Below are 269,904 nucleotides of genomic sequence, written 5' to 3'. Positions count from 1 at the left end.
CCTTAAAATTGTTAGCGCCATTGTGAATTCGCTGCAAATGCTACAAGGCAAAAAAACAACAAAAAAACTGCTATTGGCGGACGGTGTAACATTTCGAGTCACCCGGTACATACGGATTTTGTCATTGCGTAACGCAGTGATAAAACTGTTCATGTGAACATAATAGTGATTCATTATCAGGATCTCAAACCCATCGGGAAATATAAATAAGGGGCCATTCAAGTATTACGTAAGCAGATTTTCAGCCATTTTTGACCTCCCCCCCCCCCCCCCCCCCCGTCAGCAAAACACTGAATGCACACAATGCTGTTTTTTTTTCCCAAATTTCCTCAATTTTTCGAATTCGCATATCGTGAAATTATTTTAGTTGTCATCGGAAAAGACAGAGCAACAACTTCTTAATTGGGTTCTTTGGCACACGGGGATGGTATAAAAAGTTGTTTTTTAATTTTATAACTAGACAACCCCTTACAACATGAATGACATATCTGAGTTGGACACGTGATTTGGATACTTTTTCTAGTTGGAAGTATGTTTCTAAGACTAACGGCTCGCCAGTAAAATGCCATACGCCCCGTTACCCATGCAGTCTGCATATGCTCATAAAAAAATAGTTTTGAGACGAAATACAGTCGACTTTCGTTTTAACGAATACCGTTATAACGGGAAAAAAAAATTATACAAAAATACGCATTGAGCCGGTTGTGGACATTTCAAAGTGAAGACTTACGTGAGAATTTATTACACGTTTCTGAGAAATCAGCAGACGCAGTGAGTCTCAAATAAACGGATTTAAATTGCTTTAAATGTCGTCATACGCTATTTTAGAATTTTTTTTTTCTAATGTCCACAACATTATTTTTGCAGGATAGGAAAATTGCATTGAAATTATTTTGGATGTTGCAGGCCAGTAGTAGGCCAGCAGCAGGCTTACATAGTAGGGCAGTTAATAGGAAGCATTACAGTATAGATTAAAAAACTTCAAAGATGTGGTGTCAATCTTTAAAGATGAAGTCCCAATACATTATCTGCTTGGATTGCATACAGAAACCAATCAACACAAACCAAATCACGTTAAGACCGTCTTAAATATGTTTAAAATCACGTTTTTCCTGTTAAATTGAAAGGAATGGCATAAGAACACTTGCGATTGAGACACAAAAGCAAATTTATGCAATTACAGTTTCTTAAGTTATACAGCAATGTAGTTTTAAAAAATGTAATTTCGTAGGTATTTTTCCTCATGTATGATTTGGTCTCTTGGAGTTCGTTACAACTGAATTCGACTTTATTTCTTTTCAGTGGAGGCAATGGGTTGGCACACCCCCCCTCCCCAAAAATTCATAAAAAAATACTCCAGAGCAATCGTTCTTCATTCGATTTTTATAAATATATTCCCCATCAGACCACTCAGGTTTAGAGGCGTCGCGAGTTCGATACCCGGTTTGTCCTTGTCAGAAAACTTTCCTGACATAGGGGTACAATAAAAAATGGCGACTTGACCGCAGCACAAAATTGCTGAGTCCCCCATCGAGGGGGTTAGCGCACCAACCTCTCGATGAGAATTATAAAGAAGCCTGCCGTTCGGAATCGGCAATAAATTGTAGGCCCCGGTCGAATTAGCCCTCGTGTGCAGAAAATGACCGTGGTGCGACAAAAATGATCAATGATCAGACCACTCAGTGCCGGTTGAAGATAGCTTTGTGCTAAACTAGATGGCTATCCGTCTACAATTGCATGAAAACGATGGGTTTTTTTTACAAACTTTCATTTTTCACCCATCTACTTCTTGGATTGCATTTACTACCAGCACTCAAAAGAATGTCAATGAATAGTCAACAAATCTTTGTCTGCTTTCTTTATGGCAGCCCTCTTTGAATGAAAAGTCTTCGAAAACACACACAATTTTCTGTCTTTACAGTTACTCCATTTTCCTTTAAACCTCTTCTATAGTTTGTGTCAGGGCCTACTGTCACCCCCAAGTCGTAAACCCACCGAGGTTACATGCAACGCTTTTTTTATTTACTTCCTCATGTTAATGTTACTTGAATAGCGGAAAAATTGCGAAAAATATATTCTATGCATTTTTTGTTTGAAATTAAATTTTTTTTTTAGTCAGAGTGACTAAAAACATTTAATTCCACAAGCTTCTTCGTGGCCCCCGTATCAGTAGCCGTGGCTCCCCTTTTGCCAGATTTTCATCCGTGGCCCCCCTGGAATATCCTAGGGCCCCCTGAGGCCATATGGCCCCCGGTTGAGAACCACTGGTGTAGATGTTATCATGCTTGCCCGTTATGCGAGAGGGTCTAGATTCCTGTGGAGACAAGATGACTTTTCTTTCCCAGTTCACCTCAGCATAATACTCAGAAAATATGTGTTTCATTAAAAGGGTCTTCGCATAATATATAAAACCGAATAAGATCTAAAATATTAACAGATCGTTCCGAAATTCAATGCCGTACTTTATCTTCAAGACAAATAAAATTTTCACAATTAAATGAAAAATACTTAACGAAAAACCAAAATAGATCAGCGAATATACAGGGTGTTTCGTTACTGGACCGACAAACTCAAAGTGATTTTAGTAGATACCAAGAGGAACAAAAATTGCAATGGAACATGGTGTCGCAAACCACGTTGAGAGGGTGAAAATCACGAAAAACGCATGCGGGTTTGTAGGTTTCGACATACTCTGGAACGACAAATAGTGCAATAACAACTACAAAAAGATTTTTATTTGATTAGTTATTACAAGATTTGTCTGAAGTGTCGGCCGCTAGCGTCATTGCACCGTCTTCAGGGACGTAAAAACGATTCCCGGATGCGCTCGCAGATACCAGGTATGCTTTGGATATCTGCCGCAGTGACGTGCTATGAGATCCTCCGGTGTGTCCACAGGCGTCGCATAAACGTGTGATTTAAGGTGACCTCCACAGGAAAAAGTCACACGGATTGAGATCCGGCAAACGTGGAGGCCAAGCAACGGGTCCCGCGCGTCCAATCCACCTCCTTGGATTTGCATGATCGAAGTGATTACGCACTTCGCGGGAAAAATGTGCAGGTTGTGTTAAGCGCCTATTGCTATCTGCTCGACCGTAAATCAGATTCATACCAGCGTGTTCCTCGTTCGTGAAGTCAGCCATCACGATACTCATTGAAACAGACAACTAACTGCTACATGTGCTTACTACCGCAATAGCGCTAATTTACGTCGTCCGCAGCGCGTAATCCTACCCCAGCGCATGCGTTTCACGACGGTGCTTACGTCATATGTGGTGAGTGAACCCACGAACGCATTCAGCGATCAACTGACATTCACCTTTGGTCTCCTCTGGACTCAGAGCCCGCATGCGTTTCTCGCGATTTTCAACCTCCTGATGTGCCCATGTTCCATTGCAATTTTTTTTGCTCTTGATGCCCACTAACAACCCTCTGAGTTTGAACAGAACACCCTGTATGTTTGCATTTGTGAAATAATTAAAAATAAATAAGTAGCTCCTAAATAACAATTACGTAGGAAGTACTATTAGCAAGCCTTATTATACAGGATGTCCAGGAAGTCCTTAAGAATTTCAAGAATTTTTCTTCTCAGAGAGTTATTGAGACACTGTTTTCAATTGAAAAGGATTCAAATAACGTCAGAGGATAATATCACTTTTCGCTATCCGTACGAAGGTATTTAACAGCTGGCTGATGCAAAAATACGTTTAGGAAAGAGAGAAAATTCAACTGCCCTTCCGGGTGAACGCCCTAGACCACTAGACCACAATGGCAAAGAACGCTCCGAGGAAAGATTGAGATATTCGTTGCCTTTGTAGTCTAGGCCGTTCACCCGGAAAGTGAAAGGACGTGGGCTCGATTCCCCGCAAGAGAGGGCACAGTTGAATTTTCTCTCTTTCTTAAATACGTTATCTTCGCATCAGCCAGCTGTTAAAATACCTTCATTAAAAAATAACGTGCTTATTTTACATACCGTATTTTTTTGCTGCGTATAATCCGCGCGAGAAATTTCAAGAAAGGATAAGAAACAATGTATAATCCGCGGTGGCGTATTATCCGCTGGATTTAATAATAATAATAATAAAAAAGTAATTGAAACACAATTACTTTGTGTTTCAATAATCTATCCGCGCGCGTTGGGACGGTAATTAATGAAATTTATTTACGAAACAATGACATTATTTACACACAGAACAAAATTTACAGTTTTATTAAAAACTTTCACATTGAGACTCATCAGAATACTCATCAGGCTGATAACACCATTTTCTGCAGATTGTCCGCAGCGTTAGATAATCCGCATTTTTTCTCAATGCTTAATCACTTTTGTTAACAGATAATCTGTGGATTATACGGAGGAAATACAGTATGCCATATACCACTTGCGTCGCCGCCGATTATCAAAACACCAAAAGTGTGTTTATTTTTTGGCTTTTTTTACGTGCCCGCGTCGGGCATGCGTTTGAAAAAAATGCATGACCCGGGCATGTCTGGTAATAGATCTGTCCGGCCCTGGTCTACGGGTCTTTGGAGAGGTTCGGGGGGGGGGGGGTTTCATCAGCTTGAATGAGAAAACAATTATACCTTATTGTTTTTACATTGCTATGTGTTGAATATTTTTTGGTAAAGAGGTCCGTGGTTTCCATTTTATTGACAAAGGGGTTACGAGGAACACAAAAGGTGAAGAACCGCCGATCGTTATGTATTCTCTTGCATTTTAGTTTAAGAACCTCTACGGCTATGAATGACAGCAACAACGTTGGTGTATTTGATCGTAAAAGAGTTAATTTTGAAGGTGATACGCGCAAAAGATATTATCCGACCATAGGTTGTAATTCGCAACCGCATATGTGCCACATAAACATTCTTCTGAAGAATTCCCAATGATTTGTTGCTTGGTGGAAAACGTGTGCCCGCTGTGCACCTAACATAAAGATGATTGTCGAAGAATGTTTGCCACGTGTTAGAGAGGTGTTATCGAAGCAACATGTCGACAAGCGATGGTTGCCATAGATGTCAATGCCCTCCCATATTCTCATTAGGGATATTCACCGAGATGGTCTCACATATTACTAACGCAAAAAGTAATCACTCTAGAGGTCAGAGCATCGTCCTTGATGAGTTTACATGAAAAGAAAGCCTTCAATAATCTACTGTAAATTTTAGGTTATATACAGCCCAGTTTTCCACGTATACATTAAATCAGTGCTTCCCAAAGTGGGCAATATCGCTCCCGGGGGCGGTACAAGTTTTGAGTTTAGTACAGGATTCCATGGTTTATCTTGGGTTGGGGGCGATGAGAAGAAAAATTTTATGAAGAAGTGGGTGAGATGGGACGAAAAGTTTGCATTAAATGAACGTGGTGTTAAAGCAGTAATAACAGAATGATAACCATATTCAAAGTTCCGTAATATACATAAATACAGTTTTTTAGCTTCAACACCTGTAAAATTTCGCCACGTGCTGCATATTCTTAGGATTTTCTTCTCAACTGAAGTCAAACAAAATTTGCTTATTTAATAATGAAATAGCAAATTTTCCGTTTCAAACGCAGTAAATGAATTAACAATCTTCAAAAAGGACTTACTACACGAATAGCGATACTAAATTATTCGTTAGAATAGGAATACTTGTCAAAAACAACGACCAGAGCTGAAATTTCACTACATGTTTGTTTTCTCAGGTAATTTAAGATGACAAAAATTATCTACAGCATTTGTTTACCGTCATTTTGACGGAAATAATGAAACGAAAATGTCTGACTCGCGTGAAATGGCTGAAAACAGATAGAAAACATGATATTTTATAACATAGGTTGTGAAATGTATTTATTAATATTTTTAAAAAGGTTGTTGTGAAACGTATGTGTGAGATCAACCTGTAACAATGTTGAATATCCGCAAACACGGGTTAATTATGGAAAGTAAATCTCCTGTTAATGAGACACAGGAGAAGGTTCGCCGACTAGCATGCAACTTGAATGTTTATTGTGCCTAAATACGGAAATTTTAATTGGAAATTATATTTTTAAATATGTAATTTTGGCTAAGCTTTTGTTGATCTAACATATGGGATTATGACCCTCGTATACCGAAATACCTCATCGGCGTCGTTCCCATTGAACTGTTTGGTCAACGACATCTAATTGGCTGAACTTATAATTGGTTTCGAAATCCTTTCAACCTATGGAATTAATTCATTAATTTTTTTTCTATTATGATTTTTTTTTATATTTTCATTCAATTTCAGTCCATGCCACTTAATGCGATCCTATCGGGATTTGGTGATTTTGATAATAATAACCGCGGATGATAACTTTATACGAAAAAGTCCCATTTGCAATACGGTGACCATACATCTCGTTTGGTCTCACGGGATATTTATTGTAAAATGGGAAAAACAAATGTTTTCAACAGCTGGCTGATGCGAAGATATATTTTTGGAAAGAGAAGAAAATTCAACTGCCCCCTTGCGGGGAATCGATCCCACGTCCTCTCACATTACTGCTACCAGATGGCGGATAAGTCGGATAAGTGTGGTGGCATTGTCAGCAAATGTGAGCTTTGGCCTGAATGTGTCCGACCGTCCATGTACGATCCAGTTCAGTGCACACGAGCTCCAAGGGAAGATTGCGATGTTCGTTGCCTCTGTAGTCTAGCGCGTTCACTCGGGAAGTAAAAGGACGTGGGTTCGATTCCCCGCAGTGGCATTTGAATTTTCTTTCTTTGCAAAAATATGTCTTCGCATTAGCCAGTTGTTAAAAACCTTTGTATGGATAGCGGAAAGTGACGTCATCTTTGGATAAAACCGATGATGATCGATAAAACCCATAGAAGCGTTTTTCTTTCCATATAATTGGTTGCAAAATGCTCAGTCGTTCCATTTTTTTATTGCCTTCAAGCTAAAATGCTGAATTATTTTTTCAGTCATTGTGAGGCATTAGAATGAATTCCAATCTGGTCAACTGAAAGGAATGGCTGAAAGAACTGAAGGAAAGGCCTTTTTTTCCTTCATATATTTGCCTTCATTAAGCAGCTCCACACGTGCATGGATCGCAGCGAATACTATGGACCGATTACAATATTAAATACGAAAATGTATGCCACCGGAGGTGAGGGGAAAGTTGATGGGGAACACATTCTGGCCTCCTTCATAGTCTTGCAACGTGATAACCATAACTTACGGGGAGAAAAATAAGTTTGTTCAAATCTTAGCTTCAGAGTACTCAAAAAAATTGGGGTGGGCTGTGTAGCGGACACGGCTGTAATACGTTCAGACGTTAATATGTTTTTTTTTTGTGCCTTGAATAACGTGTTAGGTACTTGACATAATGAAATATCATCGACTTTGGAATAGCTACCAAAAGTTGCCAATACCGTCTATTTTCGTTGTGAACTGCTCGAGATATAGTGGAAATAAAATTTGATTCGAATGGGGCCACGGGGTCTTGTGGCCCAGACGGGGGAAGAGATACAGCGTTGGGTACTCCCTGAGATATGAACGTTTAAAGAGAATTTCGTCACGAAACTTTTCGCGAATTCTCGTATTCACGACAAAAGACTTTCAACTGATAAAAAAATTCATAATATTATCTGGATTCCCGATAACTATAAACGAATTTTTGCTCATGTTATGATATTAGTCCGTTCCGTTCTTTACAAAAACGATAAAAATACTCAAATGATAAGATATCCGTGATTTTAATAAACGGCGTCAACTGTATATCATGTACAGAGAATAAATAAAATCACCAAGGAATTATCCGATTCCCATACTGGTGAGCGTAGGTGAAAAAGACTCAATTCGTTTTCTATGCACATAATTCAATAAAATACATAAAATGTGTGTAATTTACATCCATTATGTATAAATGAAACGATTTTCATTAATATTGTAAGAATTTACTAGATACATGAGGATTTTTTTAGAACAAAATTAGCGTGAAATATTAATATTATTTATATGGCAAACACAGGATTTTTAGTTTTTTGAATAAAATATAATATCAGTCATTATACAGGGTGTTCTGTAAGTGCTAATGCGACCTTGCGACCTTTATCTCATCAACCATCCTTCGTAGAGGTATAGTATCAATTTAAAAAGTGCTCAAAAAGCGTTCAAAAATTACCCTTTACAAGTTTTGAGAGCGAAAATACAGTGTGTAACAAAATTTTAAAAAAATATATGTTTTCATACGGTTCCCTTGTCCTCTAACTTTCAATTAAAACTTGTTGCTTTGTCTAACCTGAGACCAACAGAAGAAAAGATTCCAAGTTTATAAGTAAAATATATTAGCTGAGATATTTGAATTCAAAAAACGGAGAAAATTTGATAAGGGACCGCGTAAATGAGTTAAAGAAGAGTTTTTCCGTTAGTTTTTGCTGTTCTTTCATAACTTTTCTCTGATTTTTGAATTCAAATATCTTAGCAAATATTGCACTTAGACACTTGGAATCTTTTTTCCTGTTGGCCTCAGGAGACACAGGGCAACGACTTTTTATTCGGAAGATGGGAGACAAGGGGACTGTTGAAAATTTAGATTTTTTTATTTTGTTACACACTATACATTTTTCACTCAGAAAACTGGTACATTGTACTTTTTGAACGAATTTCGAGCATATTTCAATTGAAACAATACCTCTACGAAGGACGGTTGATAAGATAACGGCGGCATTAGCACTTACAGGACACCCTGTATAATGTTATTAGAGTGAAAAATACACGAGAACAAAGACGTCAGATACGGTATTTTAAAAACATCTTTCAGTATTATGTAATGTTATTTAATATTTTCAGTCCTAACATTCTTCAACTAAATTTTGTCATAAAAATGATTTTTTTTTTACATTTTCAGATAAATATTTAAAAAAAATAAAATTCGCGTAACTAATAGATCGGACTGGTGTGGAGTCCTTCAAAGAAGTGTCCATGGGTCCATACTTTTTCACTTTTTACCGATAAACTCCATCAGGGTATCGATGGGATTTTTGGCAAATTCGCAGATGACGTGAAGCTAATGGAGGTAGTGGGGGAATCTCAAAGCGATAGCGAGTTGCTCTTGACCAAACCTAAACAGGATTGCAGCGTGTACAAATGAATAGAGCATTTGTTTTAGCGTTGGCAATGGCGTAGTGTCTCATTTGTTTCCAAAAACGAAGACGACAATAAATTGAAAATCATTAAAAATTCTCTGAAATTTGAACCTTGAAATAAAATAAATAAAAAAAAATCTTTCACTTTTTTGCAAATGTGAATTTTTATTTATTTTTATTTTTAAAATTTCAGAATTTAAAATTTAGTTGCAAAACATATTTCGTCATAAAAGAAGAAAAAATTTCGCAGGAATAGAAATAAAATGCAGTTTTACATTTCGTATGAAAAGAAGAAAAATTGTATCTTAGTTTCCAAATGAAATCTCCGGTTACATTTCCAAGAACAAAAATATTTTTTCGAATTTTATATAAAAAATAAAGAGAAAAATTATATTCACTTGAAAAAAAAATTGAATTTGTAGCTGAGTTATATACATAGTTCCCTCCAGGAGTTTCTTTTTGTTTTCCTGATTAATTTTGAATGTAAGGCCCTGTTACGGTGGAAAATGGTTCTTAATATCTCCTTATCATCTGGGTTTGCCACTAGATACCTTCTCTTACTGGCCCTGGATTTGCGTCTAGCGACCTCTAAATCTTTGGTCCACCGTCGGTCGAAATATCGTGTCTGTTGCTTTGATATAAGGAGATTCTCGTTACTCTGCGTTTTCAGGAGATTGAAGAGATTGTTCGTGCATTCTTCCAATTGTTCAGTGGATGTAGCCAAGTTGATATTTTGTACATGGACATGGAGAGGTAATTGATCAACCAATGATCTCGTGAACTTCTCAATTCGGTGTCTCGAGTTGGAATTTCACAGTCTTGGTGATTGAAGGTTGATCAGAAATAGAAATTTCTATATGGGAATGCGGGCTATGTGTAACATCGAGATGCCAAACCTTCCAAATTAGGTTATTAAGCGGTGGAACAAAATTTGACAATGTAAGGGTACGTCCATAGTGCACCGCTTCCCGCTTCTCGCTTTATTGCTTAAACCGCGGCAGTTGTAGAAGGCGAGATGACGTCGCGCGATTCTAGCCGGTGGTGGTTATAGTGCACCGCTCGCGGGAGCGTCTGCTTGCATGAGCAGTTGGCATCATAGAGCTATCATGTGGGGATCTATTGTGTTTTTGTTGACAACAAAAAATATGTACATGGACTCGCCTTGAAGTTGCAATAGGTTTAGTGTAATCGCTAATTATAGTTAATTAATTAATTGATAAATCAGCGATTTCGCTTTTAGCGCCACAACAAATTTTCGATTAGAAAAACGAGAATTAATCGTTACAAAATTCCGTTTGATTTAGTTTTATCGTTAATTAGTTTATATTAATGATAAAACTAAAATCATGATCGATAATTAACTAATCAACTAATAACGATAAAACTAAACTGGCCGATAATTAGTTAATTAACGGCAAAATCCGTTTGATTTCGTTTTATCGTTAATTAGTTAATCAACTTAATTAGTTAATTAACGAATTAAACGCTAAAACGAAATCCAACGGTATTTTGATTAATTAACGATTTCGCTTATTATGTCATAACTAATTAACGATTAGAATTAGCAACAATTATCCGTCACAAAAACTCCGTTGGATTCAGTATAATCGTTAATTAACCTTAATTAATGATTAATCACCGATATCCCTTTTATTATGTCATATCTAGTTAACGATTAGTATTGACAATAATTAATTCTCACAAAAACTCCAATAGGATTCACTATAATTGTTAATTTTCCTTAATTACTTGATGATTAACGATTTTGCTCTTATTATGTCATAATTAATCAACGATTAGTCAATCAACTCTGTCGATTTACTATTCCACTCTAAAACGAACACTTAGAGGAAAGTATCCGTTTTAAAGTGCAAGCGGTGAGTCGGTCAAGCGAGAAAAAGAAATAACAATTCATTCCGGTTAAAGCGGGTAAAAGCAGTTTAAGCCGGTAAAAGCAGGTAGGCGGGCGCACTATGGCCGCCGCAATGAGTTTTCACGATCTATTTTCAGCCGCGATAAAGCGAGTGGCGAGAAGCGGTTCACTATGGACGTACCCTAACGTCTGGAGCACCTGTGGCCTCAAAATATCCGTATGTGTTCGAGCCATCATTGGGAAATATCTGATGACTGACATTAGCGAAATCTAGCAGCGACCATCCTCTGCTGTAGGCTTGAGTTATGAAGAAAGACTTGATTTCCTGAATATGTTTACATTGGGGGAACGCAGGTGTCGGGGGATATGATCAAAGTGTTTACGATCAAGTATTTTCAACGTGATGCATAGGAGAAGCCATGAGTTATAATTGACTGCTTCGACAAGGGAACACTAGTATCGTTTGGTAAGTGACAACTCTAGGTTGTAGTGTCACTGGGAGTTTTTCTCCAATATGGTTGTAAGTGAATGAAATATTTTACCTCCTCCGGGAGTTGGGAATTCTAACACAACTGATGCGTTTAAAAAGAGGTACTACAGACATACTGGGATCAATCGAGAAGCTACCCATACTTAGAATAAGACAACCATAATATTTTTTATGAGCAGTGTATTATGTATCATTATTAGTTTTTTTCCTGACATATTCTTTTATATTGGGTTGCTGTATTTTTGTTACATTGGGTATCCATATTTTTTATGGGAATCTTCTTTCAGATACTACATTGGACATTTTGTTTGATGTGGCCTTTATATTTGTATATTGATTTGTGACTGTTTCAGCGGGCACTGTATTGATAATAAAGAAGAGTTTCAACAAACCATGAACTAAAATTCGGGCCCAGAATGCAAACAAATCCGAACTATGCCTTGCCAGGTTCATTCTTGTCTATATATAAATGATAGCTATTTCCGATTTATATCAATCATATCATTAAAATCCCATAAAAATCTTCATTAGGAAGAAACAGTATTATTCTTTTAAATATCAGTTACAGTATCTTTAATACTAATAAAATTATTTAAAAAATCCATCAGTGACTACACGAAATACTTAAATAATCAACTAATAAATACATAGTAAAAGCATATGTAAGTTCAGATGAAAGAAAACCCATCTGATAGACACTAATAACATCTCAGAAGATTTTTAAAATTTATGATACAAAATTCCATGTATATACTAAATACAATTATCAAACCACTAATTTCTTAGTCAGGCGCTCGTCCATGAAACCTAATGTTTGGAAATAGTGTTATACGAGATAAAGCTGATATATTAAAAAAATATATAGCCAAAAGATAACGATTCTTTTATCCTACGAGAACTACCGACTACATACATACCTCAGCGCAGAAAAATATATAAAAGAAGTGTATCCTCATAAAACAGTCTTCAGTAAAGCTGAGAAATTTATGACTAAGGCTATTTAGTTAGCCGAGCATGCATGATGGGTATCTTTTTTGTTATTTTTTTTTATTTTCTCAGTGAGCTGAGTCTCTTGTATGGATGATAGTTCCTTGCTGAGAACATTACAGTGATTTTAGTGAGGTTTGAAGAAGAGGCGAACGGCGATAGAAGCCGTTTTCGTCAATGCTATATATCAGGAATTTTTGAATTATGGCCTTTATTTTTCAATTCTTTCTTGTCCATTTTTTTTTTTAAAGGGAGCGAGGAAAAAAATTGTTCACAAGTAGAAGTGGATTTAGTTCAAACAAAACGAAGTGATGCCGAGAAAATGAGATGACCCTGTCATGTGCTGAAAAACTGTAAAAAAGAATAGTAGAAAGAATCTATATATATTTCGAATATAAAATGTTCAGTCAGGAAAGTAAAATAGCGTGACTTTTAAGAGAAGCGAATAAATCTCTTAAACAGTTTTCAAAGTGATATTTCGTTGACTTTTGAATACTTTATATTCCGGTTTATACTGGAAATATAACTAACATGAAAAAGAATTTTGTATCTCGTGTTTTTATTTAAAGCTGCGTATAGTTATTTTTCTAACGAAACCCCGGATCATTCTCCAACAACTTCCAACTCCATATCATCACAGCAAAAATCTGTTAATCGCTACATTACCCCCATCACTACGCCCCTTTGAGATGCAATGTCAAAGGGAAATGCGTAGTTATACTTTTTGCAAATTTGTATAATTTTTTGTTTGTTTGCATATATTTTTTATGGTTTAACAATAAAATATTTCAGACTTTACTACAAAGCTGAGCTGTCAGAAATCTCGGCAATGAGATAAGTCCTGTAGTAGAGTTCTGGCGTTCAATCATTCATTCATGTGTATTTACTAAACTTGAATAGATATCGTGAAGTGAACGAAAGTACGAAGATAATTATAAAAATTGCTAATTTAATTTATTTATGAATTGGAAATTAGTTGAATCTTTCTGAAGGCTATAGTTTTTCCGGTTGACCCGGGCGCCTTAGCAGAGATGGACTTCAGGCTCTCACCGCCGTAGGCACAGATAATTTTACCGCCCCTTTGAGATGCTCGTTTCTTAATATTTTCCACGAAACACATCATGCCGTCTCCCATTATGTAATCCACCCTTTACTGTTTCTTTTTATAAATATGGTGTTTAATATTGTTTCATAAACGCACTCATAACATGAATCAGACGATGTAAACATTTTAAACTGCATTTGTTAGACTTCATCATGACAATTTGTAACGCTACATGATCGATCTACGTGATCGATTTCATTCAACAAGACAAGTTGTATTAATCAAGTGAATTGTGTTTCAGAATCACAATCAAAAGCTATGACGCAACATGTAAATCTTACGAAACTTCTGAAATGAAACTTCTTCACCAAACACCAACTTTGGCCATATCACTGTATTGCAATTTACTGCAATTAATGAGATGGGTTAGAAATGAAGGCGTTATCTATCGGTGGTCGCCTAGAGCTCGTTAGGGGGAAATATCTTATCTATATCCTCCCTTGGGTTTGAGCCTGGGATCGTGACAGCATTCTTCACGGTGTGGTAGACGGGCATCTTACCACCACGGCACTCGGGCAAAAAATGCGAACACTTCACGATTTTGCGTGTCATCCTTGCGTCGGGGCCATGATAATTTTCTCTGTATCGCTCCAATTGTAGTATATGTACTGCTGAAGCGGTAATGGAACTGGAAAAAAAAAATCTCACCTCAAAATTATTAGTGGTGCTTCATTCTTTAGGGGGGCGGGGGTCACGACCCCTGAAGTCAGTTTTTGAAACATGGCATTAACATATTAAAAATATTTAATTTAATTATGAAAATAAAATGCAATAAAGTTTCGTGCGAATCGAGTTAATTTGTTGTTTGTTTTTTCAAAATTAAATAATAAATGAATTATAGTGTGAACGTGAACGAGAAAAAAAAATTTTGATTTGAACGCGATTTTCACAAATTGCAGTTTTTATGAACGTAGGTGAAAGAATCCATAGACACGCATTATGTATAATATAAACATTTACTACACACAATAAAGTAAAGCGGGATTAACAAAGATACAGACGTGCGTACGGTACAACCGCCAAATAGCAACTGACAAATAGTCCACATTACCGCTTGAGGGCGCTGAGCTCAATACGGATATTGCATTCCATAACATCAACACTCTCCCTGAATGCAAATTTCGTTTGCTTACAAAAAATTATAATTCAGAAACATTACGTTCACCTAGCAATTTCAGACAGTTTATATGTTTACATTGTGAGAGACCTTTGGTTAAAATATCACCTCCCATCTTAGTCGTGGGCACATATTCTAAAGATATAATATTTTCATTTAAAGCATCTCTAACAAAATGATGCCGAATATCGATATGCTTAGTACGACTATGATACACAGAGTTTTCAGCTAATTTTATGGAACTACGATTATGAACAAATATTTTAGTTTCACATATATCGTGAGTTCCTAACTCTGAAATCACTTTTTGTAAATAAATGGCTTCCTTAACTCCTTCTGTGAGTGCCATGTATTCTGCTTCAGTTGAACTTAAAGCAACAGTCTCTTGCTTACGGGATTCCCATGAAATTACAGTTCCACTTAGTACAAAACAATATCCAGTATAAGATTTACGATCATTATCATTTCCCCAATCTGCATCTGTATAACCATATAAATAATCATTGCAACATTCAAAAATTAAGCCATAATTAATTGTTTTCTTCAAATATCTCAGAACACGTTTTGCAGCAATACAGTGAGAATTATTAAAACATGTTAAATATTGACTTAGGTTACTGACGGCGTGAGCAATATCTGGTCTAGTACAAATAGCTAAATACATTGCCCAATCAATAATCAAAGCCCCAACTAATTCTCTGTAGGGAAAATCAATTCCTTCATTACCATCAGGCTTTTTGAGTTTTGTGCTAATATCTATTGGAGTTGAAACGGTATTGCAATCAGCCATGTTGAAACGATCTAAAAGATCTCTAATATAACCAGATTGACTCATTGAAATTTTTCCATTTTTCTGATTGAACTCCACACCAAGACAATGTTTGACGAGCCCCATATACTTAACAGATAATTCCCTTTTCAAATGCTCATTCAATTCAAAAATTGCATCACAATCTTGAGAAAATACCAGAATATCATCCACATATCCAGTTAAAATAGTTAACTTACCTTTACGTGACATAAAATATACACAAGGATCTGTAACAGTATTATCAAAACCAAATCATTTCAAAATTTGATCAAGTTTCAAGAACCAGCGTCGCCCAGACTGTTTCAAACCATATAATGATGTTTTGACCAATTTACATACTTTGTTGCCACTTGATAATTCGTTCAACATATTTTTAGCTTTCGCCAATAAATCATGATGCTTTTCTGCATAAACAATATCACTCAAATATTTAGGACATTCCATAAAAATATTTTCTTCAAGAGTACCATTTAGAAATGCAGTTGTAATATCAAAATGATGCACATTTACATTCATTTTTACAGCTAGAGCCATTAACAATCTGATAGAGCTTTGGCGAGCAACAGGTGCAAACGTTTCACCAAAATCTATACCAGGTTTTTGATTAAAACCTTGAGCAACTAGCCTAGCTTTTCTACGATTTCAGACAGCATTATACTTATTTGATAACACAAATCTACTACCTATTATATTACAGGTCTCAGGTCGATCAACTATTACCCATGTATCATTTTTTAAAATACATTTCAGTTTTTGAGCTAATGGCATCCTCTTGGGCCGGTATGAATCAACTTCGGTCGTCCTCTGCCATTCCTCGTTGAACTGCTGGGCACAGTCCTGTCAGCACTCGTATCTCCATTGACATCTTCAGATTCGTCGCAAACACCATCATCGGGGTTGACCTGGAGTAGCGGTACTTCAATTTCACGATTTTCGGATTTTGACTGATTTTCGGGTTCGAAGTCCTCGAATCGCTCACCAGCGATGTCTGTAAAAGTCTCCAAAAACTTGACACTTCTATATATTTCCATTCGTTTTTCATCAGTTAGCCAAATACGAAAAGCTTTTGATTCTTCAGAGTATCCAACGAATACACCTGCTTTCGCACGAGCTTCAAATTTACCCCTACTTTTATTATTATTCCAAACATATGCTTTGCAGCCGAATACTTTGAAATAGCTCACATTAGGAATTCGATCATTCCAAATTTCAAGAGCGTCTTGTAATCAAGAGTACTTGAAGGACATCTGTTTCTGATATAATTTGCCGTTCATACGGCTTCAGCCCAAAAAGAAGTAGGCAACTTCGATTGAATCAAAGAACATCGAGCCATGTCTAACAGCGTGCGATTTTTCCTCTCAGAAACTCCATTTTGCTCAGGAGTGTTTTTAACATTTAATCTCCTAGTAATTCCTTCACTGTTCAAATAGTTATTGAATTCCTCACTTAAATATTCACCACCGTTATCTGATTGCAGCACCTTAATTTTACAACCAGTTTCTTTTTCCATCAATGCTTCAACCGATTTGAAAGCAGCAAGCGCCTCGCTTTTGTGTTTCAAAAATCTAACCTCACACCAACGCGAATGATCGTCAATGAAAGTTATGAAATAAGAAGCTTTACCTTTTGATTGTGTTCGCATAGGACCGCATATATCCGAGTGGACGATTCCAAGCTTCTCTGAACATCTCACGGCACGATTCGGAAACGATGCTCGGCTCAGCTTTCCTTCAATGCAGGTTTCACACACAAAATCGTCCGGAAAATTCACGTTGACCAAACCACTGGCTGATCGCCGATTCACAGCCCTCTCAATATCACGGACATTTAGATGACCCATTCTTTCATGCCATCTCGCGGGATCCACTTTCCGTTTTGTTCGCGTGTCGAAAGATTGACTTGCTGTAGTTGCCATTTCACTACTCTGTAGGAAATACAAGTCTCTGATTCTGTCAGCGATGATACGCGTTTTAGAACTAGCATTCCATAAGACGGCTTTCTCCTTGCTGAAAGTCACGGTAAAGTTCTTGTCACAAACTTTCGCCACAGACATCAAATTCGTACGCAAGTCGGGAACATAAAATGCGCTTTCCATATATGCCTCGCATCTCGACCGTTGATTTTTGTCTTGATATCCACCTTGCCTTTTTCCAAGTACTTGAGTATGTCCACTATCCACCAGCTTCACGTTGCTTATCGTCGAAGTTTCCAAATTGCTAAATTTCTTCTGATCCTTGCACATATGACTCGTACAGCCACTACCCAAACACCATAGATCAGTTTCAATAGAGCCTACCGTATTAGTTTCCAATCTATCTGTCAGCAGACCCACTGCCGGTTTCGATAGCTCTTTCTTTTTATCATTATTCAAATAACACTCCGAAATCTTATGGCCTACCTTGTTACACCGGAAGCACCGAAACTGCTTTCTTTTCGTTAACGATTTCTTCTTGGTATGTACCGAAAAAGCACCATCACTTTGACGTTGATTACTAACACCACGTGCAACGAACTCTTCGGAAATTTTTATCCGTAACGCGTCTGGTTTCGGAAGGTCGTCTCGTGATTCCAAATCGTCGTTCATATGTATATCCAGTTCCTCGAGTCGATCACCAACATCAAAAAAGTTCCGCAGATGGTCTTGAACATCTGATTCTGGTTTCATTTTTAGATGTAGTAACGACTTCAGAAGAGTTGCTTTACGAGCAGGACCTTTCGACTGATAAATGTCCTTGAGCTTCTGCCATATTTCCTTTGCGGTTTCGCATTTCTTTACTTGTTTCAACTACGACGGCTGAATTGATAGAATAATGTCCGCTTTCACCTTATCGTCACCATTTTCCCATCTTGAGAGTTCTGTTCCCTCAGTCGGTCGTTCACCCGTGACGTGTGTCCATTCGTTGTTTTTCACTAGTAAAGCTTTCATCTGTATGCGCCATGTCTCGTAATTGCTTTTTCCTAGTGCTTCAATCTTCCCGAATGCAACCGTCGCCATCTCTTTCGTCACCACGTTGTTTCTTATCTCAAAAACGAATCCTCGCTTTTACCAAGGTCTATGGGCGTGTGGCTGGGCCCATAACCTATGGACGTAGGTGAAATAATCCATAGACACACATTATGTATAATATAAACATTTACTACACATAATAAAGTAAAGCGGGATTAACAAAGATACAGACGTGCGTACGGTACAACCGCCAAATAGCAACTGACAAATAGTCCACATTACCGCTTGAGGGCGCTGAGTTCAATACGGAAATTGCATTCCATAGCATCAACAGGAAATCCACTGTACAGTTCCCGACTTAAAAGTGAGACATTCCACAAACTGACATTCACTCACGCGCAAGTTTTGAGTAGCAAGTTCCACTGATAGATTCCGAAACGATGACCATTCTGGAAAAGTAAATTTTACGTTATGAAAGCTGTTGTATATACGTCCAATTTTTGAAATCCCCATCACTCGTGGTTATCTTTGCTCTACGAAGCTCCCCTAAACTTTAGAAGAAATGAAAACCTACCCCAGCTAAAAAAATTTTTTTTTCATCAATCAATGAGGTAAATTAATCTTCACATAACATTACTCAACGGTTCCAATAAATCTCTTAATGACGGAACATTACTTTAAAAAAAAATTATTCAATTAAAAATAATTAATCAAATACAAATTTTAATTGCAATTTATAATTCAACATCGAATTTTATTTTCCGCAGAAAAAAAAAAAAATCAGTGAACGAAACGATCGTTTATATACGTGAAAAAAAAATTGAAATTTAAGCTATAAATAGAATAATAATAAAAAAAAAATAAGAGAAATATTTTTGTTGTAAGAGTTGTTTTTGCGTGATGCCGACGGGAATGAAGTACCGTTATTTTTAGAGATTTCCATAGCTGTTCGTTCCATGTAGACAAACATCATTAGTTAGAGAAGGCAGGAAAAAATATCCCTACCATATATCCCTATTTTTTCTATTTTTTATGGCTATTATTTTTCTGTACCCCGGGCATATTTTCTTTCACCTAGTGTATTAGATTTCCTCGGATGATTTACACTAGGAATCGAAAGAAGACAAAAATAAAAACCCTACAAAAAACATTTGCTATTCCTCTTTTTTAACGTCGCACGAAAATACGGAATAATTACTTCTACGAATGTGAACATTTTCAAAAACTTTCTTCCCAGAAATTTCCAAAAAATAAAAAAAATTATAATGAAACAACATCATATTTTTTCCAGTTTTTTGAAAAAAAAATTGTTTTTTTTCTCTGGTTTGATTTTTGGAGAGAAAAAGAATATATAATACGAATAAATTGTAAATTTGTTTGCTTTTGGTTTTTTTATATCTGAGAATGAATAGTCCATACATCATCCGAGAAATGTCTTTTGAGATTGAATTTGTTTTACCTGAATTTCTGAATGATTTTGAAATTTTCAGGTCTATTCGAAATGTTGTATAAAATTCGATATTATTCTGTAACGTCAGAAACTATAATTTATTTTAAATTTTAGCGAATTTATGAGCTGGATTTTTTTTATGTTTCGGGTACTTTATTTTATTGCTCGAACCCGATTAATGACAGCTGAAATTCAATAAGTAATGCATTGTAAGCAAAGAGGTTTGCAGAAAAAATATATAGATTTACAAATTTATGATATTAAATCGGTAGTTGTGCGAAGAGCGCCTCCATGGGGGAGGTACCAGCGTTTTTTCTAGATATTTTTACCTACATTGCACTGTTTTTTCTATGTGCGTGCAGCTTAGTAGAAACATTGGTAGGCACTGTAGGGGTTTTAGGAGAGGCACGAGAATTATGGTTTTTAAAGCTCTATAATAGGAGTCTTCAACCTTTCAGACGTTCCGGGCCTAATTCGAACTGCTCACGAAGCCCGCGGGCCACCACATGAAGTCTTAAAATATAATTTTTTTAAGATGAGATCAGCTTCACACGCACACAATGACCTAATGTAATGGCCAAACACGGCCCCGAATATAAACCGAGGCCCCAAATGATTGGCGATTTTTATTTCTGAAAAATCATTTCTTTCATCAATTCTGAAATTACTTTTTTAATTATTATTTTTTTAATATTAATTCTGAAGTTACTCTAAATAGTTCTGAAATTATTTCGTCCATTCATTCTGAAATTATTCCTTTCATGAATTCTGACATGGTTTGCATCACTAAATGCGAAAATATCCCTTTCAATATTTCAGCCACTAATTCTGAAATTATTTGTCACTAATTCTGAAATTATTTGTCAGTAATTCTGAAATTATTTGTCACTAATTCTGAAATTATTTCAGCCACTAATTCTGAAATTATTTGTCACTAATTCTGAAATTATTTGTCACTAATTCTGAAATTATTTGTCACTAATTCTGAAATTATTTGTCACTAATTCTGAAATTATTTCAGCCACTAATTCTGAAATTATTTGTCACTAATTCTGAAATTATTTGTCACTAATTCTGAAATTATTTGTCACAAATCCTGAGATTATTTTTTCAAAAAATTCGGAAACTATTACTTTTTACTAAGGGGTTTTCAAGCATTTCTGTAAATTGTGTAGTTGGGTATGCCGACTTTTCTCTTCTCAGTAATAAAATTCACCCATTAACTGCCAATTTTTTTTTTTGAAATTTTTGGCCCCATAAATTACATTTAGGGCACAAAAAGTTTAAACGTAAAGCGCGTAAAATTCCAAAATCCCCAAATAGGAATCGTGGCAGCTAATGGGTTAAGGTCCCTAAGGTCCCTAGTCATGTGCAAATTTTCGAAGCTTGGATTGAGATTTCGGCGTCTAGATTTTGAAGCTCAGGAAAAGCACCTGAAACTTCAAACAAACATTTTAGAGAATTTTTTTGTAAGTTTCAGAAGCTCAAGAAATGCACATAAGAATTTCAAAAGCTCGAGGAATTCTAGCACAAATTTCAGAAGCCCAGGGAATTTTCGTATTAATCACAGAAAAGTTCACAGAATTCTCGTGTGAACTTTAGAAGTTTAGGGGAGAGCTCTTATGGGAATTTTAAGTTCATGGAATTCTCTCTCTCTTTTATGAGCGGATTTTTGATGACCAGAGAATTTTCATAAGAATTTCAAAAACTCATGGAATTCTTGTGCAAATTTCAGAAGCTCAGGTGATTTTCGTTCGAGTTCCAGAGGATCGAGCAGTTCTCGTACATATTTTTGAAACTCAAGGAATTGTCGTACAAGGAATTTTCTCAGTTATGTTATTTTCTCCGCCCGAAACAGCATGGAATGAGAACTTCTATCCCTAAAAATCCATAGTATGTCTTCAATAATTACGAACAGAATACGCCAAAAAGAGCTTCTTCGAATAGACAATGTCAAGAGAAATCCAGGAATGCCCTTTCCACATGAATACATTTATAAAACCAGCCAGCCGTCTGATATCATGACAAAGATAGGTAAAAAGTTATACAACGTGGATGAAAGTATATCGTGCCAAAAAACTGATCGATCACAAATGAAAGAAATCCACGCATTGCATCAGTTGCGTGTTGAACTTTCTTCCAACACATTATCCCAACCCTAACAGCCTCCTAAATTTACCACATTCATGAAGAATAAAAAAATTCTCTCAAAGCGCACATCACTACAACATATATATATTTATTTAGTATAATCGCGGTATATATGTCACGGTAAACGATATTATTAGAAGAAGTAGAAAGCTATGTGTGCCTGGGACAAGAAATTACCATGCACAACGGAATCATTAATGAAATAAACAGAAGGATCAGGATTGGATGGAGCACTTTTGGCAAAAACCGTGTAATTCTGAAGAGCCACATGCCACTATGCCTGAAAAGAAAAGTTTTTAACCAGCACTGACTTATGGAGCCAAAACATGGACGCTCACAAGCGATACAAAGGCTACAGACAACGCAGAGGAGCATGGAAAGATGTGTGTTACGCATCACAAGAAGAAACAGAAAACGAATCACTTGGATAAGGAACCCCACAAAGGTATATGATATCATGGAAAGAATCAAACGTTTGAAATGGAAATGGGCTGGACATATTGCAAGAAGACAGGACAAGAGATGGACCACAAGTATTCTACAGTGGTACCCCCGTGGTGTTAAACGTCCGAGAAGGCGTCCCCCCCACACAAGATGGATCGACGAGGTCAGGGAAGTGGCTGGAATCAACTGGATGGCTAAAGCATAAGCCAGAGCAAAATGGAGAAATTTAGAGGAGACCTTCATCCAGCAGTAGATTAAAAATGGTTGTTGATGATGATGATGAAACGAGATTATGCATAACAACCGGTTATTATGCATAACCACCGAGCATTTTGGTAAATTTTATAAATTTCTCTAAATTTATCACTTTTTTCAGGCGATTATGCATAATACCCAAACGTCGCGTCGTTGGTAAAACATGATAAATCATACCACATGATATATGGTGTAATTATGTATCATTATTATTGTATTATGCAGTATTAGCGTTAGTATTAGTATTAGGTAGCACGATCGTAAAATTTGTTATCCTTATATCGGGGTCCAACTATACTTATCGCACAAACTAGACTTATTTGGAATTTTTTCATATTTATCAAATTCACCTATTACACTCGGATATTATGCATATTCGAAAATATGATAAATTTGTCTTGGTAAGTAGGCACAATAACCGATTTATCACATTTTCCGTAACATACCTGTAAGTGTTAATGCGGCATTTATCTCATTAACGGTCCGTCGTAGAGGTATAGTTTCAATTTGAAAAAAATGCTCAAAAGGCCTTCAAAAATTGCCCTATACCAGTTTCGAGAGCGAAAATACAGTGTGTAACAAAATAAGAAAGTTAAATTTTTATACGGTTCCCTTGCCTTCTAACTACCAATGAGAAAGGTGTTTCCCTGTATCTCCTGACACCAACAAGTTTTAAGTGCAATATTAACTGAGATATTTCAAAAATCGGAGGAAAGTTGGAATAGACAGCATAAATGAAGGGAAAGGAGCATTGTCGGTTAACTTTTGCTGTTCTTTGAAAACTTTTCTCCATTTTTCTTAATTCAAATATTTCAGCCAAAAAATTACATTAAAAACTTGAAATTTCTTCTGTTGGCCTCAGGAGATACAGGGCAACAGTTTTCTAATTGAAAGTGAAAAGACAAAGGGAACGTATAAAAATTTAGAATCTTTTATTTTGTAACACATATTTTTACTCTTAAAACTGGTACATGGTGAACGCATTTTGTGTATTTTTTAAATTGGAACCATACCTCTACGACGGATACTTGATGAGATAAAGACCGCATTAGTACTTAGGGGCCATTCAAGTATTACGTTAGCATCGATGGGGGGGATTCCGATTTGCTGAATTTTGATGACAAGGAAGTGGGGGAGTTGGAAGATGCTTACGTCATCAACCATCCTTTATATAAATATGAAATATTCTTTATGGCATCTTACTCGGTGTGCCAAAAACGAGAAAAATCGTTCGCTAGTTTGTGGACACCTGAACTAACATTCTCGTTAATGTTACAGAGCTACTTCAGTGATCTCTAAATGTTTCACGGATCCTTCAAGTGCTTTAGTGTCCGGGCCTCTTAAGCGCTCTGGAACTGTGCCACTCATCACTCAAGTGATCCATAATTATGCCACGGATCACTTAAATAATCTGGGAATATTCCGCGGGTTACTTGAGTGATGTAGAACAGTTAAAAATTGTGCCACATGTTACTCAAGGGATCGATGTGCCACGGATCGTTTAACTGTTCTGGAACTGTGTCGCGGGTTACTTAAGTGATCTTTGAATGTACCACGGGTTTACTTCAACGATCTGAAAATGTACCACGGGCTTACTTCAACGATCTGAAAATGTGCCACGGGCTTACTTCAACGATCTGAAAATGTGCCACGGGCCACTTAAATGCTCTGGAATTGTGCCACGGGTCATTTAAGCGATTTGTAAATGTGCCGCCTAGTTTATTTTTACAAAATTAGGATTGAGAGGTGGTAAGCCACATCAGATAACCTTCAAGGCCACATTTGGTCCGCGGGTCAAGGGTTTACCATATATGACTTAAAGGGTGGGTCGCAATGAATTTCTTAAAAATAAATTTTGAGTTCTTACTCTTCAAATAGCATTGAAATTAACAGAAATCGATTATAATGACATGAATGTGTTTTCTTCCGAAATTTTATTTAAAAAAAAACACGTTTTTTTTTCATTAAAAAAATATTTTTTGTTTCGTCTGGGCGAGGCACACGAGCTTCCTATACCTCATCCCGCGTACGTTTCTCATCCCACCAATATGCGGTAAGAGGTAGGGGGGCAGTGCTGACGAAATTTTGCTGACAAAGGGGGGGGGCAGGGGTCAGAGTTTTCCTGACTTTTGCTGACAATGGAGGGAGGGGTTCAAAAATGGCTGAAAATTCGCTGACATAATACTTGAATGACCTCTTACAGGACAAACTGTGCACATAATAAAATATTCTGACTCCATTACAAAATATTATACTTCACTCGATACGCTATTACTTAATCGTTATTCATAACACTCGCAATTTCAAAAATTAAACTTCAAACGAAAAATGAAAATATCATCTTTATTCTAATATTTGCACACGATGAATAACAATTACACACAATTTACCAAATAAATAAATAAAAACATTTTCTTCTTTCTAGTAAATATAAACACACGCGCATATCTAAGAAACGAGAGAACAAACAAGATACGGTATATGAGTAATGAAGCACGTACCCCCTTGACTAACAATAACACGATCAATCTATTACCCTCTGGAATCTCAAACCGCTTCTAAATCTTTCCCTCAAAGATAAGCAAAATATATATATATTTCTTAAGAAAAAAATAATAATAAGAAGGTCCTTCTAAAATTCTTAGGGGTTTTTTTTTGCTATAGAAAAGTTCCAAAAATTAAGAAGCCGGCCAAGATTTTCAACCTCGAAGTTAATTAAGCAAATGTTGTAATTAATTTTACGCTTTCTACATGGAGAGGCGGATGATTCAGACAGGGGGAAAAATATATAAAAAAAAGATAACGTAAAAAAAATTATTTTTAAATAGGATCGAAAACATCAGGGAAAGATATTGCGCTGTGCTTCAAGCTATAGCGGGAGGTTTTCGAGAGAGAGAGAGAGAAAAAAAAATTGAAATTAAATTTATAAAATTTTATATATTAAAAAAATTGCTGGGAAAACAACGCAAAAGAAAAACCTTTGAAAGTAAACTTTATTTTTAATTTTTTTTTTTTTTTGCCAGTAACGATCGATTTCCCAGAGAATCCTCTAAATCCCGGCAAAAACTTTCCCGCTTCAAAAGGTTTTTGCGAAACGAAAAATAATTAGTTTTTTTTTTTTTTTTTGGTATTATTTTAAGGAATAGATAGCGATGTGTTATATAGATATGGCTGTTTTTAATTTTTTTTTTCCCCAAAGATTGCGTCTTTCAATGATAACGCTATAACAATGGATTCGATCGATATCAATAATGTATTGATATCAGGGGCGGCTTTCGCAAGGGTGCGAGGGGGGCAGCCTAGGCATTTGCTTTGAATCACGGATTTTTAAACTTTTGAAAAATAAAAATTCACAAGACACCAGCGCTCTCGATTTTTCGAGCCATATCTTGACGAAGAAGATTTTGAGAAAACTTGAGGGAACAGACAGTGAATGGGACTGTAATACCAGAAACAAGAATGGGCCGTGCCACAAAGGGCAACTGTGCAGTTTGTTGCCACCACCTAGTAATTTTTCAGGAGTAGTCAATTAAAGGCAAAAAAGGAATCTGGATTCTCACTTGCACAGGGCTTGGAGCACTCTATAGAATCCTCTCTAACTCTTTTTGTTTCGGCTCTGGGAACCTTCTAGTGGGTATTTTGGCATTTACAAGGCTCAGCTCCATGGTGTAAATTTATGATTTATCTTAATAAGTATGTATAAGTATATATAGTTATACTATATTCAAATGCTGGGAAATGCATTGTCTCATAAACGAGAATCAATTCGGCAAAATCAACACCAGTTTTAAAATTAGCAGCCACTATATACCCCAAAACCTTAAAATTTCCTTGGAAGCATGATATTTTTTTTTCTTGAGCAATGCTTCAGCGCCTCACGTCACAATGCGTGGAATAAGTCAGGGACTTTATCCATCCGGTGGTGTATATCAGGGGTGGCCAACAGCTGGCCCGCGGGTCATAAGTGGCTCTAGAGGGGATTTTGTGAGACCCGCGACAAGATGAAAAACTTTTATTTTTGTTATCCCGATCGACGAAATTGTGGTTATATTGTGAAAAAAAAATGGTTTCTGATTTTACAAAAACAATTTGTGTTTTGAACACACAAACATAAAACCTCTTTAAACACACAGGTCACATGATTGATTTCAAAAACCTACTGTGGGGGTTATTGAAGTAGCAGTAGAAAATTTTCTTGCGCAATCATCGGAAACCAGTAATGGTAATCTCGACGAGCAAACGTTTTCCCAAAACATTATATTTTTTACTACAACTGAAAAAAAACATGCACTAGGCACACAAAAATGATTTGGCCGAGGAATAAAAAACCCAACCAGAGAAGTCTCGGCAAAAGCTCAAGTTCACCACGTTTGAAAAATCAGGAAAAAGATACACCAACGCCATACTTCTATCCCGAAGTCCTTGGGAAAAGTTTCGCAACCATCAAGAAATCAAGTTCAAATTCCAGCCATCAGTGGAGCTCGAGTGCCGTGGTGGTAAGATGCCCGTCTACCACATTGTGAAGGTTGCTGTCATGGTCCCAGGTTCATACCCGAGGGAGGACATAGATACTACATTTCCGATCCATCTCATTAATGGCAGTAAATTGCAATATAGCGATATGGCCAGGATTGGTGTTTTGCATGATAGCATAGACATATCAGTGGGAAAGTCGCATATAACGGATCTACTGACTTTACCAAATCCAATGACTTGCCGAGAAACTTGGAAAAAATTGTATGTGTCAACCACAAAAATTTTTCCACGTCCAGTTTTGTGGACTTGCGGAGTGGATCTCCAACAAAAAGTCTAAAAAAATTCTATCCAGTGAAAGCTGGAAGCAGCCCGGTCTTATTTACTGGCGACGTACATTGAATACACCTTCTTAGGCTGTTGCTAGCCCGTCTGTAATTCCCACCATCAGCCCTGAAAGATGGGCAGGGGAAGGTTATCAAACATTTGATTCCGGTCCGGTAAGAAATTGTAGTCCACGCTCTTCAGCTATTTTCGCAGTTTCCTTCTGCGCTGATTTCACTGTCTATGAAAGAACTTATAAATACTGTTTTCCAAAAAATTAAGATCTCAGTTAATAATTCATTAAATTATTTATAATTATTATTTAACTAAATGTGTGAAGAGTTTAGTTGATTGGTTAATAAATCCCGTCAAAATGATTGTGGCCCGCGGTACCACAGTCAGCAATTCATCCGGGTGCGGCTTTTATGCCGGAGTTCTCACCCCTTGTGCATGTCGGAGTTTTGTTCCTGGTGCGGTCGCGACACTGCGTCTGACCATTATTTTCGCCCTATAACTGAGCGAAGTTGACAAACCCTGGTGTGATGATAGCATGTTTGTGCCCGGAATGCAAGAGGCCCTGGATTCGAATCCCGGTAGAGACCAGATGGGTTATTTTTTCCGAGTTCATCTCTTCATAGAATCCTGAAAATATGTTTCCTTTGAATGCAATTATTGTTACTCAACATCAAATAATTATTAATACCATATGTCTTCTTAATGTCGAACATATACATTGACACTAGTATCATTAACATTTTGAATGTACTGATAAGTATACAATTCATTAATAATCGAATAATTTCCTTGAGTCATTATTCATCTGAATATTCGTGAGAAAGTTCAGCGTCTGAAACATTTCTTCAATGAGAAAACGAGACCAATTTTTTTGTTACGCTTCACAACATATTTACTCATAATATGAAATGAATATCTTGGGGCATCTTTTACACGTCTAGAAATATGGATTTGTTTTCTTTGAAAATATCATTAAAACTGAGCAATTTTTAGAAAAATCTCGCATCTTTAATCTGATCTAGCAGGATGTGACAAAGTCTAATTAATGGAGAGGAGCTAATTAGAACTCGAGAGGAGAGAGAGATATTCCTTAACGGAAACTTTGGAAACCAAACAAAAACGAGACTTTGATATACTGCGGTACATAATTTTTCTGAATAATTGATTAAGTATAAGACATTTATATTCATAGACGGTATATATGCGGTGCTTACGTGTACCGATGGATGTACGTTTCCATGGAGAATAAGTCTCATTGTTTGAATATACCGTTATCTGGCTTGATGGAGAATGAAAATACAGTTTTAATTTTTTTGAAAAGCATTGTTAATTGATGAATTTGTTATTGGAAAATAATCAACTTGTTGAAAAATTGGTGAATGAACGTATGGTGCATATTTAATAGTGATGATATTAAAGTTGGTCCCACTTGATCGGATAACGAATATACGGATAATCCGCTTAAACGGATAAAAAATCCTCCTTCGCCAAAATTTCTCTCGTAGAGACCATGTTAAAGTTCCCCGCTTAATCGAATATTACGCTTCACACGTCGACTGTTGTAACAAATTAACCACTATTCACATAATTGAATAAAACATTTGGAATAAATGAAAAATATGTTATATTAAGTTTAGATGCATACACATATTTGGGAGGGTAGGCACTGGTCACCAAGTATTTTCATGTTGTCTACAATACATACACTTTTTAAATTTAATTTTCTGTTGTGCCAATAGAGGGCGCTAACTTTCCCAATGAGAAGTAAAAGTGAGTATTGTAACTATTGTAATTAAATATAATTTTCATTTTATTTTTGATGTCTGATTTATTTAAGATTTACTAATATTTTGATCTTTCATCAGTTTTCAAGTATGCAAACTATACTAACGTTGCAAAATGGCAATTAAATTGTACCCCGCATAATCGAATATCCCGTTTAATCGGATATTGCGTGATGGAATCGTTGATATCCGATTAAGTGGGGCCTGCTGTATTTGTATGATGTATTATTGAAATTTTTATTTTATACCGTGTTTATTCAGATGCAATAAAATAAATTCATATTTCATAGGGGCCATTCAATTATTACGTAAGCAGATTTTCAGCCATTTTTGACCCCTCCCCCCCGTCAGCAAAAGTCAGCAAAACACTGACCCCCCCCCCCGTAGCAGCTTAGAATATTTCAGATCTTCAAAAAGAGGTGGTTGATGACGTAAGCAACCTTCAAACCCCCCTCTCCCCCTTGCCATCAAATCCGAAACCCCTCCCCCCTCGATGCTGACGTAATACTTGAATGACCCCATATTCATATTATAATGGATAAAAAATGTATTAATTTGTATGTACCATTGTCCTCTTTAATCTCCTTAGTCTCATCGTCCCTTGTTTTACCTCCTGTTTAAGTTTTGACATATTTTATTGTCAAAAAAACCATTTGCTACGTAAGATACATGTAATGTACACCCATTCAGCGTATCCGGAAAATTCAACGTTTACAATTTACAGACGAAAAGTTCGACGACTACAATACAGCGACGGAATATTCAGTGACAACAATTCATCCCCCACATGATTCACCAAAAGGAAAATTCACTGATAACAGTTCACCACTAAGAGATTGAGTGAGTGAGTAACCAAGCCAGTGACCAAGTGTGGTGGCGGGTGACGGTAAAAGTGAGTGACTGAGTGAGTGGATAAAGCAATTGAGTGAGTATGGAAGCAAGTGATTGAGCTGTGGAGTAAACAAGTAATTAATGGAGTGATAATGGGACCTGATTAAGCAATTGAGGGAATGATTCAACTTACTTGAGCAAATTGGGTCGCGAAATCATTGAGCGAGTATGTGAGCAAGTGAGTGAGCAATGGATTAATTTAATGTATAAGGGAATGAATGAGAGGGCGTGAAGAAGTGATTGAAAGAGTGAGGGCCGTATTCACCGACATTGTTTAAACTGTAGTCACAATTTTTGGATAAGAGATCAATATAGAGAGATTGGTTAAAAACCTGAATTTAACCAATCCGTGTCGATCTCTTATCACAAAATTTTGACTGTAGTTTAAACCATGTCGGTGAGTACCGCCCTGAGTGAGTCAATGAGCGAATGAGCAGAAATCAACACGAACAACACCCCCAGATTCCGTAGGGGACGGTCGCAAAATTTCTTTGCAGTGAGGCCATTCATTAAATCGCGTGCCCACTTTCTTCTTGCTTACTCACTCACTTGCTCACTAACATGTTTACTCACTCACTTGCTCACTAAAATGTTTACTCACACACTTGCTCACTAACATGTTTACTCACTCACTTGCTTACTTACTAACTTGCTTACTCACTCATTTCCCCGCTAACTAACTTATTACTCACTTAGTCACTACTCGCTGCTAACTTAGTGATTCCATTTCTCATTCATTCACTCACTCACTTGCTTACTCCTTTAATCAGTAGCTTACTCTGTCATCCGCTTGCTTACCGCCTCTCACACACTCGATCTCTCATACACTCGAATGTTGTCGGTGAATATTCTTGTCGATGAATGGTGCTTTCGGTAAATTGAGTTGCGACTGTTTCTCTTCGGTGAATTAATCTCACACGACAAACACCTTCGAACCCCTTTTTCAACTTCGCTAAGAATGTTTTCCAGCCGAAAAACACCGAAATTTTGGGTCTGTGGTGATTGTTCCGTGAGGCAGCGTACCATTATAATAATTAAGAACACCGATTCAGAAACATACTAACAAAATATTGAAATAAAAACCAGAATGAATGATCTTAAATTTTCAGGAGCTTTTTGGAATCCGGTGTCCTGTTTCCTCACTGGATATGAGCGGTGCTATCCCTATGATTAGTCGTTAAATCCCTGAAAGAATTGCCTGAATCTAAAAATTTTGTATGTTTCAACGTTACCTACAAATTATGCCTAATTGCTTTCCACAGAGAAATATTACTCCTAAATAAGCCCGGCCTTGAATCCCGATCGTCATATATTTATCGCATTGCATTTATCATCACCTTCATCACATACATCAGATACCAGAGTCTCTCACTGCCATGAATAAACCAATGAGTTTCCCGGTTGAACGATCCCGACAACACGAACGAAAAATCCACGGTACAATAATCTATACCAGGGATTTTATCTCACTCGAGTAAATTAAAAGCAAGTCTCGAGGAGAAACCCACCTCCAAATCGTCGAACATTCCGTGGAAGGCATTTTCGGAAACGTGCGCGGTCTCGTTTGTTCGATGAATATCTCATGAACAGGATGAGAATCCCCGAAAACCGCGAAAACTCTGTCTTTTTAAACAAAGATTCGTCCAATTTTGGGTACTTTTGCGGGGGAAACTGGGGGGTCCCTCTGGAGGGGGGGGGGGGTTGAGGCACGAGATAGTAGAGCGAACTATAACTCCTCATGAAAAATATAACCACTCATAAAACAGTCTACGCTGTTTGTGAAATATTTATGAGCTAGGCTATTTAGCTACCCGAGCATGTATGACGACGTCGGAAATATCCTTGAAAATATGAGAGAAACCTTTTGTTCTCTAGCAAAATGTTAGTTTTGTGCGGACTATGTGTTCCTTTCATAACCGGAAAAAAATGAAAATATAAAACTGTATATCTTAAGTTTTTTTTTCATTATTTTGAAAAAAGAAATGTCTGTGAGGATATGATGTACATTAGGTTTTGTTTGTTCCATCCATTATCTCTTTATTTTTAACTCGAATGCTTCAAGAACTATAGACATGCTTCCTTGAAACAGAGGCTATTCAAAATTATTTATCCACTTATTATGATCACGTCACAAGTTTTCGTACTGTCAATTCTTTTTCCTTCTTAATTTCTTTGTTTGTCCTGGTATATTATATGGTGGGAAATTACACAGGTATTAAATATGTTAGTGTCCGAAAATAGAAGTTGCTGGAATTTACCGTATTTTAATGCGCATAAGGAAACCCTTCTGGCTAAAAATTTGGTCCCAATAATAAAGGAGGGGTTTCCTTATACAGGGTGGGCAAAAAGTGCGTAGAAACTTTAAAAATGAATAAAAACTGGAAAAATAACCGGAATAGAAAACGGTTTGCAGGGTTAGCATCGCTAGGTCACGGGAATTGTTTAAGACAGGAGAACCTCCCCAAAAAACAGCTGATAGGCGGCGCTGACGTACACAAGTCAAAGAAAAGTGTATCGATCCGGCCCATCCAATCTGCCAGAACTGAAAGATGCGATCCGTCGAGAGGTGTTATTCGGACCTGCTGCACTCTGCCGTTGCTGGATTTGCGGCTCGCCTGCAATGTTTTATCCCCTGTGGTCACTGTGGAACACGTACTGCTGACATAAACGATTTGGAGGCATTCTGTTCGTTATTGGCGTATCTTTTCTTTGACTTGTGTACGTCAGCACCACCTATCGGCTGTTTTTTGTTATTTTTTTTCCCCTGTCATAAAAAATTCTTGTGACCTAGCGATGCTAACGCTGCAAACCGTTTTTTATTTCGGTTATTTTTCCGGTTTTTATTCATTTTTCATGTTTCTACGGACTTTTTGCCCACCCTGTACATGGATTGTATTACATGGCAGTCGTACTCAACCCCCGGACTACGGTTCGGTAACTGGCCCTGATTTCAGTCAGATCGGGCTGTGAGTGGTTCACCTTTTCATTTTACCATAGGCGTAGGCAGGATTGTCTCAATACGGGGGTTACCTTTTCTCTGCAAAATAACACTATAATCTCTGTTCAAAGGAGAGGGGGGGGGGAATCTCCCCTTTGCATTCAATGTATTTTACCTATATATTTCCCATTAATTGTATGGGTTTGGCGACAGATCCGCACGTTGCATTTCCGCATGGGGGGGGGGGATTCGAACACATGTCCCCGCACAATCAAGCCCCTTCTTAAATATCTTTTTTTTCTTCCTCTCTATCCCTACTTTCTTTTATTCCCTTCCTGAAGTTCAACTATTTTTTATCACTAGAGAATGTCGAATATTTTTGGAATATTTCACTCCAAACTATTTTTTACCCATAAATGTTACGGGAAAGTTGCTGAAGTTGTGACTATGCATAATCATTGATCACCTGGGTAAATTCGATGAATTTTAATGTGATTATCACTTTCACCGGTGATTATCCAGAATTCCTGATTGAAGTCGGTATACTTGATAAGTGTAAAAAAAAACATTATTACTTCTGTTCTCTTTATTTTACCAGTTTATTAGTTTGTGATACGTCCATGACACGTATTTCACCTTAAAAATTAAAATAAGCGTCAGCCTTGCTTAATGTACATTTTAGCACATCTGAATTGACTCATGAAATAAACCAATAATTTACCGATTTGAAGTCAGAATATTTATGCTGATAAAGAGACATTATTATTTACAAAATATTTAAACCCACTTTTCCCCCTTCACATGAACAGTTCTGTCGCTCCGTCCATTTTCCCTGGAATAAATCGTTTGAAGGTGTAGGTACTATAATTCATCACACTATTGATTCAGCGTATAACGTGAATTTGAATGCTCAACATAAATATTATTATTGGAAATAGCGTAAAGAGCTAAATTTTTACTTTCCCGTCTGAATAAAACCTTGCTTTAAAATTTTGCAACATATTTATAATACACACGGGGGGAGGGGGATCAGAGCTCCAAATAAGGCAAAACGCTTGAATAATAACCGAAAATTTATTTATTTGCAAAATATTTCGTTTATTAGTTCGAAAATTATTCGGTGCTACAATTAAAAAGCAAAAAGAATATTTAGGTTGAAAAAGAGAAACATGGTTAGTAAAATCTAATTAGCTATGAAGTATTGTAGATCATTTTTTCATTCAAAATTTTTTTATTTCTCGGTTATACATGCTCAAACACGTACTAAAATTCTGCTGCAAAAGTTCACTCTGATTTTTCAATATAAGCTGAGGATTTCGAATTTGTTTTTAATATATTTCGTGCTTTCATAATTAAGCAGAATGTTTGAAATACGTTCATGAAGCTTAGCGTAAATTTTGCACACTTTTTTTTTGTTGCCCTCTAAAAATTCACCTCATAAATTCACTGTATTTAGATTCGTCTTCCAAAACCAGGATAAACATTCTGATCTTTTGATTTAGTTTACCCCTTTATGGAATGTATGAAGGATAATTTTAGTGGCACAACTTCATGTGGATACAGCCCCTTTATAACTTTGGTCCATTTATGGTAGAGAAGAAAATAAGGAAGAGACAGGAAGTAAAAAACAGAAAAGAAAAGGCAAGAAGGGCCTTTGTTTTCACAAGGGAAAACAAAGTAGGGAGTAGACTGTGCGGATTTGTCCAAAAACACCCCATGTGCGGAAATGCACCGTGCGGAACTTTCTATACACAAGTTGTATGTATGACAGGGCCTTCCACTCGCAAAAAAAGAAATCTGCCGGGACGCGGGCTTCCAAAGGTCGAGAACCACTGTTATGTATATCTTCTCAATTTTTTTTCCCACATTTAAAGCACAAAAATTAGGGGGTTAATAATTCACGAGGGTACCTCATATATACAGGGTGATTATAAAAAAACTATCCCGACATATGGGCCCCTAACTATCATACCATTCACAGAAACTGAATGAAATTTTGGCATAAGGTATTTTGATGTATGCGCTCAAGAATGATATGGAAACAACAGTGTCACTCAAACAGTTACGGTTACAGTGAGAAAATTTCGAAAATATCAAATGGCAACACCAAGTTTTTTGTATTGGAATGTGACCTCTATTGTGAAAAACCCTAAATAGCGTTCGAACGGCAACTGTAGCATGAAAATCACCGGCGGTAGTTAGGCTAAAAGTGAGGACAACCAATAAGGACAGAGAAGCAGCATAAAATAAGGCATTTTATTGTGTTTCACAAATTTTCCACATGACCTTGTGGAGGACAAATCAGGCTGGGATCTCAGCCGAAGAAACGGTGTGACGAATGAAACGAACATTAATGCTCTGGTGCACGGCAAAGTCCTTTTTACTTTTTCCTTGTCTAGCTCCGGGGATTTTCGTGCTACAGGTGCCATTCCAACGCTATTTAGTGTTTTTCACAATGAAGATCGCATTCCAATACAAAAAAACTTGGTGTTGCCATTTAATATTTTCGAAATTTTCTCACTGTAACCGTACCTGTTTGAGTGACACTGTTGTTTCCATATCATTCTTGAGCGCATACATCAAAATACCTTATGCCAAAATTTCATTCAGTTTCTGTGAATGGTATGATAGTTAGGGGCCCATATGTCGGGATAGTTTTTTTATAATCACCCCGCATATATGTGTGTGTGTGTAGAGTAAAGTGTCGCAACCTTTCAAAGCTTCAAGTGAAAGGCTGTCGTAAATTTTTAATTCAAAGAAGTCGGATACTTCCATCTACATTTATACATGACTACAAGGCTTCCTTACATCTGAATATGCGTACCTCTTGAAAGACAGGAAAGGCATCCATATTCTTAGGAATGCGGTGGATATAGTCTATATAGTAATATAGAGTATTACTAGAAATTCATTGAAGGCGTAGGGATACGCATATTCTTTGCATACCCTAAAATGTGTAGGAGATTCACCGAGTCCTAGAAATATTTTGGAAAATTACCGACTGTTAGAAATACCTCGGAGAATTGCGGTGACTAGAAATGCCTAGAGATATTCAGACTCTTCCTAGGTGACACTGTCGAACATTCGACGAGTATGTGGATGGAAAAGATAATAAAACGTCTTTGTTTGACGCTAACCGCAAAATGCCACAAGCAACTACAAGACGCCTGGACGATCAGCACATGTATATCGGTATATTTCGAGAAGCGCGTTGGTCCACACACTTTGTGGGTCAATTTATTACCTTTTTCCGTAACCTTTTATTACCTTTTCGTCAATTTATTAACTTTTTCTATAAACTATTATAGAATATTTTACATCTTCGAAAAGGGTGGTTGATGGCGTAAACAACCTTCAACACCCCCCCTCTTGTCAGCAAATCCGAAACCACCCCCCCTCGATGCTGACGTAATACTTGAATGACCCCTTACTGAACAACCAATTGCGAATACTTACATTGCATGGTCCGCGCGCTAATGTATACGTACCTTCAGACCTGTATTGGAGATCTGCCCACTTCTCGGAATGCCTTGGAACTTTTTTCTGTTCCTATAAATGCCTCGGAAATTTGCAGACCTCCAGAAGTACTTTAGAGATTTGCCGACTCCTAGAAATCTTTTTTGGAGATTTGCCTATTCCTAGAAATGCGTGAAAAATGGAGAATTGCCGACTGCTAGAAAAGCCTCGGAGATTCGCCAACTCTTATAAATGCTTTGTAGATTTGTATACTCAGCCTTGAAGATTTGCCGACCTCTAGGTAACTTTCGAAGACTCCTAGAAAGGACTTGGAAAACTGGAAAAACCACGAGGTACCAGGATCAGTCTCAAGAAGTAACGTAAGCACTTCGGCTCACAATGGGACTCGGGCATCCCCATCAAACTCAGATCATTAAAATGTCGAAGATTACATACAGTTACTAAAACTTGCGCTAGTCGAAGAACATGGTGCTTCGAGAACTACTGTCAACTAGAAATGCCTTGGAGATTAGTCGACTTCTAGAAATCACTTGGGGAGAGGGATCCTATAAATGTGTAGTAGGCTAAGGACCCATTGAAACGCGTAGAATACTTGCATACATAACTTCATAGACATGGTACAAAGCTTCCCCCCCCCCATATTTTAACATATGTAATGTTTTGCACTTTTTCATCACTTTACTTGTTTCTTTTGAATTATTTTACACATACCCGTAAATGGAAAATGTGGTACGTTTCAGGTAGATTATCCGAAAAAGGTTTATTAAAGTAATTGACCTCATATTAATCTACTACTTAATCATGCATGCACCTTGTACACATTGTTCAGCGGTATTTCTAACGAATCGATACATGCCGGAATGTGAGCGTACGTCTTGTGAACCTAACGTGAAGTTTGTTTCTGTGCAATGCTTGTTATGTGTAGTGCTGCTACCTGAAATAAATTTTCTAACTATGAGGGTACTGGAATAATTGAACAATTACAATGTTGTAGGCCTGTTGCTCTCTGTGGCGAGACTTTTTAGCTGGGAGATTGGTTCTCATTTGCGCCTCGAAGTTAGGAACCACAGAACACAAACTTCAGCCTACATCACTGGTGACGGTGAGGTTCTCGCCCAGCCCGGGTCCTCGCGATGCGAGTCCGTCACTCTGACCTCTCGACCACCACAGCGGCATATTAATCTACTGCAAACAACTTTAATCACCATCACTATTCGTTTGCTCGTCCATTTAAAAGAAACGTCTGCTCATTTTGTAAGAACACCTTAGATGCGAATGGGAAAAAAAATCTACAGTAGAATCTTGTTTATCCGAAGAACTCGGTCAACCGAACACCTTTTCACAATCCAACTCTTGGAACTTGAATCCTCTTATCTCCCAACTCGACAGCTTCGTTCTATTGCACAATAATCCACTTCCAGGCAATTGTACATGCCGTACCTGTGAGGTATAGATGTAAGTAGGGGGTATCCGGGTGTAGTTTATGTAAACGAAGGTTTTATCAACTGGATGTTGCGAAGATATATTTTGGAATGAGAGAAAATTCAACTGCCCCTGCGGGGAATCGAACCTACATCCTTTCACTTTCCGGGTGAACGCCCTAGACCACTAGACTACAGAGGCACCGAATCTCGCGGTCTTTCCTTGGAGCTCGTGTACACTGAAAGGGACCGTACATGGACGGCCGGACCAGACTCAGGCCAAGCTCACAACTTCTGACGCTGCCACCAGATGGCGACTTATGCAAGGATGACGTCACTCTCCGCTACCATACGAAGGTTTTTATCTGGTCCGGCCGTCCATGTACGGCCCCTTTCAGTGTACACGAGCTCCAAGGAAAGATTGTGAGATTCGGTGCCTCGTGGTCTAGGGCGTTCACCCGGAAAGTGAAAGGACGTGGGTTCGATTCCCCGCAGGGGCAGTTGAATTTTCTCTCTTTCCAAAATATATCTTCGCAACATCCAGTTGTTAAAAACCTTCGTATGGTAGCGGAGAGTGACGTCATCCTTGCATATAGTTTATCTAGTTACAAACGATTGACAAGCAAACAAACGCGTGAATAGGAGTAGATTTAGCTGTTATCTTCTCTTTTTTCGCCTGATGAATTTCATCTTGATCCCATGGGTGTGCCTTATAGAATTAGTTTCGAAATCGATTTTACGAACTTTTCACTTTTCCGAACACCCTTCGGTCCCAGTGCGTTCGAATAATCGAGGTTCTACTGTATTTTCGTTCCTTTAAAAACTGGGTAAATAACCCCCGTCATTCCTAAACATATCATTATTCAAGATATACAGAAGACTGGATGTTGTGAAGATATTTATTATTTGAGATGTTACTTTTTTAAGGAAGGAAAAAACTCATCTCTGCCTCTACCGGGAGTCGAACCCGGGTCCCTCGATTGCCGGACGAGTGCTCTGTCAGGGACCCGGGTTCGACTCCCGGTAGAGGCGGAGATGAGTTTTTTCCTTCCTTTAAAATTTAACATCTCAAATAATAAATATCTTCACAACATCCAGTCTTCTGTATATCTTGTATTAACAAGTGGAGAGCGACATTCATGTCATATCATTATTCGTCAATAGACTCTTTTTATACGGTGGCATTTTTCTCTCAAAGTAGCAATATTCACATCTGCGGATTATACACAGGAAAATGCGGTACCTACTCATTATTATAAACATGAATTATTTTCAAAAAGTGTTGATATAGTTCATGATGCTGTGTCAATTAAATGTACGATTCATTAGGGTTTTCCGATTCAGATAACAATTTCAATTCGAGCAAATCATCGATTTTTTGAGGATGGCTCAAAATCAGGGATATGAGAGAGTCACTCTAATCCAAATTTATCGCATTACGCGTGAAGGATGTTCATCGAAAATTACTGTCCCCTGAAAACGCAAAATCATTCATGACTTGAAGTACACATACACCTTTTGAAATCGTAATGATAACGATTGGCATCTGATAACACCATATGTCACGGCTGGAACTCTCTCATTATGTGTGTGTATGTGTATCCCCTCCTCGGTGGCTGATAATTTACTCCACGTCAAATGCGGCTGCGGTTTTGCTCTCGTGGTTCGTCGTGGAAAAGAGCGTGGGGTGAGAGAAACTCTCGTTCACTGGTAATAACTGGAATTAAAACTTAATTTCCCAGTGGTTCGTCCATGGATCATGACACAGAGAAGATGGTTTCAGTAGAAGAGAGGAGGGTTGAAAACGCGGCCCCTGCAAAATGAATGCTGGCTGTCCTCTTTCGCGGGAAGGAAAAATTGTCGACTTGGCTTCCCAATAGACGCGTGAAATACTTGGTCGGTACTCTCGGTACGACGCGGTGGAAATAGGTGACATTCAAACATACTTCAGATTCTAATTCAAATGAAACTAATTCAAATTACAGATTTGATTTCATATTCATGCATGCGATGTTTTCACGCGTATTGTATATACCAAGGCTATATAGTAAGAGCTGTTTCCATCACTTTGATGTTGCGCTTTTGTGGTGCAGTGGGCGTGGTCTTAGAGCTTCTGTGTGACGTCACAGCCCTGCTATTTTTTTTTTCTCACAGGAGGCATCAGCTTACAAAGCGTACTGTATTAAAGGGGATTACTGCTATTTTTTGCGGGTGACATTTTTATACTTTTTTGCGATCCTTGTTTAAATCCGCGATGAACAAATATAAGTTCTTGGATTTGGATTTTTTTTGGCGCAAGGACCATCTAGGTCAAGTTGCGCCAATATGAGTTCTTGTACTATTGCAACGTGCGGGAACAATTCTCGGAAAAAAAACAACTTGGGATTCACAAGTCACTTATCATACTTTTCCTAAAGACCCAAGATGCTTGCAAAATATGACTAAATGTAAGAGGCTCGATTGAGTAATCCGTAAGCACGCTCACATTTGCAGCAATCACTTTCAACCTAATGATTACTAAGATGACCTGAAGACTCGTCTTCTAGGGTTTACCTAAAAACATTCAAAGGATAATTGGAATTTTCTACCTCTGGATGGCTTTCAATCAACCTAATAAAACGTGATTCAACAGAAATAGATCCGAGAAAAATATTCCCATTAGAAGTTACCTCAAAAAGAAAGCAAAACTGCTTGTGCAAAACAAAAATGCATTTATTATTTTAAATGTTTAAATGGCTGAACGAAGCAGGCAATAAGCATAATATAATCGGAAAGGTGACTTTGAAAATAATATAGTAAAATGGGCAATTGTGCAAATTATCGTAATGTTATACTGTTTATTATTAAATTGGCTCGCACCTGGGAGCCCATCACCCAAAGACCCATTAGCTAGCTTCAGCGCGAGCCGGAAACAATGGCGAGGAAGCAAGGGCTCAACCGAGCACTGGGGCTCACTTGGGAGCCGACCACTCAAAAGCCCACTGTCTACATTGTTTAATAATAAACAGTATCGTTCTGCAGGAGTCATGCGTGACGTCAGGTTGTACCGACTCCAGCGCCTCTTGAGACAGCCCTTGTCACATCGCCCTAAATGTATGCAGGGTACACGGGGAAGTCCTTTCATCCTGGAATAACTCGAAAACCGTTGATCCTAAAAGAATGCTTCCAATCTCAAAAAGTATCCAAACGACGTGTTGACCTCAGATATGTCATTCATATTGCAATTGGTTGTACAGTTATCATTAAATATGAGGTTATATCGCAAAAGCGACAGAGCCTGGGCGTGCTTGGTTCTATACTATACTACACAGTTATCAAAATAAAAAATATTTTGTCACACATAAAAACCCAATTAGAAATTCGTTCTTGTCTCTCTCCAGCCCAACTAAAAAAATTCCATGTTTTCAAGTTCAATATTTACTTAGATATTTCAATTCGAAAATTTCGCTGAAAATGGGGGAAATTGCAACATACTTGTATAAACAGTAGAATAAGCTTTTAAAGTTTAGTATATGAGGCTCTAAATGCGGGTCAGTCAAGTAATATGTAAAGTCGTCATGCATTAAACCTGCTTTCAACGTGAGCCGCGCATCATTTGAGCGACCTAGAACACCACCTTAGGTCATTTGGAATAACACCGTATCCCACTTAAGTGATCTCTAAATGCGCGTCGGAACGCTTGGGTGATCTGGAACTTAGTCGCGAATAACCTAAACAAAGATGTCCATTTATCTGAGTCCCGGCCCGGGACTCAGGTTATTTGCACAATATGGGTCCTTTGAGAGTGAAAGTAGGGCCTTCCGAAAAAAATTAAAGTATGGTCTCTTCCCCCACCCCCATTATTTACTGCTATCCCCGTGATTCAAATAATTCGTTTCTAAAAACATGTTCAGTCCAAAGTTCATTGAAAAAAAAAGTTAATTTACCAGCTTATATATAACTAGGTTCTTTCACTTTCATTGCCTATTAGTAGAGGAAGCTTGCAAAGGAACCCATTAGCACTGGGAATTTAACCCATAGGGGTGATAGACCTGGAAGTCTGGTGGGGGGGCACGGTCATTATTGCTGAGGGGGCACAATGATGATGATGTCAATTCGTATATATACATACATTAGATCAGCCGACTCCACCTTTGACGCTGGAGGGGGCAATGCCCCCCCCGACGCACCCCCCGTATCTCCGCCCATGATTTAACATCTGTAATAAATCTGAAAGAATTATAATTAATTTACATATTTACTAATAAAATAATAATAAATAATAATTATAAAACAAAAATTTAAAATAAATTTAAAACCAATGTAAAATAATAATAAAAATCAATCTATAAAGTGTATTGTGATTGATCTTCCGATTCGGAAAATCTCTTTCGGTAATATCTTCCGATTCCCTCTAAGCGATTTCCTCTGGTGGAATGATTTTCTTTTCCCTGTTTGATGGTCCACAACTCTGATCTGCCTTAACTCAGCACCTCCAAGAGATAGGCCTCCGCACGCTGCTCGTGACCTCAGCAAGTAGTCCATTTTTCCTATTTATATTCAGGGAAAAAAATTCCCTGCTCGTGGCAGTGTCATCGCTATGCGGAAATGATCGAACTCAGAATTGGCGATTTCTATGCCCCTAATCCAATCACCATGCGGTATTTGTGAGCCAGCCAAGAAGATTCTACGCCAAAATAAGAAGGTACGAAATAGGATGCTGTGGTTCAAAATGTGGCGCACTTGCTGGGTAGTCTTAATGATGATCACATGAACTTGGCAACCCGTGCGGAGGTCTTCTATCTGTAGGAGGTGCTGCTTAACCGCCACATATTTTTACACCTCAATATGGGGAGCTACGTCAGACTTCTGTTGGTGAAACTTGACAGTGTACTAGTCCAGTTTTTGACGTGTTTTGTGTTCAGTAGGTGGTGTGAAACGGCTCGGTAGGAGCCAAATCCATTTTTTAAATCGCCAACGTGGTTATTACATGTCATATAAAGCATATATGATTACTCCATGTGACGAGAGAAAAACAAAAAGAAATTTTAGAGAAAAAAAAGATAAAAATAATTTTATAAACATATATAGTTTCCCCCCCCCCCCGCCAAATTTTGGACAAAAAATGATTACCGCATCGTGACTGCGGTTTGATGGGCTGCCATAACTAACGTGGACATAATTATCACGAAAAAATACGCCAACTTGACGATGATCCCGAATCATTCCTTCTGTTACCGAACTTTCGCTAGATACCACCGACAACTGGCGGAACTGGCCAGTCCCGTCATGAATTGCCCAATTTCGGGTTTTGGCAGTAACATATGAATATTTGTGTTGTAGGTGTGTGTGATTGATCATTGTGGCAACAGAGCTTTTTTTATGAAAGGGATAGCGAACCTAAAGCTCGAAAGTCTTAGAAAATAGTAATTTAACCGATTATTACCACTGCGCAATCACGCGTTCCAAACCCGGATTTTCGTCAGAGGTTAAATCCGAGAGAGCGCAGGGTGGGGGAACGTGCTCTCCCTCCTCCCCAAAGAAATCAAAATCAATGTTTTTACAGAAAATTAAAATATTAAAAAAAGAAGACACACACACACTCTATGGCAAGAATTTTCAATGGGAAGATCGGTTTTCATTCGCGCCTCGAAGTTGGAAACCACATAAAACCAATTTTAGCCGACCATCACTGTGGTGACGGTGGGGTTCGAACCCGGGACCTCGTGATGCAAGTCCGTCACTCTGACTAATCGACCGCCACAGTGGCTAGATGACGAAACTGCGGATCTTCAACGTAGAGTTTTTAAAAATTTGGTTTCCCAATCCCCCTCAACTGTCTCGGAAATTTGGTTACAATTTGAAGTGGTGTACCAAACCTTCACAATTTTTCTTAAAATGTGTTTTCGCAATCTTGCAGGAACGAAGCGAATTTGCATCGTATAGACGCTGGCTTTGAATGTCGGTAGGCAGCCTCGAAAGTACCGTAACCCCCCCTCTCCTCTCACGGCATGTAACACCGCAAGCGGGGGAAGGCGGCACTAGAAAATTCATAGGAATAAGATTTAGATTATTTGGTTATAGTAATATCTATAGCGATTGCCACGGGTTTGTAAACAGATCTGTAAATGCACCGCGGATTACTCAAGTAATTTCTAAATACATACCGCGGGCTACTCAAGTGATCTGGAACTACAGTAGGCGCGCGACTCAAGTGATCTATAAATACCCAGCGGGTGCCTTAAGTGATCTGGAAATGCGCCGCTTAGTTCATTTAAAAAAAAAAAGGGTTTTTGGTCGAGGGCCACATCAGATGACACCGAAGGACACATTTTACCCACGAGCCAAAGGTACCTCTCCAAGGACATCATTGCAAATAAGACTTTAGTACGCTCATTTGCAATTTCGGATGTTCGTAAGTCGGAAAATGACTATAAATTAATTTTCTCAAAAAAAGTAATAATTAAAAAAAATGAAAAGTTATCGTATTTTTCTATTAAACAAATTAGAATTCATTCGTATCATTATTTTCCTGAATGTTTATTTCATAATCACAACATAATAGAATAAGATTTTTAGAGAGAAATTATTATTATTATTATTATTAAATTATCTTACAAAATCAGAAATGATTAATTCAATGGAATAACCATTCAATTGAAAAAAAAAAAAAACTATACAAAAAACATATTTGGATTATAATTTTCCCTCATTAAAAAAAAAATATCCCAATGATTATTTACACTCTTATTGAGTTATTCTCCAAAACGTAAGAGTTTTAAAGACTTGAAATTAATACGATAAATTAATTTATAACATATAATTTAAATGTAACAATAATAATAATAATAATTAGAAAATAACTAAAGGGAATTAAGATCCATTAAAGCGTTCCGGGAATCGGATTTTTACAAAAAATCTGACGTTTTTCCTCTTGACGTCATTTTGTTTGTCGTTTGCGATCATTTTTATTTGCATAATCTCTCATTTACATTGCCATTTAATTATTATCTTTTAATTTTCATTTCCTTTTTATAGTTAATTCTGTTTTTGTTTTGTTTCCTCTCTTTCCCTTTCGTTTATTTGCATAATTTTTTACTTTTCCCTGATTGATTTAGGGTTTTTCTTTTTTTATCAATAGGAAAGGAATTTCTCACTGTATTATTTGGTTTATTAATTTGATTCCTGCTTTTTGGCGCTAAAATGCCTACGGCAATAAACAAGTTATGCCTTTTTCATTCTTACTATTATTTGGTTTGGTTTCTTCATTATTTTCTATCGAGAGTGTTATTCTGCATGTTTTCTACGAGTCGGAGTAGACAGTTGGCAGCATTTTAACGGTGTATTAGCTATACGGTGTTATTTATAATGTGTACTGTGTGGTAGAAAAATATTGCTTAATTTATCATTATATATACAGGGTGATTATAAAAAAACTATCCCGACGTATGGGCCCCTAACTATCATACCATTCACAGAAACTGAATGAAATTTTGGCATAAGGTATTTTGATGCATGCGCTCAAGAATGATATGGAAAACAACAGTGTCACTCTAGCAGTTACGGTTACAGTGAGAAAATTTCGAAAATATCAAATGGCAACACCAAGTTTTTTGTATTGGAATGTGATCTCCATTGTGAAAAACCCTAAATAGCGTTCGAACGGCAACTGAAACAGCTGAAAATCACCGGCGGTAGATAGGCTAAAAGTGAGGACAACCAATAAGGACAGAGAAGCAGCATAAAATAAAGCATTTTATTGTGTTTCACAAATTTTCCACATGACCTTGCGGGGGACTAATCAGGCTGGGATCTCAGCCGAAGAAACGGTGTGACGAATGAAACGAACATTAATGCTCTGGTGCACGGCAAAGTCCTTTTTCCTTGCCTAGCTCCGGGGATTTTCGTGCTACAGGTGCCATTCCAACGCTATTTAGTGTTTTTCACAATGGAGATCGCATTCCAATACAAAAAACTTGGTGTTGCCATTTGATATTTTCGAAATTTTCTCACTGTAACCGTAACTGTTAGAGTGACACTGTTGTTTTCCATATCATTCTTGAGCGCATACCTCAAAATACCTTATGCCAAAATTTCATTCAGTTTCTGTGAATGGTATGATAGTTAGGGGCCCATATGTCGGGATAGTTTTTTTATAATCACCCCGTATATATCTAAACTAGGGAGGGTGCTTTACCAATCCCCCCCCCCCCGACGCCTCCGTTGTCCGACCGTCTTTTCTCTTCCAATAAATACTGCAACTCGTCACGTCATCTTTATTTCGTCAAGCACAAATGCACTGCAGGTGCCTGAAAAATAGTTACTCAATTGGCGGTTCTTCGTTTCCGATTACGATACGCGGTACACCACAATACAACGTAATAAAAGATGCACCGCAATAAAAAATACTGGAGAAACCGGGAGACAACCAGGCTAATAAAAAAATACTGCGCAACATGCAATGCTCCCCCCAATACGGAGTATAGCACATTGCGCTGTATACAATAAGCAATACAGTTCAACATCTGATGCAACCATGCTCGGATCCAGGAGGGGGAGGGTGATTACCCCTCCCAAGAGCCGAATAATATAAGAGAAAATTTGTCTGTCCGTATAGTCGGAGATGATCCAATGCACCTACACAGTAAGAGGCCGTTCAAGTATTACGTAAGCATATTTTTAGCCATTTTTGACCCCTCTTCCCCCCCCCCCCCCTTGTAAGCAAAATTTCGTCATTAGCTCTGCTCCTCTGAATCCTAACGCATATTGGTGGGATCAGAGATGTACACGGGGGGGGGGGCATAGGGGGGGATTTGTAATACCTGTATATATTATTACAATTAATTTTTGTTAATTTCAATGCCATTTTGAAGGCTATGAACTCAAAATTTATCTTTAATAAACTCATTGCGACCCACGTTCTAAGCCATATAATCATAAATCACATAAAAGCCCATGGCCCGCGGACCAAATATGGCCCTGGGGGTTATCTGATGCGGCCTGCCCTCTTCAAACCTAATTTTGTAAAAATGAACTAAGCGGCACATTTACAGATCGCTTAAGTGTCGCGTGGTACGATTCCAGAAAATTTAAGCGGCCCGTGGCATATTTTCAGATCACTTAAATGACCCGGGACACAGTTCCAGAACACTTAAGCGATTCGTGGCACATTTAGATATCCCTTGAGTGACATGATACGAAGTTTTAGAGCACTTAAGTGGCCCCAGTGCGTTTCTACATCACTCAAGTTACCCGCGGCACATTCTCAGATTATTTACGTGTTGCGTGGCACAGTTCCAGAGCTTTTAAGCGTCCCGGATACATTTCCAACTCACTTGGATCCGCGAAACATTTAGAGATCACCAAAGTGGCTCTGTAGGACACTTATCAATAAGGGGGAATATTACTTCAAGTGCCCACAAACTATCGAAAGGATTTTTCTCGTTTTTGGCGCACCGAGTAAGATGCCATTAAAAATATTTCATATTTTCATAAAGAGTGGTTGATGACGTAAGCATTATCCAACCCCTTCCCCCCTTGTCATCAAAAGTCAACAAACCGGAAACCCCCTCCCCCCATAGATGATGACGTAATACTTGAACGGCCCCTAAGGCCAGTTGCACACTGAACGATATCTATCCGCAGCTGAAGATATCTGCCTCGGCTCCATTCGAATCTGCAGATGTCTGTCTACCCTCGCTTCATCCGAATCTCAAGATGTCTGCCTCCGCTCCATTCGCAAATTAAGATGCCTGCCTCGTCTCCATACGAAGCCGAAAATGTCTGCCTTCACTCAGGTGCAGATCCGGGGGGGGGGGAAGCTATGAGAACGACCGCCAATCTCAAGAGCTAGACGAAAATGGAAAATTCGTCTGTCTGCGACGAAGAAGCCAACCTTCACGATTCGCTCCTCCTGTCACATCGTTCTGGATCCGCACATTAAATAATTTCTCTCTAAAAATCTTATTCGATTATGTTGTGATTATGATATAAACATTCAGGAAAATAATGATACGAATGAATTCTAATTTGTTTAATAGAAAAATACGATAACTTTTCATTTTTTTTAATTATTACTTTTTTTGAGATAATGAATTTATAGTCATTTTTCGACTTACGAACATCCGAAATTGCAAATGAGTGTACTAAAGTCTTATTTGCAATGATGTCCTTGGAGAGATACCTTTGGCTCGTGGGTAAAATGTGTCCTTCGGTGTCATCTGATGTGGCCCTCGACCAAAAACCCTTTTTTTTTAAAATGAACTAAGCGGCACATTTCCAGATCACTTAAGGCACCCGCTGCTTATTTATACATCACTTGAGTCGCGCGCCTACTGTAGTTCCAGATCACTTGAGTAGCCCACGGTATGTATTTAGAAATTACTTGAGTAATCCGCGGCGCATTTACAGATCTGTTTACAAACCCGTGGCAATCACTATAGATATTACTATAACCAAATAATCTAAATCTTATTTCTATGAATTTTCTAGTGCTGCCTTCCCCCGCTTCGTTCTGGATCCGCGCAAGACGCAATATGTATTACAATCAGCAACTGGACCACAACACATACCCAATAGAGCGCAATACGAAATACAGAACAACATGCGATGAACAAGAATGTCAATTCCACACAATACACAATATGCATTATCACGAATACAACGCAATACCACCCCCTCCAAAAAAAAACGCAATACACAATGTAAAACAAATGTCCCGCAATACTCGATGCACCACAATACGGAATACAGCCATGAGCGCAATACCCAATAAACAATACGCATTCACATGCTTTGATTTCTTTTCACGCACATTAATTTTCCCTAACCGTGCATATGATGGCCCTATTGAATGATTAGATATAAAAAAGACACTTGATCATTATTCAAAGGAGGGGGCTCTCAAAACCGAATTCTTCACTGGGGGCCCCTCTGTAATAAGTAACGAAAAATGTAAAAAATAAGAAACTATAGCATCCAAGACTAGCCCGTCTATCCAAAGAGTGTATTGTAATCATAGTGCCTATAATAAACATTGAAACAATCGTCGTCGAGCCCAAAGAACTGTTTTCCGACGATTTCCGATATTTTTCGACTTCCGACGATGCTTTCGGAACACCTATCGATAGCTCGGATCCTGTTTGGCACATGTGTGAAACTAATAGGTCGAAACATTCCCGACACATTCGGGAGTTGAATAGGAAACACGACCCAAAATCATCCCATAAAATCGAGACCGATTCCGTCACACAAAAACGTGACCATTCATTCCTTCAAACCGAGCACAACTCCGGTCTATGGCCATAGGCAATTTACTACCGATTGAGTAATGCCGGAAGTATGAGTGTTCTTCCCCCAAAATCCACGCGCCGCGAAAACGATTGTATGCCAAGTATACATTGCACATAATATACACAGCTGCATCGCCACATCTGGCCTGTCGTGGCCCAGCTTTCAAAGTTCAGCCGCCTCGCGAGCAGTTACCTAATTGGCGCGGTTTTCAGGGCGCTGCCTATACGGCACAGCTTTTGCCCTCCCTTTATTAACGGATCTTGAAGTGTAGACAGTGAAAAGTTGAGTGGTTGGCTCGAAGTGAGCCCCAGTGCTCGGTTGAGTCCTTGCTGCCGGCTCGCGCTGAGGGGGACCAGCAAATGAGTCTTTGGATGGTGGGCTCCCAGGTGAGTCAATTTCCGTCGTAATCGTAAATTCCTTTGTAATAGACGTAAAAGCGTGGCCAATTTCTGTTGCATAGAAACGGCCTCAAAAACGCTGCAGTTTAGAGTTGAAAAATTCATAAAAACTGGAAAAATAACCGAAATAAAAACGGTTTGCAGGGTAAGTATCGCTAGGGCACGGGAATTTTTTTACGACGGGGAAAAGAAAACCAAAAAAAATAGCCGATAGGCGACGCTGACATACACAATTCAAAGAAAAGATACGCAAATAACGAACAGAATGCCTCCAAACAGTTTATTACAGCAGAATGTGTTCCACATGACCACCACCACAGGGAATAACACATTGCAGGTGAGTCACAAATCCAGCAAAAACAGAGTGCAGCAGGCCCGGATGTAACCAACGCACCTCTCGGCGGATCGCATCTTTTATACAAGATGCAGCAACTAGTCACACTGCTACTACGGTGAAGGCATTCCTGACCGCACCAGCAATGCACTCTGCCGGTGCTGCATTTGTGACTCGCCTGCAATGTGTTATCCCCTGTGGTGGTGGTCATGTGGAACACATACTGCTGTAATAAACCATTTGGAGGCATTCTGTTCGTTATTTGCGAATCTTTTCTTTGACTTGTGTACGCCAGTGCCACCTATCGGTTGTTTTTTTAGTTATTTTTTCCATGTAAAAAAAATTCCCGTGACCTAACGATGCTAACCCTGCAAACCGTTTTTCATTTCGGTTATTTTTCCAGTTTTTATGAATTTTCTATGGACCTTTTGCCCACCCTGTACAATTATTGCTTTAAAATTAAATGTTTTCAGATTATTCAGTAATTATTTAAACACAGAAATGAGACTATTAACAAATTATATTTTTTTTCCGAATAAAAAATTATATTTTTCTAGAATGCTGCTAGCTGTGCCCGAGTGGCATGGTGGTAAGATGCTCGTCTACCATCGTGAACGTTGTTGTGATGGTACCGGGTTCGAACCCAAGGGAGGATATAGATAAGGTATTTTCCCAAACGAACTCGAGGCGACCACCGATCGACAACGCCTTTGCTTCCAACCCATCTCACTAATGGCAGTAAATTGCAATATAGCGATATGGCCAGGTTTGGTGAAGTAGCTGTTTATAGTATATGTAAAAAAATAGATAGAAATAATGAAATTCCCGTAACAATTTCAAAATTTGGTATTTTCGAAATTTTCTCACTGTAACCGTAACTGCTAGAGTGACACTGTTGTTTTCCATATCATTCTTGAGCGCATGCATCAAAATACCTTATGCCAAAATTTCATTCAGTTTCTGTGAATGGTATGATAGTTAGGGGCCCATACGTCGGGATAGTTTTTTTATAATCACCCTGTATATATAATGATAAATTAAGCAATATTTTTCTACCACACAATACACATTATAAATAACACCGTATAGCTAATACACCGTTAAAATGCTGCCAACAGTCTACTCCGACTCGTAGAAAACATGCAGAATAACACTCTCGATAGAAAATAATGAAGAAACCAAACCAAATAATAGTAAGAATGAAAAAGGCATAACTTGTTTATTGCCGTAGGCATTTTAGCGCCAAAAAGCAGGAATCAAATTAATAAACCAAATAATACAGTGAGAAATTCCTTTCCTATTGATAAAAAAAGAAAAACCCTAAATCAATCAGGGAAAAGTAAAAAATTATGCAAATAAACGAAAGGGAAAGAGAGGAAACAAAACAAAAACAGAATTAACTATAAAAAGGAAATGAAAATTAAAAGATAATAATTAAATGGCAATGTAAATGAGAGATTATGCAAATAAAAATGATCGCAAACGACAAACAAAATGACGTCAAGAGGAAAAACGTCAGATTTTTTGTAAAAATCCGATTCCCGGAACGCTTTAATGCATCTTAATTCCCTTTAGTTATTTTCTAATTATTATTATTATTATTGTTACATTTAAATTATATGTTATAAATTAATTTATCGTATTAATTTCAAGTCTTTAAAACTCTTACGTTTTGGAGAATAACTCAATAAGAGTGTAAATAATCATTGGGATATTTTTTTTTTTTAATGAGGGAAAATTATAATCCAAATATGTTTTTTGTATAATTTTTTTTTTCTCAAATGAATGGTTATTCCATTGAATTAATCATTTATGATTTTGTAAGATAATTTAATAATAATAATAATAATAATAATTTCTCTCTAAAAATCTTATTCGATTATGTTGTGATTATGAAATAAACATTCAGGAAAATAATGATACGAATGAATTCTAATTTGTTTAATAGAAAAATACGATAATTTTTCATTTTTTTTAATTATTACTTTTTTTGAGAAAATTAATTTATAGTCATTTTCCGACTTACGAACATCCGAAATTGCAAATGAGCGTACTAAAGTCTTATTTGCAATGATGTCCTTGGAGAGGTACCTTTGGCTCGTGGGTAAAATGTGTCCTTCGGTGTCATCTGATGTGGCGCTCGACCAAAAACCCTTTTTTTTTTTAAATGAACCAAGCGGCGCATTTCCAGATCACTTAAGGCACCCGCTGGGTATTTATAGATCACTTGAGTCGCGCGCCTACTGTAGTTCCAGATCACTTGAGTAGCCCGCGGTATGTATTTAGAAATTACTTGAGTAATCCGCGGTGCATTTACAGATCTGTTTACAAACCCGTGGCAATCGCTATAGATATTACTATAACCAAATAATCTAAATCTTATTCCTATGAATTTTCTAGTGCCGCCTTCCCCCGCTTGCGGTGTTACATGCCGTGAGAGGAGAGGGGGGGTTACGGTACTTTCGAGGCTGCCTACCGACATTCAAAGCCAGCGTCTATACGATGCAAATTCGCTTCGTTCCTGCAAGATTGCGAAAACACATTTTAAGAAAAATTGTGAAGGTTTGGTACGCCACTTCAAATTGTAACCAAATTTCCGAGACAGTTGAGGGGGATTGGGAAACCAAATTTTTAAAAACTCTACGTTGAAGATCCGCAGTTTCGTCATCTAGCCACTGTGGCGGTCGATTAGTCAGAGTGACGGACTTGCATCACGAGGTCCCGGGTTCGAACCCCACCCGGAAAAACCGATTTAATGAAGTGTTGATTGTACTTTTTCAATGATTTTATACGAATTTGAAAAAAAAAAAAAAAAAAAAAACCCGCAAAAAATCGATTCGAACCCACGACCTTTCACTTTCCGGGTGAACGCCCTAAGACTACAGAGGCAACGAACATCTCAATCTTTTCTTGGCGCTCGTGTGCCCTGAACGGGACCCGCAAGGGCAGTTGAATTTTCTCTCTCTTTCCTAAACATATCTTCGCATCAGATAGCTGTTAAAAATCTTCGTATGGATAGCGGGGAGTGACATCATCCTCGGATAACGTAAATTGGTAAATGAGATAAATACAGTGAAACTCTATTATAACGACATCGGAGATTCCGTGAAATTTTGTCGTTATAACTGAGGTGTCGTTACAACCGAAGCCGACGTTTTCAAGACCTCATCTATCTATATATATAAAATTGATTTTCTGTGTGTGTGTGTGTGTGTGTATGTTCTCTATACAAATCTACAATTTTAGATCCATCGTCGCCAAATTTTGCATATATACCAAATGGGACCCAACTTGAACGATAGGCTACTTTAAAATTTCATCAGAGCAGGGCAAGTGCCCCAAATGGGCAAAAAACTGTCGGGCAACAATGGTTTTTGGGCCTCAACAATCACTTTCCGAACGTTTACTTTGGTTACCGTGGTTCCCTAGCAATGCGTTTCAGACGTGTATATGTCTTTACAATGGTTTGTCATTTCTTCAACGCTGTCAGTATATGTATAATATTTATGCCTTTATAATGGTTTGCCACATTTTCAATACTCCCAGTAATGAGGTTTTTTGAATAGACGTCATAATCAACACCGGCATCGCTTTGAGGGTCAGGAAAAGGGTGATCCTCATAGAAATCAGTGTAAAAATTGCCGATTTTAATGTAGAAATGCGGAAATTTGGTGGGGTTTTCTGTCACATCAATAATTTTAAAAATTGTATTAAATACTCGATTTTTGAAATATTGAGTTCGCTTTAGAGATAGATATACGAAGCCTAGGAGATTAAATATGAAGTAATTAGCCGGACCTACTTCTGAGTTGGATATCTAGGCAATAACATTGATTTCAACTTTTTATTTATATCTTCTCAAGCATCAAAATTAATGTCTCCGTATTGTCTTTTAATGTTCAACTGCATAAATTCACATAGTTTAGGTTGCTTTAAAATTAATTATGGGCCCGTAAAAAGTACAAAGTACTCTCAAAGAAAGAGGGAGATATCACGTGATCCAAAAAAAAGCCTCATTGAAGAAAACCCGGGCAACGCCGGGTATTATAGCTAGTAAATGTTAAAAATACAATCACACGCAATCAAGTAATGTGTATGTGGTTGTTTTATTATATCCAGGGTGGCCATAATATTGATCAGGAAAAATACGGGATATTGAGATCGTGAATACCAGACATCGCCGATTTTCCCTAAAATGTTACCAATTGTCAGATACATTGCCAGTTCCTAATCAATTCCCCTTAAAATTTAATTCCTTAATAAATTCCAATTAAAAGTCCAATTTAACGCCAATTCCTTAAAAAATCCCCATTCTTATAAATATTTTCCATTGGAATTAGTCAGAACAGCCAATTAATGACGTTTTACCAAGTTGTCGTTGCAACCGAAGTCATTATAATCTAGTCTATAATCTAGTAATCCGAGAATTACGGGACCCCCCCCCCCCCAGTGGCGTATTTACAGGGTGGGCTTATAGCGAACTAGGGCGGCAAGCTCAGAGGAACAGCTAATTTTGGATTGAGTGGCTATGAACATTGATACATAATGGGAGAAGGGCGGTGAAATCTGATAACCACGAACCTGCCTCTTCCCAGAAAGCTAGAAACTATGCCAGTGAGTGACCTTGAGAGTGCGCAACCACGCGAGTAAATAAAGGAGGTGCAAGCACGTGAGTGAGCAAAAGAGTGGCCTAGAGCTTGAGCAAGCATGTGAGTGACAAGAAGACTGAAATAGGCGTGTGGGAGCCTGTGAATGACCGGGAAAGTGACACAAAGCGTTTGCAAGCATGTGAATGGTTGAAAGAGTTACCTAGAGCCGGTGCAAGGGTGTGAATGACCAAAACAATGTGTAGGTATGTGGATGACTGAAAAAGTGCGCAAGCACGCGAGTGACCAAACCAGTATAAGCATGTGAATGACCAAAACCGTATAAGCATGTGAATGACCAAAACAGTATAAGCATGTGAATGACCGATACAGTGTGCAACTGATCGATGACTGAAAAAATGCGCAAGGATGTGAGTGACCACAGCAGTACAAGCATGTGAATGGCCAAAAGATTATGCAAGCATGTGAATGACCAAACGAGTAAGCAAGCACGTGAGTGACCAAAAGAGAAGGACTTAGGGACACAAGCGTATTTAAAGGCGGCTGGGAGGAGGGCAAAGCGGTTTTTAGCACAGGGATGGCGATTTCGAGGAATGAGTGGGTCAAGAAAATTGAACTAGAACGAGAGAAGAATCCGTGTAGCCTACAGACGGCAAAACCGCATCTGGCTCCGCCATAGAAAGGGCTTCGTGAGTGAAAAAATTAAAATTTTAAAAGCTTCAAGAGAAAATTCGATTTTCTTACATTTGCTCGAATTCATAAATTAAAACTATATCTTGCAATTACCATTCCTTTCTATATAAAGCTTTGATTATGATTGGAATTTCAATATTCAGGCTGGGTATTTATTCCCTTCGTTGATTTGAACGATAACGATTGGTGATATTTTGAAACATCGAGGGAGAAAAATCGAATTCTGACTTGCTGAGAAATTTTCCCTTAGATAATAATTTACTGAAAACACATCATAAAACATTTGTCACTAACATTGATCAAGGGAGCAAAGCTCGGAATAAATTTTCCGAGAAATCAATCAAATTAGAAATGGAAATTTTGTTGAAACATCATTAGTCCTGGGCGTTGTTGTTCAATACTTCTGGAGTAAAAGAGATTAAAAAAAATAGTAGAATCGATAAATAATAGCTTGCTAATTAAGTTACGATTGTTTATAAAATTATTTTAATAATGTTATTTATTTTTTTGTGTAAAACAAATTAATAAATTAACTTCAACGGAATCTAACTTTGTCATTGCTTGGTCATGGGAGGAAAAGGGAAAATTCGATATTATGATTAGTTATTTGTAATATCGAATTCAAAATTCCTCACTAACTGATTACATGATTCAGAGTAATCCAAAATCGTTTTAGTTAATTAATACAAACTTAATAATAGATATGCTCACGAGAAATTAGAATAAATATTGCTATATTCGTATCTTATTACGTTGTCTATATACAAATAGAATAATAAATCAAATAAAATAAGGATTTTTTTGAGAAAAGAAGTACTATTATTTCATTAAGTACTGATTATAGTGATTATATTAAATCTGATTATAGTGTACATATACACATATGACACAAATAAATTGAATTAAATATGAAAATTGTCTCTACAGAAAATATTTTTTTAACCGTATTAAATATTTTTGATAGTGATATTATCTAATCATAAAATTTACGTATCGAGGTAGACGATACAATTAAAAAGATGACATTGGAAGCAACTTGATCACCTGAATTTCAAAAAATGAACTTTATTTCTCTAAACATTTTCCGAAAACACGAAAATTCAAATTATTTACATAATTTGTTTATATTGCAGTATTCTATATGAATGGAATGTTTACTTTTGCGAAAATTAAAATATAATTGTTTCAAAAACATAAAATTTAACACAAAATATATATGCACTTTTAGCTAAAATGCTCTAATTAACTTAATATATTTTTTAAAATTATAAAACGTAGAGAGAAAGAAAGAGAGACCATAAATTAAATTTTGTCTATTTAAAAGAAAAATTAAATAACCATAAATTTGAATAAATCGTTTTAACATTCTTATTGCTATGAAATGATCTCAAAAATTCAAGCACTTGTTCAACAGAAAGGAAACTTTGGCGAAATTTCTATCTGAAAATACTATTATATAATTATTATTATTAAAAATGTTTTTAAACAAAGAAAAACTAATATTTAAATTAATAATCTTCATTTGACAATTATACTAATTAAGGATACTGAGATATATTTATTCTACTCGGTTATAGTAGATGTCACTTTCAAGATACATCTAGGGATGTCCTCTCCACTTGTTAATACAAGATTCATTAAAAGACTGGTTATTTGTGGAGATGAAGATTACAAGGAAGAAAATTCATCACTGCCCCCACGGGGACTCGAACCCCGGTCTCTCGCTTGCGTGACGACCCCTGGGGGCGGCACTGGTAGCTTCTACGGGTATAACATAGAATTCCATGGGTTAGATTGCGTTGGGGCGATGTGAGAAAATATTCCTGAAGAAGGGGGCGATAGGACAATAAAGGTTAGGAACTATGATCTAAGCAAGTGATTCTCAACGTGGGTGATAACGCCCCCTGGGGAGCGATGGAATGTTCCAGGGGGCCGGCAGAAGCTACGGGTATGACTGGATTCTATGGGTTAGATTGCGTTGCGATGAGACAAAAAATTTCTGAAGAAGGGGGTGATGAGACAAAAAGGTTGGGAAACTATGATCTAAGCCAGTGTTTCTTAACCTTTTTTTGCCCGTGGCCCCCTTTGAACCATATTTTTTTCTCGTGGCCCCCCTGTCTTACCCAGAGTTTACGACCCTCATCTAGAAGCAAGATCCTTTATACGTATTGAATTGATTTTTTTCAGTGAATTCATACTGAACGAAAATATTGCAAATAAGATTGGCCTCCAGACCACTGGCCTAGAATTTATTGAGCTCCCCGCTAGTCCGAGTTCTATTCAGGGCCGTCTCAACATCATGGGCCCCCTAGGCAAAGTGATGCTATGGTAGTCTCATAGTTAGTTGGAAATAAGCAACCTACATATTTCCTACTTATTTTCAAAATTTATTGTACTATACAAAATATCGTAAGGTAGGATCCACTTATGGACATGAGACCTCCGGGCATGACCCCTCACAAGAGTGGGACTGACGGAACTGCAGCCCGGGGCCTGATATGGTTTTCATAATTTTTTGTTTTTCACACTATAATTTAATATAGAGGAGGGATTTGTGCAAAATGTAGCTGAGGGCCTGCAAAAAAACCCCATCCTAGGGATCCTGCTACAAAATGTAGGCGTGAGGCACGGGTGGGCCCATACCCTAAGGCGGCCCTGGGTTTTATGGGTGGTTTTGTTAGATTCTGTAAGTGAATTAATATGGATTAATTAGTGAATTAACACCTTAATTTTTCTTCTCAGCTCTCTACAGCCTTCCAAACCACCTGTCATGGCCCCTTTCTCCATTTTCTTCTGTGGCCCCCCTGAAGTATCCCAGTACCACTAGGGGGCCATATGGCCCCCGGTTGAGAACCACTGATCTAAGCTATGGCAGATAGAATATTTCAACCTTGGAGCGTATATATATATGTGTTGAAAGGCTCCGTACACATGGACGGCGGCAGCAATCAACTAATAGCTCGTGAATGATATAGGCCAACCAAATGGCCACATGCATATAGAAATGTCCTCTCCCCTTGTCAACACAAGATTCATTGAAAGACTGTTTATTTGTGAAAGATGAAGATTACAAAGAAGAAAATTCATCACTGCCCCCACGGGGACTCGAACCCCCGGTCTCTTGTTTACCATTTTATATATACTCAAATAAAATACAAGTTGGTTATATACATTTTATAATTAATAAAAATCTGAAATAATTTTTTTTTCATTCAAATATGCAAATGTTAAATTTTTCTCTCAAACTGATTGAACTTCAAGTTTAAAGTCCCTTTCCGATAACCTTTTTAAAAGAATGATACCAATTTAATTGGAATAACCCTAGTTGGGAAACAATTTTTATGTGGGAAATTTCTCTTTATTATTTCAAATAATAAAGATTTTTATTAAATTTTTTTTTCAATAAATATTTCTCTTTATATCGAGCGCTGCTCTATATACTCAAACAGTGAGAGGAATAATGAAATTCTTCTGAAATTCTTTTAAAATTTCCCAATGATACAAAAAAAAAAAAAAAAACGTTTAGTAGATAGTTATAATGATAGATTGATCGTGTGTATAAATGGAATGCTTATTATATGTATATATATATTAATTTATAAGTAATAAGAATTTCATTATGTTCAGATTTGTAAATACACATATTATACGTATATTATTTTCTCTCTCAAAGAAATTGAATGCCAGTTAAAGCCTCTTCTCTATAATTTAAAAATCATAAAAAGTGAAATATTGGAATATTTATAGTTGGAATAAATTATGTGGAAATATTTCATAAAGAAATTGATTTCAATTTCATTTCCAAGCAATAATTTTATATATACAGAATGTTGCTTCATATTTTTCGTATGTAGTAAAATAGTGAGAGTAATGATGAAGTTTCTGAAATTATCTCAAAACATCCCAATGATAGAAAATTGTTTATAATAGATAATGATAAAATGATAAATTTTTTACTTCAGAAAAGTAGAGAAATAGAACTTCATTGATAGAATAATTGTATTTTTTTTTCAAGTAATAATTCTAAAATAATTTTTCAAGTAATAATTCACCTCGTTTGGGCATTTTGCCTGTTGTGGCTTTGTTTTTTGTATTTGTATTTGTTGCCGCATATTTCTGATATGTATGAAAAGAGGGAGAAATAAAAATTTCTAAACCTATTTTAAAATTTCCCAATAATTGTAAAACGATTAATAGATAAGTGTTTGCTCATGTTTTTCGACAACTTGATACGAATTTTAAAAATACAACCAAATTTGTAAATATTTAGTTTTCCCCCCAAACAGATTAAATATATTAGTCTTTTTTTTTTATAATTTCAAAAAATATATTATAATTATATAAAAAGTATAATTTTTAAAATAGTTGGAATAATAATAGTAAAAAAAAATATTTGGAAATAATTTTTTTTTTGAAATTCATGTTACTATATAACAGAAGTAGAGCAAACATTCGATGTAAATAGAACTATTACTTGAAAAACAAATTAATTGTTTCTTGGAAATTTTCCCGGATAAAAATATTTTATCCAATTATAATTATTTATTATTATTATTTTAATTATAGGAAATAGACTGTAACCAGTTTAATTGGTTTAAAAGAGGAAAATAAAGATATTTACAAATTGGAATAAAAATAATTTTGGATTCTCTCTCCTCATTAGTCATAAAAACCGACGCAAAAAAGTCATTGAAAGCACTACACATACCTACACTGCTATCTAACCTAGACCCTGTTATCGAAAGGGGGCCAACTGCTCCTTTACATCAATTATTGACGCGCCTAAAAATGATTTCGGGTCACAGTTAATGTTATCTGCCAAACTATAGATTCAACTTCCTTTTTTACTCTCCCTTATCGCTTTCTTCAACGCTCTTCTTTTATCAGTAAACAATGACAGGTCACCTCGTCCACTTTTGTGCTCTCTGAACGCTCTTTTCTTTTCAAGATAAAGGTTACGCACGCTATCCGTGAACTATAGGGGCCGCGATGTACAAACACGCTTTTTTCAAACAGGGAACGACGTCGTGCAAAACAGAAGATAGCTTCGTATTAAATTCTTCCCATTGACTTACCGCTCCGACTGATTTGGTAAGTATTATTATTATTATTATTAACAATCAAATAATAATACTTTTTAAAAACTATTTATTATTACTATTAACTATTAAACAATACTATTTTTAATTATTATTATTATTATTATTAATATTAATTAATAATAAATATTTTAAAATTCTTATCACTAAAAAATATAAACATAATTAACACTTCATTCATTAGCAAAATGAATCTATTTTATTATGAATCTATTAAACGTTTTTCATATCATTGGGAAATTTAAAAATAACTTCAGAAATTGTTATCTCTCTCTCTCTCTCTCTTTCTATCTTTTTCCACGTACTAGAAACATGAAGCAACATTCGATATAAATACAATTATTGATTTGATAAAAAATTAAAATTAAATGCTTTTCAGCTTATTTCAGTAATTATTTAAACAGAGAAATGAGACTATTAACATATTAATTATAAATTTTTTTGCCAATAAAAAATTATATTTATCTAGAATGCTGCTAGCTATTTACAGTATATGCAAAAAAAATAGAGAAATAATGAAATTTCCCGTAACAATTTCAAAATTTGTCAAATTATGAAAAAACGTTTATAATAGATAATAAACCGATTCAATGAAATTGATTATAAATTAATTCATTCATTATTAATACATATTAATTCATTCATTATTAATACATATTAATTCATTCATTATTAATACATATTAATTCATTCATTATTAATACATATTAATTCATTAACTTTTAATGATTCTATACGGGTTTGAAAATAAATTAAATTTGTTGAATATTCAATTTCTCTCTTAAACAGATTATAAATATATCAGTTTTTTTATAATTAAAAATCAACAACATCATGTTACTATTATATTAATATTTAAATTTTTGAAAAGTTAGTTGGAACACAATTATAGTCGAAAAAATTATTCGGAAATATTTCCTAAAAAATGCATTTTACTATACACCAGAAACAGAGCCGCCCTTAGACATGTGCGACAATTGTGGTCGCACGGGCACGCGTGTTCTGTGGGGCACCGCATTTACGTTAACAATGATTTTCTTTCATAAAAAAATTGTAGATTTTTTTTCTGCATTTTCAAGTAGAAAAATAATTCTAGAACTTTTTATATTTCATTATCTCATTATGAATTTTTCCACCACATTTGGAATTTCTATTTCTATAATAAATTCTAAATTTTCATAAAAATCTTTGATTCTGAATTTTCATCCTTTCCCTGGGATTCTGAATTTTCATCCTTTCCCTGGGATTCTGAATTTTCATCAATTCTGGGATTCTGAATTTTCATCAATTCTGGGATTCTGAATTTTCATCAATTCTGGGATTCTGAATTTTCATCAATTCTGGGATTCTGAATTTTCATCAATTCTGGGATTCTGAATTTTCATCAATTCTGGGATTCTGAATTTTCATCAATTCTGGGATTCTGAATTTTCATCAATTCTGGGATTCTGAATTTTCATCAATTCTGAAACTATTTCTTTCATTTATTATTAATTTTCATCAATTCTGGGATTCTGAATTTTCATCCTTTCCCTGGGATTCTGAATTTTCATCCTTTCCCTGGGATTCTGAATTTTCATCCTTTCCCTGGGATTCTGAATTTTCATCCTTTCCCTGGGATTCTGAATTTTCATCCTTTCCCTGGGATTCTGAATTTTCATCAATTCTGGGATTCTGAATTTTCATCAATTCTGGGATTCTGAATTTTCATCAATTCTGGGATACTGAATTTTCATCAATTCTGAAACTATTTCTTTCATTCATTATGAATTTTCATCAATTCTGAAACTATTTCTTTCATTTATTGTGAATTTTCATCAATTCTGAAACTATTTCTTTCATTTATTATGAATTTTCATCAATTCTGAAACTATTTCTTTCATTTATTATGAATTTTCATCGATTCTGAAAATATTTCTTTTATTTATTATGAATTTTTATGAATTCTAGGATTCGGAATTTTCATCCATTCTGAAATTCATCAAATTCTATTTCTTTCTTTTATTCTGAATTTTAATTTTCTGAATTTTCGATTTCCCTCTCTCATCGAAAAAAAACAAATTTCGCACTGGTCCCCGCATCTGGTGAGGGCGACGCTGAACAGAAATAGTAAAAATTCGATAATAATAGAACTATTACTTGAAAAAAAAAAATTTAATTAATTATTTCTAGGAAATTTTCCCACGTAAAATATTTTTTCAACACTATAATTATTCGAATTAGGTTATTTTTTCTTCAAAAACAAAATTGAGAATTAGAACTATTAATCGAAAATATGTAATTTCTTTCTCAAGCAATAATTCCATTTCTATAGAATGCTGCTGCGTATTTCTGGTATGTAGTAAAAGAGACAGAGGAATGACGTGTATGTGTCAATATTAGGAGACATAGCAATTCATTTGCGGCCCGCCATATGCAACAGCGGAAACACGTACTTATTCAGCCACAATTTTGGAAAAAAAAAACTAATTTTTTCTATTTTTTTGTATTATTTCCTGTCCCGACAAGAAAAAAAAAAAAAGAAGAGCCGGACATGCGCTGTATCCGGGCTGTATCTCCCTCTTTATTCCGCCGTCTCCACCCACTACTTTCGATTCCGATTCCGTTTTGCCGTTTCACGGAAACAGCCACTCGCTGAATCTCAAACTTCGCGGCAAGACGGGGGCAAATAGACGCGCTTTTTTTCCCGCGATCGCGTGCGTTTTTTTTCCCGAATCGTCGCGAATCGGACAGAAAAAAAAAGTTATTTCGGTGACATTTTCAATCGAAGCAAAAATTTTAAATTTCTATTTTTTTTTGTATTTTAAATTCATTTCCTTTTGAATGCGATAAAATATGCTCTCAGAACTGAAATCCTTGGAAATTAGAAACTTTTTGAAACTTTCTTCCCACGTGTGAGAGAAGAAAAAAATTGTTAAAAATTATTATTTTTTTTTGAATATACGAATGATATTTAATTGATTTATTTTATATGATACTGAAGTGGAATCATCGTCAAAGTAGCGACTATTGACTAATATTAATTGCGTGGGATTTAACTGCGTACGGGACTGGACGTGTGTAACGGGTGTCATGCTGTTTTCGTGGGATTATTATTTTATGTGGAAGAAAATTTACAGTGACATTTTAACAGCTACGAAATATCTTGAAGAATGTTTCCTGCAGGAAAGATAAGCATGGTGGACGTTGGAAAAACTTTGACAGTGCGTCCGGGACTGTTTCATATTGTGACAGTGACTGCGCTAGTGATGATAGCGCTCTATCCAGGTAAGCGACATTCGATCATTCAATTTTTATAACGAATTCGTGACATTCATTGGAATGAAGTAATCGATTAAAGTAAAGACCCACTTGATACGTTAATTTATTTCAATTAAAAAATAATACTAATTTTAATTTATTGATAGCTTATACCCAATCTGTATTTGCAACTATAAATTTATTTTTTTTAGTATATATTCATTTTATTTTATAGTATTATTTGATTTTAGTATCGGAAGAGTTTTGATCTTTTAAAATAAATTTAATATTTTGAAATAACTTCAGTCTTAATTGAATGAGAAATCTCATTAATTTTTGATGTAACTATTATTTTTTACTTCAAATATTGATATTGTATAATATTAAATATTTTTATATAATTTTAAATATATAAATAATCAATTAGGAAGCGGATATATATTATACAATTGGATAGATAATTTTGTAATTTGCTTTACCTTATAGATTGAGGTTTTTCGTAATTAATCCTCAAGGAAAAGAATGATTTTTGAAAATATTAAAATATCCAGGTGTGATATTTTCTCATTATCCTATATTTTTGTTTTCTTCTCAGAAATATAGTTGTGATTTAATTAATTACGAAGATCCATTAAATAATCAAATAAAAAGAAAGTTATAATTTTTACTTATATGCAGAGTAAGCAGACGCTGCTATACCGTGTCGTCAATAATTCGAGAGAAATATTTTTAAAAAAAGTAGCTATTAATTTGTATTTTAGATAATTTTATTGATTTTTTTTCAAAAATAGAAAAAATTTGCTTAATGTTTTAACAATTTCGTTGAAGCTTGGTTTGAAAAGTTAAAATTAATTGAAGGTTTTTTTTTTCCCGACTAATACAAGAGATTCTGGAAAGTTCAGAACGAAGCTCTGAATTTTTTTTAAATCTTATCAAACCTCACTCTTTCTATTTTCGCCAAGAAAAGCGTTTTATTGCAATTTGTTTCATTTTTCGTATGAATACGATTCATTTCAATTTAAAAAGGACTTGCCAGGGACTGAACAGGGTCTTGATCCCTAGACTGAGATCTCCGTTAAGTCCCAAGCAAGAATATTTCAATAGCCAAATCTATAGTAAATTTATAATTTAATAAAATGGTATTTTCATATCATTTCCCCATGGAGCCCTTGTCATTCTCGCTTATAAAAAGGCAGCGAGTCTTAAGAGAACAAAAACTATGACGAGTTAAGCCGATGATTAAGAGCATATAAGAGTAACAAGCAGGTAAAAAGAATACAGAACAATTATACTTCACACAACGAGAATACGCGCGCCGTTCCATTTTTAAAGTTAACTTCAATTAGAATATCTTTGTTTCCAAATGAGGGCCATAACACAAATCGAAAGCAGCCCAGTCACCGATTCATGGACTTCGTATTTTTTTATTTATTGACTACACAATATATTTTCCATGAAATAAATATACTAAAAGTCCGTTATAACAACAGTTTGCAATCTTGAGGAAAATTGTCGTTATAACAGGCTTCTCGTTATAAGCGAATTTCCATATTTTGATAAAACTTTAGAAAATTACTACTTTATCTTAGCAATTTAAGATACGATTAGAAAAAGCCGATTACAGTATTCATTTTCATGTCGGGCTGGCAGAGCTTGGAATAAACTTCCATCCGATCCCGTTTGTGTACATCGACGTATGCGTTATTTTGCAAACGACTGTAAAGCTTTGATATTTCGAGTTTTTTTGATAAGAAACCTATTTTAATTTAATGCCCACGCCCACGTATGTACGGTATGTCATTATTTGGTATTTTTCTTTTGATTTGCATCGCGCTTTTTTTTTCTATCTTCTCTGCAATTCTTGTACGTGCAATCAGCCTTTTCAGGATGTAAATAAATAAATAAATCTCCCTCTTTTCGGATAATTTCGTTCTAAAATTGTGGAATGAACTGAATTTTAGTCATGAAAACTGATTATTGGTCTCACAGCAGATTGTTCTTAAAGATACTGTTGCATAGAAGTTGATATTATAAAAGCGATTTATTTGGCAACAATTGAAAGTCACAATTATTATATCACTGATCACTTCCATGACTATATGGACTCATCAGCATTTTCCCACTAGTCGGAAAGTCTTTTTAGCACTATCTTTTTTCAGACATTCGTAAACGAGATTGAACTGCAAGTTCTAGTCGCGTGATCTCTCAGTCATTGGAAGAGACTCAAGTCGAATATAAAATCGTCACATAATCCAAGTGCATAGTGAGGAAGCCCAAAAATAGGAAGAAAGGGTTAAAACAATTTGACTTTTCAATGTTCATTCTTTATTCGACACACACACACAAGTACCCAGAAAGCCTTTACGAAGAGCACATGTGCCATGATATTAAGTTTACGTTATTAAGAATGCTTCCTAATTTTTAACTCGGTGTAATCTAATATTTTTTGTATCTTTAACATTAGCTATTTGACAATCACTTGCGAATCTCTAGCAAGATTCTCATCATTAACCGCACTCGTTGTAACGTACTTTTGAGGCTCACGTAATTTTAATGTAATTTTTAAGCTACGTGAGCTATTTATCATACGGGGAATCCGACATATTCTGTCAAACGAAAGGGGTTGATAGAACCTTTGTGGATCATCAAAGCACCCCACCAATCCTGTCCTATCTCAAACCGTTTTTGAGTTATGGTGGATAACCGATTATGGGGAAAAAATGCGTGTAGCCTGAAAAAAATCCGGATTTGTGATTTTTTGAAGTTTCTGAGAGACTTACACGCTTTTCTTAAGCACATATTTGTAAAACAAATGCCAAACAAAAGGTGACACCAATTTCATTGAAATATTTGGTTTTAATGGCGAGATGTTAGCGCTAACAGATTGGCAAAGTTCCAAACCGAATTGTCACCGAAGTTTTTAATCGCCAATTATACAAAAACCCTTTTAACTACAATCGGTCAAATTTGTCAAAAATTTGGCCATTCGACCAGCTTCCAAAAAAGAGTATACAATAAACCTTATCGATTTTCTGATTCAGGAGAAATTTAGCCTTTTGTTAACAATACATCACTGAAATCAGCATTTGTCGACGTAGGTATTCGACGAAAATTCGGAATTGGCAGTAACAGATTTTGGTGACAATTTGATTTTGCGCAGAAAATCCTATAAGATGACAGTACCTCTAGGGTGGCGTGGTAGCCCAGGTCGATAAGATACTTGCCTTAAGTACCAAAGGATGTTTAGAGGTGTCACGGGTTTGATACCCGGTTCGTCTTTGTCGGAAACTTTCTTGACACAGGGGCACAACAGAAACGGTGACATTACCACAGAAAAAGAGTCCTACCGCAGGGAGCCCCACATCAAGGGGTTAGTGCACCAACCTCTCGATGAGTATAAAAAAAGGCTGCCGTTCGGAATTGGCAATAAATTGTAGGTCCCGGTCTAATTAGCCCTCGTTTGCAGAAAATGACCGTGGTGCGACAAAAATGATCAAATGATAGTACCTCTATCTACAGAATATCCGTATGCAATGGCGAGCTACAAGCGCTGAGAGATCGGTGAAGTGCAAAATCGAATTGTTGCCAAAACCTACTAAAATTACTTCGGCGAACGCAGATTTCAGTGACGTATTGCAAACAAGCGACTGAATTTCTCATGATGATCAAAATTTCGTTTATTCTAGGCTCTTTCAAAAGCTGGTGGAATGGACAAGTTTTTGGAAAATTTGACCGATTGCAGCTAAAAAATTGCTTGCGGAATCGGCAATTAAACCTTTTGGGCGACAATTCTATTTTGAACTTTGCTGGCTCGCATTAAATCCAGATATTTTAATGAAATGGGTGTAATCTTATAGGGTTTTTCCTGCGCTTTCCGAATAGGCGCTTAGTTTGCGCGTAGGTCTCTCAGAAACTATAGGTAGGTCAAGAGAATAATTTGGTCGCAAATGGCAGCACAACGTCAGTCACTGTATTATTTTGAGCGAAGTGGATTATAGCACGCAGAATAGAGGGGAAAAGGTCACCGATCAAATTATTGCAGGAAAAAAAAGAAGGGGTCACTAATAAAATTCAAATCAAAACGGGGGTGTGCATAAAAAATTAATTAATCAATTAAATTAATCAATAAATAAATTAATCAAACAATCAATTAATCAAACAATCAATTAATCAAACAATCAATTAATCAATCAATAAATTAATCAATCAATAAATTTATTAATCAATAAATTAATTAATCAATTAAACTTTAAGGTGTTAAAATTCTTTCCTCCGGTCAACATCCATTATCGGTCGTCATCCATTTTGAAACTAACTTTAAACTGCCACATCTTCCATCTAAAAGTAAGCTTTCTTCAGAAAATCAGCAGGTGCGAAGTGTGAGCTGGAAATAAATTTAACCCATTGATATAACTCAGCATTACAAAATAATACTCATAATTTCCGGGGAGGGGTTTTAAAGGGACGAAATAATTCGCCAATGCTAAAATACCATGCTTTCCATCACCCATGAGAGGGTAAATATCATAATTATTCGTGTTAAACCAGATAGGAAATTCTTACATCAGTATATAGTCTGTATACTTACTCCATCGGGAGAAGACTACACCTTATCCAGAGGAAAATCCTTTATGCTGCATAATAACAACGTAAAATATATCTTAAACAAGTTGTACAACGATGGAAAACATTCCATATATGTGCAAATACGTAGAATTCTACATATGCAATGCACTAGCGCACAATTAGAATTACATATTCTAATTATACAATAATGTGTTATATTTGTCAACGTATGGTGAAAGTAGAGGATTGCCTATCAGAGCACGGGTTTCGAATTGTTGTTTCGTAGAACCCTGGGGTTCCGTGAGAGTTTTTTCTGGGGTTCCTCATGATCAAACCCACCGAACCTTTAAAAATCCCGGATCATGGAAAGCTCTCAAACAAGAAAACTCTTGTTGCTGATATTCGCAAAGCTGTTCTTTGTTTTGAATTATAACGAGATAATGTCGCGTTTCAAAAAAGAAATCCCAGGCCACGTGGATGACTAACGTAGAGAATGCGGAAGCATGAGAGTGACCAAAACAGGTCAACAAAGTTGCAAGAGTGAACAAAAGAATGACCTGGTCAGCAAGTGACGAAAAGGGTGACCTAGAGGGTGTTAAAGCATGTGAACGACCGAAAGGTATAGACACAGAGGCGTATTTATGATATGACGGGGGGGGTTGCCGGATAAGCAGGCTATAGTACGGGGTGGATAATTTGGAGGAATTGAGTAGTCAAGAAAAGTAGGCGAAAATATGTGGATGAATGGCGGCAAGATTTGTATAGCCCACAGGGCACAAAAACGATAATTCCGCCTTCGAGGGGATGGGGGGGGGGGGTGGAGCCCTCATCGGAGGAGCTAAAATTATGTGGTCCTTGTCAATTGCTCGAATTGCGTGGAAAAATAAGGACGAAAATTGCTGAGCTGAATAAAAAAAATTCTTTTTCGGTGGTACCAAAGATCCCTTTAATTTCACCTGCGCAGTCCTGTTGTTTCTATGCGCACCGAATTTCGATATCTGTGTGGAATGAAAAATATACCATACTGCCTCATACAATATAAGAAATTTTTTTCTACACAGCAGAAGCTCTGTATATATACACGGGGTACTTCCATTCTCAGACTCTAAACGTACATATTTTTTAAACTTATTAACCATAAAAAATGGCGCCTTTCTTAGTTATTTTCGTCCATAACCAACCAAATGGGAAGAAAAAAAATATCCCTTTTAGAAAATAACTATACAGTATACAGGATATATTATATTTTTTGAGAAACATCATTTAGCTGGAACCCACTTCTACTATCTATCAAATAAAAACATAACTGTTCCCTTAAACCTTCAATTGAATAAAGGATTCTTCTTTATTAAATTAATGAAGAACCTTCAATTGAAATTGGTGTAGAAAAATGTGCCGCATATAAAAAGCAATATATTATGATATTAATCAGTATTTTTAAGCAATAATTTAGATTGAACTACCAAATTTGCTGTGAAATTTTAATAGTTGATATTTGTGTACAGTAAAATAATATATATACTACAATATGTAGCATTCCTAAGTACTTTTTACTGAAATCTGATAGTGAACAAACCGTCCGGTTATGACTACGAGAAATTAATCAGGATAACACCTTGCGAGTGTTATTTATATCGTTTCACTGTATACAAAAATAGTAAGAGGTCCAGTGACAAAGTTCTGGCGTTCATTCATGTAGACAAAAATCAACTATAAAATGCTGAAGTAAACTCAATAGTTTAACATAATTGCTTATGAAATATTTAAATAAATATAGTATAGAAATATAAACTATATTGTTTTTTATGTGAGGCACATTATTCTTCACCAATTCTAATTGAAGGATCATTAATAATAGTAGTTGCGTGCACGTATTTGTTTGTTGCAACACAACAGTTGTTTTTCATTTGATAGGTGGCAAATCAGGTTTCAGTAAATGATGTTTCTCAAGATAATGCATCCCGTATTGTACAGTTGTTTTCTGAAAGGCAGATTTTGTGGCTGATAAAATTTTATTTTTACCCGTTTTTTTTCATTATGGACAAAAGTATTAAAACAAAATATTATTTATTATTTTATAACTAATAATGACGACATTTTTCGTGGTTAATAAGTTCACAAATTATGGACGTTTAGAGTCTGGGAATGTCTAAGAATGAGAAAACTTCGGGTACATAGAAATATGTGCTGCGCAGAAAAAATTCTCGATATTGTATACGGCAACATGTTATTTTGAGATTCTATGTGCCGAGAAACAGGTCAGTGCAGGTGAAATAAAAGACAATATGTCTCAATGTGAAGGTTAGAGGACACATTTCATGTAGGAATAAAATTTTTCCTTTCTTATGAGCATCTCTGTGCTCATTTCCCCCCCCCCCCCAATCTGGAGCCAGGCTGAGATCTTTATAGAGGCCTCCTCTATAGTGGATTTATCAACTTCGTGGGGCAGCGAGCCAATCTCCCCATTAAAAAGTCTCTCCAAAAGGCCTACAAAAAACTGCACAATTTTTCCAATCATTACACTTCACTCATAGTTAAAAAAACTGATGGCAGCACTACACATAACAAGCATTACACAGAAACAAACTTCGCGTTAGGTTCACAATACGTGCACGCTCATTCCGCCATGTACCAATTTCTGTAGAGCAGTGGTTCGCAACCGGTGAGCCACAGCAGCTCGAGGAAAATAAAAAAAAGTAAATTTGAAGGAAAAAATTATTAATATTTTTTAATTTACAAAATTAAATCAGTAACTTTGATGAATAAATAAAAAATAGGCCATTGGGGCTCCGTCATAGAAATTATATACCAGAAATTGCTCCGCGAGTCAAAAAAGGTTGAGAATCGCTGCTGTAGAGGAACATGTGGAAATTCCGTAGAGGAATGTGTACAAGTTGCATGTACTGTAAAGTAATAGCAGAAGCCCCCCCCCCCTCCATAAGATCACGCGACTAGAACCCCCCCCCCCCCCCCCCCGAGATCTTTGGTGAAGTCAGACTCTTCACGGGCTCCCTCTATTATAAAATTATAATGTGAAGAACATAAATGATGAGAATAATCTCAGTTCCCTGGCTGGAACTCTGAGAGCCCCATTCCCCTTGTAGGAGGAATGCGAGGACCTCAGTTGAATAGGGGTTCCGCGATAAGATCTGGCACAATAGTATACGACAATAAATATGTATATTAAGAGCAGAGAAGAATTTCATGTATAGGGGTTGCCCTATACATGAAATATTGAAAAGAAATACTTTTTACGTGCTATTTCAAGCAATTTATTTTAATTTCAACGTTTTTGAAGGCTGGCAACTCAAAATTTCACGGGAAGAAAATTTTTATAACCCCCCCCCCCAAAAAAAAAAAAAAGCCTTTTGCGTCTTTCCAAAGGTCGATCCTCTGTAATAAGACCTTGATTTCATTTTGCCCTGGGGCTGTGATGATGAGAAGGGAGTAGGGTGAAACATTGCTTTGGATAAATATTAAAAAATTTGTTTCAATTCTATAGAACAGCCTCATTATATTTTCAAGGGTTTCGCCTATAACAGCCTTATAACTATCAAGGGTTCCGCGAGAAGCTCTACGTTGGAAACCTCTGTTCAGAGCTAGATTATAGCACATTAGTGAGAGAGAACAAAGGAAAAAGCATCTATAAAATATTATTAAGGCTAATAGAAATATCCGGAAGAGTAGAGGACTTTGCCTAATAATACTCAAAAAATTGTCAACGAATAAGACAAATACTAAAAATTTAACTAATGCATTTCGACACACTACACTATATGGCAAAAGACTTATACGCAGGCGCTTCGTTTCATTCTTGCCACGACGTTTGACTTGAACAGGCGTATTGTTTTTTCGTTCCGCTGGAGTAACTGAGATTGAAGATTTGGTACTCAATCCAAGTGGGAAACTCGGTCAGCGTGACACTCTTATCCTCTGAAGACAACACCCATAGTGTGTCGAAATGCATTAGGATTTTTTTTAGTATTTCCTAGTATTTGCCGTATTCATTGACGATATTTTGAGTAATCGAAACGTGCTCTAAAAAACGTAAATTTTCACAAATTTCATGGTTTATTAGTCAAACGGAAATTCGAGGGGCAAATCCGGGCCGAGATCTCCCCGTTAAATAGTCTCGCCGCAGAGAGGAACAGGCCTGCAACGATACAATTATCCAATCGTTACACTTCACTCATGGTTAAAAAGAAGTGATTGCCGATGGCCGCACTACACATGACAAGCATTACACAGAAACAAGCTTCATGCCAGCTTCACTACACGTACGCGCACATTCCAACATGTGCCACTTCGTTAGAAGTTCCGCAGAGGAATATGGACGAGGTCCATATGTGGTTTAGTAGCAAACGGTGTTTGCATTCGCTACAGTTTTGCATCACGATGTGTATAATCCAAATATTTGACGAACAGAATCTCACAAGGTATAGAATACATAGTATATTCCGCTACGAGTGATACAGGATACATATCGTTGGATATACGAGTGCTGTATATACTTTGCAAACTAAACTTCATTAACGTAAACTCGATCTCGTATTAGCCTTATTGAACGAGGATTACTGAATTACTGAATGCAAAAGTACAGAGATTATGATCCTATTACACATTAAATATGTAGAGCATCACAAACTTTGAATTTATATACAGCTTGATTAGTGCAGATACATCAGAGCCGCTTTTCTGTTATTCAAATACATCAGGTTTGTCTTTATTCAGGTATTGCTAATTATTCATAGAATTATCGTTTTTAGAATATTTACACGGCTTAAAGTTCCTCATTTTTCCCTCATACCTATAATTAGGTATGGTATCTCGTGGGAATAGAGAAGTTCAACCTACACCCACACACACATTATTACCCTTTTTTTCTCAATTTTTCGTAAGTCGAGAGTTGTTTGTTTCATGTTAATCAATTAATAACTATAACATAAATGTGAATTTGCAAATCGTGAGTAAAATTTCTGCAATGATGATAGACCGAAATTTTAAGTGGTGATAAAGAAAAGGCATATACGAAACAGGGGTGGTTTAAGCGGGGGTGCAAGGGGATGCGGTGCACCCGGGCGGCAGATTTGAAGGGGGCGGCAGTTCAATCTTTAGTCAGACACCAATTTAAAAAAAAATTCTAATAGGAAAAATTCACATGATATCAGGCTTTTGAGCTATATAGTCTGACGACGAAATTGTTGTGAAAACTTGAGGGAACAAGTTTTCGCAACAATTTCAAAAACAGTCAAGGCCTTAGACCTTAATATCAGGAACAATGTACTCCATCACAAAAGGCAAGTATGCATTTTGGTGCCCCTCAAATATGAATTTTTCCGGATAGATTAAATGAAGGGACAATAAGGATTCTTTAGCACCAGGAACACCTTTGAAATGAATTTGTTAATTAAAATCGTCTCGTTATACATAATCTTTACAGGATAAATGTAAGGAATGATCGCTAACCAATCAGTGCTGTTTCGTGAATAGAGTTGTCTGACAATATGTAAGAGAGGAAAAATAATTCCACACCAAAAAATGCAGCAGAACAATTCCTTTAAAAACGGGACAGTTTCCTTCAAAAGCAGGGCGTATAGTCGGCAAACAATGGTGTGCGGCTTTGTAATAAAAAAAAAAATTAAGTTAATTCCAGGGTCACCTAAGCTGAAGCCCTGTCAGCCTCCGACCAGGGTCATTTGTGGGGCCGGCACGTGAGCCTTTGCACCCGGGCGGCAGATAAGCTCGAGCCGTCCCTGAGACGAAATAATTTCAAGAGACGATATTTATATTGGATAATATACATGGTTCATAGGTAACAGGGCGCACGGCAATTTATTGACGATATAGAAGCATACCTCCAATTAGTAAAAGTATCCAAATAATGTGTAGTACTCACATATGTTAGTCATGTTGCAAGGGGTTGTATAGTTATTAAAATAAAAAAAAATACCTTTTCATACCATCCCCGTGTGCCCTAAAACCAAACTAGAGAGTTGTTGCCCCGTCTCTCCTGATGCCAATTAAAAAAATCTACACGTCTCTAAGTGCAATACTCGTTGAGATATATATATATTCAAAAAAAATGGAAGAAAGTTGGAAAAAAACATGATTAAATACAAATAAACCGTTCTACACGCACCAGCATTTAATGCAGTTTTTCCCCCAACTTTTCTCCGTTCTTCGAATTCGAATAGCTCAGCGAATATTGCACTTAGGAACGTGGATTTTTTTTGTTGGCCTCAAGAGAGACAGGGCAACAACTTTCTAATTAGATGTTAGAGTACAAGGGGACCGTATAAAAATTTAGATTTTTTTCCTTTTTCGTTACACACTGTACTTTGACTCCCAAAACTGGTACAGGGTAATTTTTGAACTACCTGTTGAGCATTTTTTAAATCGGAATCATACCTCTACGATGGATGGTCGATGAGATAAAGGCCGTGCTAACACTTACAGGACACCCTCAGGGGTGGGAACTCTGCGCCAATTGCGCCGCACTGCGCCAAAATTAAAATCTTGCGCCATCCTGCTCCAATAGTGTATTTTCGTATTTTTCTGCGCAAAAAAAGCGAATTTTGCTTCAGTATGCCCGGAATTTCGGAAAGGACGTCAAAAAATTTTTGTTCCTGCTTGCCGCGAAACGATTCTTTCCGAAAAGAGATTGTTTTATTCCACTGTACTTCAACTATCGCCGTATTTAAACTATCGGCCCAACATCGCGCTTTCCATCGCGAAACCCCAATAATATCCATGATCGTGCAACTGAGGATGGTTTGCAATGGTCTTTCAGCTTTAAAGCGCAAATGCGAGTCAGTTTCCGTTTTCAAAAAAAAAGTCGCCACTGGAAGCAGCAGAAATTACTGTAGTCGATCGCCATTGCGTCAAATCCCGATGTTTCGTGAAAAAAATATTCCGGGAGTGAAAAGAGCATGTCCGCCGAATTATGATTGCTAATTTAGAAACTTTGCGGAATAACGAGCGTTAAATCGCCAATGTTGCCGAATAATGAGTGTCCGATCGCCAATCTCGCCAAATAATCAGTGCTGAATCGCCAACCATCGTGTTGATTCTTCCGAAATTCTCTCCCAGTTTGCAACAATTTCTTTCTGAGTATAAACAAATTGAGAACTTGATATGGAAAATTTATAATATCTATAAAGACTAGAAAATGTTTATCTAGTATTATGTAGAATATGTAGAATAAATGCTGTTCCAGACAGCAAATAGTGCCCTCAGTTAGAAAAAATCATCTTAAATAGACTGGTGCGAAAAATTTTATGACAGCCGCTCTTTCAAACAAGGTGTCAAAAGCCTGAAACACCCACCAAAAACAAAAAACAAGCTGATGAAAAGATGTTTGATAACAAAAGACAGTGCAGTTGTTTTATTTTGAAAAGGGGTGAGGGTTAACGAAAATATTGTTGTTAATTTCACTGCTCCAATTTATAAATATCTGCTCCGAATCTTATATTTTGTTGCTCCAAAACTGCTCCGAATCCTGAATTTTGCTGCTCCAAAGCGGCTCCGAAATGGACTTTGCCATTTCCCACCCCTGCACCCTGTACATATATGTTACGGCAAAAGCCGGAAGACTGTAAAACTTGTTTTACTGGTAAGACCTAGGTTTCACCAAGGCGAGTTGGTAAAAGCCCGAAATACGTAAACGTTTTAATATCGGACTTTTATCAAGTCAAAGTCCGTTTTTAATAAATATATCAACCATTGTGAACTTATTAGTCCCAGACTGTCATTAATTAATTAATATATATAGATATGATTATAATTATTAAATAATTACACTTATTAAACACTAGCTTAATTATTAACTATTGAATTAATCAACCACCTAGAACTCGATACTTCCTGACACTTACGAAATAATGACCAATTATCATTAATTAATTGATTCAAACTTCATACTGTTAGGTGAAAATTAATTAATTTGAACAATTGAAACCCGTTTACAATGAACCAATTGACCATTGATGGTCATGATGATTATTGATAGTCGAAGTAGATTATAGTAGTAGGTCATTAATAATAATTAATAATTGCTTAATAGGCGTCAGGAGTAAATAATTTTAACAATTGTTTAATTATTATCAGCAACTAATAAATTCATGGCAGTTAATTAATTAATTTGTTTATTGCTATGTTATAATCATTAAATAATTATAATTATTAATTAATAATGAACGAATAACTTCAGGAACTAATGAGTTCAAGATGGTGGATTTATTCATTAAAAACGGGCTTCGACTTGGTGAATATTTGAAATGAAAACGTTTTCACAAGAGTATTTCCGGCATTTACCAACTCACCTTCGGGCTCTTACCGTAACATATGCATGATACAACATATACTGCTTCAATAAATTTCTGCAGTTTAATAAAGAATTTTTCACAATTTTCACCAATGAGATACTAACCATTTACCGTAATTTCCGATAAATATGCCGCACCCAGAAAAATGAATGGGAAGAACAAAAGTCTTAGAAACGCAGCCTCACGTAATTTTCATTCAAGAACTATAAGTTCAAAACCCAAAAGAATGAATAACACTAAATTTTCTATGTTTATCTTACCGTACGTTTTCTTTGCAAAATTTTGTAATACGGGGTGGGTACAGTACGGGGTTTTAATAATGCAGCTGGTCTGAGTCCTGACATGATTTGAAAACAATATTAAGAAAAAAAATCTATTGAAGGTAGAGCCGAAAAAAAGCATGAAGAAAAGGTTTCAACGTTTTTTTCTTCTAATTACTACTACTACTACTAAACCGCATATGTAACTCGTCCACATTTCTCAGCGGAACTTGTAAGGCATTGGTACATTGGGCAATTTACTACCGATTGAGTTGTGCCAGAAGTGTGAGTACGTGTGCCTAACAGTCTCAGTGCGTATGTGGTGTTGTGCGTGAATTACTGCCGCCATCTATATTTAAAATTGCGAGTGACGTGTGATGATTAACCATCTGCAGCGTTGTAGGGCTGTTGCTCTCTGTGGCGAGAATTTTTAACGGGGAGATCGGCTCGAATTCACGCCTTCAAGTTGGGAACCGCAGGAAATCAACTTCAGCCGAAAAACTTTATTCATCAAAAGCTCTCTATCTTGACATTTTTTTCGGTCGACGTCAGTTTCGAGATAGAGAGGTTTGACTGTATTCGAATAGTTTTGATACTGTATGTTGCTATATTATTATTTGTGAAATGAACTAAATGTTATGCGCCACTTTTCCCAAAGAACTGAGTTGTTTGCATTCAAAACTCTCGTTCGTTGAAATTTTGGAAGGTGGGAAAATTTCGTCATTCTCTTTCAGTTTATGAGAAAGCAACGGAGGTAAATTGCAACAAGTCAAAAAATCCACGGTATCGCAAGTTGGCAAAGCATTATTTAGAAATTTTCCGCCATGAAATTTTAAAATAAAGTGACATAATATTTCACCATCTGAGTACAGAAATATTCTCCGAGATGTGAAAGTTTTCTTGAAACAACACGTGAATTTTCAACAAAGAAAAAAAATTCGAAATTCTTTATTACTGTAAAATATTGAATTCCGAACATATAATTAAGATCCTAGTTCATTGGACAGCTAATAATAATTGGAACTCTGTTGAAAATTTTCTCGCATATTTATCGAGAAATTCAGTTTCATGGAATAAAGTATCGAAAAAAACGGGTTTAAAAATTGTTTGTTGTCTTTGAAATCATTGTTCCAAATTATTTAAATCAGTCTTAGCTTTATTTTCACTTATTCCATGTACAAGAATAAACCAATTTTGAATTCTGTGTAAAACATTCTTTCAAATCAATTTATAAAACTCATTTTCACAAAATTTTCCAAAAAATTCATTTGAACATAGTTGGCTGAGAAATAAAATACAAACGAATAATACCATGATAATATTATATTCCATTAATAACAAACATGAACTCGAATACACATCTCCAGAGAGATCGATACCGAAAGATCGTTACATATAAAGAATTAAAATATTAAAACACCACTGATGATATCAATTTACTAAACATTCGGGTATTTTCAAAATAACTAATAGAAATAAATGGAGGAAAAAAAATGATAAAATCGGTAAATTTTTCGGGTCGCATGCGACCAAATTAAATATAATTGAAGTGGAGGGGAACCTGTTTATTCAGCCATGAAGTGTTTAATGGGGTGTTCGGGGCCCCCACTAAATCACCTTATTATGCCCATTTAAAGTACTTATTAGCGCCGCTCCTCTCTCTCTCTCGCTCGATGGCGGTGCAAAAGAGTTTTAATTATCGCTGTACTGATGATACTCTAGTCTTTTAATGACCACCGATATACGAGTATGTGTACATTCTGAAAAGATCGAAATTAAAACACGTTTACAACATGTTATTCATTATAGTTTATTTTTTTTTTTGGTTTTGCTTCGTGGAGAGTCGTTTCGAAATACCTACGAGGGGGAATTTCCACAGACAGTTTTATTTTATTTTTTAAATACTGTGTTCTCTGATATCGATATCTCATGGGTAACGACTGATTATTATTATTATTATTATTAGTGGTATTTTTATTTATCTAGAAGAAAATTTTTTCTTTCAGTTTTGAACAATAAGGAAAAATAAAAGTGGTGGATTCAGATTATATATGTTTTGTGATTTTTTTTTTTTTCGGGGAAATTTGAAATGAAAAGTATTTTGAGACATTAGTGTTAAAGAAAAATTGCGGTCGGGACTGTTTCATTTGAAAATCTGAAGCTTAATTATACCCGTGAAGATGTCGACTCACAGAGGCGTAGTTGCGGTTTTGCCGTCTGTGGGATACACGAATTTTGCCGCCGTTCTCTTGTTACAGTTTGGTTTTCTCGACCACTAATTCCCCGAATTCGCAGCCCTGTGCTATAATCCGTTCTGCCCCCACCCCCAGCCCTGTAAATATACCCGTGTCCCTGAGTCCATTTTTTTTTTCACTCACATGCTCGCGTATTCTTTCGGTCAATCACATGCTTGCGCGTACTCTTCGGGATTTGGTAGTAAAACACACACACACAACAAAAACATTATTACGCCCTACAAAGGGACATACGATTTCAGAAATCTACATCTTGCTCAAAGTTTCTTCATTGTCACGTATAGAGTACGGAAAAGAATCCTATATACACTACTCAAAACAATTAGGGGAGCAAGCAAAAAAGTGAAGAAAACCGTGCGAGACAGCCACGTATTGGCATACAATGGATAGTACACGCGTATCAATGCGCAATACAGAAAAAAGACGTAAAAAAATTTGGAATTAGGCTTTAATTCTTTGAAAATATGGAAAAAACATGAAAAGATGATTTAGGGCAACGATTTGGTTACATGTAAACGATAAAAAAAGTACTGTTTAGACATGATGCATGAGTTTTAATAGGGCGTGTGGTCTCCTCGAACAGCTAAGACTGCTGCACACCTGTTTGCCGTGGATGCGATGAGGTTATCGATCAGACTTTGGGGAATACTGTTCCACTCCTCAAGCAGTGCAATCTGCAAGTCTCGGACAGTAACAGGCGGCCTTGGTCGCGCAGCAATGCGCCGTCCGAGCATGTGCTCGATTGGATTCAGGTCAGGAGAGCACGCTGGACATTCCATACGCTGTATTGTTTCAGCTTCAAGCATGTTCTCCACCAGACGAGCTCTATGCGATCGGGCATTATCATCCTGGAAAACAAAGGAATCTCCTATGGCTCCAGCGTAAGGGATGACATGAGGTCGCAGTATCTCGTCTGCATACCTTCGGGCCGTCAAAGTGCCATTCCGAATGATATGCAGGTCCGTACGTCCGCCTATGCTGATTCCACCCCATACCATACAACCAGCTCGTCTGTATTGTGACCTTTCACGAACGAATGCGAGGTTATTTCGAGTGCCCCTGTCCCTCCATACCAGAACACGTCGGGTGTCACACTCCAGACTGAATCGGGACTCGTCTGTAAACAGCACTTGGCCCCAATCATGTTGCTCCCAATCTCGATGTTCAGCAGCCCATCTTCTTCGGGCCGCACGGTGGCGTGGGGTCAACGGAATGCAGACCATTGGCCTACGTGCATAGAGCCCTCCCTCATGAAGCCGATTACGTACTGTTTGGCTGGACACCCTTCGTCCTGTTGCCAAGAGCAACCGTCTTTGCAGCTGTGTAGCATTCTCTGTTCTGTTTCGACGGGCTGTTAACCGTATATACCGGTCATCAGTTGCTGTAGTGGCGCGTGGCCGACCTTGCCCTGGTCGACGTCCAACATTTCCTGTTTCTTGGAATCGATTCCACAGCCTTGCAACAACACTTCTGGCGACTCCAACAGCGTCCGCGACACTACGTTGTGTTTGCCCGGATTTCAGTCTGCCTATAACACGCCATGCCATGGATTCCGGTAAATCACGTTGTTGAGACATCCTCAAGTCACCTTGTCTCAAAAAAAAAAATACTGCGCAATCGAATTTCACAGTTATGGCAGTAAAACCGACGTTTCTGCAACATCCCGATTTCTGCCCTTATCTCCTTTTTCTGGTTTTTGACGTCATGAACTTTGATTTGCATATGAAGTTTTCTTCTTCCGTTTCCTGCTAGGCTTTAAATTATGGATGATTCATTTTATGTTATTTATCAGTATACATCTTTGCGTAATTTTGTTAAAACCATGTGCTCCCCTAATTGTTTTGAGCAGTGTATAATACAATTCTTTCATTATATAGATCATTGCATGCCATGAATAAATATATCTTCGGAACATAACCGAAGAAAAATACGACATCTTACATCATTTCAATGAACATTCTTTCATGTCTTTACTCTTTGAGAACCTATTCTTTTAAATTTTTTCTATTCAATGTACAAAGAATTTTCGAGCCTCTTCGACAATGATAACGTTGTAGCATCTCAATAACACAATTGATGTCAAGTTACATCGTGTGTTGTGTCGGAAGTTTTAAAACAAATAGTTACGAGCAAAAAAACGATTTTATCATTATAATATTCAAAGAAGTCACGTGTTTTATTACTATTCTGTACGCTTTAATGTATCTATACTTGTAAATTTAAAGAAAGATGTGAGACAAGAATGGGAGTTGTTAGAAAGTTTCTGAGAATGGCTCTTTTAACATGCAAGTATAATGCCGGCCTCTTACGAAGGCCGAAAGATATAAATAATCTATATTAAGTTAATAGCTGTGCCATATTTTATTCAGTTACTGCTGTTTAAAGGTACATGCACTTCGTGCACATTCCTTTGCGGATTTTCTAACGAATTGGTACATGTTGGAACGTGTTGTGTGTGTATGCGTTCCGAAAATATTTATGTTGCCAGAGTTGTACTAGCTTTCCCGCGGCTTCTGCTGCTGCCTGTCTTTCATATTTTGAAGTGAAGATGGTAAATGTTTGAATTTTCGTGTTATGCGAATATCATGTTGAAGGTGTGTCTCTGTGGAGAGACATTTTTGTCATTGGATGGGTACAGATAAGAAAGCATATTTCTGCTCCCCCACCTCGAGAGCAGTTTTCAAGGAAAATATAGCGATCTCGTGTTCCTCTTCCCGCCCCCCCCCCCCATAGATGCTATACGGCAATGAATGAATGAATGAACGCCAGAATTTTGCCACTGGATTTATCCCGTTGCCGAGATCTCTTCCAGCCCAGCTTCGTGGCAGAGTCTGGAACACTTTATTTTGTGCAATAAAGAAAAAAAAAACAAACAACATACAAAATTGTTACATTATATTTTTCACGGACAATTGTATGCTGTCGCGATTAACAAATTTTGTGGTGATTACAGACAAGATGGGGTCGGGAGTTGGAGAAAAGTTAAGGGGTTTCGTTAAAACGGATGAATGTACACATATTAGGATGGAGGTATGTTTTAAAGCAATTGGAGGGGACCCCCTTCCCATTCCATCTCATCTGTTATCTTACACTTGCCATATTACATACACTGGATACAAAAGAAAAACAAAGAAACAAATTGAGAATCTTTGTGAAATATAAAATATCCATCGAAGGGAGTCACCTCGCTCAACACCTTATTGGCGAGCAAATGGGTTTGATAACTTGCGGACTAGAAGCCAGCATCAGTTTTATAGATGCTACACCCCCACCATAATACTGTTAGATGATGAGTTCTCTTGATAATATCAGAGCAATCGTTGAATTATCCTTTATAGCTGGATTAAATGGGTCGGAATTCACAGTTTTGGCCTCTCTGACCATGGCTGACCATCGAGTTTCTTGCAACAAAATGTTTTGTACTACATTGCTGCACCATTTCGTACCATTTCTCACCATAATCAACTTAACACTTTGTGAAACGATTGTTTTGGGTTGTCTACTGTGTCATGACGACTATAACAATGAAATAGAAAATTCTCAAATTTAGCACTGTTGCATGCTTATCTTTGCTCTTTTAAAATTCACCATCAAACCAAGCAATGCAAAATCTACCAGCATGACATTGGCCACAATATTGCACCCTTCTTACGTGTTAAATCTCTCCAATGATTTGCTTTTGTCACACGCCTCAAACTAAGCTCGTGCGTAAATACTAAGAGTATCTCTTATCTATCCTAATTGGGACCGAGGCTCTCAGCCGGTTTAGAGCAAATCCGCTTTATCACAAGGGATTAGGAGCAGGACGAAATTAATCATGTATGAATTATAGATATTGAATATGATAGGTATTTCGTACAGGAATACAGTAGGACCCCGATTATCCGAGCGTCAGATCCACGGGCAACTAGTGATTTGGAACGGCTTCCCAAGTTACTTAAGAAATCTGTAAATTTGCCGCGACCTACTTAAGTGATCTTTGAATGTTCCGCAGGCCACTTAAATGGTCTGAAAAAACTACCACAGACCATTTAGGTAACTTGGAACTGCACCGCGAGCCACTTAATTGATCTGGAAATGTGCCCCGGGCCACTTGAGGGATCGGGAACAGTGGGTCAGGTCACTTGAATAATCTGTAAATGTGCAGGCCCCGAGTGACCTGTGAATGTGCTGTGGGTCACTTAAGTAATCTGGTAATGTGCCGGTTAAGAGTTCATTTTTTAGAAAATTAGGTTAAGATCGCGGGTCACATCAGATGATTTCCGGGGTACGCATTTGGCCCGCGAGCCATGGGAGTTGAGCATACATGCTATGAAGGAAGGCCTTGTAAGATAAGTTTACTGCAGCCCATCTCGATGGGTATTGCAAATAATTCAAATCCTAGACCTTTAGAAACAAGTAGAATTTAGATAATAATTAATGCTCACCTGTTTTAACTGTTTCAATATGTTTCCAAATACGCGTTAATTTCTCCTTAAACTCATAAAAATAATTCAATAATAAAATCGAGAAAATAATTACCTTCCTCCCGCAAATTACATCTAATTGAGGGTTTAAATCTCGTCAATACACAATACGTACAACCGATGGAAAACCGTAAAACCAAATCGATATAATTAAAGAGGATAGGAAAAGATGAAGGAGTAACAAAAAAACCATCCACATAATCAGCGTAAATCATATTGATTAATGGAAACAATTTAATAGGATACACACAAAATACGAATTTACTCAGTGCCGGTATAAATTAGAAGCCAAGAAGAATGGAATGAAGGGAAAAAAATACAGTGAAAAAGAAAAAAATTTACGGAGCGCAATAACCATCTTGACAAAACACTACTTAAGTAGCGTTAACCGTTTCCAGAAAAGAGTGGATAACACGCATGCAACACTTTAGTAAGTAGTAGGGTTACATACGTGGCGAGGGTATAGGCAGGTAGTTTTCTGATAGAACACCCAAGTTTTCGCACGCAAAGCGTTTAATTCCACGTGCCCTTTCCCTCCTACCCTTTCCCGCAACCGTAAGGACCCATTTCTACCTTGTACTGAAGGTCCGGTACAAATGGTTTTCCCACGCCGCAAAAATCTCCTATCCAAGAATTTTCACCACCTGTTCACGATAAGGCTTTCCATACACGCTAACTCACTGCAACGCGGCTATTTGTTTTAGTCACGAGAGAGAGAGAGAGAGTGGAATGAATGGAATTTTTCCACACTCCACACACACATACAGCCAACACCAAATCTCACACAGATGATGATGCGGACGGAGGTGGAGGAGGAATGATGAAAATTTCATTCGGTTTTGTTCATTAAATTTTATCTATGGAATGGGGGGAATTGAGGAGAGAGAGAGAGAGAGAAGAAGAGATTTGCTTCCATCTTTTCACCATCACATGTATTTCTCCGTTGGATGTTACACAAAGAGAACAGACTGGAGTGAAACACGCTACATACAGATTTTTCCTATACTATCCACAGAGGAAACATCAATGGGTTTCCGCTTTTCTCATATTCGATTTCCCGCCGAGGATCATCTTGTTTACTTGTAATTTATCAGCTGAAATTTACTTTTCAATTTTTGTCTCTTTTTTTTTTTTACCGTTTCGTGATGTTTAGGAATATTCATTAATCTTCCAATGCATTTGGAAAATTCAACTTAAAATAAGCTCGATGGCAGATATATTCATCACTTTTCCTAACTATTCGTTTCTGTCTTATTCCGTGTTATTTTCCAATTGTGTAGTTTTGTTCTTTTTTATAGTATAATTAATCAAAGATCGATTTTTTGTTTTATAAAAATGTCTGATACTGTAAATTTTTCGAAGCCGAAAAATGTTACTAGGGAACTTTTTTAAAAATATTTTTATACTTTTATATTCAAACATTTTGAAACACAAAACTTGGGGTAAAGATCGTTAAATGATATAAATGATGTGTTTGAGGTAAACCAAAAAGTTTTTAGACTTGTAAAAACGCTCTTAAAATACTTTTAACCTCTAAATCCTCAGTTTTTTCAAGCAGATTATTTTTTCTTAGTTAATAACACGTATTGAAAGAACGAAATATCATTGAAGGAATTTATATATGTTACGGAAAATGTGATGAATATTTGGTCATTATACACGGTAATCGGTTTTATGCATACTTACCGAGCATTTTGGTAAGTTTGATAAACTTCCCTAAATTCATCATCTTTACCGGCGAGTATGCATGATAGCTAAGCATCGCGTCGTTGGTAAACATATACTATGCCTGATAATTCATACATGTATTGTATGAGTTACTTATCCCGGTTCCTCCCCCCTGAATTGTATCATTATAACAGGGTACGATCGCAAAATTTATTATTACTATACCGGGGAGCCGACTATATTCATTACACATACTAGACTCGTTTGGAAATTTTTTTTTCATACTTATCAAATTCATCAATTACACTTGGGTATTATACACAGTATAGAAGTACAGATAAAGGCGATAAAAATACAATATTTATCAAATTCATCAACGCTGCTTGCTTCTTATGCATATAATCGCCGGTGAAATTGATGTTTTCAGTTTTTATCAAACTTACCACCCACGCTTGTGTGGGTGTCATGCATAATCTCCGGTGAAGAGGTGATAATTATTTTAGTATTTATCAAACTTACCACCGCGCGCGCACGTGTGTGTGTGTGCGAAAGAGAGAGAGTATTTTTTGCGTATTCACCGGTAAAAGGGATAAATTTATCAAACTTACCAAGACGACTGGTAAGCATGTAGAATAACCGGTTATTATGTATAGTATTCGATTTATCACATTTACCTCAACATATATATACAGTATTTTGATTGTACTGCTTTATTACAGGGCCTTATTGAAGACGTGCGAAGCGTCAATTATCGTACATAAAAAATGTATTAAAAAGTAATATTTATACGTATAACTACCTCTTCTTTATAATCCAAATAAATACTTGGCCAATATTGGGTTGCTGTATTTTGGTTATATTTGGCACATCCACATTTTTTTAACAACATCTTTTTTCATCCACTTCGTTGGGCAATTTTCCTGTTGCGGTCTTTGTTTTTGTATTTATAGATAACTAGCTATAATACCCAGTGCTTGTCCGGGTTTTCTTCAATTACTGGAAGGATTGAAAAAGTGGTATACCATTATAAAGGAATAAACTGTTATACATAATACTGCAAGATTAAAGAAGTGACATATCATTTTAAAGGCACATACAAGTCTGAAATGTATTGTTAGGTAATCAAAGTAAACAATCCGAAAGTGATTGTTGAGGCCGAGAAAAACCATTGTTGCCCGACGGCTTTTCACTCATCTCGTGCACTTGTCCTGCTCTGATAAACTTTTAAGGCAGCCTATCGTTCGATCCCGGTTCTGTTAGGTATATACAGAATTTAGCGACGATCAGTCTAAAATTGTAGATTTGTTTAGGAACAGACATACATACTTTCGCATTTATATATAAGATAATGTAAAATCATGAATAATGTTATAAAATAAAATTACCCAAGCATAGAGAACTTTAACCAAAGCCCAGTTTTCTTCACCATAAGTAGAATGACAGAACCCTTTATATTTATTCTCATTCTATTATTTTCGTATTCTATAGCAAATGCTGTTTGTCCTGATGTGTACTATATCACCCATACTTTTTGCCGAAAATTTTTACGATCACCTTACATTGCGCGTATGTATTTCGGCGAACAATGTCAAGGCACATAGATTTGTTTGAGCAACACGCAGACGAAATTTTATTCCGTGAATAACACATACTTTCGAGGCATCAAAGCTTATTATCTCCGAACGAAACAGAAATGAATCAGATATCCAATCCATCCATATCAGTTTTTATTATTCTACAAGATATACATTCAAATATTTCTGTTCATATATCTCAAATATTCAAAATTTATAACAGCAAAATAATTCAAAGTCACAAAACAACATTGATACCATTCACATTCATATATGCGAAAAAAGTTCCGATTCATAACCAAATATATTTGTAATTTTTTATTTTGTTGCACAAAACATTTTGTATGCTTTACGTGTATTTTCCGAGCTTCATATTTAAGAAAAAAAATATATTTGAAAATACTATCCCTTGTGAGGAGAGGCTAAAAAATATGCAATGAAAATATATATTCTTAACTCTATGCTCCGGCGTATATTTGAATATACATGGCATGTACATGGTAAAAAAAAACATTATACGTAGCGTGTTTTTTAAGTAAGTGCCGTTTTGAAATAAGAAAACAAGTTGACTTTCCTTAACTCAAAAACATTTTATATGTTTACAGGTATTCTCCGAATTTTATATTAAAGAAAAAAATATGTATATTTAAAAATACTATCCCTGACAAGTAGAGGCTAAAAAAGATGCAATGAAAATATGCATTCTTAACTCTTTTCTCCCGTGTATATTTGAATATGCATGTACATGGTAAAAAAAAAAAAAAACCCCCATTACACTAATTTGTTAATTTTTTTCAAAATTAAACCTTTCAGTGCCGTTCCAGTACAAAATACGGATAAATATATATATAAGTACACAATACTTTTTTTACTACATAAAGGAGTTGATTACTTGTTGGTGTCTATTTGGGAGCTTCTAAAATCTTACGTGTTCAGAGATTTATAAAATCGCACGAAACTGGAAATGAACTTATAGGTAAAAACTATTCAACTTTGTACGCAATTTCATTTCGCGTCCAACACATATTTTCGAGGCATCATCGCTCATTATCTCCGGACGAAACTGATATAAATCAGATATCCAATCCATCCATATCAGTGTTTTTGTTATCCCACAAGATATACATTCAAACATTCCCTCTTATATATATATCTCAAATATTCAAAATTTATGGCAGCGAAATAATTCAAAGTCACAAAACAACATTGATTCCATTCTTAACCATATGCGAAAAAAAAAAAAAAAATTCCGATTCATGAAAAAACATTACACAAAAACATTTTATATGTTTTACAGGTATTCTCCGAACTTTATATTTAAGAAGAAAAAAAATATATATACATATAATAATACTATGCCTTGAGGAGCGGCTGAAGAAAGGAAAAAGTGTAAAAATCCAAAAATCCGAGACGTCCCTGACTGCATCCAGTAGATAGTAACAAGCCAGGAACACACAATTTTTATATATATACATAAAAAAAAAATAATAAAAATCTCTTTATATATATTTATTTTATTTTTTAGTGTAACTCTTTCCCTCCTTTCAACTTATCACCGAAAACAGAAACACCCGTTCACCGAGAAGAAGTATCTGATACTTTCTTACCTCGTAGGAAAGTCTTAAGAACCAAAAAGAAAATAAATAATAAATAAATAATAATAAATAAATAAAGATATATGGGGGAAAAAAAATTATTTTCTTTTATTTCTGACATCGTTTCTTGGAATATAAATTTATGAAGGGGAAAAAAAAAAAATTTATAAGAAATATACACTACTTTTGAATGAGAAGCTGTGTTATTCTTACCTTCAAAAATATATTGGGGGGCATTAGTCTTAAAAGACACACAAGTATGGAGGGCGATTCCAAATTCGTTATCGTGCTATTCGTTATGTCTTGAGGGAAATGTGGATATTTCCGTGTATTTTTTTTTTTGTTACCGACGTAAAGCTGAGAGAGAAATGCAAGAAAATGTTTTTATTTGTTTTATATATTTTTTTCGAATTCAAAACGTGCCGAAAACTCCATTTTTTCCCCATTTTTCTCTCTTCACTGGTTGCTTAAAGAATGAGAAAAATGGAGAGAAATATACGTTTAAAAATCTCTCGTACGATACACGTACTGAGAGTACCTTTTGGTTAGAGTTGGATTCTTTTATTTTCGGATTGGAAAGATAGAAATTTACATGGATTTTTTTTGTTCTTTATTATATCTTTGAGAAAAATGCACTTTGAAAAAGATTTTTTCCTCTATAAATGAGTGGCGTTATGGCTACTTATTTGGTTTTTTATTCGAGTAGCTTCTTATTTTACGTGATACGTTTGATGTTATGATTGGTTGTTAGAGGTGAAATATTTGTTATTAGATTATCGTATGTAGTGTTGTCAAGTATTCGAAATTAGAGAGAAGTGAGAGGTAATAATTTTTAATTATGAATGTGAGGGATTCCATTTTTACGATGAATAGTTTTTGGCTTATTCGTCGCTTACGATATAGAAAAATGTTTTTTAGACGCTTGCAGTGCGTACGCGTCGCAACTTTTTGTTTGGAAAAGTAAAATTTTCAAGAAATTGACTATGAACGTTATCGTACAATATTTAAAAAAATATATCAACTAAAAAAATTATACACATTTCATCTACACATTTTAACTTTTCAGAAATGGGTCCGAGTATTTGAAACCAATTTGCCTATTAAGCAACTGGTTTTTTTTTAATATTATCAAATTTTTTTTGAAAAAAAATCAGCTTTTTTTTGTTAAAAACAATAAAATTTTTGGAACAAACAATAAAGAATTTAAAAAAAATCGAGAAAATATTTTAAAGTAAACCAGGATAAAATTTTTGAACAAATAAAAATAATTTTTTTTTTAAATCAAGAAAAATTTCATGTAAAAATCACAAAGTTTTAAAACAAAATCAGGAAAAAATTTTGAGAAGAAAGTCATGAAATTTTTTTTAAATAAAATCATGAAATATTTTAAAAATTAAAATCATGAAATATTTTAAAAACAAAATCATGAAATTGTTTTTGAATAAAATAATGGCATTTCTTGTCCAAATCAGAAAGAATAATTTCTGAAGAAATTGAGAAAAAAAAACCATTTTTCTATGCGAAAACCGGAAAATTTATGGAAAAATAAGAAAAATTTTTCAAAAAAATTGAAAAACATTTATATAAAAAATGAGTTTGAAATAATTAAAAAATTTCAATGATCAATCACAAAAATATGTTGAATGTGTGTGTAACATAGCGAATTTTATGTCTCTCTGGGACCATTCTCAATTGAGGAGACAGATGGCATCATTAATATAACATGAAACAAGCATATTTCTGCCAACTTAACTACGTTAGAGTCACATTGCTCAGCCACCTATCGACTATTTTTGAGTTAATTTTTTTCCCCTGTATTAAAAAAAAATACCCGTGACCTAGCGATGCTTAACCCTGCAAACCGTTTTTTATTTCGGTTATTTATTCATTTTTAAAGTTTCTACGGATTTTTTTTGCCCACCCTGTATAAGCTGCATAAACAGTTATAATTTATAAACTACGTTTTCCTTAACTTATTTTCCTTACGATAATAGTTCAGTTAGAATTCTAATCGGTGGCTTATAACTCTTGTTTTCGGACAAAGAAAAGAAAACAGAACATGCCATGAGAGGAATGTCCACTGTAGTGGTTGTACAATTGTGGGTGTGCCGTATTTACGCCTCACAGAACAAATCTAGAGTTGGTTACAGGTTGGTCGCAGACCACACAAGCCAAAATAGCCCACAAAAAAGAAAAAAACTGATGAAATAAAAATACCGCTGTTGAATAATTTCCGGACATGCCGCTAGCCGTAGGTATTTCGGCCATGGTCGGATACACGCGGGTGGACATCATGACGACCACAGGAAGACATTGCTTTCCCGTTATCACAAAGAAAAATGCAAATATCAAAATAAAGAATGTATGAATAGAAGCGGCAGGAATGTGTGTGATCCGAAGCAATATTGCGACAACCCGAGTCCCCTGTCGTGCCCATGTTCGGTGATTATGTCATTATCGGATATCCTGCTCTATTCAGTTCCTAATATAATAATAATGGACACACGGATATCCGGTTATCCTCTATTTTGAATCATTTTGGTGCTTGAAATAATCGTGCGAAACATTTCCTGGCATTATAGGGATGTGGCACACACAAAAGCCTCGTATTTTTAATATCGTAAATATTTAGTGGCATTATTAGAGCCCCGGATTATACGCACTAAAAGAGTGGCGAAATATGCTCTCTCTAAAAATATGCAAATATTTACTTAAAAATATGCAAATATGTATTTAAAAATATATAAATACGTACTTGAAAATGCCAAAATATGCACTTGAAAATGTTCAAATATGCACTTGAAAATGTTCAAATATGCACTTGAAAATGTTCAAATACGCACTTGAAAATGAAAAAATATGCACTTGAAAATTAAAAAATATGCACTTGAAAATGCCAATATATGCACTTGAAAATGCCAATATATGCACTTGAAAATGCCAATATATGCACTTGAAAATGCCAATATATGCACTTGAAAATGCCAATATATGCACTTGAAAATGCCAATATATGCACTTGAAAAAGACCAAAAAAAAGTCTGCGCGACAGCAAATGCCGTCATAGGCACCACCATTACGTATGGCAGCGACGGCAAATGCCGTTGTAACCACTTGACTGGTTAAAAATGCCAAAATATGCGTAAAAAACCCAAACAAAATACAGACTAAAAAAAAACTTGAAAGTTAAAAATTGCAAAATATGTACTAAAAATGAGGAAATATGCTTTAAAAAATCACCATGCCATAAAAAAAATGTGCCATAAAAATGTTTAAAATGTGTATTTTCTATACCTTATACTGCATATTCATTTACAAAAAGTATCCCCACATATAAACGGGGAGTGCATGGCAAACAGGGTGGGGGAAAGTATGACATTTTGCTGACGAACCGTTGACCAGAGATATATTTTCAATTAGAAAAAGTTTCCAAATAACGTTTAGTACTGAGATATGTCATTCATGTTTCAACGGGTTGGACAGTTATTGAAATTAAAAGTAAAAAATTAACTTTTTACAGTCCCCGTGTGTTTCAAAACTCAGTTAGAAAGTGGTTGTCCTGTCTCTACTGATGCCAACTAAAATAATTACACGTTTTTAAGTGCAAAATTCACTGAGATATTCGAATTCGAAAGACTGGAACGTTGGAGAAAAAATAGCATTAAATGTGGATAAAACGGTTTTTCCGCACCGTTTTCCCCACAATTTCCTCCGTTCACTGCAGACTTGCTGTAGCTCTTCATTTCCCGCCAAATGTTATTTATATGCAATAATTGGCGATATCACATAGCAATAATTTCTAACATTTCTAGCAAAAATTGGCTATATGTCCCTTATCCCTTTCAGACCCCGGTACTACAAATGTGTGGAATGCTTTCTCTCACTGTAGGTTTTTTTTTCCTTTGACCTCAGGGAGTTAAGGAATGACTTGGATAGGATTGTGTAAGCATAGGATTATTAAGTTTTGAGTTAGAAATATGGTGAATATGAACATTGGGAGCTTCCGTTAGAGAGCATCACTTGAATTTGAACTTTCAAGGGGGGTTTTTAAGATGGCTTCCAAAAGAAAGAGCCTCCGGGAAAAGTGCGATTCGTTACATAAAACTTGTATGGAAAAAAATTGTACGTGAAGATGAATATACCTTTCTTCATCTTGGCTGAAAAAATTTGAACGAAGTGAATTATTTCTTTACAGAAAATATTAAAAAAAAATGGAAATTTGAAAAAAAAAGACTGAAGAAAATAAATATTTTCTGAGACATTTATGCTTTTATTGAATTTTTTTAGCATCCAAAATGCAAAAACAGTTTGAAAATTCCAAAAAATGAATGCTTGGTTCTGAAAGGGGTAAATATGATTCCAAAATTTTCCCGTATTTGCCATGGTAAGATATGGTCATTCTAAGCATAATGAAATAAAAACTCCATGAATGACATTTTGATGCTTTTGATACAATTTTTTCCTAAAAAAAGTTTTGAGAAAACGCGAACCTCTTTTGTAACGACACTTCGGTAAAAAAAAAAAAATTACGAAATCTTCGATGTCGTTATAACCAAGTTCGACCGTTTTTGTGTGCGTGTATCAATTCGTATTGAACTGTTTTTGTATGACCAACCTAATACACAAGCACCATAGGCGGAAATAGACGTGAAAGTCTGGAAGGGGGACCAGATAATGATCATGATGCCAACTCATATATGCACATGTACATTAGATCAGTAGGCTCCACCTTTGACGCTAGGGAGGAGGGCAATGCTCCCCCATGCCCCCCCCCGTATCTAAGCCCATGACCCAATCACGGCTCTTCGCATCTACATTATCCGGATACACGTAAATCAGCGTCGAAAAGGAACAGTGGACAAATTGTTAAACATTGTTTAAACGCGAAATGTTTAACATTAACCGTTCCATAATAATACACGGAAATTAGTTGTTGCATGACAACGACAATGATGTTGTTCTAACAATAATATTTCGAGGTAGTATATGCTATCAGGTCCTGATTGCCGAGCTATGAGGTATAAGGAGGTTTGTCTGAAATTGCAACCACATGTTCATGGAAACCTTGTGAAAGATATATATAGGAGTACAATTTTCTGTAAATTCGTGATATGTTTCGAAAAATAAAATGTTCTCTTATGTGTATTCTACGAACTCACTATTTCGAAATTACCAATTTCTATGAACAAATTTTGCAACGCAGTATCAAATTGCAACAGCATCCGAAACGTCAAATGAAGATACAACCGTAATCTACCGCATATAATACGCATACGCAAACTCTTAAGGAATATAAGGGACAGTTTGTCACTTTTTTTGTAGAAAAATTGTCCATTTTTCTACTCTCATTTATACGCCATCGGTGAATGTTGCAAAAAAATTATTTTTTTTACGAATGAATTTTTGAAAATATTTATTTCTATTCCAACCTTTCAGAAAAAAAAAAGCTGCAGAGATCAGATGTAGAGGCATATAATCCGCATTAAGAAATTATTAGGTTTCAAAGCACAATCTCCATGATTAAATAATACGTTGAAAAACCTAAGAATATCCGTGGATTATATGCTGTAAAATATGGTACATAAAATGTTTGAAATAAAAATGATGTCGATGACAATATGTCTTTACAATCTGACATCAAAAAACCATAAACACTAAAAAATTTCTAGCATTTACTTCAATTTTTGTTTTTTTGTTTCCTAAATCTTAGAGAAGTGCTTCTAGTGTATACTTTATATCGACGGCCCAGTTCAAAAAAGCAACAACTCAGAAAATTGCAATTTTGAGTTTTGCACGCCATGAGAACGGTGGAAAATGCCTCTACATATTTCAGAACAGCAACAACTTCCAATTCTCCTTTACAGCTCCCCACTGTAATCCCACTGGCACCACAGTGGTGGTCAGCTGAAGTTGGTTTTCTGTCGTTTCCAACTTCAAGGCGCGAATGCGAGACGATCTCCCCGTTAAAAAGTCTCGCCACAGAGAGCAACAGGTCTGCAACGTTACAAATATTCAATCATTACACTCCACTCACTATTTGAAGTATAGATGGCAACACTGAAATATCAGATACAACATTAGCTACACACTCAGACTGTTAGGTGCACTCTCTTTGTTCCAGACCGTCACGATGCTGGACTGGAAGAGATCTCGGCAACGGGATAAGTCCGGTGATAGAGCCCCTGGCGTTCATTCATTCGCTCCCCACTGTAACTTTCCCTGAGCCGAATCTTATTGAGTTCCATACAAAGCGAATTTTTAAAAGGCAGATATCTCAAAACATAAGATTTTGAAATATTTTTTGAACTGTGCTATCGATATAATTACTTGATCGCTGTATGCCTCTAGGGACGGGACAGCAATATATGATTGACATATAATTACTTGAAATATTAAGAAGCATTGAGGAGGCAAAAATGCGGAGATATGTTAACATATCTCCGCATTCTTAACGAACGCATAGTTTGGGATTTACGGCTATGTTTGTTGATATTTCATACGAATTAGTTGAAGCCTTGAAAGTCTTTATTGATGACTCGAAAGTCTTTATTGATGAAAAAGAAAGTCTCGAAAGTCTTTATTGATGAAAAAGAAAGTCTCAGAACTCGTTCAGAACGGTTCGGAACTCGTTGTAGAAGTCTCAAAAGTCTGTTGAACTCTCGGAAGTCTTTATGTTTCGATAGCCTTTGACGAAGTCTCAAAAGTCTTTATGGATGTTTCAAAAGTCTTTGCGGAAGTCTCGGAAATCTTTGTTCATGTCTCGAAAGTTTTTGTTGAATCCACGGAAATCGTTGTTGAAGCCTCAGAAGTCTATATTAAGGTCTCGAATGTCTTCGTTGATGTCTTGGAAATCTTTACAGATGTTCCGAAAGTCTCCGTTGATGTGACGAAATTCTTCGTTGATGTGACGAAAGTCTTTATGGGTATCAGAAAAGTCTTTCTTGACGCCGAGAAGTGATTGTTGTCGGATACTTTTTCTAGGATTTCCGATGTTTGACGCTCCCAAGTCTTGAAGCACGTACCGGATCCTCAGGGGTGTTAATATTAATGAGAAATCTGAATAAATCCACATTTCCAGCTCGTATTAAACAGCATTTAATTGAACTTAAGAACTTTCAAATGTGTGTGCTCTTTATATCCAACTTATAGAGGATATCTTCATACCAATGACAGAGTACAAGTACAAAATCAAAGGCCACAACAAGCAGATTGCCCAAAAAAGGTGGCTGAAAAGAAAATTCGAAAAAGGTAAAAATATATAAGAAACATTAATATAAAAACTAAATAATGAAGGGGAAAGCCCCATGAAAATATGGTAGTCTAAAAGTCTAATTTCAGCAACCCAATAGCAATAACTCAGAAAAAAGAAACAGAAACAAAATAAACTGCCAAAAAAAAAAAACGAAAAAACAAATTGGTTGCCATTCATTAAAGAATATATAATACACGTAATAAATATTTATACACACTGTACCAGATAAAAATTGTACATTCTATCTTCAGTAAAAATAACAGATTCTATTTGCTTACATAAATGACATCGAGAAGAGTCGTGCGCGATGGGTTTGTGTAAGCATTAGTGTATCAAAAAACATGTTTACAAAAACATCATAGTGATCATTGGTGACTTCAAATTGCATCAATGTAACCCGATATACAGTCGACGCTCGTTATAACGACCCCACGTTATAGCGACCATTCTATTACAACGCCCGGTAGAACAAGTTCCAAATGTTTTCATAGAATGCCTATCGTATACGTTTTACGTTCGATTTAACGACCCCCCCCCGTAATATAACGTCGGTTTTCGACGGGACGAAGCAGGTCGTGCTATCGAGTTTCTAGTGTACTTCCATAATAAACGAATCGTTAGTAGCACATCTAATAATAGTATAAGATTTGAAAGAATCGCATGTGAAAAATTCAATTAATGTAAGAAAATAATTTCCCCTGAATTATCAAATATGATGAAAAACATAAAATAATGAATCAGCATTTATACCCATTCGAAAGCATAAAATGATCTCAAATAATACGTTGATAAATTTGTGTACCACGACAAAATATTTAATTGATAGCATTTTTTGGTTATTTGAAACAGAAAGGGGAGGGGGGTGGGGAAGAGAGATAGATGAGAAATATCCGCCCGGACATTACCAGTGGTCATTTTTCTTCATTCCCAAAGCCCCTACCAATCAGAAAAGCCAATAATTACCCCTTCAGATGCACCTGGACATTCACCGATGAAGGGTGAAGGAAAGGTTCACTCCCTCGTGTCCACCTTCACTTGTCCAGTAGTATTCCTCCTTTGGCTTTTTTTCCTTTGATGCATTACCTGGTTAAAGAACGAAATGGATGAAACAAGAAACAAACTTCCAGGGTCGACCTTTTCTTTTCTTATTCTCGCTTATTCACGTTGAAGGAATCTGCTAACGGATCAAGACGAGAACTGTGTGTGCTTCTTGTTGTTGTTTAGATGTAGGACATTAATGATAAATTCGAGGGTATGAACTTTTGACATTTTAGGTCTTTTGATTTTAACCAAGACACTGAATTTATCTCTCTCTTTTTTGGGTATTGCTGGCAGTTTGTATATTTCCTATAAAAATTTCTTTTTGATATCATGAAAAGCTGAAAAAAAGTCTCTATTTTTGCGCGGTCTTACGTAGATGCGCTCGTATTTCGAGGTTGATTTGACATAGGCGTTTGCATCAGGAAACGACAGTACTCAGTTCCGTCTTAATGCATGGGCCCACCCGGGCACGGCCAACACCACCTACAGAACAAGGTCACCACACGAAGCATGTGATGTCACTGAAGAAGGCCATTTCTCCTATTGCCATTGGATATACTGCAAAAAAAGGTAAAGATATCGCATGCGTCGGTCTGCTATATGCAATTGTAATAGGTGAAATGGCCCTCTTACGTGACGTCACGAGCTTCGTGCGGAGGCCTTGTTCTGTAGGTGGTGTTGGCACGGCCCGGGTTCCTCAAGAGAATGCGGGTTCCTCACAAAAATGAGAACCTGTTAAAATTTTCGAGAATTTGCCAGATGGGGTCTCAGAAGAATCACTTGGCCCGGGGGCCAACGATGCTTTAAAGACGGCCTTGACAGTACTTCATTGATACAACGGCCACTTAAGATAGTAGAAAATCTCCTGTGATTTCGGCTTCTTGGCAGAACTCATAAGCTATGCAGTAAACTCGAAGGGACAAACATTCAGTGCCTTCTTCATTGCTGGGAGACGCTATGAAGTACAGACTGTACCAACGAAGGGCCGAAAAACCTCTGAGACCGGAGAAAATAAAAGAACGATTTCTCGCAACCGGAGAAAAAAAAAATTATTATAGAGGAAAATTTTCTTGCTCGATCTATGAAAGGTTGAGACGGAAACAAAAACTAATGTCCTACATAAACAATATTTTATTTAGTAAAGCTAAAATTTGAAGGAAAAAAAATTACAATTTTTCGGTAGTTCGCATTCGATGTTTCTTTGTTAGAAAATTTGATGAACCGGAATTTCTTTCGTATTATTCGCGATGGTGTATAAATCCAAACACAGTGTGTAAATTTCATTCATCGATAATGAAATATTAGGGGATGGAAGGGGTTGGTAGTCCTGTTTTAACAGAAAAAATTTCGATTTTTTTACTCGCACATATTTATATGCCATATAGCCTTATACATTTTTAAAAAGTTATTTGTAAAAAATGATTTTTTTTAAAGATGTACAATTAATTTTCTCACTAGGGAGAAAAGTGTCTAATATTGCACCCCCTTGGTTTCTGAGTGATGTAGGTGCTGAAACTTTGTAATCGATGTCTCAACTTGTATTTTTCATGAATTAGTTCAGCTGTGAATTGTGTTGAGTTTTATATTTTTTAGACTGTGTAACGAAGCAATTCTCTTGTTTCCTAGTTTGACTTAAGCCAAATTCCGTTGAACTTATGTGTTTATACCCGTTTTAAACTATTTATTTAATTATTAAACTATTTCTTTCCGTTCAAATGTGATGTGCGTAATATCGCAAGTGCTAATTAATCTCAATACTGTATGGTGCGATATTTGAATCGCTTTTGTATAGTTTCACACCTTTCCTGTTTGCAGTAGATGGGGACTGAAAATATGCAAGCAATGAAAAGAAACAGCAAGACAGAGGCAATTCAAGCAATAATGTCCAAGGAATAAGGGTTTGAGACGAGCTTCAAAACATTCTAATGCTCCAAAACTATTGGATGAATGTGACAAATTAGCATCTTCTACGCAAGGAAGTAAAGAGTTGAAAAATGTCTAAGGAGTTAGAAAAGATTTCAGTTAGAGTTATTGTTCAAAATTGGAATCAAATTTGTTTGCTTGACTGCTGTTAATATCACATAAAGATGGCTTTTCAGCTTTGCGAAAGGGAGAATTTTTTTTCATTTAATACAGAAGACAAATAAGCCGGTTGGAAGTGGTTTCGGTAATTCACGACAGCCAGCCGAACCTCAAATGCTCCAAGCAATATGCAAGGCGTGAGTACAAGCAGCGTTCGAAATTATTGGTGGCCTGCTGGTCCGAGACCAGTGATTAAGCAATCGGATCACCGAGAAAAAAATTGTGGTGGTCCGTGGGACCAGTAGCGAAAAACGTCGCCAGTCAGCTTGACAACTGAAAATATTTTCTGTTTTGCTGAATGTTCAAAAAAACACATGTATTTACATGGGGATATTTCGTTTTTATCATTTCGTAATAAATGTTGCTGTAAGAATCTTAACAAAAAACTATATTCAGTATATTATATTTTATTAGTAGCAAATATATTTTGCAAAATGTTTTCTGGAAATGTAATTTAAGAAGGAATGCCTTTTCAAACCTCCACCTTTGTTTATCAATAAAGCCGCAGAATCAACAGTAGTGGCTTCATAAGGTTCGACTACAGTTCTAATTGTTTTTATGGCTTTTTGCAATCATGGGTGGTGTATTACTCTTCTAAATGAGAATACATTTAAGAAAGGGAATTATTATTATTCAGAAGAGACTTTTTTGTTTGGCGGACCACTCATGAGGTCTGCGGACCAGTAGGTTCTCGTATTAACTGGTTCGTGGGACAAGTGACTTTTATTTTTCAATTCTAACACTTGTACGAGTCTCCGTCCTCTTGAAAGAGTTTGATTTACCTACATGCTTACCTGTTGTTCGACCATTAGGGGGGGGGGGGGCTAATGGGCATCATCAGTTTTGATGAGACCGGGTCATGATAAGTGCGCTGGAACAAATACTCAGCTCTTCCATGTGTAGTCTCGAGATTTTTCGTATGGGTATACGGGACCGATATATCCGTTATATGTACCACTGTCGTATTAACAAGTTAAAGTGGCCTGAGCCAAAATCTTGGACGCCCTTCTGAATCTTTCACTCCTACGAAAAAATCCCTTTTAGTGGTATCCCTTTAGTTCAATGTTATTGAATCGAATGGCCAAAAACAAATTAGAATTAAATAATAAAGTAATTAAAAATTTTCAATAATTAGTAAAACCGTTTGCCCATCTATCAGGACACCATCGATTTATATTCGTTTTCTAAATTCATCATATAGCCCAGTATATTTGTTCCTATAGTTTTTTTTTCACATTGTCTCCACATAATTCATCGTACACGATGTGCATCGAGTTAAGATTAATTGAGATCGTAACTCGCAGTAACAGCTACAAAAAGCTCGCATTAATTATGATCGTAGCTCGATAAAAGGCAAGAAATTCAGCAACTAGAACTTGGAATTGCGAAATTAATTTTAAGTCTAAACATTCATTTTCAATGTAGGAAACGTTGCTTAAAAAAAAAAAGATACCTATTAAAACAAATTTTAAACGAACATCTGAAACAAAACCTTCCGAACTTACGCCATCGACACATTAAAAACTTCACAAACACACCAAAAGATCACATTTAAAAATTCAAAAGAAAAAAGTTCAGAGTTTACATTCGCACACGTCACATTTCCATCAAAGTTTTCCTTTTAAGAGGGAAAAAAAAACCCCTAAAATAAAAAGATAGAAATAAAAGCGAGAACTTGGATATTAAACCATGTCACTGAAGAATATTTTCTCTATTTTATTTCGCATACACAAACATATACGCAAGGGGGAGGTCTCTGAAGAGCGGTTTAAAAACTAAAGGCAGTGGCGTAAGAGGAAAAGAGAAAAAGAGTTCAAGTCGTAAGCTTTAAAGGAAAATATCTGAACTTCAAGCGGAAGGCAAATTAAAAGTAAACGTTTTTTTTTATTTTCTTATATATATTTATACTTTTTTTTTTTGGAGTTTGAAGTTTAAGGGGGAAAAAATAGAATAAAAAGTCTTTAAAATCACTAGGGAAAACAACAAGTCGGAAAACTCGCCGCCATGGTAAAAGAAAAATATACCTATAAGAATCCTATAGGGATGGGGAAAAAATATTTTTTTTATTTCATCATTTCCTACAGAAAGAATAAAAAAAAAAAAAAAAAATCAGAAATTCCAGTAAAAAATGGGGAAAAACAGGAATATCGGTAGCGCTTTGGGAAAAAAAAAAGTTGGATAGACCAGCACCAGCGTTCAGTTAATATCCTATTGATTTTCGGATAGTCAGATAGTTCCTTGCTTCTTACATCGTCAGGGTTGGCGAGAAAAAAAAAAAATATATATATATATCTAGCTATTTTTTTTGTTTTTTTTTAGCAGCCCGGCTTGAATGTAGTCCGTCCTAACCCTGTATGAATTTACCGAGAAAATTTCGATATTGAGAGCAAATTCTTTAATAGCTTTCACCGGGGAATAGCTGACGAGAGCATATATCGCTTGTGTGTGTGTGAGAGAGAGTATGGATGGATCTCTCTATGTAAGTTAGTATATATTTTTGTTTTGGTATGTTCTCGAACGTGTGTCACGATAGGGTCAGGAATTCCATCCAGCAAGTTCTGCTTGCGTTCGGTACTACAAAAAAAAAATTTATCCTTTTTTCATTCTGGAGAAGATTGAGTAAATTTCTGGAGTGTTTTTTTTTTTGTTTTTTCTTGGAATATTTTGTTCAATGCCGGTATTACATAGCTCTGCAATTTCTTTTTAATATTAGGTGATGAACAAAGTTCTCTTGCCAGAAATGGTAGGTAGTGCCAGTCGAGCTGCAGTGCAGCACCGATGGATGGAGCCTCCATTTCCAACCCAACTCCACTGATTAGAAATTGCCGTATTGCGATATATGACCGGAGTTGGTGTAGGGTAAAGTAGTGTCGAGCTGCAGTAGTCGTGTTCCAGAAAATTCAAAAAAAAAAAAAACTCTCTGGTATAAAATTCCAGAACTTTCGTTACAGACGTCGAACGGTGCCTAATGTGATGAAAAAAAAATTCAAACGTCTAGTAAGCAAGAATGAAGTGAAAACCTCTCCTTATAAAACAGCACAGATAAAAGCGACTCGAATCGGCCAAACAGCATGTATCTCTCGTCGTCTATCAGGATAAGAATGTTTTCCTTGATGAAAAACCATTTAGGTGAACTCGACGGTTTTAAATATTACTGACCTATGTTATGGCAATGCCATATTTTGGAAATATAGACAGTTTTTGTTTCAACGGTGTAAATGCTCTTGCACATGCTTTGAAGTCTACAAGGTGTTTGTTTGAAGCCAATTCAGTGAGAGCTCCTGATTGAGAAGTCTTTTTCTTAGTCCCATAGAGCAGGGGATTCGAACGTAAAGTTTCGCGTGGAACCCTTGATAGTTATAAGGCTGTTCTACGTAAATCAAACTAATATTTGAATATTTATCAAAAAAATAAATAAGTAATGTCCACTCCCCATAATAATGAAAGAGGATTTAGGTACCATCTCCAATAAAACATTTGTCATAAATCATAGTGGCAGATCTTATCGTGGAAACACCTATACAATAAGGTCCCCAATGGCCCTACAAGGAAGGGGGATCTGACAGGGCTGCAGCCCGGAGATCCGAGACGATTCCCTCTCTCATCATTTTTTCTTTTTACCGCTAGAAATTCATAATACAGTCAAATCCCGTTATAACGAACGCCAAGAGACCGGAGGAACCATTTCGTTATAAAGGAATTCCAGGTTACCTAGCATTGTTCCCATGTAAACTTATTTGGGGGATTAGAAAAATGTTCGTAAAAAACGAGATTTTCGCTATAACGGTATTCGTTAAAACGAGATTTTCGCTATAACGGTATTCGTTAAAACGAGATTTTCGCTATAACGGTATTCGTTAAAACCGGATTCGACTGTAGATGGGCCCGTTAACGGTCTGACCTGGAGGCCCAGTAAAGATCCTAGCCTAGGGTTCTCACTACAAGGATGTGGAGGACATGGGTCCCCGTACCATGACTTCCCCGAAGGGTATAAATAACACTATAAATTCATCATAGAGGAGGCTCACCAAATATCGCGGTCGTGGGGGGGGGGGGGAGGTAAGCACGAGATTGTCTTCGGGAAAAGGAAAAACTTTATTTCTGCATTAAAATGCCTACTAACTTTTTCCCCCCCAGATAGCGGGTGCATTCTCTTATATTTCACCTGCACATACCTGTTGTTTCTCTGCGCACAGAATTTAGGTACCTCGATATCTGCGTGATATAACGAAATAAAATGGTGCTGCCTTATACAAAATAAGAAATTTTTCTCTGCTGAGTAAAAACTCTGTGTAGAAGAAAGCAGCATTCTCTGCCGCTTTCAGACTCTAAACGTCCATACTTTGCAAACGTATTCACCATGAAAAAATCGTGCCTTTCTTTGTTATTTTTGTCCATAACCTATAAACGGGTAAAAATAAAATTTTATCAGTAAAAATGTGCCTTTTTCTAGGAAAAATCGAAAGTAAGTGCACGGCCTACAGTGTATAGATATTGTATTGCAAGCAAAACATAACTGAAATGGAACTACTGCTGTCACCTATCAAATAAAATATACAACTTTTGTTGTTCTTCGATTGAAATTCAGATGACCGGTTTTTGATTAATGAGCCGCATAAAAAATATCAATATAGAAAAATATTGATATTGACAAATATTTTTTGAGCCATAATATTAATTGAATTGTCAAGTTTGCTTCGAAATACAAACAGCAACTGTTTGTATGTAGTATATTAACATTAGTAAGATACGCCAGAGAGCATTCCAATTCATGGGACTCTTTGCGGATGATGCAATTATTATCACCAACAACAGAAAATCTGATAAATGCAGAGAAAATTTTCAGGAGACTCTGGAGGAGGTTGTCGAGCTTAATCATGTCAAGTGTCAGTTCATCTGGCTAACAAGAAGAATCAAATTCACTAGAGCACCAATCTACCTGGGCAGAGAAGCCATAAGACCTGTGAAGGAAGTGAAATATTTGGGATGTATTCTAAACCAATCATTATCCTTCGTTCCTCAAATAAATCACGTAAGAACTAAGGCTACCCAAACCATGGGAATGATGTCACGCATTACATTTCCAAATGCGAGACTAACTCTTAAAAACAAAGTCATATTGTTTAAATCAATCATTAGACATATCATGACCTACGCCGCCCCAGTATGGGCTCATGTTTCAAAAACCAACATGCAGCGTCTGCAAAGTCAACAGAATAAAATACTGAGAACTCTTGTGCGTGCCCCAAACTACATCAGAGGGGCTGACATTAAAAAAGACCTGAAGATTCCAACCATCCTCAGCTACATCCAACAAATCTGAGAGGATCACTTTGAAAGGATGAGGAACTCAGAATACGAGCATCTGAGAGAGCTGGTCGATTATAACCCACGTCAAAGACTAAAATTTCTCAGGCCTCAAAACGTGCTGCACGTGCCATGGTCGGTGCGTTAGGGTCCGAACTACTGAGCTGTATAATCTTTGTCTATCTATCATAATATTTTTGTACTTTTAATTTGCTATCGAAATTATCGATCAACTCTATTGCATAGAGTGGCATTGTGGTTTGATGTACATGACTGATCTTGCACTGCACCAATTTGTATAATTTCGGCTGACACACTTGTTTTTCTATGACTTCTTTTGTATGTTAGATTTATTTTTTATTATTATTTTCTCATTAGTGCATTATGTAGCATTTTGGTGAATGTATACATATGTGATTTCATTTTTGTGTCCATTATAATACTTGTATTTATCGCATAATATGTATATGTGTGTATATGTATATATATATATTTTTTATACTATTATTGATTTTACTGATCAACTCTATTGCATAGAGTAACATTTTGATGAAGTTTGACTGATCTTTGTGTATTTTACTATTCTGATGGTAGCATTTATCGGACTGTATGATGTTTTTTTCTATTAACTTACAAGCACTTCACATCTACACAAACTTGTCTATAACCCCCTTCATAGCTAGCAAGAGCAGTCTGTAAGTCGCCAGGCAACCCTATTGGGCTGGGCAGCGACGAGAAAAATTAAATTCTGTCTGTCTGTCATTCCAATTCAATTTTGATTTATATATCTTTCGTTACGAAAGAAATGCAAGAAAGTCATACCGAGAGTAATTGTTCATCTTACTAATGTTAGTTTAGATTACTGCACACAAACAGCAACTGTTAAAATTTTTACACAGACTTGATAATTCATTCAATATTATTGCTTAAAAGTATTTTTCAATATCGTGTTACATTGACTTTTTCTATGCAGCGAATTTACCAAAATCCGGTCATCTTAATTTCAATCGAAGAACCACAACAGTTGCATGTTTTTTGTGATAGGTGACAGCAGTAGTTCCAGTTCAGTGATGTTTCTTAAATATAATATATATTCAGGATAATTACTCAATTCCCAACTTGCCGCATTTTACTAGCAAATTGTTTATTCTACAGGCATACTTCCAATTACAAAAAGTATTCAAATAACGTATAGAACTCAGATACGTCATTCATGTCGCAAAAAGTTGTATAGTCATCAAAATAAACGTATAAAAATCAACTTTTATACGAGCACCCTGTAAACAAAAACCTAATTAGAATGTTGAACCCAATTAGAACATGCTGCCCCTATCTCTCCTAAGGCCAAAAAAAATCCACCTTTCTAAGTGCAATATTCGCAGAGATATTTTTGAATTTAAAAATCGAGGGAAAGTTGGGCAAAAAACAGCAGAAACCAACGAAAAACGCTTTTTTCCCTGATCTATGCTGCTCTTTCAATCTGCTGATTTTTTTAAGAGACACTATCTCGTTAAAGCTCAAAATAAAAAACAGCTTTACGATTATTAGTAACAAGAAATTTTTCTTCTTTGAAAGCTCTCCGGGTTCCGGGATTTTTAAGGGTGCCGTGGCATTTGATCATGCGGAACCACAAAAAAATCCATCACGGGACCCCCAGGGTTTCACGGAACACCAATCGAAAACACATGCCATAGTGCAATTGCGTGGCATTTTGATTCACGAAACGTATGGAAATGGTAACGCAGTACAAAAACGAACCTGATGTTATTGCTTTGATCAATAAAAGCATGGAAGACGATTACACAGCTGGTTATCAATGGCATCCCGAACGAAAAGCTGATAAAGAAAAAATGTGTCTATTCTGATTAAAACAAGATTTTTTCCGCATGATTTTTAAATTCGACATTAGTTTAGAAGTTGGAGCTGAATAAAATAAATTAAAAAATCAGGAATCTAATCACACACCCTTATCCCTGCGAACTTTTATGACGTCCGCACATCTAAAACGCCACCAATTGATGACTAATGTAAATATATTTTTTTCAATTTCAATTTGATTCCAGTTCAATATATGCCATAAATTACAAATACAAATACAACGCCACAACAGGCAAAATGCCCAATGAGGTGGCTGAGAAAAAGATGCCCATAATAAATATGGATGTCATATATTTCACAAAAATACAGCAACCCAATTAAAAATGCAATTACAAACAATATACCAGTATATACATGATGAAATATTATACAGTGCCCATAAGAATATTTGTGGTTGTCTTATTGTAAGTATGGATTAGGATAACCTTAACGTAAGGATTAAGACAACCTAAGTAACAATTACGTATTGTTACAATGTACAATTAATCGACAAGGGACCGGTGCCTGTACAGTCAACCATAGACAATTTTTTATGGCCAAACTTTTAGTAAAAGGAAAGAGTAGATGCTAAATGAGTAAAAGAAAATCCATCCCTACATAAAACAGTATAAATAATAATTATAAACATACACGCATTCATAGTTATATACAATTACAAATACATTAATTATATTCAAATACAATTCTCATATAATACATTCAGATAATATTTCACATCCGATGCGCTGAGTTAGGTAGAATTAATGAACACGCAGGCATAAAAGTAATAAGAATTCCGCCATTGGATATTAAAGTATACGTCAATATCATCTAATGATAAGATTAATTTGAAAATGGCTTTTTTTGAATTTTGTGTAGGTAGGTGGGGACAATGCAAGGTTATGGTGTCTCAGGGAGTTTTTCTCTAATATGATGAACATGTTGGGGTAAATCGAGAAGCTCTATCCATACTTAGAATAAGACAACCATAAGTATTCTTTATGGGCATTGTATAATATTTTATCATGTTTATATATTGTTTAAAATTTTTGTTAATTGCATTTTTAGTTGGGTTGCTATATTTTTGAAATATATGACATCCATATTTTTACGGGCATCTTTTTCTCAGCCACCTCGTTGGGCATTTTGCTTGTTGTGGCGTTGTATTTGTATTTGTAAATTTTGAATTTCTGAAGGTAATGCATTATAAAGTTTAGGAGGAACTAAGTAGTCGAATTCCGTTATAACGAACTCCAAGGGACGGGAGAAATCACATTGCTATAACGAAATTTCGTTATAAAGGAATTCCAGGTTTAGGCATGGAGTTCCTATGTAATCTTATCTGAGGGGATTAGAAAAGTGTTCGTTAAAACGAGGTTTCCGCTATAACGGTATTCGTAAAAACGAGATGCGACTGTATTAGAAATGTTTCCGGAAAATTTCATTTCGGCAATGCGGTGTATTAAAAATGTTAGTTGGTCGTCGCAATGGTACATCATTATTTATTGTTATAACAGAATTTCGTTATAAAGCAATTTCAGCTTTTTTTCCATTGTTCCTATGTAAACTTATCTTCGGGACCAGCAAAGTGTTCGTTAAAACGAGATTTTCGCTGTAACGGTATTCGTAAAAAAAAACAAGATTCCACTCTATTATCATTTCCCCATATCTCTTGAAACCACCATTCTCGTGGTCAACTGACTCCATCCAATCTAAATTTATACATCGCCATTTTTCAAATCGAAGCGATAACCACGAACCGGATATTTTCGAAATACATTGCCTGACGTCACAAACCGGAAAGAAATCCCTGGTCATTGAAACCCTAATTTATGACTGCTACCCATTGACATAATACTTAATACCACATCATTATAACGATAAAATAAAAACAACCACGGAGGGAAAAAAATAATATCTGTTCAGAAACACCGTGAAAAAACAATCAATAACAGAAACAAGTAGAGAAAACGTAAGAAAAACATAAAGAAACAAAATGGAGGGAGATCTATTTCCGAAAAACCGACATAAAAACTTCCGTTAAAACATTATCCAATGATTATTTTGTGTCTTGACCAGATGGAACGTCAATTTCAAATTGTTTTTTATAGGACGACCAAATACTCAAATACAAATACCTTCTCGATTCCTCTCAAAGTACGAAGAAATGTATTATTTCTCTTATATTTTATTTTATTTTTATCTATAGTTAATTTCTTCTTTTTTCTCCCATTTTTATTTTCCTTCAAAAAAACACACACACACACAACTTTTTAATTGCTTTATGATCCGATATCGTTCAAAGATGGATGCCCGGGGATCGTTCGCGTAAGCCCTGTGGTGAAAAGTTACAAATACCTCTTACGATTATTTATTGTTTCCTTGAGGTTTTTTTTTTTGTGTTTTGCACTCGTTATCCTTGTTTTGAAATTGGTATCGTGTTTCTTTTCCATTAGGTATACTAAAAATAGAATGTTTTGTTTTATTTTGAAATTATATTGATGTAGAAATGCTGTTTTGTGGGTGTGGAGATATGCATTTTTTGAATTATTTCGATTATGAAATATGCGTCTTTTAGTGTGAAAAATAAGTTTCTAGGAATGTTTCTTGCATGAGAAAAATAAAATTTTATCGAATATTTTATGTGTGAGAAAATATGCGTTTTTTCCCCCATCTGAACATGTTTTTTCGTGTAGAAAGTACGAAACTTTAAAGAATAGGTCATGTTATTGGGTAGAATGTAGCATTTTCGGATATGGTTTCGGTTAAGAAAGTATTTCTCTTTTGGAAAATACGATACGATTTAATGTGCGGAAGTATGCGTTTTGTTACATAACTTTCCGTTTGAGGAAAAATAGTTTTTAGACATTATTAAAATGTACGTAATAATAAGCATTTCTTTAACTTTATTTTAGTGTGGGAAAATAAATATCCTTTGGCTAATAAATATTCGGTTTTTTGGGTTTTAAATCAACGGGATTTAAAGTCAATTTTAAATCCCCGCATGAGTATTATTGTGTGGGGAGCACCTACTTTTTGGATATTTCTGTATTGAGAAAATTTTCCTTTTAATACGTACGCGTATCTCTGTGGAAACGCATTTTTTTTCTTTTTTTGCATAGGCATTAAGATCAATACGCAAATTTCGTACATGTATTTTTGCATTGAGAATCCGCATTTAAATGCTAAATAGTTTATAAAGTTTACTAATTTTAGTGTAAATTAATTCTCCACGATACGATAACGATTTATTTTCAAAAAGGTTTTCTACAACACCGAGTCGTAGACAATTATTTTTTGATAATAATATGCAGGTGTAAGTGCTGATTCGGTCGTTACCTCATCAACCGTTTGTCGTAGAGGTATAGTTCCATACCTCTACTACTATAGTTCCAATTCAAAAAATGTTCAGAAGGTTTTTTAAAGTTACCCTTTCGTACCAGTTTTAAGAGTGAAAATACAGTGTACTACAAAATAAAAAAAACTACATTTTTATACGGCCCCCCTTGTCCTCTGAATTCCAGTTGGAAAGTTTTTGCTCCGTATCTCCTGAAGCCAACAGAAAAAATTCCACGTTTCAAACTGCAATATCCGCTGATATATTTTAGTTCAGAAATCGGAGAAAAGTTATGAAAGAACAGCAAAAACTAAAGTACAATGTTCCTTTCCCTCATTTATGTTTTCTTTCTTTCTTTCAAACCGAGCACAACTCAGGTCTATCGCCATGGGCAATTTACTACCTAGTGAGTTGTGCCGGAAGTGTAAGCGTGTGTGTGTGTGCGCCTAACAGTCTGAATGCGTATCTAGTGTTGTGTGTGATTTTTCAGTGCTGCCATCTATATTTCGGAAGAAAATGAGTGAAGTGTAATGATTGAATATTTCTACTGTTCGTAGGCCTGTTGCTCTCTTTGCCGAGACTTTTTAACGAGGTCGGCTCGCATTTGCGCCTTGAAGTTGGGAATCACATTTATGCTGCCCTTGCCCAAACTTTACTCCAATTTTTTATTTCAAATATCTCAGCGAATATGGCACTTAGAAACTTTAATTTTTTTTTGTTCTGTTGGAGATACAGGGCAACAACATTCAGAACAGGGGGGACCATATAAAAATTTAGATTTTTTTCATTTTGTTACAGACTATTTTCACATTTTTTCGAATTTTTTTAAATTGCAACTATACCTCTACTGCTTACGGTTGACGAGATAAAAGCCGCATTAGCACTTACAGGACACCCTGTATATATTTTTAATTGGACATTAAGTTCACAATTTTACAGATAAGACAATGATTTCTATCGCAAAACACTGTCCTCCGTATCATCACATTCTCCTCAAATTACATTTCTCAAGTTTTCAAAACATTTGGTTCAAATGGCTTAAAACCTCAATATAAGAACTTGAATAATCAATGGTTACTTAATTAATCTTTAATTTGCTTTAATTTTGACAAAGACTTGATTACGATTTTTGCAATGCGAGACAACCCGAGCCATTGAAGACGTGCCAGAGTTTCCCCACGTGAAATGATTCCATATTGATGTGTGCGAGAGACAGTATGTACACAGTATATATGCACGTATTTATCAGGTACTGTTGAATGTATTTTCCCAAGACTCCCAGTCATTCTCTTACTCTCGCATCCGGCACTTTCGGTTTTGCCGTACGGATTGAGGATCAGGAACGCTCGTGAAATCTTCATACATTCATCGGTGCCGTGAGACCATGAGATCCATGGATCCATGAATAATGAATCCTTTTGCCTCTTTCCCCCACCTTACCTTTCCTCCAGAATATCCTTCACTTGAAACGCTTAGTAGCTTGATTAACATACCTTGGTCATGCTTTTCCCATTTAAACAAGCGGAAATTTCCGCCTTTCTACCCCGCGCGCTCTTCAACTTGCATGTTAACTGTGGTACACATTAATGCCGCAGCTACATCACGTATGCATCGCCAGAAACGGCAACCCGTGCGCTCAAACCAGAAATTTCTCTCTCTCTCAGTAACAATATGTGTCTCACACATTTCAGTTCCCTTCCTGAACATCGATTACGGTCGAAACCGAGTCATAAGACCATTAAATGATGTATTTGCGAGTGATTTGTACATGTGATAGTGCTTCGATTTTCGTGCTCTTCTGGGACGTTTATTATATAATGAATGAAGTATTTTGTGACTTAAACTGCGGATTTGTGTTCCGGTATTTGAATATATTGTGATTTCTTCCGTAATCAGTGGGGGGAAAAACTTATATGATTTTAACGCAATGAGTTTACCCATAATGGGTTTATTCTAAAGTGGTCCTACAGTTTCATGTGGAATTTACTTATGCAAAATGTCGCGTGATAAATCGATACACAGGGCCAGTGCCGTAACTAGGCAGGTGCAACAGGTGCAGCAGTACAGGGCCCACTTGGAGCAAAAAGGGGGGCCTAAATGTAAATTCTTGAACAGGTCACAGGAATAGCTAGTTACGGCACTGTACAGGGCGAAAGTGCCATGTGATGCCAAACGAAAGGGGGATGGGGTGATAGACGAACCCAAGTTGAACATGAAATGCCTTAGTAATCTTGTCCTATCTCGAGCTCAAAAACTGCAATTTGAGAAAATCGCGTTCGAAGTGGTTTTTCTTGTATACGTTTCCACTATAATTCATTATTTCTTTCTTTTATTATGAAAAAGCAAATTAACCGATTCACACGAATTTTTTTGCATTTTATTTGCAATTGCATGAAATATTTTTTGAAGTCATTTTTAAAAATTCGACTTGAAATGAAGACAGCTATCAAGTCGATGTAACATACAAACCATTTGGCTAAAATGGATGCACATAAAAAGCGATTCCACAAAATTCTTACTTGTTTATTGAACATCAAGCGATTGGCCCAAGCATAGTGACAAGGTACTTTAGACACTCGCCTGAATTTCAACTATCATGTCGAACAAGTGATACAAAATCCCAAATTGCAATGGAAAGTCTCCTCCATTTTTGCTACCCAAAGTCACATGTATCACTAAAGAACAAGAAAATAATGCATGAACAAATTATCAGACCTGTTCTTACATATGGTGCACCGGCTTGGGCTTTCGCTCAGAAAAGCAATATTTACAACCTCCAGAAACATCAAAATTATATTCTCAGGAGATTCACAGGTGCTCCAAAATACTTCAGACTAACCGACCTGCACGCTGATCTTCAAATTCCATCCATCTACAAATATTTAAAGAAACTGGCCAAAAAGTACTTTGAGAAGCAAGATGCTTCAGAAGTGGATATTATCAGCTCAGCATCCAACTACCCAGCTGAACAGAAATTAGCACAGCTAAGACCAAAGAATATCTTGGTTACAAAGCTTCCCCCAATAGTATAAAAAAGGGAAACTTTTGTAATGTAAATAATGTAAGCCTGTAATTCAGATGTGAACGTCCAGCACTGCCAACGGATGCTCTGTTTGATTATTCCCGTCGCAGTGCAGGCATATACTGTAAAAGGAAAAGGAAACAAAACTGCCCAGAACTGCGGACGGAGGCTTAGTTTCTTCGTTTCTCGTCACAGTGGAGGCGATGTATATATATATTTTGTATATATTGTGTATTTAGACCATTCTCAAATTTCTCCCGCTTCAACATGCTGATTTTTTCTTCTTTCTTGCCCACAAGTTTTTTCCATATTTATTTCGAAATCCCATGCTGCGGTCTCCGGCCCTTATGTGCCACTGGGCGCACGAGCAATTTTTCTGATGGTTCAGCTGTCCATTTCAGTCAAATGTCTTGTACGTTGCATCGAGTTGATGGCTGTCTTCATGGGGAGAACGATGCGAGTGATTCGATACTTGCGAGCACGGGGTAAGGGGAGTCGCCACTATAAATCTTTGCCAACTTTTCCGACACAACTCTGCCTCTTTTGAGGGAATGTAAGTAAGTTGCTTTGCATCAGTCCGGGGTTGTGAGCGGTTCTATCTTTTTTGTTATAAATTTTAGAAAGGAATTTTAATTGTCATAGAACAAGCAATAATGGTTAATCATACTAAAGTTATGGTTTTGAAAAGATCGTGCATTTTTTTATTAATAATGTACCACAGCATAGTATAGATAAATATTACTATATAAAGAAATTACATCAATTTTTTTGTAAAATGCTGCAAATGTTAATCACACCCACACACATTACCAATCAATTTCATTTTTAACATGGTAGAGTGAGAATATTTTATGTAAATAGAGTTATTCATAAAATTGATAATTATAATAATTGAAAGGAATTTAAATGAATTATATAGCCATTTGTTATATAACCTATCAGCATAGATTTTTTAATCTAATATAATTGTCAGATGTGTAAAATTAACATCAAATGATTCTGATTGTATGGGGGGGGGGGGGTTGCATTCTGTAAATTCTAATAACCATTTCTGTGTAACCTTTCCTCTCTATTTTACTTTTTTTCTAATATGTTCGTCAAATGTTTAAAAATCACATTGAATGGTTTTGGAGACATAATTGTTGGAGTTTTCATATATATACACATATTATTTTTCTCTGAATGGAAATATATTGTGAAATATGTGCTGTAAACCATTATGTTGTAAAACAATGGTAATTTTTGCAATTTGTGGCAAAGTGGGCCACTTCAGTGAAATTGAATTGTTTAATATTGTAGACATTGAAAATGAATGCAAACTTCGAGATTTATTTTTCACAATATTCACAACCTGATGTATTAACCCCTGAAAACTATTGACATTTCTGACGAACCGCAGCAGTCTAGCATGTCGTCGTTTAGAAATCTGACTTATGGCGTATTTAAATTATATTATTTTATTTTACACAAACATACATCAACGGTTAAAATTATGCTGTAAACTTGTTAATTTAATTTATATTATTAATTAAAAGATATTTATAAATATCACATTTTATTTTTTTTAATGCGCACATCTTATGATTCTAATTTGAAGGATCACTAAAAGTTGTCTTTTTTATTTGATAGGTGGCAGAAAAAATTCTAGTTTAAAGATGTTTCTCAATATAATAAACATAATGCACTCTATAGTTATTTTGTAAAAGGAATATTTCGGTTAATAAAAAGACTCGGGTGCCCGAGCTGCAGCCCTGTCAGACCTAGACAGGACCTTCCCCTGACCCTTCCTTGTAGAGCTGTGACGGGACCCTATTATATAGGAGCTTCCACGATAAGATCTGACGCAATCATTTATGGCAATAAATGTTTTATTGGAGGTTAAATTAAAGAGAATGTGCCCCTTGTCTGGAAAATAAAAAGGATCCTTAGCACCGAAATGAAAAAAATTTATTCAGCTTATCAGCATTTTTTCCCCATATTTTAGCTTCATTTATCCATGAAATTCGAGCAATTGACAGGGATCACATAATTTTAGGCTGCCCGATGAGGGCTTTGCGCCCTCTCCCCGGATACGAATTTATCGTTTTGCGGCCTGTGGTCTATACAAATCTTGCCCCAATTCATTCATCCATTCTTGTCTATTTTTATTGACCACTTTTCACTTTTCATTCCCATAAATTTGCCGTCCCGGACTATAGCCTGCTTAGTAAACCCCCCCCCCCCCACCCCATACCGTAAATATGTCTATCTGCCACTATCTTTCGGTCGTTCACATGCTTTCACACTAGGTCACTGTTTCCTTCCCTCTAGGTCACTGTTTTCGTTCCTCGCTCATCAGGCCGTTCTTTTGGTGTCACTCACATGATTCCACATTCTCTAGGTTAGTCATCCAAATGATCTGGACTTTTCTTTAAACGCTACACTATCTCGTTAAAATTCAAAACAAAGATCTTTGCGAAAGAAAGCTTTGCTAATATCAGCAACAAGAAAGTTTCCCCTTTGAAAGCTCTTCGGGATCCGGGATTTGTAAAAGTTCCATGGCGTTTGATCATGCGGAACTCCTAAAAAGAAGAAAGAAAAGTTCCTGCGGAACACCAGTTGGAAACCCGCTCTTTAGAGGATTCACTAGATGACCCCTCATTTCCAGTTCCGGGTAGTTTATGTACAGCATCGATGTTATCCACCTCCATATATTTAGAATATTTAGGAATATCACAAATCACAGGTTTCTGAGTTCCAGTCTCGGTAAGCTCAATAAGCATTATACATTGATGACATGAAATCGATTGGATCACTTATTTTTCAAATTCCGATTTTTAATCATACAGTGAAAATGTCTAGTATGGGGCCATTCAAGTATTACGTAAGCATATTTTCAGCCACATTTTTGACCCCCCCCCTAGACAGCAAAGCACTGACCCCCCCCCCCTCCCCGTCAGCGAAATTTCGTCAGCAGCTTAGAATATTTCATATCGTCAAAAAGGGGTGGTTGATGACGTAAGCAACCTTCAAACCCCCCCCCCCATTGCCATCAAAAGTCAGCAAATCCGAAACCCCTCCCCCATGATGTTGACGTAATACTTGAATGACCCCTATTTTATTCATTTTAATTACAGTTTTATGCAAGTCAGTTATGCTTATATATTAGAAGCGCAGTTAGATTCATTGCACTCTATTGCTACCTCATGGAGTCCCACATCGTGGAGTTAGCGCACCAACCTTTCGGTGATTACAATAAAATAAAAAGGCTGCCGTTCGGAACTAGCAATAAGGTGTAAGTCCCGGTCTAAAATTAGCCCTCGTGTGCAAAAAATGACCGTGGTGCGACAAAAATTATCAAATGATTTACAATTGTTATAATGCCAGTTAGAATCGTGAAGTCTAACAGATTTTGTAATTTTAACCACTTCATACCTTTAATTTGCAATACATTTTTCCAGATAAGCATCCAACTATAGACCGAAATTCGCAGGTTGCTATTTCTAATATCAACTTTTAAAATCGCGTTAAGCGACGGGTACCTGTAAATGCTACCACGGCCTTCATCTCACCGTCCGTCGTAGAGGTATGATTCAAATTTAAAAAATGCGAAATAGGCGTTCAAAAATTTACCTGTACCAGTTTTGAGAGTGAAAATACAGTGTGTAACAAAATCAAAAACATCTAAATTTTTATGCGACCCCCCCCCATAAAAACGGGGGAAATTTGAGAAAAAAAGGCGTTAAATGCGGGTGAAAACGATTTTTTTCGCATTTATCGTTGTTCCTTTCCCAATTTTTCTCTGTTTTTTGAATTGGAATATCTCTGTGAACATTACACGTAGAAACATGGCATCGGGAGAGACGGGACAACGACTTTGTAACTGTGTTCTCGAGCATACGGGGACCATTAAAAAATTAAGACTTTTTTATTTTATGAAACACTGTATTTCCACTCTCAAAACTACTAGAGGGTAAATTTTGAACGCGTGTTTAGCATTTTACAAATAGGAACCATACCCATACGATGGACGGTTAATGAGATAAAGGCCCTGCTAGAACTTATAGAACACCCTGTATATTAATTCTACATTTTGGAATAACATTCACACAGAAAAATCGATTTACCTATACTGTATTCGAATCGTATTTCACGTACACTTAAATTACAGTGTTTCGAAACTTCAAGATTTTTTTTAACCATATTATCACTTTAATTTTTTTTTCCAAATAAAATGCTTCTAAAAGAATTGGCTTCTTCCATTAAGCCATTTTTCTGGAGTAAAAAAACAAACAGTCTATAAAAAACTGCATTTTTTCCCAGTATAAAGCTAATCTTATCCATGGAAAGAGAACATTTAAATACGACACAGTATACAGTACATAAAAACTCTTCAATTCACCCTAATTCCTATTATAATCCACGGTGAGAAAAGTCTCGAATTACATTATAAAAAAAAAAAGCAACAGTGATTTTTGAATATTTGCGTTTTTATTAACAGAATAGGATTAGTGTTAAGCGGGAAAGGGAAAAAAACTATCTATCAATATCATTTAAATTTCACAGTGAATTCAGAAAAAATTACTGAAAAGATCAAGGTTTTTTTTGGTAACGGGAATAGCAAATTAAAGCGTTTTTTTTTTGTTTTTTGTGTGTGTCTTTTCCCGTTTTCACGAAAAAATTGCAAACCGATGATGAAACCGTTTCCATTTCCTTACAAAAGAGTGGATTTTTGTATAAACCTGTCGTTTTGTTCGATTTGTTTTCTGCAAGTGCGTGTGTGTGTATTGCAGTTTCCTCAAAAACCTTCTATATTTCGATTGTATTTTATTTTTAAATCTTCACTATCTTGTCTATTTGTTTTTATTTCTTATACGCGTATCTTTTTACTGTTCGTTTTTTTTTGGTTGTTCAATGTATTCTCTATTTACTGGATCATTGTTTTCTATCTTATTCCTTTGGCTGGGTTTTTTCTCGTGTTTTTGTCGTCGTTCCCGTGAACACGGTTCGGTGAGTTTCTCATTTTCCTGTCCCGTGTCCTCAGTTTATATCATCTCTCTTGGAAGATATGTGACTCGGCTTGTATGCATTATTATTATTGCTATTGTTTTTTGTTATGCGCCGTTTTCCATAAAATGTTGAAGACAGGGGGAAATTTTCTTCATATGCAATGTAATATTCATATTTTTGCAGGACGTGTGGGTTTAATTTGGTGCATGTGTTCATAAACGTGCTCATTTCATTCATTAATTCAAATGTTGGGTACAAGCTATTCAACATGGTTGTACGTGATTATATCTAAAAAAGAAATGGGATCTCAGTCTAGAACTTTTGAGCAATTTGGTTGGTGGAGTAATGGCACAATTGCGATTCTTCCTCGTGGATTTAGGATCTACAGACTCTCTACCAGTCGGGGATATCAGTAATATGGGTTTTTTTTTTTAATGTTCATTAATGTATTGTTATTGATGGATTTTTTCGGAAGACGTACAGTCTGCAGATACGGGACAGCCCGGGTCCTCGCGATGCGAGTCGGTCACTATGACCACTCGACCATCACAGCGGCCACAAATACACTGCAAACAACTATGACCAGTTGTTTTAGGTATTAAGTATACGATTGAATTGGCCAGAAAGACGTCTTCAGATGTGCGTGACAGGAGTGGCCACATTGGGCCAATAAAACACGGTAGTTGTGTTTCGACTGTAGAAATGGAAATAGATTTTGCAAAATAATGCTGCGAATAAATGAGAATCATTCGTAATTCTCCAAGGAGTCCCACAATCATCTTCTCTACGGGCTCCGCGTCTGGTAATACTGGCCCTGGAATCTGCCTATTACCGAAAAACAAAACAGACTTTATTTTTGGCATGAAATAAATTTAATTTTGAAAGTAATGCAGTTATTATTAGCCATACTTGAAACAGTAGACGGAGTAAGTGCTGCTGATTTTCAGCCAGTTTCGGACGTTTAATATCTAGGCTTTTGGTTATTTTCCCCTTTTTCTCCACAAAAGATTCAGTTACTCTGCTGCCGAGTGAGAATTTTATAACTATTTTATAACTAAAGCAAGGAAGTTCAGACAAAATAACATAACTGCATAATTTCAAACTTTTTTTTTGTAGAAATGCCGTTTTGAATTTTTCCTGCCATAAATGCTTATTTTAACATTTTTTAAGATTGTTTGTGGATTTTAGATGCCATATTCTTCAGAACTTGAATATTTTTAGCATGGAGAATTCCAAAACACTTGATCCTTTTAAAATCTCTAACTCTTAGTATTAACATTTATGAATTATAAATGCCTGGTTTTTAGCTCCTATTTCAAGCATTTTCATGGCCTTTCTGTCAGTCTATTTTGACCATTTTTATTGCCTAAACTTCCGGGCTCTATTTATAACCATCAGCTGACTACAGCAGAGTGTTTCAAAGTGACTAGAAGAAAATCCTCTATTAAAAATGTCGGCAAAAGGCTGTAGGTCAGTGGAAAAGTTCCCAGGTGACCAATAAAACGTCTACCTAACGTCGTCTATGTTTATCTCTCGCTCCCCTTCTCTCTTCTCGTTTAGGAGATTACCGGAGTCTGTTGATTAAGCAACATGAGTATAAGAGATGCTCTCATGGAAAAAAGATATTGTCACCTCCAATTTTTCTTCCCATCTGGTATAAGGATGGCAAAAACAAAAATAAAAAATGCTAGTAATAAAATAGGCAACGAAAGAAATGGATGTTCTCTCCTATCCAATCCGTCTATTACTTTCGTTCCGATAGAAGTGGCAGTTGTCATGAATTTCTGTTCAAGAAGAAAACAAACCTTAGGAAATAAGAAGAAACAACAAGGAATCGCAAGATAAGGAAAAATCACACGAAGTTGGGAATTAGAGGTGGCGTAATGGCGAAAAACAAAAAAAAAAAAAATAGATGAAGAGAGAAGATTCCGTGACAGTGGAGAACATGTGGACAGAAAGGGTGGATGGTTGTCGCCTTTTGCTCTTCAAAGCATGTGATGGTAAAGTTTCGGCTGCGTGCGGCGTTGTCTTTGCTTATTACCTTGTATGGGATAGAGTGGAGGTAAAACCATCTCGGGAGACGAATGTTTGAGGTTTACTTAAAAGATAAGAGACTTTCTTCTCCTTCCTTCCCTCTCTCTCACCCCGTCTCTGCTTTTGTAACAACGTCCCGTAAATTAATTTTGTGGCAGCAAACTGAAAATTACCGAGTTAGTCTTCATTCATTGGGTCTTTGCATAACAAATTTACGCTTCGGAGATAGTCTCCAGAAATCGATTTACGACTCGTGTTGTGAGTGGCTAAATGCATCTTCGGCGGAGACGTTCAACTCATCTTCCCTTATCCTGTTGGTCTTTGTTATGCAGATGAAATAGAGGATAAGCCTAATGGGCATGTTTGCGAGTAATGCGTGGAATTCGACGCATTTTTCCAAGCGTTCATGTAAAACAAGAGTGACACTCGTATCCGTCATTGCATTTTTATATAAGGGTGGATCAAACGAGAAAGGAAGAGTTCTTACAATTGTGGTTTAATTTCGTATGAGTGTGGCGAAACTTTGTGCAGATATACAGCGGGAGGATAGAAAGGCAACCCCTAATGCGGAATGTACTTGCCTCAGGTAATCGCGGGAAATCACGTGGTATGTGCTGGCGGTCGGCAGACAATATCGGCCAACAAGCAATCAGTTGTTTTTCATCAGAATCTGCGGAATGTTTACTAGTAAAGAAGAACGTTTTTGAAGAAGGAGTTTGAGTAAGCGAAATGCATCGGCGAACGAACGCAGTGTACGGAGAACATGCACTGTCATTGACTCGTATGCAGGGCTGGCACAAGTGTTTCCATTGTGCACTCCCTTTTCTGTAGGGGTGTTTTTCTGTAATGACGGCATGAACGGAACCGAAACGCACTCCCACATTCTTATTAGTGATGTCTTATATTGTGCATCGTTTGTACGGGTTGATAATCTGGTCGACTTTTTTCATAAAAGCGTCCGTGATGATGAGGTGACTTTGATTATTCACAGATTCCCGTCCCTCGCGGAAACGCTTGTACCAGTCCTTTATACGACGACGGCTCCGGCCCGGCGTGGCTGGCCCTCTCCAGCGTGGTCCAACCCTCCCGGGTAAATGGCTTACATCCCATCAGGGACAGAGCCTGGACCACGACTGGCCTTTAAGTCCTTTATACGAGTTTATGTCAGTGCATATTCTCCGTACATTGCCGTCGTTCGCCCATGCATTTCGCGAACTCAAACTCCGTCTGATACTAAAAACGAATAGCACCACGTTGTTATTTACTCGCAAACATTCCGCAGACGCAGATGTAAAAACAACGGATTGCCTATTGGGCGATACTGTTGGCCGACCGTCAGCACATTTCACGTGATTCCGAGTAACTACCTAGTGCAAGTGTGTTTCGCATTGTACAGGTTGCTCTACCTCTACACACCACTTTCGCCACACCACTTCAAAAATAAGCAAATTATAGCAACTGCATCTTTTCATTTGATCCATCTTTATAATACAGAGTGAATTGTGAAATTGAAGTTTTCACAATTTAACCCGGAAGTGTATTCATCAGCACATTAAAAGCTCTGTGAAAAGTTACTTTTCAATAGGTCCAACTATATCTTGTCCAGCTTGCATATTAGGTCCAATCACCAGAATGCTGATTTTTTTAGGAACAGTAGGTGACTCCCCCTAGAAGCAAGAACACATGGTCTCTATACTTTTTTTCCTCGTATAGTGGACTCGTCATCTCTGCCCAAATCTGTTTACGACCAGGAATAATAATTATAAAAACCCAGAATACTTTAATTGAAAGATAGAGTGATGTTTGAGTGAGAAGAACACCCACCCCCCTCAAGACACAGCAGCAAAAAGGCTTTGACTGATCTTTAAAAAAAAAAAAAATTCCGCCTTTCGGCTAACTTCGAAATAATACCGAATAAATAAAAACGAAATAAAAAGGTATTTTTTACGATACCAAGGGCTATAATAATATATTTTTGGTTGTTTTACACAAAAGCAGAGGTGAAGTGCCAATGATGTCACTGATCATAACGCAGGGCAGGAACTAGAGCGGGCAGGGATCAGGCGGAAAATTAAGGGGGGGGCAATTTTAGGTGGGAACAAAGAACACCGCTATAAAATTATCGAATTTTAAAGTTGTGGGGCAGCAAAATAATGTTTCCCTGGGCGTCAAAAACCCTAGTTACGGCCCTGGGCTAATCGAATGGAGTTATCGTTAATGTATAGCTGATTGATGATGTAAATATATCAATTCCAGCGATGTCTTATCTTCCTCGATGCAACATTGTGATCGTAAGAAATATTTGTATAGAAAGACGGATTTATTTTGATTGTGGGTATGCAATACATATACATAAGTAGGTAATCCGGTGTCTTGTTTGACACAAACCATCATGACATGCTTGAGACTGTTAGACAACAGAAAACAGTTTACTTCCAGCCAAAAACAACCAAGAGCTTGAACTTCCAGGGATATGATGGCCATATTAGCTAGAGAATAGAGAATATTCGATGACATTTCTCGAGCCTTCATAAAACTCGACTGAACGAAAGTATATCGCGATTCGTTGACGAAAATCAATTTCCACGCACAACCAGTGCAAACTATCCCCAACACAAAAATAAAATTTACCGCGACAATATTTCTATTTTCGAGTTCTGATTTCCCATGCCGCAGTGTTTGTTCATTCGAGTGCACATTTCTCTCCCCTTGATTTAAGACCGTAGAATTTCCAGCGAAGAGGTAGAGAGAGAGAGAGAGTCATTAATTGAGGTAGCAAAAATCCATCTTAATCCCACGTAAGAATATTTGTGTCACTTCGGGAAATGAACCAAATCAATAAATGCCAGTATAAAACGTTTAGCGTAGTAATTACATTAGCGAGGTTCGCGAATATATTTTTAAAAAGACATCTTTCATTGTCAAAAATGGATTCTTACTAGGAACAAGGGGGGCCGGCAGCAATTTTCGTCGAGCTTTTGTTGTGAGTTATTAGACGAATGTGAGCGCTGCTTCTCTACGCCTGTGTCCGTGTGCATACTTGTTTGGGGGGGGGGGGAGAGAAACATGAAATTACTAGACAAAATTTATTTGGTAGAAGATAACGCGTTTTCTCGGAGAGAAATTGCTCGGTGCGAGAACTTTTATAAATAGTCGTACGAGCGCGAATCTTAACACTGCGCGGCAAGATAACGATTAATGCTTTCTCTTTCTCTCGCTCTTTCGTAGATAGATTCGGATTGTTCTTCAAGGAAACCGATAGATTCTTGCGAAATCCCGATTTGCTAAAGATCTATTTCTCGTTACTTACGTACTTTCAGTTTCCACCCATCTTTTGCTTCTGCTTCTTCTTCTTCTTCCTTATGCATAAAAGCCCTTTGAATAAACGCTGCATCCTATTGTCTTTTGCGCGTACACAATAAGTGAATAGATAGAACCGTCTATATAGAAAGTTTATTGAAGTTTTCGAACAAATATGTTGTGAGAGTTTGCTCTATTTGACGCGATTTGAAGTTATTTTAGAAACATATCAATGCATACGTATGAGAGAGATTAAAAGAAAATACGAGAAATTTTTCATCGCAGTGTTTCTCAACCTATGGTCCACAGACGAACTTGAAAATCTAATTGTAATTGAATGTAAATTATTCAATGATATGCAACTATCGAACTATATTTGGCGCAAGTGGCGTGGTGCTTGCGTGTTTTAAAAAGTCTAATTTTAAGAAATGCTGTATTTCTGCTGATGCGTTTACGAACACGTTTTCCGTAGTTGGTAACGCTCCCCCTCCTCTACCGTCACACACAGAAAATATTGCAAATGTCCATTCCAAAAAAGTTACTACTACTACTACTAAACCACACAAGCACCTCGTCCATACTACTCTGCAGAACCCCTAACAAATTGGTACATGTTGGAATGTGCGTGTACGTACCTAACGTTAAGTTTATAAGTGTGTAATGCTTCTTATAGTGCTGCCATCTGCTTTTCGACATCCCCTTTCACACGAGCACTGTCACCTGCATCTTTAGTTTGAAATTCGTGCATAAAAACTATTTTTTTCGCAATTTTTGTAATTATTTTTCCTCCTTTATCCCTGATTCAGAGTGCCATGGGCAGCCCAGAGCCATTCTTTGGTGGTTTAATCTATAGCCCCCTATAATATATGGGTATAAAGATGCCTCCATTCCGATCCTCCCACGCAGTCGATGGGGGAAAATATCTTAAAATATTTTCAAAAGATTATGAAAAAAAAAATCTGTCTTTTCGGAAAAATATGAAAGAAAAATTTCAAAAACATTCAATGATGTTCCAAAAAAAAAAAAAATTCAGGAGGTATGAAAGACTTTGCAAGTAGAAAAAAAAAGGGGAGGGGTGGAGATTTTCCAAATGTCTGTGCTTAGAAATATTCACATCACAATTCTGTGTTAGGCCGGAATTACACTATAAAAGTTTTGTGAAAGCTCTTTGATAAAACGGGAAAAATTCAACCAATAAGATCGCCGATTGCATTTGCTTGAATGCAACCAATGTGCATATTCGTTGAATTTTTCAACTTTTATAAAACTTCAGTGTAATCCCGGCCTTAAGACCGGATTACGCTATAAAAATTTTATAATAATTCTTTTACAAATGCAACCAATAAAATAAATTTATTGGTTGGTTTTTTTTTCAAGTTTTATAAATAGATTTTCATAAACCTTTTAGTGTGAAGTCCCATCCTTAGATTAGTCACTGCTGAAATATAAAATTTCAGGTTTTTTTAAGTTTATAGACTGAATATAGAGTAAAATATAGTTGTAGGTATAGGGGGGGGGCACCAAAACTATTCAAGTGCTTAGGGTCTTCAAACGTCTTAATACGGCGGTGAGAGAGCGCCGTACGTGGATAACGTTGTTTAATAAAAGTATTTTTTAAAGTTTAAAAAAATAAAAAGATTAAAAATTAAAAAGTATATATTTAAAATAATTTTAAATATTTATATTTCTTAAATAAATTTAAAAAGAAAAAATTAAAATTTTTAAATTAAATTTAAAAGTTATTAAAGTATTTAGTCAATTAAATATTCGTAATGAATTACGGAACGGCTTATAATTTTGGTCCCGTCAGTGGCCGTTGTTGACAGGTTTCATTGTACAAAATTGTAAAGTATGGACAAAAGCAGTTAAAGTTGCTATATCTCCATCTCAGAAGGAAACGGAGGTATGTGATAGACCCTATTAATGAACAGGGACCTTCATATGGTGTTTTTACGGACATTTATGGCAAATAATTAAAAAAATTAAGTGCAAAATCATCTTTAAAAAGTAGCCAAAGATGCGGACGAATTCGCTCCGCATCCTCATCGTGTGAACAGCTTCGAATAACCTAATTGTCAAAACTCGTATGTGCGGATGCGGAGCCTGAACTTAGGTTTTGACACATGCGGACGACGTCCGGACCTGGATGAACACTTCGAAGTTGCGGGAGAATTTCGACTCGTCTGTGAAAGGCTCAGTATATACCAATTGTTAAAACTTCTTCCGGACCCGCATCCGCTCCGTGTGAAAGGGGCCTTGCATAACGTGAAAAATTAATCATTTGCATTGTCACTTCTAAATATGAACTGCAGGTTACAGAACCAGTATAAAGAGTACACGTGCCCACGCACACACACACACAAAACGTTCGGACGTGTACAAATTCGTTAGAAATTCTTCAATGTAATGTTTACGAGGTGCATGTACGGTTGAGTAAACATAAATTAGTCATTCATGGCACTAGGGCCCTTCGCGCTATGATTGGGTCCAGTCATCCTGCTCGTACCTCAGGGAAGCAATAATTTATGGCTTTCAATACAAAGGCCATAGAGTAATGAAGGTACAGGAGGTTTTTCTCTCCCACCAAGCGTCTTCCTCAAAGGTTCCGTTAATTTCCGTAGGTACGGTTTTTCTTTACGCCGGCTGCAGTTGTCGATAGCATCTTGCGGTTTGCGGTTTATTGCCCAGCAAAGACTTTTTATTATCTTTTATCTTAATTATGTGCGGAGGATGACTGGGCTCAGTCATAGTGCGAATGGGGCCTTTTATAGATGTTGTCAGACAGCCTCCGCACGAAGCTCGTGACGTCACTGAATAAGGCCATCTCACCTAAGCCACTGAATATAGCAGGCCAATTCATGCCCCATCTTTACCCTTTTTTTGTAGTGTATTCAATCCAATGGCTATAAGTGAGATGGCCTTCTACAGTGACGTCACGAGCTTCGAGCGGAGGCTGCTGCTGGTTCGGGCCTTGAGTCAGGCCCGGGACTTTAAAAATATGGAGTGTTTCTTATGTTGTCTGAATTTATCACTGTTATTTTTAATTGCTCACTGCTATATTTCATGTTATGAAATGCAAAAAAATAATGATAATTTTGAAATATATTCATGAGAAAGCATATAATGTGTGTGATATGAATTTAACTACCATAATTTAAGGCATACAAGCCACACTAGAAAAAAAATGACTAAACGCCATGATTTTAATATTCCGCAGCTTCGTATGAGCCACATGTAATTTTCGTTGAAGAACCGAAGAAAAATAACCATATCGAATAAAATAAAATTCCGTGATTTAGAACTTACCGTTCGAATTTTCATTTGAAAACTTCTTATACAGGGTGTCTTAATACGGCCTCATCACCCGTCCATCGTAGTGGTATGATTCTAGTTTAAAAAATGCTCAAAGAGTGTTCAAAAATTACATTTTACCAGTTTTGAGAGTGAAAATACAGTATGTAACAAAATAAAAAAATTACATTTTTATACACACACGGTCCCCTTTTGCTCTAACTTCCAATTAGAACGTTTTTGCCCTGTCTTTCCTAGTGCCAAAAAAAAAAAATTCCGTGTCTCTAATTGCTATTTTCAGTGCAATATTCACTGAGATATTCGAACTCAAATTTTTGAAATCGATTTTTGGATTTTAATATCTTGGTGAATGTTGCTCTTAAAAGCATGGAATTTTTTATGTTAGCCTCAGAAGATACAGAACAACAGTTTTCTAACTGGAAGTTGAAGGACAGGGGGGGGGGGGGACTGAATCAAAATGTAAATATTTTATTTTGTGACACACTGTCAAAATTGGTACCGGGTAACTGATGAACGATTTTTGAGCATTTTTTTTAAACTGTAATCATATCTCTACGACGGACGGATGATGAGACAATGGCTGCATTAGCACTTACTTACATAACATCCTGCGGTAACATAACAAACATTATTCTGTAGTAAAAATTTGATTTTTTTTTTAACTTTAACTGAAATACGAAAAAAAAATTTTTTAGAAGGAAAAAAATTCATTTTTAAGGAAATTTAAAATCATTTGAAGGCAGTAAGTCGCAAAAAAAAAAACTATTGAAAAGGTCACGAGAGGAATACATTAATTTTCAAAGCTATATAAATCGCGATTACAGATAACCAAGCGCTATTACAGGAAATTACGGTTTAGAAAAAGTAATTTTTTTTGGACGATTTCTCTCTGCCAGCGATACATCAAGAGATTTTTTGGATATTATGCCGAGGTCGAAAGAAAAGTTTGTTCATCTCTACTGTCGCCACCTGGAGGCCAATCTGAAGTTAAGAGATGCTGAAATATTTCTATCAAGTGTCTCGCTACTGTGCGCGTAGTTTAGGGAAAGAGATTGATTGTGTCTATGAGGTATGATAGTCAGTGCTTTCGACCGGTCAGCAGCAGCTGCTGTATTCGTTACCCGGTGGACACAACATTTTTTCCCCCGTAAATCACCTCGGCATAATATCCAAAAATCTTATCACACATATTACACTACGAAAATTAATTCAATGAACACAAATGGAAAGACAATAATAAAATAATTTTCATAATATATCTTATAATGCCGTTGTTATTCACACTTATAACATCTGTAAACGAAGCGAACCTTATCTTCCGAATTCATCATCTTGCACTCAATTTTACACATTTCTGACAAAATTGAGTAACTTATTCACTATTTGTCACCTTTACCAAACATAAAATAATGATTATCCATAGTCACCAATAAATGTGATAAATTCAAAATACACATAAACAGAATTTATATATATATAACTTACCGAAACGGTCAGTGATTACGCACACAATCCCCGGAATTTATCAATTTCACCGTAACGTATACACAGTACATAAAAAAGCACACATATAAAAAAAAAAGTAATATAAATCTTTCAAATGCTAAAACTCATTGACTGTACACCACTGATAAAAGTCAAGGATTCCCTTTTCTTTTTACCCTCCCATATTATATACGTCTTTTATCTTGCCGTTGCCTTCGATCTCGGTGGCTTCTTTACACTTTATACGATGACAAATTAGACGGCCACTACTAGAGGACCGACTATTACTAGGATGGTACCGTGATATTGGCTTGGAGGAAAAGTCTCTCCGACAGCCAGGAGAAGACACAGGTGATTGATGACAAAATGCCTTAGCAGCAGCATCGCCACACACCACTCTTCCGACACCACCCGTTTTTTCTCATCCTAACGCCTTTTTGGATATCTCTCCACTAGACGCCGGTCCACACTTCACCTCCGTTCTTTATTCCAAGACTCTCCAAAGCTAATCTTTCACTTTTTTCTTTTTCCTTTGGTCTCTCCACAACGCCCGAAAAGATTTCCCATTCTCTCTTTTTTTTCCCCACCTACCTACCACATCTTGTAGAGAGTCTCCTCTATACTCTGTACTCCTTATACTGTATATATGCCTGCCCGTGGAGTCCCACCGACCACCATCACCGCCAGAAACAACTGATCCGCTATGTCGGAAGGCGAGGCCGAAATTTGACTCTCGGGGTCGAGATTCTTTGAATGGTCGAGATTTTTGAATGGTTTGAGGGATACTTGAGAATAAATCGAGCATATCAAAGTGAAGTTTAAACCTTCCCTTTTTATATATTTTTAAAAAATACATGGAAAAATACTATAAGGTCGGAAAGAAAATTTCAGGTATTAGAGGGAAAAGAGAGGAGAAGTATAAAAACGGAGAGACGTTTACACACATTCCCTCCTTGCTGCTGCTGCTAAAAAAAAAAAAAAAGGAGGGAAATATGTATCAAAGACTTTAGCGCCCTCCATAAAAATAAATGGCATTTTTTTTTTTAAATAAGGGAAAATGATTCTGTGGGTAAGGGAGGAAGGAAGTAATATTTTTCAAAGACCTTATACGTATTTTTATAAGGACTGGGATTTTAGTAAACGTTTCTTCCAGGTACAGGGAGAGAGAGAGATTCTCTCTCGTAGTTGCTGTTTTATTTGGTGGAGAGAGAGTTGTTCTATGTTTTTGAATAAAAATTACCATTTGTGGAAATATACGTTAATTGACTTTTATCCTGATTGGAATGCCCCCCACCATGGCAAATGAGTCTGAGGATGGTATGTTTGGGTCTGCAGTTGAGATTTTTGGGAAAGGGGGGTCATTCAAGTATTACGTCAGCATCGATGGGGGGGGGGTTCCGATTTGCTGACTTTTGATGTCAAGGAGGGGTTTGGATGATGCTTACGTCATCAACCACCCCTTATGAAGATATGAAATATTCTTACGACAAAAAAAAAAAACATTTCGATAGTCATTGGGCACCTGAACTAACATTTTACGTATTGATAAGTCCCCTACAGAGCCACTTTAGTGATCTCTCAATGTTTCGCGGATCCAAGTGCTTTGGAAATGTTTCCGTGCCGCCTATGTGCTCTGGAAGTGTGCAACGCATCGCTCAAGTGACCCGTAATTATGCCGGGGATCACTTAAGTAATCTGGGAATGTTCCGCGGGTAACTTGAGTGATGTACAACCGCACCGGGTGGGGGACCGCTTAAGTGCTATAAAAATTTGCCACATGTCACTCAAGGGATCTTGTGTGTCTAAATGTGCCACGGATCGTTTAAGTGTTCTGGAACTGTGTCGCGGGTTACTCAAGTGATCTTTGAATGTGCCACGGCAGTGATCTGAAAATGTTCCACCGGCCACTTAAATGCTCTGCAATTGTGTCACGAGTCATTTAAGCTATCCGTAACTGTGCCGCTTAGTTCATTTTTATGAAATTGGGTTTGAGGGGCCAGTTACATCACATAACCTTAAGGGCCACATTTGGTCCGCGGGTCAAGGGTTTATCATATATGGCTTAAAGGGTGGGTCCCAATGAATTTCTTAAAGATAAATTTTGAGTTCTTACCTTTCAAATGGCATTGAAATTAACAGAAATAGACTATAATTACACATATAAACGTATTTTGTTTCAAAATTTTAATTTTTTTAAGAAATATTTTTTACATTAAAAAATATTTTTTTTCGTCTGGGGGGGAAGGCACACGAGCCCCCTCCCCCATCCTCCCGCGTACGTTTCTGATCCCCATCAATATGTGTTAGGAGGTAGGGGGGCAGTGCTGACGAAATTCTGCTGACAAGGGGGGGGTGGGAGGGGATAAGAGTCTTTTGACTTTTGCTGACAAGGGTCAAAAATGGCTTACGTAATACTTGAAATCGAAGTATTTTCATATTTGTTATGAGCATCTTTTAATCAGCCACCTAGTTGTACATTTTGCCTGTTGTGGCGTTGTTTTTTGCATTTGTAAACGTGGTCTACTTTGGCCCATTCTTTAAACTTTCAAATTCACTTTAAAATGAACCCAATGTTTTTACTAGAGCTCGGATAATATGCGAACTCATAAGTGCATATGGAATTGCATGTTTTAGAACTTTTTAATACATAGTTACTGCGTGTAAATGCATAAAAATCACTGAAATTTTAGGAGTGGGTTAATATTTTTAGCATTTGTGTCAACGTTTTTCGGGATTGATATTTGTTTTTTTATTCTTCAAAATTTAATCAAATTTCTTTAATTTTTTTGTGAAGAAAATGTTTCGCCATTGAGTATTATCGTTCTTAGATGATTTTTTGGTATTTCAAAGTGCATGTTTTGCACATCTGAATGCATGTTTTCTTCATTTTTTTGCGCGTATTTTTCATTGCATATTTTTCTTTTCTCTTCAGTGCTTTTGATATGCATTTTTTTTTTCAATTTTTATGCAAAATTTGCATTTTTAGTTCATAATTCTGTATTTTTAAATGCACGCTTTTCCCCCTTCAGTTTTTGCCCATATTTTCTTACTTTTAGAAAAACTTTGGTATTTTTAAATGCATATTTCAACCTTTTTAAATGCATATTTCAACCTTTTTAAATGCATATTTCAACCTTTTTAAATGCATATTTCAACCTTTTTAAATGCATATTTCAACCTTTTTAAATGCATATTTCAACCTTTTTAAATGCATATTTCAACCTTTTTAAATGCATATTTCAACCTTTTTAAATGCATATTTTAACAATTTTTATGGATTTTTATATTTTTCGGCCCTTTAAAATATGTTTTTCCCCTTTTCATATTTTTTGCTTACATTTTTCTTTCTTACATTATTTTATATGGATTTTTTTTCGTTTCTTGAAAATATCTAAGATTTCTTGTCTCACATTGGCATTTCTTAAATGCAGATTTCTCTTTATTTTTAGTACATATTTCAGTTTTTTTTAGTACATATTTCAGTTTTTTAGTACATATTTCAGTTTTTTAGTGCGTATAACCTGAGCCCCAATTATTACTATTTTTAATTTCTGGTATCCTTTTTTATGTTGATAATCTATTTAAAATTATGCACGTATAAACAAAAAACGGATTTTTTTTAACTTAATCTCTCTTTTAACTTAATTTTAATAAAAAAAAATATTTTATGCGAATGCTACATTTGCGTGTTCTTCACTGCGGCCCACACGAATGACATTTCTGGGGTAAGAAGCCGTTGTCTAGTAGAATTTTAGTTTCGCGAGATGTTTTGTCTGCATCTGCGGGAGATATATTTAATGGTGGTGGGTTTGAAATCACTGTGATCTTCTGTACGGAGGCTGGAGCTGCGCTGATATTTATTGGGAGACCGGGTTCTGTTTGAATTGCATCGGACTGGTATCAAACTGTTGAAAAAAAAAGCAAGAACAATATACTGAGATTGAGAAATCGATTGCAAAAGTGATTATTTGGTTCATTTGTTTTAAACTTTGAAATACACAGAACGCAATTTTTGCTACTGCTTCGATTGTAAGAGCGATTTCTGAGATTGCAGGAACCATTGCCGTCTATCAGTGTTGTGGGAACCGTTACATAGACAAGGTCTTCCTATAAATGCCAGCCCACATCCAGTCCTGGTTTCATTGAAAAATCGCAATGACTGCTTTCGACACAACTGAAGATGTTTCCTGTAAGTGTGCACAAAACGTATGCCAAGTCAAATTCTGTTGGACTACGTCCATTTATTCCGGGACTTCTATTCGTGAAAGAGGCCGTGAAAGCCTTCATTCTTCTATTATTTTATGAGTTATTTCCCTTTTGTAAGTTTATATAAATTTTAGTATTCAAAATTCTGAAACATAAAAAGGCTATAAATCATAAGTCGTTTGACATTAGAGGTCATGGGCCGGATATGAAGCTCTTTTGTGACACCAGTTTGCGATATCTGACCAAGAGCTACAAGCTACCCTAAAATGCGGCTAATCCACTTGTTTTGTTATTGGTGAGATACAGTAAATTCCATGACATACATGCCACATTGAACATTGAGGAGATGCCACACGCATCATTGGTACATAGGTGGTTGTGACTTGTTATAAAGCAGGACTCTGGTATCGATTTCGATGTTTTTGTTCAGTTTGACGCATAGATGGAGTTCGTCAATTTTACATAACAATCTCGGGAATTTTAAACACGTCAACAAAGCAATAAATGACGGTGTGAACTAATATTGGAGCTATAATGTGAAACGTCGAGATCATATATAATACGTCATTGTTATCACTGAAAGACCATGCAACGGTAGACACGTGGCTGACACGAAAATGACAGCATCATAAAATACCGCTCTGATATGCTATATAACTCACTTATTATATAATTCACGTATTATATAACTCACGTGACATCTCTCTGTTCTAATACTCAATTTTTGTTGATTTAGTTGGGTAGTTTTACCAGAGTAGTGTGTAGCCGTATTAGTACATGTATTTAGCGCGATTTCATAACCATATCTTTCAGCATCACTTGACGTGTTTGTGTAAATTTGCTTTGCCGGTTAATTAGCTAATTTATTGCTGGGTGCCTGTTGGCGGTGTTTGAGTGGATGACCCTCCGTCGGGACGAATGAGATATAGCCTGACGTGGATGTCCGTACTGTCCACCAGTAGAAAATTTGATCACCCCCTAATGAAAGCATTTTGTGGCTTTTGAATAATTTGATGTTATCATTGATGAAATTGGTGAAACGTCACTGAAGCAGTACGTGATTCCACGTATGACAGTAATTTGACAGTAATAAATTTCATCTCATGTGATACCTTGTTATACACAAGTATACAGGGTGAACTACTCAATTCCCTTTGCCGCACTTTACTGGCGAACCGTTGATCCTAGAGGCATACTTTCAATCAGCAAAAGCATCCAAAGAACGTGTGGAACACATACAGACGTCATTCATATTGCAAAGGATTCTATAAGTATTAAAATAAAAAAAAAAGAAACATTTTTATACGGACACTCTGTCCTCAAAAACTAAATGAGTAAGTTGTTGCTCTGTCTCTCCTGGGGGCTAGTAAACAAATTTCACGTTTTTAAGTGCAATACTCACAGAAGTAATCGAATTCAAAAATGAGAGAAAAATTGGTAAAGAACAGCATAAACAAGGTCAGCGCTCCGTTCCCTGTTTTATGCTGTTTTTTCCCCAAACTTTTCTCCAGTTTTGAAATGAAATATCTCAGTGAATGTTGCAGTGAAGTTTTTTCGTTAGCCTCTAGAAAGACAGGGTGACAACTTCCTAATTAGTTTCTTGTTCGTAGGAAAGTAATTGTTTTTGTTTTAATGAATATACAATCCCTTGCAAGGTGAATGCCGTATTTGTTTGTTCCACACGTTATTTGGATATTTTTTTTTCCAAATTGGAAGTAAGCCTCTAAGATCAACTGTTTGACAGTAAAATGCGGCAAGAGGAATTATGGAATTAACCTGTACATGCAGCCAACGACGCTTATTAGAATCACGGTTAATGTTATCATTTAGGTATTGTTGTCGCTTTTGCACAGAACGTTACGGATCAATGTCATAACATGAAAAAAAACTTGCTTAGAGTTATCGTTGATCAATTCCTTTGAGTTGTCCAGATTCAAATTTATTTGAATCCTTGAGAGACTTTCTCAAAGGATATCTATGAAACGTATTGTACATAAAAGAAAATATCGTAATTCCTGATATTCATTTTAGACCAGTGTTTCCCAATCTTTTTAGACCATGCCCAACCAATGTCTGATATTCAGATGCCCCCCACCCCGGATTTTTTCCAAGGGGTACATCTCCCTCCTTCCCGCTGGTGAAATTTCATAATTTCGCCAATGTAAGTACTCAAAAATTTAATGAACCATTAGTTTTTGCTTTGCCTCCTTAAATCTTCAAACCAGGGGTCTTTGCCCCCCTCTCTTTTAATCAGGGTTCCTCGGAGAGACTTCGTGGGGTTCTGTGAGCTAGGATGGGAAAACAATTTACTCATTGTTTTTACACATTACTGTACACAGAATATTATTTCGCAACCTTCAATTCTTCCCCATTTTCTTGGCACACGGGGTCCGGGGACTTTGTCTTGCTGGCACAAAATTTCCGTGGAACACAAGACATTAAGAACAGTTAGTCAAATAAATTCCCCTGAAAGAGAGGGAAAAAAAGAAGTAATCAAGAAATTGTTTAAAAATTATAAATTTGAACTGATATAAAAAAAAATGAAGTGAGTTTTCGAAAGTTCAGAAGGTTCTATAGAAAAACTCAAATTTTCCCCTTGTGGGGCGTGGTCCCCACGTTGGGAAACAGGGCATTAGACAGGTCCATTCAAACGCCTCACAATGGCTGAAAAACAAAAATGCAGGATTTTAGTTGAAAGATTTTTCAAAAAAAAACTCCCGTTTTAGAATAGGAAAACAAAAACGGAACGTTTTTGTACGGAACGTTTTTGTATAAAGTATAAAAAAAAACGGAACGATTGAACACATTTTGCAACCAACTATGTAGGAAAGAAAAGCGTTCCTTCCGTTGTTGTGTTGTTCCGTTGTGTTGTCTCCGTGCTCGAAAACGGGACTTTTTTCGGGTTCAGTTGTCATCCGGGTTATTGATATCAGAAACCTTTAGTCCCGATGCGATTACATTAAGCGGCGTGGAATTTATATAATTTTATTACGCCATTGGCGAAACAGACATAAATGACGTGATAATAAAAGTCATTAGTGATATTGTGAAGAAAAAAATCTCAGTTTTCCGATTTTAAATATCCTACTCTGGAGAAAAACGTTTCAATTCAGATATGTATATCCTACGGATATATATAAAATGCAATTATATCCGGTGCCTTGATCTTAGAAGACGAATAAAACGAATTTCATTCTTTTGAAAACGATTCATGCCTAAACTTCGTTTTTCATTTGTCTCATTCATTATACGAATGTATATCATAGTCTGTAACAACTTTACCTTCTCTTTGGAAACTTTTGCAAAATTCCTTATAACCCATCATAATTAAATTTAACTACATTTGTTCTGACACTATATCGTCACGAGGTTACTAACGTGTTACTTCACTGAAGTGTATGCAAACGTATTTAAAGTTCAACTAAAGAGGGGGAAAGTGTATCCAATAAGTAGTGAAATGATACGGACTCAAACAAGATCTCGAGGAGCATATGATATTATTATTACATCCACGAGATCCTAGTATTAGGTTCTTGGAAACATGTAAATTGTCAAGTACAGCCGAGATCCCTAGGACGTATTTGCCGATACTCAAGCGAACAAGTTCATCTTGAAAACGGCAGATGTCTTCCTCAAGACGTTTCTACTCTGCTTTATGTCTCTAAATAACACGTACATGCAGATTTAGCGAAGTCTCCAAAATTGACTTCCAGGAGAGAACGCGGTAGAGAGAATCAGTAAGTTTTGTGCGTCTCTCGCTTGGTTTGAAACATTTTAATCATTTCGTTTCGGGTTATGTGTTGCGGTGGAAGCACGTTGAAGACATGTCTCGTCTAAACAGGTAATGTATACATTGTACGTAGAGGGGGAAGAGATGATATTTGAATTTCATCGTTTGGGGTGATTTCCGTGACAGCAGCAGATGTTTGGGAACCATAATTCAAAACCGCGTCTGTATCTGCGGTGATACAATTTTCCGGGCAACTAGAACAGAGAGAGAGAGACGGGGCTTTTGTGTGATGGGAATATCTCTGGTTGTGTATTGCGTTTCTAAATATATTTTTGGGACATGATGATGTCACGTGATTGCCATCAGATTTTTTTGTTTTTGTTTGTGTTAACGTTTTCTATCACTCGGGATAACAGAGGTAGCAATCGTATTTGCATTCCAAGCATTTTAATGGTGAAAAATCTGATATTACATTTCATGGACTCTCTTTGCAATGACTGTTTCAAAAATTACGAATATATTAACGGATGTATACAGGGTGATTTTAAATTCACTGTATAAACTTAAAGGTAATGTAAGGTAAACGTAAAGGTAAGAGGTAATATAAGACACTTAAATATAGGTGGAGATAGACTTGGAAGTCTGGGGGGGGGGGCCACAATGATGATGATGATGATGTCAGTTCATATATACATTAAATCAGTCGACTCCACCTTTGACGCTGGGGGGGGGGGGCAATGCTTCCCCGGCCCCCTCGTATCTCCACCCATGCACTTAAACATTTTCGGTCATAGAATGTGCAGTCGAATCGCAATAGCAAACGCGGTAGAGGATGTTTTTAGAGAGTGCTCAACAGCACACCACCAAAACAAAAACACCATATTTTCCGACGTATTTGCCGCGATATGTACCGTCAACCACTCAAGAGTGGAGGGGGGGGGGTTGTAATGTGGTACGCCTCTTGCTCCTCGTGATGCCGCAAAATTTACCACAAAAACATTATAACACTTGTCGTTGTTTGGTGCAGCGTAACCTTGATGGTCCTCGCACGACAAAAAACCAAACTCCAATCCAAAATCCGGAGGTGTATATGCACCTCTAAAACCCAAAGATGTTTTTAAACCGAAGTTTTGATTTTTATTCGTGAGTGAACTATCTAGGTCATGCTGCTCCACGTAATGGCAAGCCCGGCGTGGATTCAGAGAAATGAGGTGGGAGGTGATATTTTGCGTCGGTCCATTTGATTGCTCTGTCAAATACGGGACACATCTATTTTTTCCCATATTATTGAGGCGGAGTGATCGCCCCCATAGCCCCACTCTATATCCTTGAAGTGGCAATAGGTGCAATAACTTGTGGTAGATTTTGTGTTACCCAGGTTGCACCATGAGGAAGCCTACCACTTTATAAACCCCCTGCACCCTTGAATCGTTGATATCACATATCGCAGAAAATACGTCGTAAATTATATTTTCTTTTGGTGAAGTGCTGTTGTGCACTCATTAAAAAACCCCTCGGGTATAAAGGTATGAGAAGAACCCACACAATAAATCGACCCTTCGACACATCATCCTGGATCAGCGCTTGCCCTGGGCTAGAGTTCAGCGAGCTTCCTTCTCCTGTGGGGTTTCAAACATGGACATCTCAACATAATGGGTTCTCAGGCAAAGTGATGTTATCTTGGCGCCCATATTTAGACTAGAAGTAACAGCTTACATATTTATCTTCTTACATTAGAACTAGATGTCAGAAATCACAGAACTAGATGTCAGAAATCACAGAACTAGATGTCAGAAATCACAGAACTAGATGTCAGAAATCACAGAACTAGAAGTCATTGTGTAGGTCCCCTAAGGATAAGATGTTCCGGGTCAGGTATACATGGGCCCATGGGTAAAGGTGGCCCTGGTTGTATGGACAACTTTGCTGGATTTGTGAAATTAGTCACATATTTTCCCACCATATTTCACTCGAAAGCTATATTTCTTCACAGCTCTATGTGGCATCCTTCACCCACCTGCCGTGGCTCACCTTTCATCTGATTTTCACCTTTTGGCCCCTATAGTATCCCAGGAACGCAAGGAAGCCATATGGACCCCCGAGAACCACTACCTTAAATTACCCTCAGTACTGAAAGGGTTATATAGGTGTAGTGCATGCAAAATTCAAAATTTAAATATAAAATTAAAAAAAAAAAAACCATATAACATATGAGACATATTGAGAGTTCAATTACAATTTAGGAAACGGAAACTCGGACGCCCTTGTATACTTTTTGACGTCTACCAATCCCAATTTCCACGAAAATAAAAGAAAAACCGAAGAAAAGTTTGATTTCTTCTTCATGAGTTAATAAAGTTTCCTTGAATTTTTGTCGATGTAAAAATATTTTCGAGTAAACGGCACTTCACTTATTAAATATCATATATTACAGTTCCTCGTGTAGACATTTTCCTGGAAGAAAATCGCTTCAAAAAAAATTCGACTTTAACACAAATTTCCTCGGCTCTGATGCTTTATAAATAGCTGCGAGATAAAATTCCGAAGGAAACAAGCATATAAATTAAGATTAAATTCTAATTGAGCAGCTGAACCCCCCTGTCCCTTTTTTTTCTTCCTTCCTCTTGAAATTTTCACAATGAAAAATTCACTTAAAGTTTGTAAAATGCCGGCGTTTTCTTCTCTTCAGGAATGGATCGATGTCGTGAAAAATGACGGAATTATAAGGAATTTTTGTTTTCAAAACTTGTCAGTAATTGAATAATACAGGGGCGTAATATTTTTTTTACTGATATAACCAATACAAAACATCACAAGATTTAAGCTAAGGTATCCGACTACGTCCGAGAGCACTTCTCTATAGAATGGTAGTGAACTTTTTTTGTGGTGAAAACAGTAACAATTTTTTTTCCCTACCTACGTCATTTTCTATGAAAAAGGCATATCTATGTCGAATTTTAGGCAAAATTCACGTAATATTCGAAACACGATTGCAAAAAAATTTTGTAAGTGAAACGATTTGTGATTTTCACACAGTAAATTTGGCCGGTAATGTGGCAGGTTACGAATAAAAAATTAAATGATTGCATGATATGCTCGTAAGTCACACCCAAATATGTTAATGTACGTGTGAATTTTTTGAAGGTTCATCCTACATTTCGTCTGTAATTCAAAAAATTTATGATACACCTTAGATTTTGGTTCATGCCCTCAACAAAGTATATATAGCAAGATATCATATTAAAATTTCTTAACTGATACACTTACACTGAATAGATTTTCAGAAATGATGTCACAAACCCAAGTGAAATGTGAAAAATATCATTCTTCGTAAAACACGCGCGCGTTTAAAATTTTTATTCACGTATTACTTGTATGTACAAACGTAACACTAAAGTGGACGTAACTTCGAGTCTGAGCGTCATGTAAACAAAACAAGGCCTGGTTTGGAATCACGATCAATAGGCCTTTCATAAACGAATAAAAATCCGTATTTTCTTCCAAAATGGTGTTTTCAATGTAGTCAGGTACTTTAACCAAAATAACAACAAAATCGTCCCGAGAAACATGGCTGCAACTAGGTGGGGGGGGAGGGGGTGCAGGCGGGTCTCGTGCCGATCGGGCGCAAATTTCATTCTGAAGCCTCTCCTTCAACATTACAGGGGGGGGGGCATCAAAATGTACGCTTGCCCCGGGTGACCAAGCATCTAGTTGCGGCCCTGCAGAGAAATGACGTATCTAAAATTTATCCAGCACTTATTATTTATGAATCAATTACTTAAGTATTAATTAATAAAATGATAAATGTAAGTATATTATACAAAAGTGAAAGTGATTTAAATTTTAGGTTCGGAATTCCTCGGAACTGTGCGAGCGTATTCATGAAATTACTCGTCTGATCATTTTTGTCGCACCACGGTCATTTTTTGCACACGATGGCAGAAAATGACCGGGACCTACGATTTATTGCCGATTCCGAACTACAGCCTATTTTTCAATACTCACTTAGAGGTTGGTGCGCTAACCCCTCGGTAGCAATCTTTTTCTGTGGTCAAGTTGCCGTTTTTGTCATACCCCCCAGTGCCAGAAAAGTTTCTGACAAGGACGAACCGAGTAACGAACTCGTTCTAAACATCCTTTGGTACAGTACATTATCGACCTGGCTACCGCGCCCTTATGAAATTACTGGATCAACATACAGTAGACCCCGCTTAATCGGGTAACGGATAATATCTGTAACGATACTCTGAGACCCCGCGTTTAGACTGATAAATGATAAAATTCTCTGGAACCCCAAAATTTCTCTCATAGCGAAAACATATGTTTCATTCAATAAATACATTATGTATTCCTACATAGTCGTTGATATGTATATTTATAATTGAATTCCAATATATTGAACTCAAAAAGAGCCGATAGGTGGCGCTGACGTACACTAGTAAAAGCAAAGATACGCAAATAACGAGCAGAATGCCTCCAAATCGTTTATTACACCCGTATGTGTTCCACATGACCACCGCCACCACCACCACAGGTGATAACACATTGCAGCAGGTCCACATACACCGAAGTCGCTCGTACCAGTGCCACCTATCGACTGTTTTTTTAGGTTTTTCCCCTGTCAAAAAAATTCCGGTGTCCTAGCGATGCTGCCCTGCAAACCGTTTCTTATTTCGGTCTTTTCCGGTTTTTATTCATTTTTAAAATTTCTACGAACGTTTTCCCCCACTCTGTACATATAAAATCTATACTACGGTGTGAAACTGCAATCTAATTGTTCCCAGCTTAATCGGATATTATGTGCCGGAATCGTTGATATCCATTTAAGCGGAGCCAAACTGTATATGTAAAACATTGTCCCGCAATTTAACATTAGTCCGGCTACGGACTAGCGACCAGGTCTGCTTAACGACCACAAAGGTCGAATTGCTAATATGTCGATTGAAGTGATTTTCCTGCTCTAGCAAATTATCTGTTTGAAGTTTTCACAGCTCTGATCATAACTTTCTGAGTACATTAGTCTAACTTTTCTGAAAATTCCCTACTTTGGCATTTCCATTACACCCGATACAGGGTTGCCAGTGATCAAGACAGCCAGGGAAAATGTTAAATGTTTGACAAAGGCCACAAGAAAGGAGGCAGATACTTAATAAGAAAAAAGTTTGGGTGAAAATTCTGTGAAGGGGAAAAGGAAAAAAACTGGAACTCGAAAAACATTTGGAAGGGGCTAAGATTTTGGATTATATATTCCTTTCTTCAGGAGTTTTGGTGCGAGAAAGTCAGGGAAATGATCGAACAGATTTTTCTAGGAACCCTGTTGACGCGTTATATGGCACCTGAAAAAACATCACTGATCAATAAACCAAGGGATACTGTCGTAAAATCATCAGCGCTTCTCAAGGTCCGATTATTAGCGTTAGATAACTAAAACCATGGAAAATTTTCCTATTTATTTTTAGCAGCAGTAAGTACACTGAAATGAAAGAGATCATAACTGTAAGAGTCCGTTGGTATTGTCGTGTTGGTTGAAAATCCTTTGAATTGATTGCCAAAGAATAAATTTAAAATCCGCGAAATTGAATGAATTACCAGGAGAAACAAGGAAAAAATTAGATGAATTGAGTTCAGAGTTCACGAATAAAATTCGAATTTTCGAAGATTATCCCCAAAGAAACCCGAATGTAAATATTTCTGTGCCCTGATTGGCCCGAAGAGAGATTTCGTGAAACAAAAAAGTTTATAACCCCTAGTTTAAATACCGTTCTTCCCCGAAAATAAGACCCAGCCTTATATTAATTTTTGCTTGAAAAAATGCATTAGGGCTTATTTTCGGGTTAGGGCTTATATTAGGGGCATCACTGCTTATTTTTTTGGTAGAGTAACTCCATCTTTATGAAGTCAGAAATCATAAAGAAATCATCGACAAAAAATTGCAACTTCATAAAACATTTCTTTTTGGGTGTCGACGTTTAAAGTAAACTGGAAGTTTGGTTTACATTTTCACGACCAAACGAGGTGATGTGTGCATGTCGCTTCATTCGGGCTTCAACCTTGAACTTCACCGGTTGTTTACTTATGGCCGAGATTACACTATAAAAGTTTAATAAAAGATGTTTTATATAACTTGAAAAAAAAAACCCCATTAAGCCTATTGGTTGCATTCGCTCGAATGTAACCTTATCAAACAGCTTTTATAAAACTTTTATAGCGTAATCTCGGCCTTTGACAATAACATTCATAGGGTAGCCGGAATATGTCATAGGCCGGGATTACACTATAAAAGGTTTAGAAAAATTATTTTGTAAAACTTGGAGAAACAACCGATAACCATATTTGGCTATATATGCTCGAATATAACCAATACGCTTATTAGTTGCATTTTTTAAGTGTATAAAAGAACTTTTCTAAAACTTTTATAGTGTAATACTGGCCATTTCTTTTTTTATATATCATCAGGAACGCTGTGAGTAGTAATTTTCTTCGTTTTCTTTGATAAAAGTCGGTCTCAAATTTATGTGTTCACGTAGGCGTTCACCTCTCGTCCAAGCAGGCCTGCTTGGGTGTTTATGAAAATTGAATTTTTGTTTATATTGTAACTTATTTCAAGTATAAATTTCGATGATATCACTATCTGATAATAAATAATAATAAAACCATTATCATTTTATATAGTTCAATACATCCATCATGTAATACAACGACATGCTAAATGCTTCTCATCGACGATTTTAGATAGGGCTTGTTTTCGGGGAAACACGGTGGAGTGCTACTTGGAAGTACAGTCAAACCTCGATTGTGCGTCACCTGGGTAACGCGTCACTCCGTTTAAGGAGTCACTTTTTGGAAAACCCAATTGTCCTCTATGTGGTTCTGATGTAATTAAACTCCTGATAATGCGTCATCCAACTCCGTTTAAGGACTCATTTTTTTGTGTGTGAAAGCACTTTTTAGAAAATTACCATTGAAATCCCAAACTCTTCGTACAATATGCACTATAAGTTCAACATTCACTTTTATCGCATGAAATATCTACCTACCATATCAAGCAGAAGCCACTGAAGCCCAACCCCCCCCCCCCCACCACTTTGACTACTACTACTAAACCATACATGCACCTCGTCCATATTCCTCTACGGAATTTCTAACGAATTGGTACATGTTGGAATGTGTTTGTATGTATAGTGAACCTCATGTGAAGCGTGTTTCTGTGTGTAATGCTTGTTATAGTGCTGCCATCTGCCTCCTATTTTTCGAACTATGAGTGAAGTGTAATGATTGAAGATATTACTGTTGTACAAGTGTTGTGTGTTTGAGTGAAGTGTAATAATTAAGTAGTTTTACCGTTGCAGGTATTTTTCTCTCTGTGGCGAAACATTTTGACGGGGAGATTTTTTTGCATTCGCGCCGTTATAACGAACTCCAAGAGGCCGGATAAATCACTTCGTTATAAAGGAATTTCAGGTTTTTACATAGTTCCTACGTAAACTTATCTGGGGGATTAGAAAAGTAGTTCGTTAAAACGAGTTTTTTTTTTACAATAACGTTATTCGTAATACGGGTATATATACCGCCATACATACCAATTTTCAACCAGCGGAGATGGGTGGGGGAATGAATTCAGCATCTATCGGTGTTCCCCCCAGGCTGGGTAGGTAGGTAAGGATCTTGTTTCTGACGTTGTATGCCGGGATTCCAACCTTGATGGTAACCTTCATAGTGGTAGACGAGCATCGTACCACTGCTCCACTCGGGCAATTCAGCCAACCACCCCTGCGATGCCGGTGGTTGGACCCATCTCCTCGCGATGTGAGTTCGTAACTATGACAACTCAACCACCACAGCGATATGGCCAGATTTGGTGTGCGGTAAAATAGTAGCAGTAGCCACACAGCTTCTACCCCACTTCTGAAAAGTGAAACCATCATAATAATAACCAAATCAATTGGGGAATATATATATATATATATATATATATATATACAGGGTGGGCAAAAAGTCCGTGGAAACTTTAAAAATTAATAAAAACCGGAAAAATAACCGAAATAAAAAACGGTTTGCATGGCTAGGTCACGCGAGCTTTTTAAGACAGGCAAATAAAATAACTCAAAAAAAGATGGTACGAGCGACTTCTGTGGAAATATGCAAATGAAACTTGCGCGCTCCTAATCCAGTTCACCGTTGTAAACCGTGTATGTGGACCTGCTGCACTCTGCCGTTGCTGGATTTGTGACTCGCCTGCAATGTGTTATACCTTGTGATGGTGGTCATGTGGTCACATACTGCTGTAATAAACGCTTTCAAGGCATTCTGTTCGTTTAGAGTGAGATAGATGGCTTTTTTCTCAGCCCGAGATATCAAGGAAACAGTTATTTTCCGGATATTTTTGCTGAGGTGAACTCGGAAAGAAAAGTCCCCACGTCTCCTTCGGGACTCGAACCCAGGCCCTCTTTTGCTACCGGGCAAGCATGCTACCATCTACGCAACTGGAGACATGACCCTACCTTCCTTATTTCACGCACTTTGGCGTGAGGCGCTGAAGTAGAGGCATTCGTAGCATGCTACCATCTTGTGTAGATGGTAGCATGCTTGCCCGGTATGCAAGAGGGTCTGGGTTCGAGTCCCCGCGGAAAGGTGGTGACTTTTCTTTCCGAGTTCACCTCAGCAAAAATATCCGGGAAAATAACTGTTTCCTTGATTCTGTTCGTTATTTGCGTATCTTTTTTTGACTAGTGCCACCTATCACCTTTTTTTTAGTTATTTTTCCCCCTTCTTGAAAAAATTTCCGTGACCTAGCAATGCTAACCCTGCAAACCGTTTTATATTTCGGTTATTTTTCCGGTTTTTACGAATTTCTAAAGTTTCTACGGACTTTATGCCCACCCTGTATATAAATCCAGTGTTTCTTTGGGAAAGGGCGAGAAGTTCAAAACCACTACATGAATTCACGCTTAACCTCTCTCTCTCTCTCTCTCTCTCTCCAAAAAATAAAATTAAAATTTTACAGACAAAAGAACATGTACTCAATTTTTTTTTCCAACTTCTTTCAACTTAATCAATGCTATCAACAGAAGAAGAAAAAAGGCAAACTCTCAAAAGCCTCTCCGTAGCCTTTGAACTGAAAACTCTTCGCATACACTGATCACGAATCCCATTCTATCACAAGTATCGATGAAGATGCGTGTTTGTGTGTCTTTAGAAAATTTTCAATATTCTAAGTAGAATCCGATTCGAGTTGAAAATAAAATAAACACAGCTTTAACACACACACACACAAAAGAGGATAAAAAAGTAGAATATCACTGAAACCAAGAACACGAATTCGTGTAATTACGAACGAGAAGATCACTTAAGTTGTTTTATATCTAAAGAAAGATAGATCAAGTGTTTACACTATTAATTGAAGACTAAATTAACCCATCCTTACCGAGACTAATCTTTAGAGCTAATTACTTTGAAATATTTTTTTCCTTCTTCTTCTTCTTTTCAAATGTTTTCTTTTACACCGTGTTCTATTTTTTCCCAAAGAATTCCGGGCTGACATTAAGCTAGCGGGTACTTGGACCGAATTTTTACTAAGCCACAGGAAAATTCCGACTTCCATGTTCTTAGTTGTGTGTGTGTTTTTCTTCTAATTTTCTTAAATATATATCTTTTTTTTTAAATTTCTTATCCCACATCAAATAGTATGTAAGAAGACTTTTCTCACTAAGAAAGAGGAATATTCCTGCCTCTAATTGCTGTCCTAATACCAGCCACTACCACGCACTTGATGCAATTAAGTCGAGGGAACGAATTTTAAAGAAGTGTTCCGAGTCGTGTACAGTGTCGTTAGGAAATGGTGGAGAATTTCCATCTTCTCCTCCCAACGTCTTATATGTATGTCTAACCCAATTAGCTTGGCATAGTAACGGGAGATTAGCAATTACGTGTGAGTGAGTGAATGAGTGTGGGGGTAATAGATGATATCACCTTGTAAAGTTTGGTTGAGGATGGCGGTTGTTGTAACCCTTTTTACATGTGAGAGAGGAGAACAAAGAAAAAAAAAAGAAGCCTTGGTCGTGATGTTTGTATGTTTAGGTCATTCTCGGGAGGAGAAAAAGAGCTAGTCGCAAACCTGGAAAGTCATGTAAACATGAATTAAAGTGCTACTTGTTTATCCTGCTTTATACTTCAATTAAGATTTTTAACTTCGATCGGAAAATGCCCAAAAATAGTGTTGGCTTCCTAAGTTTATTTCGTCGCGTTCGTTATTTCAGGATGGTGTTTACAGATGTAATAATTTTATTAAAGGGATGCAAGAACAGGCACACTGGAAAATATTTACTGACATTACAGTAAATGTGTGGAATCAATGTCACCCATAATCCAGCTAGCCAGCCGATGTAACTTCGGGAGTGATGAAATTTCCCTAAATTGTCCAGGAGAATTAAGATGTAGGATACTTATGGAACAGAAATGTGCGCCTAGATTGAGCTAAAACATCTGGGTGTCCGAACATTGGCTGACGTGGACACTTGGACCAGGACTTGGTGTGACGCAAACATGACATCGATTTGTTGTTGTACGGCCAACACGACTATAACTTGTGACATCCAACGAACGCAGACGGACCGCCACCAACGGAACTTTGGTTATCGAGTCCAGACGTGCCAAGGACGCTATAATATCAATTTAGATTTCGATTCTTAGATCACGATTCATCATAATTATTCCGTTGACTTATACTCCTGTAATTGGACTTGTCATTCTGTTATACAAATTTATATAAATATATATACATATACTCATTTAATAAAATTTCGGATGCACCTATCTTTCGGGAACGCTTCGATATCTCCTTGAAATGGGAAGTGGGGTGCGTCCGGTCGTTCAATGCTCAATGACAGTACAGTATTACGAATTTCACAACAAAACACTGCCCCCCCCCTAGTTTGATGGAATGAATATTGAACAATGTTTAAAAGAGCTATTCAAAATATATAGGCGCCGACTCATTTACAAAAACATGCCAAATGTGTGTTCAGGTTATTTTTTCCCCTTCCAAAACTAGCTAACTAGCTAACTTAGTTACAAAACTTAGCTAACTAGCAAATAAAGCATGAGGGGTATTTTTATGGTTATTCATTAACAATTCACGAACGCATAAAGTCGGTATAAAACAGAAAATGATGATCAATGAAGAGAAGAAAATGGAGGAAAGTAATTCACTGCGTAAGTTCACTGAACTGCACAATTTATGAAGTGCCGAATTATCATTTGATTTTCATAAAGACTGAGAAGACAAAAAATGTTCAATGTAGATCTTACAGTGTTTGCCAACCTAGAACAAAAACAATGACGGTGATGATGACGCTTGGCAGCCCAACGTAGCAAGCACTGCAGAAAAAGTAGAACAATTTTTCCTACTATTCAGTGTTTCCCCCACTAGACCCAACAGCCGCAACTGATAACAGACACGGAGTGGGAACACAACTTCACTGTGTTCAACACAGATTTAAGCTTTTATACTATATATAATACTTGTTTGTGATTTTTTTTTTTTTTTTACTATCATAGTGTGTTCTAGCCATAATCTCTAAGAGAGAGAATATCGAACGGGTTGGCAACAACCCGAGTAAAAGTTTATCGTTCCCACGTGGCGAACTTCCAGAAAAATCACCAATTACGTGATTAAGCTCAGAAATGTTGTTTGAGATTGTTCCAACTGGCTGCTAATACCAATCCAATCAATCATCGAATGAGACACTATTTCTGCTGCTGCTGTATAAAAACACAAAACCTTCTTGTATATATGAAGTCTTGTATTGAAAACTGAGTAGCTTCGGACACAAATAAGAAAGTAGTTCATTACACATTCATTACTATTACCGCGGGAAAAATCGAAACAAATAAACCCTATCACCGACTTTATAAAACCAGCGCCATCTTTCATTTGAATAGGAATCGAAACAACTTTGTGTAGACATCGAATTCTCGAATGACGATGCATTTACGCTTTGGCCGTTCCTCTTGACACGTCCATTGTTATCGTATTCTCTTTTAGATAATTCTCAAGAACGTGATGATTGAGTGCTTCGTTTCAATGGTCGTGAGTACATATACCAAGGAATAAATTACAAAAGGGTCTTTCTAAGGATAAAGGTTCATGAACCCATGCTTCACCTGATTTCAAAACCAATTTTCTTGTTCCTAAGACTTCTTAAGGTTATGAGAGAGTAACACAAGCTTAAGTCAAGTGTATCCATTCGAGACCCCGCGCTCTGAATGGCTGTTTCCTACTCACGGGCATCATTTTACTGGATCAAAAATGCTTCTTTTGTCCGAATGGGACGTTCAGATGTTCGTAAGCACTCAAGAAACATTAGGCTGGTCTTTTCTAAGCACGCTGCTCTCTAGAACACTACATAACACAGGCAGGCTATTAATCAAACTGTAAAGTCCATTGACTCAAATCATAGATATCAGTTGGGCACTCGAGTTTCTCAACTTTTCCACACCCAAATAAAATCTAAACCAATTCGACCGATTACTTATCTACAGGATGTAAGTGTTTGATCTTTTATTCTGCCTATGTAAGCAAAGTCTCGGTCCCGCTTGAACAAATAAAATCCTCCGGCATCAAAATTTCTCCCATAGAGACAATGTTAAGGTTTTTCGGCTTAATATAATAATTTCTTCGAATTTTCCTCTGGAATTGTTGATATCCGATTAATCGGTGCCTATTGGTATGTTCTTTGTATAGATATTTTGATACGCATTCACCGGTAGCCTTTTAATTACTTTGCAATCCGCTTAGATCTACACTGCTCAAAACAATTAGGGGAGCAAGCAAAAAAAGTGAAGAAAGCCGTGCGAGACAGCCACGTATTGGCATACAATGGATAGTACACGCGTATCAATGCGCAATACAGAAAAAAGACGTAAAAAAATTTGGAATTAAGCTTTAATTCTTTGAAAATATGGAAAAAACATTAAAAGATGATTTAGGCAACAATTTGGTTACATGTAAACGATAAAAAAAAAGTACTGTTTAGACATGATGCATGAGTTTTAATAGGGCGTGTGGTCTCCTCGAACAGCTAAGACTGCTGCACACCTGTTTGCCATGGATGCGATGAGGTTATCGATCAGACTTTGGGGAATACTGTTCCACTCCTCAAGAAGTGCAATCTGCAAGTCTCGGACAGTAACAGGCGGCCTTGGTCGCGCAGCAATGCGTCGTCCGAGCATGTCCCAAACATGCTCGATTGGATTCAGGTCAGGAGAGCACGCTGGCCATTCCATACGCTGTATTGTTTCAGCTTCAAGCATGTTCTCCACCAGACGAGCTCTATGCGGTCGGGCATTATCATCCTGGAAAACAAAGGAATCTCCAATGGCTCCAGCGTAACGGATGACATGAGGTCGCAGTATCTCGTCTGCATACCTTCGGGCCGTCAAAGTGCCACTCCGAATGATATGCAGGTCCGTACGTCCGCCTATGCTGATTCCACCCCATACCATCCAACCAGCTCGTCTGTATTGTGACATTTCACGAACGAATGCGGGGTTATTTCGAGTGCCCCTGTCCCTCCATACCAGAACACGTCGGGTGTCACACTCCAGACTGAATCGGGACTCGTCTGTAAACAGCACTTGGCTCCAATCTCGATGTTCAGCAGCCCATCTTCTTCGGGCCGCACGGTGGCGTGGGTTCAACGGAATGCAGACCATTGGCCTACGTGCATAGAGCCCTCCCTCATGAAGCCGATTGCGTACTGTTTGGCTGGACACCCTTCGTCCTGTTGCCAAGAGCAACCGTCTTTGCAGTTGCGTAGCATTCCCTGTTCTGTTTCGACGGGCTGTTAACCGTATATACCGGTCATCAGTTGCTGTAGTGGCGCGTGGCCGACCTTGCCCTGGTCGACGTCTAACATTTCCTGTTTCCTGGAATCGATTCCACAGCCTTGCAACAACATTTCTGGCGACTCCAACAGCGTCCGCGACACTACGTTGTGTTTGCCCGGATTCCAGTCTGCCTATAACACACCATGCCATGGATTCCGGTAAATCACGTTGTTGAGACATCCTCAAGTCACCTTGTCTCAAAAAAAAATACTGCGCAATCGAATTTCACAGTTACGGCAGTAAAACAGACGTTTCTGCAACATCCTGATTTCTGCCATTATCTCCTTTTTCCGATTTTTGACGTCATGAACTTTGATTTGCATATGAAGTTTTCTTCTTCCGTTTCCTGCTAGGCTTTAAATTATGGATGATTCATTTTATGTTACTTATCGGTATACATCTTTGCGTAATTTTGTCAAAACCATGTGCTCCCATAATTGTGTTGAGCAGTGTAGATCAGGAGTGAAAAACACCTTGCTTGCCAAAGGCATAGGAGCATACAGAGAGGGGGGCTTAAGGAAGACATTCAGCCCCTCCCCTCCGTTCGAGAAATCTGTTTCCGCTTATGGCCAAAAGGCCCCATCCGGCACGGGAAAGGTGTTCCGGAAAAAAAATATCAATATGCACCGACACTATATCTACTGTCCATATTTGCTCGAGAAAAATACGGTATGATACCAATGATCGCCAAAATAAAGTTACGGAAGTAAGCAAAATTGACATTTATAACTAAAAATACAGAAAAAAATTGCCGAGGGCGGAAAATGTAACACTTTTGCAAGTCGCAGTGATATCAGTTGCAAATGTGATTCATGGAATAAACATTTAGTCTGACAAATATGTGTGGGATGAATACTTATATGGCTATTATCAATCATAACTATGGGCACATAATTATAAAAAAAAAGATAAGTTATTAAAATAATCTTATAATCCTGGATATATCAGTAAATATTAAAACTTCAATCGAGCTTCGTTGAAAAAACGGGATATGCGTATAAGAAAGTTAAGACATGGAAAAAATACCAGAATGTCTCGTAAAATATGGATCTTATGGTCATTCCATATGTATATCAGTTTCTAGCTCGCGAATGGTGTCACATATCTGGTCCAGACTCGAAAGCTGAAAGACGGAAAAAGGCACCTGATCTACAAAAAGGTAAACGTAACCTTCCAGCATCCCTTGGGTCACTTCCGAACCGGTTTTTTTTCGGCTTCTATAGAACTGCCCAAAAACTCTTTCTGCTGTCACATTAATGTGGATACACTGTACAGGAGCAGGTTCCTCCTTTATGAATATACAACCACTCTCTCAGATTGCATTTTGTGGGTTTTTCATTTTTAATTACACTAATACAAGATATATACATGTACATATACAAACATCGATGCAGTACAAACATATAGAGGGTGATTCGGAAAAGATGGGAGAAAAACTATAAGAGGTGATAGTACACACCAATAAAAACAATTGTCATCAAAGAATGCATGGTCCAACATGGAACGCAAGCGCACTAGCGCGTTTCGAAACTGTCGATCTGCAAACGTTGAAACTGCATTCCTGTTGAAATTTATCGGGAGAAAAAGAACACCATACATGCAAATGTAACCTGGGGAAGAAGAATAAATCGTATTGAAATCTGCGTCACAGTGAATAAAAGGCGCAAACGCCAGCCCTGTGAAGTTATTCCAGCGTGCAACCATTCTAACAGTTGTAACGTACGGGATAATGGCGCACTTTAGTAACACTAAAGAAAGCAGACATGCATTTCAGTATGAAAGTACTTGGCGTATTTTTCCAGGTTACATTTTCATGCGCGGTGGTTCTTTTTCTCCCGATAAATTTCAACATGAATGCCGTTTTAACCTTTGCGAAGCGGCCGTTTCGAAACACGCTAGTGCGCTTGCGTTTCATGTTGGACCATGCATTCTTTGATGACAATTGTTTGTATTGGTGTGTAGTATCGCCTCTTAAAGTTTTTCCCATCCTTTCTGAATCACCCTGTATACAATATACAAATATATAATGCAGACATTTTTGCCTTCAAGGGACATGAATGTCCTTCCAACAGGTCTGTAAGGGTTACTCTATGATATTATTTCAGCAACAGCCTTGTTATTGTGGTTTGTACAGGTTGATAATTTTTTCATATAAAGTATATATGTGTATATTTTATTTTTAGTATTGCTTGAACAAAGAAATTTTACATAAGCCAGGTTTTCCTAGGAGTAGAATTTCTGCGCCGTGTGCAGCGTGAAAATGCTGATTGGTTAAAAACCTGAAATTCATGTTTTTTAACCAATCAGCGTTTTCACGCGGCGTGCGCTGTAAAAAACTTGCTTCTAGGAAAACCCGGCTATACAGATGAGTTGTTATACTGTATTACTGTAATATAGATTCTAGACGTGTTTATAGCAAACGTAAAGGTATTGTTATTGAATCGTCTGTTATCATTTGCAAGATTGATTGCATGATATAGATTTTTCATTTTTGTGGAGTTGTATATATATATAGCTCTTTTGGAATAAGGTTTTATAAAAACGTTATATTCCATTTTAAAAGAACCAATTCGATATAACGAACCAATTTTCGAACTCTGAAAGACCACACAGGATGTCCTAAACAGAAATGTGATTGTTTATTCATGAAGCTATAGCAAAATTCTTAAAAAATGCATTTTCAAGCTAGCACAACGACAAATTCACGAAGAGAAATGTAGGAGACATTGCATGCAAACTGAATAGAATGATGTGTACATATTGAAATTAGATTCATATTTTACTTAGATTAATTAACTTCATTTTAGAAAAAAAAATGCTCATTAATCTAAGTTTCAACATTATAATTTTAAATTTAAAAAAAATAGATAAACGTCATGATCTTTAACAAATTCATTCCCTACACCAAATAACCGAAGAAACACGTCTTCGTCAAAGAGATCCTCAACGAAAAAAAAAAAATCACCCCTAAAATAACAAATAAGATCAGAAAGAAGTATAAGGACGAGAAGAAAGAAAAAGAACTCCAATTCCGTATTAAACACTTAAAATAGAAAAGAAAAAGTAAAATAATAATAAATGAAGAAAACCTCCAGGGATATCAATCTTTCTGTTTTAAATTCTACGTGAGTTAGCGGTTGTGTGTGTGTGTAGAAAAGTAGAAAAGAATGATAAAACACAGAAGAAGAAGAAAAAAAGAACAAGATCTGTAAAATCTAACGGATAAAAGTGTACCAGAAGCGAAAGATAAATAGAAGAAGCCGCTAGAGAAGAAACAGTCTATAAGAAAAAAAAAAAGAACAAAAATTCTTGACGAGCTGCTGGACAAGAACAGACTGTGAATTTGTATACGATTGGCGTTGGTTGAGGCCTTACCAAAGTGTATAGCACGTTGTCCCAACATCGAAACTCAGTTTGGAGGATTTTTATTGGGTTTCCCAATACTGTTTTTTTTTTTTTTTTGGTTTTTTTTAGGTTTTTCCTCCAACCAACCAACCATCTCTTTTCACCATTTTCGCCGATAAAGAGTCACGAACAAGTCCTCGTGTTGTTGGAACGTTATGTGCATCCGCAAAAAGCGACGAGCATCCGGTATATATGGTGGAAAGAGGTGAAAAAAACTAAAACGAAACTAAACTAAAATGAAATAAAAAAAAAAGGGGGGAAGGAATATAAATACTAAAAGAACCAAAGAAAACTCCGTAAGGTATTCAACTAAAAAGTGCTAAAAAAACTGAAATAGTGTAGCGTGTGAGATTTTTGTGTTATAGTTGGTTTTTCTCAACTTTTATTATTATTTTTTTAGAACTATTTTTCCTTGATTCGATGTAAAAATCACGTGAATATTCTATGACTTCTTGTTTTTTTTCTCCCCCGTCTGAAATACAAGTGGAGAGAGAGGTTTTTATTATTGCTTACGAAAACAAAAAAAAAATCTTTACTTCACCTTTTTACGTAATCATGATAAAGTAAGAGTGGCAATCGCTTGAACACGTTTGCGGATAATGATAAGCTTTTTATGTTATTGCGTGGGTGGCTTCCAGCATTTTCTGGTATTTGATCTTGAGGATTTGTATCTAGAGATTTTACTGAAACATGTATAAACTATCCTTAAAGACTAGATACGCGAACACAAAAATATTCAAACGGTAGAAAACGAGGATGATCCGTTTTGATCTGCGAAGAGAAACAGGATTAACTTGGAACTTTTCGCTGGAAATGGTAGTTGGATGTGAACGTGAATTTTCTAGGAAATTGATCATACTGTGTTGTATATTTTGGGAGAAAACATTTAAAAAAAGAAATTATTGTGCATCATTTTTGTTATATATCGATGGAAGTATTATTATTATTATTTGTATTTAACGAATGAAACAAGGTATAAAAAGAAACCTCGTTTGAAGTATTAACGAGATGGATAGTTGAGTCTTTTAGATAATAATTTGAAGGATTATCAATGAAATAGCTAAAAATATTAAACAAGTAATATCTATGTTATGAAAATTATTACTAGGAGATGCATGGCATAAAACGGATCAAAGAGAAATGGGGTATTGTTTAAAAATATTAATTGTTCTTTTCCTGACATGTTTTGTCTTTTCTGTTTTTGTTTCTTTAATTTTAATATTTCCATTTTTGCGTTTGTATATGTTAATTTGTGTTGCTGATAATATTATATAAAAATATTTATACATTTAAAAAAAGCAGCAAAAATTCCAAAACGTAGTAAGAATATTTCTATAATGCTAAAATATGCATATATTGTGTTAAGTATGGAAATCGTTGTATGAGAATAAACAAATAGTTTGAGAAGGCCTAGCCTTGAAGTCGAAAAAATTCATTGTTGCGTGACTGCAGTTCTTATTCTAAGATATCCTGCATCAGTTGAGTTCTTTCAAAACTATCCTACCGTACAAATCTAATATTTCTTTGGTATTTAAATTTTAATTTAGATTGGTGGATTCTCTGTACATTCCCATAACATAAACATTGATGGTCAACAAATTTTATGTGGTATACTGAGAAATTGAATTTTCTAGATGTTATTGCCGAAACTGATATTTGGAAAGAAAAGTGACTTGCCTCCTCTGGGAATCGAACCTTCTTTCTCAGTATATTCTCAGTATAATCGAATCAATATCTCAGTATATTTCAGACCGACAAAAAATACCATCTTTTCATACAAAACGCCAACTGGGGCAAAAATTGCTGTAGTTAAGGGAACTCCACTCAGCGCTTCGCACGCTACTAATGCGCGTTGTAAGGAATTGAAAAGTGTGTGTCTGGTGTATTGGTTAGCGCGCTTGCCCGGTATGCAAGGAGATCCGGGTTCGAATCCCGGAGGAGGCAAATTACTTTTCTTTCCAAATATCAGTTTCGGCATAACATCCAGAAAATTCAATTTCTCAGTATATTTCAGGCCGAAAAAAAATACCATCTCTTTATGTGGAATGTTTATCATGTAAAAGACATTCGCTGACCCACAAGATGATATCATGTAAAATCGATGAAATCTACAATTACACTGCTCAAATATGTTTTTTCTGTATAAAGCACAGATTTCGTGTGCTTATACGTAGCCTAGCAAACATTACTCACCGGACATACGGATGGCCACATCAAGATTTTAAGCATACCGATCTGAGTGGTACTTGACCAGGAAAAGGGATGCATGAAAAACACAATGGTTTTACCTCTGATATACAATTTGCAAATATATTTTTTTACAAAAGTTTCTTTTTTGTTGTAGCAATCACGTTTTTTTCCATTTCTATTGAAGAGAAATACTAATTACTATCACAAAAAAAGCAACAAAAGATTACCCATTAAATATCCACATGTAATTTTAATTCTGTCGCGTTGATTTACCATACTTGGTGACTTGCCCAAGAATAAAATTCATTCCGAAACAATTGAAGGATATTATTATTATTATTTATTTTTCACACGAATTAGAGTTGCCGTTGTCGAAAGTGCCAAATCTCGAAGAAATAGCATTTACAACAAAATGTGGGCAACGAAATGCCCGCATTCAGAGATTACAATCGATTGCATTAGCTTCATTAGCAAATGCCGTTAGACAGTGCGTCAACTGAGCTAAACGTTTCCCCATTTTTTCTACAAGTGTTTTTGTCTGATCAGCCAAATTACTATCAGTATTAAACAGCCAATGCAAACTAATGCTAATTACACAATAGAGTGCAAGAGAAAAACAAATTTTTAGAAATAACTACATCAAACTTTGGTGTGGACACGTGTATCATAGTTTAATACATTTCTTTTGACTGTTTTCGGCCGAATTTTTGATATTTGGCGTGGGTTGGCTAGATTTCGTGGTTTATTCTAATTAAAACTTGATTACCTCAAACCATGGGTTTCCAACTGGTTTCCGCGGAACTTTGTGACGGCTTTGTTGACGTTTCGGATGATCAAACGCCACGGACCTCTTAAAAATCCTGGAACCTGGAGAGCTTTAAAAGAAGAAAACTTTTTGGTACTGATACTCGCGAAGCTGTTCTTTATTTTGAATTTTTAAGAGATTGTGTCGTTTAACAAATACAAATACAAATACAAATACAAATACAACGCCACAACAGGCAAAATGCCCAACGAGGTGGCTGATAAAAAGATGCCCATAAAAATATGGTTGTCATATGTTTCAAAAATACAGCAACCCAATTAAAAATGCAATTAACATGAATGCAATTAACACTTGAATGACTGAACGAATCAGAAACTGTTACATTGCATTTTTTTTCACATCGAATTTGTGACCAGGAAGGCTCGTGAATGTCATTTTCCGTTTCATTAGGAAATAATAAGTCGTAAAATGGATGATTTTTTTTTTTTTGAAATTTTTTATCATCCCCACATATCCACTAGAGATGGGTATTCTCGAATTGCAGATTTACGTGTACTTTACGAGACACTCAGGAACATGTTGTTGTGGGCGCCTGTTGTGACGTTGTATTTGTATTTAAAAACATGAATTTATAGGATGGATAAAAACGATGAAAAACATCTCAGGCCAACGGGTTATCAGTTCCTTCAGCTTGTGAAGGACCTCAGTTGTATAGGGACTATTATAAAGATTTATGACAATAAATATGTAAATTAAGAGGTGGTGCTTAAGCCCTCTTTCATTTTGCCCCGGGACTATGATGGTGTTGAGACGGCAGCAGGGACACACTTTTTTCGGTTAAATATTGAAAAATAAGTTTGGGTTCCGTAGAAAAGCCTCATTATCGTCGAGGGTTCCACGGAAAAACTTTACGTTGGGAACCCCTGCCTTAGACAAATACAGGCAAGCATTTCGACATACGATAACACTAACTCACCTGAGGTATTTCATTAGGATTCAACACAAAATTTAGATTCTCAAAAACTAAAAGATCGTCTGTTATGGACATAATTTTTTTTCTGGTCAGTTTCCGGCTAAGAATCCTCTTCCACATCAAAAATTTTCCACTCAAAAAAAGAAAATTTTCGCAGAGAGATAAAATAGAAACCATATTATATATCAATATTGCTTGCAGGGATAAAAAGAAGTTCTCCCTATTGACTTGGTAACGAATTAAGACCTTATATTATTTGATTTTTATCTGCTTTCATTTCCAAAGGAGAATGATTGTTTTGTATAGAAATCGAAAAAAAAAAACCTCTGAAAAAACGTGATGTCAAATAAGTAAGTATAAGAGGGGTAACAAAAAAATACATTGAATGTGTGGTATTTTCAGAAAAGATGATATTCTTGGCACGTGTCAGCCAAAAGCTTCCCACTTCGCTCAGGTTTTTATCCTTTTACAAACAGAAAGACACCGGAACCACTGATTATCGGTCAACACGGAATTTCCTTGGAATACTGGAAAAACGTAATTTTTCCTTATTTTTTCCCCCCTCTTGCATTCCACTTCTTCATGAAGGTTTTTTTTTTTTTTACCTTTTCTTTCTATTCATTTATTCTGAGAACGGAAGGAGGAAAGTTGAACAATATCCTCCAAAAATTGTTGTTGTTGTTTCTTTAGCTGCAACTGAGAATATTTGTGAGTTTTTCACATGGTACAGCTTAACCGGTTATCCCTGCTATGTACAGGGTGTCTCAGAACTCTACCGAGAGAACCGAGAGACAACCAGGCTCTATCGCACAAGGTGATTTAAGCACAATGGCTCATGGGGTCTGGAGTACCTCTGGGGATTTATTTATTTATTTTATTTTATTTATGCAATATTGTTGGCCATGGGGGCCTATACAAACTATTATTGAACATTAAAATTATATCCCCGGACATCAGTGACAGCAAATGTAAGTTTTCGTACGTGGGCAGGTGCTGATGAAATTTAAGGACTAAGGATCTGAGAAATAATGAAATATTAGAATTGAAAAATTAAAATGAGAAATAATTCCCGAATCAATGAAAATTCAATATTAATCGAAGAAAAATCCTAGAACTGATGACAAAAAAATATTAGTGAGACAAAAAAAATCCAAAGATTGATGAGAGAAGTATTAATGAGGGAAAAAAATCAAGAATTGATGAGAAAAAATCAAGAATTTACGAGAAAAAATCAAGAATTTACGAGAAAAAATCAAGAATTTACGAGAAAAAATCAGGAATTTATGAGAAAAAATCAAGAATTCATGAGGGAAAAAATCCAAGAATTGATGAGAGGAAAGAATTAATGAGGAAAAAATCAAGAAATGATGAGAAAAAATCAAGAAATGATGAGAAAAAATCAAGAAATGATGAGAAAAAATCAAGAAATGATGAGAAAAAATCAAGAAATGATGAGAAAAAATCAAGAAATGATGAGAAAAAATTCAAGAATCGATGAAAGAAAACAATTAACGAGGAAAAAATCCAAAAATTGATTGATGAAAAGAAAAAGTAATGAGGGAAAAAAACAAGAATTGATGAGGAAAAAGTCCAAACTTCCGATAACGGTGTCAATTTTTCTCATGGATTTTGTTTTCTGAATTCGGAAGCTGAGGTTTAACCAAACTTTTGTTCATGAGAAAAAAATTCAAAAATTGATGAGAGAAAAGAATTAATTAAGAAAAAAAATCCAAGAATTGATGAGAGAAAAGAATTAATGAGGATAAAGAATCCAAGAATTGATTGAAGAAAAAACCTAATGAGACAAAAAATCCAAGAATTGATTGAAAAAAGAATTAATGAGGAAAAAAAATCAAGAATTGATGAAAGAAAAATCCAAGAATTGATGAGAGAAAAATTGAAGAATTGATGAGAAAAAAATCCAAGAATTGATGAAATTAAGAATTAATGAAAGAAATAATTCCAGATGATGAAAATTCTAGAATCAAATCAGTTGAAGCTCAGACACCTTGTTTACTCTACAAAAGGTGTACTATTTCATGTATATGCAGCCTACATTTTTTCACTACTACCACCGTGAGTGCCCCCCCCCCCGAAAACCACGAGGCCCAGTACGACCAGGGGTCGCACGCCACAAAGAGCAGCTCTGTGATTTTAGTTGCATGTACGGAGATTGTAGTACTGAATACAGCGATCCAAAACGGTTGAAGCGAATCCCAAATCGCATGTACTTAATGATGGATTCCAAGCCGCTTAATAGAATAACGGTTAGCTTACTATCCTTTATTCAATGGGAATTAATTCAAGAAGTGCCTTTGCCCAGCCGTTTGTTATGAATTCTGATCTGAATGTCTTGGTACAATAGCGCCGCCCCCCCCCCCACCCGCTTGAACTGAAATATGTGCCCCGTCCGAAATTCCGTTATTTCTCCTCCAACCAATTTACATCCAACGCAAGAGCGGTGATCGATCGTGGCTGCGAAAGGTTAACATGGCTTGTCAGTCACGGGTACGACATAAATCGAGGAAGGATTGTAAAATACCAAGGCATATAAAAGCCTGAAAAAAAAATCTGATTGTCACATCAACTCCGGCTGTGGAAGCCTCCACCATATATATGTTACAGTAAATATGATAAATCGGTTATTATACATACTTACCAACCGTCTTGACAAGTTTGATGAATTTAACCCTTTTACCGACTAATATGCATAACACCCAAGAGTCATTGATAAATTTGATAAATGCTGAAAGAATTATCATTTTCACCGGTGATTATGCATGATAACCCGTTGTCATTGGCGAATTTGATAAAGACACTTGAAATTTACTGCCGTTATCTGTGATTATGCATAATATCCCTTAGTGTAATTGTTGAATTCGATAAATGTGAGAAAATATCCCAAATAAGTCTAGTATGTATGATGAATATAGTCGCATCCCCGATATAATAATAAATTTTATTATCGTATCCCGATGTAATGATACAACACTTGTATGAATTATTGTCTATAGCAGTGATTCTCAACGTGATCGTTAACGCCCACGTTGAGAATCACTGGTCTATAGTAAGAACTTATAATGTTTTACCAACGACTCGTGACGTTTGGTATTATGCCTAATCGCAGGCAAAAGTGGCAATAGTTTTAGTACATATTAAATTTAGTACATATTAGTAGTACATATTAAACTTACGACGCTTGGGTACTATTCATATTCACCAGTAAAAGTGATAAATTTAGAGAAATTCATCAAAACAAATGCTCAGCTATCACTCATAATAACCGGCTATTGCATATAATAACTGGATTTATCACATTTATCGCGTAACATGTCTATCCATTGAAAAAACAAAAAGACTTCAAATGGAATAGAAACATCCTCATAATCCAATTACTCCTTCTCAAAGCGATACATATAACATATTTTTCGCTACCGTATACATTCTTATCTCAATACGAAAAACAGTATGACATCAATATTTCAAAATGTAAATTGATATTCAAATCAATACATTTATGGCACACAAACAAAAAAAAAAAAAAAAAAAAAAGCAGGAATAATTCTGAATAACACGCTTCATATATAACACAAGTACACACACACATACGTAAATATTCAGTTTACGAACACTCCATTTTCTCAGTATGTCTCACTTTGCATAATATTTCCAAATATCACTTTCATAAATATCACATTCATTATAAATTCATAAAGTAAACAAAAAATGCACACGTTACGTACATAAGCAAAATACCCAACTCTTTTTCCAAGCAAATATACACGGTCCCTACGCATCTAAAAATTGCATAAAATAGAATCACTCTATACGTATGTTATTTTACTATGCCTTTTTTTTTTTTTTTATATTTTATTTCGTTCCCTCCTATGAAAAATACATAGGATTCTGAGATGACAAACGAAAACAGGATTTCGTATTCGATTATAGTCTATCCTGTTTCCTACAAGTGGGCCCACGTGAAATGGCGCTTTCTTTACTGTGTATGTAACATCGTTAAGAAATGGGGTGGGGGGAAGGAGGAGGGAAAAGAAAAATTGCGGACTTTTCTTGGAGAGAAGATATAAGAAAAACTACAAGTGGTACGTGCGAGAAATGCCTAACTTATCTGAGATGGACAGAGATATATATACGTATAAATGGATTGAATTTCTCGGGAACAGATGTATTTTTCTCCTATTTTTTTTTCCTATGGATTCCTTACTATTTATTCCCCCTTATACTTAACTCTTTTGGTTCGGTGCGAAACCTCGGAGAAAAATTTACATTTTTTCACCATGAAATCCTTATGCTTTTTATGTAAGGTTTACTGGAAATTCCTTAACTTTTAAAAGTTATTCGCTTTGTTTTCCGTATTTTATGCAAGAGGTTCCATTTTTAAATTTGACGTTTTTAGAGTATGTATTATGCGTGTTGTTATGGGTATTGTGATATTTAAAGGTTATAATATTCGATCTCAATGGCCGTATACAGTGATGATTTGCAGGGATTATCCAACTTCGAGCAGCCGTTAAAAATAATAGCGAAGTTCTGCGGTAAACACATACACAAAGAAAAGAGCATTCAGAGAGTATAAAAGTGGACGAGGTGACCTATCATTGTTTACTGATAAAAGAAGACTGTTGAAGAAAGCGATAAGGGATAGTAAAAAGCAAGTTGAATCTAGGTTGGCAGATAACATTGGCTCTGACCCAAAATCATTTTTTCGATACGTCAATAATGGATGTAAGGGGACAGTTGGCCCCCTCTCGATAGGAGGCTCAAAAGTAGAGAGCAATGTAGGCATGTGTAGTGCTTTCAATGACTTTTTCGCGTCGGTTTTTAATGGAGATAATGATATTCGATATACGGGTGTTGCATGGGGTAATAAAACGCTCAACGATATTCAAGTGGAAGACGTGGAGGTCCTAAATCTTCTAAGAAATGTATGTGCAAGCAAAGCACCAGGACCAGATGATATCTATCCCAGGGTTCTCAGGGAAGGTGCTAATGAATTGTTGGGGCCAGTCGCACAGATATACAGGAGTAGTGTTGCTGAGGGTATCGTCCCGAGAGATTGGAAACTGGCTAACGTTGTTCCGATATTTAAGAAGGGTAGTAGAGAAGTGGTGTCTAATTATCGTCCAGTGAGTTTGACGAGCTCCCTCTCGAAAATTTTGGAAATTATCATCAAAAGGCAGTTTGTGAAGTGGATAGACGAGAATAATGTATTGTCGGATAATCAGCATGGGTTCAGGAAGGGGAAGTCATGTGTAACTAACCTCCTTTGCTTCTATGATTACGTGACTAAGGCTTTGGGTAAGAGCAAAAATGTCGACGTTGTTTACCTTGATTTCCAGAAGGCATTCGATCGGGTCCAACATGGCAAACTCTTGAAGCGTTTACACGAGATTGGAATAGGGGGCAACTTGCTGAATTGGATAGAATCGTGGTTAAGAGATAGGTCGCAACGAGTTATGGTGAACGGGGAATTCTCTGGTTGGACAGACGTCACAAGTGGAGTTCCTCAGGGAAGTGTCCTTGGCCCCATACTTTTTTCACTTTTTATCGACAAACTCGATCAGGGTATCGATGGAATTACTAGCAAATTCGCAGATGATGTGAAGCTAATGGGGGTAATCGGGAATGAAAGCGATAGGGAGTTGCTCCAGACCAACTTAAACAAGATTGCAGCATGGGCAAATGAATGGAGCATGACGTTTAGCGTAGATAAGTGCATGGTCGCTCATTTTGGTTCGAACAACCAACGGTTCTCTTACGAGTTGAATGGTGTCACTATCCCGGATGCAACTAGAGTCACCGATTTGGGAATTCTCATTGACGAGCGACTTAAGTTTTCTGAACATTGTTCAGCGGTTGTCAAAAAATCGAATAGAATGCTTGGTCTCATTTTCAAAAAGGTCTCTTCGCGTTCTCCTAAAGTCATTCTTCCGCTTTTTCGAGGCTTAGTTCGTCCTGGACTGGAGTATGCTGTAAGGTTTTGGAGACCATACCTACAGAGGGACATAGACTTGGTTGAAGGGGTGCAGAGAAGAGCTACGCGTGTCCTTATTGGCACACAGGGCTTGAGTTATGAAGAAAGACTTCATTTTTTGAATATGTTTACATTGGATGAACGCAGGTGTCGAGGAGATATGATCGAAGTGTTCAAAATTTTCAATGGGATGGATAGGATGGACCATGAACTTTTAGTACACCGCCAATCGACTGCTTTTACAAGGGGACACCAGTATCGATTGGTGAGGGACAATGCAAGGTTATGGTGTCGCAGGGAATTTTTCTCCAATAGGGTTGTTAATAAATGGAATAGCTTACCCCCGGAGGTAGTAAATTGTAACACAATTGACACGTTTAAAAAGAAATACGATAAACATGTTGGGGTAAATCGAGAAGCTATCCATTCTTAGAATAAGACAACCATAAGTAATCTTTATGGGCATCGTATAATATTTTATCATGTGCTTATATTATGTGCTGTATTTTTGAAACATATGACAACCATATTTTTATGGGCATCTTTTTATCAGCCACCTCGTTGGGCATTTTGCCTGTTGTGGCGTTGTATTTGTATTTGTATTTGTATATAAACATGCATATGAGAGAGTTTACAACCATAGTAAGCCAATTCCATTTATCTTTATTATGGACTAGCAGAAATACCCGGACTAACCCGGGTTTTCTTCAATTACTGGGAGGATTGAAAAGTGACAAACCATTAATTACAAAGGAATATACTGTGATATACATACTGGCAACATTAAAGAAGAGGCAAACCATTGTAAAGGCATATGCATGTCTGAAAAGCATTGTTGGGGAACCACGGTAACCGAAGTAAACATTCCGAAAGCGATTGTTGGGGCGCAGGAACCATTGTTGCCCGACGGTTGTTTTGCCATTTCGGACATTTTTCTTGCTCTTACGAACTTTTAAAGTAGCCTATGGTTCAATCCCGATCCTGTTTGGTATATATATGCAAAATTTGACGACGATCGGTCTAAAATTTTAGATTTGAATAAAGGACCAAACATACATACATGCTTTCACATCTATATATAAGATAATAACGCCTTAAAGTCTTTGATAGACAATTCAGTTCAAGTGATGTAAAGTCATTAAATATGTCAAAGTTCAGTTAAAACTATCATTTTTTAGTGTCCGGCATTCATAAAAACTTTAGGTGTTAGTATCCATGATAAAGATAAATGGACTTGGTCTATTATGGTTGTGAACCCGTCATATAATTATTTATGCATAAATATTTATTTATTTATACTTGTACTTATACTTATAAATACATATACTTATTTTCTTTTATATCCTCCTCGCTTACAAGCGATCGGCAAGGAATTCCAATAATCTCTGTTTGACGGATTGGCGATAAATATGGTAACCTTGTCCTAAATTAACGTCATGTGTTAAAGAAAAGAAGGAGAAGGAAGGAAAAAAAGTACAAAAGTAAGAAATAAACAAATGAAAGGAAAATAGTATAACAGATAAGTATAAGAGATGAGCTTGATACGCTCATCTATTGTACTGTACTCTCGCTCTTATCAGTAATACTTACAGATCCATTCCAACAAATGGAATGGCTCATCTCCGGGGGCCGTGAACTCTAACACAATTGACACATTTAAAAGAAGTACGATAGATATACAGTGGTTTAAATCGAGAGGCTCTCCATACTTGGATAAAGACAACCATAATCTTTTTTATGGGCTGTGCATTATATAGTATTAATTATTAGTTTCTTTCTTCCGGGGTATATGTTTTGATATTGGGTTGCCGTATTTTGGTTATATTTCACATCCATATCTTTATGAGAGTCTTTTTTTACCGACCTCGCTGGGCAACTTGCCTGTTGTGGCCTTTGTGTTTGTATTTGTATCTGTGTCATCATTTTGATATTTTACATTTCAATATAGGATTTATATGTAAAAAAAATTATGTTATTTTTCCCGTGACATTTGCATTTTTTTTGTCTGTGTGATTTTACCCTGTTTCGAAGTACAGCATGACATGTTGAAAGATACAAAACCCCTTATTGTACCTTGTAATATTTGCGCCTTTTCAAAAATCTATATTTCGTGCATACAGTAAAAAAGAAAAGTAATTTAAATTCTACATAATGTTTCATACAGTACACAGATGTTAAAAATGTATTTAGTGAAATTTTACGGTAAACATTTTGGCAGTGGAAAAACAAGAAGTTTTAAAAATGATGCGCTAAGGTTCATCATATAATAAGTCGATTGAGCCATCGATTGATAATACTAGTCCTATAACTCTATGATTCGTCTTCCTTGTGCAAAAAAATCTCACAAATGTTACCACCGATCAGCAACATCACAGAGACAGAAATTTCCACTCAATTCCGAAAACAAAAATAAATGAAAAAAATTATTTTATATTGATTAAAAAATAATAATATAAAAAAAAAAACATGAAAAATTTTCTGCTTTTACAACAAATTTTTATCTCTCTCTCCGTCTCTTCTTCTCTTATTCACCTGAATCGAATTTCCTGCCGGAAAATTTTTCTTTTCAAAAAAAAAAAGGTATTTCATTTCATTTCTGCCATCAAAAGCTGGAATTTCCGATCATTTGATACTAATAGTAAATAATAATAATAATAATAAAATCTATATATATATATAATATATTCTTTATATATATATATATATATAAAGAAATTTTTAAAAAATTTCTATCTCCAGAAATTACCATCAATCCCATTTCTCTCGAAAACACGTTATTACACTAAAAAATCGATTCATATTCCCACATATAAATCCAAAAAAGACATGGAATTGATATAATAATCATTTTTTTAAAGAAAAACGAGGACGGATCAAAACGCCATACGTCTGTGTATGAACTCCCATTTTGTAACTACAAATACAAATCGACATACACGGAGAATAAGAAATAATCAAAAACAAAATGTTCTTGTATTATTATTATTACTTTATAAACCTATTATTATTCACTGGAAAAACAATTTTTTTCAAGGAAAAAAAAATTTTCCCGTTTTTCCCTGTTCCGAAAATCTGAGCACCCATATCAAGAAGGTGATTATCTTTCTGTAGAAAAGCTCTACACTCTGCAATTTTTTTTTTTTTTTTTTTGCTCCTGCCATCGACGCTGGCAAATGGTATTAAAATTTCATTTGTCAAAATTACCGATTTTCGTCTCCTCTGGAGCGTTAACTGAAAACACCGTTCCTGCTGCATCCCACTCCCGCGTCTTTCGTGCAAATTACGGCAGCATTTGCACCGGATAATGATGTTAGTGGAGGAGTCCTTCAAGTCATATCCATCATTGGGACTTGTCACCATTTCGTTAAATCGAAATAATTCTAAAGTTATTCTCGGTATGCTTGGATTATTATTTTATTTTTTTTTTTTGGCCGGAGCTAAAATATGTTATAGAGTGGGGGTATGAGATAGAGAAGCGTGTGGGTTGTGTTGTAGAGCGTGAGAGAGAGAGACAGACGTATATGATCGATGATTGGTGGAGAAAGAGATGGCTTCTCTCTAGTAGTAAAGGGGGCGGAGGGTTATAATATAAAAGCGAAATCGTTAGTGAAAATTCCATTGGCTTCTTATCCTTTCCATGATATTTTATTTTTGAAGGATCCTATAGATGACGAATGACTAGAGAAATATGTGCAAACTTTCGAAATGAATAATGGATTCGATATTTATGATCGCTTTCTGGAGATCATTTGAACCAATTCACATACTATATATGCATCGGAAAATACATATTTATGTAGTTCTATAATTTCTTTGATATGTAAATAATATTCTTATTAGCATGGTTGGATTTGAAATATGAAGTTTTCGTCGTGTTTATAGTTTTTTTGTTTGTTTTTTGCTAAATATTTATGGAATGATTTGTGAAATTTATAGCGTTTGAATGGGTTTTTTTTTTGTAGTTTGATTTATTGCCGGTTTTGGGATCGTTGGATTTCAGTGAGTGGAGAGTTTAGAAATAGCGTGCAGGCCTGGTCTAATCGTTACACAAACGCAAAATTTACTACTATTTCACCTCCAAAGACGTGGCTGTGCTGGAGAAATAACTATTGTGGGAACCCCACTGTGTGTGCGTGTGCACGCATTTATGTAAGTTTTACGCAATGTGTATTCAAGTGCTGCCATCTATTCTCTAAAGACGGAACTGGCATTGAATGAATATTCTTATGAGTGAGATTTAAACGTGGAAAGGTCTGTTATGCGCCGAAGGGGATTGAGTATATCAAATATAGGCGAAAAATGATGAGCAATATGTCGTCACAAATAGGCATCTCGACGATTTTTACGCGGGGGTTGCCATCTACATTTAAATCCTAAATACATTAGCTGGTTTTGTGATGATGCAGTGAGAATTTATAACTTCGGAATAAAGTAGAATTGCTCGGGTGCCATCTCTTCTTCCTCAAGTGGAAAATTCAAGCATCAGGAAAGATTCTGACGAGATCTGTGGACCGATTCTGTACTCATGAAACCACAAAGTGTGGTTTTGATACGCACATTAAGCGCATATCTTTCCAGCTTGTGTTGCAAGTCCTTAACCTTTTCTAACCCCGTATGTACACTCACACACGGGAGGGGGTTGTTTTTTCAACTTTAGATACCTTTCTTTTTCACCTCGGGGTGATCAGCCATAACTTCAAGAATTATTCGTGTTTCATCGTTGAACAGAGGGCCGAACTCCCTAGTACTACTAAACCACACATGTACCTCGTCCATATTCCACTGTAGAACTTCTAACGAATTTGTACATGTTGGAATGTGCGTGTCCGTGTTGTGAACCTAATGTGAAGCTTGTGTCTGTGGAATGCTTGTTATAGTGCTGCCATCTACCACATATTTTTCGAACAATGAGTGAAGTGTAATGTTTGAAGATTTTACCTTTGTAGGCCTGTTGTTGTCTGCGGCGAGACTTTTTAATGGGGAGATCGACTTGCATTCGCACGGGCCGTACTCTGAGGTTAAAATTAGAAAAGAGTACCCACAGCAAACATTAACAATCTTCCCCCCCCCCCAGCCCCCAATGTTTCTGTCTGAAAGAGTCTTAGGAAGATTATTTATTTATTAGATAAATATTACTCTCTCATCTCACAATTCATCAAAAAAAGAGGCTTTCTGGATATTCGAAATGATGGGGGGGATGTGACGAAATTCGGGAAGAAAGAAGTGTTTGCGTGTGAAAATCACTGCATACACGACTTTGGTTTTTTTTTTTTTTTTTCATATACCAGGCATAGTAACTTGATTCGCTAAGTGAAGATTGCATCCTTCCAATAACTTCAGAAAATACGTCCTAGGTGTCGACAGAAAAAACTACCCAGACGCATGTAGAGCCCATTCTGGTGGAGGTATTTAGATGAATTTTGGTATGTATAGGATATATGGACCATGGGGGAGAAAGAAAGGTTCTATGAAGAAAATTAGTGAAATTTGTTTTCCACCAGGTGAAAAACTGGCGCGCTCTTTATCGCAGTCATTTTTTCCCATGGTCCAAATAGAACAGCAGAAAAATTTTAAAATGTTAGAAGAATTCTGTCTATATGGTAGAGATTGAGTAGCTCGTCTGCATGGATTGCAAGAGGGTATGATTTCCGGTGGTTGGAAAATCCAGGTCTTTATATCCTCAAGTGATTAACGTACGGAATAATACAGGCATGGAATGACGTGAGGATTCAATCAAAAAAAATTCCTAAGGTTTGACGTTGGAAACAATGTCATCAGAGCCGATCAGTGTGAAACATGCTCGAAATGCGTACGCGCAGGGAGAGTTAGAACCACTAGTGACCTGGCTACGTAGTCTTCAACGTCAACTTTGATATGTCAGCTATACTATGGTTTGAGATTTCGCTGATGAATGAATGATGCAGTTAAGGACATATGATGAACATGATAATTTTGATGAACCTAACAGTTATGTTCGTAATAAACACCGTTAAATAGAAGAAGAAAAACTACCCAGACGCATGTAGAGCCCATTGTGGTGGAGGTATTTAGATGAAACTTGGTATGTATATAGAATATATGGACCATGGGGAAAAAGAAAGATCCTATGAAGAAAATTAGTGAAATTTGTTTTCCACCAGGCGAAAAATTGGCGCTCTTTATCGCAGTTTTTTTTCTCATTGTCCAAATAACGTATATATACTAAGTTTCAATGAAATATGTCACCACAACGGGCCTTACATAGGTCGAAGTAGTGTCAGTATAATTATACGGACAGTGCCCTTGTGGTGGACGTATTTAATTGGAACTTGGTACATACGTTATTCGGACCATGGGGAAAAACATAACTGCGATAAAACAGCGCCACTATTTTACCTGGTGGTGAAAAATTGAATTTTTTTTTTATTAAAGCTATATTTCCCCCATGGTCCATATATATCAAGTTTCTTCAAAATACCTCATGGTTTTCCAACGTAGAGTTTCACGCGAAACCCCTGATGATAATGAGGAAGAGAACTCAAACAAATTTTTGAATATTTATCCAAAAAAAAGTGTGTCACTACTGATATCTTAACAAATCATAGGTCCCTGCATGGGACTCACAAGGTAGTAGGGCTCCAGTCCGGGGGGACCCGAGATGATTCTCTCATCATTTTTTGTTTTCACACTGTAAGTTCATAATAGCCCGTGAAGAGTATAACCTAGGGGAGACCCCACCACAGATCTCAGGCTACGGGCTCTACTGCAGGATGTGGTGGTCATGGGTCTCCATGCCGTACCCGATTGAACTCAAGGTTGGAGTCCTGTCAGACTATCGAAGGCATATTCACCAATCAAGAGCTTTGATTGTATCCATCACCTGAATAAGAGCTCTCGTACAAGAACTCTCTATATACATTTATGCTCTAACTGAAATGATCACGATTCTGATCGTTGAATGATAGCGGTGTTCCTTTCAGTTATCCGAGAATATCTCCTGAATATGAAATCAACCATCTATCGTCAATGGTTCAAGTGAGCACCCTGACCCCCCACAAGGAGTTGCTTTGGGGAGGAGTGAAATTACCCTTCAAAATTAATTTTTTCGGATAACACTGATTCTGTCATTCTCAGACTTTAAACGTCCATATTTTGTAAACTCTATGAAAGTCTTTCTAAGTTACTTCTGTTTCTGTCTATTACCAACAAACGGGTGGAAATAACATTTTGTCAGCCAAAATGTGCTTTCTAGAAAATAACTATACAATACAGAAGTATTATATTGAGAAACATCACATTAAACTAGAACTCCTTCTGCCATCTATCAGATAAAACACACAACCGTTATGACAGATTGGTGGCCAGTTCTTGATTGATGCGCTGAATAAAAAGACAATATAGTATGAGTTAGTAAATGTTTTTGCTATAAGTAATAACATATATCAAATTTTTTAGTTTGATACAAAACATTGACGGTTACTGTTTGTGTACAATGAAATAATATTAGTAATACTAGCAAATCACTTTTATTCTCATGGTGGCAGGGTGGCACAAATAATTCTCATACCTTGCTTCTGCGGAAGCTAGGCTGTAAGCGTTTAATTCTGGTGAGGTAATGTGCGTGATGGTCCTAATATGTCATAGTGGCCTGTGGGTCCCGAGTGAAATTGGCAAACAGTGCATACCCCTGAGTCATTTCTTAGCCATCCTGGACTAGTAGTGCGATTTTCGCCATGGCTGTATATTTTATAATTTTTTAAACTACTTAGAATTTAATGTTAGCCATATTGGGTTATTAATCTTGGGGGAAAAGAAAGCTTAAGCAGGCTGGAGGGGAAATAGAAACAGGAAGTCACTTAACAGGGTTGTGACAGAACGTCACTTCATCAGCCTGTTAAGTCGTCATTCAGTTATAATTAATGGGTTTTTAAACATTAATTATTTGTCATATTGCATATATTACCCATCCTCATTTTTAAAAGAAATACACTGTTTTTTTGATAGTGTGTTTTTTCATAGTGGCGGCTAGAGTCTGAGAATCAGTGTTATCCGAAAAAAAAAAAAGTTTAAGGCCGGTATTACACTATACAAGTTTTATAAAAGTGCTTGTATAAAACTTGAAAAATACAACGAATAAGCTGGTGGGTTACATTCAAGCTTATCCAAGCGATCAGTTTACTGGCTGTATTTTTCAACTTTCATCAAAGCACTTTTACAAAACTTTTACAGTGTAATACCGGCCTAAGGATAATTTCACTCCTCTCTCCAAATTTTCAAGAAGCAATTTTGTAAATAGAAGAGTATTTTTTATGAAAAGCAAAGAAATGTATGTATTATATAAATTTATAAATATAAAATCTGATATAAAAACATTACCTAAAATTTAAAGGAGTATTTTTAGTCCTCAACAAAATTTCGATGAGGAGTAAAATTGAATTTTGATTCCTGAATCACTCATCTAGATACGTAGTAGCGAACACTGCGCAGATGCTTCCGTGTACACAGAGGTTTTGCTGCGCAGGAAAAAAATTCACCATATTGTGTTTAAAAGATAGCATGTTATTTTTTCATTCCGCGCAGGTATCGAAATTTTGAGAAATAACAAGTTTGAGCAGATGAAATTATAGAGAATGTGTCCAATATCTGGAAAATATAAAGGATTCTTGGTACCCCCGACAACAAAAAAATTTATTCAGCTCAGCAGGATTCTTTAAACAAGCTGAACGAATGAGCACTCCTGTAAGGCAATGTTTCTTACATATGTTTACAAGAGATGGCGCCACTGCACCGAAATTGAACAACAGTTGTTTTTCAGTCAAAACAGAACCTTTGCTTTTCAGGTATTTTTTTTAATTATCGAGAATTGAGTGCTTTTTCACTCGTTTTGTTTGTTTCTTAATTGAAGGAGAAATATATAGCATGATTCTTTATTAAACTAAAATTTTGTTTTAGCGCATGGGCCCGCCAATCACAGTCCGGAAGGCCTTCTCGGGTGCGTTGAGGCACTGCACGGTAGTTAGTTCAGGTGCGATGATAAATAGCAGGTGCCGTTTGGGCAAATGTCTCGTTTTTCCACGTGGAAATTCGAGCAATTAACAAGGCCCATATAATTTTAGGAGACCCTCCCCCTCCGGAGGCAGATTCATAGGTTTGTTACCCGTGGACTATGCGACATTCTGGTCTCGTTTCCTTGACTACTCATTCCTCCAAATTATCCGCCCCGCACTACATCTTTTTTAGCCCCCCCCCCTCACCCACCGTAAATACGCCTCTGCGTCTAGGTCACTTTTGCAGTCGTTCACATGCTTTCACACCCTTTAATTCACTATTTTCGTCCCCCCGCTCGTCAGGTCACTCTTTGGTCATTAACATGTTTGTACGCTCTCTATAGGTCAGTCATTCTAGTGGTCTCGATCTTTCTTAAACGAATGTATCTCGTTCAAATTCCAAACAAAGAACAGCTTTGAGAGTATCAGTAACAAGAAAGTTTTCTTTTTTCAAAGCTCTAAGGATTCCGGGATTTTTCAGGGGTATCGTAGCGTTTGATCACATGGAACCCCGGAAAAGCTGTCCCGCAACACCAGTTGGACATCCGTGAAATACATCCATCAGAATGGGCATGGCCCCCACAAGGGGTGGGCTGACAAGGCTTCAGCCCTAGGAACCGGAGTGATTTTAATAATTTTTTTTTGTTTTTTTCACGCTATAAATTCATCATAAAGGGGGCCCCGTGAAAGTCTGGTCGGGGAGCCCGGCCTAGGGGGCCCTGCTTCAGGATGTGAAGGGCCCATGAGAATGGACACCACATACGTCAGAGTGGTGTCAGATTATTTATAACCGCCCTGTACATCCTCTGAAGAAAATATAATCCCATAATAACATGAATGCTTTATAGACAGTGTAAAGCTTTACACAGTATATATTTTAAACTTAATTTTTAATATTATCAAGAGTATATAAATAGAGAAAAAAAAGCATATATTCCCAATATTTTCTAAAAATATCTTAAGTATCTTGTAAAAGAAAACTTTTTTCTACATCCTTGTGGTAAAAGTAAAAAAGAAATGGGGAATCAGTAGCTATCATCACCTGCCGGATTCCCATCCATAGTACACGGAAAGAAACTGCCGATGATACCTATCTTAAAGGGTACAGACCTATACCTACTCCGGATTCTTTCCCTCCCCAATCCTTTATCTTTGCTACCAAAGGTCTTCCACTGACCGGACTTTCACCTTCTTTGGTACGTAGTACTTTGAAATATTGAAGATCAAGCCTATCTTTTTCGAGTATAGATAGTAACTACTTCCAAGACGGGAAAAGAAATAGTACAAATACTGTACAAGAGTATATAAGATTAATAAAAAAAAGGAAAATATAAGATGGGGGGGGGGCGAAGGAAAAAAAAAAAGCTGGAAGATAATCTTCTTGTTATATTTTGCTCTTCTTAACTCTTTTCCTCAAATAGTCCTTCCAGAAGTTATCGCATCTGACATTGATCTCAAGATCAACATCAAGGAAGGGGTAAAAGACACCATAAAAGAGAGGAATTCTCCAAGTTTCTTGCTATGTTTTCTTATTTTTATCTGTATTTCTTTTTTGTATCGAAAAAAAAAACACTATTGGTTAGGAGGTAAAGTAAGGTAAGGTAAGAGGTAGGTACGTGTGGTCTTATACACTGTCGTTTCATGCTGGTTTGGTCACACTTCGTTTTATTTCTGTGTTTTGTGTTGTGTGTGTCCGTGTGACGTGGACTCGATTCCACTGCCCAGGGCAAAAATTATATCTTCTGTGGCACTCTCTGATTTCTTCTTTTATTTACTTCTTTCCTTCAGATACAAGAGTTTCTTTTTTTGCCCAAAAGCAACCAATGATGTTCGGAAATTCCTCTATTTTCTTCCCCCCCCCCCCACCTCTTTTTCCCTGTACATTTCCAATGAAATTGGATTTCCTATTTATTTATTTACTTATTGCGTAACATCTATTAAAAGAGCCTCTGTGCTACAATCTTGGCTGAAAACAATGATGCTGTTTATCAATTTTCTGTAGTTTTCTTCTTCCTTTGTTTTTTTTTTTGCCAGTTAATTTGTTGTGATTTAGGAGCGAGTTACCTGAAGTGTATTGATTTCTGTAGTGAATGGGTTTTCTGTCTGGCACTGGTTGTGCGGATGGAATGGGTTTCAGATATCTGCCGTGAGCATCAAACCTTAAATAGAAAAAAATATAATATGTACATAGTTTATTAAGGGATATCGGACCATCGTGGTTGAAAGTCTGTTTCCTCTTGATTTGGATTCTAATACCGGCTTATATTTGAGTCTGATCCTAGGTTCCAACTATGAATAGTTGCAATAGCTAAAAACTGGTCTTTGATTTTTAATCCTTGACTCAGAGAAATATTTTGATTCTAATTATGAGGCCTCTAAGAAATATTCTGATTCTCTTATTCCTTGGCTATAGAAATTACTTTGATTCTTAATCAATGGCTATCAGAATTATTTCTCAGCGATTATAAGCTGGTCGATTACATTCGAACAAATGCAATCGATCAGTTTATTGGTTGCATTTTTCAAGTTTTATAAAAGCACTTTTACAAAACTTTTATAGTGTAATCCCGGCCTTACTTCTGAGAAATATTTTGATTATTGTACCTCTCTTTGAGGAATATTTTGATTCTTGTTCTTTTCAATTCTGAGGAATATTTTGATTCTCACTGCTTGCTTTTAAGAGATTGTTCGATTCTTTTTCTTTTGGTCAAAGTCCACGATTACACTATATAAGTTTGATAAAAGATATTTTATAAAACTTGAAAAATTTAACCAATAAACATATCGGTTACATTCGAGCAAATGTAACCAATAGGCTTATTGGTGATTTTTTTAAAGGTTTTTAAAACATCTTTATATGAAACTTTATGAGTGATATCCTGGCCTAAGAAAAAGTCCAATTATTTGCCGCTTCAGTCCAATTAATCCAGAACTAACCTAGTGAGATACTAATCGGATTAGTTAATGCCTAAAATAATTCCAATCCGGTTAATGACAACGGTTTTCAGTGAGAAAGACTACCCTGTCCATGTTTATTTCAAATTCAACTTTCACACCATATCCGAACACTCAAATTAACCGAATATTTTCTACTGCGATTTGAATCTACATTAATTTACGTAATAATCGAATCACTTCCATACTCCCTAGTTCTAAAAGCTTAGAACCACATCAAACACGAGAATGCGTGTTTGTATTGAATTCCGAGGAAATAGTTACCACCACCAAACCAGAACATGGCTCCCACTCTGCGGAAATAGTTACCGAACCGAGAACAGGTAGTTTTTAATTCATTTATGTCCGATTCTTAATTTACGACGTACTGTGGTTTCATTATCGATTTCGGAGAGGCCGAACGGTCTGATTAACAGCGAACCTTTTTAAAAGGATTTTAACGTGAAAAGTTAACGTTTTCAGTAGGGAAAAGTTCTCTCGACTCATTAGAGCAGTACTTGAAAGAGGAGGGTGTATCCTCTATGTAACCAAATGAGGAGGAAAAATCCTCCTTTTTAAACCGTGATGCTTGATTAGGTTTTACTGCTATTTACTATCACTATTTAAGAGACGCTTTTGGACGGGGGGCAAAACAACTAACAACTCGGATTTTGTGTTGTACAACTTTCCACAAGAATTCAACTTCCACTTCGGACAATTCCAGTCAGTCACGAAGAACAATCGAGTCTGTAAAACACAAAGAAGTGATCCAGAAACGTTTCGAATAGTTTTCGTGGAAAGATTTCGTCGAACGGAAGACGGGATAAAATAATTAGATATCGGGTAAATTGACTTAAACGAGCCGAAACTCTTGGAGTTACTGTTAAATCCCAAGCGCAGCTACTTCGCGAATTGGCCGGGAGTTTAGGCCGAAATCCGATTTTCAGAAATGATTCGGGCTTGGTCCACACTCGTGAAAGAAATCAGAAGATTTTCGTCTCACCTGCAACAAACCGGAAGACCAGAACTTGATGTACCGGCCATGACCTGCTTGTAAGTCCAAAACGGAGGGTGACAAGGGCTCCCCCAACACTCTGGGAGCTCTATATATACGTTACTGCCTAAGTCCGAAGTGTGGCCAATTTGCGACGGGGGAGGGGAGGGGGTTCACCGGCCACTTCGAGAATCGGCCAATACTCTTGACCAAAATCCGAATTGCAGAAATGATTCGGACTTTTGCCGGCCATTTTGCGAAGTGGCAGGAGTTCCCTGGCCAAAATTCGATGTACTGATGTAAGGCAGCCCGATAGGTGCTAAATCAATTTTTTTTTATCGCCGACGTGCGATACATATCCATACAGGGCCGTAACTAGTCAGGTGCAACAAGTCCACCCACACAAGGCCCACGTAGAAGGGAGGCCTAGAAGAGGTCCTAAATTCAAATTCCTGCACCGGGCACGGGAATGGCTAGCTACGGCCCTATCTCCATATGCAGGGTGTCCTGTAAATACTAGCACGGCTTTTATCTTATCGTAGAGGTAGGATTCAAATTTAAAAAATGCTCAAAAGGCGTTCAAAAATTTCCCTGTACCAGTTTTGAGAGTAAAAATAGTGCAGTGTGTGACAAAATAAAAAAAAAATCTAAATTTTTATGCGGTACCCCTGTGCTCTAACTTCCAATTAGAAAGTTGTTGATGTGTCTCTCCTGATGCCAAAAAAAATTCCATGTTTCTAAGTGCAATATTCACAGAGACATCCGAATTGGAAAAATGGAGGATATTTGGGAAAGAGCAGCGTTAAATGCGGTTACGGTCTTTGGCGAAGGATCTCCGGTCACTTTGCGAACTGGCTGGCAAAGCCTGAAGTTTTGATGTTGGCCGGGTCAATTTACAATGAAATTGGCCGATTCACGAACTGGACAATTTCGGCCTTTGGCAGTAACATACTGTATATACGCTGTATTTCGTATACGAGAGATAATATTCAAGTTTGAGGAAACGTGGAAAGTTTGTTAAATTGGTGGCGCTGTTTAAGGAAGGCCGGTGGAACGTGGTTTACGGAAATTTCGCATACATTTCCGTACATTTCGTGCCCGGACATTTCGCACTTTACATTTAGTCCCTGACATTTCGCCTGCCCTGACCGTGTGAGTGACGAAATGAGTGGGTGAGTGACCAAGTGAGTGGGTAAGTGACTGCATGAGTGAATGAACGTATGAGTGACAAAGTGTGTAACCATATGAGTGATCAAGGGAGTGGGTGAGTGACCCTATGAGTGATCAAGTGAGTGGGTGAGTGACCATATGAGTGACCAAGTGAATGACATGACTGTGTGAGTGATCAAGTTAGAAACCGTAAGAGTGGAAAATTGAAGGGGGTGAGGTGACTGAATGAGTTAGGGACCATAAGACTGACCAAGTAGTGTGTGAGTGACCGCATAAGTGAATGACCGGGGGAGAGACCAAGTGTGCGACCATATGAGTGGCAAAGTGAGTGAGACCACATGAGTGACCAAAATCATAGCCGTATGAGTGACCAAAATCATAGCCGTATGAGTGACCAAGTGCGTGACTGTATGAGTGACCACTTGAAAGGATGAGTGACCATATGTGTGACCACTTGAAAGGATGAGTGAACAACTGAGTGGGTGGGTTGGTAATCGTATGAGAAACCAAGTGAGCGGGTGGGTCACGGAAAAACAGTCACTCACTCTCCCACTTGTATAGTCACTCATACGGTCACTCGCTCAATCACGATGGTGATGATCACTTGATCGAGATCAATGAGAAATCTCTCGAAAGACCTCGAACAGGATAGTGGGCCTCCTATATAACTAACCTCTTATTTAAGTAATCCAACGCTAATCGAGTGACATCATGGCGTATAACATCAGGAAACTCAAGCCTCCGTATCACGTATTAACGAATTATTAAATTTGGAGCACTTTTTTCTTTTAAACTTCAAACGTTTCATACCATTTCTATCTGCTAAGAAGAATGGACAAAAAAACACATATTAAGACTAATGGCTGATACTTAAGGTCCAACGCCGTCGTGTTAAACGTCCAATATATTGAAGACGTCCATTAGAGACTGAAAGAATTTCGATCTTTTTGGACACCAAATTGAAGAAGATGGAAGATGATCAACACGGGAAAGTGAGAAATATCGTTAAGTCGATGACTGTCACTTACAAGAGGACTTGATTCTGCCAATCATCATCATCGTCTCTACGCATGTTCCCGTCGTCAAATATCCGCCATGTTTTATTCATTCTCGATTCTATTATATCGTCTTCCTTCGTGGAATCCGATGAGCTCAATTACTGAAGGGGGAAGAATTATCGGAGAAATATCTGGGATGACTGTATAAGAGAGAAGTGGATTATATAATTTCACAAAAGTCATAAACATTCACGGAATAATTAGCTTACCGGGAAGAAAATTAGCACAAATATGTATAAAATGACGGGTTAGGGGGGGGGGGCGGTTCATTTAAGACCAGAAAAACTGCACAATAATTCTAATAATGCTCACCAGGTGTCTTACATTTCATATTTCGCACCGTGCACCCCCCGGGCTCTATCGACAATTCACAATAATTACAGAACAGTTCTCCGATATCACCGCCACGCGAACAGAAGCCTCATTCAGCGCGGCTGTGTCTTTTCAGTCATGTCTCCACATTGCCTGTCGACCCACGTACCAGCTACTGGGACTTTGGTATGGCCCGGTTGGACCCTCAGTTCTCCGTTCTTTAACCACAAAGTGGCTATTGGACGGCATTCCACCTAAAATTTCTATCCGAGGCTGGAGAACTGGAGAAACTGGGAGAAACTGCGAGGCACACAGGCTCTGTCGCAAGAAGCAACGTAAGCACTTCGGCCCCCCTCTCGGGGGGGGGGGGGGGACCAGGGCATCTGGTTCATCAACCAAACCAAAATTTATTGATACGTCAAAGATTACATATAGTGCAAGGAAATCAAAAATTATGTAAATCGAAGAATTAAATTAATCAAGTTAAAGTGCAACGGGCACGGATAATAAATAATCATAGAAAGTTGTATGAAATCGTATCGCAAAAAGGCGTAGTCAGAAATTTGATTGATCAAGGATTGTATGACAGAAAGGCAGAGCACCCCATTGCGATCGAGCAGTTCAATACACTCAGTCTAATTTGCTTTTCATCACTGTTGAAGATCTTTAAAATTTCTCCGGGACTTCATTAATTAGATTTGGGATTCATTCTGTTCCTCGCTTGCAAACAGTGCCACCAGCGCACTGTCAGGGTGAAGACGCGGCGATCTCCTTAGCGGCGCTTGTACCGGAGTTACAGGAGCTGGAGGAGACGGATCCTCTTATCTTCTCAGGATGTTCCTCAAGGAATTTCACCATTTTTCTTATCTTTTCCCTTGATTCCTCTCGACGTAGTATGCCAAGCAACCATGGTCTGTGTAGATGTGCAGCCGGCGAACAGGGCGTAGTGCAGGGGCGCACTAGGCTGAAGACAAGAGCATTTATCGCTGGCAATTGCTTCAAAGCGATGTAGAGAGGCCCGGAAAGGCCCATGACCGGTGACAAATAAGAGGAGCTCTCGTGACTAGCCCCGGCTCCTAGTACCTACTTTCTTCATAACTTTATGGGTTGATCTGCCTAACGCCTCCGGCATATCCCGATGCAACTGTCTATCCGAGGCTGTGTGATGTCACTCTCCGTTGTTCACGTGAAGGTTTTTAGCAACTGGTTGATGCGAAGATGAATTTTTTGCGAGAAAAATTTCAACTGTCCTTGTGGGGAATCGAACCCACGTTCTTACATTTGACCGGGTGGGACCACTAGACCACAAAGGCAACGAATGCCTCAATCTTTCCTCAGAGCTCGTGTGCACTGAACGGAACCGCACATGGACGGTCGGACCGAACTCAGGCCAAAGCTCACAGTTGCTGACACTGCCATCAGATGGCGACTTGTCCGAGGATGATATCACTCTGCAGTTGAATTTTCTCTCTTTCTGAAAAATTCATCTTCGTATCAGCCAGCTATTGAAAACCTTCGTAAAATTGCTATGATTAATTAACTTGTGTGTGTGGGTGTGTTCTCTTCTTATAATTATAAATATCTCAGTACGAGTTGGCGGCCCGCGGGCTTCGTGGGAAGTTTTAATTCGGCCCACGCCGTCTGAAACTTTGAAGACCCCCCCCGTGCATTAAAGCATGACAAAGAATTCCTATGACATAAAAACTGATGTTATAAGCGGGGTGACGTTGAAAACCTTCGACGTTATACCAAGGTCTTATTGCAGTTGATTCAAGGAAGGAAAACATTTTAGCCACTTGTACAAAAAATAAAATTGAATAGCGAAACATACAAAAAAAAAACATATAAAAAGAATCTCGGGGAAAAAAATATATAAGGGAACCATTGGTTGTGTGAGGCGAAGTATAAATAAACAAATAAATAAACAAAAATAGAATATATATATAAAAAAGTATCGCTTATATGGGATCAGAGGACCAAAAACTTTTGGTTGTAAGGAGAGGTCAAGTACACTCAGGAAAAATAAGATATAGAGTAGCCTCGGGCCGAATCCCGATTTTCCACGGTTACGGAGCAAAATATTATATATATACACTTCTCTTTCTTTCTTTACTTCGGATACTTATGTTTGCTCTGTGTACCTTACATGCAGACTTTTTCTTTTCACCACCATTGCCTGTTTTTATATCTTTTGTATCCATAAAAGCTTCAATGTAGTATATATATTGTATATATCTTTCTGCTGTTTTTTCTATATCATTGCTGACCCTGTGCGTCTATGAATTGAATTTCATATTTACGTGAGAGTAATTTTTGTTTGGAAAGTGATCAGTGTTAGTGTTTTTTACCGATTAATTTGATTAGTGTTTTTTTTTATCATCGGTTCAATTATCATCGCTATTTATCGTATTTTTTGGGGAGTCGAAGAGTTATTTGAGTTATAATAGGTACAGAAATATTTTGGGTATTCAACGCACTGCCCGTAGGACACGTGAGGCCTTTTGAAGGTTTTTGACGTAGCCTGTATAACATTTTTAGAAAATAGCTGAAAACAATGAAAAATTTTTAAATTAAAAAAAAAATAATAATAATTCGTTTATGCCCGATGGGAGATGTTTCCCCAGATTCATCGGTAAAGTTTTGCCCAACAGAGTAGACATATTACTGTAAATATGGGGAGAGGGGCCACAAATACTGCTTGAGAGGACTCTGATTTCATAAATTTCAAGAGAGAAAAATCGACACCCAATAGAACAGCATACATAATTTTAGAATATACAGAAATTCTGAAAAACGCTGCAAATGGAGGAAATGATTTCAGAATTATTAGGAATTGATAAATTCGGAATTAGCGAAAAATGACTCGATAATTAGTGAAAAATGTTCTGATAATTAATGAAAAATGTTCTGATAATTAATGAAAAATGTTCTGATAATTAATGAAAAATGTTCTGATAATTAATGAAAATTTTTTGATAATTAACGAAAAACGATCTGATAATTAATGAAAAAATGATTTAACAGTTAATAAAAAATGATTCCATAATCAAAAGAAATGGTTTCAAAAATTCGAGAAAGAAATGGTTTCAAAAATTCGAGAAAGAAATTGTTCCAAGATTTAAAAAAAAAAGTGAAATTATTTCAATAATTAAAGAAATAAACAAATGCAAAAGTAAAGAAAGAAACGATTTCAAAATTAATGGAAAAAATATTTCCAGAATAACTCAAATAAATAATTTGAGAATCATTTAAAGTGACTCCAGAATAAATCGAAGAATTAATTAATCGAAAACTTCCGAGAACTGATGAAACAAATAATTCCAAGAGTTAAAGAAAGAAACTATTTCAAAATTTAAGTAATAATTTCAAGAAGCAAAGGAATAATTTCAAATTTTTTCAAGTTTCAAAGTATTTCAGTTTCTAACTCGCGAGTAGCAGAAATACCGCATATCCAGCCCATCGAAAGAAAGAATTTGTGCACTTCTAATTTAGATATTCATGTAAAATTCAAAAAATTTTCATTCAAAAAATAAAGAAAATAAAATGAAAAAAAAATAATTTTTTTTAAAATTAAATTCAAAAGTATTCAAAATCCTCAAAAGTAACTCCCCTTTAACATTTCTTTCATCTCAATTTCACATTTGACATCATCATCCGTAATTATAACTAATTTAAAGATAAAAAACCTTTCTAATGATTTTTCTTTTCAGACACAAATATTGAAAAGATAACTTCCGAATATGACATGAAGAAGTCGAGGTTAAATAGTAAATTATAATACATATGAAATCTATAATTTTTTTCATGCCTGTCAAAACCATAAAGAATCGAACACTAAGAAGTAACAATTAAAGAAAATTCACATGAAAGTGTTCTCATCCGATTACGAAACCAAAAAAAGAAACACCACCAATTATTTACTCAATCCTTATTATTTTACTTTTTTAATCCCGATTAACGTAATTAGGCTCGTAATTAATTGCGTAAATCCCTAATTAATAGCGTTTGGTTTTGAAATCGATCACGTGAGTAACAAAACGCAGAGAAAATGTGACAATTGGTTTTTTTTTATCAGAGAAAATGTTAAAATAAAGTTTAAAAGGAAATACTTTTTACCAAAAAAACATTTCTAAAAACAAAAATTCACGTCTAAAATAGCACTACATTTCTTTGCTAAGGCATTGTTTTTTAGCAGTTTTGATAAAATTCTATTGAAATATTTTTTTTGTAGAATAATATGAAGATTCTCACGAATGAAAAATTAAATGTAAATGATGAAAAACAAGAGTTAATATTAAAAATTTATTTTTTGTTTAGTTTGAAACCATTGCAAGATTCTTATGAATTATCTGTATTGTGGTCATCAAATAATTATTATAGATAAATTTTTTAGTAAGAGAAGTAAATATGTTGGTCGGAATCCCTTTGGATAAAACATACGTGAATAAAAAGACATAATAAACAGAAAAATATGAATTTTTGATGGTGAAAGGAGTTAAACTGCACTAATATTAGTGTATATTTATTGTTTATTTTGTTTGTCTTTTACATACCGGGTGTTTCACCGAAGGCGTTCGGAAGGAAACAAAAATTCTACTGTTTATTCGGATGAAACTTCTTATGCGGATGAATTCAAGCTATAATGGGAAGGGTGCCTTTCGTTTCTTCTAGTCACGATATTGCAACCCTGTCGAGGACAAGATTATACACGGTGTCCTGTATAATACTAAGTGGCCTTCATCTCATCAATGAAATGATTTTCATCACCACTAATGAGAAATGATTTCAATTTAAAAAATGCTTGAAATGTATTCAAAAATCATCCTGTACCAGTTTTGAGAGTGGAAATACAGAGTGTCGCAAAATATAATAAAAAATTAAAATTTTTATATTGGAACCTTGTCCAATATGAAAAAGTTGTTGTCCTGTGTTTTCTGAGTCTAACAAAAGAGATCTCATGTTTTTAACTGTAATATTCAATGAGATATTTGAATTCAGAAAACAGAGAGAAGTTGGGAAATAACAAATTCACTTTTCCGCATTTATGCTGTCCTTTTCTAACTTTTCTCCGTGCTTTTTTTTTTTTTTAACTGAATATCTCAGTGAATATTGTACTAAGAAACGCGAAAGTTTTTGTTAAACTTTCTGATTGAGTTTTTGAGCATAGGATGTCTGCATAGGGAGTTATTTTTATTTTTTTGATATTGTGTCGCACCCGATTTTCACTCTCAGAACTGGTTCAGGCTAACTTTTGAGAATATTTTGGGGATTTTTAAATTGAAACCTAACTTTACAACGAACGTTCGATGAAATAAAGGCCACATTACAGGACACCCTGTATATCCAATCATCTTGTCTTGCTATTCCCCCCCCCCCCGGCAGTGGTGCGAGGGCCCGTGTTCCTGACGTGCATATGGGGTGAGAACTGATGTTAATTTTCAGCTCAAACAACCCGTGAACAGCTGGTTATTGATGAACACTTTTGATTAAAAAAAGCATCCAAACAACGTGCCTATTTTAGGCCGGGATTACAATATAAAATTTTCCAAAATTTATCTTATAAAACTTGAAAAATGCAACCAATAAGTTTATTAGTTAGATTCGCTCGAATATAACCGATGCACTCACTGGTTGCAAGTTTTATAAAATAATTTTTACAAAGCTTTCATAGTGTAATGCCAGCCTTAGGCAGGATTGGTCCGATTTTGCCCAACCTGGAAGAACCCAGGAGAAAAATTCCCACCAAAAAACTACACGAAACTGCAGTTACTCGCAAACATTTGGCGAGTATGCACATTGCTGTAATGGTGTTATTGAATTGTCATAAACTATACACAGAAAAATACATTAATAAATCTATATGTTTAATGCAATTCAGATTATAGAGGGTTAGGGGGGGAAAAACATTGAGAAAACAAATTTTATAAACCCATTATCATAACTAAGATACAAAACGATCCCCCTCCCAGAATTTTCTGTAATGAATAACTGATATAATGATATAATAGTTACTGATATAATAATTACATAAATAATTGCTATATATTAATAGCTCTATTATATTTATGTAAACTACAGCATACACTTATATAACTTGCTTTCCTCATGCTCCAGTATCAAGAACACAAAAAAAAACCAAAAACCCAGTGGGTTGGGTTTTTTCGGAAAAAAAAAGCCGGGTTTTTCCCAACCTTGGGCTTAGGTATATCATTTCTTTTACTAAAGGTCGTGTATGTACTAAGATAAGCACACTGTTTACTACTACTGCTTAACCTTGCATGCAACTCGTGCACATTCCTCTGAGGAATTTCTAACGTCAGGACGTGCCGGAATGTGTGTGTGTTGAGTCTATGCCCTTAACGTTTTTACATTGTCGAGTTGTGTTTGTTTCGTGTTCTTACTGGTAATGATATCTGCCTTCTATATTTTGAAATGATTTCATTCCGGGAATGAATTTGCAATTTTTGATGTGCAGCGTCATCTATACTCATTTTTGAAAATCAGACTTTCCAAGCTGCGAAGTCTTCGATTTTATTCAGGTTTTAACGCAAAAAGTATATACAAATGCGTTAAAACTCAGTATAAAATAATATTTTTGCTAAACTTGAAAATTGTAATGTTCCAAAAAATATTCATGTATGAATATTATTTAACTCTTTTTACGTTGTAAATCCATTTATCAGACCTTTCATATTTGGATACTTGTGTTGCATGTCCAACGCATATGTCTCTTTGTTCGCATGAGAATAAAATCACGAGGTTGAGAATTTCCCAGGTAGTATGCTAAAAGAGATCCTCGGCGGGGTAAAACTATATGGGAAAAGTACTGTGTACAGGTCCTGGAGGTATTGAATTACTAGGCGTTTTAATTCAATGTTGGCGTAGAGAAAAGGGAGAAAATAAAATCGAGGTAGAGAGATATGGAAAAGGGGAAAAACTTAAGGGAGCCGTGAGACATTTGGAGATTTTTTTCTCGCCAAGGACCCTTTATCACACCTCTGAAAAACAAATATTGCCTTATATGGCTAGACGATCATATACTGTACTATCTTGTAACTCGATCTGGGGCCTCAAGACAGCAGTACCATCTACAACTGCATTCTCAGGCCTTTGCCGTCTATAGGATATCTTGGGTTTCCAACGCGATTATCATTATTTAATTATACGAGTAAATACAATTAAAAAATATCAACATATGCTTAATTATGCAAGATATATCACATCTATATGTATACCCAGGGCCGCAACTAGATGCTTCGTGACCCGGAGCAAGTGCGCATTTTGGTGCCCCCCCTTGTAACGATGAAGGAGAGGTTTGAGAACAAAATTTGCGCCCCCTCTGGTCCAGCGCCCGGGGCACGAGACCCGCCTGCTTCCCCCCAGTAGCGGCCTTGTGTGTATATCGGCCCTGTGTATGTGTGAGAATTCTTGCTTCACACCTCCCATCTTGAACTATTTGTAGAACTTCCACAAAAAAAAGGGAGGCTCATAGGGCGTCTGACCCGGGAGTACGAAGATCCACCGTATTCATAAAATTTGGATGTATTGGCCTTGGTTAAGACGCCCCCTCCCCCGGTTGAGGCGCCATACGAAACGGTCCGGGGGGAGCATGGACGAAAAAAAAAGGTTTAAAAGCATTTACGCTGTTTAACTGTATATTCACCTCGCACACATTCCTCTGCGGAATTTCTAACGAATCGGTATAGACTATGCCGGAACCTCAGGCACCATGTGTAGCCACGATCCGTTCAACTACATGTTTTAATTTTAGCGAGTGACCTGCGCTATAACAGGATTTCTCACTTTCGTTTCATTTTCCACTGACGAAGGGTTGTAGTAGCTCCTGTCTCTTGTGTGTGGTGTTCATTTCCGCATATTTTTTTGCTAACATCGTTGGATTTTTTGCGTTCCATTAGCCAAAATATTCGAACTCAAAAATCACTGAAAAATAAGACCAAAAGCATCATATATTGAGGGGAAAACTTGTTCTATGCTGCTCAAATACTTCATATGCCATTTTTCTCTTCATTTCCACGATTTCTGAGTTCGAATATCCCGGCTCATATTTCACTTAGGAATATAGAGGTTATTTTTGTTGTTGTTGTTGAGGAGAGACAGGGCAGCTACTTTCTACCTGGAGGTTGCTAAGTTGAATTGTCCAATTCATCATTACAATACATAAACCTATTAAAATATTTTTACTCATAGAGAAAAGAAAAAGTTGTTATGTTGAATGGGTCGACTTCATGGGATTTTTTGGTATATTAATTTTGTACAATGGAATATTTTACATAATTAGGAACATGTTTATATATATTTTTTAATCGTATCGCAACTCGTATAAATAATCCAAACTATTCTACACAAGGCAGCGACCTGAGATGCAGTTGAACATGGTACTGCTGTCTTGAGGCCCGAGACTAGGGCTCACGGTTACTAGATAGTAAAGTAGATGATTGTCAAGCCATATAAGGCAATGTTTGTTTTTGAGCGAGTGTGATTAAGGACGTGCACATAGTGAGTTTCGGGAATGCATAATAAAGACTAGCGATAGAAAAACACTTGCATTGTTTTGTTCTACACTGCACATACTCGAAGAGTGAGACAAAGAAGAGAAAGAGGTCACTCAACGAGGTGCGGGAGTTGAACAAACATGTTTGTTTTCACCTCGATCTGCTGATTTTTACTATGTGTTGATTGATCCGTTTCCCGTTTCTCTCTCTCTCTTCTGCGGAGTTGTCATCATCATCGCATTCTTACATTTCAGGACCCATCTCTAGTCATTTTCGCTACCCTCTTCCTCTTTTACTATATGCGGACATATATTATTCCACCTCCATGCATTTTTTTTCCTTCCTAGTCACAATTCTTGGTATTTGTTCCTCTCCGCTCCACTATAGTCGTAGCCTAAGGGTACTTGGCGACAAAAAGAAAATTCAAAATCCGGTTTCCTTTATTTTTTCCTCTTTTCTAGTTCTACTGCGATTTTTTCTCTCTCTCTTTCTCCACCAACATCAAATTAAAACGCCTAATAATTACCTTCCGGACCTGTACACAGTAGTGTTTTCATGTAATTTTGTATCGTAAAGGTTCTCTTTTATGATATTTCTCTGAGAAATTCTCGCTCTCTGATGACTATTTTTAGGCGAGACGTTTAGGTCTGCCGTTATGTTCGCAATGCGTTTGAAGATAATTGCTACATGATATGAAAGGAAATAATACGGAAGGATGATCCGTGGACCAACAGCCGAATGAGTAATAATAATGAAATTAATGAGGTAATAAGGTAGTAGAGATGACGGGAACGACTTCGTTTTCCAAGAGGCCGATAGCAGCCTAGGTACTGATCCTGTAAGCTGAGAAACTACAATTAAAGGGTAACTAGACACCAATGATCTTCAATGTTCGTGTATAGGCAAATTTCGTCTTCAACCACTGTAGACCAGTGGTTCTCAACCTTTGGAAACCCACGGCCCGGTAAATATCTTTTGCGTAAGTGAAAGGCCAGGTCATATACACAACTAACGAGAAATTAATGGGAAAAATTAAACCGCATATCACTCACAGCCCGGTGTGACTAGTGTTAGGTCCCGGTATTGAACAGCAGCCCGGAGGTTGAGAAACACTGCTGTAGACTATGTCCTTCTATGTGTATCCACCTCGCCGGGATTCAGCTGTCGTCCTCATCGATCGACGCTTGTGTGTGTGTGTTTATTCCTACTGTTATTGTCACCATCTTCGAACGTTATAAATCGACCATAGACTTTACTATCATTTTTTCATCATCAATATCTTGATTTTCAAATTAACGAAGAGACTGTTGCATAGAACCCGGTGATATGCAAGGCCTAAATTTAAGTCTATGTAACGATGTTTTTTTCAATTTATATTGGGTATTTTGGCAGCAACCTATATTTTCTTTTCTTTTAATAATATCTACAACGTCTAATATTAAATATTCTTCAACTAAAAAATCCGGACTCTGATTGTGTTTTTGAAGTGTTATGTTTTTTCCTCTCCTGTTTTATCGAAATTTAACCCTGTTTTGGTCCTGTGTGAATGAATAAAACTAAAATTTTAGTTCCGATTTAAGTGAAAAAAAGGACCAAGTAAAGATTATTAAACAAGGAGCCCTATGAAAAATTAAATTTTGTATCTTGATATATTACATGCATTCCGAAGTGTGGTGGAATTCGCGAACTCGATGGGGCTTTGGCAGTAACATATATAACAAATAACAATAGGCACGTTATTTGGATACTTTTTTTAATTAAAAGTATATCTCTATAACCAACAGTTCGCGAGTTATTCAAGGTGAGGAGGACTTGAGTTTTCACCCTGTATATACCGAACGTATATTTTTGCTTCAACTTAAATGGGTCAAAATGAAGGAAAAGAAAAAACATCTGATTCGAACTTTTTTCCCCCGTCTTTAAAAATGTGACAAAGGATTCTACACTCAGTTCATTCCTGCACCTGAAAAATGACTTTCAAATTCCAATCTGAACAAATCAATAACTTCAATCAACAATATCTCAGCGAATTTTCGTTCAATTATTACGTAGTAATGTTTTATTTCTGCATATTTGACAGAGGTTCAAATTTTACTACTTTGCAGTTTTCTGATCTGAGGTCGTACAAGCATTTCAATTGTTATATTAGCATTAATAAACATTTCAATCATTTTATTTGCTGTAATGAACATTTTAATTGTTCTATAATCCATAATAAACACTTTAAATCTTCTATTATCCTTAGTAAACCTATTAATTATTGTATTAGTCGTAATAAAAGTTTTAATTATTTTATTAGCCATAAAAAATATTTTTACTACCTCATCATATTACTTATGCTCATATAAAAAAAAGAAATTGCTTCTTCACTCTCATTTTTCTTAAAACTTCGTTGAAGTTTAACTGATACTATTATTGTACGAACATAAAAATATCACTTCAATCAAAAATTTTAAGAAGTTTCTTCCATATGAAACAAAATTATAATTTCCGATTATACATCACTCAAATTGAAATAATTCGCTGATAATAATCTCACAGGCACCCATTCTAAGTTCATTCCTTCATTGAACATTCCATCACGAAAGATAGAAAGAATGAAATGCAGAAAGGGAACACGCAAAAATATAATTTATTATTAGAAATAAATTGAGAAAAAAAAATCAATTGCCACCGACGATTGATACTAAAGACCTCACACAGAATCAATCGCCATCCATAATTTCTCAACAACCATCCGTCAAAAATACAAATTGATTTAAAGCTGTAAATGAAACTGAATAAACGGTAAAAACGAAAACAAAACGTGACTTTATATCTATCTATTCTAAATACAAAAAAAAAAAAAACACAATATGTAAATTACAACGAATTTTCTACATTCCTAAAATTCCAATTTCGTTCTTTCACCTTTAAAATTATTCCAGAGTAAAAATAAATAGAAATTTGTAAAAGTCTCATGATATATATAGATTTCTCTCAGGATTGAATTACTGTTTGCAACAAAAGGAAAAAAAAATACGTAAAAAAGAAGTGAAAAAGGCCGCACCTTATTAACATCGATCGCTTTTCAAACCTTTTTAAACAGACACAAATTGAGTAAAAAAAGAATAAAATTCCACACAAAAAATAAATAAATAAACGACACAAAAGTAAATTTGATTTTTCTTCTTGAACTGAACTCAATTTCTTTTATTTTTGGTAGTCATTGTATTTGTGTGCTATTTTTTTTCCTCCCCTCCCATTTTTTTGTGCGTTATCCACCCGATTCCTTAAGAAAAAGATTGCCAAGTGTGCTTTCGAGAGTATCGGAAACACATCAATGTTTTCCAAAATTTATCATTCCGTTTTCCACTTCTTTCTCATTTTATATATATATATTTTTTTTCTTCCTCAATGCATCGGGTTGAGAGTTCTTCTCTGTAACTCAACAAAAAAAACACTACATGTAGCAGCAGCCCCCCAACATAAAATGACAGGTAGGGGGGGTTGCAGTAAAATATAAAGAAGCAGCGAAAGCCATCATTATATGAGATGAATGTAAGAAAGAAAAATTCATTTTCCTTTCGCTTGTCCTGATGGAAACAAAAAATAAAATAAAATAAAATATGTATGTGCTGCTCTTCGAAGCACAAGTGAAAATGGTATTTCTTTTGAGCGACGAAGAATACGCGAAGTATTCGTGAATGGAATGTATTCAATGTTCACACATGAGAGAAGAAGGTGATTGAGACATTTTTTGTCTGCGATTTTCTTTTTTTTTTTCAAACTGTAAGTCATCTGTAGAAGTATGCAGTTGTGCATGTTCATTTCCCGTGTCACATCTGATCATTTGTGGAGTATGAATGTCGAAATCATGTATTCAATGTCTGGATTAGTGTCTAGAAATCTCCATGTACAGCCACTTCTTACTTACAACACGTCCTTTTGCTTACACGCGTTCGTAAGTCGGTTTTATGAATTCTGTCTGTCTTATAAAAATAAGAAAAAAAAATGGCGATACAGAGCTATATATATATATATATATTTATTTATTTATCTTTATCGTGTTTTACAATAGATCCCAGACTTTTGTTTTTTAATATATCTCCATTTTCCCTCTTCACGAAAATTACGCGTAAATATCAATTCTAGTTTTTAGTTTCGAAAAGTAGATGGCAGCATTGCCACCATACACGTTTATACTAACAGTGATACCACATGTAAGGGTGCGAGCATAGTGCATGCAAATTGTCCGATTCCGCCAGTCGGAGCACCGCTAACCTTCGCTGGGCAGCACAGTTGAAGGCTTGTACACTGATACTGTGAAAATGTAAAAATATTTTTAAGCATTTTGTAAAATAAATAAATAAAATATCTTTTTATGCTGCCTTAATCAATTTCTGTTGATTTGAAATGCTTATTAAAGGTGAATAAGGGAGAATATTTCTCTGAAAGAAATTTCTCTCCCCAACATGGTGTGTGGCCCCTCTAAAGGAGGTCGATACCGCGAACGCTCGTGCATAAAAGTGCATAAGAAATCACCAATGATATGTGATTTCCACCCAGTGCGTACATCTTGTTTTAAAAGCGCGTCGGAAGTGTTTTAGACTATTGAGTGCTCGTGTTCATGTAGGGAATTTTTCATTTTTCTCAATCAAGTCTGGGTTGCTCGAACTTGAACCAGAAAATTCTGTGGATATTCGAACTCCCACAGCCCACTGTCTTCTTTACAATGTCGTTGAGTGTCACGTGATCGAGCAGGGTTACCGCGAGACAATGTGATTTACTGTGTATAATTCGCAGATGTGAATTTCGTTACTTTGAGGGGGAAAAAATATTGTATATCCCGCAACGGTGAGAAATTGAATTCACAAACAAGGGGCCGTTCAAGTATTACGTAAGCAAATTTTTTAACCATTTTTGACCCCCCCCCCCCTTGTCAGCAAAATTTCGTCATCAGCTCTGCCCCTCTGAATCTTAACTCATATTTTCATAAATAAAGGGTGGTTGATGACGTAAGCATTATCCAAACCCCCCCCCCCCTCCGACCTTGTGATCAAAAGTCAGCAAATCGGAAACCCCCTTCCCCCTCACCCATCGGGGATGACGTAATACTTGAACGGCCCCTAATGAAAACACAAGGAATAGAAAAGAGGTTTGTTTGCAACGTTTTCTGTTGGAAAAAAATTCGATTTTTTTTACTAACATTTATACTGTATATATAGTTTCAAGAAACTATTTTTTTTAGAAATTAGTTGTGAAAATATTCATTTCTATTTCAGCCTCTCAGAAAGGTAAGATGCAGTGGCATATAATCCTCACTAAGAAATTCCTAGGACTTTTAATCATGGATTGTACTCATGAAAATACGGTATTCGAAATTACGGCCTAAATCATCAACACTTTAAGCGGCAATCAGAAATTACCAAGACACCCTTTAAAATGTCATATTTGTTCCCTTGAACTGCAATTTATTTTCAGGCAGCACTGCATAGACAGGCAATTTCATGATGAGCTGGACACGTCATTTCAGTTTAAGGGGTTAATGAAATAGTCATTTTTCCGATTTTCAGTAGGTGCAAACTAAAGTTGTCCATTGAGAAATCAACTTTACAAAACATCTCGGCTTGTCAATGCTAAAATAAGAGACTTTTATGGGACCGAGATACCTCGTCGATGCCACTTATAGGGTTAACAAGAAACTCACGAACGTATAGATTTTGAAATCCATCTCGATACTTCAATCTTGATGTAAGTAATGATAAACCACCTTTAAAAAGCAAAAGGAATATTTATATTTATTTTTATTATTTTACGAATATTTTCGCGTTTATATACAGTGTGTGTATACTATCCCAAATTGTTTGCGTTGAAGACATCTCTCCAACCAGTGACTTTAGAAACATACTTTCAATTAGAAAAAGTTTTCAAATGACGTGCGGTTACTCAAAATGTCTTAAATTTCCGAAAGAATCGTTTATACAGTCCCGTATACACGAAAAATGTAAAAATCAACTTTTTCTGTAGACTCTGTGTGACAAAACTTCCAATTAGTCAAATGTAAATACGGCTCTGAGAAGTGTCCTTTACAAAACAAAATTTGTTTTTATATGCGATATTAACGGAGATGTTTGAAGTTGAAGTTTCCAACATTTTTGTCGCCAATGATTGAGAACGTGGCTCACAAACTTCGAAACGTGAATGAAATTCAAAGTTGTTAAAATTCTGTGATTGTCCAAAAATTTAGTTGTTACTTATTGTGAATTTAAAAAAAAAATGGTTGAGTTTATTCTATTTATGTACAGACCCTTAAAAGGGACAACTTTTAGCTATTGAAAACATTGATAAATTGCCAAAACAGAAATTTTGTTTATCTATTCCACACACACACACACACAAATCCAGCAACGGCAGAGTGCAGCAGGTTCACATACACGGTTTACAACGGTGAACTGGTTGCGGATTAGGATCGCAAGTTCTTATAACTGTCTCATTTGCATATATCCACCGAAGTCACTCGTACCAGCGCCACTTATCGGCTGTTTTTTGAGTTATTTTTTTCCCTGTCTTAAAAATATTCCCTTGACCCTGCGATGCTAACCCTGCAAACCTTTTATATATAATATTTATATATAGCTATAACTCATTATATTATATAAAATATAAAACACACACACACATTATATACATGGTTTATTTTTCAACGATAAACTATATAATATTTTTGCAAATGACTTTCCAGAGCCGCATCTGCATTTCAGTAATTTGAAGTTTCATTATACGAAGACTGTATGAAAAGTTAAATCCTTTATTTCTCTGTGTACACTAACCGCCAAACAAATTTTGAGATTTTAAATAACTGCACACCATTTTAAAACTTTTTTAAATTGAAAGTATGTTTTAAAAGTCAAATAGTTGCAGGGATGTGTGTGAGTGTGTGTGTGCTGTGCGAACAGTTTGGAAACCTTGCAACAACTTTTTTTTAAACTTGTTGAATTTATTTTATTCTGTGATCCTTTAGGTGCTCATGCTGAACCGAAGTTCGCGGAGACGATACCTAACGTTACAGTAGCAATAGGTCGCGATGCTGTTTTGAAATGCACCGTAGATGACCTCGAAAATTATAAGGTAAGTGTATTTCTTATTATATTTCGATTCGCCGTTTTCCATGTGCTTTTTTTCGTATAGACACGCGTAGTTGAAAAAGTACCTGTCTTGATATGCTAGAACAGCGTTTCTCAACCTATGGTCCACGACGATGTAATGAGTGGTCAACAGGTATACTCGATAACTTAATTCTCACTGAACGGAGAAATTATTCAACCGTTATAATATTAATGTTAGTAATACCCATATGGGTTCAACTAAACATATGGCTTTATACTTAGGTTTATTATACATCATCGAAGAAAATGCGGGAAATTGCGATCCCAAATGCGGGATAAATCTAAATTTTTGCCAAAAAGTTCAATTTATCGCTGTGAATGGAATGTTTTAATTACTTCTAAATGATGAAGAGTGGGTGGAAATATAGGGCTGCTACAAATCACAGTAAACATAATGTATTTCACGAAAAAATATTCAAATGATTAGATGACCATATTTCGTTGGTTGAGAAAAATATGGTAAACACTGGTATCTTACAGGGTAAAATACGGGACATATGACCAATTGTCATAAAAAAATATGTTGCCAGAAGTAAGCACAATCACTAATTTTTATAAAAACTGATGAAAAGCTGCGGTAAAAGGGTTGAACCTATCAAACATGGAATATTGAATATATATATATATATATATATATATATTGCCGCTGTGGTGGTCGAGTGGTTATAGTGCCGGACTCGTGATGCGAGGATCCGGGTTCGAACCCCACAGTGGTGGTCGGCTGAAGTTGGTTTTCTGTGGTTCCCAACTTCAAGGCGCAAATGCGAGCCGATCTCCCCGTTAAAAAGTCTCGCCACAGAGAGCAACAGTCCTACAACGGTAAATCATTCAACCATAACACTTCACTCATAGTTCGTAAAACTGGGGGCAGATGACAGCACTACACATAACAAGCATTACACAGAAACAAACTTTACGCCAGGTTGCACTACACGTACACGCACATTCCCGCATATACCGATTCGTTGGGGGGTTCCGCGGGGGGGAGAGGGGTGCATGTGTTGTGTAGCAGTAGTAGGTAGGGGCTCGGGGATCCATGATGTTCTTAAGTCAGCCGCCTCGTTGGGCAATTTGCCTGTTGTGGCGTTGTATTTGTATTTGTATATATATATATATATATATATTTTTTTTTTTTGTCATGATTATCGTGATATAATTTATATACTGTATTATGAAAACGCGAAGTATTCACAAATTTAAAATTCAACATGTTAATAATTCAAATAAAATCATCGTTGAAAAAATGGGACAAATGTTCAGTATAAAAAGAACATAGCAAAGAAAGTTACACAGTACGGGATACGGGACACAAGTGGTCCGTTAGTTCATTTTACTGGTCCTTGCATTCAGAAAGGTAGAGAAACGTTCTGCTAGAGAAAAATATGCCAATGCCAATTCTCTTAGAAAGAATAGGATAGAAAATCATCCATATCTAATTGAAAGGTTTTTCCCGAAAAAAAACAGAAACAAACAGAAGGAAAAGTAGGAACGTTGCTTTTAATTTAATCAAGTACGTTTATTGTGTTCTGGTCAATTTTATGCGGAGAACGTTTTTATTGGAAGATAATTTTCCGGCATTTTTCCTCTAAGGCCGTGCACATAAACGTATCTACAAATTTTGGGATTCTCTACCTAATGGTTTCTGAATTGTTATGCGAAACAAAAGCTCCAGAATTCATTAAATTATTCTATGAGAGTGTACATAAGCAACTTACATATTATGTGGGAAAAAAATCGATTTAAAAAAAAAATTTAATAGTTAATTATTTATTTCACTTTTACTAGGAACGAAGTCATATATTGCTGCTCAGTAATAGGTAGAAACAATATTTTGTGTTTTATGGTGCCAGTAGACTTATAACGGCCCGGTACGAGAACAGTTTGCGGCCCTCTTCAATATTACGAGATGTGGGGGAGGGATTAGGCCCGGAGATTAAGTCTACTGACTTAGAAGGACCCGCAAAAAGTCTTGAACTTTGGATCCGTCGAAAAAAACAGCCTTTCCAGAATGTTCCACAAAGCAGGTCGGCCTAAACGCATGGGCATAGCAGTGCAGGTGGTTATGCAACCTAGCATACACAAGACATATGCAAAACAAAATAATGTCTAATATATGAATTGAGGGAAGGGGTGACTGGCGCTCCAAGTCTGAAAGGGGTGACGGGCCCAGATAGTCTTCTTTCGAAAGCTGATGACGCTGTTAAGACCATTGGCCCCGCTAATGGGAAAGGCCGAAAGGGCTCTGGAGATCTTAGATATCGGTCTAATATTTTCCAATATTTAAAACTATAAATATTTTTAAATATCAATATGTAAGAAACCAAATAAAAATCTTAGTCTGGAGTCCTATCAAAAAGCAAAGTCCCATTCAAGGATAGGGGAGGGGAGCGAATTCACTACCGCTGTTAATAAATTGACAAATTCTTCTTCAATAGATCTAGGTTCAAGTCTTAGCTTTTGAAAAACAGTTATCGTAAAAAATATTATGCGAAATCAATGCAATAAGATCGGTCTTATGGCCCATAATATTTTGCACCCTTAGCACCTGTCCAAGTCCGGCCCTGGGCATCTGTTAAGTATAAGTGATATATTTTGGTGAGTTTGAACACTTTTGTTCGCATACTGCGGATCTATATTTGATATCTTATTAATCTATAATTCGTACTGTTTTTTGAATTGCTTATTATTATTATTATTATTATTATTATTATTATGCTTTGAGACAACGGTTAGCGGAACTTTTCAAAGACCGATTGGAATCAGTCGGGTGATAAGCCAATGGGAAGAATTTAGTTCAAAGCTGTCTTTTGTTTTGCACGACGTCATACCCTTTGTTCGAAAAAAGCGTGTTTGTACATCGCGCCCTTTGTGGTTAACAGATACGTGCGTGACCTTCATTTTGAAAATAAAAGAGCGTTCAGGGAGTGCAAAAGTGAACGAGGTGACTTGTCATTGTTTACTGACAAAACAAGAGCGTTGAAGAAAGCGATAAGGGATAGTGAAAAGGAAGTTGAATGTAGGTTAGCAGATAACATTGGTTCCGCCTCAAAATCATTTTTAAGGTACGCCAATAATGGATGCAGGGGACAGTTGCCCCCCCCCCCCTCGATAGGAAGGTATAGGGTAGAGAGGAATGTAGGAATGTATAGTGCTTTCAATGACTTTTTTGCGTCGGTTTTTAATAGAGAATACACGATATTCAATGTACGGGTGTTGCATGGAATAATAAAATCCTCAACGATATTTCAAGTAGAAGATGTAGAGGTCCTAAATCTTCTAAAAAATGTATGTGCGAGCAAAGCACCTGGACAAGATAATATCTATCCTTGGTCCTCAAGAAATGTGTTAATGAACTGTTTTGGCCTATCACGCAGATTTAGAGGAGTAGTGTTGCTGAGGGGATCGTCCCAAGGAATTGGAAGCTTGCTAATGTTGTTCCGATATTTAAAAAGAGTAGTAGACAGGCTGTGTTCAATTATCGTCCAGTGAGTTTGACGAGCTCCCTCTCGAAAATTTTAGAAATTATTATCAAACAGCAATTGGTGAAGTGGATAGACATTACATTGAATAATGTATTGGCGGATAATCAGCATGGGTTCAGGAAGGGGAAGTCATGTGTAACTAACATCCTCTGCTTCTATGATCACGTGACTAAGGCTTTGGGTAAGAGCAAAAATGTAGATGTTGTTTACCTTGATTTCCAGAAGGAATTCGATCGGGTCCAACATGGTAAACTCTTGAACGTTTATCGATATACTCGATCAGGGTATCGATGGAACTACTAGCGAATTCGCAGATGATGTGAAGCTAATGGGGGTAATCGGGAATCAACGCGATAGGGAGTTGCTCCAGACCTACTTAAACAGGATTGCAGCATGGGCAAATGAATGGAGCATGACGATTAGCGTTGATAAGTGCATGGTCGCTCATTTTGGTTCGAAGAACTCACGGTTCTCTTACGAGTTGAATGGTGTCACTATCCCGGATGCAACTAGGGTCACCGATTTGGGAATTCTCATTGACGAGCGGCTTAGGTTTTCTGAACATTGTTCAGCGGTGGTTAAAAAAATCGAATAGAATGCTCGGTCTCATTTTCAAAAAGGTCTGTTCGCGTTCTCCTAAAGTCAATCTTCCGCTTTTTCGAGGATTAAATCGTCCTGGACTTGGGTATGCGGTAAGGTTTTGGGGATCATACCAACATAGGGACATAGACATGGTTGAAGGGGTGCAGAGAGGAGCTACGCGTGTTCTTATTGGCACATGGGTTCTAGTTATGAAGAGAGACTTCTTTTTTTGAATATGTTCACGTTGGATGAACGCATGTGTCGGGGAGACATGATCGAAGTGTTCAAAATTTTGAAGGGATGGATAGGATGAACCATGAATTATTGTTACACATTCAATCGACTGATTTTACAAGTGGACACCAATATCGATTGGTAAGGGACAATTCTAGGTTAAGGTGCCGCAGGGAGTTTTTCTCTAATAGGGTTGTTAATAAATGGAATAGCTTACCCCCTGGAGGTAGCAAATTCTAACACAATCGAAACGTTGAAAAAGAAGTGCAATAAACGTAGTGGGATAAATAGAAAGGCCATCCATACTTAGAATAAGACAACCATAATTATTCTTTATGGGCATTGTATAATATTTTATCACGTATATATACTGTTTCTAGTTTTTGTAATTGCCTTTTTATTACGGTTGCTGTAATTTTGACGTATATGACATCCATATTTGTTATGGGCAACTTTTTCTCAGCCACCTCGTTGGGCATTTTGCCTGTTGCGGTGCTGTATTTGTATTTATATTTGAATATTATAAGTTAATCAAATTTATCGGATGTTGCTCATAACCGTCAGTCTAGGATGGTGGATTCGATAGATAACGTATTTTAGCGCTGGTTTTGTTTGCACATTTTGATAAATGTTAAGGAATCCAACATAATTAGGCTTAATATAATTTTTATGTCATCTTTCTCATCTCTTCATTTTCATTTAAATAATTCTTTTAGAAACTATTTATAATGCATGGATAAACTAATAATTTTTTGAATGAAAATAATTTTATGAAAGCTACGTTAAAAATTATCATAAAATGTTGACTTTTTTTTCGTATAATGTAGCGTGAAGAATAACTGACACTACCGTGTAATTTTTACTTTTTTTTCCTCAAAATGCAGTAAAACCTGTCTTTAACGGAACCTGTATTAAGCGTAGAAACCTGTCTTCAATGGAAAAAAATCGAGGTCCCGTGATTTCAATGCCAAAATACACATTAAAAAACCTGGATTAAAACGGAACATGTCCAACGCGAACACGGAAAGGAAAATCGTTCCCTTTAACGGAAAATCTCACCAAGCACTGCGAATGTTTGTCGACCAAAGAATCGTACAAAATGTTAGAGAGCTATCTATGCTTGCAAGTGTGAATTCTACATCATTCCCCCTTAGACCAGCGAAAGCCGTTTCTGTACTTCATGCTGTGGTTTTCACAAACCATATACAACCATATTGCGGTTTTAACAAACAAAAAAGGCAGTTCCTTTCTGAAATCGAAACAAAATTTTTCGGAAAAGCAGGCTTTTCCACGGGAGAAATCAGTGTAAGGGTTGAATTTTCAAATGATGTGCAAGTCACAAAGTATTTACAAATGATATGCAAGCTGTCGGGGCCGAAATAGCTTACATTGGGAGAGCAAAATGCGTAGAAAAAACGATTTCATTTTACGTAATACACAAGCGAGACATGTGATGATATGCGTGCCTTCGTCCACATGTGTCGAGGTCTTGCATCTTCCTGTAGGAGGACGACATCTCCAACTCGTAGCTGAAGACCTGGGTCTTCATTTTTCACTTGGTGGAATGTCTTCAGCTCTAGTAGGTATTCTTTCCTCCATCGGCTCCAAAAGTCATTCAGTGAATCTTGCTGCAGTGACCACGATTTCTTGAGGTCGGTAGCTGCAGGAACCTTTTCGTGAGAAGGAAGGGTTGTCAGTCGTTGTCCAACCAGGAAGTGGGCAGGCGTGAGAGGTTCTTCGAAGAGGTTCTTAGCTATCTAACTCGATATCAGCTGTCAATAGTCGGCTGTTGACTGCGGCTTCAATTCCAGCCAACGTAGTCGTCAGTTGTTCGTCATCGACAGATGCGCGACCTAATGTTTTCCGTAAACAACGTTTGACAACACCAATCATGCGTCCCCAGCATCCTCGAGGGGCTATGAATTTCCAAGTGATTCCGTGGGAGGCGTAGTACTGGTGAGCAGAAGGTGATGTGATGGCACCCCAAAGGACGGAAAGCTCACGATTTGCGGCGTGAAAAGTCCCGGGTTTCGGCACCAAAATATGTCGGAGCCGAAATAGCTTACATTGAGAGAGCAAAATGCGTAGAAGAAACTATTTTATTTTACGTAATACACAAGCGAGACATACGTACGCGTAGGCGTCGAATGAACATATACATATGTTAGGGAAAAGAAGACACAAGCGAAAAGTCATGTAACGGATCAGTTTCACCATCCGGAGGAGACCAGTGGGATTGCAAACGTTAGCTCGTACTATTCCCAATACAAGCTATGTGCATTCCATGATTATTTCCGTGAAAATTTTAAGTAGGGACAAAAACACCGTTATAAAATCATTGAATTTTGCAGTGGTTGTGGTGTCGAAATCATATGTGGTGCTCTCTCTCTCTCTCTCTCTCTCTCTCTCTCTCTCTCTCTTTCTTTCCCTCACAAAGTTCTTAGTTACGACCCTAATGCTGAGGATTACATAAACATAGACGATAATGTACAAATTGAACCTGACACTACAGATATTGGCACTCTAATTGCAAATTTTTGACGAAGTTAAATGGAACGTAAAATGTCATTATTTTAGAAGAAAACTGTAGGTCGGATTTTTGTACAGAAGCTGTGAAAACTTAGGTACAGTATTTAGTATATATATATATATATATATAATTATAGACTAATTATTTATTTTATCTCTTTTTAAATTATTTACTTTATCTTCAATTAATTAATTTTTTGTTTTATTTCAATCATACGCGAGATCGTTACATAATTTTACGCATTATATCAATTGAACTTTTACTAAGCGGAAACCTGTATTCAACAGAGAAAAATCTTGGTCCCCTTACGATTCCGTTGAAGACAGGTTTCACTGTATTTAAATATTTGAGTAATTGCAGTATATGAATACAAAATATATTCTCCCGCACTGTAAAAATATATTTAAAATTATTTGAATTCCCCACTTCATTCGCAATCCTCCCACATTGAAAGAAAAATATCTAGTATGAAGTGCAATTATCTGGAAAAATTAGCTGAAACATTGGAAATGCCACTGTGAAAATGGGACTTCTGGAGAAGGTAGTAAAAAAAATCATTTTGATTGTTCACACGTATTTTTCGTTTCTATTTGCGCCGAATTCACGTGAAAACATGAGAAACTATTATTGCATATAATCGTCACATACATTTATCTATCAATCAGTTCTCCCCAATTATTTCCCATCTTGAGCGGCATGATCAATAATAAAAACTCCTCTCTTTCTAATTATGATTCATTAAAGCCATCATAAATATTTATGATAATAATAGAAAAAATATTTATGATAATAATAGAGAAAAAAATATCCAAACATATCACAACCTTTATGACATCTAATGATAACAAGAATATAATAACAAAAAACAAAATCACGGAATGAACCAAAAACTCAAATAAAAGTCAAGAGAAGACTCCATTTCGCAAATAACCATCACGGCTGCGATTTTTCCTAAGTTTTTTTTTCCTTTTTCGCTCGAATTCGTTGACATGCCAAGGATTTACAGCAAGAAGACGTTGTTTCATCTCCTCCTACGAAAATTACCCATATAAGGAAGAGAAGAGAGAGAGACATTTTTCGCTTCTAGTGTAAAATAATTTCATATTTACTTTTTCCTCTCCTATTTTTCCATCTTTTCCGAGAGGGAAAACCTATTTGGAAATGATTTATTGTGAAAAGAGTGGTAATTACCACAGCTTAGTGATGCTTATTTTTTTTGCGCTCATCGGCATTTTTTTTTTAATAATATCATTAGTTTTATTATTATTATTATTATTGATTTCTTGCTGTTTTTACGGTATATGATGATAGAAGTTAGAAATAGCAAAAAAAAAAGTAAAAAAAGTTATAACTTTCTTTTTTTACGGAACATACCCATCCATACACATAAACAACACTCTAGATGCTAATTTTATCGGGTTTTTCAGGATGTCCGGGTTCTGTTAATGGATTTTTGAGACCCCCGTTTCTTGGCTATCCTGCTTTTTTTTTTTATTACTTGTTCGCTCCTGGATGCCTTTCGGCCTGGAAAGTTGACAAATTGATGTCAAGGTTTTCGTGCTGTAATTGCAGACATTTTGCCAATAGGCATATGTTAGCAAATTAATCAGGTTGACATCCATACTTTTTTTCTACATCTTCCTCTCTCCTGGAGTATTTCGCGAAATCTTATTGAAATTAGATGTTGTGAGCTCATTTTTTTTATTCTTTTCTCAATTTTTCTCTCATTCGATTTTTCAAAAAACATCTTTCTTCTGCTGGATTGCCAAGATTTTGCGTAGGTTTGGAAGTGGATTTTATCTTTTTGAAATAGGGTATAGTTTGAATGCCGCTGGGAATTGATGGAAATATAAATTTCTATTATCATATTAATCCGATCGAAATTAATAAATAATAATTTCTCGTAGATAAAGATTTAATATACCTAATCAAATTAATCCTTGATTGTTATAGCTATTTACTTATTTATAATCATCTCAATAGAAAAGGCTTAAGAACAGATATAAAATTTGATACAAGCACAAAATAAAAACAAAAAAAAGGATACACGAATATAAGGAAAAAACCGGATACAGGAATACAAACAAAATATTTTTATTATTCACTATATATTACAATAATACCAAATATATTATAAAGCAAAAAAATTCAGCGTTGCACATAATTATAAGCAGAAATAAAAACTTAGGCACAGATTCAAGCGAATATAAAGCAGGTATAAAACGCAAAGTAAATATTAAACAAAAATACAAACGAAAAATGCATAAATACTGTACACACAAAAACAAAACATGGTACACAAATACAAACATAAACTAAACAGAATGAAAAAATACAAGTGTTAAACGGAATGCACGAATATAAGCAATGGAAAAAAATCAGGATGTATATATGTATATAAGCAAAAATACAATCTGATGCACAAAAATACAATAAAAATTTTAAGGAACATTTTATATGAATATAATCAAAAGTTATTATCGTAGACACAGATGCACACAAAAGAATAATACGATATACAAACGGAAACAAATATAAAGTAGGATAAACAAATACATTGCAAATAATTCAAATATAGCACAAGCAAACACGTAAAACATAATACAAAAATGAACGGGATACACGAAAGCAAACAATTAAAAAAATCAGGGTACACTACAAGCAAAATAAAATCTGATGCACACAAATACAAGCAAAAATATAACGCTGTATACAAATACAGTGTAAGCGGAGATGAAAACGTAGACGCAGATACGAGCAAATAATATAACAGTATAACAAATGTAAGCAAATATAATTAGCAGGATACACAAAAACAATAATGAATACATAAACATTGTGCAATCAAAAATGGAATAGTACACAAATACATAAAATATGTAGTAGGGTACAATAATGCAAACTAAAATTGTTCAAGATACAAACATAGAAATAAAAGATGTGATACCCGCACACAAGTACAAGAGAAAAACCAAAATGCATGAACGCAATATAAAACAAAAACAGGATACATGTGTACTAGTAAAGAAAATGAAAACACGATGCACAAATATAACGGAAAAAATACCATTACACAGTTAAAAGCACAAAAGAGGATACAAGTTACAAGGGAAAAAACAGGATGTACAGTTACAAGCAAAAAAACAGGCACACAGTTACAAGAAAAAAAACAGGATACACAGTTACAAGCAAAAAATTGCATAACAATTAATTATCTGTCACTAATTTTGAAATTACAATAAAATCATACAATTTCAGGTTAAAAATTTGTTACAAATTTTAAGTTAAGCTACTATAAAATTGTACATGAAATATAAGCAGAAATAAAAATGTATGCCCAAACACAAACGCAAAAATAAAAACTTATGCACAAACACAAGCAAAAGTAAACCAGGAAACACAAAATACTGCAGTAATAATATAAAATAACTGTTGAGCAAAAATGAAGCACGATACAAAAATACAAGCAAAAAACGAACCCCAATCGAACAAACAAAAAACAACGCGACTTATTGATTTTTTCCAAACGGAAAATAAAACGAGATACATAATTACGCGTACAGTAAAACTTTCAAAAAAAAAAATCATTTTCAACCAATTAATAAGCTTTAAAACAACTTTCGTGATTATTAAGAGATTTCTATGAAACAATTCATTGAAATTTCGAAACCAAAAGTTTTCTTAATTGAAACTTCAAGAGCTAATGGAGGAAAAAAGAACGTCAAATAATCTAACAAATCGGCCGATTTTTGTACCAATAAAAAAATATTTTTATCTTCGGAGTAATTTTCTCTTTGTCATCGACTATATGTACTTAATTTTTATCCTTGGCCGAGATCCGGAAATATTTTCGGATAATTTCTTGATCTAAAAAGGAAACGGGGAATGAGCTCTATAGTTTTTATTTTTCTTGACGATATATATCCATTCTGAAGGGAATTAAAACAACAAAATTACTTCTGCTGAAACGAGCTCTGTTTTTGGCGTTGAAATTTTTCTTTTTGGGGCCATTCATTACTGTTATAGACGTGTTTTTATTTTAGTTTATTTCTTCGCGATATATCGTTACGCGTTCATTGATTACGTTTCTTCTTCATTATTTCTTTTACTGTTATTTTATTTGGTTTTTGTTTTTCCATAAATGTACTTTATATATTTTTTTTTCCTCTCTTACCGAAGAAATAAATGGAATTTAGAACAAAAAGGGAAAAAATAGTAGAGCAGTATTTAGTTCGAATTTCGGTCCGTATGGGAAACAAATGTACATGTTTACATGGTAAACAATAATATATAGGTAATGTTTAAATCGTTTCCCAACAGAGTAGCGGTTAGTTTTAACAATGGCTTTGCGGAAATATAGGGGGCTTATAGAAACATTAGTATTACTTTTGTCGGTTTTCCCTAGAATAGTCGGCACCTAAGGACTCCTTTGGTTAGTTACTCTAAAAAACCAAAATCCGTGCGATATGTTATACCAACTCGCCAGAATTTAATTCCTAATTTACGCAGTGTTTTTTGAAAAGCATTCCTCAGACTCCTAAAGAACCTCTTTTGGACAGGGGTCCACGGATCACCTTATAGAAATCACTACTCGAAGATATCGGTATTACGTAATTTAGAGGTTTTCCTAGATGGATATTATTTCTGGGGCTTTGTGTATCATTCCTGAGAGATCCGTAAAACATGCACATTATTTTAAGAAAGATACACTAAGATTCTCATAAATATAGGAACGTGTATTATTTTTTAAGAATTTTCTATATTGCTATTATTTCACTTCTTAAAAGATTTGTATTAATTCCAAGGAACTTTCGACTGCAGGGGTCCGTGAGTTTGGACAAGAAAACAATTGATCGTTGTTCTATATTGATACATTTTATATACCGAACTTCATAGAACGCAAAGGGTGAAAAAAATCCGCCCTAGAGAGAGAGAGACATAGCTATTATCAAGGAATGGCTCATAACTAGAATTTTTGTCAGCGAGGCAAACTCTATTTCACCGCCCCCTTCCAATTTGAAATTTCTCAATTTTACATTATTGAAGTAAATGTCATATTTGATATCTTATCTATAAATTTTGCCTTCCCATCAAGATTTACCAGCAACAGATTTAACCCATTTGGCCCCACTAGTTCTTCTCATACCAGACGCGAAGCCCATTACAAAAATAATTGTTGCGCCCCCCCCCCCTTCTCTTGACGATACGAGTAATTTTCTTTGATTTTTTGCATTATTTAGATATTTATAAACTTGGCATTATTTAATTTTGTTTTATAATTGAAAAATTATTAAACAACTATGACAATTATTAGCACGTTATATATAACAATTAATTTCTCCATTTCTATTACTACGAGCACTGGGCCCTCGAGGAGTCACCACTTCCCCCAATGTGGCTGTTTTCGAGGGTTCCGTTGAACATGGGTATTTTTATGGACTCCATACAACATATACTATTTCGAGGTTTCCCTAGAATAGGACAATTATATCAATGAGGTTCAGCGAGGGAGAGAAATAATGCAAACCGCTGCTCTAGGCATTTTTAAACACGATTGTTCAAATACTATCGGCCCCGCTTAATCAGATAACACATATTCAAACCCCACCGTTGCCACATTGGGGGTCGACTGAAGTTGGTTTTCTGTTGTTCCAAACTTTGAGAGACGCGAATGCGAGCCAATCTTCCTGTTGAAAAGTCTCGCCGGAGAGAGCAACAGATCTACAACGGTACAAATATTCAATCACTACACTTCACTTCTGAAATACAGATGGCAGCACTGAAAAATGAGAAACAACACTAGATACGCACTCGCACTTCCGGCGCAACTCACTCGGTAGTAGGTTGCCGATACACCAGAGTTGTGCTCGGTTTGAAAGAAAAGAAAGGATAACGGATCCCCCTCTTAAACGGATGAAATCCTCCGGCGCCAAAATTTCTTCCATAGAGAATGTAAAGAGACAATGTAAAGTTCCCCGCTTACAACATGATGATCTCAGCGACTTTTCCCTACTTAATCGAAGATTATGCTACACACATGAACTGTTAATACATATCAACTAATATACAAATACAAATACAACGCCACAACGGGCAAATTGCCCAACGAGGTGGCTGACTTAAGAACATCATGGATCCCCGAGCCCTACCTACTACTGCTACACCACACATCTACCCCCCCCACCCCGCGGAACTCTCAACGAATCGGTACATGCGGGAATGTGCGTGTACGTGTAGTGAAACCTGACGTGAAGATTTGTTTCTCTGTAATGCTTGTTATGTGTAGTGCTGCCATCTGCCACCAGTTTTTCTAACTATGAGTGAAGTGTTATGATTGAATGATTTATCGTTGTAGGACTGTTGCTCTCTGTGGCGAGACTTTTTAACGGGGAGATCGGCTCGCATTTGCGCCTTGAAGTTGGGAACCACAGAAAACCAACTTCAGCCGACCACCACTGTGGGGTTCGAACCCGGATCCTCGCATCGCGAGTCCGTCACTATAACCACTCGACCACCACAGCGGCAATGACTTTTATTGAATGAAACATTTATAATTAATCAAAAATACGCTACTCGGTTAAGATATATGTATTTGAGACTGGGTACTAGCCTTTAAGTATTCAAGCTGTCTTCAATACGTGCATTTAGTTATTTTATTTTTGTTCTCTGTTGAGCCAATAGATAGCGCTAACTTTCCTAATGAAAAGTAAAAGTCAAGTACAGTCGAATCTCGTTATAACGAACGGGTTTTTCGCTATAACGGTATTCGTTAAAACGCGATTCGACTGTATTGCAATCACTGTAATTAAATATAATTTTCATTTCCTTTTTGATGTCTGATTTATTCGAGAAGCTTTACTAATAGTGATCCTTCATCAGTTTTCAATATGTAAACTATACTAACGTTGTAAAATGGTGATTGAATTGTTCCCCGCACAATCGGATATTGTGTGCTGTGTAATCGTTGATATCCGACTAATCGCGGTCGACTGTATTTAGAGTGAAAAATATAAAACATAAACCAGCAAAAAATATGTAGTATGTACTCACTTCTACTAAATTCCATTTTCCCATTGTTTTTCTTTTTCCTCCGTAAAACTCCCACTTCTTGTAGAAGGAAAAAAAAATTTAAAATTTCATGCTTAATAAGATGTTATTTCTCATCATTTTGGTTTTATATCCTTTCTGTTATAAGTTCCACGCCTGTTTTTTTCTGCTTGATACCGCTTCCAGCCATGTATAAAATATTTTGTAATTTTAGCGAGACTTTAAAAGCTTTCTTATAATTTTTCCAAAAAAAATAAACAAATAAAGGGAGATTTAAGAATGTGTGAAATTGAAAATGAAGACAAAAAAAGAAAGTTGTGAAAATGGGAATCTTTTTTTTTCCTTTCTTCCTTGCATATTTAATGGAATTATTTGTAAGAATGATAAGAACACTGAGAAATGCTATATCTACGAAAGAGCAGGAAAACAACAAACTTCCATTAGGGTGTTTTCTGGTTTACTTTTATAATCAAGATTAAAATAAGAACTGTTTCTTCTTTTGTAAGTTATAGAATAATAGTAAGACAACATGCGGTCATGGTCTTTGTTTCCACTGATTCTGTACTGAAGATGTTTAATATCCAAATACTCTTCATGTTTGAAAAGAAACGGAAACTGAGAAAATACTCGTACGGTTTGGGTATAGAATACCGTAAATATTTAGAGAAATGCATTAGAACAAATTAAGTCTTTGAAATGGTGCGGAAAGTGTATGCGTTGGTTTTAAGGAGGCCTCTACTAGAGCAAGCTCGAACATAAGCCTATATTAAGGTATCCGACTACGTTTAAAACGTCATTTTGGTAGGAAATATTGATTTTTGTTTCTTTTCAATTAATTTTTATGAAAATCCTGTTTTTATATCCAAAATAATCCTTGTTTTGTCTATATGACGCTTACAATCGAAGTTAAATCCATTTTAATGTTGAATTTTTACATACAAGTAATCCGTGAACAAAAACCTTAAATGTTTCACGAAGAATGATATTTTGTGACATTTCACTTGAGTTTGAAACATGGTTTATAAAAACCTATTCATTGTATCATTACAAAATTTTTACATGATATTTTGTTATACATTGTTGAGGTTATGAACCAAAATCTAAAATCTATCACATATGTTTAATGATGTTACTATCCCGGTCGGGGACTAGGACCACCGAACCACCGATTTGGGAATTCTCATTGACGAGTGGCTTGGGTTTTCTGGACATTGTTCAGCGGTGGTTAAAAAGTCGAATAGATTCTCGGTTTCATCCTTAAAAAGCTTTCTTCGCGTTCTCCTGAAGTCGTTTCTTCCGCTTTTCCGAGGCTTAGATCACCCTGGACTGGAGTATGCTGTAAGGTTTTGGGGACCCTACATACAGAGGGACTTAGTTGAAGGGGAGCAGAGAAGAGCTACGCGTGCCCTTGTTGGCACACGGGGCTTGAGTCATGAAGAGAGACTTCATTTTTTTCAATACGCGCGTTAACATTGGAAGAACGCAGGTGTAGGGAAGTACGCAATTATGTAAAAAAAGCTAACGTAGAGTAGCTCTCTGTTACATAATTCACCTATAAAATTAATTTCATATGTTTCACTCAATCAATTTCGTACATGAATTGTTTCTTACTGTCATTTGAATTTTTTTCTCCTTAATTTGAAGGTTGTTTTTTTAGTTCTATGTATTTGGTTATTTGTTAAGCTTTTTACCGATTTCTTTTGTTAATTCTTCCTGTTTTTGTTCACTTTTTTTCCACATCGACATTTTTTTCCTTCTCAAACATTTTCCAATAAAGCATTTTTTTTGTACTTTTTTTTTTAAATTTAATTCCTTTTGAATTTATTTGTTTTCAATTTTCCATTTTTTTACTCATATATACATACATATATATATATATATATTTATTTATTTATTTATTTAATTTTCACCCATTACTCTTATATACAGGGCGTATGGTATTTTACTGGTGAGCCGTTGATCCTAGAGGCATACTTCCAACTACTTTCCTCCTGATGACAACTAAAAAAAATCCACCTTTCTAAGTACAATATAAAATGAAATATTCGAATTCGAAAAACCGGAGGAAAGTTGGGTGAAAAAACAGCCGTGAATGCGGGTATAACGATGTAATACTTGTTACGGTCCGAGAATGATGTCACTCTCTGCTGTCCATACAATGGTTTTTAACAGCTGGCTGATACGGAGATATGTTCTGGAAAGAGGGAAAACTCAACTGCCCTTGAGGGGAATCGAACCCACGTCCTTTCACTTTCCGGGTGACCGCCGTAGACCACGAGGCAACGAATGTTTCATTCTTTCCTTGGAGCTCGTGTGGTGGCAGTGTCAGCCATTGTGAGCTTTGGAATGAGTCAGGTCTGACCGCGTCCATGTATGGTCCCGTTCAGTGCACACGTGCTACAAGGAAAGATTGGGACATTCGTTGCCTTTGCAGTCTAGTGATCTAGCCGCTGTGGTGGCCAACTTCAAGGCGCAAATGCGAGCTGATATCCCAGTTAAAAAGTCTCGCCACAGACCTACAAACAGTACAAATATTCAGTCATTACATTTCACTTCAGAGATATAGATGGCAGCACTGAAAAATCATACACAACACTAGATACGCACTGTTATATGGTTTATTTAAATTAACTATTTAGTGTACTGATTAATTTCACAATTACAAATTTTGGAACTTTAACTAGGGAATGGCCGTGAAGAGGGGGAAGGGGGTGAATAACTACCCAGGTTCATTTCAGTATAAGATACAGTGAATCAAACAAGACAACATTTCAGTTACTCATCAATTTAATGTAAGTTTAAATATTCAGCAATTTTAAAAAATGGAGGAGCCCAATTCATATCAAAATTTCAAATACAATTTACACACAACCAACAATCATTGGGGGGGGGGGGGAAGAACACCTGGAGAGAAAACCCCCACAGGGCTACCGTCTACATGATCAAAAGGAGTAAATTATGTAATGACCTCATCGGTAAAATTAAGGAGCCTTAGGGGGGGGGCAAAGAATTCAAATTAGTGTGAAAACAGAGTTCACTTACTGATGGACATAATAACCGGCAGAGGTGGCGTGGAAGAGTCCTGGAACGGCGGAGAGTCAGCGCTCAGGAGTGGTAGCGAGACCCTGTCCTGGGGTTCAACTTCGAAGAGGCAGAGAGGCGATCCGGCAGTGATGGTGATGTACGCCCCCGGCCATGGTGGCGGGTTTGTTTGTTTAGTGGGCTATGGTAGAGGTGAGCAAGCCTGGTCCTGGCGTTCAGATCGGCTTCAGAGAGACATAGAGGAGTACCGGCAGAGTGGCGGCGGTCGATGTTACCGGCAGTGGCGGCACGGAAGGTGACTGCGAAGACTTGTCCTGGTGGTATGGTTCATCGGCGGGAGGTAGAGAGGACCTTGTGGAGGAGCTCGACGACCGACAGAGTACCGGCAGTTGAGGAGGTCGATGTTACCGACAGTGGCGGCCGGGAAGGTGACTGCGAGGTAAGGCTATGGGAGGCAGAGAGTTCCTTCCATCCGGGTTGAAGTACGTTCATTGGTGGCGATTTCCAGCAACGATGATGTCAGTGAGGCCATCTCCCTCAGCGTTGGCGTGAGGCTCACGTTCAGGTGAGGTGGCTCGATTCTCCTTCCCACCATCCTTCTTTCCAGGCTGATGGCATGTAGGTGTCGGAAGAGAGGAAGGGGATCCTTCCGTTTACGGACCTGGAATTTTCGGCGAGAGCCGTCCGTACGCACTTGCGGAAGTCAGCCAAGAATCCTAAAACTTTCTCCCTGGAGCAGAGTTGCCAGGTCCTTAAAAAATTTCCAGCCAAAATCCTCTTCAAAAGTAGCCAAAAAGTAGCCCAAAATATTTGACCCTGTGCTGCCATCTATGAAACAACAAGCGAGCTACAGTTTGAAGATATTCTGTAGTCTACAAAAGTGTAGCTTATAGCTTTTCTTGCTTTCCCCCCCCCCTACTTTTCCGAAAAAATATGGTTTTTTTACCGAATAAATTGATTTATTTGAAAAGTTGCGAAAGTAAGGACTACACATTCTCTCTCCTGGGAAACGGCCCAGAGATGACCTGGAGTCGAGGCCGTCTTAAAAGCATCATGGGCCCCCAGGAAAATTGATTTTGCTCAGCCCTCTATCCAGACACTGCAATTGCCTACTTACCAATTCACATGCTTAATCTCGCAAATCTTAACCATACCTCATTGTGTCCCCCCCCCCCCCCCGCTCTTCACTCAAGGCCTCCGTGACGTGTCCGGGTTGCCCATGCGTCAAGACGGCACTGCCTCAAGTGCATAGGTGCCTACTAAATTTGATGGTTTGAAAGATTAGGTGTGGGTCCCAGACCATATTTTTCACGGTCTAGTAAGCAAAAGAATTTTCAACAAAAAAAGAACTCTTCTGGGTTCTTCGCAAGGCCGTTTTAAGAACATCATGGGCCCGAGCCAAGTGATTTTTCTGATTCCCTACATGGAAAATCCCCAGAAAATACAACTACCTCTCGTTTTTCTGAGGCCTCTCTTCTCTTGAGGCCCCCGGGCCATGCCTGTGTGGGCCCATGCATTAGGATGGCACTGGTTACGACGGCTGGCTTTGCCAGATCCACGCTTGTGGAAGCTACGGTTTCTTTCACAGGCTTCTGTGGTCTAGATACTGTGCTTCTCAACCGTCGGGCCGGAGCAACACCTTCTATAGCAGAAGGGCTCCGTGCGAAGTTCGTGACGTCACTGAAGTCGCCCATTTCCCTTATAGTCATTGGATATACTACTTTCCTTATACTACATTGGATATATTATAACCAACTGGCCGCGGTATCATAAACGTTGAAAACCACTGATCTAGAACCTAGGACAGTTCCCGAGTTTTTGTTTTACCGCCCCTTTCTTCAATTATTGGATGGCAAAGGTATTGTGGTTGAAAGTTCTCGCTTTCCATAGTTGGGTGAGATGCCCCCCCCCCCCCCTGCCTTGTCAGGAAGAAACCACAACATGAAGTGAGGACTGCAGTGGAAAAGAAAAACTTCTTTGCTCGCAAGCAAAGAAAGATAGGGAGAAATTCGCCATGAACACAATTTTGGGAAAACCGCCACCCACCAAAGCCAAAAATTTCCCGCCGAACCGTTTTCAAACCAGCCCAATTTGGCGGGAAAACCGCCAATCTGGCAACTCTGCTTCGGAGTATTTATGCCCTCCGAAGCCCTCTCCTCAGTCGGGGGTTTTCCCCGATCCTGATAGGTGGCCGCTGCTCACGTGACCGTGGCGACTTATCTTTTTCTTCCCCTCCGTGAAAGTGCGCCAAACGATGATTCACCGTCGGGGGGGGGGGAAGGAAGCCTCTCGCGGACAAAAAGGTTAAAAAACGTGTTGAAACAAGAACATGCAAAGATCTTGACTTTACATGGAAATTTGAATTTCTGCTGAAATTATGGGTTGAAAGTTCTGAGATTTTGAATTTGGATTCCTCATTTTATTTGCCGCCGGATGGTATAACTCATGGGCATGGGGAAACAGAGAAAATGTACAAAAATGAGGGATTCAATTTTTTCACGTGTTAATCAATGGGGGGTTTCTAATTAAGGCAATCAATTAGTGTGGGAGGTGTTCCAGGTGGGAATTACATACATGGTGATATGGGAAAATTCAGATGTGACGTGAAGATTTGATAGAATGACAAAAATAATATTTTCCGTCACTTCCCTTGAATATCCATAGACTAAAGATATAAATAGACCGCGCACGCTATTCATAAAACTTGTCGAACGTGAAGAAAAGATGAGCGGTATTGTCGGGGGAAGAACAGGTTCTGCGCTATTACATTTGGCTCGTTTTCGCAGAACATAGTGGTTTCGTGTATGTTGTTGTAACGAAATTTGACTCGATCTAGTTGATGAAAACTTTCCTTCATTTGTTCAATGAATTTCATTCATTCTTTTGTAAAATATTTAGGGAATAAGGGATTCGAAAAAAAAAAATCAATTCTATATAATATAAACAAATATTGAAAAACGAAATTTTTTTATTTTCCAACAGGGATAATTCCTAATAATTTAAGACTTTTGAGTTTTTAAATCTTATAACCTACCTCTTATATATACAGCCTATTTCATTTATATTTTTAAATATTCTCTTCTCATTCACTTTGTCACTTTTAATTTCGAAAATTTATTTTAACTAGGGGTTGTTAAAACATAAAAATTATCTTCCAAGAACATTAAAGTTACTCTAATCATACATTTATTTTGAGTATATAATTATAATGCATCATATTATGTTATGTAATGTAACACACATTCGCACTCATACCATATTCAGTCATTAAATATTTAAACAATAAGTAAAAGTCATCCTTGAAAAACCTTTTATAACCTTATCACACAAAAATGTAAACACTTACATAATATTTCAGGAATAAAATGAATTTTTCAAGAAAATTGCAGAAGCTCATCGTCAGTACTTTTCTAAATTATAAGAAATTGATTGTAGCGTATGTATGTAATAATTTAGAGTACGTAAATGTATGTTACATGTGACATATGTGTAACCTCTTCGCTCCAGAAGTATACATATGTGAATCTTCATTTTTTTTTTAGGCATTAAGTAGTTGTTAGAATGATTCTTTCTTCAAGTTAACATCTGAGGTACACATAGTGACGTCAGATCTTAACTCAGACGGTCCTAATAAAGATATTGACTGAATATTAATTAATCAATTAATTTATTTATTTTTCTTGTTTGAGGGCAATTTAACATACAACAAACACAAATTATTCAATAAAAAAATTTCTTTTCTGTAATAGTTTTATCTCAAGCGTGAAGAGAGGTAAAAATACTATTTTTAGAGGTAGTTACACATTTTTATGCAAAACTGCCATTGTCTAGAGGGTGAGTTTTCATTACATTCTATTTAAATAAAATATTTGAAATAAATTCCTCATTCTGAAAAGCATATTTTCTTCAAGTTGAGCGAAACTCGAATAAGCTCACTAGCTCGCTAAATCTCGCCAAATCTTGCGGAGACGTATATTTCAGTTAAAAGTTAATAAAACTCATTACTTCAATCATTTATTACCAAAAATTATATTAAAACATTTAATAATGGCTCATGACATTTGAATTTTATCAAAACTTCGAACTTTAATTGAATTGAATCCAAAATGGAATCGTTAAAAACTGCGAATACGTCAGAAATCCATTGAATCGTCAATTTAATATTCCAATTTTTAATTTATAAGAAGGGGAATAAGCAAAAAAGTATTCCCTTGTGAAAGGATACTGGCCCCCCCCCCTTTTCCTAAACCGTCCAGAACATCCGAAAGCTGCGCAAGTGTTGACCATTTTAATCAAAAATAAGACAGCACGTGTAGATCGTCATACGAATAGCCATAAGGAAAGCATTGCCAGCGAGATTCCCTGACCAGCCTTTTCACCGGAGTCACGTGACTCCGGATCTTTGCTTCACATTGTAACCCCTCGCGCGCGCTCTATATTATTCTTACTCTGTGTGAATATCATACAACAAAATAATAATACTAACAATCATGATGTAATTTAGTGATTATGTTGCGTGTTTTGGTGTGGGGTTTACATCAATAGATGGGATGAACTAGTGTGTGCAAGTGTGAATTTGTCCATTTCAAAATATATTAAAAAAAACTTTCAGCCTGGCTGAAACATCTAATAAATAATCATAATCGAGTAATTGATGACTGTGTAGTGTTTGTTTTTACGTGTGGGCCACATATACGAATAGGGAGTATTTACGTGTGCATGTGTGTATGAAAAATGAGTGTAATAAGTAATCAGGTTTCATTTTACCTCAGTCTCTAAAACACATCACAGAATAATAATAATGACCATGCACCTTCCATTTTTCCCGTTCTCCATAACAGCACTCAGACTGTTAGGTACACATACTTACACTTCCGGCACAACTCACTAGGTAGTAAATTGCCCATGGCGATAGACCTGAGTTGTGCTCGGTTTGAAAGAAAGTCTAGTGATCTAGGGCGTTCACCCGGAGATTGAAAGGACGTGGGTTCGATTCCCCGCAAAGTCAGTAGAATTTTCTCTATCCTGGTAAAAACCATCACTTGTTATAGTGCTGCCATCTGCCATCTACGTTCCGAACTATCAGTGAAGTGTAATGACTGAATTTTCGCACCGTTAAGGCTGCTGCTGTCTGTGGAGAGACTTTTTAACAGGAATGTCGACTCGGCTTTCGCACCTCGAAGTTCGAAACCACAGAAAAACTTTAGCCGACCACCACTGTGTTACCGTGGGGTTCGAATGCGGGTCATCGCGATGCTAGTTGTCATCCGTCACTATGACCACTCGGTATGTGTAAAGCAGTGTCTCTCGAAGTGTGCGTCGTGGCTCCAAAGGGACGTCACCAACCTTTGTCAAGGGCGTTGCGCTGAGCTGGAGATATGGATGTGTGCCTATTTATGCTTTGAAATGGTTCTTTTATAAGTGTCATTAGTATTATAAGTATTCTGAGGAGCCAAGATGAACCACGAATCGGGCAAGGGAGCCGTGAGTGACAAAAGCGGGAACCACTGGTTAGCTTTAAAGAAAATGCTAGTCTAACCCCCCCCCCCCCACCCTCCGAACTAGCCTTTGTTCTTAATACAAGAGAACAGGGAATTCAGCTGTTGAAAAAAACTGAAGCGTTGAAGTCGATTATGGTGAGCAAAAATATACGACTATAATTTTAGATAAATAAATAAAACTCCATGTATCCCTTATAAAAGATAGGCTGGCGTGTATCTTGCCGGGCTGGGGGGGGGGGGTAGGAAGGTCTCCCCTTATTTCTAGAAATTTTTATACTCTACAAACTCACTCAGAAATTAATTTAATAAGTTCAACGGATCAAACACCTGGATGTTGAGAGGGAGAGAATGGTTATGACAGGGTGCCGAGGAGAAAAAAAACATGGTTCAAATGGAGCCATGGACGAAAAAATGTTCAGATGAACTGATCTAAAGAATGTTTTTCCCAATGAAAACATCACAAATTTAGTGGAATGAAATCGCGGCGCATAATAAATATATATTATATATATAGATTACTCTCTCTCTCTCTCTCTCTCTGTATTTTCAATTTTTTTTTCTTTTTGAGGCTTCAACTTGTGTTAACATGCAGAAGACACATACCGAATATTTGTTGTACCACTTGTAAATTCTTGTTATTGTTGTATTGCTCTCCACCATGAGCATATTGCTTATTTCCTACTGGGGAATAGATAATTGGAGAATAGATTTTTACTTCACAAAACAAAACTCTATTTGTACAATAAAAGTCGTTATAACGACAATTCACAATCAAAGAAAAAAGTGTCGTTATAACGGGCTTCTCATTATAAACGAGATATATATATATATATATATATTTTTTTTTTTTTTTTTTTTTTTTTGCACTGTAGAAACACATAAATAGGAAAAAACAACACAAACTAGATAAACTCAGTTTTCTTTTATTTTGAACTACTTTTGCTGAAATATGCATCTAGCGTCACAGTTAACTGCTTATCCATAGACAATGTACAACAAAGTTTTTCACTCTGGAATTCAGCAGGAGTATGTTCGCTGTACTATTCAAGTGTCCAATAATATTGTTACGAAGGGTAGAATTTAAAAAGGCTGTGAACGCATGCAAGGTTCGCGTGGCATGCGATTGAGAAGAGAAGAACGAGATTCTAAATGGACTCGGAAAGTAGAACTCGAGGGGAGAAGACGTTCGGAAGGCTGCTCTAGTTTAGCAGTAGTTTTAGCAGTTCATATAAATAAAAGCGAGTATTTGTTCTCGAATCCTCGTTCGTGTGATTGTCTACCCATGTTCAAGTCCTCGGCGAAGAATCCTGGAGAGATCCTCACGACGGGACGAATCTGTTGACTAGAGGTTTGACGAGTGACCCGGCGGCGCGACGCAACAATATTTAAGGCAGAGGAAATTATTAAGACCTTTTTGCCTTGTGTCCAGTTTTGGAAGATCCCAAGAAAGGGGAGACAGGGGGCGGGAAGGTTTTTCAAGCGGAAAATAGCAAAGAGGTCAAAACCAGAAATCGGGCCCCACCTGCTCAACTAACATACCTGTAGGTAAAGTGAGGGTTTTCCACTTCCTATATAGATAACGAAGATAAGATGTGGTCTTCATATCTATGAGGGGTTACTCACACGCCCCATTTATAAACACCTATGAATAGAGTGGAAATTTTAGAAAAAAAATTCCACTCTTTCCTGTCTCCATTTTATGTATAGTTCTTATAGAAAAGGGACAAAAACACGCTTTCCGAGAATTTCCGCTGTCGTTATAGCGGATGTGCTCGGATTTTCATTCATAAATACACTCGCTATAAGAGAGTGTATTTTTTGTATCTTTAAACATTAGCTCTTTGGCAATCACTTCCGAATCACTCGTAACAGCGAGATTCTCGTTATAAGCAGTACTAGATATAACGGATTTTTACTGTATTTATTTTATTTGAAGACATTCTGTTCACAGTGGCTCGTACTTCAGACCAATTTCACATCGAGACTTCAATTATAACCACCTTGTAAATCACACAAAAGCTGCACAGTGAATCTCTGCACTTCATTATGAAGTATTTCGTGAGGCTTGTTCCAGTTATTTCTTCGCACATTCTACAGTTTATTATCCTGAAAAATGTTTACATTCGCCAACGATAAAATAAAACTGCGCTCGTGTTTACGTATTACCAGAGCAGAAATCACCAAACAAGGGGAAAGTGGAAACCTGAATCCTTACGAAAAAAATCTCCTGGAAAAAGATGAAATAAAAAATATGTATATATATTTGCTCAGTACTAAAACAATCCAATTTCGTAAATGATGTGCTGTTATTCCAAGAGCTTGAACACGTTGATGCGATAGAAAACAATGCAAAGTAGGTTTGTGTTTTTTTATTGTTTTGTCGTCAAATGTAAACTTTGTTTCTCTGTATTTGAAGTGACAAACTGTTGCGTATAAGAACAAATAAAAATGCCCCCACAGAGTGTTTTCTCGAATGGAAGAAATAGAAGATGTGGCTTATTTCTCGTATATTTTTCTCCAATTTTTTCCCCTATCGTTTCATATTTTTCCCTCCAAAAATCCCTCTCGTTTAAACGAAACACTTCAATCGTATAACGCCTATATACAAAAATAAAATAAATAAAGGCACTCCAACTGGAAGGGAAAAAAAAATTATATATTCTTATATATTTTTGCTGTATACATTTCACTTTATACATCAGTAGGCATTTCGTTCATCTCTTTCGCTGTGGTTGCTTTAAAAAATGGAATATTTGACGTTAGACGTAGAATATACGGATATAATATATATAAATACTATCAATAGCAATAGGTTTGGAGAATGAAGAAAATGCGGTTGAAGAGCATTTCTGATCTTTGTATTTTGAACGTTTTATTTTACTTTCTCTGGACCTGTATGAAGAATGAAGCCGGTTCGATAGGAATTTCCCATGAGGTATGATGAGAGATAAAGGATAACTCAGCTGGAAATATTTTGAAAAGAGCACTATATAATGTTCGACTCTGTTGAATTTTGTTTTTGTTTTTTGAATTAACTATAAGTCCATCAAATTGATCAAAATCCAACTTATTCAAAGGGCGTGGTTTGTCCCATTTCGTTTGGGGGTTGGGGTTCTATTTTGAAAATTAGACTTTTCATTGACTTATAAGAACTTGGTCCAAATCGTCTGCCATTCTTGGAAGACGCGCTGGAATCCATCTTCTGATATCGTTAACATTATCACCTTTAAAAACCATTGTCAATAAACCAAGATGGGCCTCGCAGCTTGGATTTCATTCGAAGGAACAGGCCACAAAAACAGTGATTGGTGAAAATTCATTCAGCAGTCATTGGTGGAAATTCTTGAAGAGGGCTTTAAACCCGCTTCTTCCTATTTCCCATGCCAATGAGAGAAGACCAGGACTCCGCAGTAAATCAGATGCGCGAAGCAGTGGCGTAGCTGAAGAAACATCGCCTTTCTAGCTTTCTTCACAGCAGAAAGCACTAAAATAATAATCGTACTAAAAAATTGGGGTTGTGCCGGCATTTCACCTGCGAAAATTAAGTTTAATTTAAATTTAAACGAGGACCAGGACGTTTAATCTTACCCGACTTTGACAAAAAAAAAAAACTTTTCTATTACACGTGCACTTTTAACTTACACATACTCTCTTGTCTTTCTCTTCATACGTGGCCCCCGTGGCCACAATTTGTAAGCCCGCAGATGGTTCGAAAGAGCCAGGCCCGGGAAGAAAAATTTCATTCTGGTCTGGTCTGATAGTGACTATACGGTAGTTGCTTGTACTCCTACGATAACAAAAAAAAAAATTGAATCGTACCAAATCATCGAATGAGTGGTACAACCATTATACGGCTTCGACCTTGATATTTGAGGTCGTCTTTTAATAATCCCTTGGAATGAAATATCATTGAATGCAAGGACTTTTGTTTTGCTCTGAAGAAAAGGTGCAGTCCATTCACAAATGACAGACATGCTGGACTACCACACCCCTCCCCCCCAAAGTTTAATTTCCTTCAAGCATAAGTGGCTAAAACTTTCTTCGATGAAAGCGGGGCGACCCTCCCCTCGTATCCGTCTACGACTTCAGGGAGGGGGGGATGTTGGCTGGATCAAGTCCAAACAAGTCCTGGGACTATTTCGAATATTTTACCATGTCCAGCTGGAATGAAACTTCAATGTAGTCTGTGAAAAATAGTATATTCGCCAATATACAGGTTGTCCTGTAAGTGCTAATGCAGGTCTTTATCTCATCAACCGCTCGTCAAAAGGGTATGATTCCAATTAAAAAAATTGCTCAAAAGGCATTTAAAAATTGCCCTGTACCACTTTTGAGAGTGAAGATACAGTGTGTCACAAAATAAGAAATTTGTTGCCCTGTACTACAGAGACCAACAGAAAAAATTCCATGTTTCTAAGTGCAATATATATTATATATACACTCATTGCCATACAAATTTGAGCACCCAGAAGAAGTCGTCAAAATGAAACGAAATTTTACACATGTAAGTACTACGTTGATACAAGTAACTGATTAGAAAATCCAAGAAAAATGATCATTTATTGCAGAAAAAAGTACAGATGAACAGAAGTTTTAGTACTCTGTTGGACCCCCCCCCCCCCTAGCGCAAATGCACGATGCGATACGAGCGGGCACTGAGGCATACAAGTTCCGTATGAGGTCCCGAGACATCTCGTTCCACAGTTGCTGTAAATGCGCCTCTAGTTCGACCAACCTCGTAGGGTGTCCAACTTGCCTTCCCAAATGATCCCAGATATGCTCGATTGGTGACAAATCTGGGGATAGAGCAGGCCAGGGAAGGGTGGTAATGTGGCGGAGGCAGTCTTGTGACATCCTTGCTGTGTGTGGCCTAGCATGGCAACACTAGTGGCAACACATGTGGCTGAAGGATGTTATGGACGTACCGCTGGGCTGTCATTGTGCCATGGATCAATATTAGGGGTGACCGTGTATCGTAAGCAATAGCACCCCATACCATGACACCAGCTGTGGGAGCGGTGTGTCGCTGTAAAGCGAAGGCAGGATTGAAGCGTTCACCCCGGGGCCTCTACACACGAACACGATTGTCATCACTGCTCAAGTTGAATCTCGATTCGTCGCTGAAGATGACCTGGTTCCATTCCGTTGCAGTCCAATCCCGTCGTGCTCGACACCACTCCAAACGGAGGCGTTGGTGGGTGGGCGTCATTGGCAGCACACGTAATGGGCGTCGCGATACCAGATGTCCTTCAGCCAGGCGCCTTGCGATGGTTCGGGAAGACACAGGGGCCCGTAGTGAAGCTGCTGCCTGTGTCTGGATAGCGGCCAATGAGGCAGTTGACTCTACGCGTGCGTTTCGGATGATGTGACGGTCTTCTCGACGACTGGTCTATCGAGGGCGTCCTGAACCTGGTCGCCGTGTAAATGACGTCTCTTCTGTTCACTGGTCCCAACACCTCCTCACAGTGAAATCAGAACGGCCTAGTTGACGAGCTACTCGCCGAGCTGACCACCCAGCTTCCATCATCCCGATGATTCTTCCCCTATCGAACTCTGACAACTGCTCATATGGTCTTCGACGTCGGCGTAACGGCATGTCTACCTCAGCATTTCCTTTGCAAACGATTAAATACACTCCAGCAAGCTCTGCTTACCCAATACCTTCTAGAGCAGAAGGCCTGACCCCGAGATTCGTGACGTCATCGAATTCCGTCCTAGAATCGTCTTCCCTGTAAGATCGTTTTCCAGCAGCACCACACACTGTAGCGCCGTCATATATATATTTTTTTTGACCCACCCCGCTGTAATAGATATTTTTTTCTTATAAAAAAAAGGTTGAATTACCTAAGAATTTAGCACTCGAATGGACGAGTTTATACTTATAATTCAACATTATTTTCAAGTATCAATTAGAGGTAGAGTTTTTACGAAAACTTGACAATATTTGAATTACCATTTGACATCAAAATTTCCCCAAGAGAATTTTTCGGAATTTCATTTCTGTTGATTTTAACCAAAAAAATATCCATTGAATACCAAAATTCAAGTATATGTAAAATATCCTTTATTTTTCATTAAGATAGACATATGCAATATTCACTATATATTTTGTCATTTAAAAAATATATACAGTATATACAAACTTTTCACGTAATGTGTATTTTATTGAAAGGAAGAAAAAAGAACGAATGAACAAATATGCTTTGCTCCTTCCAGAAAATTTCAATGAAAACTATGGATTAGATATAGATTGTATGATTCTCATTCGTACACAAATTCATAACATTCAAGTAGTAAAAATCCATTTCAAAAATAGTTTTTTTCTTCAATATATGTCACCAGTTTCTTCTTTGCATAAAATTGTTTTATTATTTATAACTTCTCTTAAACATTCATTTTTATTCGAAGATTCTTTAGAAATAAGCCAGAAAAAAAACAAACCAAGAATACGTAGATTAATTTTGAGGTTTGTTATGAAGCAAAGTGTGATCTATGTTCAAGATTATAAATATCATCAGGTTCATATTTTATTTAGGCTGGGGAGAAAAAATTCTATCCAATGTTTTTCACTACACACATGGAATTACACAAGAAATAAAACTTGCTAGAATTGAAAAACAATCTTTAATTGAACATTTGCATTAAACATGAATTCAACATCATTTTTCAGTTTCTCAGTCACAACGTCATTATATAGAACATAACTAACAACTACAGGAGTTGACACGACAAACCCCTTTAACCAAATTTCGTATGATTATGAAACTTCCATCTTCACACATAACACATAACCATCACACATAAACACATTTCTTTTTCAGTACTTAAATGCTCAGAGTGGAAAGAGTATCTAAGTTTTTTCATGAAAGCATGTGAGCAATATATATATATTCAGAACTTGATGGCAATTTTCTGTGAACGACTAAAATCATAACCACCATCATTTATGTATAACTTTTTTTAAAAAAAAAAGGGAGGTGTAAAATGTACCAGTAATGAGACACTTATTTCAAAGATTTAAAAATAAAAAATGAATTTAAAGGTGAATTTGAAATTTTGAGCTGATAATGATGGATAAATGTTTGACTGATATTGAAAAGTAATTGAGTAAATATTATTTCAAGTTTCGGAGCTAATTAATTAAATGTTAAGTGGCCCATTACTTATACATTTACCGAACTTGATCAAAACAATCAAGTTTCCTCTTTGCACATTTTTCATTCCTAATTTTCCCTTTTTTCTTTGTCACCAAATCATTTTTATTCATACACAGATTTTTGAGTAAAATATTAGATGAAATCCATAAAAAATTTTTGAGCAATATCAGCTTCCCTGTGACAACTACAACATTCATATACATTTCCTAAAATTTCAAACTCTTCCAAGGTGGTAAAAGCTGTGTTTACAAGAACTTCTCTATGCTTACTCTGATTATTATATGTCATTTATTACTATATATGATATGATTATTACTATGATTATCTGATTACTGTGATTACTTTGATAAATTCAGCAGTATCAGTAAAATGAGGGATATTTCTGTCTGGACCCAATATATTTAAAGCCTCGCAAACAAACTAATTGAAGACTGAGTACAAGTTTGATGTTTGTCTCTCTAAATTAAAAGGTCTGAGATTTTCATGTTAGCCCTCTTGCATATGAGACAACATTTGCAGAGTCTGTCATACAGTTGTTTCACTGATGCAAAAGATGCTGTACAAAAATTGTCAACTGAAACATCAAAGTTCAGGTAAAAATAGCACTTGCCATCATTTCTTTGATTCAACCAGTTATTTCTGATATTTTTTAACAAATACACACTATAACAAAAAATAGTGGTCTCGATGGACACCGAGGCTGGGGATACATATATAAATTCTTATGTGGCTTTGTGAACAAGCTCATTGCTTTTCTATTGATAGCATTGTTATCAGTGACAACACCAATAATTGTGAAACCAATATTTTCTAAACCTAAAATAACTTAAGATAACATTACGTAACAATACGTGATTTATCTTGAACACAGGTAAAATATGCACAACTTCTTTAAAAGGGGACATTAGGCTGGAAACTATAAACACAAAAGCACTCTTCGCAGCTTCTTCTGTGTTGAAGGCCATGCCAACAACAGAACCTCCCTTATAATCAAAATAAGGTTTTATGTAAATTTCGTCAACAAGAAAAATAACTTTATCTGCATCAGAAATATATTTTGCTCTGACTTTTATGTACATCAAGAAATTTTGACTCACCTCCTCGGTTGGTGAAACTGGTAGTCGCTGACTAATTTTCCTCAAAGTTGATGGATGAGGCAGTATTATTTTATTGCTAGATCTTATAAATTTGTACACTTGTGGCGAAATTGAATGTAACAGAGTAGCAAATATATGATGTCATTAGAGTATTTAAAGTTGTTTTTTGCACAACGACTAATCTTAATTTGTTCCTCTATAAAATTTATCAGTAATTCATTTTCACCAGTCTTCAAAGAAGACAGAGCATCATTGAAGAAATCTATTTTAGAGGAATTTTTTCCTCACACATAGGATTCATACTTTTAAGTGTGTCTAATATATCAATTAAGTCATTGAAATTTGTGAACTTATATGGGAGGGTAAATTTTGTAATTCTTTTCAATGCAATACTTTTTAGATAAACAGAAACATTAAGATTACTTACAACCACTGAATGCGAAATCTGTGGGTATGGTTGTATATCCAAATGATAAACACAAAATTTTTCACTGATTCGACACTTCATAAAAATTGTCAAGACCAAATGTTTCAACACATCACTGTAGATCTTCCATACTGCTGATTTGTCTCTGCTGAGAAAATGTTGCTGCATCAGTCACACTTTCCTCAAGGGCCGTTTTTAAGCGTTCATTCTTTCAGTGTTTTTTGTAGTTTGGAGATAACCTTCGTTTAATAGGAAGTGTCATAGAAGTTGATGGATATCCTTCGAAGAGTCACGGCACAGCGTTCTTTCTTCTCTTAATTATCAACGGAGCTGTTAAAGTATTACCACTGTTTCTGTCAAAAGCTGAAGATTCTGTTAACAAATCCATGGCCAGAAAATGCAGTTCACATACCTAGACATAAAATAAGCATAATCAGACTGATGGCTATTGGTAATAACATGAAATTAATTTAGTCTCTGACCATTACTTGTTCTCCATAAGAGATGGGACAAATAATCTGCTGCTAAATTATATATAATATACTATTATTATAACTAGTTAAATACTAGTTCATAAATTATATGGTGCATTACTAGTTAGGAGTAAATAATGATTTACATTTCCTTGATTGGATATGAAATTGTAATTAATTAAAAACAAAAATCATTTGGTAATATTAATGTACTATGACGTATCATTGTCAAATTTTGTCAGTATCATGGCAATATCTCCCAATTACCAGTTTTACAATATCTATTGAAATAAAAAAATTCCATACTTAAAATTCAATATTTAAAATTACCAATAATTTCATTTCTTAATTAAAAACACTAATTTCATTTACAATTGTGATGAATTTTAAGGAAATTAATATTCGGCCACGAAATATTTGCTATCTGGCCAAAACATTATCTGAATATTTGGTACTCGGTTATTCCGCCGAATCACTATTTGTCCCATCTCTTCTTAATATCGGAGTTGATTTTTTTGCATTCCGTTGTTTTTTTCTTTAATTTTTCTTAAAGAATAAAACAATATAATGTTTACGAAATGAGCACTTACACTACTGCGATCATTCGGTACGAAGTCCTTTCTTTGGATGGAATTCAACCACTTCTTCTTCAGATCTTCACATTTCGGAAAATAAAATACAGATACTTTTGGGTCAGACATATTTCTATAAAAAAAATATCTAATCGACGACCACGTGCCTTCGTTAATGGCGATTTCTTGGGAGAAGCAGAGCGTGGATCGGGGGAGAATGCCGAGAAGAAGAAATTCTCTTTCTCGTTTAAGCCGGAGTGTGGTGACGTCACAGCATCGAAAATATCTCGGGCGAAGGCCTTCTCTCTAGAAGGTATTGGCTTACCTGTTTTATACTCCAAGGAGAACGAAGTTCAACGCCCTCTAGTGGCATTACGCAATGCGCAATCACGCTGCATTTCTAATCATTTGCATATCTGCCCGACATGTACCTTCAGGCCAACTTTCGTTCCGATCCCACAATTATTTCTTGGTGCGCAAATTTTTATGGTAATGAGTGTATGTATGTATATATATATATATATATATATATATATATATATATATGATAAGATATCAGAATACAAAAATCGGAGAAAAGTTATGAAAGAACAGCGCGTAAGATAACGGACAACGCTCCTTTCCCACGTTCATGCTGTACTTTCCCAGCGTTTCTCTGATTTTGAATTTCAAATATCTCAGTGAATATTACATTTAGGAACTTTGAATTTTTTTTGGCCTCGGGAGAGACCGGGAAATAACTTTGTAATTGGAAGTTACAGGACGGGAGAATGGTATAAAAATTTAGATTTTCAATTTTGTTACACACTGTATTTTCACTCACAAAATACAAATACAAATACAACGCCACAACAGGCAAAATGCCCAACGAGGTGGCTGAGAAAAAGATGAACATAAAAATATGGATGTCATATATTTCAAAAATACAGCAACCCAATTAAAAATGCAATTAACAAAAATTATAAACAATATATACACGTGATAAAATATTATACAATGCCCATAAAGAATACTTATGGTTGTCTTATTATAAGTATGAATAGTTTCTCGATTTACCCGAACATGTTTATCGTATTTCTTTTTAAACGTGTCAATTGTGTTACAATTTACTACCTCCGGGGGTAAGCTATTCCATTTATTAACTGGTACAGGATAATTTTTTAACGCCTGTTGAGCATTTTTTAAACTGAAACTATACATGCATCTACGACCGACGGTTTATGAGATAAATGCCACATTAGCACCTAAGGACACCCTGTATATTTGAATATTGACTTATTCGAATTTCTGAAGAAATGCGCCTAATGCAGTGATCCTCCAACCATTTACGCTTCAAGTATCCCATGGAAATACGTATGAGATTGAGGCTTACATAGCCCCTGGAAATACGCACGTTGCTTGCGTAACCACAGATATGCATGCACTCAGCACATCCCAGAGGTAGAAGGCCTCCGCACGGGTTGCCATAAACGTCATTCAGACTACCTAGCAAGTTTGCCGCAGTTTGGAACACAGCATCCTATTCCGTTTCTTCTTATTCTAGTGTAGAATATTCCTGATTGGCTCACAAATACCGCATAGTGATTGGATGTGGGGCATAAAAATCGCCAATTCTGAGCCCGATCATTTCTATTCCGTACAATGATGATACTGGCACGAGCAAGGATTTTTTTTCCCCCTGAATATTCTGAGGGAAAATGGACTACCTACTGACGTCAAGAGCAGCGTGCAGAGGCCTTCTATCTCTAGGAGGTGCTGATGCACTCCCCCTCCATAAAAGGTATATGTGTATACCCGTTTAAAATGTGTCCTAAGACTTGCTTACTCTCCTAGAAATGCGCAGATGAGAACATCCCTCGATATTCTGGGAGTCTTGTGTATCCCTAGAAATGTTCAAAAGGCTTGCTTATCCTTAAATACTTGTACGAGGCATGATTACCACCTTTTATTGCGTAGATAACAAAAGTATTTCTTGAAATGCATAGGATGCTTCCATGTTCCCTAGAAATGCTAGGATGCTTCCATGTTCCCTAGAAATGCTAGGATGCTTCCATGTTCCCTAGAAATGCTAGGATGCAGCATAGAAATTGTCTAGAAATTCGTAAGAAGCTCGCGTAAAACTAGAAAGGGGTAGCAAATATACCAATTTTGACAAATGCATAGACTTTCCGAGACCGATACAACCGAGAGACACCCGGGTTCTATGACACAAGGTGATTTAAGCACGTTGTCCCATGAGAACTCCGTTTCCTCAAAAAATTTATCGAATATTAAAATTACATATCGCCAGCCATCACTGGCAGCGAATACGAATTTTCAAGTTTTCATACATGGGCAGGTGCAATCGTGGTACACATAGCCAGTGAGTGCCAGCTAATTTAATCAAAAAAAAAAAAGCCGCTGTGGTGGTCGAGTGGTCATAATGACGGACTCGCATCGCGGGAACCCGGGCTCGAGCCCCACCGTCACCACAGTGGTTGTCGGCTGAAGTTGGTTTTCTATGGTTCCCAACTTCAAGGCGCAAATGCGAGCCGATCTCCCCGTTAAAAAGTCTCGCCACAGAGAGCAACAGTCCTACAAACAGTTGAAATATTCAGTCACTACACATCCCTCACTTCACTTCTGAGATATAGATGGCAGCACTGAAAAATCATACACAACACTAGATACGCACTCAGACTGTTAGGTACACGCACTTACACTTCCGGCACAACTCACTAGGTAGTAAATTGCCTATGGCAATAGACCTGAGTTGTGCTCGGTTTGAAAAAAAATAATAATAATTTAATCAAATCGAAATTGAATTTTTCAAATAAAAACCAACCATATGTATAAAATCAGTAATAAATCAATGAAAATAGGATTATTTTTCACCTAAACCTCATTGTCCTACCTTGTACCCCTCCCCCAGGATATGCGTACTACAAGTTGGGAGCCACTGACCTAATACATCAAAGAACATTCCGAAATTTCGTGACTTCGGAGCCTAATCAGAATCATAATTGATAGCATATCTATTCGCAGGATAAATATGGCGCTCCAAATACTGTGTGAGTATGAGTTGCAAGTCATCTCACATATAGAGTGGTTAAAACTAGGGTGTGTTCAACTTTCAAAAGTGTGCGGGCCATTTCAATACTTTGAAAACGTGTCACGGACCACTTAATAAACTGATCTGAAACAGCGCTGCAGGCTATTTAAGCGATCTATAAATGTGTCGCGGGTCTCTTAAGTGATCTATAAATGTGTCGCGGGTCTCTTAAGTGATCTATAAATGTGTCGCGGGTCTCTTAAGTGATCTATAAATGTGCTGTGGTTCACTTGAGTGCGGCGAATAATTTATTGGTCAGTAAATGTTTCACGAGCCACTTAAGTGCTCAGAAACTATGCTGAGGCCCCCCCTTCAGTGATCTGGAACTGTGCCACGTGTCACTCAATTATCTATAAATGTGCCACCGGCCATCTGAGTAATCTGTAACAGTTCCCTGGGTCCCTTAAGTGACTTGTTAATCTGCTGCGGTCGCTGCTTGAGTACTCTAGAATGGCACCATGTCATGTGATGACCTGTGAATATGCCGTAAATCACTCGTGTGATCTAGGAATGTGCTACAAGTCACTCAAAAGCGATGTGGAACTCTACCACGAGTCACTTAATTGATCTGAAAATGTGCTGCTTAGTTCATTCTACAAACTTAGTTTAGGGGTTGCAGGTCACATCAGATAACTCCAAGGGCCACATTTGGCCGACTGGTCATGAATGGGTTATAACGTGAAACCATCAGTAGCCGACATGGTGGGAAAGCCCATATAAAATTTTCATTAAATTGTAGTTTTTGGTCTAATTTGCCTTATTGAATGCATAAATGGCAACAGTGCTATAAAAATCATGCTGAATCATCAGAATTTTTTTCATGTGAGTGTGTGAATGGCATTGACTTATACTTCATGAATTTTCTGTTTCCATAGGTAGCATGGATAAAAATGGATACCCAGACGCTACTGACAATTCACACTCATGTAATAACGAGGGACAATAGGATACGCGTCACCAATAACAATCATCGACAGTGGTACCTGCACATAAAAGAAGTCGGCATGAAGGATCGAGGGTATTACATGTGCCAGATCAACACTGAGCCCATGGTTAGCCAGCAAGGATTCCTCGATGTCATGGGTGAGTAATTGCACCCACTCATAACACTTATATATTAAATATCATGATTAGAAAAATGAGCTTCAATATAAGAAGCTAACTTTTAACATTTCTACGCCAGCCTGAAGCGAATATATTCGCATACTCAACTAATGTGTTCGTGTTACAGTCGAGTACAAGTCGCGTGTTTGTCTTCTTCAATTCGAACACCCATCACTAAAGTGGAGCGGCTGTAATTCGATTTATTCCGAAACATTCCAGGTAATTTGCGAGTAATTCGTTCTGGAATATTTGCCTTGAAAGTTTGCGGAGAAACCTCCAAATTATACCTTTCGTATGTCTAATTCCCACCTGATTTATCGCTAAATCAAATCTCTCACTCATAACGTATTGCCTTTTTGGAGTAAAATAATTGACGAGCAAGTTTTTAGATGTCCCGTTAACTAGTTATTACGGTACGACACAGTGTCGCTGTCTAACGTGTGTCAAAATGCACATTCAGTACATTCATAAATGAAATTTTTTTAAACGAAATTAAGGTTGGATTAGAAAGGAATAAATCTAATTCAACTGCTTCTGGCAACGAATCAACCCACTAAAATGATAATATTTATCAAAATATCGGCATTGAATGAGCCAGTTTTTTCTACTTTTAGTATTGTTACATTATTTTAGAAATCAATGTAAGTCAGTTATTATGTAAGCAATTATTCCTGACAAGAGTGTTATATACGGCATTTAAGGGTGCCCACGAAGTTGTTTAAAATAGGGCAGGGGTGTCACGAGGTATTTATAATATTTATTTCATTTTCTCAGGATCAACTTAGTATGTAAAAATTTTGAGGGTCTCGCCTTACAGGGAAAAATTCATACACTGCACCTATTATGGTTTACGGAAAATTTCACACATAACAGTTCACTGAGCATAACTGACCTTCAACGTGGTTCATCGTCACTGCAGTTTTCATAATCCACTGACAGAACCATTCATCTTCGTACGATACAACTTGAAGGTAATTAATCGGTGCATATTCCGTCAGGATTATCGACGCATTTTCAGGGTGACTGACTGATGTACAGTTCACTTTCAAAGTAATATTCATCGGCGCTTTAATATACCGACAGGATTATTCATCGACGCACAGTACAACTTCAGGATAATTTTCTCTCTCTTTCACACGCAATTCACTTTCGTGGCAATTGATCGGCACACAATTCATTTTCACACTTTCAGAGTAATTCAGACATAGCAAGATTACACATCGACGCATGATACACCATCATGGTAATTCATCGACACACGATTACGATTCACCTTCAGGTAATTAATCAACGCTCAAATCCACCGACAAGATAACTCTAGGTCCACGATACAATTTCAGGGTAATTCATCGAAGCACAATTCGCCTTCATGGTAACTAATCGACGCAGAATCCCCTCCCAGGATAATTCATCAACGCAGAATAACCTTCTGAACGCTTAATCAATCGTCAGAATTATTCATCGACGCACGATGCACCTTCACGGTAATTTATCAACACACAAATCATCTCCAGGATAATTCATCGATGCACAATTAGCCTTCAGGGTAATTAACCGGCACTCAATCCTCCGTCAGCATTACTCATCGAAGTTTAATTCACCGACAGGATTATACTCATCGACGGTCAATCCACCGACAGGCTTGCTCATAGACGCACGATTCAACTTCGGGAGTTCCTCAATTCATCGTCGCGCGATACACCCTCAGGGTAATTCATTGATGCCCAATTCACCTCAAGGGCAATCCTCCGACGCACAATACAACTCCAGATAAATCCATCGAAGCATCATCGGCGTAATTAATTAACGAAAAATTCACGATAGGATTCATAGTTTCCATTTATACAGAACTCAACCGCTATGATAATAATGGGTTATATAGATGTTATTGTAGACAATATAAACAAAAAAAATGTGGTTATAAAATAATTTTTTTGCAGGACGAAGACAAAGAAATAAAATCTCACCAAGGGGGTAGTGCGCTAACCCCTTAGTGGGGGCACTTCCTGCGGCAGTAATGTGATCTGCATTGGTTGTTTCCGCACGTTTGCTTGTCTGCGTCTAGAGCCGGTGCTTATCATGTCACAGGTACCGTTCCTATGCCATGCATGGTTTTTCACTGCGCAAGTTGGCAATGCATAAAAGAGTTGCCATTTGAGTTTTCCGAAATACCGTAACCGCGAGAGTAAGAGGTTTTTGTTTCTACTCCTTTTCTCGAGCACATCGTCTGAAACATCTGGGATCTGGAACTTTCCTGCTTGGAAAAAACGTTTCGTCCCCAATACATTTCGCCGACGTAAATTTCGCCCCCGAAAATTTAGCACCTGACCTAAAAGTATGAGTGACTGACTGACTGTAGTGACTGTGACTCAATAGGTCACACACTCACTCACTCACTCACTAGGTCACTCACTCGCTCACTCACTAGGTCACACACTCACTCGCTCACTCACTAGGTCACACACTCACTCACTCACTCACTAGGTCACACACTCACTCACTCACTCACTAGGTCACACACTCACTCACTCACTCATTAGGTCACTTATTCTATCTCTAGGTCACTCCACTTACCAACACTAACCACTCACTCGGTCATTCCTCGCTCTCTTACTGGCTCACTGACTCGTGTCGAACTATTGTCGGTGAAATGTTTTCTGTGAAAATTTTCTGTAAACCACTTGCGTGACGGTGATCTGCTGTCCCTGAATTGTTGTCAGAGAATTAACCAGACACAATCTAATATGGGCCTAACTCTCCATACAAAAAGAAAGAAACAAATTCACACACAATCATCCAGGCTTATATCAATGTAAATACGAGTACAGTATATTCAAAACCAGAAAACTTTATGGATAAGCGCTATGGGTTCCAGCGAAAACCTACAGTATCGGTGCATGCATGCATATTGTATTTGAAGCATATATGCGAATAAAGATAAGGTCTCATATTATAGGTATTCTGCTTTTTTTTTACATGAAAACGTTACCTACGTATATTTTACACGAAACATGTCAGTTGATACTCTAACACCATTCCGGCAAAGAGAAGAAATCGTATAGAATTCTGTAACGCGTACGCAAAAAAAACGTAGCAATACACTATCTTATTCACATTTTTAGCGTCTCATAAATTAGCGAACTTGTGATGTGAAGATGCGAGAAAGAGAGCGATCCACATGTACATTTGAGCAGAAAGTTGCTTATTCCCATTGCGGTTCCCTTCGGCAGCTTCTCCAGAAAATTGATTACCAGGACTGAAAGTAGGAAAAAAGTAAATAAAAAATAAATAAATATACGTATAAATATTGCTAAGGATATAACAAATCCACGTTAGTAAATGTTGGGATTTATCTCAATTATAACCTTTCCGTAGGTGGTGTGGGAATTGGGATGCGCATAACTTGCGAAATGATTATGAATATTTGCGTAGACCGTGAGAGAAATCAGCGTAAAAAGAAGTCACTTCTGATGTAAAACGTCTAGGAATTTCTGTGTTAGAAGTTTCGCAAAATGTCACTGGAGTTATCATTATTAATCTTTTTATATTAATCTTTAATCGAAAATGCCTGCGGATGTTAGAATTATTATTTCATCAAAATGATCGTAAGCACTGATTCTACGTACAGTGTGAAAAATAATTCTGTGGTGTTTGGTAAGAACACGATACCTCCAAAAAAATGACTTTTTGATCTAAAAGTTGGTCTTGCTAATTGTAACTAATTAGACGTGAGATAAATGCACAAATACGTACAAACGGCTAAACAGCATTCTGATGTATGATATTTTCATTTGTATTTGTGTGTATGCTTTATTTTTGATTTTTAAATGAAAATGAACATGCTTAAATCTCAAAAATGTGATTTTGGAGTTATGTTCTGACCGCACACCACAGTATTATAATACTCTTAAATTTCAGTGAAATCATAAGAAATAGCAAAGCGGAAAATATCGAAATATTTCAAGCTGTTTTATGACGGTGCAAAATAACTTCCTACCAAATGTTGGGAATTTTAAAACAAAATATTTTCACATTATATTATATGGAAGAACAAAAGAAAAAAATGTAGGCGAAATTATAAGACACCTATTGATTTTTGAGGGGAAAGTAAAATAAGATCCAACCAAATGATATACAAACTTACCAAACGCAATATTTTGTACTACCACCTCTGTCACTAATCAAAGCATTAAGGAGTCATTCAAATATTACGTCGCATCGATGGGGGAGGGGGCTTTTGTATGATGCTTACGTCATCAACCCCCCCCCCTCTATGAAAATATGAAACATTCTTAATGGCATCTTACTCGGTGCGCCAAAAACGAGGGAAAACCTTTTGATAGTTTGTGGGCACCTGAAGTAACATTCCCCCTATTGATAAGTGCTCTACAGAACCACTTTTGTGATCTGTAAATGTTTCGCGGATCCAAGTGATCTGGAAATGTGTCCGGGCTGCTTAAGTGCTCTGAAACTGTGCCACACATCACTCAAGTGATCCGTAATTATGCCGCGGATCACTTAAATAATCTGAGAATGTGCCGCGAGTAACTTGAGTGATGTAGAACCGCACCGGGGGATGCTTCAGTGCTCTAAAACTGTGCCAGATGTCACTCAAGAAATCTGTAAATGTGTCACGGATTGCTAAGTGTTCTGGAACTGTGTCCCGGGTCATTTAAGCGATCTGTAAATGTGCCGCTTAGTTCATTTTTACAAAATTAGGTTTGAGGAGGGCAGGCCACATCAGAACACTTCCAGAGCCATATTTGGTCCACGGTCGAAGGGCCTTTATGCGATCTACCACACATGGCTTAGAGGGTGAGCCGTAATGAATTCATTAAAGATAAATTTTGAATTCATAGCCTTCAAATAGCATTGAAATGAACAGAAATAGATTATAATAACATATAAAGGTTTTTTCTTCCGAAATTTCAATTTTAAAGATATATATTTTTTGCATTAAAAAAATAAATTTTTGATCGGGGGGGGGGGAGGGGCAACGAGCCCTAAAATACCCCCTCCAAATATGGCGGCTTTTAGATTTTCTCGATGGAAGAAAACTGCCTCCTACCTGCGTATACTGATTTGCAAAGGATGCCCTACAAGTTTTCCATGGAGTTGACTTTAGGGGGAACGAACCGGCCATGAAAGAACATTGATGTTTTCTAGCTTGAACCACTGCTTTGTGTGGCCTGGCACACGAATTTGCGCTTTATCTTGTTGAAATATGCAGGAGTCTTCGCCGCAACCTCTCTTTTGTCTACCACCGTGAAGTTTGTTTTCACGGTCCCGGGTTCGAATACAAGGGGGGATATAGATAAGATATTTTCCCTTACGAACTTGAGGTGACACACCGATAGACAGCGCCTATTTATTTCCTACCCATATCATTAATAGCAGTAAATTGCAATATAGCGATACTGCCAGAGTTGATGTTTAGTGAAGTAGTCTTCACGACAACGAACTTCTTTATATATACCATGTTGCTCCTGCAAAAGTTCTGCATCAGAAAATGCTCCCACCAAGCCATCAGAGCCACCACCCATTTGACAACTCATTGATTGCTGTGTTTCGAACCTCAAATCATGCCAATATGAATGGGAACAATCTGAATCATCGAGATTGAATTTCTTTTCGTCGGAGAACATAACAGAATACCACCGATGAGTGCAAGGCGTGGTACGTTTTACGAAAGTCAAACGATGTTTGTTTTTCAAAGTTAATGTGGAGGGTTTTTTCTTCATTTTCATGAATCTGATGTCACTTGTAGAACTTAGAACTCCCGAAATTGTTCGCCGTGAGCACTTCAGTTTGTAAGTCAGATTTTATATTTCTGGATGACATTTTGCTCCTTACTGCTAGAGCACAAACATTGCGCTTTGATCGGACAGACAAGCATGGGGTACGCCCAGATCGTATTCCACGGTTTAAAGCATTTGTGACGGCACATCGAGAACGTCCACAATTTTATTTCCTACGTACTTTTTATAAACGCCGGTGCCCCATGCAATAGCCAAATTTCACGAATTTCGCTTTCTTAAAGCTCTGTACCCATCGGCATTTTTTTTCTACTGATAAGATAGTTGTAGAGAGTGAATATTTTTATTGGTTTGTTATCGAGTGACGTAAAAAACTATTTGCATAAAGTAACGCAGTGCTACGCTACTGTAAAATAGTGGAAATGAATATAAAAAGACATATTTCTGTCATTCTAATCTCTTACTGGAATTCACAAAAATACTGAAATATCGAAAACTAATTCTCGGTCGTCCTTGTAGTTTCACTCACAACATGACCAATACATGCAATTAAGTTTAATTATTGTGTAAATATTGTTTCCGTTTTTCCTGTGGTGTCTTATAATTATGTCTATTTCACCGAACACCAACTCTGGCCATATCGCTATATCGCAATTTACTGCCATTAATGAGTTGGTTTGGAAACGAAGGCACCATCTATCGGTGGTCGCCTCAAGCTCGTTAGGAAAATATCTTATGTGCATTTTCCCCCCTGGGTTTGAACCTGGAACCGTAACAGCAACCTTCACGGTGTCGGACGAGTTATAATTATGTCTCGCACTGTAGGTATATTCTTTGAGAAAATCATTGAAGCAATTATTTTCCCAAGTTTCTTTCCTTACTAACAATCGAACCATGTTTACATTTTGATGACGCTATCATACATCTGTTTTCATTACACGAAATAATATTATTGATTAATACGAAAGTTTTTTTCAGTGTTTTTCTCGCAGAAAATCCTTTGTAAAAACCAATAAGACCAGTTTCTTAACATCAAGCGACTTAGTTACGTTCTACATTTCACTGTTTTCCTCGATGTCAGCTGATCTCCCTGTTAAAACATCTCACCGCAGAAAGCAACAGACCTACAACGGTGCAAATATTCAATCATCACGCTTCACTCATAGTTCGCAAAATAGATGGCAGAATTAAAATTCATGCAAAACACAAGATACGTACTCAGAGTGCTGTTAGTTACACATTCACACTTCCAGCGCAATTCATACGGTAGTAAATTGCCCATGGCGATAGACCGGCGATGTGCTCGACTTAAAAGAAAGAAAGAAAAGTGGTTTTCTCTCCACTTCTTCTTAACGAGATTCCACTGTATTATATTAGGTAATATTTATATTGCACTGTGCTTGAAGGTACAGTCCAACTTCAGATTACGAATGACTCTGTTTACGAGTATTTCACAAAACGAGAGAGATTTTTTTAATGAATTTTTCGCTTGATGTACGAACGATGTTTCGCGAGATCAAAAATTATATAAAAAAATTGCTGACCATATATACGGAAATTTCGTATCACAAATTCTGAAAAATACTTCACATCACCGTCACCAAAAAAAAAGATGCCAAAGGCGAACGAAGTTGCCAATTTTACTAAAATCTCAGACAAAATCACCAATGGTGGGAAATGAAGTAATACTGTAAAGTGAAAATGAATTCGAAGGTGAACGTTTTTAAATTGCCAGGGCTGACCATATTTCCACGAGCAAAATACTTGAATTTGAGATCTCAAACACACACACATATGGGAAAATGCGGAATTGCCAGTTGTGGTCAAAACCGATTCCAAAAGAAAGCACAATTGCCAATGATGACTGAAGCGTAGCCGGTCAATTTGTCGCACTCAACTTGTCGCGCTCAACTCGTCGCGCCTCAATTTGTCGCGGTACAAATTCGTCGCAGTGCCAATTCGTCGCGGTACAAGTTTGTCGCAATACAAATTTGTCGCAGTATCAATTCGTCGCGGTACAAATTTGTCGCAGCTCCAATTCGTCGCGATACAAATTTGTCGCAGTGTCAATTCGTCGCAATACAAATTTGTCGCAGTGTCAATTCGTCGCGGTACAAATTTGTCGCAGCTCCAATTCGTAGCTGTGCAAGTTTTCCGCCGTGTCAATTCGTCGTGACGTCAATTTATATATTACAGCGCAGAATCAATTCGTCGAACCGTCGATTCTTCACTGTACATATTCCACGCGAGCTTGTATGTAGGTTTTTGTCTTACACGTGAAATAAAAACATGAACAAAAGTGTACACGCAGTTAACTGAAAATAATTATTTTTGTTAATGCAGAAAGGCCATCGAAATTAAAATTTCAATATCAATTACATTTATAAATTTAACTGCATATAAAAGTTTAATTATATTAGAAAATTCGGTTATAAAAATTTGAAATGTTAAATAATTGATTTTTGTTGTGATAAAATTTCAATATCATGTGGAAAAATTTCGGTTTGTATGATATTCCCCAAATTACAGTGAGCCTATCTTTAACGGTAAATTTCTATCTGCCCCATGGGCTCACGAGTTTCTCTCGCCTCCCCCTTTCTTCAAGAGTCACCAACACTTACCATTACAGTATCTCCATAAGAACCTGAAATATTTAATTAATTAATAATTCAATAAAATTAATATTTAATTTTCACCGTATAAGCCGCACTTCCCGCTTTTGTTGGGATTTCTATTTCTCACAACGGAGGGAGTTGGGCGCAGTTCAAGGATGGAAATGTACAGTGCTTATGAATGACGATTCGATGAAGTTTTCATAATGCCCACAGGATGAGCACCGACAAAGGCAATGTAATCACCAATAAGAAAGATGATTATGGGTCAGTCGCATAGATACAATATAACCATTAATGTTATGTTTATAATCAGTCGCATATCTTTGGCTGGCTTGTTTGAATATTTTCACAAAGTTTTCATTAGCGTCTAAGCTTTTGGTACAAGGTTGGTGTGCTCGGTCTACATATTTCTGTTGGCATAAACATGGAATATTGCAAAACCGAACGTGGAAATGATATGTTGGTTTACGTGTGTGTTTAAAAGTTTTTTCCGCCATAATTCATGTTCCGAAATTATAAAAACTTTTAATGCAATTCAAAATGAATTAGACTATTATTAATTATCTTTATTTGAGTTTTTTGTTGTATCTTAAAAAGAGATACAGGTTATACGGATGACAAAAAATAATGTAGTACTTTTTAAAATTAAATTGTTTGAATTCAATTTAAATTGCAATAAATTGAATTCTTCTACGTATCTTAAAAAAAAATTATGGTAGTTCATAATACCATCACGTATTATTCTATAAATCATCATCGGGTTTTTACTGCGATATTCACGTATATAAGTGTAAATAAAATGATACTCATAGCACTGAAAATAAATAAAGGTTTAGATATTGTGGAGTGTTTATATGTACGATACGAATTGTTTTTAAAATTAAAATTATCCTAATAAATGTAGACTATAATCAGAGGCGGATTTATAGTTTTCCCCACCTGTGGGCTATTCAAACCTTGCCTTCCTTCTTCCTTTCTAATTCATGTTCTTAATCACCAATTACTTAATTTTGGTCACGCCCTTTCACTTGAACTTGTCATTTTGGGATAAAGCCCGCATACCCCCTCCCCACCTAGGAAATATACCTCTGAATATAATAATCTTACATTGTCTGTTAATGTTCATTCACTTGCATTGTAAGAAGAAATTTTTACTAATCGTTGACTGGAGCCGTAGACCAAGCACACCAGCCTTGTATCAAAAGCTTAGACGCTAATGAAAACTATGTGAAAATATTCAAACAAGCCAGCCAAAGATATGCGACTGATTATAAACATAAGATTAATGGTTATATTGTATCTATGCGACTGACCCATAGTCATCTTTCTTATTGGTGATTACATTGCCTTTGTCGGTGCTCATCCTGTGGGCATTATGAAAACTTCATCGAATCATCATTCATAAGCACTGTACATTTCCATCCTTGATCTGCGCCCAACTCCCTTCGCTGTGAGAAATAGAAATCCCAACAAAAGCGGGAAGTGCGGCTTATACGGTGAAAATTAAATATTAATTTTATTGAATTATTAATTAATTAAATATTTCAGGTTCTTATGGAGATACTGTAATGGGGCAGATAAAAATTTACCGTTAAAGATAGGCTCACTGTAATTTGGGGAATATCATACAAACCGAAATTTTTCCACATGATATTGAAATTTTATCACAGCAAAAATCAATTATTTAACATTTCAAATTTTTATAACCGAATTTTCAAATATAATTAAACTTTTATATCCAGTTAAATTTTTAAATGTAATTGATATTGTAATTTTAATTTCGAGTGTCATGTACATGAAGAATAATGATCTAATTAAAAGTATGATTTCATTCTTTTGACTCTAGAGTTGTTACTTTAGAGTTGAAAAAAAATCAAAAATCGATTGACATTTGTAGTGGTGTCAGAGACAGAGGTGCTGTTGGTGCCCAGGGTACTTTATGGAATGGGTATGAGCACCCAGAGAAATGATTCAGAAATCAAAATTTCCTACTTCAAGATCAAGACAAGAACCCACAAGTACCAAACACTTCCGGCATGCTTGGCCCGTCAAAGGTGCCGACATGAAGGAAACATTGAGGGGGGGGGGGCTGAAAATCGCCATTCATTCCGTTTATAAGGGACTCAAACCCGTTCTCAGGGACTCAAATCCCGACAAGAAGTGGGAAATGCGGCTTATACGGTGGAAATTAAAATTTAAAAATTTATTTGATCTCAATTTTTTATTTGGGTGAGCTCTTCAACATCCCTCACTGCGAGAAATGGAAATCCCGACAGAGATGCGACTTATATGGTAAAAATTAAATTTTAAAAATTTAATGACTTCAATGAATACTTTCCTTCATTTGTTAAAAATTAAAATAGATTGGCAGAGGGAACATTTCCAATAAATGAGAAAAAAAATTAGTTCCATTTTTTACGCCTAAAGCACCTACCCTATTTATAAGATCACAACAAACATATGAATTTTAAAGCAATTCAAATTTGTCGCGATGAAATGAGCCTGCGACAAATTTGTACTGCGACGAAATAAGCCTGCGACAAATTTGTACCGCGACGAAATGAGCCTGCGACAAATTTGTACTGCGACGAAATGAGCCTGCGACAAATTTGTACCGCGACGAAATGAGCCTGCGACAAATTTGTACTGCGACGAAATAAGCCTGCGACAAATTTGTACTGCGACGAAATGAGCCTGCGACAAATTTGTACCGCGACGAGTTTGTAGCACGACGAATTGACGCTGCGACAAATTGACTGCGACGAATTATCCCGCGACAAGTTGAGCGCGACGAATTGACCTAGACCCTGACTGAAGTCACGGAAAAACCGACAAATGGTGAGAAACCAGTTACTACTAGTTTTAATCCACAAATACGCAGTGAATTAACGTGTAATTCATGAAAAAAGTTCAAAATTGCAAAATATGTAAGACGATTATTAATATTAATAATCATAATTATCATATTACACATAGTATAAATGCAGAAATGAGTATATACAGCACGAAGGTAACAACAAACAATTCAAACAATATAATACGAGGGAAAGCATTTTCAATATTCATACGGGGAAAAAAACTTTCAATCAGCCGCGTCATCAACGCAACGCTGCCGTAATAAATAAAATTTTTTGCAGCTCATTGGTGGATTTAAAAAAAACCAAAGAGTAAAATAATAATTATAAAAAATATATATTACTGTTTTATTCCCATAAGTTATTTAAAAAATCAATTAATACATAATTTTCTTAAATTTTCACGATCTAAATATTTTGACACTTTTGTGGCATTTTATTTATTATTGAAATTTCAAATTATATTATTTTGATCATATTTATTAATTTAAATTCCAAGAAATCAGCCTGCCGGATTCAAAAAATATACAACTGGATACAAAAACCTCATATTCTATTTCAAATTCATTCAAAATCGAAAATATTAGAGTTTTTTTTTTTTTTTTTAACAACGAAAAATTTTGATACGCAATTTATTTTACTTCAATATTCTCCCCAAAATAACGAGGGGAAAAAAAACCGAAGGGGAGAAGAAAAACCGCACACAAAACTGAATATGTAAATGAGAACGAAAAATAAATTGTTTGGAAATGAAGTTCTTGATTTATGACCGCGGCTCCTAAGAACATGAAAATTGAAAGTTCTAGAATAATAATGATAATTTATGAAAAAAAGAAAAAACATAGATAAATTATAATACCAATGGCTGTTATCATTCCATGACTAAACCTGATTTCCTTGACCTAGAATAAGTATTAAAAAAAAAAGTAATACTAAGAATTTACATAGAAGAGAAGTATCTAAGATTAGAAGAAAATGGAAAACAATGTGCGGAATACGTATACTACTTTTTTTTTATATTTTTGTTTTCCCTCCCACGTGACAACACTCATTAGCATATAACCATAGTTAGGAAGATCATGGAAGGCTTTGTCTCAAGATCTATACTGCTTTTTTTTTACTCTTAAGTCGCTACCGCATCGTTGATCACAGAGTCATCTCTCATTTTTCTTAACTTTGAAATTCTGAAAATCTCACTCTTTCTTCAAGATTCTTTTTCTTTTCTCATCTTGTTCTTCTTTTTTTTAAAAATAAATGGAAACTTCGCGATTCATCATGTAAATGCTTCGAAAAAAATGAAAATGACGGCGCGGAGTACGCGTACTCACAATGCGAACGCTGCAAAAACTATTAAAAGTCATGAAAACTTTCGTAAATATGAATACTTTATTTTTATAAGTTGTACTTTGTTATCCTTAAAATTAAACTAAAACTTCAAAATTGGAAAGTACAAATTTATCTCTAAATTAATCGTACAATTGGCATTTGATTATTGTCCGTTTTTATGATTTTGCTCTTATTTGGAAGATGCGATCTTTTCGTTTAAGCAATTTTCACAATTTTCCAATTAATAGCTTCACTCATCAATAAAAATCCTTTCTGATAAACTGAAAGATCTAATTATTTTTAAGATTTATTTTTGATAGGTTTTTTCCATACATTTTCTATTAAAATTATTTTTCCTTTCTATTAAAAAAAATTTCAATCAATATCCATATTTTCTGACTTCATGTACAGTCAAACCTCGTTAATGAGCTCGTCTCTTGGGAGAGCAAAAATTTGACTTAGTAAGCGAAGTGACTCGTTAAACGGAGTAAGCCATAGCTGTGCCTGAGGACAATTGGGACTTCCAAAAACTGACCCCGTAAGTGGAGTGACGCGTTAACCGGGTGACGCACTAACGAGGTTTGACTGTATCATAGTGCATTTTGATTTCTTTCTTTTTTTAACAGAAAGAATCCCAGCTACCTTCCTGGGCTTAGTAATGCCTTCTGGAACCAACAGCTGACGAAGAAATTTTCTATTTTCCAGATTTAACCAGCTCTAATTTTAATAAAAATTTAACAATTCCACTAATTTTCTTTCAAAACGGAAAATTTCCAAAATTCAGATGCAGATAACTCCTTTGAATGTCGATCAGAAAACATGGTATTTAAGTTTTTTCTACCATTTCCATATGCTGCTGCCTGTTTGGGCTATTATCTACTTTCGTGAAGCAAACATTTTCCGAAGGAACGCGTTCTTTACTTTTACTGTAAATTTAGCAAAAGTGTAAATATGTTTCCTTTTGAAAATAAGCTTCCCATGTATATAAACTCATTTATTTTCCTTTTTTTTCAATACATTATTCTCAGTACCACCATCAGTCATCGAAGAAGGCACCAGCTCAGATACAGTTGTCGAAGAACGGAATAAAATCAGTCTACGATGCCAGTCGTCGGGATATCCACCTCCTACAATATCATGGCGGAGAGAAGACGGCAAAGAAATAAATTTAGGATCATATGGTGGAAGAAAATACTCAGGTATATGCTCGACATTAGATGTGCACGCAATACGTGCCTGACAAATTCTACGAAATGAACCGAGTGAAAAAAATGGCAAAATAATTGGAATTGACATTCGTTTCGTTTCGAAACTCTTGTTTCTTTCATCGATTGTTGTCTTATTAGTCCCTCCATTGTTCATTTTCTCTCCAATAATTACAGCTTTGAGAGTCGAAGGGGAATATCTAAACATCAGCCAAGTTACCAGAGAAGATATGGGTGCCTATTTGTGTATAGCAGCGAACGGAGTGCCGCCATCTGTCAGCAAACGAATTTTGCTCCAGGTTAACTGTGAGTTCATATCGACAAGAGAAATTCTTAGTATGGAAAATGTGCTAAATGGGCATGATATAAATGAGGGGTCATTGATGTATTACGTCAGCATCGGGGGAGGGGTGGATTTGCTGACTTTTGATGACAAGGGGGGGGAGGGGGGTTTGAAGGTTGCTTACGTCATCAACCATCACATTTTGAAGATATGAAATATTCTAAGCTGCTGACGAAATTTTGCTGACAGGGGGAAGGGGGTCAGTGTTTTGCTGACTTTTGCTGACAGGGGGGGGGGTGTCAAAAATGGTTGAAAATCTGCTTACGTAATACTTGAATGGCCCCTGACTGCCAAAAATAACACTTTCATGTTTATTATTATCATGATTTATTTGGTTTTATATCAACATGGAAAGCTAAAGATATTACATTTTACTGCCGGACTCCAGATAAGGGGACACCGGATGAGGAAATAAACTGGTTTAGTGGTTAATATTCTCTAGGATAAATGTTTTTCAAGCTTTTTACGACTCCGGCCAGTGAAAATGAATGAAAATTTTTGCGGACAGGTTGGAAACGGAAAAATAATTTGCAGATTGTAAAAAAAATACATAAATAAGAAAAAGAAATTCCGGTCTAGCAAAAAAACAAATGAATAGAAGACTTAATTTGAGAAAAACGATGAAAATTAAATATATATGAGAAATATTTTGTTTACCGGTAAAAAATAAAACAGGAAAAATAACTTTCCGACTGACAAGAAAACATAAAAGAAAAATAATTTATGGACCGGCGAAAAATAAATGAATCGGAGAAATAATTTGAGAAAAACGTCAAAAAATGAGTGGGAGAAATGATTTATCGACCAGCAAAAAATAAACGAGTAGGAGAAATAATATTTGAGGACCGGTAAAAAGAGTAAATAAATAAAAATAATAATTGGCAATAAATAAATGATGAGGAGAAATAATTTGCTAACATTAAAAAAAAACATAATTATGAAACATAATTTGTGGAGCGGTGAAAAATTAATAAGCGAGAGGTATAACTTGAGTAAAAGGGCAAAAAATAAATTATATAATGAGAGAAATAATTCTCCGGCCGACAAAAAAAATAATAATAATAGGAAAAATAATTTACTGTTTGACAAAAAATAAATTTATAGAAGAAATAATTTTAAGACACCGTCAGAAAATAAATAAATAAGAGAAATAATTTGCTGACTGACGAAACAAATAATTAGAAGAAATAAATCGAGTTTAATGACAAAATATTAATGGGAAAAGACGGAAATACAAATCGATATAGAAACGGTAGAAAAAATTTTAAATTAAATTATGCAGCGGCTATATGAATCGGTTTATCGGACCAGCGGTTGAACACTGCTCTAGACCTTTTCCCTATCCATACATTGAACAAAATCGTTAAATGAATAGATATACTAAAATGAATCAGTGTTTTATATTTAAAAAAAAAAAACCTCTTAACTGAATTCTCACTCTCAATCAACTTCAAACACAACGTAGATAACACTTTCTAAGTGGATACTGGATATTTTTATTGGTTTACCAGGGCACCTGTTCAGTGTAGAAAGTGCGCTGTACATAGAAAGCTCTATCTGCACACTTCTCAAAGAATATAAAATGTACAAAATTTTCATTAAGCAATCTCACAGTATTTTGCATGGCTGGATAAATAGATAATCTGTTCCCGGTGTCCCAACGTTATTCACTTACAGGAGGTTTGACTGTATTAGTCCATTTACATTCATGATGGACTTTCTTTCTTTACAAACACACACACGACGTTCTTCTTCAATTAATTTCAGTTCGACCAAAGATAAGGGTCCCGAACCAACTGGTAGGGGCAGCGGCTGGTACCGACGTGGTGCTCGAATGTCGGCTGGAGGCCTCGCCACGTCCACTCACGTCGTGGATCCGCAGCGACGGAATCATGCCACTCAACAACAAGAAGTACGACATCGTCGAAGACGAAGAAGGATACAAAATAAACATGAAGATAAAGATCCACGACCTCAACGAGAAAGATTTCGGTTCTTATAAGTGCATAGCAAAGAACACGCTCGGCGAGAAAGAAGGTTTCATAAGGCTATACGGTACCTCTCTCTCTCTCTCTCTCACCATTTTCATTACCTACGTATCTTCCAGAATAATTCTTATTTTTACGTTTAATCAAACTAATATATATTTCATAATCATCTAAACCACTTTAGTATAAAAGCAGAATATAATCATTAGAATCTCTATAAAAAAACGTAATATCTATCAAATGAAATTGGTCAATACCGTGCTAGAGAGGATTACTATCGTATAATTACGTTATCTAAAAAGATATTTTTGAGGGGGAAAAATGTTTAAAAAGTCTGCATGCAGATAAACCATCCACATATTATCTTTAGTATTTTTGTATTATGTTATTATATTGTTATCTTTTCTCGTTTAGAAATCCCACCTCCAACGATAATGCCTAAACCAACGCAGCATTATGAGGTATATCTTCCACGGTTAAGAGGTGAGAAATCATTATCTTTGCATGAAATGCTCTCTCTCTCTCTCTCTCTCTCTCTCTCGCTCTTTCTCTCTCTTTTTTTGTTTGGGTTATTATTATTGTTGTTATGATTGTTTCATTTATTTTATTTTTTCCCCCCGTTAGTGAGTGGGAATTGTATTCATTTATTCAGGTAAATTACATTTACCTCGTGATCAATGCGGCGCACGAGAAGATCGTTTCTTATTCAGGGAAGGTATCATCGGGCACGCGAAGAAAATGGGTTATAATTCAAAGAAAGAAATTAATTGCTGACTCTCGGGTTGTGAAATATTTCTCTTGCGTCGGGCAAAACTCAAGCTTTTTCACTGGAATGTGAAGTATAACTCTACTCTGAGATACAAGTTTATGTCTCAGCTATTTCTATGCTACAGTCATCTATAAACTGCTAGGAATTAAATTGCAAGCAAATACTTCATCAAAAATTTAAAAAAAAAGACTAGAAATACAGATTATTTCGTCAATACGCGTCTAGATGCGTATTTAATGCATCAAAATTCATTTTTACTCCTCCAAATTTGTTTAAGGAGTAAAATTACTCCAATTTTTAGATTTTAAAAAAATTAGAGTTTTGAAAATATTTCTTTCAAACAAAGCAACATGGAAACATAGATGGTGCCGATGTTAACCATTTGCAGACTCCAAATTGATTATACAGTGCTTTCAACAAAAAGGCTAACCCCCTATACAAAAAGTCTCATAACTTTTGATATTACGATCGTTTTTAGTAATACGCTGTTCGCAGTTCGCGGTTCTTCTATTTTGTAAGTAGTCATTTTTGTCTCGGGTGAAAATATTTCCCCAATAAAAATGTGAAAAATTTAGATTTCAAATATGGGACTTTACCAAATGTCTCTAAAAAGTCACCAAAAAAGTAAAAAAAAGCTACAGTCGGTCCTTAAAAACTACCTTTAGGTAGGGCAAAGAAGCCTGCAACAAATATTTATATTTCACGAATAAAACAGAAACGTTCAACGTTCAACGTGACAGATACTTGCCGCGCGCGCATAAGTATTTATATTTATAGACATAATTACCATCTCTCACAAATTATGCAAATTTGAATGTATTTTTATACACAATTCTAGTTAAAATCACAAATCCATTTCGAAACTGAAATAGTGCAACCAGATAACCAGGTTTGTCCAAGACGGTTTCTAGGCCTATTTAATGTAACAATTGGAGCTAAGTACGGAACAGACATAACATAGGAAAAAATTCGCTTATAGTTATCAGGATTTTGGTTTGTTATTAATTTTTTTTCGTTGATTTTTTTTTCTTTTCGCAGCTATTTTGAAGCTAAGGTTGAAACAGACTCTTTTTTTTCATTGTAAATTTTGGTTATCAATTTCGTAAGACTGTGTAGAAGGATAGAATCATCACAATCAAGGCTCCCTTATTGACAAAAATTTCCGTAATCAGTTCACAATGTCCTAATAGGACCGTAATAGCTGCTACGATCCATGTACGTGTAGCGCTGCTTTTACTGTACCTTTCGTATAGTGAAAGAAAGTGTAAGATGAAAAAAAAGTCATTTTTTTTAGTTTATAGTCAGTTTCTTTTCACCTGACCACATTAACAGTTCCTTGACAGTAAAACTTTCACAAGGGAATCTATAGAACATATATCGTACATAATAAAAATTGTCGTGATAAAACTATCATCCTTCAGCCAGATATGCGGTAATTCTGCAACTCGTGGGGCCAGAATTTTATATACGGTGACTATATAACTCATATTTTACGAGACATACCTGTAATTTTGGTCATTCCCAACCTTTGAATAAATGCCCCTTTTTTACCTCGTTTTTAACAAGGCTTATTTGATTTAAATCAAGAATAGAGATTATTTTCATGACTAATAAATTAATGCCTTTGACAATTTGTTTTGGCTTTAATTGGCAGCTTCCCCTGTTTTTGACAATTCTTTGGCTATAATTGGCAACTTCATTTACCTTTGAAAAAAAAAATTTCTGCAATTGGTAAAGTTACTTGTCTTAGACAGTTTTTTTTGGCAATAATTGATAACTTTAAATGCTTTTGAAAATTGGTTTTTTTTTACGATTATTGACAACTTTACTTGCGCGTTTGGCAATTTTTTCATATAATTGGTGATACTTCGTATGGATCACGATTTCCATATTTTTAAGAAGGACATATGGTCAGCGTAGGCTTTTTGTGTGTGTGTGTGTGTGTGTGCGCGCGCGTGTGCAATTTTTTAACGTTTTAAAGCCTGTTATGGTGGAAAGAGAAATAGGGTTGTCGCTTTCGACCAAATAGGACAAATGGTCATCGTACGTACAACTAGGGTTTTTCCGGATATATTTATCAATCAGTCATTGTTATCAGAAATCCCGTGACCAGATATGATCACATTATGCGGCGTTACAACCTACTAAGATTTGCCATTTTTTAACCTATACAAAAAAGGACACATCTGAGTAGGTTGTCTGCCGTAAAATATCCAACTGTTAGTGGTTTTAAACTGTTTCACATTCCGCTAACTCAAAAATAATTACCGAAATTCCGCCGCAACTTCTTATAATATGTTGGTAAAAGATATTGATATCATTCCACATTTTGTTCATTTTCACACAGCAAACCCGTTTAAAAACAATTTCAGTTTGAGAATAAAACAAATAATTTTGTTTCTACTTAATAGATGGCAGCAGGATCGCGGCGCAATACTGCTCGTCTCGCATATATAATACAGTAGTATAGTATTAAATTAACTCTCCCGGTTTCGTCCAGGGGGAACTAAATGAAAACTCCGATCGTGACAAAGGGTCATAAATAGGCAATAATCGCTAATATTTCACAAAATATGAAAATATTTAGAGACTTTTTTCGAAAATATTTGTAACATAACGATGATATTTTTCCGCAGAAATTATAAATGCCTCACGATACGTTCGCCAAAATAAGCATTATTTGGTGAATATTGGCAAGGTGTCACGTTTCACCCTATTGCAATCTGCCTGCCCTAGTCAAATAATTTATAGGTAAGCATAACGTGTATGTAAACGCAAAAACTAAATGAATTTACAAAACCTTATCAATCAAAATCACACAGGGGTACAACAGAAACGGCGGCATATAACCAAAGAAAACTATTGCTACCGCAGGAAATTCCACATCAAGGGATCACCAACCTCTAGCTGAGTATTAAAAAAAAAATGCCGTTCGTAATCGGAAATAAATTGTAGGTCCCGGTCTAATTAGCCCTCGTGTGCAGAAAATGACCGTGGTGCGACAAAAATGATCAAAAATCTTCAATCAAACGATCAAACCCTCAATCAAATACCGAATAATTGTATTTAATTGTGAACCAAATAATTATATTAAAATATTTAATTTAAGCAAGAACAAAATAACAAATTTAAAAACCATCCCCGCAATTTGAGAGACAATTCGAATCCACATAGACATTTATTAAAACATGATTAAAATTTATCCAAACAAAATGCAAATAATGAGAATCATATTAAAATTTAGCAACATCTTGAAAAATGAAATAAAAGTTTTAAATTGGATTCTAAAGTATTTGATGCACTTATAATATTTTTTTCATGGAAAAAGAAAATTAATTGAAAATTAAATCAAATAAAAAAGAAATTGCATTTATTTTTCTTACTTGGATGAATTTTCTGACATAATTGCGATAAAAATCAGGAATTGGGGGGAAAATATTCCCTTTTGTCCCTTAAATATCAGAATTCATTAAAAAAAAGAGAGAGAGGATTTTTTAATGAAAACGTCAGTGTGGCGAGATAATTGCGAGATTTCTAGGAATCCTTTCGGAGGAGAAAAGGAACCAATATATACCAAAACATTCAAACAATGAGAAACATTTTTATTATTATGTTATTTTTTTTTAGATTGAATTGTTTCATTTATTACATTTATTTCTTTGATTTTTTAATAGTGGTTTTGTTTCGTTAAAAAGAAAAAAAAAATTATGTATATAACTTATTTTGTTTTCCAATTATTTCTTATATTTCTCTTTGTTTTCGTTGTTAATAATTTTTTAGAAAATGCAACAGATACGAATATATTAACTCTCGCAAATTCAGTTACTCATGAAATGTTCACTGTTCCTTATAATGGCGAAATTTCTCTTGAAGGTAAGATTTTATGTATATTGAGAAAACTAAAATTTATTGAGTAGGATGGTTTTTGGAATCGATGGTTTCGAATTCTGTTTGTCAGAAGAAAAAAAATCTTTAAAGACATATTTGTTTTTTACTCCTTTCCTGACGTGAACGAGTTAACTCGGTCGAATTGGATTGTGGGGAGGATTGAATATGACGTGTACTTTGGTAATCACAGGTGAAGTTGGGGGGAAAAAAGTTTTCACACATTTTAGTGTATAATCATTTTATTCATTTTTTTTTTCCATGAAAGAGGACAACAGAGGATAGTTTTGTAAGTTCTCAATGTAAAAGAGATGAAAGAAGGATGATGGATGTGTGTGTGCTTGAAGAGAAGGAGATGTTGCCCTCCTGGACAACAAATTAAATAACACTGAACAACAAGTTTTGAAATTTTTTTTACGTTCTGAATAAAAATAGTCAATTTCTATATAGTTCGGTGTACTGAACGCGTATCTGACCACGAAAAAAGCCTAATCGATCCGGTTTTCTTCGTAATTGCGCGTTTAACTCATATATATATATATATATAGTAATGCAATACAAATACATAGAAACACGATGGGAAAAATAACAAATAGGGCTAGGAATTTCTATGACTTTGCATATTTTTTATGAATTTTGCATATCTCACTAATTTTACGCGATAGAACATTTTTTATGATTTTCAGCAATTTTAGGGTATTTTTCATGAGGTTTTTATGGCATAAATACATTTCTTATGAAGCTTATTCTGTAGGATTTTAGGTCATAAAATTCCTAGCCCTAATAATAGATTATTTGAAAAAAAACGTTGGTTTATAAAAACCTCACAAATAAATAGAGACACAACATTAATATGCATGAAAACACAGCAAAAATGCATTTAGAAACACAAATATATGACATAGTTCATTCATTCTTAAAACTTGGTAATATCTCCGATAGAACTTTTTCCATGGGGATATTCGTATTCAGCGGGTCAAACCATTCGGAATAGTGTATTTCTCATGTCCGACTTTCATTGTTGTTCACAGACACCGCTCGTAAAACACTTTTTTTCACAATTTAAATGGTAATGTCTCAAAAATAAGTGCCAATAATACTTTTCGTGGCGATATTCGTGTTCAGTAGATCAAAGTCATTCGGATATTGTATATTTTCACATGTCGGACGCAATTTCATTGTTGTCCAGTGTAATAAAAAGAACGGTCACATTCACTTATTTCTCTTTTCCCTGTATTACCTGTAAATAAATATTACAAATTTTTATACCTTTTGCTGAGAACCTAAAGATACATCCCTCTCCAGATTTGTTGCCAAAAATCTGTCAGTAAAGATGGTTTACGATGTTTTGGTATCGATTATTTGACAAGCAATTTGTAATTATGGCACTTGTTTTTTTCTATTTGTGGCCCATCATTTCTGACTGATTAACGATAACATAAACAAACAAATCTTAATATTTGAGCGAGTTTTTGTACGAAAACTATAGTGAGAACGAGTGATTATTTCATATGGAAGAAGACTAGGTAAACTTTGCCTAATAGTACTCGGAAAAATCGTCAACGATAAAGACAAATACAAGGAAAATGCAAAACTCCTAATGCATTTCGACACGCTATGATTGTCGTCTTCACAGGATAAAAATATCACGCTGACCGAGGATCCTACTTGGATTGGTTACCAAATCTCGACTCTTAGTTGCTCAGCGAGAAGAAAAAATATACGTCTGTCCAAGTCAAACTTCGTGACCAGAATGAAGCTGAGTGCCTGTGTGCAGATTAAACGTGTATGCTCATTAATCTAGTTTTTATGGATCTCCTTGTCTGTCCATGTAACCAAGAGCATGCATCAAATAAGCATGCTCGTTGTGTTAAAAATCAAGAATGTGAAAAATCTAGCGTGGCAAAGCCTGGGGTGTCTCTCGGTTCCTATCACTCACTCGCGCATTGCTCGAAAACTATTGTTTAAAAACTCTATTGTTTTCGGAGATTGTTTCCGACTAGCAAAGTAACAACAATATTGTTATCATTATGAAGGTTTAGCAATTTCGATATATGATGGTGCCACCACCGCCCAGTTTACATTCATATGAATATTGGATGACTAGTGTTGAGAAATCGGTAAATTCCAGACGGAATCAGAGAGCTATTCGGCTCGACGCTTTTGCTAATGTGCGACGAGCTTCTGAAATTATGTCGATAAAATTCCGAAAGCCGCGCTAATGGAAAACTCGAATTTACGCATGCTGTGATGAGAATTCCACGTTGGACCATAATACGGAGAGAATTTTATTAAAACAACCTTCCATAAGGATATCTCCTTTTCCCCCCAAAGGCGTTGTAAATATCGCTATAATATCATCGGTTCGGTGTTGAAGTAGGCATCGTCCGCCTGGCAGAAATTGCGTAATTGCGCCTCGAGATTAGCTACTCTTCATCATTAAAACGTAAGTGAGACGGATTGCGGTAATTCTCCCAGCCTCCCCCTCCTGCGCCAAGTCGATTCACCAAATGTAAATGATAGCATGATTGATGAATCGTTTTCCTCCTTGAACACATTAAGGAAATTAACGTCTTCCGCGGATCGTCGACGTGTAATGCCCGACCGAAAACGTCAGTAGCTAATGATTACAGCTCCTGTACCTGTTTGTTCCTAAACACGAGCAACCCCCCGCCTATCCCCGAATAGTTACAAATTCTAACTGATCACACGATAGCATTTAAAGGTTATCGATACGGGCGCTATAGATTATCACTCGAGAAGAAGTAGTTATCGAATTGGGACACATAGTTCGCCTAATGGCACAATGGAATTCGAACCAGAGAACCAATGAGACATACACGTCGGAATTGAATCGGAAATCCAAATCCATAGTTAATGTACAGATTTGTTTTTCACTGTGCGATGCTAATCTTACATCTTTGCAATTTGTTTGCTAGTCAATCCCCTCCCCCCACAGATATCTCCATCTCTAGTTATTGGGACTGGGATTTTTTCATAACCTAAAAACCGATAGAATATGCTCCATAAAAATTTATGCCCTAAAAAATGTAAAACATGCCGTAAAACCCTAAAATGATGCCTTTGCATCCTTTTAGGATTCAAAGGCATCCTTTTTTGCCTACGGGAAATCGCCAACCATTGCCAAAAATGATGCCAAAGTTGAGTAAAATTGTCAATTATTGCTTATATCGTCGAAAAATTGCCGATGTGGGAAATGAAGCTAGTGTAAAGTGAGCTTGAAGGAAAAAATCCCTCTTCGTTGTTCTGCTAAAGTATGCAAAATAATGCTCGAAAATATGAAAATGTGCCTTAAATTCTGAAAACCGTGAAAAATACCCCAAAATATTACAGAAAAATCATGAAGAAATGCTTTTAAAATTACTGAAAATCATGAAAGTATGCTCTGTAGTGTAAAAATAGCGAAAAAAAGAACTGTCGAGCAACAACGGTTCTGGGTCTTAACAATGAACTTTTGGAATGTTTATTTTGGTCACCACAGGTCTTTAACAATACGTTTCAGACATGTTTATCCCTCTACAATGGTTTGCCACTCCTTCGACTATCCCAGCACATGGAGAAAGCAGCGTTGGGTATTTTTGCCAGTGTGGTGTTAGAAAATGAAAACTATAATTTGAGAATTTCATACTGTATGTTATTTGTGTGCCGAAAATCGAGTGAACTAACAAGAATTTTGAAAACGTTTTCATTTTACATTTCCAGATAAGAATTCAAGATCTTCTATGTCAGACGAAGAATTATTTGATGACACTATGCCCAGTCGTCCTCTTCAGAGCCCACCAGATCACAGTTAGTTATTCGAATTAACCTGTTAGAAACTGTATCTAATAATTTGTAATGAATGCTTCAGTTGGTGGTATACATTTGCACAACACTATGGGTTTGAATGTATATGTACAGTACTTTGATTTTTCGATTTACATAATTTTCATTACGATGCACTATATGTAATCGTTGACATATCAATAAATTTTGGTTTTGCCGGAGATGTCCAGGTTCCCCTGGTTGATAACGTGCTTACTTATAACGTGCTTACTTATAACGTTGATAACGTGCTTTTTGCGACGGAACCTGGGTGTCTCGCTGTTCCTCCAATATTATGAGTCATGCACTTGAATAGCGACAATTTCCTAACGTTTTGTCCACAACTAGGGTTAATAGTTTCAGTGAAGACAGGAGCAAAACCAAAGTGACTTGATCTTCGTCGTCGAAAGACAACTGATGAGTCGATATGAACTTCCCTGTCTAGGAACGACTGAGTAGAGTCAATACGATCTTCTTTCCTCTCTCCATATAACCGAGTAGAAATAATCTGCTTCTTGAATTCATTACTTGATCTTCGGTATTCGACCATCTCGTCTAAAGGCGACTGAGGAGCAGAAATCACCATCTTTTTTATACAGAGACAACCCCGAGGATTTAAAATCATTATCTTTTTTATATAGAAACAACCGAAGAGTTGAAACCATTATCTTTTCCACCTAGAGAGAAGGAGTCGAAATTATCTTCTTTCTTTTCTAGACACAACTGAAAAGTTCAAGTCATCTTCTTTCCTATCTACAAACAACTGAGGTATGAAAATCATCTTCTTTTCGATCTAGAGATTAATGACCGCTCACACCCAGAGCTGTTGTGCAAAACAACTTCCTCTCTTCACCTCCTCCGAGGCTGGGTCGTGTCGGAGAGCATCTTCTATTTATGAAGGAGTCTAAATTATTTCCTTCTCATCCAAAGAGAAGCCGATAGCGTCTTCTTCCCTGTGTAGGAGCGACTGATGTGTCAATATGATCTTCTTTCTTGTCTAAAGAAGACTGAGGAGCCGAAATTATTATCTTTTCCATCTAGACACGACACGACTGAAGATTTAAAAACATCTTATCTTCTTCCCCATCTAGAGACAACCGAAGAGTAGAAATCATCTTCTTTGTTATCTAAAAACAACTAAAGAATTGAAATCGTGATCTTTCCTATCTAGATACAAGTGAGGATTCGATATATTTTTCTTTTCTTTTTAGAGACGATTGAAGAGTCAATATGAACCTTTTTCTTGTCTAGATCATAACAATCACAAAAAAAAAACTGTGATCATAACGTCTTTAGACAAGAAAAACACACTGTCCATATAGACGCCAATCTATATCTCATTATGGCGTGATTGCTGATACTGAAAATCAATGAGATTGGTATATTCTATAGATTGGATAAATTCAATTCCAGATTCTATCTTATACAAGACAAGATTATTGTGCGATTATCTTCATAAGAACAATGGTACGATTACGAACTGATTGACTGTGGACTGCGTTATGATCGCAATCTTTATTCCAGATTCCTTATTGTATATATGTATAAATTAAATATTGTTATTTGCTATTATTACATAAATTAGTAAAATTTCGGATACATCCACAATCTCTCTGAGATGGGAAGCGAGTTGTGTCCTGTCCTTCAATGTTCTATGTCTAAGGACGTCTTAGGAGTCAAAACCATCACTTTCGTGTGGCTTCACGCAAAGACAGTGCAGTGCATCACTATCCTATTATCTTAATGCAGCAGTAAAAAAATGCCTACAAACTGCAATGATAATCGTCTTACAGAACGGTTGAATTATTCGCTACAATGCATCTTCGAACTAAATTATATTTTCTAAGAATATAATTCATAACTATTCCTTCCTTTCCATCCTTAATACAAAAAATATATTAATCTTGGAAATATTTCTTTTCGCCAATATGATGCGTGCAATTGTGGTGAAATTTATTTTTTATTCCAGGTGATGGGATTGTCCTGAATCCTACAGAATTGTTTTTCCTGGCTTCGATAATCGTCATGAACATGGGAACGTTATTTTGCCAATAAATGACTGTAGAAGACGGCGTTATTGTGAAAGAACTCTCCCACGCGAAATATATTATATATATATATATATATATATATATATATATATATATATATATATATATATATATATATATATATATATATATACATATGGACAATAAGTTTATACTTGGACGAGAACTCACCGCCATGATCGATATGCAGAGTGACTTATAAATGATGGGAAATAATTGCGCAAACGTTTTCGGGCTCGTTGAAGAGTGAAATGTAGTTGAGTTATAAATAATTATATACATACATATATATATATATATATACGTAATGAGAAACTGACAATGTATAGATGAAATTTCTCGCCAACGATATTTGAATATTTAAAAAGAAAACCAATATTTATGAAGCACGCGGTTCGTGTGTGCTTTCAACAACAAATGTCATATACATAATTACGTAGGTCAAGCTGACTCAGACCCGTTCACTGTCTGGTTGTAATTATTCATTATTTTGAAGTTGTCATGATTGGAGTGGATTTTGTGTACAATGCATTGAGTAATATTATAAATGCCATGAATTGTTTTGCTTACACAAGGCTTTCGCTTAGGATGGGAGGCAACTCTGATGAGAGCAATTTTTTTTAAGTGGGGGGTGGGGCAATGGTAGGACAAATGGTTTTGGAAAATGAATTAAACTTCTTTAACCCTTTCAGTGACATAGACGAAATCATTAAACCCCTTGTAAAATGTCCTATTTTTTAAATTAAGTAGGTTTTCTTCTGATGTTCAAAATAACGGGTCCAGGGAAGTGTTTCATTGGGAAGTTTACAAAACATCTGCGATTGTCAATGCTAAACTAAGAAGTCTTTAAGAAGGCAAAATATCTCGTCAATGCCACTCAAAAGTTAAACTATCTTGATTAAAATAAATTTTATGATGAGGATTTCTTTCCTTCAAACAGAGCACAACTCCGGTCTATCACCATTGGCAATTTATTTGAGAACTCTGGGGTAATTTTTGTCAGAATAGCGCCAGTTTATGCACACGAGATTAAATCACAGCCATTACAGCCACATTATTTCTCATCTAAGTATAATAAAAACTGTCAAACAAAAGATCTTTGGGACAAGATTTGAGAATACGCGTTTTTTTTGCATCATGAGGCTTACGTGTATCTTTAATCCTTGTATAAATAGCCAGATATTTTACCACCGCACTCTCCCGTGGAAAAAAAATTCTCCTCTTGGTGTTCAGAAGCAGTTTAGTGATTTCACCAGTGTCGTCTTGATGCATGGGGCCCACTCGGGCACGGCTCGAGTGCAGATGGGCCTCGTGAAATGAGATCTAGTTCAAATTTTCGACAGTAAGCATGTTAATTGGTATGCAGTCATTTCTAGCCAAATAGAGTCCCTCAGAAAAAATTACTTTGTCCGGGTTCCCGTGATGCTCTTAACACGGTCCTGAACTGTGCTTCTTTCTGAGGAAGACGGGGATTTCGCTTACGCAAGAAACTACACATGCTTGTAAGGTGTTTTAACTTACGACCGAATCAATGTAATTAGATCCGAATCTTATTATTAAATCCCAAATAGACCCCGAACAGTTTAAACCTGTGGGTTAGCTGAAGGAAATAAAAAAAGAGAAAGACTACAACATAATCCGTAGGCTATCTATACGCATTGAAAATAATTAAAAGCATCTATAGCCACTCCTTGATTTACGGACGTTTGAGACTTACGGAGTTTTTGGGTTACGAACGAAAAGATTCGGCGCTCTTGGCGATATTTGGTGACAATATTTTCACTTGCCTCATTCTTCTTCGTTTCTAATTCCCAAAAACGTCTTTTTGTCTCTCCACGTATTCCCAAGAAATTCGTATGGATATTGTCCAGGGAATATCGTTAGCGTTAGCGCAGACATCCATGCCTGCACCGGGATTCGATCCCAGAAAGGCTAGCACGCTAACCGCCCGACTTCCAGGCAGCATTTGTCACCAAATTGTCTTGACTTCACGACCGATTCGACTTACAGACGATTCTGACCGTCTTGAGGCAGGTAAGTTTCACCTTGCTCGAGTGACACAGTGGTAAAGATGCTCGTCTTCCACTATGAAAGTTACCATCAAGATCCATGGGTTCGAATCCAGGCATAGAACATTCGAAGCAAGTTCTTTACCTACCGAGCATAGGGCGACCACCGATGGATGAAGATTTCATTTCCCACCCAACTCCACTGGTTGGAAATTCCCGTATGGCGATATATGACCGGAGTTGGTGTAGTAGGTAAGTTTTACCCTACTGTTGACACGCCGGGGTTCTACGGATCGATACAGAGGGTGATTCTATTAGCTTGGTACACGTTCCACTAATCCCTAGGGTCAGCGACTTTGGCTCCGTAGCCATAGTCAAAAACCACTCGACGGACATTAAGAGGGTTGGCACCACCCCTCGAATCAAACTCTGGCCGGCTCTAGATTCGGGGAATTATTTTTCGTCTCACCCGTCGGTCTAAATGAGTGCTGAGCGGGATGGCGATGACTGATTTACGAATTATCCTGTATGGCCGAAGGGCTGCATCAGGGGTGTGTGAAGCATTACAGACAATTCTCTGAACGGATCCTATTCGTGTCGGAGGTAACCGGGCTGTTATATCTCTAAATTCAAAGCATCTATTCAGGATTGGAACTGTTTATGGGATATATAAACTGTTGTAACAAACATTCTTTTCTGCTTTGGAGGAAAAATAAATAGAAACGATGCCTTCAAACCGACGTCATACCGATGGTCACGTGTTTTCCGTGAGAGAGAAAAAAAATCTGCAAAATTATACCGAAAAGCATAAAATTCATTAAAATTCCAATTATCCTCGGGGGTAAAATATGTCTTTTTTCACGAACTTCATAAAACCGAACGCAAAATTAATAAAATTTCAATATTTATTATGTTTATTCTCTAATAAATGCGATCAATAAAGTGTTTCAGCTGAATAAGAAATAAAATAATGTTTTTATAGAGGTTTTTTTCGTATAATGTGGCATTTCGAAATAATCGATAGCTCGAATGGAAAAATAAATACTTTATAAAAAAAGTAATTACATATTCAGAAATATATGTTGACAATAGATATGAAAGGAATTTATGTTTGTATAGTATTCATGAGAAAGAGAGAAAATATGTCTCTATCGATTATAATTAGAACTTTTGTTAATTTTCTTACGTATATATTTTTTCCTGTTTTTAATGGTACCTGATTTATTTGAAATTTTGATTCTTTTTTAATGGAAGATATCGTCAAATGTTGTAAATAAAGTCTCTTTTTTCCATATGTCGTATGAATTTATTGCAATAAAATTACACTAAATTACACAACATTAGATTCACAATATTTATACAAAAAACTATATTCCATACAAATACTTGCTCCATTTAATATGTTTTCTTCTTTATGAATACAAATGTATTAAAATATCAGTATAAACATTATATATCAATATGTTAGAACAGTGTTTCTAAACCTTTATGATAACAAGGACCAGTAAAATGCCAAAAAATTTGAGGGACCACTTGTGTCCCGTATTACGGGACATATTTGCAATTTTCGTTTTTCCAATTTTTTTATATACATTTGTCCCGTTTTTTCAACGATACATTATTTGAATTTTTAATAATTACTAACGTCGTATAGCACACACGCAGCGTTTTCGTAGTATAAATTGTTTTACGATAATTATAACAAAAATTACAAATATTCATCTCGCATATATTTATCAGGTTTAACGTTTTTTTTCTTACATTTTCCAGAAATTTTAATTACGATCGGTGATTGTGCCTACTTTTGGCAATGTTTTTTTTCATGAAAATTGGCAATGTCCTGTATTTTACTGATCATTATTTAACCTTTTGCATCCTGACGGTGCTTGAAAGTACCGCTTTAATCAAACGCTTATAACTTCGTAATATGACCACTTTCACTGACGGTATCTACAAGGACACGATGAGTGCAGTTCCTTCCGACAGCAAGCAGTAGATGGCAGCTAGACGCAGAAATTTCAAAGATATTTAAATTCAAAAATCGGAGAAAAGTTATGAAAGAACAGCAAAAACCACAGGACAACACTCCTTTCCCGACTTTTCTCCGATTTTTTGAATTAAAATATCTTAGCGAATATCTCACTTAAAAACATGGAACTTTCTCTGTTGGCATGAGAAGAAACAGGGCAACAACTTTCTAATTGGAAGTCAGAGAACAGGGGGACCGTATAAAAATGTAGATTTTTTTTTTGTTACGCACTGAATTTTCACTTTCAAAACTGATACAGGGTAATTTTTGAACGCTTTTTGTGCATTTTGTTTTAATTGAAACCATACCTGTACGACGAACGATTAATCAGATAAAGGCCGCATAACCACTTACAGAGATGACCCTGTTAAAGATTCCGTGATATTTTTAGATCGGAAGAATAGGAAATTTTTCGAGGTTAAATCGAGAGGCGTAAGATAAGATTGAAACTTTCAGAAATGACTAAACCCCCTTTAAAATGTACCTTTTTTCAATGAAGTAAGCTTTTTTTTCACGATTTTTAGTAGTTGCAAACCAAGGGGAGTATTGGGGGGGGGGGGAGTACTATACGGAAAGTATTCCATTGAAAAATCAACCTCATAAAATATCTGGGCTCACAAGTGGTGTGATCTAAATAATAAATCTCACTACGACAATGGGACAGATTCACCATATTTACCAACATGATCATACATAACAACCGGCAAATGTGATGAATTCAGTTCGATTTATCGTGTGCGATGTGATGCTTGGGATTGGATTTCTTGAGTAGTCAGTAAATATGCATAATCGTAGGTAAAAGTGACAATTGTTTTAGTACATATAAAATTTATCAACGACGACGCTTGGGTAACTATGCATAATCGGCGGTAAAAGTGATAGATTTAGGAGAATTTTTATCAAACTTACAGAAATGTTGCTATTATGCATAATGACCGGATGTTATGCATAACGGCCAGTTGGCATGAATAGGCCATCAGTGGTGCAGTGGTAAGATGCTTGTCGTCTACCCTGAAGGTTACCGTCAGGGTCAACAGGCTCGATTCTGGGAGGAGAACATAGCAAGCAAGTTCTTTATCGTTCTTTCAAACCAATCAAAAAACTCCGGTCTATCACCCCATGGGCAATTTACTACCGATTGAGTTGTACCGGAGTGTGAGTATGTGTACCTAGGCCTACAACGGTACAAATATTAAATCACTACACTTCATTCTCAATTTGAAATATATATATAGAGAGATGGCAGCACACACAAATAAAATTCACACCATATATACGTACTCGGACTGTTAAGTACACATGCTGAAAGGCCAGACGCGGTCCAGGCTCTGTCTGGACCGCGTATGGCCTTTCAGTATAGCCTTTCAGTATGGCCTTTCAGTATGGCCTTCAGTCTGGCCTTTCCAATTATGTGAAAAGAAAACAACATTGTCCCATTTTACTAATACCTGTTCACCAAACGCCAGGTTTAACCAAACGGGACATATGTACACCGTTCTTGCAAACGGGACTTTTGGATATAGAAATAATTCGGTTATTGTTATCAGAAACAGCGGGTCCCGGTGTGATCACACTACGCGGCGTTGGCTTTATATGAAAATTTCAGAGCGATAATTACAAGTGGAGCTGAACCTTTTCCTGTGGATATAATTCTGATGAGTGCTCCAGAAAAAAATATATATTGTTTAAATTACAGTAAAAAGGTGAAAACCTGGAAAAACTGTATAAGCTCATGAGTGTTTTCTGTCGTCAGAAAAAGGATAGACATTTGCTTCTTTTTTTTTTCCATCTCCACCGAACAGTCGAGATTGTTTTGATCAATCATGCTCTGCGAAATCAATTCTGTTTCAAAAATGTGAAGATGCCAAAGACAACATTATTATTGGATATTTAAAGGGCAAAAAGCTTGCTCTCGGAGTGGTCATGGAATGGCGAGAAGAATTAAAAGATTGAAGACAGATTATACAGTTTAATAAATGGACTCCAAAATTGTCAACTGAAAGCTTGAAAATCACAAGAAGGCTTCTTTCTGTTACCCATGGGCCCCGCCATGGAGTTTGTTCACTCACCTACACTAACCTCTCTCACACTCTAAGTACTGTATCATTTACTGACTCACTTACTCAGTCATTTCTAGCTCAACGACTCGAACTGTTTTCGGTGAATTGTTAACCGGTGGGACGTTCCGTCGTTGAATTGTTAGTCGGTGAATTTTTCTGGCAGAATGGCGGTAAATCGTTGGCTGTGACTTTCCCATAAACCGTTAAAACAATCCGAATGTCTAGTTTGTAATATTGAATTATAAACTTCTTTTTATAAAACAGCACAGACAAAAGCGAGTTAAATTTCCAAAAAATCGAGTTCAGTTTGCAAAAAAAGCGTGTACCTTTTTGGTGCCAAATGGAATGATGTTGTTTTCTCTAATGAAAGGCTCAATTTAGACGGACCTGATGGTTTCAGATATTACTAGCATGACCTACGCCGTGGCAGAGCCATATTTTCGAAACGCCAATTCGAAGGTGGGTAGTTCAGTGATGGTTTGGGGAGGTTTTGCATCCCGAAATTGCTCCAATCGCATTCATAAGCTGCAAAATGGGCTCACAGAAGTATCAAGACATTATGGTAGGAAGTCTACAACCTGAGGCTCTTTTTATAACACAAGATTCCTCGAAAGACTGGTTATTTTTGGAGATGATAATTACAAGGAAGAAAATTCATGTTGGCCCCCTCTGGGACTCGAACCCCTGTCTCATGTTTGCCTGACTATCTGAGATAGGCTTTTATATTGTTATGATTGCAATGAGAGAGGGCCTAAGATGTCGATATTTTAAAAGTTTTACTAATGTTCTTCCACCAGGCACAAAAAATAACAACTGCAAAGATTTCGACTGGCTGAGGTAGATTCATTTTCTCAGAGCTTACCGAGTCTTTAAAACTCCCATAAGCTTTTTTAAAATCAGACCAGACCAGAATTAAATTTTAACCGATTCCCAGCCCTATGGACCGCCTGTCATGTGCATGTTGTGCATGTTTGTGTTAGTGCTCGTTTTGAAAAGTCCAATCGGTCATGGTCTGTCTGTCTATTCCAACACATTCAATGCCACCACAACATACACAGTGACACCACAAAACATCACACGGGAGAAGGTCCATTCAATCGCAACATCTGTTCGGGGTGAAAAAGGGGAAAAACATCACATGAGTGTCATGACGCAAAAAAACCCTTCAATTTTTGTCATCAAAATTCAAAAACCATACATGAAAGTTCTGTTCAAGTATTCAGTGCAGTGCCTTCAGAAAAAAAAAATTCATAAAATCAAAAACTCTATGAATATATTTAAGTTATTATTAACTCCATAAGCTTTTTTTGGAAGTAAATAAACTTAATAATTTAAATAATATTATTACTTATAAAATACAATATGGGCAAAAAAAATTCCGTAGAAACTTTAAAAATAAATAAAAACTGGAAAAATTAACGAAATAAAAAAAAACGGTTTGCAGGGTTAGCATTGCTAGGTCAGGGAAATTTTTAAAAGACAGGAAAGAAAAACTCAAAAAACTGCTGATAGGGGGCGGTAGTACGAGTGACTTCGGTGGAAATATTCAAATGAGACAGTTATAAGAACTTGCGCTCCTAATCCACAACAAATTCACCGTTATAAACCGGGTATGTTGACCTGCTGCACTTTGCAGTTGCTGGATTTGTGACTCGCCTGCAATGTGTTATCCCCTGTGGTCATGTGGAACACATACTGCGCTTATATCCCACAAGGGACAGAGCGGGGGCCATGTTTGGAACACATACTGCTGTAATAAACGGTTTGGAGGCACTGTTCGTTAATTGCGTGTATTTTATTTGGCTTCTGTACGTCAGCGCTACCTATCGGTTGTTTTTTGAGTTATTTTTCCCCTGTCAACAAAATTCCCGTGACCTCATTTTAGCGATGCTAATCCTGCAAACCGTTTTTTATTTCGGTTTTTATTCATTTTTGAAGTTTTTACGTACTTTTTTTGCCCACCCTGAACAACATTACAATGCCCTGCACCCTGGTCACGAGCATTAGCGTACGCAAGGTCGAGCTTTAGAGGGGCAGGCACATTGGGTTCGAGGAGTACGAGGAATCTCTCCCAAAGAAATGTTGAGCTACTAACCTTCAAAAAGTATTTTAAATTAACAGGAATTTATAAAGATAACACATACAGTAGCATAAAAGTATTTTCTTTCGAAATATTTCAATTTGAAAATATTTTTGATTTTTAATAGTCTCGGGGAGGGCACGGGGACCCCCGTGTTTCCCCCTGCGTACTACGCCTATGCTCACAAACGAATGAACTCGGGGATGTTACTTCGCTAGAAAATTTTGCAGTGACGTATAAATAAAAAAGGTAGAAAAAACTTATCTTTGTGTGCTACGCAAGCTAACAACATGTAAGCAACATAACGAGGCAATCACGCGGAGCGATTCTTGAATTGTCAATAAATAAATTTTGGATTTAGAATTAATATTAAATTATTAATTTTCATGTTTTCTCATAAAAGTGCGCAAAAGCACATTTGTGATATCTACTTGATTGAATAAGATTTTTCTTCAAATTATTTTTGGTAGAATTTTATGTAGAATTTCAATTCGTTACATGATATATATGTGCTACTTCGAAGAGCAGGCATTTTCCCAAAAGCCATAGGAAAAAATGTAAATGGCTCACACAATGGGAGCACCCCTCCCCCCTTAAGAAGAGTTATTATATTGATTTGATACATAAGCTGTCATCAGAAAGTTTTTATTCAAGAAATTCTCCCGCGACATCTTAAATTACTAATGTTACCTTTTCCCCTCGGCAAGAGGGGTCATGACCAACACTTTGGGAACCACTGCATTAGGGTAATAGAGATAAAGAAAGAAAACTCTTTTCAGACAGTCGTACGTTTAGGGCAGCAAAATATTACTCTCCTCAGCGACAGACTTTCTAGGACCGTCCCTGGTGGGTCCCTAGGACCGACCCTGTAAAATTATAACATTTTTGAGTAACCGCACGTTATTTGAAATCTTTTTGTAATTGAAAGTATGTATCTAAAGTCAACGGTTTGCAGAGGTATCCGCTGCGCAGACAATTTCCGACAGCTTGTATTTCACGTAGTTGATGAGCAATGAAATCGTTCACATTATTTTTTTAACTTTCCTATGCATATCTTATTTTGAAATTCTCGATAAACGAAATGGGGAACCGAAACCAATCAGATGAACAATTTCAAAAGTGTCCAACTCTCGATGAAAAGTAACGACTACCTCAAAACAAGGGATAAGGGGGGAAAAAATAATAGTGTATCTCGAGAGCCTCCACACACAAGGAATGTTAAATCGAGTGAAATCCTTTCGCTGAAATGCATCGGCTTTTCCTATACGAAACGCTCTCATTTGCATTTAATTAGCGCAATTAACTTAAACAAACTAAATGTCAGGTTTAAAAATAAACAAACAAGCTTTTTACTCGGTGATCAGCGGTGACTTATTTGGAGTTTAGTCTCGGTGAAAAATTCGTTGATGCGATGGAGACTCTTTTGAAAGGCAAATACGATGTTATACTTTGTTTCGGGGGGGCTCTTTTCTTTTTCCTATATGGGCTCAGGTGCATAGTTTGGAAAAAGCAATTACAAGGCTGTGTGTGCGTGTGTGTGTCTCACTTTAAAAAGTAGGTAGCACTTTCAATAAATGTTCCTCATAAAGTGACGATAACCTTCCCAATTTTTTTATTGGACGAGATAACACGCTCGTAAAATACGAATGGAAAAGAAATATTATCGTCATCAAGTTGTGTTTCTGTAAAAACAAAAATATTGCGCAAATTTGTGAAGATTTTCATATTATAATGTTATACTATTTTTTTCTATTGTCATAGCACCAATTTATTCATTTTTTTTTTTTTGAGAAATTTGTGACGTTAAACGTTCAAAATGCTCTTTTTTGGATCGGAATCAAGTAATTTAAAAAAATGACACCATAATTCAGCATTATATTTTTGCTCTTTATTTTTTCATGATTCCTTTCACAATATGTTTAATAATTTCTTCGTTTTTATGTTACGGTTATTTTAGTTTATTTAGTGTATTTTAGTTACGGTTTAATTCCAAAACTCTCTTAGTAATTAGGTATTTTATCTGAGAAGATGCGATTTTTTTTTCGTGATAATTGCGAGTATATATCACAATTTCTAAATGGAACTTATTTTTTATCTCATTGAATAGGGATTCGATGCATATATTCTAGATCTGGGTATTGATTAAAAATTTTAACTGGTTAATTAAAAATTTTCAATCGATTAATCTAATTTTAATCGAATATTTTCAAATGCTATTTATTCATAGCAAACGTAGTGTTGGTAACTATACAGCATTAACTGATGCTATACAAACACATTCGATTCATTTCACGCATGTATCTACTGAATGGATGTAAACAAATATTAACGAATAAAGCCCGCCCACGTGAAGCTATTTTAATATCGCTCCCTTTACCGGAAACATGAATTAACAATCATTTCTAGAACTTGTAAAACGACTTTTCAATGTTTCTATGGAAGTCGTTCTCTTAAAATGTTTTGTATATAATGTGTTTCAATGGGGGATACACGTTTCTGGCGAAACTTAGTAAAATAAGGGATTCAACCAACTGATAAACCCAAATGTGAAAATTTGCACATTCATACTTTGACATAAGGGGGGACGATATGCTGAACATGCTTGTCATATCCTGGAATTTCTTAACTTGGATCTTGTCTTATTTTTTTTAATCAGCAATTTTAGTATAATTATCACTATTTTTTGTTGAATCGACTTGCGTTTGTTTCTTCATGGCGAAAAATTTGATCAAAATATTTATTCACAAATATTTTTAAATAAGATCACTCATGTGAAATACAGGGTGTTTCAAAAATAATCACCCGATTTGAAATGCGTATATTATCAAAAAAATTGAACACATAGGCACTTAAGATTAATTTCATATTACATGGCTAATTATAAAGTTTATTTACAAACCAAATTGAAGGTGCTCAATATGTCTACCTTGGGATGCATGGCATATGTCTATTCGGTAGTCAAATTCGTTCCAAACGTTTGCGAGCATGTTTACATCTACGGCTGCTGTTATGCGTATCTTCAGTTCGGCTAATGTAGCTGGAAGGGGAGGCACATAAACGAGATCTTTTGTAAACCCCCACAAGAAGAAATCGCACACTGTGAGGTCCGGAGATCTTGGAGGCCTGTGATGGTGATGTTCAACTGAATCGTCAGGTCCCGTACGACCGATCCATCGTTTAGGAATGCGATCGTTCACAAATTCTCGAACGTCCAAGATCCAGTGTGGTGCTGCAATATGTAGTCATCCGAATCGGTTTCTAACTGTGGGAAAAGCCAATATTGACAAACACTGAAGGGGTGTCCAAAGAAGAGTGTTAGCGCTACCTGTCGGCAACTGCGTGAAACTCGAGATTTCCCTCTTTCTACCTATACATTATTCGATCAAAACGGATTAAAAGCTGAATAGTTATGATTTTTTTCTAAATCGGGTGATCCTTTTTGAAACACCCTGTATTATGTGCAGGATCATAATTTAAGACATTTAATCGGTTTAGTCAAATAAATCATGTTAAGTTATAAACTTTTAATAAAAATTTTAATCGAGTTTTGATCGGATTGATCGAGTCGATTAACTCAACTAAAAATTTTAACCTACGATTAACAGTAGATCGATTAATCGTACCAGTCCTAATATATTCCACTACCTAGTAACTGGATAAACGGACACACACACAACGTTAGAAAGCTCTCATGAGATTCGCAAAACCATAACTGATTTTTTTTGTCCAGCGAAATAGTGGTTTTTTTAACTAATTTTTGTTTCCTTGGCTACAGGAATAATTGGAAAAATGCATCTCTCACTGTGTGGCAGAAAAAAAATATTTTTTCCGGGTAAGCATGCTACAATGCCTCTACTTCAGCGCCTCAAGCCACAGTGCGTGAAATAAGGAAGGCAAGGTCATGTCTGCAGTGGTGTAGATGGTAGCGCTTGCCCGGTATGCAAGAGGGCCTAGGTTCCAGTCCCGGCGGAGACGTGATGGCTTTTCTTTCCGAGTTCACCTCAGCAAAATATCCGGAAAATAACTGTTTTCTTGGCATCCAGTTTTTATTCGTGAAAGATAGATGGAGCTCTCAAAATCAGACGTTGCATATTCAATGCATTCAGAAAAAAAGAGGATGGTACAAATACAAATACAACGCCACAACAGGCAAATTGCCCAACGAGGTGGCTGACTTAAGAACATCATGCATCCCCGAGCCTTTTTTTGGAAGCCCTACCTACTACTACTACACCACACATGCACCCCGCCCACACCCCCCCCCGCGGAATCCCCCAATGAATCGGTACATGCGGGAATGTGCGCGTGTACGTGTAGTGAAACCTGACGTGAAGTTTTTGTTGTTTCTCTGTAATGCTTGTTATGTGTAGTGCTGCCATCTGCCACTAGTTTTCTAACTATGAGTGAAGTGTTAACATACAAAATTGGGATCAAATTCGCAATCACGACACACTAGCGATTGGAGACAGACACTTTACCACTACACCATTATACAGGGTGTCCTGTAAGTGCTTATGCGGCCTATATCTCATCAACCATCCGTCGTAGAGGTATAATTCCAATTTAAAAAATGCTCCGAAGGCGTTCAGAAATTACCCTGTACCAACTTTGAGACTGTTAATATAGTGTGTCACAAAATAAAAAAGAAAACTCTAAATTTTTATACGGTCCCCTTGTCCTCTAACTTCCAATTAGAAAATTGTTATTCTGTCTCTCCTGAGGCCAACAGAAAAAAAATTCAATGTTTCTAAGTTTTCATGTTTCACGCAGATATTTTAATTCAAAAATCGGAGGAAAAGTTCTGAAAGAATTACAAAACTAACGGACACAACGCTCCTTTCCCTCATTTAAGCCGTCCTTTCCCAACTTTTTCTCCGAATTTTTCTGAATTCGAATATCTCACCGAATATTGCACTTAGAAACTTTTTTCTGTTTATCTCAGGAGAGACAGGGAAACGACTTTGGAAGCTAGAGGATGGGGGACCGCATAAAAATTTAGATTTTTTTTTTTTTTTTTGGTACATATTGTGTTTTCACTCTGGAAACTGATAC

General features: G+C 36.5%; 1 protein-coding gene, 1 long non-coding RNA gene and 1 other non-coding gene across 4 annotated transcripts; 1 reads left to right on the top strand and 2 right to left on the bottom strand.

Annotated features, from left to right (window-relative positions):
- Positions 1-14,064: 14,064 nt before the first annotated feature.
- Positions 14,065-14,170, bottom strand: LOC149071158 (U6 spliceosomal RNA). The gene has a single exon (XR_016194936.1). It is a non-coding gene; the product is annotated as a U6 spliceosomal RNA (small nuclear RNA).
- Positions 14,171-63,077: 48,907 nt separating this feature from the next.
- LOC149071156 (lachesin-like) lies at positions 63,078-256,740 on the top strand. 2 transcript variants are annotated; one of them, XM_089248228.1, is made up of 10 exons: positions 63,078-63,714; positions 193,573-193,679; positions 229,828-230,035; positions 243,637-243,807; positions 243,991-244,119; positions 245,924-246,211; positions 246,559-246,627; positions 250,694-250,786; positions 254,522-254,608; positions 256,593-256,740. In XM_089248228.1, exons 1-10 carry the CDS (start codon positions 63,600-63,602, stop codon positions 256,676-256,678), a joined length of 1,353 nt encoding a protein of 450 aa, XP_089104354.1. In that variant the 5' UTR covers positions 63,078-63,599; the 3' UTR covers positions 256,679-256,740. The 2 variants fall into 2 exon arrangements, with proteins under 2 accessions (XP_089104354.1, XP_089104355.1); XM_089248229.1 differs by lacking the exon at positions 250,694-250,786.
- Positions 222,741-226,164, bottom strand: LOC149071157 (uncharacterized). The gene is made up of 2 exons (XR_016194696.1): positions 225,880-226,164; positions 222,741-225,228 (listed from the first exon to the last, which is right to left on the bottom strand). It is a non-coding gene; the product is annotated as an uncharacterized LOC149071157 (long non-coding RNA).
- Positions 256,741-269,904: the final 13,164 nt, after the last annotated feature.

This window comes from Pholcus phalangioides, unplaced genomic scaffold, assembly GCF_987345545.1.
Source record: "Pholcus phalangioides strain wild (caught in Gottingen) unplaced genomic scaffold, Ppha-v1.0 ptg000019l_1, whole genome shotgun sequence".
NCBI lineage: Eukaryota > Metazoa > Arthropoda > Arachnida > Araneae > Pholcidae > Pholcus > Pholcus phalangioides.
Note: the sequence above shows the minus strand (reverse complement) of the source record. Positions and strands in the feature narration are given on the sequence as shown.

Excerpts from the sequence above, each read along its gene's own strand:
- LOC149071156 (XM_089248228.1), top strand. The coding sequence starts at position 63,600 with ATGTTTCCTGCAGGAAAGATAAGCATGGTGGACGTTGGAAAAACTTTG. Across the intron at positions 193,680-229,827 it reads ATGACCTCGAAAATTATAAG|GTAGCATGGATAAAAATGGA; the intron begins GTAAGTGTATTT and ends CTGTTTCCATAG. Across the intron at positions 244,120-245,923 it reads AATTTTGCTCCAGGTTAACT|TTCGACCAAAGATAAGGGTC; the intron begins GTGAGTTCATAT and ends AATTAATTTCAG.